Source organism: Procambarus clarkii, chromosome 43, assembly GCF_040958095.1.
Source record: "Procambarus clarkii isolate CNS0578487 chromosome 43, FALCON_Pclarkii_2.0, whole genome shotgun sequence".
NCBI classification, from domain to species: Eukaryota; Metazoa; Arthropoda; class Malacostraca; order Decapoda; family Cambaridae; genus Procambarus; species Procambarus clarkii.
Genome location: NC_091192.1, coordinates 22,967,794 through 23,254,056, shown reverse-complemented (window position 1 = coordinate 23,254,056; position 286,263 = coordinate 22,967,794). Strand labels below are relative to the sequence as shown.

At 41.2% G+C, this 286,263-nt stretch overlaps 8 protein-coding genes and 1 long non-coding RNA gene across 19 annotated transcripts; 4 read left to right on the top strand and 5 right to left on the bottom strand.

The window, feature by feature from the left end:
- Positions 1–460: 460 nt before the first annotated feature.
- Positions 461–9,760, top strand: LOC123766539 (protein Asterix-like). Its single transcript, XM_045755768.2, has 4 exons — positions 461–604; positions 4,437–4,545; positions 7,204–7,301; positions 9,559–9,760. Exons 1-4 carry the CDS (start codon positions 552–554, stop codon positions 9,632–9,634), a joined length of 336 nt encoding a protein of 111 aa, XP_045611724.1. The 5' UTR covers positions 461–551; the 3' UTR covers positions 9,635–9,760.
- LOC123766540 (uncharacterized) lies at positions 1,022–16,032 on the bottom strand. Of its 3 annotated transcripts, none has more exons than XR_011221981.1 (3): positions 15,851–16,032; positions 7,198–7,323; positions 1,022–6,896 (listed from the first exon to the last, which is right to left on the bottom strand). It is a non-coding gene; the product is annotated as an uncharacterized lncRNA (long non-coding RNA). The 3 variants fall into 3 exon arrangements; XR_006773828.2 differs by lacking the exon at positions 15,851–16,032 and adding an exon at positions 11,579–12,287; XR_011221982.1 differs by lacking the exon at positions 15,851–16,032 and adding an exon at positions 11,512–11,530.
- A 3,205-nt stretch (positions 16,033–19,237) lies between these two features.
- Positions 19,238–43,408, top strand: Mvd (mevalonate diphosphate decarboxylase). The gene is made up of 9 exons (XM_045738685.2): positions 19,238–19,466; positions 23,564–23,702; positions 24,129–24,175; positions 26,739–26,876; positions 27,806–28,005; positions 30,605–30,727; positions 31,921–32,106; positions 33,278–33,442; positions 36,375–43,408. The coding sequence occupies exons 1-9, from the start codon at positions 19,391–19,393 to the stop codon at positions 36,531–36,533; spliced, it is 1,233 nt and encodes a 410-aa protein (XP_045594641.2). The 5' UTR covers positions 19,238–19,390; the 3' UTR covers positions 36,534–43,408.
- Positions 43,409–52,243: 8,835 nt separating this feature from the next.
- On the top strand, positions 52,244–141,171 carry LOC123755829 (ras-related protein Rac1). Its single transcript, XM_045738686.2, has 5 exons — positions 52,244–52,404; positions 122,346–122,417; positions 130,838–131,018; positions 131,878–132,012; positions 135,976–141,171. Exons 1-5 carry the CDS (start codon positions 52,370–52,372, stop codon positions 136,129–136,131), a joined length of 579 nt encoding a protein of 192 aa, XP_045594642.1. The 5' UTR covers positions 52,244–52,369; the 3' UTR covers positions 136,132–141,171.
- Positions 141,172–144,972: 3,801 nt separating this feature from the next.
- On the bottom strand, positions 144,973–155,941 carry ATPsynF (ATP synthase, subunit F). Its single transcript, XM_045738688.2, has 4 exons — positions 155,779–155,941; positions 151,358–151,473; positions 147,668–147,761; positions 144,973–145,291 (listed from the first exon to the last, which is right to left on the bottom strand). The coding sequence occupies exons 1-4, from the start codon at positions 155,855–155,857 to the stop codon at positions 145,260–145,262; spliced, it is 321 nt and encodes a 106-aa protein (XP_045594644.1). The 5' UTR covers positions 155,858–155,941; the 3' UTR covers positions 144,973–145,259.
- A 499-nt stretch (positions 155,942–156,440) lies between these two features.
- LOC123755831 (zinc finger protein 883) lies at positions 156,441–176,933 on the top strand. Of its 9 annotated transcripts, none has more exons than XM_045738696.2 (4): positions 156,441–156,617; positions 162,523–162,608; positions 168,995–169,894; positions 172,774–176,933. In XM_045738696.2, the coding sequence occupies exons 2-4, from the start codon at positions 162,557–162,559 to the stop codon at positions 173,436–173,438; spliced, it is 1,617 nt and encodes a 538-aa protein (XP_045594652.1). In that variant the 5' UTR covers positions 156,441–156,617; positions 162,523–162,556; the 3' UTR covers positions 173,439–176,933. The 9 variants fall into 9 exon arrangements, with proteins under 9 accessions (XP_045594652.1, XP_045594651.1, XP_045594645.1 ...); XM_045738692.2 differs by having other exon boundaries at positions 156,484–156,617; positions 168,439–169,894; XM_045738693.2 differs by lacking the exon at positions 156,441–156,617 and adding an exon at positions 156,799–156,851 and having other exon boundaries at positions 168,439–169,894.
- An 11,274-nt stretch (positions 176,934–188,207) lies between these two features.
- LOC123755832 (cytochrome c oxidase subunit 7A2, mitochondrial) lies at positions 188,208–230,313 on the bottom strand. Its single transcript, XM_069300107.1, has 6 exons — positions 230,155–230,313; positions 225,733–225,870; positions 212,912–215,815; positions 202,298–202,582; positions 198,838–198,972; positions 188,208–188,639 (listed from the first exon to the last, which is right to left on the bottom strand). The coding sequence occupies exons 1-3, from the start codon at positions 230,218–230,220 to the stop codon at positions 215,666–215,668; spliced, it is 354 nt and encodes a 117-aa protein (XP_069156208.1). The 5' UTR covers positions 230,221–230,313; the 3' UTR covers positions 188,208–188,639; positions 198,838–198,972; positions 202,298–202,582; positions 212,912–215,665.
- Positions 188,499–202,363, bottom strand: LOC138349505 (cytochrome c oxidase subunit 7A2, mitochondrial-like). Its single transcript, XM_069340047.1, has 3 exons — positions 202,298–202,363; positions 198,838–198,972; positions 188,499–188,639 (listed from the first exon to the last, which is right to left on the bottom strand). Exons 1-3 carry the CDS (start codon positions 202,361–202,363, stop codon positions 188,499–188,501), a joined length of 342 nt encoding a protein of 113 aa, XP_069196148.1.
- A 44,187-nt stretch (positions 230,314–274,500) lies between the features above and the next one.
- Positions 274,501–280,646, bottom strand: LOC123755833 (cytochrome c oxidase subunit 7A1, mitochondrial). The gene is made up of 3 exons (XM_045738700.2): positions 280,483–280,646; positions 278,180–278,284; positions 274,501–276,187 (listed from the first exon to the last, which is right to left on the bottom strand). Exons 1-3 carry the CDS (start codon positions 280,534–280,536, stop codon positions 276,047–276,049), a joined length of 300 nt encoding a protein of 99 aa, XP_045594656.1. The 5' UTR covers positions 280,537–280,646; the 3' UTR covers positions 274,501–276,046.
- Positions 280,647–286,263: the final 5,617 nt, after the last annotated feature.

Below are 286,263 nucleotides of genomic sequence, written 5' to 3'. Positions count from 1 at the left end.
GGGTCTTGGTAGGGCTTGGGGGTGGGGTCTTGGTAGGGCTTGGGGGTGGGTTCTTGGTAGGGCTTGGGGGTGGGTTCTTGGTAGGGCTTGGGGGTGGGTTCTTGGTAGGGCTTGGGGGTGGGGTCTTGGTAGGGCTTGGGGATGGGGTCTTGGTAGGGCTTGGGGGTGGGGTCTTGGTAGGGCTTGGGGGTGGGGTCTTGGTAGGGCTTGGGTGGGGTCTTGGTAGGGCTTGGGGGTGGGGTCTTGGTAGGGCTTGGGGGTGGGGTCTTGGTAGGGCTTGGGGGTGGGGTCTTGGTAGGGCTTGGGAGTGGGGTCTTGGTAGGGCTTGGGGGTGGGGTCTTGGTAGGGCTTGGGGGTGGGGTCTTGGTAGGGCTTGGGGGTGGGGTCTTGGTAGGGCTTGGGGGTGGGGTCTTGGTAGGGCTTGGGGGTGGGGTCTTGGTAGGGCTTGGGGGTGGGGTCCCCGTGGCCCGGAACCCTCGGCCTCCACCAGCACTGTTGTGGACCAGCAGACGACATACAGGAGCAGCTCGCCTGCAACATTCCCACTCAAAATGCAGACGTCAAACAACAGCTCTGACCCACGGAGAGTGGATAAGATTGTTAGGTAAGTGAATGTAGGGGGGATATTGTAGTGCAAGATGTTATTATTGTGTAATGATGAGGATCTGTGTGTGTGGGGGGAGGAAGTTAGTAGGTCATCATATGGACAATTCGTTCTTATATAGGCATGGGTTTTCTTGTCTCTGTACAATGCTTTGGTGTGATGTTTAAAAAATTACTTGTCTGTACACCTATATGGGTGGGATTTAGGGTATTATAGTTCGGTATTTTTGCTGTAGGGGGTATAGGTCATTACGTATACAAGATGCTTAGTTAGCAGACTTAAAACGATAATGATTAATGATAAAACCTAATCCATATAACATAACCAAGTCTAACTTAGTAGTACATTTTTATCAGAAAACTAGCCTTGTTGAAATGATTTTTACTCCCATTTTGTTTGGAGTTTGAAAAGAAATGGTGAGGGTTAAACAAAGCTCATTTATTTATTTATATACAAGAAGGTATATAAGATTTTTACTTAACTTTTAGTTTTGACAGATAACACCATATTAAATCAGATACAAGTCATACCACATACACGATGACTCGCAAACAAATGTTAAAACCTATCTAACCTAGGGTTTCCGGGTTCGATCCCCGGTGAAGGCAGAGACAAATGGGCAAAATGTTTTTCATCCTGATGCCCCTGTTACCTAGCAGTAAATAGGTACCTGGGAGTTAGACAATTGCTACGGGCTGCTTCCTGGTGGAGGTGTAACAAAAAAGGAGGCCTGATCGAGGACCGGGCCGCGGGGACGCTAAGCCCCGAAATCATCTCAAGATAACCTAGCTCAACCCAACCTAAACTAACCAAACCAAGAATCAACCTAACCCAAACCAATGGAGTCCAGTACAGCTTAACCTAAGCTAATACATCCTACCATAACAGTATAGTGTATACGGTTTTAACAAACGGGAAAACGAGCATCGTCGAATTATTTCATGTCCAAAAAGTACCATCCATAAAGTTTGATACGTTAGGATGTATTAGCCAAGATTAGGCTGTGTTAGGCTTGGTTGGTTTGAGTTAGCCTGGGTAAGGTTAGGTAAATTTTCCAATCCATTGGTGAAGTCATGTGTACAGGGTGACACATTATTACAGACCGTTTTACTAGTGATAAAAAAGCAATGTAGGACTAACACAACTATTGGAAAACAACAGTTGTGTTATCAGTGTATAGTAGTAATTAATAATTTTGTACAAAGTTTGCATAAAAATGTTAGGTGTTTCAAGTAACTCACTAGGGTCTGGTAGACCTTTCATGACCCGTATAAAGGCCAGGCTGTGTGTGAAGAACTGTTAAAACCATCAACAGGTAATATACAGAAATGTTTATTGAACTAAATGCAGCTGGCCGAAGCAGCCATTGACATGAAACTGTTAGCGGCCAGTTTCATGTTAGTTACGTATTTATGGAAACTCTCCATCAGCGACCACATAACCAGATTTTAAAATGCACTATAATCTTAATTTGAATATATTTTGTTATTACAGTACTGTATCTGGTTTTCTTTACTAAGTACAGTATTTATATCATCCTACCCACAACAGTTGTTTAATTTCCGAGTACCTGTTTACTGCTAGGTGAACAGAAGAATTAGGTGAAAGGAAATGTGCCCAGCCATATCTGTCCTGACTGGGAATTGAACCCAGGATCCCCAATTGGGAGTCAAGGGGGAAGGCAACTGATTTTTACCTGACTTTACCTGAGGGCCACTAACGTATTAGTGGCCTCGACGAGAACAGAAAAGCTTGTCCAAAGTCCCCTCATTTGCCTTGATTATTTTTTTCCAGTTGGATTTTAAAATGTAAGAGTTTGGGCAATTATGTTTGGCAGGTAGGCAGTTCCATGGGTTTATAACCGTATGGGGGTAAAAGGCATCTCTTGTTTTCAGTCCTATGTTGTGGTTTGTTGAGCTTTTATAAGACATTATCTGGATCAACATCCTCCAAATTGTTCAGTATTTTAAAATTTCAATGAGGTCTGCTAAGTCATGTCTGGTTTGAAGTGTTGTTAGTGCTGTGGCCCTCAACTGTTCCTGGTATGAGAGTTGATTACACTGTGATACCCTCAACTATAATAAATTCTGTTTTCAGACAACATACAGCCTCTTTGCTCAAACCCCTGGACATACTAAACATTTAATCCGTACTCTTCATTCTCTTCACATTATAAACACTTGCAAAGCTCTGTTCCTTAATACTAACTCAGATTTTAAACTTCCGAATTGTATGAAATAAGAATGTTTGTGATGTTCTGCATGAACATCACTGCTGAAATATCTCTAAGATTCTCTATGCAGGTCTCTATATAGAGACCAAATGTGTGGAATTTCCTAACCCAATGTCTTCACCTTAGTATCCCACATTGTGCTAATTACTCATCTAGTGCTGTACTATCTACAAATGCACTCCATCAACATAATTTCTCATCACCCTTATTACTACCTTACCTCTCGCTTAACAATTAGCTTAGCTTAGATGTCACGCTATTGTGATTTCTGTGTATAATGAAGTAAGAGCGAAGAGGTAGAACGGCCTATTGACATAGCTCGAGTGCATGGGGGGAGTTGTGTAAAATCCTGGTTTGTCTCTCGGAGAGGCTGCAGGATCCAAGTAAATTCAGAAGAATTTCTGGTTGCAATTCTTATACCATGCCGTAGCTCAGTCGATTAAGGCAGCGTCTGGGATGCTCTTGGACGCAAGTTCGAATCCTCGTCACGGCCCCTTGTAGATTTGTTCTCTTAAGATTAACTGTTTTCCTTGTACAATAATTTAAAATTCACTGCAAATTTTGCATTAGCTTTAAGATTTGCCTAAAATGCTATGCATGTTAGTGGCTTTACAAGAATGTACAGATAATGGCGATTCATTTGTACAAATAACCCATTGTAGTGAATAATATTGTAGTGTCAGGGGGGACCTAACGGCTGAGTGGACAGCGCTCCGGATTTGTATTCCTAAGGTTCTGGGTTTGATCCCCAGTGGAGGTGGAAACAAATGGGCAGAGTTTCTTTCACCCTGATGCCCCTGTTACCTAGCAGTAAATAAGTACCTGAGAGTTAGACAGCTGCTACTGGCTGCTTCCTGGGGGGGTGTAACAAAAAGGAGGCCTGGTCGAGGATTGGGCCACGGGGACGCTAAGCCCCGAAATCGTCTCAAGATAACCTCAAAATACTGTAGTGTAGTGGTCAACACAGTCAGCTCGCAATTGAAACGTTCGGGATTGATTTCTGCCGCAGGACAGGGACGTTTGGCACGTTTGCTTTTGCCCGATGCCTGTGTTCACCTAGCGGTAAATAAGTACCTAGGAGTTGGGCAACTATTGTTGGTTGCATCTTGGGAAAGACTAGTAGTTGGCCTAGAGGGGACCTTGATAAACCTAACTGGCTTTGTCCCAATGGGAAATCATACTTAAGTACGATACAAGTAAAAAACTTTTCAAAATCTTTTCTGTGGAGAGCCTTGTAGGCTCCAGGGAGCCTCTGAGCTCACCCAGAAAATGGTGTTTCATTACATTCAGTGCTGTATTTTTTTTTTCAAATGTTACTTTTGTGAGGGTTTGTGTACAGTAATTATTGAACTTCATTGTTGTTTGTATTTGTAATATGTTCTCTCATCTTCCCTCCTGAATTTCCATAACTAATCACTTCTTGCAAAGAGAATTATAAAACCTGTGTTTATTGAATTCATTTTATTTGCCTTCTCACTCATGCTTTAATGTTACTTATTTGATCAATAACACCTTACTGATACAGTAATAATAATAATACATTAATATTACATTTTTATACATACCAACTGCAATATAATGTAATTTGACCATTGACAGGTACAAACCATCAGCACAAGGGACTCCAGGGGCCCCTGGTGAAGATCCAACTACTGACTACATGAATGTACTAGGCATGATCTTCAGCATGTGTGGTCTAATGATGAGAGTAAGTTTTGGGTTTCTGGCATTATAGGGTCTGTTCTGAAGCCCACGGTATCATCCCTATTGTCTACCACTATCATCCCAATTCATCCTGGCACTAGCTTGCTCAGTTTTTTTTGTTTTCAACTCATATTTTATGAACTACTGTATATTGTATGTAAGTGATGTTGGCATTCATGGGAACATTTTCTGTGGGAGCCATGCTTTTTGTATTGTTTATATTCATGCTTCACTTGTCAGTTTAAGGCACCCATCTTGTGTGCCCTTAGCTGTTCATTCATTCTGATTTAGTTTCTCAACTCTCTGCCTTGTAGCTAGTTTGTATTACCCATTCCCACCAGTAATATTTTTCAAGATTCTGGGTGTTGTCCTAGTCAGGGCTTCTCCTTTTGAGTTGCCATTACATCAGTACTGCTTGGGACTCGGTCCACGTGGCCAGGCCTGTTGCTGGGTATTTTAGTGTGTGTTATGTCTGATTCTGACTCGTGTGCCATGTTGGTGCCTTGCATCATCTTCTGTGTGTACAGTTGGAGTCACACTAATAATACTTCAATACCTGTCACATAGGTCTGATCTTTCTAGTTTTTTAATTGATAGGAGGTTGGAGAACTGTCAACTCAACCCTTGTGACTAACATGGATGTCCATTATTCGGTAATTATTGTGCCGAAGATTGTAATTAAGTCAAAATACATTTTCACTTTACTGAAAAATTTATGGCATGAGCATGAAGTGAGCCAAAAGTGTGACAAAGCAACAGCAGTCGGCTGAATGCTGGGCATGGGGGAAGAGGGAGGGAGGGTGTGAGACTATCCCTTCCTCATTTCCTCTCTCAAGCTTGGTGAAAAAGTTCTCTCCTTTTGAATGTTTGGTTTCAATAAAGTTGTGTGTGTGTACATCTATAATTTTAATACCAAATTATCCGTGATCAGTATCATATGCCATAATCAAGACGCATCATAAAAGAATTTTTTGCGAATAATTTATTAATAATAATAATTCATTGTGTTGGAGGACTGGCAGCCAGGTTATACATACAGTACATGTTAGGTTTGTATCCAGGTTCCCCCCCCCTATCCCTAGGGTCTAATTACTGACCCTCCCCAGTATGCAACCCCACAATAAGCTGACTGACTTTTGGGTACCTATTTCCTGCTAGGTGAACAGGTACATTAGGTGATAGGATACACACCCGCCATTTCTATCTTGCCTGGGATTTGAACCCAGAATTCTAGATTGCGAGTCAAGAACGAACTCGACTATACTACCGGTACCCTCAATTTACTGGGATTTATGTCAAGAATGGTTGAGTTTGTGTAAATCCTGGTCATTATGTTATGTTGGGACCACCAATAATTGTCATATACTGTAATTATGATTTTTAAATGGAATTGTTTGCCAATGATTGCTCTATCATATGCCATTGTCAAAATGATAAGTACATACTGTAATAGATCATGTTGGACCACAAATTTTAGATCCATTTGGCATAGGGTCTCCATTTTTGTGCAACTCTGGAGCTCTTCTCAGTGTTACCTTGAGGTGCTTCCGGGGCTTAGCGTCCCCGCGGCCCGGTCGTCGACCAGGCCTCCTGGTTGCCGGACTGATCAACCAGGCTGTTGGATGCGGCTGCTCGCAGCCTGACGTATGAGTCACAGCCTGGTTGATCAGGTGTAATTATGTTTAGAGCAGGGTTCTTCCCAGCTGCTTTCACCATTTGTGTTGTCTTCAAAGATTGCCTTGATAGCATTGCTCTAGTTGTTTGAGCTGCTGCTGTGGGATGTGGTTGCATATTTACACTATATGCGGCCTGTCGTGCTTTCCAGCGTGCAGTTCTAGATCATCAGGAATCTTCTTAGTTGTATTCCTTGCGGTTTGCCTCTCTTTTTACACCCTTGCTACTTTCTGGAGGGAAAGGGAAGGGAAGGGAATTATTAGGAGAAATCACTAAATCATTATAACTATATATAGCATTTGGAAGGGATCAATATAAGGATTTTTGATGGGACATGGGGACGAAATTGTGCCCAACCACTTGGACAGTCGGGGATTGAAAACCGGCTTGCAAAAAAATGGGCCTTCGCTCTACTGTCTAGCCCAAGTGGTTGGGCGGGAAGGGAAGGTAGATCAATCTTTGATAGCTGGCAGTGCAGTATTTTAGCCTCAGTCTGCTTCAGTTGAGTTCTTCGGATCCAGCTTTGGGCCATGTGTAGATCCATATCTCCTGGTTCCTGGCTGGGGTAGGGGTTCTAGTGCATCGTTCGCTCTGGACAGTGCTCCTGTTCACCCTTCGTTTTTGAAGTGTTGACCTTTTAGGCAAGTTGATTGAAACCTCAGGTAACCTCAGGGCTGTCATCTGGTGGAAGATGGGTAAATCAAGGGCCTACCAGAAAAAGATGTTTAATTATACAGTATTCAATGCTTAATTTTCACATATATAGTACAGTACATGTTTTAAGTAAATAATATCAGACTTTATCTTGGATCATTTTCTTATTTAGGGTTTTAATCTTATAATACTTATATTGAGGAATGTGATTTCTACTCACTTTATGAATTTTAATCCTCCAAATACTGTATTATTAAAACTATGGTTATAGAAATTTTAGACATTGTTGTTATAAATGATACTCTATAGTGAACTCATTATTTCTTACTTGCAGTTGAAGTGGTGTGCTTGGGTTGCGCTATACTGCTCCTGCATCAGCTTTGCCAACTCGAGAGTCAATGACGATACGAAACAAATGCTCAGCAGCTTCATGTAAGGTTTATCTTGTTTTCTTCTGAAATTTGTATATTACTAAACCCATAAAGGTACAACCTGTCCTCATAGCATGTCACATTTTAACATATACTTTACTTTACACAAGGCCAAAACCTGGTGTACTAAGGCAAATAAACATTGCGACGGGGTAAATACCCTAACTGTGCAACCTGTCCTCTTACAAATTACGTCTAAATTTGGTCGTTTGCCCATATGGCCGAAAATGGACGTAACTTAAAAATAAAAAAATTAAAATAAATTTTGGATTTTATTTCAAAACAGTAAGTTAAGGGTCCTCTCGTAGGTTAGGAGGGCAGGAAATTGTCCTCAAGTTTCAAAAGCTATGAAAAACGTTAAATGAAAGTTTCCTCTCCTAACCTTTTCAAGTAAGCCAGAGGACTTAGAGAAAACGCGACAGTATGTCACTTTCGTGAGCCAATTTCATTTCAAATTACGTTCATTTTTGGATATAGCATGCATTCCAACGAAAAGCGACGTTATTTTCAAGAGGACAGGTTGAACCATGATGTGTCTGACCATCATCATATGGTGGGTCAGGTCACCTAAAGTCCCAGCTAGCCTGCCATCCCCGCTCGTTGAGCCAAATGGAACCCCCAAATATTCTATAAGGAAGAGAACAGGACTGGGAGGTGAGCGATTGACTACATGCCTGAAAAGGGCATTTCATTACCTGGATCTGGATTTGTACCTGGATAAGGGGGTTCTGGGATTTCTTTTCTCCAAGCCTGGCCTGGGCCAGGCATGACGTGCAAGATCTTGGTCCAGTAGACTGTTGGTTGGAGTGGCCTGCAGGGCCATATTCTCACTTACAATCTAGTTAGTCCAGCACTTCTTGCAGGAAACTCTAATTTTTTCTTGAAGAAATACTTTTGTTCCAGCCATACTTATTTTATTTGCTGTGAGGATATTAAGGAGCCGTGGTCCTTTGATATTCATACAGTGTTCTATGATTGTTCCTGTGGCACCTTTATTCTTCACTTGCGCTATTCTGCATTTCCTACCATATTGTTCGCTCCACTACCTTACCTTACCTTGAGGTTACCTTGAGGTGCTTCCGGGGCTTAGCGTCCCCGCGGCCCGGTCGTCGACCAGGCCTCTTGGTTGCTGAACTAATCAACCAGGCTGTTGGACGCGGCTGCTCGCAGCCTGACGTATGAGTCACAGCCTGGTGATCAGGTATCCTTTGGAGGTGCTTATCCAGTTCTCTCTTAAACACTGTGAGGGGTCGGCCAGTTATGCCCCTTATGTGTAGCGGAAGCGTGTTGAACAGTCTCGGGCCTCTGATGTTGATAGAGTTCTCTCTCGGAGTACTTGTTGCACCTCCGCTTTTCAACGGGGGTATTCTGCACATCCTTCCATGTCTTCTGGTCTCATGTGATGTTATTTCTGTGTGCAGGTTTGGGACCAGCCCCTCTAATATTTTCCACGTGTAAATTATTATGTATCTTTCCCGCCTGCGCTCAAGGGAGTACAGATTTAGGCTCTTTAGTCGGTCCCAATAGTTTAGATGTTTTACTGAGTGGATTCTAGCAGTAAAGGATCTCTGCACACTCTCCAGGTCAGCAATTTCTCCAGCTTTGAAAAGGGCTGTCATTGTGCAGCAGTACTCCACTCTAGAGAGCACAAGCGTTTTGAAAAGTATCATCATCGGTATAGCATCTGTTATAATATTGTGCAAATTTTGGACCTGGATATTCATACAGTGTTCTATGACTGTTTCTGTGGCACATTTTTTCTTCACTTGCGCTATTCTGCATTTCCTACCATATTGTTCGCTCCACTATGTTATAATACTGTGCAAATTTTGGACCTGGAGTTCAGTCCATGTATACAGTACATGATACCTCTCTTGTCTCCTTTCCAGAGTACATTTTGGGAGCTCCAAATGGTCCCAATAATTTATGTACTTTATTGTGTTTGTGTGCCGAGTATGTCCTCTGTATTCCTTGTGTTTCAACAATCTCTCTTGCTCTGATTTGTTATTTTTGGGAGAGACCTGTCAGTAGTTTTCTGAGCATACTTGTCAGTCACTATAGCATTGACTTCATGATTTTCCTAAGGGTGACAACACTTGCATAATTGTCTTTTGTTATTGAATGTAATTTAAATTACATTAATCCAACCCATTGTTACTGGCTAATAGTTCTGATTTTCAAAGTAAATTATCATAATTAAACAAATATACTTTTATTTGCTTGTCACAAATAATTTACTAATTATATTAACATTTCAGGTTGTCCATTTCTGCAGTTGTGATGTCCTACCTTCAAAACCCACAGCCAATGACACCTCCATGGTCCAATATATAAACAGTTCTATATTATCGATTGTTTTTGGTTGAATGGAAATGTATAATTGCCTCACCATACTTGTATTAAAATTGTACTGCTGAATGACAGTGACAATTTTAGTTTTAATAAACTAGCTAATGGTGCCAGGTTTGTATTATGTGCAATATGGAACAGTGCCAACATTTGATGATGTGTATGAGTTACAAAATGGCTTGGTTTGTTAATCTTTTAATTTGTGTGGCCTGCACTATATAATTCTTGTGTTATACTTCCCATCCAAAAGTTTCTTGTAAGCAGCTTGTCTTTTTTTTTCTTTAACAAATGGACAAATTTGTATTGTCCCATAACATTATCATGTCATTCATGCCAGTGTAAAAGGCAATAGCATGAAGGTCAAAGCTTGAAATATCCTGGAATATGAAGTACCATACGAGTTGATCCTAGAGTGACAACCACATTAGTACAGTAGATAGCCTCCATATTAGACATAAAAGGAAGACTTGATCACCACGTTAGAAATAGAAGAGTGAAAGGGAATTGGGAATGGAATGGTAGGCAGTCAGTATGGGGGAAGGGAGACTTTTGGAGTACAGTACAGTACTGTCCATTCAGTAGAGCCAGGCTGTCACCTGATCGGATGACAGGCAAAGTTATCAGTCACTAGCACTGATTTTATAGTTTTCTTCGAGGTGACATCAACTGCATAATATCTTTTTGATCATGAAATTACATTAACTCCAACCAGTTACTGCTGGCTAATAATTCTTAGACATAAAGGAAAGAGGACAAATCAGAAGAGCATGTTAAGATAGGGCTACCTGAATAGGTTTCAGTTGTGGTTACTCCATCAGAGTAACCACAGTCCAGAGTTCATGGGGATAAAGACAGATTCTACAGTAAATTGTTAATTCCTCTTTTAGGACTGCCTCCTCTTCCATTTTGCTTAGTTATGCAAAGTTGTTGTTTTATGGTTACAAAGGAAACATATCATTCCTTAATTTCTTATTTTGACTGTATCAGAATTTAGAATTTCTAAAATATAGTTACAGGTTGTAAGTACAGTATGTATAACAGTTTATACAGTACTATACTTAGTGTATAAAATATATATTAATGCAGGCCATATGTATTATTGTTAAATATGTACTTTTGTATTTCATAGTAAACCTTTTACCATAATATATAATTATCTTCTCCTTTCAATAGTGCATTTGTCATGTTGAATTATATGGTACAGTATATCAGGATTTTATCGGTACTACCTTGTTGACTGCGTGTTCCTCCCGTTACTATACTGTATACAGTATCTCTCCTTCCCATTACAGTATTACGCTGAGATGTATCAGTAAGGTGGTTGGGCTCACTGGCTCGAGCAAAGAATATTCACTATACAATACTATATTGAATATAAATTCAGTGGATTTTGTACTACATGGGAACCTGGTCCAAGATAGGGATTTTAATCTAGCTAGTGACCTGTACAATGAATTTGGCATCTAGATAATGCAGAATTCCTCCAAGACTGATAATTTTAAATTAATATTACTAAAAAATTCAAACAGTGCTTTTTCCATGGGATTTCTGCATCAAATTATGCACAAATGTATGTCCTATCATGTGCACAAATAAAGGGTGAATGCTGTGGATCTTGTTGTCCATTAAAATCTGTACAATAAAGCTTTCAGTCACATGCCATCCCTAAGGTGTGGCGTTGTTTACAATTTCCCATTTAGAATCCTTTCATTAGAAAGTACTTACACCACAGTATTGTATGTCGAACATAAAAAATATTAAATGTATAAAGATATTGCACACAATGTGATAAATCAATGATATAATCTTTAGAGCAGGACAGCACGATCGAACCAATGTTGTGGATAACCACAGATGTGCACCTTAACCCATGGACTAGGATGTGCAAAAAGTTACACGACCTGGGGCCGGATTCAGGAAGGTACTTACGAAGGTTTTTCCTCTTAGCTAAGAGCGTTTTCCGTCTTAGCGCCTTCGTGGCAGCTACGTCCGTATTCAATTAACTACCCTAAGTGGAAAAACCTTCGTAAGTTCATTCCTGGATTTAAGTGTGGTTTCGACCACTCGTAGCTTTACGTAAACTGGATATAAGTAATTTTTTCTCTACTACATAACACTGGGATCGATTTATGATATTGGAACATGACCAAAATATTATAGCTGGTGAATCTAGTGAAGAGGAATCCTTCGTGTTAGTTATATATGCATTCTCTGCTTGAAACTTGAAGTAAATATGTGTTTGATGATAGTAAATTAGTTTTATAATAGCAAGATATTATACCAGTAGTTATTAAGTAAATAAACACTGGTGAACATGAAATATGAGAGAAGGTGATGAGCCCTGCCTGATGGGATCATTTACTATCACCAAATGCGCCTGTTCACCTAGTAGTAAGGGTGTACCTTAGCTATACATACCCATTTCTAATTTATTTAGTTTGGTTTTATTTTGAAATTAAATCTGGGTGAGACATAAAATAAAAATATGCTGCACAAATGATGTTAGGTAAGGAAAAGGGTAAAAATGTCAAACTTTATTCATTGAATACTTAAAGCTATAATTATGACTATATAGATTATTAAAAAAAGAGAGAGGGAAGTAGGGGTCCAAGACCTCTTCCTGTTATACAATTTGGGTGTGGAACAAGTAATTATCAAAAGAAGGCACCATGCCGGGAAGGCTATGTAGCAGTAAGGCAGTGAGGTGAGGCAGCTACTTATTTGAGAAATGCTTATTTTACTTACCTTATAAGCTGAGGCAACTTATTTTATTTGAGGAATACTCAGCTGATTCCTCTACATTTAGCATGGAACAAATTTGTGTCCAAGACCTCTTCCTGTTACTCAATTTGGCTGTGTGTAACCAAACTAGAAGTGCTCTACAAATCAAGGGACCCAGAATGTGGAATGACCTCCCGAATCATGTCAAAGGCTGTACCTCTCTCAACCAGTTTAAGAGTTAAACCAAGTACTGCCAAATTAACTCCATGTAACCTAACTTACCTCCTAAATGTCAACCTGTCTTTTGCTATTTTTTAAACAACGCTGTTCACCAACATGTGCAATTGCTGATTTATGCTATGTTAACCCCCTTTTTGTATTTTTTATTCCTTCTTTCAACACAATTTATACCTAATCCCGATTACTATTAAGTTTTAGTCTGTTTTTTTTTTTCCCCCCACACCTTGCCCGAAATGCTATGAGTATTAGTGGCTTTAGGTATTGTATGTACTAGCTCTGCCTATAAATCCATCATTATGTTTGTAAATCAACTGTATGTACTTTTCCTGAATAAAATGAATTTATTATTTATTTTTTAATCAGTAAGTATTAAAAGAAGGCACCAAGCTGGGAAGGCTATGTAGCACCATTGTGTGTAACAATAAACCAAATTTTTTTTAACAAATAATGCACCTGTATGGGAAAACAAATCCTGTCAGCTGTAAAAATATTGATGCAGTTATTTAAATGAAAAATATAATGAAAGAAATATTACTGGTTTATTTTTATCCTATCTTTTTGTACTGTACAGTATATCCAAGGAAGTGAAAAATTGAGACATAATGCACAATTTAATGAATGATTAGCAGTTCAAAAGAAATATGACTTGTATTACATATCAACATGAGATCTTAATGATCCATGGTCAACATGATTTAATAAGGATAATACAGTACTGTATTTGTAATACAAACTATAATTTAAAATCTTTATTACTGATTTTTTTTTATTAAGAAGATTAGGTATACACAGCAATGTGCTGCTACCCTAGTCTATATGGAATATTACACAGTGTAGATAAAAAACTAGCTATAAATTTATCTAATACTCCCATCTCACAGGATGGTTAGACATACTGTACATGGAATCAATTTAGAAAATACCAGCCTCAATACAAAAAACAAATCAACTCTGACTAAACAACTCTAAGCAATTTTCACAAGAGGTAAGCACTGAATCATGGAAACATTATGCAAGCGATGAGTCACAATAACGTGGCTGAAGTATGTTGACCAGACCACACACTAGAAATTGAAGGGACGACAGTCCCTTCAATTTCTAGTGTGTGGTCTGGTCAACATGGAAACATTATATTATAATTACTCTTACCAGTTTCTACAAAACTCCTCTCAAACAATGTATTTTTAAACATGTTTAGGTATACACAGCAATGTGCTGCTTCCCTATTCTGTATAAAGGACCACACAGTGTAGATAAAAAACCAGCTACAAGCTCACCCAACATCCTCACCTCACAGGATGGCCAGTCATACATGGAATTAGGAGAGAACAAAATACTTAATGCTGATCCATTAGCCTCCACTGGCAAAATCTGGGTGCAGCACAAGAATATCTTCCAATATTCCAGAGTGTATGAAGTAATTACAGAGCTCAAAATACCTCATACCATTTGGTATGAAGTCACTGATAACAGGACAATCACAGATATAGTGTTGGAGAGTATGTTCTCTCAAGTAGGACTGAAAACAGATGTTTTTTTTCCACCAAGAGGACTATAATCCCATGGAACCGCCTACCCGCTGAAGCCGTAAATGCCAAATTCCAGCTAAAAAATATCAAGACAATTGGCGGGCCCTTTAACAAGCCGCCGGCTTTCTGTCCTCTTCGAGGTCACTAGATAGTTAGTGGCCCTTGGGTAAATTCAGTAAATACTGTATATACAATAATTGTCAGCGCATCTTCCGAGCAACAAGGACAGCTACACAGTATCTCTAAGAATTACGTAGGTAAACAACAAATGTAACATATTTGTTTACTACAATGTCGGTGCTGGCTGTAGAAGTTGAAAAAACATTGTTTTACTTCGAAATATACTAATTTTATAAGAAAATTCGATGTAAATAGGAGGCAGTAGAGCTCCGATAAGCCAGCGCTAAATCTTTAATATGAAGAATGTTGCTGCTCTCTGATTGGCCAAACGAAACACAGTAGTGACCTCTATCGGCACGCAGGTGAACCAACAATTTTCTTCCTAAGTATACCTTATTGAATCGCACCTAAGCATCTTCTTAGGGCGCACTTAGGAACCTTCGAAGCAAACCCACTTACGAAGAAATACACAGAGCTTCCTGAATCTAGGTCCAGGCCTCCTGGTTGCTGGACTGATCAACCAGGCTGTTGGACGCGGCTGCTCGCAGCCTGACGTCCTACCGATACAACTATTATAATTTTGTTCAAAGAATCGTTATCATCTCGCGTTGTATGTTGCATACTTAAAGGTACTGGCAAGATAAGCTCTCACGTTATTTATTGGATTTATTTATTGGATATTTATTGGATTTATTTACACAAACTCTTCAAAACACCAATTACAGTATATATATTGAAAACGATAACCAATACATAGATCACATCTTATTGGTCCAATTTGCTGTGAAAATCACAAATATGCGGTTGTATTCTAATGTACTTTTTATATTAATTAGCAACTGTGGCAGTCATCTTGATATTATATAAACAGTGAAGGAGGCGATCAACTGAACCAATCAGCTTATTTTCTCCTATCAGCAAACTGTCCTTTTGTTGACACTTGGTTAATCATACTGCGTCGTGTGGTCATATCCGCTAATGTGCACATCAAGCCTAGGAAATATGATTTTGGTCCGTGCAAATTTTGGCAACGGGCGTCGGATACTAATACTAATAATATACTAATACTAATAATATACTAATACTAATAATATAATACTACTACTACTACTAATAATAATAATAATAATAATAATATTACGAATACTAATACTAATAATAATACCAGATAATACCTGGTTATTTTTTATTTGATTTTTTGATCTTCAAGGTCAGACGGACCGCACAGCCTAGGATGTAGGTGCTCTAAAAGACGATCCCACGAAAGTTTTTTTGTTAGGACCCATATCCCAGGCAAGACCTACCTTCCTGGGAGAGGGCGTCGTCCCAGACAGTTCTAAGAGGGGGGAAGGGACGTCCCAGGCTGACCGCCCTGCAAAGATCTCTTGTACACCCTGAGGGGGAGTATCTCCTGTACACCCTGAGGGGGAGTATCTCCTGTACACCCCGAGGGGGAGTATCTCCTCTACACCCTGAGGGGGGAGTATCTCCTGTACACTCTGAGGGGGGAGTATCTCCTGTACACCCTGAGAGTGAGGATCACCTGTACACCCTGGGAGGCAGAAGAGATAATCCCTAAGGTACTTCTCACCTGCTGTTAGTACGAGGCGGTGATACTGGCGTGGGAATCCTTCCCTAATAGGTTAAGAACATGCATGTATTAGCGTCAATAAAGTCCTCGTCCTTTTTCCTCCACGCCTCTGTGCACCTTTTCCTCCTCCCGACGACTGCCTGAGTTACTGTTGTCACAACAAACTCACTTGTGGGTTGAGTGGTGGTGTTTTACATCACGTATTCTATGAAACGCGAATCACATTTAGCAACTAAATGATATCCGAACTTATACAATGGGGGATTGAATCAGGAGTCATGGGCTAAACACGCTCTTACACTGGCACTGTTTACATCAGCATATCGTACTTTATAAGTGCTGTGATGGAATTAATTAAATATTTAATTTCAAAAGGTACAGATCAGATTACAGTGGTTACTTAATAGGTACAGTATTTGTATATTTTATAAAGCAAATAAATTATCCACAGTGTTTCGGGTATAAATTAAGATGAGTATTCAGTTTTACATAAACTGTGTAGTACTTAACACAGAAAGATGTTAAGCTAAATTCCCTAAAACGGTTGATAAAGGTCAAATTAACATTATATCACTAGCCATGGCTACTCTAAGACAGTTAACACAAGTACCAACTTGCCGTGTTCAGACCTGGGTCCACCCAACAGGTGGCGACATCTTCAACAGGTGGCAGAACTATCATACCTTCTCTCGACTGACTATTTTCTATGTCGGTTTATTATGCCTTTTGATTACTATGCTATAAATGGTAGCAGACAGGTTACAAAGGCTTATTTCCATGTGTTTATGGGCTCAAACGTTTAGCTAAGCAAATTAAATCATGTTCGTTATGATAATAATTATAATTATGATTGTGTAACGTACGTTTATGTTACGTTGTTGGGTAAATTAGATACAGTGTATAGTGAGTTTTTATATTTATTTAGTTGTCTTAGTTACGGCAGTCGGTTGTTGGCAGTGTCGTAGACGTTGAAACGAAACTTGGAGCAGAGCAGAGAGCTGAGTGAGTTGCGGAGCTCGATGCGGAACTGTGAGTGTCTGAACTCAATGAAGCCGAGAGCATGACAGTTGGATGCGGTAGTTTTTTTTTTTTTTTGAGATATATACAAGAGTTGTTACATTCTTGTACAGCCACTAGTACGCGTAGCGTTTCGGGCAAGTCCTTAATCCTATAGTCCCTGGAATACGATCCCCTGCCGCGAAGAATCGTTTTTTCATCCAAGTACACATTTTACTGTTGCGTTAAACAGAGGCTACAGTTAAGGAATTGCGCCCAGTAAATCCTCCCCGGCCAGGATACGAACCCATGACATAGCGCTCGCGGAACGCCAAGCGAGTGTCTTACCACTACACCACGGAGACTGCTCTAACTCAGTAGTAGTCTGCTGTCTTCTCTATGTCGAAGTTGGGGCGTCTTAGGGTCAATTAGACCTGCATACACCGAGTGCTACATTCTTGAGGTTGAAGAGGTGTAGTAACTCCAAAGGGTCTGTACTGAAGTTAACTGAATCACTGTGGAAATTATATTGATGGTTATTCGATTGATAAAGATTAAGCCACCCAAGAGATGGCACGGACATAAATAGCCCGTAACCCTAAAGTTATTCGCTTCTTGATTGCTTATATGATTAGAATACACCTCATCTCATTATCCTCCAATAAGTTGGAAGGAATGTTAACTGTAATTAGGGAAAAGATTTGAGTTCATCATTAGTGCTAATGAAAGTTGCCATTAAGCTAATGAGAAATTGGAGCGAGTATATTATTTACTCGCTACAATTATGATAAGATACCACATGAAAAACTGGTAAAGAAATTGCAGGCACATTGAATAAATAGAAGAATACTAGAAAAGGATAAAACAAAGAAAACAAAGAGTGGTGCTAAATGGGAATGAATCTGATTGGAGAAATATGGTAAGTGGGGTACCACAGGGGTCCATTTTGGGACCAACCCTTTTTGTCATATACATCAGTGACACATATGAGAATATTACAAACCACATTATTAAATTTGCAATGTCATAAAGATTTATGATAAAGCGGGAAATGATAATGATGTTGAAGCCTTACAAAGAGATCTGCAGGAACTCCATAAATGGTCAGATGGCTGGCAAATGCTTTTTAATATTGACAAATGCAAGACCTTGCATGTGGGGCATAACAACCCACGCTACAACTACCAAATTAATAATATTACATTGCAGGAGATTGATGAAGAAAATGACCTTGGAGTCAATATCCACCACTCAATGAAAGCTGCATAGCAGATAGGAACAACAGTTAAAAAGGCTAAACAAACACTTAGAATAATCAAGAGTACCTTTGACTTCAAGTAAAAGAAGGCAGTGATTCAATTGTATAAATCTCTGGTGCGCCCCCATTTGGACGGTCTCCAAGCATGGAGACCATATCTTCAGAAGCATACAGCTGCTCTGGAGAAAGTGCAACACCGGGACACAAAAATCCTTCCAGTGCTAAGTCAACTCACGTATCAGGAACGGTTGAGGGCCACGGGGCTAACAACACAATAAACCAGGTCGGATCTTTTTGAAACTTTTAAAATACTGAACGATTTGGAGGATGTTATATCTTGAGATGATTTCGGGGCTTTTTAGTGTCCCCGCGGCCCCGTCCTCGACCAAGCCTCCATCCCCAGGAAGCAGCCCGTGACAGCTGACTAACACCCAGGTACCTACTGCTAGGTAACAGGGGCATAGGGTGAAAGAAACTCTGCCCATTGTTTCTCGCCGGCGCCCAGGATCGAACCCGGGACCACAGGATCACAAGTCCAGCGTGCTGTCCGCTCGGCCGACCGGCCCCCCTGTTGATCAGAAAAATTTCTTCTAAAGGTCAGATGTAACACAAACAAGGAGCAACGGTTTCAAGCTGAACAAGCAGCAGTATAGGACTGAGAACAGGAGATACGTTTTCGCCCACAGGGTTATTAACCCATGGAACCGCCTACCCGCCGAAGCCGTAAATGCCTTTTACAAAGGTTTACAAAGGTTACAAAGGTTTTACAAAGGTTTCCTGCCCGAAACGCTGCGCGTACTAGTGGCTTTACAATTTAATTTCTTCAATTACAAGATTGTAAATATCATGCTATGTATTCGCACAAACCCAATTTACCTTCTTGCATATAAATAAATAAATAAATAAATAAATAAATAAATAAATGTCAAAACACTGCAATATGATTCGCACATGCATAGTGTAACTTTGTTCACTTTTTTAATTTATTATGGATCTCATATATATATTAGATATATATAATTGATTAATGTAAGTATAAGACATGGTTTACCCATGGGAAACGTAATTAAAGGTTTATGCAATAACTTTATATACCTGGTGCCTGTAACACCTGAGGATATAATTGTAAACAAAGAACAAAACAAAAAACGCAGGCGCGCGTACGCACACGCACGCACCGGGTTGCTCCACCCTTGCAACAGCTGTGCTGCTGAAGTAGGTGTGGCTCCTCTTACCTGCTGCTGCTAACGCAATAAGAAGAGCAACAACAAGTGGAGAGGAGGGTGATGGCACAGGAGGCGAGGGCCAAGATGAAGAGGGTGACGTGCACAGCGCCGGTGAACATCGCTGTCATTAAGTATTGTGAGCATGGCCCCCCCGTGTCTTGGCTACTCCCTCAGTCACCCTCTGGCAGTGCAAATTGCACCTCAGCACATTGTTCATTAATTAATACACGCTTCCATTTCTTCTAATCACGGGAGACATCTCCCGTCACGCAGGGTGCAGTCGCACCTCCACAGATCTCCAGTATCAGCTCTTGATACTGGTAATGGCTCAAAAGGGCCACCACTTACGGGCTATTCATGCCCGTGCCACCTTTTAGGTGGCTTAATCTTTATCAATCAATCAATCAATTTCTTCTAATCATATACAGCCTCGCTCCTGTGCCAGATAAGTCCACTACGGGCTCACCATAGCCCGTGCTACTTGGAACTTTTGTTCTGAGTAGCTGAATTTAAACAACAACAATTTCTTCTAAGTGGGTTTAATTGTGTTTGTGGCATTTTTGAGGTTTGCTGAATTCAGTAATATAGGTAAATTATTCAGTTATGATTTAGTTATATTTGTGGGATCAACAAAATGTATAAGGCATTTTAAGATGTGTAAAATGTCAACTGCATTAATGCCTAAGCTGTTCAGTCAGCAAAATTACAGCCACTGATCACTTTGTACAGGCGATGATTAACTTATAATAATATAAAAATTTATTTAGACAAAAGTACGTACTGTACATTCATACATAGGATACAAAAACTATAGGATTCCTAGGTAAGGCAAGTACAATACCTAAAGTCACTTATATGCAGAGCATTTTGGACATAATGTGGAAAAGAAATATGGTAAACAATATACTGTAGATGCTTAATGGGTTAACAGAACAATAGTTTGTAATTTTCAAAATAAATAGATGGTATGCAATTTTCATTTGATTACAGTATTATATGGTAGATATCAGTAACGGTACAGGAATTTTTGGACAACTGAAACAAACCTAAAAGGACTTAGGGCACGGATTTCCATCGTTGGGGACGAAGCTTGTTAGGCTTGTCAAGATCCCCTGCAGCCTAGGCCAGCTATGACCTTCTCTAGGTTGCAACCCACAACGGTTGCCTAGTGCTCGGGTACCTGTTTACTGCTGCCTGAACAGATGTCATATGGAAGGAAATGCACCCAGATGTCTATCCTGTTGTGGGATTTGAACCCAGTATCTTTTGGTTATGACCAGACTGTGGTGTTGGACCCATTACAAGTAAGGAAAGCATAGGCTACTCTTTGGTGTGGGTTAGGGCCACCGATCATGGCTTCAAGTTCTCTACTTCTAAGACTTGTGCCATGACTTTTACGCGGAAACGGGTCGTTCTTCGTCCCTCTTTGTCACTTTATGGTCATCCCCTTGAGTACAAAGATTCCGCGAAGCTTTTGGGGTTATTCCTTGACACTCGTTTGTCTTGGTCTCCCTATATCTCTTACCTCCGTGTTGAGTGCTCTAAGGCCCTTACCCTCCTTCGGGTCTTGTCCCATACTTCTTGGGGGGCAGATAGGCGCGCACTCCTTGATTTACATTCCTCTCTCGTCCTGTCTAAGCTCGATTATGGTTGCCCTGATTACTCGTCTGCTTCTCCTTCTACTCTTCGCCATCTTGATGCTTTGCACCATACTGGGTTGCGCCTCAGTTCTGGTGCCTTTCGTTCGACTCCCATCCTTAGCTTGTATGTTGACACTGGCTTCCTGTCTCTCCAGGACCGCCGTGATCGCTACTGTCTTCGCTATCTTGCGCGGTCCTTGCAACATCCTTCCTCTCGCCTCTGTCGTGCTTTAACTTTTACCCCTCCTGCGGTTCCTGTTCCTCTTCACCACCTCCCTCATTCTGTCCGGTTATCTCGCCTACAGGATTCTCTTTCCGTTCGTATTTCTGATGTTTCTCCTCGTGTTGTTCCTTCTTTGCCCCCGTGGAGAGTCCCTCTTCCGCGGTTTTGTACATCCTTGACCCGTATCACTAAAGCTTTTACCCCTCCTACGGTTCTAAAATGCCTTTTCCTCGAGCACTTTTCTTCTCACTCCCGCTCCCTTTCTGTCTTCACCGATGGGTCTAAGTCTGCGGATGGTGTTGGCTACTCTGTTGTTTTTCCTGATCGCACTTATATGTGTCGCTTACCTCCGGAGACTAGCATCTTTACAGCAGAGCTTTATGCTATTCTCTATGCTCTTCGTCTCCTGCTTTCTCGTTGTCAGTCTTCCTTTGTAGTTGTTGTTGACTCTCGTAGTGCCCTCATGGCTCTCGGGTCCTTTAATCCGGTTCATCCAGTAGTTGTCGAGATCCAGCATTGGCTGTTTCTTGTTCACAGTAAATTTAAGTCGGTTGAGTTTTGTTGGGTTCCCAGCCATATTGGTGTGTCTTTAAATGAGCGTGTGGATGCTGCCGCCAAGGAAGCTGTCCACTCTTGTCCCATCTCTCGTAAAGGTATTCCATATTCCGACTTTTACCCGGTTATCCATTCTTCCGTCCTTACCCGTTGGCAGGCTTCTTGGTCGTCTGTTACTGGTAACAAACTACGTACTCTTAAATGTTGTGTTTCCTCGTGGCCGTCCTCCTACCACCGTAACCGGCGTTGGGAAACGGCTCTGGCGAGGTTGCGTATTGGCCATACTCGCTTAACCCATGGTCACTTGATGGAGCGCCGCCCTGTTCCTTATTGTCCTAGTTGCATTGTCCCTCTTACGGTCGTGCATGTCCTTCTTGAATGTCCTGACTTCCAGGACGAGCGTGTCTTGCTTTCCGACCGTCCCTCGCGGTCACCTGTCCCTCAATAGTATTCTTGGTGACTCGGATACTTTTGATATCGTTCGCCTTATGCGTTTTTGTTCCCGTATTGGCATCCTTGGTGATATTTAGCGCCCTCTGATTATTCTGCACATTTGATGGTGCTACACAGCCTTCCCGGTTTGGTGCCTTCTTTTGATAATTACTTACTTACTTGGTGTGGGTTATTAAAATAGTTACCAAGTACTGTATACAAAATATACATAAGGTCGTCCGCAGGCTTATTTGGTCCAGCCAGCTTGCGGTCTATCCCCATGCCTACGACGTTCGCAAGTTCGCAGCCTTGGCTGCTGTTTTTGGTAACATGTCCTTGGCTGATATTCGTGTGCAGGATTTTTGGCAGTCGAACAGGGGTCCTGGCTGCATGGTACCTGGTTAATCACCGCACTGTGCACCTGGTTTCGACAAAAACTTCATAGTGCAATTGTTATGGACATATATTTGTTGTTTTTATAAGTGTTCAGGTAAAGTTAATGTCAAAATGTTTCCAAGCTCAACCACTTTTATTTGAAAGCAGAGTGATAAAAACATTAAAAAAATTAATATATAGCCTAATTAATAATGTGAAGCAAGATTGAGCTGGCCCTTCTCAAACCACTGTCATTCTAACCCTGCAATACCAACCTTAACATTTTCTTCACAACCCCATCACAACTATCACTTAATACAGTTGACAGTCATTCGGTGCTAGTTTACATAACGTGAATTAGGAGCTTCATGTTTTTGTTTTTAATTCAGTTACAATATTCTAAAAAGAGTGATAACCAGACCACACACTAGAAGGTGAAGGGACGACGACGTTTCGGTCTGTCCTGGACCATTCTCAAGTCAATTGTGATCTTCTAAAAAGAGGTTTGCTTGATGGGAGTTGGTGTGTAAGTTACACAACCAAAACATTGTTTTGGTGCATAGTGCCCAAATACCATACTCTGACTTAATGACTCCTCACAATTGTAGTGTTTTATACATTTCATAAGATTACAATTTTGCATTATGGCACCTTCTAATTATTCTGCACTTTCGTGTGCATACTGTACTGTACTTCTGTAATTCTTACCGTTTCCCCCACTTTCATTTGGCCTGAAGCAGGCATATTTGTTACCAAGATCAAAGCTCAAAGTGTGTAGGAGTTGTGCTTGTGTGCAAGTTGGTTCACATGATGCTCAATCAAGATGTTTAGGTTAGTGATAGTCAAATATTACTCTCTGACTACATATCTCCTTAATTATTTTGTTTGTTTATGTAGAGTATTTTCTAGATTACATTCTTGTACACATTTAAGAAATTGTCTTAATGTTTGCATGGTACAAGAGTTCAAAGTCTTGCATATCTTTATACCACTACCCATTTATTTCAGGGGGAAAGAGAGATGAGAAGCTAATTTTGCCTTTAAATGACTCCATCAGTTTCACCTTGAGTCAAGATGAAATGTGTGCAAAGACATCAATTGCAATTTCTCCGCATTTCACAGAGGATAAATTTTGGCTAAATGGCAAGTTAGTATGCTTAAATTTACCATCATTATTATCCCTTTTGTGCATGAATGTTTACTTATTTGTTAATTACAATGCAATCTAGGATTTATATGTTTTTTTACAAATAAATCATGTGCATGTATGTTTAATATTGAAAAATATATTGAATATTTATAATGTATATTGTTGACAGATTTGTGGCTTATCAACCCAAATTGAGTAAATTGAAGCAGTTGGAATGAGTATCTGTAAACTAGGCGTCAATTCATATTTACATGCAAGTTGTCCGAAACTGAGCTATTTATCCACCACCATTTAATGAAGGTTTGAAAATGCCAAGTACTTCACTTGACCTGTGATTGAAGAAAGAGTATCCACAAACCTGTACACCTATCCATAATCCTCTAATCCTCATAATGCTACTCTAATTGAAAGCCTTCATTTCAGGGAGGAGTCACTAGAAAATCCAAGAATACAAAATTGTCTGAAAGAGAGTAAGTTACAAGCTTTACCATCTTAGACCAATGTTAAGCTTTATTAATGTTTATATAAGAGACTATTATTGTTCAAATGTTTTTGGCATAATATTAATAATGTAAAGTGTGGTGCTTAATTATAATTTAATGCAGTAGTAAACTGCTGATGGCATTTTTGTTGGTAAAGCATGTGTGAAGGTTTTTTTCTTTATTATTTGCAAAATGTAAGTAATAAAGGATTTAAGAGATTAATGAAAATGGTTTGGATGTATTGTACTCACCTACTTTGCTTGCAGTGTCAAATATCTAATGCAGTGACCATTTAATTTTCCTTTCTACATTTACACTTTAAATTCTGTACTGAATTGGCTTCACCTTATCTAATCCATTCCACTTATTTAAAACACTTACACTGAAGAGGTTCTTTGCTAATGTCTTTCCAACTAATTTGATTTGATAGTTTTCAACTCTGCTGCCTCCTCCTCGCTTACTTTTGCTAGTGTATCTACTTTGTCAGTTTACTGACAAAGTAGATACACTAGCAGTATGTAGGGTCTCTTCATTCTCTCTTACGGTGTGGTGATGTTTAGTTCCCTTAGTCTTGTCCTATAGATTGGTCCCTTGAGTTAAGAAATGAACCGTATTTCACTAATTCATTGCCACAAATGGATTACATAATTAGTTTTATTTGTTGACTTTCAACAAAGCATTATAAAACACAACTATAATACTGCATAGTCAACCTGTCCTCAACTCAAGTCCATTACATCCAGTAGTCGACCCCATTTTGAGGTTATCTTGAGATATTTTCAGGGCTTAGCGTCCCCGCGACCCGGTCCTCGACCAGGCCTCCTTTTTGTTACACACCCTCCCCCAGAAGCAGCCCGTAGCAGCTGTCTAACTCCCAGGTACCTATTTACTGCTAGGAAACGGGGGCATCAGGGTGAAAGAAACATTTTACCCATTTGTCCTCGCTTCCACCATCAAACCCGGAACCTCAGGACTTCGAATCCGAAGCGCTGTCCACCCAGCTGTCATTTGCCCGCCCATAGACGCATTCATAAATTTTTACATGCTGTTCATTCAAAACGGGAATTTTCTCAACTATAAATTATTATTATAATAGCATATTGTGCATATATAGGCATAGGTTAGGTTAGGTTAGATGTTTGAGTTCTGTTGGCAATTATTTGTATTTGTATTACGTGGGTGAAGCATTTACAGCGTTGTGGTTCAAACAAAATTCGTCAGTGAAGCACTTGTTCCGGACGTGTTCGAATGAAATCAGTTGTGAGTCGTGTGTAAACCATTTTTCATTCATAAACCAGGGGGTTTGGCGGGTGCATGGAATCACTTTTGGGTGTTTGTTTGGAGGACGGGCTGGCATAGTACTGCTTTTCATTTTGTTAAGGCCTTGTGTTGCTGGAATAAAAGCACATTATGCCCAAGCACAATGACATCACAATAATGTGATGTGTCTGAGAAAATATTGGGACAGTATTATAGGGTCAAACTCTCATACCAAGACTTCCCAGACACACAACCCGCTGAATTGTGACGAGTTAAAAGTATTTCAACCACTATCTTTTTTTAAAGGAATATAGGCAGCATATGAATTTCTTCTCTTTGCTAGAAACTTTCCAACTATTATATAGTGGCAAAAATCTTATCTGTTTAACCACTCTCCCACTTGTGCTGGACGATAGAGTGACGGTCTCGCATCATGCAGGTTGGCGTTCAATCCCCGACTGTCCAAGTTGCTGGGCGCCGTTCCTTTTCCCCGTCCCATCCCAAATCCTTATCCTGATCAGCTCCCAGTGCTATATAGTCGTAATGGCTTGACACTTTTCCCTGATAATTCCCTTTCCTTAACCCCTCTCCTTCCAAAACCTATCCTGTTTTTCCTCTGTCCTGGCATTCTGTTATTTCTTACTCTTATAATTTTCACCCATGCATGCACTTCTTCTGTGATGACTAAGTGAACATATTATGCCTTATCATTTTTAAGCATTAACCTCTTAAAATATTAACTGCACCTCTTGGTAACATCATGCACACCTGACTGTCAACACAGTCACAAAAATTTACTTATTTGTGACATCACAAACTCCTCAACCCCGCAAACACAACTAGGTGAGTACAGTTTCCCCGCCATCCCTCACTATACTGTATTTACCATCCTGGTCTTTTCCTACCATTGACTTTGTTACACTGTAATTCATTTATTGCCTATATTTAATCAATTTTTTTTACAAAACTCATCTTTCCTTATAATTTGTTCAACCTTAGCTACTTTCCTTACAGTCTAGTTCTACAATAAAATAATTGTATTCCAGATTTCTGCTGTTTCACAGTACTTAATACTGTACATCTTTCTGCAGCAATATTTTTCCATGCATCCTTCTTTTTTCCCAACAGAGTCTTTGACACTTTCACTGAACCATTCAGTATCTCTTTATACAGGTATTATGTTCCATACCTGCATATATTTTATATATGTAAGTACTGTATATATATTTGTATATGAATTATTATATTGTTACTGTATATAAGACTTGTAATTTTGTATTTATTGTTTCAGTTCGTCGTAGAGCTTCAAAACGAAAATTGGAAGGGTCTACTGAAGACATATTAAACTGGCATATTCACATATGTTCAGCAAACAATTTCCCCACTGCTGCTGGTCTGGCCTCCTCTGCTGCTGGGTATGCATGTCTGGGTAAGTTTATCTGCCCAGTATCTCTCTCTAATGATTACTTTCCTGTGGAAACTTCCTTTTCTTGAAGTGATAACTTTATTTAGTATCTCCTCAGATTATTTCAAATACCAAAGATTTGAAGACCTAAAACATTAGTCAAAGAAAGATAACTTTTTGTTTAGCTACGGTGAAATTCATGTCTAGGCATTAGGTTCAGTATTCAAACCCTGCTTTGGGAAATAGATTTTATTCCAAGAAGAGTTTTGTGAAGTATAATATTAACTGAAAAAGTAGTAATACATCGGGCAAACCTCTACCAAGTGAGCTCACAGGTTACCCAAGCTGGCAAATTTTTAACTGGTTGTTTCCAATATTCAGTCTGCTCATGAGGGAGGAGGGGGGGGGGACCACATTGCTGTACTGATTTTCATTGATGTGGAAGTACAGTTTATAATAGTTATGCCCAAAAATTGTTAAGAGAAATGATGGATTCTCGTAATTAATTTCCTTAACAGTCACTGGGTGTGTTGACGCTGGTTGTCAATGGAATTGATTTACCTCTTGTATATGATGGCTGTATAAACTTCAGCTGTAGTATGTAATAGCATGGATAGTCACAAGGAAAACCTGGCCTCGGACAGGGGGGTTTGAGAGTAGGAAAACTCAAATCTGGTTTTGAGTAAATTGCACAAAAACCTCCACACAGTGCTTGACACATTTTTATTGATATTGGGTATCTCAAGGAATATGAGGTATTGTATCATTAGGATTCTTTCCACTGTTCTGTGGAACATATTTTAAGCTTAATATGGTTCTTGTAGATGCTTCAAATTTTCATGATGGCAGGCAAAGTTACGATATAGTTGCCATTAGGAACTAATTTCGATATACGGCTGTCTTCATCTTCACACAATATCTCTACAGTTGCCTCTTTGAACATTACTCTGCAGTGTATGCCCTTGGACAAGTTTATGGTGTTGAAGGCGACTTGTCATCAGTTGCTCGTCAAGGATCTGGCAGTGCTTGCCGAAGTATTTATGGAGGCCTTGTGAGGTGGTACAAAGGAGAACTGGATGATGGCAGTGACTCCATAGCGCAACCTATTGCTCCAAAAGATCATTTTCCCAATTTAAGAGTCATTATTTGTGTGGTAAGTTTAAAACTCAGTTTTTGTAAGGTTCATTTTAAGAAAAAAATTTAAATTAAACATGAGATGATAGCCAAATGGTACTGGGATAGTATTGGAGATACTGTAAGAGTTCAGTAATCCAAATTCCTGTAACCCAAATGAATGAATAATTTTGTAATAAACTGTGGAAGTAACCAAATAAATGGCATGTGTAACTGGGTAAATGATGCGAGTAACTGGGTGGTGGCTAAAAAGTTGCATACTGTAATTCAGTTTTGGACATTCCTGGTAAGAAATTCAGCCAAGTCAAATGCTTGGCTAACTTTCATGGGGGGTGGGCCCCATATGATTTAGATTACCAAGCCTAAACAGTATTACTGGACTGTTGTAAGCTATGTCGTACATTCTCTGAAAACAGTGGTGGATGAGGGAGAGAGAAACGGAGAGAACTATGCACACTTTCCCCCCCTTGTCCCCTAACTCTTTCGCTGCCTAATTATTTTTCAGAAGTATGCTGTGAACGCATAGTGAAAAAGCTCTTTTCAAGAATAGCTTGTTCATCATTAACTGTGATTTATGTGTAAATAACATTTAAGTAATAAACAGAGGGACTGACTGCTGTATGGAATTAAATTTGGGTATTTGCTTTGAGATTGGGTACAAGCAGGAACACTCAATCCTTTCTTGACACTCAACTCAAGACATGCTGCAGTTCTTCAGGAAGTAACTAACTGAATCAAAACAACAAAAAATCAATTCATTCAAGCAATAAACCAATTATGAATTTTGTGGATACATTTCACTGCCATAGTCTAAGGGTTAAATGAGAAATGGAAATGGTTAAGGACATTGAAGAAAAGATGCCTACATATATTTGTAGCAATTGTGTTGCAATAAATTTGTAAATAAAAATGATTGTAGGGACAAAATGCACAAGAAATTTTTTGAGTAACTGATTTATGGATGCAAAATATTGTTTGGAAAAAGTTTTGCATCCAGGGAATAACTGCTAGCAAGATTTGGATAAGTACAAAAATGTAAATAAATATTAGTTTTAATGCAATAAACACTCCAGCTGGCTAATATCAAAAGCAATTAACCATATGCATGATAATCCCCCTTCAGAATTGTTTAGCTTTTAAAAAAAATATGAAAATAGTGTGAGTGAGTTACAAGCAATAATTTCATTCCTGACCTGGGAAAGCATTTATGTTGCTTCTTTCATGTGCCTTTGTTACATGCATCTCCAAAAGTGGGCTCCCAATGCCAGTTAGTTGGTCATTTGCTCGTGTAGACCAGTTAGAACCAAATAGTCATGCGATTCTCAAACTTGCAGAATTGAAATTCTGGTTACAGAATCAATTCAATAATGTTGTTCTTTGTAAAAGGTATGACAGTTGATGAAATGGTGATGCTATCTTGAAATCAGAAGTTGCTATTGAGGGTAGAGAAACAAAACTTGTTGATCAAATGGTAAAAGGAGCAAAGTGCCAACCAGTCCAATGTTATTCTAGAGTAGGGAAATTCTTGAACCAAAATGTAAATTATTAGTACAAGCAGGAAAGTCCTGTTCGAGGTGTTTCATAGCCAGACGTTATCTACTTTGAAGAAAGGAATGAGGAAGGTGGTAGATTGTGATGTGAATGAGGCACATTTAACATGGCTAAAATTTGCTTATTTTCATAACCTTTCAGTGTTTAGGCTTATTCTACAAGCCAAGATGCTAAAGTGCTTTATAATTCATCAATCTATTTTGTTTCAAGTGATCTAAATTGCCCGAAATGATTTGCCCGAAACGCATTGCGTAATAGTGGCTTTAGGCATTGTATGTACTAGCTCTATCTATATATCAATCCATTAATGTAACATCACTTGTATGTATATACCTTACCTGAATAAACATCTGAATCTGAATCTGAATCTATAGTGGGTGGCTGCCATAACATTTTCGCATCTGGATCGGCATTTCAAAAGCACCTTTCACAGTACTAGTGGGAAAAAAGTAAGTGGGAGTAATAAAAGAGTCTGTGAATAAATTGAAACAACTTTTAATGTGACATTGGATAAAGCACAATAATTAATATTTTTATTCAAGTTGAAGTTAGACAAAATATGGGTCATAATGTTTTGTAATATGTTTAAGTAAGTGATAACAGAATATCATATAATTGCTTCCCATTGCTAGGGGACAAGAGTCCTGTTGTCTGAGAAAATTCACCAGGGCTGTGAGGTGGCGTGAACTTACAATCAAGGCATTGCCAACCGCATGCTCATCCACTAGACTCCTGTTATATCTTTTGAGGTTCCCTACACCTATGAGTGACTTTTCATAGAATGCAACCCACAACAGTTGCCTAACTCCTGGGTACCTTTTCACTACTAAGTGTAAGGAAACTTACCTAAACTTCTTTTCCTGCCTGAGAATCCAACTTTGGACCATTCAGTTGTGAGCCGACTGTGCTGATCAGTGAGCAGTAAGAAGTTGTGACAAACACAATACACAACTGCAAAATAAAATCTTCACAGTGTTCTTGGGAATGATGGTAGCATTATTAGATAAGTTATATAGCATTCATGTTTTAATATTGAATACTGTATAATGAAGAGTATTATTTTTCAGGTCAGTTCTGGTCGTAAGAAGATAGGTAGCACGGATGGAATGAGACAGACAGTTCTGACTTCAAAATTAATGCAGTATCGCTTCACACAATCTGTTGTGTCACGAATGGAGTCCATCCTAGAGGTATGGTAGTATCGATCTTACTTTTATAAATAAATCTTAATTGCTATTTCACTGGTTAATTTAGTTTTTGTAGTAGCCTTTAATGTTTAATAATAACTCTTGGATTAGTTTCTTCTGAAAATTCTTAGCTGTTTGGTTTAAATTTTAGTAAACAAAAACCTGCTGTACCCTGTTGGTTTGTTTATAAGATAGATTTGTTGAAATGCTTAAATGTTAAATTTGCTTATGAATTTCTACAAGCTGCTGAGTTGACTAAATTTGATTAGAGTACAGCTGCAGTGTATGGAAAATTAATGCTTTCAGAAAATTGGTATATACAATAGTTATTTTTTGAGATAAGTCTTTCTAGTTTTAACATTTCAACAAATCTGATTAAACTGTCCTTAATTTTACCTTGAAATTGTCTTCATGTAACTAGCTGTGGAATCCCTCTCCTAAATAAGTTGTTTTTGTATTTCAAACTGAAATTTGATGTTGTGGTGTTGGTGCAGGAGTATTGGTAGGAACATGTGAAACATGGAGTGGGAGGTGGAGGATGTGAGCAGAGTGGAAGGTGGAGGAAAATATGCGCTTGTCACAAGACAGGAGGATGGATTGTATACTGTACAACCATTTTCCATTGTAAACTCTTGCAAAGAAGTAAACATGGTGCCTTTTCTTCCTATAATGAATATTTTCTTTGGCTACATACTGATGTGGTAGAATTTTGCTGCTTTCATAATCTTTTCATTGTTTTTTCCCTTCAGTTGTGCCATTTAGTCGTCTTTTTTGCTTGTCCATGTGTATGTTTCGTGAGGCTCTTCTTATTCTTGCTTCTCAGTGCAAGCAAGAGGAAACTGCTTCACCACTGCGATATCCAAACACAGTATGAATTTCTATTGCTAAGGTTTCAAGACATCCATTAAAAGTCTCCTGCTGGAAGGCAGTTGAAATGTTTAAAGAAGATTTACTGTATCATTAATTCATCCCCTCAAGGAAGATGAGTCTCTAGAGCGAAAGCCATCAAAAACAGGGTTAGATTTAAATATTTAGTGTTATAATATTGTACTTTGGTATGATGCCGCAGGAAACTGGGAACATAGTCAGTGCAGAACTTGTAATGAGTGGCATATATATTGGTTAAATTGGATGTGTTAATTGATTTGTTTACTGTTATTGGTTTTTCTATGAACTTATTTATTTTTTGTTTACAGGCAATTGAAAAGAAGAATTGGTCTGATTTTTGTGATCTCACTATTGCTGATAGCAATGAAATGCATGCAGTTTGTCAGGACACTTTTCCTCCATGTGTGTACATGACAGACACTTCCCACACGCTGGCTAGCCTTGTTCATCAGTACAATGATGTGAAAATTTCTCAAGGCGACATCAACCATAAGGTAATAATGATGTACAAATACTGTTCAGTATATTCTCATAATTTCATTAAGCTTGCAGAAAAGAGGAAGACTGATGGATTTCTTGCATGATATTTATATATGAAAGGTCAAAATGGATATGTACATTTATTAAATAGAATGTCCTATAATGTAATGGTCAGCACACTAGATTCATGGATAAGGAGGCCTAGTCAGAACCTGGCCGCATGGACGTTGATCCACAGAATCATCATTGACTGGGTGCAAGTGTTAGGCATCATTTCTCCATTGTTTGCCCCTGTTCATCTAGCAGTAATTGCTAATTGCAGACCTGGCTGTAAAACAATTTGTGGATTGTGTTCTTGGGAAAACAAGAGGGTGTGGTTTAAATGCTGTGTGGTGGGCTAGCGTCCCTGAATATTAAAGAGCCAATAGCACATCGTTTACTTTTCACAAAATTCCAATCCATCATCGTGAATACGATAATTGTGAGGGCCTGGTGCATTAGCCACCTCTCGCTGGCAGGAAAATTAAAAAATGGAAAATACTGTAGTGTAAAGTATTTAAAGTATTTCTGTATTAGAAGGTTTACAGTAACTGAGAAGTAAATAGTGCTTTGAGGGGAGCTGTCACAGTGCTTACATGTGAGATGTTCAGTACTGTATAAACACTAGTCGGTAAAAATGCTTACATTTCATTTCATGAATGTACAATACGATCTATTTAATTTTCGTTTTGTGGTTTTTTATCCTTTGTATTCAAATTTTCTACTCTATAACAAGAGAACAATAGTTTTTTAAATTTAAAAAAAATAAGTTAGTGAGCACCTTGGTCACTTGTAACGATTGTAAAGTTTGAGTTAATGCATAATTAACAAGCTAAGGAAGAAGAAATTAAGAAATATAAAGTGCAAAGTTGAGTGAATATAGCAATGAAAGCAAGGTAATAAACCACTGGTTATATGTCCATAGAATACACAAAGTTTCATTTCATGTAAAAAAAAATTAGGACATGTATTGACTATACTACACACTCTCCAAAAATTGCCTCGTGTAATTTGTTGGAACAAAAGTTCATAGCACATCACCTGTATATGTAATAGCTAAAGGATATGATAAAAGTGTTTACTGGTACTATTACTTAAAAAAAATGCTTTTAAAGTGTGTTTAATTTATTGACTGTTGTGCCTCAGGTGTGCTACACATTTGATGCTGGTCCAAATGCTTGTTTGTTCGTCCCTGGAGCTGTTGTGGATGAGGTCCTGGCACTGTTGCTTCGTGCCTTCCCGCCGTGTTCGTCACAAAAGTCTGATGAATATGTCAAAGGCCTCTCGGCCCATCCAGCTACTCTATCTAAGGTATGCAGGCTGTTATATTACACTGAGGTATCAAATGTGATGTCGAGTTTATCAGTGTGTGTTATGACTGTGGAATGGCAGGATACATATAGCTTGTTTACATAGCACTCCCTCAGACTGTATAGGGACTAGTGCTGTATACAATTTTGTGTTACATTTACTTGTATATCATAGTAGAGTGTAGAACTCTTCCACTGATGTAACAAGGGGAGCCGGTCGGCCGAGCGGACAGCACGCTGGACTTGTGATCCTGTGGTCCTGGGTTCGATCCCAGGCGCTGGCGAGAAACAATGGGCAGAGTTTCTTTCACCCTATGCCCCTGTTACCTAGCAGTAAAATAGGTACCTGGGTGTTAGTCAGCTGTCACGGGCTGCTTCCTGGGGGTGGAGGCCTGGTCGAGGACCGGGCCGCGGGGACACTAAAAAAAAAAAGCCCCGAAATCATCTCAAGATAACCTCAAGATAAGGGGTCACAGCTGTGCCTTACGTACAATGCATATTCCTTAATTGTTCGTAATGTACAGTGTCAAGGCTTTATAAGATGGACTATTTATTCATTTCACATAGTCACACAACCCACTGTGGGAGTTGAACAACAATAAAGTCCAAATTATGTCGTCTGCTATTGGTTGTTAATAATGAGATGTGTCATTATTTCTAGCTTTGTGAATGACAAATTGTTATGGCCAGGTCAAGCCAGTAACCGGGTTTTTTTCACATAAGGTGCCTTAGAGCCTCTTCTTCCTGATCCTACCCCAAGTCAGTGGTAAGTTCTCAAGAACTGGCAGTAGCAATTAACAGTGCAAGGAATAAAGGGGGGGAACAAACAATACGCAATTACACCATCACCGATATATTATCCATAGAAGCATAACTACACATATGTACACTGTGTCACTTTCACCCCGGACACTCAATAGATCTGCAGTGTTTATCAAATCCCAGTGAGTCCACTATCTTCAAGTACCCGTCGTCCACACTCAATGGTGATCACTGGTGAGTTCACCTTCCTCAACATGGGCCAGTCCAAACACTGTGTTGTTACGATGTCCCAATACCCCACATCCGCTCTCCAGAAACACACTGGCAGAGGATTTCAGCAATACGCTGACAGGGTCATCAAATATTCACGTACAGGGGTAGCTAACACCCTGGAAGAAGTCTCTAGCAACACTTCTCCTGCTCTGAAGCGGGAAGTGAGTACTGAGCAGTACTCAAGATGGGACAGTACAAGTGATTTGTATAGTACAACTATTATGATGGTATCCCTGGATTTAAAAGTTCTCGTAATCCATCCGATCATTTTTCTGACCAATGCAGTACTTGCTTGGTTATGCTCTGTAAATGTTAGGTCATCAGATATCATTATTCACATCTGACATTGTAAGTGTAATGTGGAGTGTGTTGTTCAACCACCACAGGTGATCTTGGGGTTGAATAAGGGGTCAGTAATCAGTCTGGGACACCTTAATACCGAACATTATATACATCACTATTACAGTGCAGGTGATGGTCTTGATGCACATGATGGTTTAAAAGGCCTGTCGTAAAATAGTGAAATCTAGTACTGTACAGTGTAACCTAGGTATGGTGAACTGTATGGGACCAACTCTGATTCGCTGGAGTGAGGGATTCATTACAACCAGAGATGCCTTCTGGAAGCATATGTGATATGCTTTGAGTTTGTTTTTCTAAAGAAAAAGCAAGTTTTGCAAACTTGGTTGTTGGATTAAATGGGTTTGACTGCATTTATAAAATTTAACTCTTTTTATATAACAAATAATATATCTGGTAAATAAGAGTATTGGTAAATTTATTCATAAACAATTAAAAAAAAGTTAAATTCAAGAAATTGGTGTCAACCATTTGCATTTTTTCAGCTTCACAACAACCAGAAATAACTAACATTTTAGTCTATGGGTATAAACTCGTCCACTCTGATATACGAATGTGGTTACTTTTTTAATAAATCGATTTAAATGAGCATATGTATGGTGATGAAATTTGTCACTTGATACCATAACACTGCAATACTATTTTTGGTTGACTCATCCTTCTGTTTGTTGTGTATATATATTTTATGAACAAAGCTGGGTGACAGACCATCTCCAACACAAAATCCTCAAAGGAAGGAAGATATTACAGAAGTATATGCCCATTCATTCATAACAATATCCTAGAGAACATCACAAAATTTCTAGCTCAATTTTATGGCAATGCCATATGAGGGGGGCCTCGTAGCCTGGTGGATAGCGCTCAGGACTCGTAATTCTGTGGCGCGGGTTCGATTCCCGCACGAGGCAGAAACAAATGGGCAAAGTTTCTTTCACTCTGAATGCCCCTGTTACCTAGCAGTAAATAGGTACCTGGGAGTTAGTCAGCTGTCACGGGCTGCTTCCTGGGGGTGGAGGCCTGGTCGAGGACCGGGCCGCGGGGACACTAAAGCCCCGAAATCATCTCGAGATAACCTCTAGAAGAAGATGCCCCAAGAGAGTGAAGATGCATTTTCCAAATAAGCTAAATTGAATTATTTATGATGGTGTTTAATTGCAGAACCACTTTTCTTCCCATTTTTCAACACACTCTCAGACACCATACGGACTTCTTCCATGAAATTTAGTCGGTATGAAAGGTATAATTATACTGATATGCAGCAGAGCTTCCTCACAAAGGTTTGTTTTCCGACTGTTCCCCGCGGTCGCTTGTCAATCGATAGAATTCTTGGCGACTCTGATACTTTTGATATCGTTCGCCTTATGCGTTTTTGTTCTCGTATTGGCATCCTTGGTGATATTTAGCGCCTTCTGATTATCCCGCACATTTGATGGTGCTACATAGCCTTCCCGGTTTGGTGCCTTCTATTGATAATTATTTACTTCCTCACATAGGTAAAGAATATTAGCTTGTTCCCTACTATTTTACTTCATTTTCAGGAACTGATGTCCTTGGTAACAGATGAGACTGAGGCGGGAAAACTAAAATACTTGATTCACACCAAGGTAGGTGATGGACCAAGGGTAATTTCTGATACTGATTCAAGTCTTCTGGATGAGACAACAGGTATGCCCAAGCCAGCTGGTGGGGAGGCATAGGGCTTAATAAATGAAAGTCAAATATGGAGTCCATGCAGAAGGATGCTGTCTGATTATCTGCAGAAGTTCTTGGTTGTTTCAGCATGTCTAAAAGCATGTAGACCCAAGGATAAATACATTATTTAAAGAAAACATCAAACCCTCTTTAATAATATGTATAATATTTGTTTAATTTGGAATAAATAAAACCATAAGATGATGTATGATATACTGACTGTTTAATCAATGAAGTCACATAATGCCAGTTTTTATCACCTAAGTATTCAAGACAGTGAAATAGACATTCAAGGATAGCAGTTTTTTAAGAGATTAGTTAATGTGCAGTATTTCTGAATCTCAAAATGGCAGCTAATTATTTTATGTAAGTCTGGGAAATGGGTATATGTATATCAAAAAGGAAATATGTGCAAGATGTGGTATGAGTGAGAGAATGTAATGTGGAGGGGTATGATCAAATCTTACACGAGACAGTTCAACAAAGTTTATTTTCCAATAGTCAGGGGCTGCCATAAATAGTATTTGGTTAGGCTATGTTGGGCTTGGTTGGGTTTGGTTGGGTAAGTTTTAAAATTCATTAACGAACTGTCTTGTATACGATGTGACTCATATTCAGTTGGAGTCTGTGAAGCACAATACACTGAAGTGCTGTTTACGTGATAATAGGATACCAGAGAATTGTTTAACCCAAGTGAAATAAAGGAATAATCATATAGTAGAGGCAGACAACCAGTATCCTGCAATGGAAGTATTAAACATTATATGAAAGGAAGGGTGGGGAAGAAGTTGGGGAGCTTTGAAGAGTGAAATGTTTGTGTGGTGATATCCCCCTTGGATAAATTTCTGCTGTGGCCACCCCTTAGGGGGAGGATTCCTATGAAGAAGAGTAGCATTGGACTATAGGTAGAATATTTTGTTGCAATCAGCCATATGCATTAAATACTGTATCTATTATTTACAAAATTGAATTAATGCATTTATGATAGAACTTGGCAAGTGTTTTGACTAATATGGTGAGCTTGTATGATATTTATCTGCTATAACTACACAAAAATTGGTCTGCATAACACAAAATTAACGTGGGCCTACTGTACTTAATTGATAAATAATTTTAAATTAACCTAACCTTACCTACTTCTGGATAGGTTAAGGTATAATAATAATTGGTCTCATCAATTTAGGTAAGTTTGATTGTTAAGTTTGTATTATTATACATTTTTAGTGTACTAATACACTAGTGTTTGGTTGCTAAGTTTGTATTAGTATACAGTATTAGTGTGTATGACATGTACAGTATACTATGTCAGAAACAAAAAGTCTGGGACTAATCTAGTTCTCTCTAATTAGTGTTCATTTGGTCACCCAACTAGTTACTGGTCACACTTAACCTGACTCTCAAACATGTACGTCATCCATAAGCATAGAGTGTATAATATACAGTTCGGTAACAGGGTTGTTAATTTGATAAAAATACAAATAGGATTCCTTTATTAATTCAAGCAAAGGTTAGACATATACTGTACATGAATGAGTTTGGGTGGATAGGAGCTGCCTCGTATGGGCCAATGGGCCTTCATTCTTATGTTCTTATGTAAGTGATGTATACCGAGTGAAAGGTGTGCTTCAATCCACAGGACATGTTGCTTGAAATAAAATTAATTTGTAATACAAAAATGATCTTTAACAGGTGCCTGCTTTACTCGTTTCAGTTTTGTGATAAAATGTATGAATATTTTCACCATGTCTTATTTTAAGGTGTATGGTATGTATGTAGAGATTTTGTTGACAGATCACTGGTTCAAAATGTGCAAAGAACTGTACTACATTATAATAGTGCCTTCAGTATTTTTGTGGGTTCTTTCTTACCAAGAAGCTTTGTGAAAGTGTGTGTGTGTGTTGGTGTTACTTCACTTCCGAATATTATTGTTACAACCAATAATTGTAATAGTATATTACTTAGCTCTTTGCTCTCAAATTAATCCTATGCTGCATATTAGTATGATGTTGTGTGATGGTTATCTGTTGGTCATTGCCAAAAGGAATAAATATAGCTGCAAACCCTTTCCCGGGTAGCAGTTGTGACCAGTTAAACTGTGTGCTACACACTGCCAGATTAATAAGTAATGATGTACATTGATTTCCATCTTCAAACCAGATACAAAAAAATTAATGTTCATGATAGTTTTATGAATACTGAATTTAGATAAACAATTTATAGGAAAAACTGATTTCCAATGTTGAAAAAGTATTGATGACACTAAATGGCAACTAAGAGGAACTTTTAGAAAGTATTTATTGTTGGTATTTGTATACTAAAATAGCTAATTTATTAGTGCATTATGCACCAAATATATATTCTGCTTGGTTAAAGAAATACACATTGAATATGAAAATTAAGTGAAGTTCAAACCAGAATTTATTGGATTAAATGTACAAAAAGGCTCAAGATTAATGTATAGATTGATCAAAATAAAAATATGCACAATGCTGTACTGTATATTACAAAAACCAATTGTGTGTGCATATTGTGCAGGGATGTGCTAAAGTAAAGGAAAGAAATGGTAAAAAAAAAGGTTGCACTTGGATGCAATATACAACATACTGTGTATGATGTAAATTGTGCATGGATACATCCTGCAATATGCCATGTTGTCAGTTTCAGTTGGATACATCTTGCAACATACCATGCTATAAGTTGCACTTGAATACAGCCATCGATATGGAATGCTGTAAATAACACCGGAATGCAACATGCAGTGCTATAAGTTGCACTTACATGCATCCTGTAACATTATATCCTGTTAGTTGCACTTTGATATATTTGCAACATGATTAACATTACTGGAAACTTGTGTTCCTGTATGCATTGCACTGCAACACTGCTTGCCACTTCTATGTTTTTCTCGTGTTGCAGTGATATCTGGAGCTTTGGTTGTGGTGCAGTGCTGTCTTATCAATTAGTAATTCAGTAGATGGGGACTAATTAAGGATAAATTGGAGCATTCCTTACCAGTATTAAAAAATCATTGGGATGTTTTATCACCCAACTGGTTATAAAAGCATTTATTAGTTCAAACCACATGATATGTTATTTTTATTATAACCATTATATTGCAGTTTGCCTTGGAATTTTAAGTATAATAAGCTGAAACTGTGTTACATTCAAAGTAACCAAAGTTATTCTTTTGTAAACAAGTTTCTTCCAAGAGATAATGAAAATAGCTGACACATGTGTGTTACTTCTGCTTGGAGACTTACACCCGTTATTTCTTCAGGTGTCAATCTAGCACTACCTCTTTACTGTAATTTTATTGCAAAAATTTGCAATTCGAGTAAGTACTGAAGTAACGCAAACAGGTTTCCCTAGATTTTTATATTCTCCCTCGTGTAAGAAAATGGTAACTGCTGCATGTATGTGATAGCAAAACAGTATTATCAGTTTAATGTTTGAGGAACTCCATAAAAGGTCTTCCATCTCTAAATGTGACTGAAATGTCTAGGAATGACTTGCACTGCAGCTATTCCTACATGGATTGAGAGTTCCCTAAAGAAAACAATGCCTATAGTAGAAATATTAGATATAACTAATAAACCACAATAGTACTAAGACAACAGGTTTCCATAAAGTACTGCAATATAATGTGATTTTTATAGCAAATTTGGGATATATATTTTTGTGTAGGTTTTGAAACGGTTGATACTTTAACTACTGTTATAATAGTGTAACCATTCAGGCTAGAAAATATTGTGCCTATACTTGTTATTGATAATAATATTCTTGTTACTGATATTAATAGGCTTGATATTGATATTAGTAGGCATGTTATGAATATTGATATTAATAGGCATGTTTATCAATAGGCTTATTGATATTAACCCTTCCACTGTGCGACACGACTGGGGTTCATCTCGCGTATTATTAATAACCTGTGCAATATGGGTCGAGAAGTATTAAAGTACAGTGGAACCTCGGTTGCCGAATTCCCCGCTTTACGAAATTTTGGTATAAGAGCTCAATTTCTTCGTAAAATTTGACTCGGTATTTGAGGTTTGCCTCACTTTTCGAGTTGATACACATATGGGTCTACCCACAAGTAAGGTGTGTGTCAGTTTGCCAGTGTGTCCCGCCTAGTGACGACCGCACTTGAATTCTTTGTGAAGAATTTTATTGTTTTTGTGCTTTTTTGGTTTCTGAACATGAAAGTAATTACAGTATTATATATCATGCCATGGGTCCCAAGAAAGTCAGTGGTAAAGTTCAACCTAAGAAAACTATTGTGAGGATTACACATAGAAATCACAATAACGTGATGCATCAAATGAACAAATTCAAGATCCAGTAATGCAGGATCCAGTAAGTTCAGTAGAACTTCGGTTTCAACTCTTTTGACCATGTCGTAGCTCAGTTGATTAAGGCAACGTCTGGGATGCTCTTGGATGCAGATTCGAATCCTCATCACGGCCCTTGTGGATTTGTTCATTTGTCGTGAGGATGATGATAGAGCAAAAACAACAGATCAATGGTAGGGGAAAACATGTCTATAGACAGGTTTTTAGTGAGACAAACAAGCAGTGAGCCACAACCAGGTCCTAGTGGTATGCCTGCAAAATATAAGAGACAGCGTACCCAAGAAATGTCATCACTGCCTGATGTTATAATGGAAAGGGAATTCCAAACACTAACACCTCTTCTCCTTTCCCTCCTTCCTCCCCCCCCCCCCCCCCCCCCACTTTTCTCTTCTCACCGTCTTCCATACGCCAACAAGAGTCCTCAATAAAGATGAGATATACATACTGTCTACATACTGTAGTACAAAATATGAGTAGCATTATGTATAAAATGTATATTAAAGTTAATTAATATTTTTCGGTGTGTGGAACAGACTACAGGTAATTCAATTTACATTATTTCGTATGCAAAAATTTGTTTCAGTTTTTTAATTTTCGGTTACCGAACCATCTCTGGGAACGGATTAAATTCGTAAACGAAGGTACCACTGTACCACCTACAATTTAAAAATCCCGCGGGATACACAGGACTCGCATCTGCTTCCTCAGGCCTACAGTAAACAGATGCCATCTTGGAAAAAAAATGGTGGGCACCCCTCCTGGGTGTGAGGGACCCCTAGTACTGAGAGGGAAGGCTATGAATACCACATGCAGCAGCAGCAGCTCACACCACTGCCATGCAGCATGTGTTCACTGCATCACTTGATAATTATGAAATAAATAAGTAACTGTGACTAGCGATGATGGTCATTGAAGATCCCAACTATAACCACTGTATGTACAAGGTTCAGATATCAGTAAACCCAATATTGGTTAGAAAATTCATAGCATGAAGCAGCCATCTACAGCACACAGCCAGGATCTATTGCATCTATGAATTCTGAAATGGGACCTCTGGCTCCATTAAAAAATAAACTTGTGGAAAATTCTTCATATTCAAGATTTAGTGACTGGGATTCTGATGATAATAGCAGTGTTGTGGCTAGAGTTAGCAATATGCATAGTATATTGGAAGGCATTTTGCTGTATCAGGTGGCATCAGCAACTGTCTAGTGTGTGACGCTATGCTGTGCTTGAATTTTAAGATTACCACACCCCACTATAACTGCTTGGTGGCTCATTTTGGTGCATAAAAATGTAGTTATACTGTATATAATGTATTCATATAGTGTAATAACAGCAAAACAGCATGTTTTATTGTTAACAAAAAATACTATTGTTTGCATATTAGTGATACAAATATATGTGCTTACCTATATTCTGCACATTCTATGTGTGAACAGTGTAATAACAGCAAAGAACAGTATGGAAGTGTGTGTACAGTACTGTGTAATAAGAGAAAATGTGTTTTATTGTCCTAATATGGTGCACATATTAGTGTCGCGAATGTATTTGAGCATTCCGATGTTTCACACATTTTATTATATAAATTTCTCAAATGTCCTACTATTGAATAATAATACTGCATAAAACCTGAGAAAAAAATCAGAGACATTGTGATATATGTATGTCAAATTATTTTCGTGGCAACCCACATCTGGCCTGGGCGACCTCTGTGGAGCGATTGCTCCATGACCACTCATGAATCGTGACATCCTCACAAGATTTCTCGCTTCACCACAGTCAAAATAATTCACATATAATTGTTGTTGTTTTCCGTGATTGGGGAATCACTTTAATAATACTGAAAGAAGAAACTTTAAAAAAAATCTCGTGCACCAGCGTGCTGTCTCGCATAAACGGGTGCAGTCCAAGGGTTAATAGGCTTATTATTGATATTAATAGGTTTATTATTGATATTAATAGGATTTTTATTGATATTAATAGGTTTCTTATTGATGTCAATAGGCTTTAAGTATAAATATTAATATGCTTTGAGTATAATATTCCAAATTTTTCTGGGCTTCCAAATAGTAAGATACCTTGCAAGATGACTTTATTTCATATACAAATTTTAATAGTACATTGTCATAAATACTGTAGTTTGTGGCTGCAAGTATTTTAACTTCTGGCATTAGATTTGCCATATTTGTATAAGGAAATTTAAATGTGAACAGATTCATTTATGGGAGCATGTGACTGAAACATGGTACGATACATATTTTGGCGTTTTGGTCCTTCTTAAGATAAAGTATTGTTTGTGCAAGAGTGGTCTTCCAGGGGGTTAGTATAGCAGTCTTTCATTACACTGTATATATATATATAATTTGTAATACAGTACATACTATTTTAAATTATTTTCATTCATTACGCTTATAGTTGCATAATTTTAGTATACAGTGTAACTATTTTCCCATGCTTATGTTTAGTGTAAAGCCAATACAGTACAGTACTATATTATTTTCTGCCATAAAATATTATAAATAGTATGTGTTGTTTTCTTGACCTCGCTACTGAGATCACCACTCCCACACCCACAAAAACCCTCCCACCCAAACAGTACCAACTCCAACCCGCTTATCCAGCCACACACAGCACACAACCCAACCAAAAACAATCCACTCACCTACATAAATGGCATAACTACTACATATTTGTATCTAAAATTATACCAAAATTCACGAGTCAGATATAATTGACAGATTAGCTATCATATACTGGCCAAGCAATCCAAAGGGCCTAAGAATATATCTAGTTGAAGAGACAATGTTAATTCATATTCAGTTTCAGCTAGAGTTCAGAGTACTGTATAATCACTCTTGTACTGTCAAAACTCGATTATGGTTGCCCTGCTTACTCGTCTGCATCTCTCTCTACTCTTCGCTGTCTTGATGCTTTGCACCATACTGGGTTGCGCCTCAGCTCTGGTGCCTTTCGTTCAACTCCAGCCCTCAGCTTGTATGTTGACACTGGCTTCCTATCACTTGTCTTCGCTATCTTGCACGGTCCTAACAACATCCTTATTCTCGCCTCTGTCGTACTTTGACATTTACCCCTCCTGTCTTTCCTGTTCCTCTTCACCACCTCTCAGTTTCTGTTTGGTTATCTCGCTTCCAGGATTCTCTTTCGATTCGTATTGCCAATGTTTCTCCTCGTATTGTTCCGTCCTTTCCCTCCCGTGGAGGGTCCCCCTTCCTAAATTTTGTACATCCCTGACCATTTGTACAGCACTAAGGCTTTTTACTCCTCCTACTGTTCTGAAACACCTTTTCCTTGAACACTTTTCTTCACACTCCCACTCCATTTCCATCTTCACCGATTGGTCTACATCTGCAGACGGTGTTGGCTACTCTGTTGCTTTTCCTGACTACACTTATATGTGTCGCCTATCTCTAGAGACTAGTGTCTTCACAGCGGAACTTTATGCTATTCTCTATGCTCTTCGTCTCATGCTTTCTCGTTGTCAATCTTCCTTTGTGGTTGTCGTTGACTCTCGGGTTCTTTAATCCGGTCCATCCAGTGATCGTCGAGATTCAACATTGGCTGTTTCTTATTTCCAGTAAATTTAAGTCAGTTGAGTTTTGCTGGGTTCCCAACCATATTGGTGTCTTTAAATGAGCGTGCGGACGAAGCTGTCCGCTCTTGTCCCATCTCTCGTAAAGGTATTCCTTATTTTGACTTTTACCCAGTTATTCATTCCTCCATCCTTACCCGTTGGCAGGATTGTTGGTCTTCTGTTACTGGTAACAAACTGCATACTCTTAAGAGTAGCGTGTCCTCATGGCCTTCCTCCTACCACCGTAACCGGCGATGGGCAACGGCTCTGGCGAGGTTGCGTATTGGCCATGCACGCTTAACTCAGTCACTTAATGGAGCGCCGCCCTGCTCCTTATTGTCCAAATTGTATTGTCCCTCTTACGGTCGTGCATATCCTTGTTGAATGTCCTGACTTCCAGGACGAGCGTGTATCTTGCTTTCCGACCGTCCCTTGCAGTTGCTTGTCCCTCAATAGAATTCTTGGTGAATCGAATATTTTTTATATCGTTCGCCTTGTGCGTTTTTGTTCTCGTATTGGCTTCCTTGGTGATATTTAGCGCCCTCTGATTTTTCCGCACATTTGATGGTGCTACGTAGCCCTCCCGGTTTGGTGCCTTCTTTTGATAATTACTTCTTGGCTTATGAGCAAAATGATCAGTAACTGACTGTCCTATAAAATTCTGGTTCTGAAGATTGTAACCTTTCCACCGCTGCCCACTGGTTAATGGGTGATGAGCAGGATAAACATATCAGTTATGACACTAGCTCTTCACATATGTCAGATGCTTAGAGCAACAACACATGCATATGTCATATTTTAGAGACTACTTCTGGTCGGTCTCGAACCCATTGTTGATGTGACGATATGCATTGAATTTTTTAACTAGTGCATCAAAAATGTAACTTGGCTAATTGAATTTTAAGGTTCAGTTCCTGAGCCCATTATATGCCTTTGTAACCCTTTCCACTACCGCCCACAGGATGGGTATGGGGTGCATAATAAATTAACTAAACTAAAGAAAAAACTCTGATCATGTAATAATATTGTATATTTTCAAGTGATAAAAATATATGGAATACTTACAAAGATTTGTAAAATAATTAATTATTAAATCATTAATTATTTGACAAATCCTTATGTCCGTAAGTATTTCATATACATCAAATCAAATATATATTTAGGTAAAAGTACATACATACAAAATGAGTTACAAACATAATGTTGGATTTATAGCTAGAGCTAGTACATACATTGTCTAAAAGCCACTAATACGCACAGCGTTTCGATCAATACATTTTTTTTATAACTTGAACACTGAAGAAATTCTCAACAATAAAAATGAAGATGACAAAAGCCTCACACTGTGATGCCATCTCTTTCAAAACAAAAAATTACAGATTGGAAAAATGTTTATACATTTATTTTTATTTGTTTTATTTATTTATTTATATATACAGAGTTCTTACATTCTTGTACAACCACTATCACGCATAACGTTTCGGGCAGGTCCTTAATCCTAATGTTCCTCAGAATACGACCCGCCAAATCGGTTAACAACCCATTTTACTGTTGGGTAAACAGAGGATACAATTAAGGATTGGTGCCCAGTCAGTCTTCCCCGGCCCAGGCTAAAGTCCTTGCGAAGCGCCCGGTGAGTACTTTACCACTGCGCCACGGGAACTATTATTAATTTATTACATTATTCCAAAATGTTGGTCATCATTCAAGGATTATGATAATAAGTCTACTGTCTATGAAACTGTGTAACAGGATAAATGGTTAGATGCATATTTATGGCAACCCGCTCTCGCACAAGACAGCACATATATGACTTATTGTTTATAGTCACTATTTTTCTTATAAATAAGTAAATATGTGACATAAAAAATCCTTATCCTGGTCCCTTCCAAGTGCTATATGATACTATTATTATATACTCGTAATATCTTGCACTTTCTCTTTGATAATTTCCTACCTCCATCTTGTACACTGCACCCTTTCATAAGGAATAGTATCATGTTTTATGACAATCTAGGAAGATCCAGTTTACCAACCCTTCGACTTTCCCGTCGTATTTGATCACAGAACTAAAAATTTGTCAAATATGAATTTCCCCCCTTTATTTAATCCCCCTCCCAAAAAAAATGCTCTTAAAAAAGATAATTATTTAATGGTAAGTATAATTAATGTATAATGTTTAATTGCAAATACATAGCTATTGAAATGGAATAATCCCTATGACTAGTTGATATTATAATTATAAGGCGTGCAGAATAGAGGTAATTGTTAATGTAATAATCTCCGTTGAAGTCTGATAAAGACCTTCTGTGCCCTCGGTAATCCTTTTCACGCTCACAAGATGAGTATGGGGAAGGGGGGTAGAAATAGCCTAAGCTACTCTATCCCTTTGAGATGTATTTCTTTCTTATCTCAATAAACATACTTGAACTTGAGTATGGGGCGCACAATAACTATATATATATATATATATATATATATATATATATATATATATATATATATATATATATATGTCGTACCTAGTAGCCAGAACGCACTTCTCAGCCTACTATGCAAGGCCCGATTTGCCTAATAAGCCAAGTTTTCCTGAATTAATATATTTCCTCTAATTTTTTCCTTATGAAATGATAAATCTACCCATTTCATTTTGTATGAGGTCATTTTTTTTTATTGGAATTAAAATTAACGTAGATATATGACCGAACCTAACCAACCCTACCTAACCTAACCTAACCTATCTTTATAGGTTAGGTTCGGTTAGGTAGCAGAAAAAGTTAGGTTAGGTTAGGTTAGGTAGGTTAGGTAGTCGAAAAAAACATTAATTCATGAAAACTTGGCTTATTAGGCAAATCGGGCCTTGCATAGTAGGCTGAGAAGTGCGTTCTGGCTACTAGGTACGACATATATATATATATATATATATGTCGTACCTAATAGCCAGAACGCACTTCTCAGCCTACTATTCAAGGCCCGATTTGCCTAATAAGCCAAGTTTTCATGAATTAATGTTTTTTCGTCTACCTAACCTACCTAACCTAACCTAACCTAGCTTTTTTTGGCTACCTAACCTAACCTTACCTATAAATATAGGTTAGGTTAGGTTAGGTAGGGTTGGTTAGGTTCGGTCATATATCTACGTTAATTTTAACTCCAATAAAAAAAAATTGACCTCATACATAGAGAAAAGGGTTGCTTTATCATTTCATAAGAAAAAAATTAGAGAAAATATATTAATTCAGTAAAACTTGGCTTATTAGGCAAATCGGGCCTTGCATAGTAGGCTGAGAAGTGAGTTCTGGCTACTAGGTACGACATATATATATATATATATATATATATATATATATAATATATATGTCGTACCTAGTAGCCAGAACGCACTTCTCGGCCTACTATGCAAGGCCCGATTTGCCTAATAGGCCGAGTGATTTTCTTTATTTTTAATAAATTGTTTCCAAATAGTTTATTTGAATTATTATTATTATATTATATTAATAACATAAATTATTGACTTAATTATGCTAGTTTAGGTTAGGTTAAGATAGGTTAGGTTAGGTTAGGTTAGGTAGGGTTGGTTAGGTTCGGTCATATATCTACGTGTGGAAAGACTGCAGTGTGGAAACCTCCGCTCTTTTCCATGACTGTTACATCTAGAAAGGGCAGCTTCCCATCCTTCTCCATCTCGTAAGTGAAACGCGACACAGAATTCCACTCAAATGCCTCCTTCAGCTCCTGCAGATGTCTAACATCAGGTACCTGTGTAAAAATGTCGTCAACATACCTGCAGTATGTGGCCGGTTTCAAGTTCATGTCGACATGAACTTGAAATGCTCTACAAAAAAGCTCTTAAAAAATTTCTTAAAAAGCTCTACAAAAAAGCTCTTATAAATTTTCTGAATTTATAAATTTTTCAATTTGTTTACTTATGAAATGATAAAGCTGTTCATTTCATTATGTACAAGTTCAGTTTTTTTTCACTTGAGTTACAACTAACGTAGATTTCAGGTAAATTCAAATTATCAAATTAAATTTTTTATTCAGGTAAAAGTACATACATTGATGAAGAGTTACAAACATAATGTTGGATTTATAAATCTAGTACATACAATACCTAAAGTCACTAATACGCATAGTGTTTCGGGCAAGGTGAGATGGGGGAAAAAAAAGACACTTAGACTGAAAATTAATAGTAAATGAGATTAAAGTATAAATTGTGTTAAAAAAAAGGAATAAAAAAACAGGGGGGGGGACATGACAGAAATCAGCAATTGTACAAGTTGGTCAACAAACAGCATTGTTTAAAATAGCAAGACATGGGTTGACATTTAGGGGGTAAGGTAAGATACATGGAGTTAATTAGGAAGTGCTTCGTTTTACTCTTAAACTGGTTGAAAGAGGTACAGCCTTTGACATGCAGGCGATGAGTCACAATTATAACGTAGCTAAAGTATGTTGGCCAGACCACACACTAGAAGGTGAAGGGACAACGACGTTTCGGTCCGTCCTGGACCATTCTCAAGTCGACAGACCGAAACGTCGTCGTCCCTTCACCTTCTAGTGTGTGTGGTCTGGTCAACAGCCTTTGACATGATTGGGAAGGTCATTCCACATTCTGGGTCCCTTGATTTGTAGAGCATTTCTAGTGTGATTAAGTCGCACTCTTGGAATATCAAATAGGTATTTGTTTCTGGTGTGGTGCCCATGGGTTCTGTTACAACCGTCTAAGAAGCTTTTAAGGTCAGGATTGACATTACAGTTCAGATTTTTAAATATATAGAGTACACATGAGAGAATGTCCAGTGACTTAATATCTAACATATTCAAAGATTTGAGTAAGGGTACCGAGTGATGTCTGGGGCCAGAGTTAGATATTGTTCTAATAAAAGCTTTGTGTTGGGTAATTAGAGGACGTAAATGATCTTGGGTAGTAGAACCCCAAGCACAAATACCATAATTGGGATAAGGATAGATGAGAGAGTAATAGAGCGTCACCAGGGCAGGGCGAGGTACATAATATCTGATCTTAGAATGCTGGCAGTTGTAGAAACTTTTTTTGCTATATTTAGAATATGTCCCTGGAAATTCAGCTTGTTATCGATGAGAACACCAAGGAATTTGCCATCTACTTTGTTACTGATCTGAATATTGTTTATTCTTAGATTAATTTCACTTGAGGATTTATTACCAAATAAAATATAGAAAGTTTTGTCAATATTAAGGGTGAGTTTATTAGCAGTTAGCTAAAGATGGACTTCATTTTAAGTTCAGCGTTCACTGTGACATTTAGGGCAAGAGGGTCAGGACTGGACAAAATGAAAGTTGTGTCATCAGCAAATGAGATTGGTTTGAGGTGTTGAGAGGCATTTGGAAGGTCATTAATGTAGATGAGAAAGAGGAGAGGGCCAAGTATGCTGCCCTGTGGAACACCAATGTTGATGGGTAGGGTAGGAGAAATAGAATTATTCACAGAAACATACTGGAGCCTGTGAGTGAGGTAAGACTGAAGGTATTGGAGGGAGTGACCTCTGACTCCATAATGATGTAATTTAAGAAGTAGGTTTTGGTGGTTGACAGTGTCAAAAGCCTTACGTAGGTCAACAAATAAACCAACAGGGAACTCATTTTTATCAAGAGCTGCATGTATCAAGTTAATCATACTAATAAGTGCATCGTTAGTGCTTTTTTGGGGGTCTGAAGCCATATTGGCAAGAGCTAAGTATTTTGTGTTTGGCTAGATAAGAGTAAAGCTGCTTGTAGATTATGTTTTGATCAAATATCTTTGACAGGTTTGGCAGAATTGGTATAGGTCTGAAATTGTTGACATCAGTGAGATCACCACATTTATGGACTGGGGTTACTCTCGCTTTTTTAGAATACCCGGAAAGGTTTGGAGTTCAAGTGACTTGTTGTAGATCAATGCAATGGCAGGAGCTAAAAATCTAGATTTTTTTTTTTAAATTGGAGTTGGTATTTCAGCAAGGGCGCTAAACTTTGTTTTAATGGAAAGGATTATCTCAATCTCATATATATATATATATATATATATATATATATATATATATATATATATATATATATATATATATATTTCAAATAAAGTTAGATAAATATACACACTTAACAAAAGAATAGGGGTGGTAGGAGAAGACAATATCAAAGTGTTCAGTGAGGATCCACAAGGTCTTCTCTGAGTACTCTTTATTTTCTTCTCCGAGGCTATGGGTCCCTACACTTGCACCAGAGGTGGTACCCCTTCTAAGTATATATATATATATATATATATATATATATATATATATATATATATATATATATATATATATATATATATATATATATATATATATATATATATATATATGACAACACAAATCATCGATAGATACAGCGATAGCAGGCGGCTTGACGTTTGCGAGGCACTACACATCAAGAAGTCAACACCAGCAATCAACAGCCAATTATTGCACAACTATATTCTACCCACCTCAAGACTCCGCTCCAATATAGAAGCATCAAGAAATATGGACCAATAGGCTTTCTACAAACACTTCTATTCAATATCCATTGTTTCGTGTTCTGTCTTGTGTTGATGAAATTAATACCCTATTAATACCACCTCTTGTTCTGTCTTGTGTTGATGAAATTAATACCCTATTAATGCCACATCTTGTTCTGTCTTGTGTTAATGCCACATCACCCCTTCCACCTCACTCAAATGTAGATATAAAATCGGAGATGCGTAAGTTCTATTCAGTTGTGTATTTGTGAATTAAAGTCTTTGAAAATGTAATAAGTTTTACGAAACGCGCTCGTGTCGCGTCAGACTAGAAATAAAAATGAATTTTGGAGAATTGATTTTTGATTTACCTCCAACAGTAAAAAGAAATGTACGAAAGATTGAGAAAATTCGTGTTAGAATTATTAATCTTACTTTTTCGGTCATATATATATATATATATATATATATATATATATATATATATATATATATATATATATATATATATATATAAAGCTGCTTGTAGATTATGTTTTGATCAAATATCTTTGACAGGTTTGGCAGAATATATATAAGGTGTGAGGGGTGGTAGAGGAATATATTTACCTGAGGGCCTCTAATACTATAGTGGCCTCGACGAGGACAGGAAGCCGGCGGCTTGTTCAAGGTCCCCCCCTCCATATGATTGATGATTATAATGTAGTAGTATAGTGCCAGAAATGTTAGTATATAACCGAGTGGTGAAGGAATATATAGTGTAGTAAAATAACATAGATATACCAATAATATATTAGAGTGGTGTAAGTGTTCATATATATGTGTGTGTGGGAGTACAAATATAGTGTAGTAAGGTAGCACAGTGCTAGAGGTGTATTCATAACTAACAGTGTCATATATTAGCATATATATAGAGGTAGAGATTTTGTTATAAGAGTGTGTAGTGGTAATGAAGGAATAGGGTATTGGGAATCAGCGCTCTGTGGGTGGAGGTGTTGGCAATAGTGTTTAGAAGTGCAGTAGTGGAAGGTAGTGTGGTGAAGTTATTAGAATAATAATATACGTGCACCTACGCACGATGGCGTTGAGAGAAATAGTGTGTTTGAGGGGAAAAGGATTGTGGTAGAGGTGTTACATACAGGGAGAGAGAGAGAGAGAGAGGGGGGGATAGTAGTGATGATATGATGAAGGTGTTGGTAAGAGTGGGGGTGATTGTCGGGGGAGGGAGGGAGGGGGCGGGGGAGGCCGTCCATGTTGGCAGGCCTCACCCCGCCGCCAGTGTCCGTGTGTCAGTGGTCGCAGGAGGTTGTCACGCCCCTCCCCTCCATCCCCCCCTCCGTTACCTAGCTAACAAGTGGTTTAACGGGCCTTCGTCGCTTATATAAACACGGGATTATGCAAGCCATTAAGTGCGTTGTGGTGGGCGATGGGTAAGTTACTCCAGCACTGTGGTTTGTTGTGTGTGGTGGGAGTGAGCAGCCCTCCAGCCAGCCGCTGGGTGTGGGGGACCTACACTAGCTACACCCTCCCACCACTATCACACACACACTCTCCTCTCTACCTCTACACATCACAATATACTGTGGAATAAGAGCTTTAGAGGGCTAGTAACGCCCCCTGTCCGAGTGTGGGGTTATACTCTCGTGTTGTGGGCGGTGTGGGCGGCTCGTCACTTGGTGGGAGGGTTGATGGGGTTAATAGCTGAGGGTAATGAGTCAATATACACCACCCATATTGTGGCTTGTAAGAGGCTGCTGTGGATCTGTAGGTCAACATTGGCAGTAGTTTGGTCTGGACTCGTCTGGGAAGGTTGGTGTTGACGGCTGTTCTTGTATTGTTTGTAAAAGGGCAGATTAAACTTTGACATTATAGCATCCGTCTGCAGTAGGAAACTTGCAACAACTCTAGCATCAGACCCGTGTTCATAGTTCCCCCGGAGCTGATTAGTATTTACTGGTTTTAGGGAATAAGGTTCAAAACTTGAACCATGATATATAAACATAATGAATTATACATGCAACTCTTGCCAGAAATGTGCCAAAGGGAAGTAAGAAAGTACTTGTACTGTGTGGGTAGTTAATAAGTGGAATGTTCTGAAAGGAAGATTTGGAGGCCACTTGAATCCACAACTCTAAGGTCCAATTCACAAAGAATTTGAAAGTGAGAGTAGTTGAAACACAGCAGGTAGAAGGCTAGTAGGCGGGGCATAAAGAGGTAGACCTCGCTTCCCTGTAGACGGATAGGCAAGTGTATAATTTACAATATGCAAAGCTTGAACACCCTTTCCGACCTAAGGTTTGTTTATACACGCTTATTAGCAACAACCTGACGAAATGTATTTTGGTTAAGTCACGACAACATATTTGCTAGCTGTGGCATCGCTGATAAAAGCTGCTTGCTTTGAATTGCTGTGAAATGATTTTCCTAGTTGGGTTTTCCATTGTGACAAGAAGCGTGTGTAACTTGGGAAGTGCCCCTAGGACCTAGACATAAGAGACCATCCTCAGGATGCAACCCACAAGTTGCCCAACTCTTGGCTTCCTATGTACTGCTAGGTGAACAGTAGCATCGGGTGTAAGGAAACTTGCCGTGCTAGTAACTTAAACTAGTAAAATTAGTTAAGTGAGCTGGGCCAAACACTGCACCATAGTTTACTGTTATCTATCTATATCCCATGCCCATCCTGTTAGTAGTGCCCTGAAGTTCAGGAACTTAACCCCAGTATTTTTGCTTAAAGAGGCAAGTGGCAGTATTGATGAATTAAGTACTGTAATTATGGTGGGTTAATGTGTACAGTACATCAATGGTTTGTTTACCTATTTACAATTTGTTTAGGTTAAATATTAAGAACTATATCCATGTATGCTGTGGCTGACCATTCAGTCACATGAAAGGGTTGAGGAAAAATACTCGGTTTGTTAAGCTTAGCAATTAACACTGAAATACTGTGTAAATTTTGTCTATCATGCATCCTTTATCCAATTGCATAGCAGGCTCGGCTATTAAACCAAATTTTGTTGAACGAAATCATATATGAAGTGCTTCCAACACGCAATATAAAAGGAGTTCATTTTCCATGCCTAATTACAATACTGTACTGTTGATAATGCAGAAAATTGGAGAAATGTGGGTGAAAACAAATAACCCAAACCCCTACACATGAAATGTGACATTTTGATCCATCTTGGACCCTTATCAAATTGTCATTTTTTATTTCGTTGGAGGAGGGGGATTATTAAATGTTTTCTTGCTATGAAGCTCCCTGGCATTTTGATCTTGCACATCATTTGTTTCAATTATAAAACTTTTAATTTAGTTGCGAGCTTGAAAATAGTCACATGAAAGGGGCCATGACAGCTAGTATTAACTAGTATTTTGGTCAAATTCAGTGAAGCCACCTGCTCTAACTTGCTTCTAGCCAAACGTAAACTGATTCATTTATACTTAATCTAAAAAGACATGCCTAAACTTGTTTAACTTAAGTAAACCTAATCTACCTAGTCTTATCTCGTCCAGTATAGTATAATTGGCTGGAATGACTCGGCAGTGTAGCAACTCGTTTTGATAGTTGTCATGCTGTACCAATATGCTTTCCCTCTTCCCAGCATACTACACAAAGGTGTAAAATTGGTTAAGGTTGTCTGAACTGTGCTAAAAAAAAAAAAAAAAGTCAATGCTGTTTGGAAAGTGTGGTGGCTCTTTTAGCCACTTTAATTAGAACACATGTTCTTGGATGTATATACATACTGTACTGTATTAACAGCAAACGTTTTGGTTTGCTGCTGGTAAAATTTTTTGGGTAAAAAAAAAATAGTAAATTGTGATTTACTGTAGCCTAGGTTGTATAGTACAGTACTTTTATCTGGATAGCCTACCCTGATCATGGAATTTATGCATATGAATTTGAATATCAATAAAATACAGTAAAGCAATTGAAACACATTTGGAATCAACCGAGTTGATTAATTTGAGTGGGTTGAACTCAACCCACACGCATGAAAATGAAAGTGGGGATTTGATAAGGGGTCCAGGACAAGCCGAAACATTTCATTTTCACGTGGTTCAGTTATTTGTAATATAACAAGTTTGTATGTTGGTTTTTGTAATATATGAAGTTTGTGTTTACATAAATTACAGTACTGTAGCGTATGGGGCATTTTGTTATAAGCAGTGTCCATGTCAATCGGTTTAATTTCTTATGCAAGTGGAACAGGACAAAATAGAATGTCAATTTATATTGAAGGGATAATGGTTACTGTTTGGTGGAGACTAGTGCAGGTAGCTCACAACAGATTGGTCTTGTGTGTTGCTTTGGTTTATGGCCAAGTAGGCTTCCAGGCCCAGATACTAGGAAAGCATTGCAGATGCTTTTAGCATGAACTGCTTGGACATCTAATGTGAAAAAAATTAGATTTACCAATACAGGGTTAGCAAATTTCCCCTTTGAATAACCTTTGGTTATTTGTACTGTAACGGCAAATAGTGGTCAGTTCATACCACTTTATTTAAAATGCAGCACTATTTATATTTCCTGAACTTGTATGTAAAGCTTTTCTGCAAACATTGATGGATCCTATTAGATTGGCATTGATATTAATGTACAATTCCATAAATTAGAGGAGTTCACAGGAATTCACATCGGAACCACTTATGGGTATTAAAAGTACTGTACAGTGGTACCTTCGTTTTCGTAGTTAATCAGTTCCCAGAAACGGTACGAAAACCGTAACTCTGAAAACTGAAACGAATTTTCCCATAAGAAATACTGTACAGTAAATTGAATTAATCTGTTCCACACCCCCCAAAAATATTAACTAAAAAGTACATTTTATACAGAATAATACTCTTAGGTACCTTACCTTATGGAGGACTCTTGTTGGCGTATGGAAGACAGTGAGAAGGGTAAGGAGGAGAGGTGTTAGTGTTTAGAAGGGGGAGTCCCCTTCCATTATAACAGCAGTGATGACATTTGTGGGGTACTCTTTTACGTTTTGCAGGCATACCACTAGGACCTGGTTGTGGTTCACTTCTTGCTTGTCTTACTAAGAATCTGTCTATAGACACATTTTTTTCTCTACTTTTTAACACTTGTCTGTAGTGAGACATCACATTGTCTCGCTATGAATGATCTCTTGTTTTTCCGCTATCATCCTCACAACTATTGTCTTAGGTTGAACATTGCCACTGACTTTTTTGGAAGTGTGATTTATAATAATAACTTTTATGTTCAGAAATAAAAAAAAACATAAAAACAATGAAATTCTTCAAAGAATCCAAGCGCGATCATCAGTAGGCAGGAGACACTGGTAAACTGAAATGCCATGCTTGCGGTGGACCAATACGTGTATAAACAAACTACGACCACTGAGGCAAACTAAGACTACCGAATCGAATTTCTCTTAAAAATTTATCATGAGAACCGAAAACTGAGAACCTAGGTTCTACTGCTATTCTCAATATTCACATCTCTTATCTTGTAATGTAATTGTTAACCTGGTACTGTACTCTTTTTGACTAATTACCTCAACATTCAAATGTAAATAAAAATAGCGCTGAGCCTACTACATGAATTTTCCTATTTGCCTAAGTATGCTCCTCAACCGACAGCACTTTTGATCTTGTCAAGTGGTATGGTATAGATATTATGCATTGAAATAGCTTTTGTATTAAACTAATTTTGTAATTACTATAGGCTACTCCCATTCTTATAATAGTTTAGCACCTATTCAGTATTGTAAATTTCAGATTTGACATAAGCGTACTGTTATTTAACTTTTCTGTGGGTACTCATCACTTTGCATTGGAAAAAAGTTCTCAACTGAACCAGACAGCCTGGGTGAACGATAGACAGCGGGTTGCATAAACAAGTTGAAGTTAGTAATGTCACTAGTGGTGTACTCCAGGGCTCTGTTCTGGGGCTTTGATTATTCACAAGTCGTCAACCTAGATGTTTGTTTGAACAGTAATACTGTATCTAGAAAATTTCCAGTTGACATGAAAGTGGGGCAAATGGTGAACTTGAATGACTGTAAAACTCCAGAAAGACCTTGACATACTGTAGAATTGGTCAGAAAGTGACATACAGTTCAACCTAGATACAATACTTGCAAAGTTCTAAATTTGGGAAATGACAGTGGCACCATCTACTAGAGGAATGATGCAAAATTGGGCAAATTGAAAGAAACAAAGAAAGCTGTGCAGCACTATATCAATGTGAGTAACAAAGCAAATGGAATGCTTGGGTTAATGATCAAAAGCATCAGCCATTAATGTACAGACGTGCTCCTGCAATTATATATGCCCTTGGTGAAACCCCATGTGGACTGTACGGTACTTTGTCACCGTATTAGTGAACATGGATACTCTTGAAAAGAGAATGCAAGTTGACCCGACTGATAAGTGGTACTTTATTTGGAATTTCCCTTATTGCTTGATCTGCAATCTTTGGAGGACAGGGTACAGGGAGATATGATAAAGTGGATGAGGGGTACCAGCAGGGAAGATATGGGTTAGATTTTGAAAACTATCTTACCTAACCTAACCTAACCTGTAACAATGGTCAAGCATTGAAAAAATTCAGATTAAGAAAAGATACAAGGAAGTGCTGGTTTGGTAATGAGTGGGGGTGGGTTACCAGCCAATACTCCATGATAAGACACATGGTGAGGGTTGATTGCACCACCCCACCACCCATAATTGGCCACCAGACCCCGCCAAGGTGGCATTCTATTTGCATTTTTTAAGTAACGTTATAATTTCTTGGAGAGGGTTTTCACTCTCTCCTGGGGGTTATTAGTGAAAGTTAGATACTGCTTATTTCGATCAGTATTCAACTGATACTCGATATACTGAGGACTTTCCCATTGGTAGTGTTTACCAAGAATAGCAAGAGTTAATCACTGCCATTAATTATTGTTAAAATGTCACCAGTCTTGCTTTGCTGATGAAAACCTGTAGTTCTTAATAAATATAAAAGGAAATGGTTTTTATTGTACATACCTATTTATGCTAATGAGTGCCTTGATACCTGCTTGATGGGGGTTTTGGGAGTTCTACACCCCAAGCCCAGCCCGAGGCCAGGCTTGACTTGAGAGCTTGGTCCACTAGGCTGTTGCTTGGAGCGGCCCACATAGTTTTCCATTTTCAACATTAGTCTGGGCTAAAATTGGAACACGTTCTCATCTTCTGAGTAATGCAGTTTGCATACTGTACTTTTAGGTAATCACAGCAGTTCATATGCTTTCACTGAATTGGTCTGAACTAAGATCCTATTTTTTGCTTGGAAATTTTGGCAGCCATAATATGTGAACATGGAAGGGTATTTTAAATTAAAAGCTAAAAGTTCATTGGAAAGTGGACACAGTATGGTACAGTATATGTAAAATTATTTGCTTACTTCCTTCAATATTTGCTGGAGGAATTTAAATTCAACTTGTGGAATAACAGGTTAAGTAGGGTGATGGCTATTCAATTTCCTGTCAAACATAATGCAAAAAAGTCAAAGATAATAAAGTGCAAGCACAGTAAAAAGCTCTGTATTGCAGGGGGCACATCCTTGTGCCATTGATTTCTCTCATATTAGATATAGACAAATACAAATCACATCATGTCATCTTTTGCTGATGACAAAAATTGACATGAAAATTACTTGTATAAAAGACAATAAATATATATATACAGGCTGTTAATAAAGTTGTCGATTGGGCAGCTTAAAATAACATGTTTGTGTTAAATTCCAGTTACTTAGGCATGGACAAAATTAAGACTCGTTAAAAATTACAGGGTACAAGACAATTAGATCTACCCATAGTAGGAAAGCAACATGTAAGGGATGTGGGAATAATGATGCCCTAAGTTGACCAGACCACACACTAGAAGTTGAAGGGACGACGACGTTTCGGTCCGTCCTGGACCATTCTCAAGTCCAATGATGCCCTAACATTCAGGGAGCATAATCGAGCAAATCATGTCGGTTAGAAAAATGATACGATAGATTGAGAACTTTTAAATCCAGGCATACCATCACAGTGCTTGTACTATTTAAATCACTTGTGTTGTCACACCTTGAGTACTGTTTGATACTTCTCTTGTAGAGCAAATAAGCATTTAAGGTACACTACCAATACTGTATATCCACTCTTGATGCCATTAGTGGCAGTTTAGTCTTCAGAGCAGAAGAGATTGCTAAAATTGAGGGAATAGGGGAAAATATATACGGCATGCATAGACACGATAAAGCACCTAAATTATTAGGACCATCTCAAAGCTCTCAAAATGTACTCCCTGGAAAGGAGACAAGAGGTGTATCACATAATAAACATGTGGAAAATACTGGAAGGCAAAGTCCCAAATTTGCACAATAAAATAACATACTGGATTGAACAATATGGTAAGAAATGCAGAATAGAGCCAGTGAAAAGTATATTCCATAGGACAATCAGAGAACACTATCAACATAAGAGGTCCTCAGTAGTTCAGAAACATCCCAGCAAGTATAAGAAATAGTGCCAGAACAAAAGTGGAAGTCTTCAAGAAAAAAGTAGATGGTTTCTGAAAGAAGTGCTGGTCAAACCAGAATATGGTGGATATGTAAGCCTGCAAGCTGCTCAAAGCAACAGCCTGTTGGATCATGCACTCTTAAGTCAAACCTGGCCCCAGGCTGGGCTTGGATGTAGGACTTCCAGAACCCTCGCCAGGTAAGATCCAGCTTTAAAATTTTTGTCTGTGCTTTTGTCTGTGTAAAAACGCTTGTCTGTGCCTTTCATATTCCTACCGACATTTATTATAAAACTGGAAAGAATATAAAAGCCATACACTGCAAATAATGGCATTGAGTGGATTTATTGGCAGTGTACCATAAATACTTATTGGTTCTACAAGAGAATATCACACTGAGTGTTGGAAACTGTTTTAAAATGTACTGTACAGTGCACGTCATCTTTCTTGATATGGAAACGTGCATAAATTTTTGTAAGGTGGGTAAATTTTGTGAGTAAGGTGAGTACTTCACCAGGATATACTGGATGTTGAACTTTGTTACCAAGGACAGAACAAGAAGCCAGGCACAAAAATTGCTACATAGTAATCATAGGACAAGATGTCTATTTGTAAATAGTTTAATCTGAAATATAGTTAGTCTTCATTTAGGCATTTACATATAGAAACTTGATATCCTTTGTTATATGTACAGTACTGTACTGTATTCAAATTTACATTTTATAAAAAATATGAAAATTGAGCAGTGTACTGTTTTATTAGTTGTAATTGACTATTACATACATATTAAGATAAAGCACTGGTATGAATTGCTCGATCTATAATTTATTCAAAAGTAGAAAAGTACTAAATTTCCTAACCATAGTAGCCCACATTGTGCTACAAACTCGCTTAGTGTACTGTACTATTTAGAATTATATCTCCATCCATGGCATTTCTCATCACCACCTTTCCCTGTTATATATTCAGTAGTCATTACCTGACTAATTGTGAACTCGGATTACTGTACTGCAGTTTTGGAATGTTTACCAGTACTACAGATACTAGTTTTATTTCTTTTAACATTAACTATTCATCTTGTAACCTAAAATTTCCTACAAATTCTTTCTTGGCTTTAAAACTTTTCTATAATGCAATGTGAATTAGTAGTTTTATGTCTAGTGCCAATTACCAAAACCTGTAGTATCACAATTCATTGTATAATCATGTATATAAATAATATAACTTGGTGGTATTCAGACACGATTTGAAATTATTTTAATTTTAACCTCGGTTTATATTGAAGCATACTTTGTACATTGTAAACATTGGGTATAACAGCTTAATTAAGGACAGAGCTTAGTGATAAAAGATTCGCTTTCTAAAGTGATCTCTGGGTAAACCCAGTCATGAGCATATTGCTTTGAAGTATTGTTGAAGGTTTTCTGTTTTCAAGCCGCTTTAATAATACACTATTCTGTGAGGTTATCAGTCATTGTGGTCTGTTAGTGTGTTCATTGCACACCAGCTTGTGTGGAAATCTTTGTGGCCTTGATGTGAACACATACAGCTGCCTCATCTTGCATTTATACTGCACAAGCTGGAAGCATTGTCATTTCCTAAGCCACTAGGTATGCTAGCAATTGAGGAGGAATACAGATAGGGTAATTACTCTATAAAAGTATTAAAACTTTTAGCATCTTTAGCAGATTAGTCATAAGTGGTTGACCTTTCTGCTAATTAAATCTGAATAGGTACAATACTGTAATTATCTAGAGCAATGAATTTTTTTTATAAATTTACAAGTTGCTTATTAATTTTCAAGGCAAATTGACTTCTGGTGTTAAGTACTGTAGAATGTTTAAGCTCAATGTATTGTTTCAACAAGTTAAACTTCAGTAGGACCACAGCAAGTTGAAGAGTTGGTAGTGAGACTTAATGTTGACCAGACCACACACCAGAAGGTGAAGGGACGACGACGTTTCGGTCCGTCCTGGACCATTCTCAAGTAGATTGTGAATTTCGACGAAACGTCATCGTCCCTTCACCTTCTAGTGTGTGGTCTGGTCAACATATTTTAGCCACGTTATTGTGACTCATTGCCTGCATGAGACTTAATGGTTGTAGAAATGAAAGTAAGCAAGCAGGCTAGGTTAGTCTGTCATGAAACCTGTTTCTACAACTTTTTTCAGTTATTCTAATTTATTTAAATGATTACATGATTTAATGTTGATTTATAACTACTGGCAGTTCAGTACTGTGCAATACTTGTATATCCCTTCTCACTCAAACTGATCAGCACAGTGACAGCTTAATTTTGTATATGGTCTGCATTAATTCACGTTGGTCTAAATAGATGGGCACTTCGTTCACTCCATCTGCAAATTTCCAGTTTTGTTGTATTCCTTCAAAGTGTTGTGTAGTCAGTATGTTGGAGTCGGTGTAAAATTTGTTTGGGGAAAAATTAGTTTAACTGTTTGTCATTCTACTGAAGCTGTGCCTCTTAGCAAAAATGTTAGTATTTCATTTTGAGAGAAATTACCTTTAACATTGCAATAAACACACCTTTGTCATAAAAAATTTGCTATTTTAATTGTTAGTGTGACTACAGTATATCTAACAATGTTAATATTAAAATCTGTGCACAAGACCATGATAGAAAAATCCTTAAGTTAGAGAAAATGTAGGGTGAGATAATGTGACATTGTCCCCAGACACACCCAGAGCCTGTCTCATAATGGTGTTAAGTGTTAGTAGGTGGTGGCATGTCAATTGAGTATGCAACCTTGAGGCGTGTTAAGGTGGGTGGCTATGGTGATAAATGGGTTTGGTGATAAGATGGAGAGGTGTACAAAACATTGTGTGAAAAAGGTCTTGTGGGTGTAGCAAATCTTCCAGATACATGAAAGGTTAAAAATACCCAGATGAAGAGCTTCTTTTACAGGAATTTTTTTTTTAATAATTCTGCTCAGGTTTCAGAAGAAAATACTATACAGTATAGCTTTTGGGGAGTTGAGTAACCTTTATAATTTGTATAGAATTTTGTGACTGAATATTGTAGTAAATTATTAGTTGTGGCTACAGTATTTAGTTGTTCTCCCTCCCTCTCTCCTTTCCTTCCCACTATTTTTCCATACCCTTCCTCTTTTCTTCTGTTCCCTCCCTGCCCTATTCTGTGCCCTCCCTCGCATCGTAATAAAAATATTATCCACTAACCTGATGTTTTGTACTATAATACTCTCTCTCTCTTACCCCCCCCCCCCCCCCCCCCTCCCTGATATCCTGTATCCAACCTCTACATGTAACACCACCTTACAGTGAAAGGAATGAGTGGAGATTGTTCCCGGATTACCGTGAGGGCAGTGGAGTGTAAAGCCCCTCTTTTGGCCAGAGGATATGAGGCAGACTAAGTGTGTGTTTCATCCTTTAGGGATAAGCCCTGTTCTAAAGCTGGTGTATCAAGTGTTGGGGTCTTGTATTCTTATTAATGGAAAAGTAGCAAGTAATTGAGATTGTGATGCAAGGAAACATAGCACGAGGTGAGGGTTGGTGGTGCTTTGTGTGTATGAAAGCCAGCATATGTCTCATCAGTGGGCACAACCTGCTGTGAAATTTGTATATTGACAGTAATTCAATTCTCTTTGGGAACGACCATAGATCCAAAGTAGATGTAATTCAGTGAGTGCATTCCTAAACCAAGGTGCTCTTAATTTTTAATGACTATCACTACTAAAACTTGCCCAGCACACCTTGCAACCAATGCTGGTGTTGGTTAGTCCTGGTCAGGGAACGATTAATGCACCTGATCCTTAACTGCTGACTCCTCACCCAGCAGTATTTAGCACTCTGGTTGTGAACTGATTGGCAGATCGTGTTTAGTAAAAACTAATTGGGCAATGCCAAAGATGAGCTGTTGGAAAAGATCTCTTAAACCTACTAACTAGTGTAGTCAGAGAAGTTATTGGCTCCTCGTCCCTCCTGCATTAAAAAATAAAAATAACGGAATGGAGTCAAGAGATTCTCTAATTTATGTAGCCTAAAGAAGCCCAAATATTAGAAGTATTTCCATCGTTTGTTATGAATACAGTACTATTTTAGTAAGTTAACATACTGTACTAGTATCTAAGGTAACGGCTGAATCCTAGAATATATCTAGAAGAATAACAGCTGGATCCTGGAATAGTGATGGTGTGCTGACAGTCGGAGCCCGGAACGTATCAAGAATGATGCATGAATTATCCATAAAATTTAGCACTCGGAAGAACTAGAAAATGTCAAGAAGCCTAAAAATGAATGTAGACTGTAACTGCTTTTTAACGTTGTCAGCACTTGTGCCCTTAACCAGGTAACAAAATATCGGTTGTTAAATGAGATGAATGACTTGTAGGTAGCTACAGTTGTGCATATCCTTGTTGAATGTCCTGATTTCCAGGACGAGCGTGTCTTGCTTTCCGACCGTCCCTCGCGGTTACTTGTCCCTCGATAGAATTCTAGGTGAATCGGATACTTTTGATATCGTTCGCCTTATGCTTTCTTGTTCTCGTATTGGCATTCTTGGTGATATTTAGCGCCCTCTGATTATTTCGCACTTTGATGGTGCTACATAGCCTTCCCGGTTTGGTGCCTTATTTTGATAATTACCTTACCTTGTAGGTAGCTAGGTGTTAAATTGTCATCCGCACTTCCGTGGAAATAAAAGCTCCATTCACCTACAGCCCATCGACTGGGCCATGTCACCGACAAAGCCCAGTCGATAGAGCTTCGGCCTCCCATGCGTGGGGTCCACGGTTCGAGACCCATACAGCCCAGGTGAATGGAACTAGGCATTATCTTGGTACTGTTGAGCCACAAAGTCTTGTATCCTCTGGATTGATTACTTGTTAATAAATGAAGCAGAGATTTTACCCTAAAGGTAATGTTTGGTGCCAGCGACTTGGTATACAAAATTATTTCTCAACCAATTATTAAATCAGATAAACCCTTTCGCTTCTGATTCCCTCTCCGATGCACTCCCAACTCTACAGATCATCCGATAGAGCACACTCATGCCCGTCATCTTGCCTTTCTGCGTGGGGCTAACAAATTGCCTCTAGTTTCGCGGTAAGGGTCAAGACCTCGTAAGAGGTTCTGCCAGTATTGCTGTTTTTGTTATAGATTCAGCTACTCGGAACAAGTTCCAAGTAGCAGGAGCTATGGTGAGCCCGTAGTGGACTTACCTGGCACAGAAGCGGGGCAGTAACTTCAGTATTGCTGCGAGGGACTGCTGCTTTATATTAAAGATCACCTGGAGGGTGGGAGGCAGCGCGCGCTGTGTTTGTTTACCTGAGCAACTCTCGCTTGTTTGGATCTCCCTGATTGCCTCGGCCGCTCTACCTGCTTCCCTTAGGATTCCACCTCGCCCCACCCTTTACCATCAACCACCACCCATCCCCACCTACCCATCCCATTCCATGGCAACACACCACCCAGCTCCAGACGCCAGGTCGGAGGCGCATGTTTTTTTTTGTTTTAGTTCATTTATTATGCGCCCATAACCATCCGGTGAGTAGTAGTGCGAAAAGTATGAGGCACATAATGGGCTCAGGAATTTAACTCCAATATTCGTTTAACAGAATTGATGAAGTTGGGTAAACTTTTAACATAGGCATCTACAGTCAATTCAGTTTTGAATAGTTTAGCTTAGTTTTCCGGAAAGTTAAGTCACTTAATAGGTTCAGAAACAGAGCTGAATAGTCTAAGAGTTGGCTCTATATTCTAAGCAATATATAAATATGTGGTGTACTAGTTAGGGGTTTTATTGGCTTTAATTTGTGATGGTTACAAGAGTAGACATCTAGGTACAGTACTGTAGCTAACATTACGGTACATGTCCATGAGATTGGCAAGTAAGAAACTTTCCGGCAGTGCAAGCTTAGTGTGTGAAATGCTTGTGTGTTTTAAAGAAACGAACAATGTTGGGATGGTGAAGCTGGGGGCGCAGCATTCGTATACATGCGTGCACTCGAACATTGCATGAATTTATAGCGTTCGTGTACAGTGGAAGTGCAGTACTCCTGGTAGCATTAGTCTAGCAAGATAATGAGATTATGCTTATCTGATAGCACTGTTCATGGCCTACATCACTCTCTCAATTTCCACCTTTCTGCACCCCCACCTCGTCATTCAATAAGTACATTCTTCCTGCCCCTCTTGGATACGTTTTATGGTCCTGCTCTGTAGTGTTATTAAAAGATGTGCTCCTAATAATGTTGCTCCAGGTGTGTGTGTGCTTGTTAACCTTACTTTGTATTCCTCCATTACTAACGAAGTTTAAATTGATTACTAATAATTGGGTTAAGAACTACAATAAATGTGTTACTTAAATTGAAAGTAAGCTAACGAAGAAAATGGATGGGGAAATCTAAAATAGAAATTGTCGAAGGGTGGGTCTCTTCGGGAAGACATTGTTTACCGTCTTGTGGAAACTGGTTGTTGACGTCCTATGTATATGGGAAGGGAGGGGGGGGAGGGTAATGTGGTGTGTTGACGTCTGTGTACATGGGAGGGGGTGTGGGGTGTGTTGACGTCTGTGTACATGGGAGGGAGTGTGGGGTGTGTTGACGTCTGTGTACATGGGAGGGAGTGTGGGTGTGTTGACGTCTGTGTACATGGGAGGGAGTGTGGGGTGTGTTGACGTCTGTGTACATGGGAGGGAGTGTGGATGTGTTGCCGTCTGTGTACATGGGAGGGAGTGTGGGTGTGTTGACGTCTGTGTACATGGGAGGGAGTGTGGGGTGTGTTGACGTCTGTGTACATGGGAGGGAGTGTGGGTGTGTTGACGTCTGTGTACATGGGAGGGGGTGTGTTGACGTCTGTGTACATGGGAGGGAGTGTGGATGTGTTGCCGTCTGTGTACATGGGAGGGAGTGTGGGTGTGTTGACGTCTGTGTACATGGGAGGGAGTGTGGATGTGTTGACGTCTGTGTACATGGGAGGGAGTGTGGGTGTGTTGACGTCTGTGTACATGGGAGGGAGTGTGGGTGTGTTGACGTCTGTGTACATGGGAGGGAGTGTGGGGTGTGTTGACGTCTGTGTACATGGGAGGGAGTGTGGGTGTGTTGACGTCTGTGTACATGGGAGGGGGAGTGGATGTGTTGACGTCTGTGTACATGGGAGGGAGTGTGGGTGTGTTGACGTCTGTGTACATGGGAGGGAGTGTGGGTGTGTTGACGTCTGTGTACATGGGAGGGGGAGTGGATGTGTTGACGTCTGTGTACATGGGAGGGAGTGTGGGTGTGTTGACGTCTGTGTACATGGGAGGGAGTGTGGGGTGTGTTGACGTCTGTGTACATGGGAGGGAGTGTGGGTGTGTTGACGTCTGTGTACATGGGAGGGAGTGTGGGTGTGTTGACGTCTGTGTACATGGGAGGGAGTGTGGGGTGTGTTGACGTCTGTGTACATGGGAGGGAGTGTGGGTGTGTTGACGTCTGTGTACATGGGAGGGAGTGTGGGGTGTGTTGACGTCTGTGTACATGGGAGGGAGTGTGGGGTGTGTTGACGTCTGTGTACATGGGAGGGAGTGTGGGTGTGTTGACGTCTGTGTACATGGGAGGGAGTGTGGGTGTGTTGACGTCTGTGTACATCGGAGGGAGTGTGGGTGTGTTGACGTCTGTGTACATGGGAGGGAGTGTGGGTGTGTTGACGTCTGTGTACATGGGAGGGAGTGTGGGTGTGTTGACGTCTGTGTACATGGGAGGGAGTGTGGGTGTGTTGACGTCTGTGTACATGGGAGGGAGTGTGGGTGTGTTGACGTCTGTGTACATGGGAGGGAGTGTGGGTGTGTTGACGTCTGTGTACATCGGAGGGAGTGTGGGTGTGTTGACGTCTGTGTACATGGGAGGGAGTGTGGGTGTGTTGACGTCTGTGTACATGGGAGGGAGTGTGGGTGTGTTGACGTCTGTGTACATGGGAGGGAGTGTGGGTGTGTTGACGTCTGTGTACATGGGAGGGAGTGTGGGTGTGTTGACGTCTGTGTACATCGGAGGGAGTGTGGGTGTGTTGACGTCTGTGTACATGGGAGGGAGTGTGGGTGTGTTGACGTCTGTGTACATGGGAGGGAGTGTGGGTGTGTTGACGTCTGTGTACATGGGAGGGAGTGTGGGTGTGTTGACGTCTGTGTACATGGGTTATGTTATTTACTTAAATTTGCGGTGGCTTTAGGCACTTAACTGACAAAATATTCAAGCAGTTATTTTATAATTATATAATATAACGGATTATAATTTATTAAAACTATATCATTGAAGAAAGTAATGTATAAAAATATTACGTTCATAATGCAATCATTAAACTAATCGCTGTAATGCGACTATTATGATAACTACATTTCAACTATTGATATTATATTAGAATAGCAAATACAATACAATAAAAGAAAAATTGAAGATTTTATCAACGTCGCATTGAAAATGCGACCACTCCCGTCAGCACAGTCGCATTATAAACACAGTCGCAATAACTGCAGTGCAAGCATTTGCTTCTCACAATTACAGTACGGAGTTTATGCATATTTAAAGAACTAAAATACATGTAATACTGAAGCAGTGCTGATAAACCCTTTCGTTTCACACACCCTCCACAACGTGTGAATACACTCTGGATAAGCGACTTCCAGAGTGCGAACCTTGTGTTTACACTCTACCTTCGTTCACTAGCACAAGTTGGGTGAGGTTAACAGCTGTGTGATCACGGTAGATGTCGACACTCCCGAGACGACAGTTGGAAGTTTTTGCGCGTGTCTACGCCTGTCTGTCTCCTGTCCGTGTTAGACCCCCCTTCACATCTCTTCACAGCTATAACAACACAGGAGGAAAAGGACTCGGCAGGCGGTAACTAGGCCAGTCAGTAGCCTGATGTTTGTTTACATAGTTCCCTGCGAGGCATGCATATATATATATATTAATTATTTTATTATAATTCCTTCTGAAGATATACGAAAGTACCTAAGGAAATTCCTGTTTCAATTCTTCCTCCGTGGTCTGACACTCACTTTTTCCTCACGTGTTAATTTTCGTAATTTAAACATGTATATAATATATAGCGAGGCGTAAGGGCAGCCAGCGACGGTGGTGGTAGTAGTAGCAGCAGCAGTATTAACTGGGGAGGCGTGGTGAGCACCGTGGCTGGAACAGGACTCTGTGTGTGTGTTGCACAGTTGCGACACTCGTCGCCCTAATGAAGTTGTCGCTAATGACCACTTACTCTGCTGTTATTCTCGCCAGGGTGGCAGCTGGTGGTAGTGAGGGGGGGGGATCCCAAGTGGTGGAGGACAGAGAGGATCTGTGATGGTGAACCAGGTTGACTCTGGTGGTTGTCACTGTTAGTGGGGCAGTGGTGCGGATGATTGTGGGTGTAGTGTGGATGGCTATGGTAGCTTGGGGTTTATGGGTTAACATTGTGGGAGTGGCGTGGTGGTGAGTGCTCGTTCAAGGGGTTATAATTGCTGCCACCACAGGTTGTGCTTGGTGGTGGAGATAATTCAGCATACAGATGGGAGATACTGGCGATAGACCCAAGTAGTTTTGTTCGTGAACAAATTGAGTGAGGGGAGGGGGACTGAATCTGGGAAGAGGACGACGTAATGAATGGCGTAGCGTGAGGAAGATGGGAGGCTTCAAGGTGGAGAGGTAACCAGGAAACATTTTGGTGGAGACGAGTTAAGTAGAGGGAATGTTGGGAGGGTAGGGTGGAACAGGTGAGTATGAGGAGAGGGGTGGTCAGTGAGGCTGATAGGAGGGTGGGGTGGGGTCGTGAGTCGTGCTTCCCGTCTGGTGAATCATGTGGCCTGGACGCAGGTGGCGAAGGCTCCACACCCACCGCGGATCACCTCCCAAATTGGTGGGTTCCTCCCTCTCTTCACCTCGCCTGTGTCTCCGTATTTTCATTGTTTTATCTTGCCTCCAATAATTTAGTTGGGGTCCTGCAACGCAGTGGTCAGCTCACAGCCAGGTGGGGGGTTGCATTCTGGCAAAGGCCTAGGGGGAGACCGCAATGAGCTTAATTGGCATCCTGCCCTCCGGTAATGATGAAACAAAGTATTGCCCTCCCATTTCCCCTCCCGCCATTCCCTGCCCCTCCTCCCATTCCCTGCCCCCCATCCCTCATTCCCTGCCCTCCCCCCCCATTCCCTGCCCCTCCCCCCCTAGATGTGACTGTTGGTCACGGTGTGGTCAGCTCGCCCCGCCTCTATAAATCATTGGTGGTGATGGGTGGAAGCGCGAGCAAGTTTACTCCTCGCTCCATTCCCAGTCAGTTGACTAAACTGCATTTTGTGTGTTACAGTCGGGTGGGGGTGTTAAGAGGCAGCGACGAGGGAAAGGTAAAGATGAGATAACTGGCGTGGGAAGAAGCAGCGGGAGATGACACATCTTCATAATAGCCAGTTTCGTTGTAGTGTAATAGGCACATGTAGGCCTACTATCGCCTTGGGCATGTTTGTAATATGACAGTAAGATACCGGTTAACATGTCTTCACCGGCTCAATGCTTGAGGCGTGGGTTCAGTACCTGAACCTCAAACACCAAGCAGGATCGGAGGAATAAAGCAGTTGAGGTATGTATAGTATATCGCCCATGAGAGCCTCTTTGATCTCACATTACCTGTAATCAGTTTAGTAACATCAGTAAACATGAGGAAATAGGTAGTCACCAGTTGCTGCTAAAGCTGTTGGTAAACTAGTGACAACAATGGTATGTAGTGTTAGGTAACAGCACTGAGAGGATAGCCACCAGAAGCACCAGGTTGGTCAGCTGTAGAGGAAAGGCCGGATGGTTTATGTGAAGCCCTCATCTCGTAAATGAGTAGCAGCAGCTTGATCATTACACGAGTAATAAGCTCGCGGAACAACTGTCAAGAAACATTGCCAGTCGGAACAGTCACCCACCAGCAGCAGCAGCAGATGACGCGAGAAAGGGTGTCATGTAACACCAGTAGACAGGGCAATGACAAGAGGAAGAGCAGCGCACCGTGTAATGTTGTTCCCTGTGAGGCATCGATCCAGGCGGGCGTGTGCTTCTGGGCTTCCTGTGCTGGGGCAGGGGTGGGGCGGCACAGCTCCCTCTGGCCCTGTGCCGGGGCAGAGGATGGGGGGCACTGCTCCATCTGGCCCTGTGCCGAGGAAGGAGATGGCCCTGTGCTTTCCCCTGGTCTAGCTTGGGGCTGTTACCTGGCACTAACAATACCTGTACCCTGATAGCCTCTTTGGGTTTTAAGCTCTACCCAAAATTTGCTAGTGCAGGCTACTGCTCACGTTGTCATGTATGACTAACCACTATGTGATGATGTTTTAGCATCACGGAGCTAATTCTTGACACACTACGATCCTCCATATAGTCTAGGGTAGCTGTACAAATGAACATGTACTCAAATGTGTTAATGAAAATAGCTCATTATCAGCTGGTATCTCATAGGGAAGTTGCTTAGGCTACAGCAATGTCAAAGTTCTTGGAAGTTGTTATTAAGTCACCAGAGTTATCAACTGGGAAAAGCCTGCTATGTGCATATACGTTTTTGAATCTTATTTAAATATCCGCATAAAAAGTACTTGGCATGACGTTTAAGTTCGATAAGCGCGATGAATCTGTTAGATGTAGTGTAGTAAAAAATACAAATAATTTTACACGATAACGGTGCTCCGGTGTTAAAAGCAGAGAAGCATGAAAGAGAGTTGGTTTGTTTGGCAAGGCGGTTAAAAGGATCTCTCTCGCCCATTTTAAAGTCATATTTTTCCTCTAAACAAATAATAGTTGTTCTAGTTCAAGAGGTGTTGGTTGTGTGGGATCGCAGCACACATTGTTAATGTGTGTGTCTCATGACAGTTGTTGTTTGAGCTGTATACCTCCCCCACACATACTTTTGTCTAGTGTCATACTTAAGCCGCGAGAGAGAACGGTGGATAGTACATTTTATTTAACAATGTTTCTAAAATGCCTTGTAATGTTTACAGTGGCTGTGCGAGCACATTTTCCTCCCTCCGTGAGACTACGGAGATCTGGTTTTTAAGAGCTTTAGTAACACTATGCATTAACCGTGCGTAATGTTTAACTTATTCACCAATATTAAACTAACCAGTCTTAAATTCAGACAAGGTCCGTGCCTTTATCCCCGGTTATCACACAATGCAAATTGCTGGGATCTTAGAGGATATAAAGTATGCGTGTGGAGGCGTTGTTCAGTGACGCGGAGGGCACGGCCTGTACGGCGAGGGGGGCACGGCTCGTACGGCGAGGGGGGTGGGGGGCACGGCCCCGTACGGCGAGGATGGCCACGGCGAGTTTGAGACATTTTATCGCGCATCCTGTTTGGTGGTGTCCGGTCCCTGGCAGCATCACTTGGTGGGAAAGTCCTCCTCTCAAACATGACCGTCTGGTCTCAACCTTGTACTGTTCGTCTAGTACTCTAGTACACTGGTAATCTTGGGGATGCTGTGGGGGGGGGGGGGTTACTTTGCAACTAGGGGCCGTGAAAGGTCTCTAAAGAGTCCTACGTTGGTGCCTCGTATGTGATCACGAGGTTGCTGGTTGCAACCTCTGTATGTGGTTGCTGGTTGGATGCGGTAGCTTGGCCATTGACTAAAGAATGAATTGAGCGATCGGGTTGTGTGGGGGGGGGGTCTTAACTAAAAATGTTAATAAACAATATGAAAATGAAAGATTCGAACATCATCTTTATGAACGATCTCTAAACACCTGACGACATCACTGATAACAAGAACACTCCAGATTTTGAAAGGTAAATTGACAACGTACCCAAGCACTCAGCACCGACCCAGTCACTCATGGAATCCCATAACTGTAACTGCTAGATGAGTCTGGCTCCCTGGTTCTTTGAAAAATGTTAGGTAAAGTTACCGCTAGTGTCAAAGAAATGAATTGCATTCTAAATATGTGTGTTCTCTATTTTCTAAGAGTATAATCTCTTATATCTTACCAACACCTGAGCAAATCTATGCAGGAGGCGAAGTAGGCAAGTTGAATTTAGTTGTTAACAGGAAGAAAGTTAAGCAGATAGGAAAGTTAAAGCCAATCACAAGTCCCCAGGACTAGACGAAGATTTTGCTGGGATCCTAAAAGAATGTAAAGAGAGAAGCGTGTCTTCCATTAATATATTTACCAAGTCATTACTGGCCAGCAAAGTAGTGATTTGAGTATCTGGTCAGAAATACAGTAATGATTAAATCACTCATTTGCTGGACAGCAATGATTAAATCATTATTGTCCAGCAAAGTAATGTAAGAGTTGCAAATGTGCTAATTTAAGAAGTGACATAGATCTCTTGCGTCAAATTATCGGCTAAATTAGCTTAAACTTTTATTGTGGGGAAAATGGCTTGAATCGATAATTACAAAAGCCATTAGTTTAGATTTTAAGGAAACAGATAAAGGATTCATAACATGGTTTTACAAAGGACCGCACTTAACTAATTTTTTTTAGCATTTTCGAGGCAGTTGATAGTGAATAGGATTGTCGTTGTGTACAGCAAACAACAAAACTTTACTACAGCAAAACTTTTGATACTGTGACTCGTGGATATACCGATTACAAATGTAGAGGCTCGTGAAATTTTTTTCAGAGATGAAGACGAATGATTTTCGAATGATTTAATTCCTGGGAATAATCCCAGGAATTAAATCTTTCATACGAAGATATTAAAAAAAATAATTTACATTCTCTAATAAGGCGAATAGTTAGGGGGATGATATGACTTTGTTGTATTATTTTATCCAATGAATACTTAAAAGGATATATTAATTAATAAGGTGTTGAATATTTCGACACAAGGTGGAACACGAAGGACTTGATATGGATTGAATAAGTTTAGATTTAGGAAAGACCTGAAGAAAATATTAGTTCGTAAATAGTGGATGATTTATGGACCAAATTACCGTATAACGTAATGGATGTGGGCTCACCTGATTGTATTGAGCGACAGGTTAGACACATGTTCAGGTGGATATAATCAATAGGAACTGCCTCGTATGGGACAATAGGCCTCTTGCAGTTAACAATTCTTATGTTGTTGTACGTCCCCGTACACTCGAGCTTACAAGTGCCTCATTCCTTGACGTGGTATTTTGATACGAAAATTGCGTTTTCTTTCATGAGGATGCGGAAGTGAAGGGGAAAATGGTAGTCGGTCAGCCGCGCTCCGTCACACTTGGCGCTTTCCTCCCTAAACTCCCGTCACCCCTTGCCTACTCCCACCCCCCAAGTACCATCGCCCCTTGCCTACTCCCACCCCCCAAGTACCATCGCCCCTTGCCTACTCCCACCCCCCAAGTACCATCGCCCCTTGCCTACTCCCACCCCCCAAGTACCATCGCCCCTTGCCTACTCCCACCCCCCAAGTACCATCGCCCCTTGCCTACTCCCACCCCCCAAGTACCATCGCCCCTTGCCTACTCCCACCCCCCAAGTACCATCGCCCCTTGCCTACTCCCACCCCCCAAGTACCATCGCCCCTTGCCTACTCCCACCCCCCAAGTACCATCGCCCCTTGCCTACTCCCACCCCCTAAGTACCATCCATCGCCCCTTGCCTACTCCCACCCCCCAAGTACCATCGCCCCTTGCCTACTCCCACCCCCTAAGTACCATCGCCCCTTGCCTCCCCCCCCCCCCCTCGGCCTCCAGTCCCGTCACACCTCTACAAACAAAACAAAAAACATAATCACAAGCAAGAGAAAATGAAAAACTGCAAATTAATGGTGAAACACTCGAGTACCTAACGGTACCTTGGCGTCACTGTCGGCTCTAACAGGGAAAAGAAAGAGGATCTCAACCACCTCATAGTGACATGTAAAAGTCGACTCGGGGAACTGAAAGCTATGACCTGGAATGGGAATGGAGCCTCTGTTGCCGTGCTTAAAATGATATACACAGCCTATGTGCGCTCCGTCATAGACTATGCCGCACCAGTTTTATGCACCTACTACCAAAGTGATATGAAAAGGCTTGAGTGCATACAAAATGAGTGACTGGCAAACATTCTTGGAGTCCCAAGAACTGCCAGAACATCTAATCTACGAGAGGAGTTCTCTCTCTCTCCTCAGTGTTAAAAGCAGAATCAGGTAACTGAATGCTAAGCTTGCAAGTAAGATAGCCAGACTCCCAATTACAATATTGCCAAGAAAAAAACAGTTCTGTGCTACTTACAGGAGGAAACAGGAAAAGCAAAAAAATAGCAACACCGGTCAGTCTGCTACCTTGAAGAACTTCACCTGTTTGAGCAAGCCAGTGAGCTCCTGCCTGTAGAGAGGTTACCCCCATCCCCTGGGATGATGAAGCATGTAGGATTATCAACAACGAGATGACAATGTAAAAAAAATTCAACATACCACAAGAAATGAGGCACAAGTATCTTGAGGAAATTTATAAAGATGCCGGGAATGAATTAGATCAAATCTAGTCATCTAATCCTACCAATGGCAGGGCTGGTGCAGCATACACTGTAATTAGGACTAATTCCTTTCAAAACGTAAGTGAAGAAAAAACACGTTTTGAGAACTTTGCATCTTCAACGCAAGCAGAACTAAGTGCCATTGTTATGGCGTTAAAATTTATTGAATGAAACACTAACGGAGCAGTGATCTGCTCTGATTCAAAAGCAGCATTACAAAGCCTTTAATAAAAATCTGGCAGAAAACCTTGCGATAGTCGTTAAAATAAAGCTAACCTATTTCCTAGAGGTAACCTAGAGCTAATAGGTTACTAACCAATCTGGAAAGAGTCGTCAAATTTCTGTGAATCCCCTCCCATGTTGGAATATGTGGGAATGAACGAGCAGATGTGCTGGCTGCTGAAGGCGCCATATGGAATACTTCATACCCAAGACTCTTCTACAAATTAGAGGTATTATCAGGCAACATCGACGCGACAAGGCAAGTGAGGAAAGGAGGATAGAACAACAAATCAGTGAATCTGTACGCTGGTACAATGCGGTTGCAGCTGGCAATCCTAATCATTATAGACGAAGAGGTCTTGGCCGCGGGAGAGAATCAGTAATAACAAGAATTCGTCTTGGATACAAATATCCATGAAGATTCTGGATGGAAAAAAACCAGCTGAGCAGCGGAGTTGCAGAATCTGCAGTGAGCGTGACGGACTCCCCCTTGACCACTACCTGAGAGAATGTGAACATCTAAGAGACATTAGAAAAGTGTGTGTAGACCCCATTGTTTAAATAAATACCGTCAAATATAAATGCTGTTCTCAAAAGAATTCCCCCATTTTGCCCATGCAAGATAACGTAAACATTTAAGGGTTGACAAATGTTAATCTTGATTTGATAGTCTCTTCACTTGACAGTTAAGCAAGTCCCAGCTGTGTCTGGGTACAAGTGACAGGATGAACAACCCAGCGGGTTTTCTTCCTATTGGGGAGTGTTGTACATGCTGCTATGGCGGTGTGTCTATTCATAAGATGAGTGGTGCTACCCAATAAACTCGCCACTCGGGACAATACTTAACCTTGCCTTTCCACCCCCCTGACCTGCATGAAGGGGGAATTCATGCAGGTCGGCGTTCAATCCCCGACCGTCCAAGTGGTTGGGTACCGTTCCTTCCCACCCCCGTCCCATCCCAAATCATTACCCTAGATTGATTGATTGATGAAGATTAAGCCACCGAAAAGGTGGCACGGGCATGAATAGCCCGTAAGTGGTGGCCCTTTTGAGCCATTGCCAGTATCAAGAGCTGATACTGGAGATCTGTGGAGGTGCGACTTCACCCTGCGTGACGGGAGATGTCTCCCGTGTCATTATTCTTCCCAGTGCTATATAGTCGTAATGGCTTTGCGCTTTCCCTTGATAATTCTCTTTCCCCCTCCAATCCCGTCACACCTTGCCCCTCTCCCAGTCTAATTACCTCTAGGACCAGTCAGGTGGTCTACCTCAGAACACTTTTCCTTTTATGCAGACGATGACTCGCAATAACATGACTTTTGCTTTTAATGATTCGAGGCCTCCATGCACCTCTTAATATATATATATGTGGTGCACAATTTTTAGAATAACGTGATTTCCGGATTCCCTAAAGCGGTCCTCAGGTTAGCCAACCTTTGATACGACATCCCAAGCTTGTGTGTAAAGTGTAAATTCACCCCCCCCCCCTCCACAATAATTTAGATTTTTTTCAGGTTTATGGATTTTTGTGCGCGCGTGCACTCGCCTAGTTCTGCTTGCAGGGGTTGAGCTCTGGCTCTTTGGTCCCGCCTCTTAACTGTCAATCAACTGATATACAGGTTCCTGAGCTTGCTTGATGGCGTTCTGGGAGTTCTACTCCCCAAGCCCGGCCCGTGGCCAGGCTTGACTTGAGAGTTTGGTCCACAAGGCTGCTGCTTGGAGCGGCCCACAGGTCCTCATATCCATCATAGCCCGGTTGGTCCGGCACTCCTTGGAGAAAAATTATCTAGTTTTCTCTTGAAGATGTCCACGGTTATTCCGGCAATATTTTTTATCCTCGCTGGGAGGGTGTTGAACAACCGTGAATTGAAATAAGTTTATTGAGGTAAAATACACACAAAGGGATGAGGTAGCTCAAGCTATTCTCACCCCGTTCAGTACATAGTGTTAATACATACATACACACACATCACAAACAATAAACATATTACCAAACATTCTGAGAGATAAACATATACATTTCCTGAACAACCGTGGACCTCTGATGTTTATAGTGTGTTCTGATTGTGCCTATGGCACCCCTGCTCTTCACTGGCTCTCTTCTGCATTTTCTTCCATATCGTTCACTCCAGTACAGTATGTTGTTATTTTACTGTTTAGATTTGGGACCTGGCCCTCCAGTATTTTTCACGTGTATATTATTAGATATATCTTCCGTATCTTTTTTAGTGAGTACATTTGTAGAGCTTTGAGACGATCCCAATAATTTAGATGCTTTAGAGCCTATTAGGCTCTATCATGTCTACTCTTGAAACTGTGTATAGTCTGCCTCCACCACATCACTTCCTAAAACATTCCATTTGTCAACTACTGACACTAACCAAAAGAATTATAATGTCTGGCTCATTTGGGCACTCATTTTCCACCTGTGTCCCCTAGTGTGTGTGCCCCTTGTGTTAAATAGTCTGTCTTTATCTACCTTATCAATTCCTTTGGGAATCATGTATGTGGTGATCATGTCCCTCATAACTCTTGTCTTCCAGCGACGCGAGGTTTAATTCCCGTAGTCTCTCCTCGTAGCTCATACCCCTCAGTTCGGGCACTAGTCTGGTGGCAAACCTTTGAACCTTCTCCAGTTTAGTCTTATGTTTGACTAGATATGGACTCCATGCTGGAGCTGCATACTCCAGGATTGGTTGGTCTGTCATAAGAGGTATACAAATTTCTGAATGATTCCTTACACAAGTTTTTAAAGGCCGTTCTTGTGTACTTACCTAGTTGTGCATGCGGGGATTTAAACCTTACAAACCAAGTGCCTGTGACCTTGTGTTAACCACTTGTCTGATGCTTGAGATGGGTTACTTACCAATCCCTAAGCTGGGCCCTCGCCCACAGCACATTCAGGAGTGTGGACAACGACAGAAGCAAGATGGCTGGTGGAAATATTAAAATGCTGTCCCTACTCTCTCTCCTCTCTCTCTCTCTCTCTCTCTCTCTCTCTCATCCCCTCTTTAGTTTCGCAAGCCTTGCTTCTCCTCTGTTCATAATAGCCACCTGTCATCCTCACATTCCTCACTGTGATCTCGGCCGTCTCATTCCTCGCGAGAAACGTGATTAACCACGTAGAACCTTACGGGTGGATTGCGCGCGTTATCTACAGGCTTAACGGCCTTATCTCCAGGTGCTGGATGCGACAGCTACGTCCGTCCGCCGATGATGTCACAGCTTTGGTATTGTCAGTTGTGGTGATGTCCGGTACGAGGAAGGGGGGGGGGGGAGGATGCAGGTAGAAATGGGTGGGCGTCAGTTAATAGCAAAGGTGGGGGGAAGGGGGGGGGGTAACTGCCGGTACGGAAGGTGGGTGGGGGGGGAATCGTGTGAGTAATTGGCTGTGAGTGGGTTAAATAATGTTCCTAGAGATACGGGGGGGGGGTAGTGGGATACATGGAACGAGGGGGGGGGGCTTCATGGGAAGGGGGGGTAGGGGGGGGTTAAGTGGTCGTTAAAGTTGGTGTGATGGTATGGATATTACAGTAATTGTATGTAGTTTAGCTGGTGTTTGGGCGAAATGGAGGTTGGGAGGGGGGTGGCGTGCTCTTATTTGTCTTTGGGAAGAGTGTTCCAGCTCTTGGTTCCCAGAATTACATATGTGCAAAAATAATACTCTTAAGAACGTCATTCACGTTCTCATCTGTGCAAAGTTAGCCTTCTCTACACTAAAAGACTCCGTCATGGCCTTCTGGCTCCTGGTTTTTTCCAGCCTCCACTTGTCCTCTCGTGCTGTTATTGACCATCGTTGAATAAGGTTGACTTTCTTGTGTTTTCTGCTGCTACCTTACCTTGAGGTTACCTTGAGGTTACCTTGAGGTTACCTTGAGGTTACCTTGAGATGGTTTATGGGCTTAGCGTTCCCGCGGCTGAACTTGGTTCGTTTTCGTTTTTAATTTTGGAGCCGACTTGTGTGTTCTTAACAGTATTTGGGTTCAATGCAGGTGCTGCATCTTTTGGGGTTATTTTACTTGATATTGTAATGTTTTTATCAAACTTTTTTGAAGTTATGAATAGAGTTGGCATCGACTACTACGGCCCAAAATGCGTTTCCATTGTTTACCACGTGCCCTGGATAAGAGGATTTCCTTATTACCTCAGTCGTTTGAGTGAGTAATTGGGTGAGTGGGTGTGCAGTTTACACCTGATAACTCATTTTGCCTTCACACCTGGGAAAAAGACTTATCCACTTCATTCCTTCACGTTCTGGTGTGTGGTGTGGTTTAGGGAGCCGGTCGGCCGAGCGGACAGCACGTTGGACTTGTGATCCTGTGGTCCCGGGGTCGATCCCGGGCGCCGGCGAGAAACAATGGGCAGAGTTTCTTTCACCCTATGCCCCTGTTACCTAGCAGTAAAATAGGTACCTGGGTGTTAGTCAGCTGTCACGGGCTGCTTCCTGGGGGTGGAGGCCTGGTCGAGGACCGGGCCGCGGGGACACTAAAAGCCCCGAAATCATCTCAAGATAACCTCATGATAACATATTTCAGCCACGTTATTGTGACTCCTCGTCTTACTGTCTCGGTAGATCACCAGTTATGGACTCTGTGGTCTCCCACCCGCTCTCCCTTACATCCCTGGCACTTTAAATTTTTAAATTTTGCCCCGAGGGGGCGAGTTTATTGGGCAGCGCCACTCATCTTGTGAGTGGACACACCGTCATAGCAGCATGTACAACACTCCCCAATAGGAAGAAAACCTGCTGGGTTGTTCATCCTGTCACTTGTACCCAGACACAGCTGGGACTTGCTTAACTGTCTCAAGTGAACAGCTCCTCAAACAAGAAGATTAACATCTATCAACCCTTAAAAGCTTACGTTATCTTGCGGGTGCAAAATGGGGAAATCTTTTAAGAACAGTATCAATATTTGACAAAGTGTTTTCCTAACAAACAATGTGGGGTTTATTATTCTACAGTTATTCTGTATTCTACAGTTATTCTGTATTCTACAGTTATTCCTAATGTCTCTCAGGTGTTCACATTCACGTAGATAGTAGTCAAAGCGGTGTCCATCACTCACCACAGATTCTGCAACTTCGCTGATCAACTGTTGTTTCCATTCCATATCTCCAAAGATATTTGTATCCAAGACGGATTCTCGCTATTACTGATTCTCTCCCTCGTCCTCCTCTTCGGCCATAACGATTGGGATTGCCAGCTGCAACCATGTTCCTTTGCTCAGTCTATACCACCCATAGTTCATGTGGGTTCCATCTTGATATTGGCTACTAAACCCACATTAGAATAGCCAAAGCATAGTCTTGTATCTTTAGATGAAGAATGGGCAGTAACAAAGGATTGCAAATAAGCAACCCGAGAATAATAATACAGAAAGAGCTTCAAGACTAAGCGAAATATTCACCGTCATCTATCATACTGTATCCCAAGTTTGCCTACTGTGAACAGTGCATACACGTTGCTTTAACCTTCCTACTAGCACCCACTGGACGGGTGTCGTGTACGTGGTACACTAAATGTAAACAATGAAACTGGTTCACCACAAATGTAAATAGCTTCAAGACCATTACTCCAGTTCCTTAACGCATAGAGATACCAAATTTTCAGTCACCTCTTACAGGATGGCATTGGGGATCTTTAATCAACGAATTAAACTATGCTGCTTTATTCCTTAAAGTAAGCTCCTTCCTCTGTGGTAGTCCCTACTTTTCCCGCCCATGGTAGACCTCTCAGTCGCCTCTCCTAGTGCGGTCTCGCTGGGGATAGTCATTCATCCAGAAATACTCTATTACTCACCATATCCGGTCTTGAACACTGCTTACCTCCTATAAACTCGACTCGCTCCTGCGCCTACCCCGCCCACACTGTCCCCGCCCACACACTCCCACCACCTCCCAGTAGCCTTGGCCCACGCTCCTCTCCCACCTACACCCCCCCCCCCCTCGTAGCCTTGGCCCACGCTCCTCTCCCACCTACACCCCCCCCTCGTAGCCTTGGCCCACGCTCCTCTCCCACCTACACCCCCCCCCCTCGTAGCCTTGGCCCACGCTCCTCTCCCACCTCCACCCCCCCCTCGTAGCCTTGGCCCACGCTCCTCTGCCACCTCCACCACCACCCCCCTCGTAGCCTTGGCCCACGCTCCTCTGCCACCTCCACCACCCCCCCATCCACCCCCTCCCCCTCATAACCTTGGCCCACGCTCCTCTGCCACCTCCTCCACCCCCCCATCCACCCCTCCCCCTCATAAGCTTGGCCCACGCTCCTCTGCCACCTCCACCACCCCCCATCCACCCCCTCCCCCTCATAACCTTGGCCCACGCTCCTCTGCCACCTCCACCACCCCCCCATCCACCCCCTCCCCCTCATAACCTTGGCCCACGCTCCTCTGCCACCTCCACCCCCCCTCGTAGCCTTGGCCCACGCTCCTCTGCCATCTCCACTACCCCCTCACCCCCTTCCCCCTCACCCCCTTCCCCCTCACCCCCTTCCCCCTCACCCCCTTCCCCCTCACCCCCTTCCCCCCTCACCCCCTTTCCCCCTCACCCCCTTCCCCCCCTCTTACCTTGGCCCACGCTCCTCTGCCACCAACCCACCACCTACACTGACCCTTCCCACACACCCCCTGGTAACCTTCGCTGACGCTTCTCTTCCACCTGCACCTACACTATCCTCGCTCGCACTACTCGCCTGCTTATTCTACTCTTACTGTCCCCTCACTACTACGCCGCCACCTCTGCTGCCTCCACCACCACCACCGATGTACGAGAGTATACATAGCAGCGTCACCAAATCAAATGAACCTAAAGTCGTGGAAGTCACACCATCAGACGAAGAATTCGAACGTCCTGAAAGTTCAGTTCTAAGACAACAGGTACAAGAAGGGTAGAAGGTGAGGCATAAAAGCCAGAGCTCGCTTCCCCATTGTGGGTGAAGGTAAGCACCACTTTGAGCGCCCTCGCCGGCCTCGACTCTACACCTTGTGAAGCACAAAACCAAACTTGCAGGTGCAGAGATTACTGCCACAATGCCAGAACCATGATAGGGCAATGGAACAATCTCTCAACCTTAGAGGAGAGGAACTTAGGGGGATATGATCGTAACATACAAGATATCGAGAAGAATATCACAAGGTGGGGAGAGGGGCAACATATTTAAATTGAAAGAGAATAGGAAAAGAGCACATAGGTGGAAGTTAGAAGCTTAAATATGTCTGAGAAATGCAAGGAAATACTCGTACCCTGTACCAGTGGTAAAGAAGATTGCACTGAAAAATGGGGTGGGGGCACATCTGTCAACAACTTTAAGGCCAAGTTCGACAAATTTCTAACACCAGAATTGTTAAATTGTAACATGCACAACAAGGGAAGTAGGCGGGGCATAAAGCAGTCTGTTCTCGTGCGTGTTCCCAACGTAAAGAAACTGTTGTATTAAACCTAACCAACCAGAGGACAGCCGGACAGAAAACGGGATATTGTCAATTTTGCGAGCCGCTACCGTTTTCTTGTACGTTAGTTTTTGGCTTTGGGTAAAAAGCATACGTCAAAATGCGACGTGTTGCAAGAGAGAACAGGTTGCACGAAGAGGTACTGTCTTACCTGTAGACTACCTGGGGTCTGTAGTCAGTAACAGGGAAGTACCACCACCCTCTCCCTCGCATGTCATCGGCAACTACTACAAACCACTTTTTTCCCCCTCGGAATGAAGGTCAGTCGAACTTTCTCCCACTGGCGAACATAGGCTTGACCTTCCTAGATTAGGCAAGATTGAAACCGGGAGAGGGAGGTGGTGCAGGAGGGGCCAACGTCGGAATGACCTCAAAGGGCCACTGCAGAGGGCCCACTTGTACTCAAAGGAACAGCAGAACTCTCTGCTGTTCACGAGTGATGGCATAACTTTGCCGTCGAACAATGAATGTGGGTGTTGAGATAGGTTCATAATATACACAATAACATAATTTGTCGGAGTGGAAGATACGATCATGCATGAAGTAAATGCAATAAATCTTGCCAGAACAAAGGTTGGTCTTCATTAAGCTCTTGACAAGTTTTTACAAATGTTCCCGACCAGCGGGGAGATGATGGCAGTGTGTTGCTGATACCAGTAGTCGCTCCTTGGCTCACAAGTAATTAATATAATATCCTATGGTTGGATAGAATTAATACCTTTTGTTGGACAAGAAATGTGTACATGCATTCTTTAGGCTTGTATCGAGGCCCTAATCCTCAATGATCCAATTACACTACAGTGCCCAACTCCAGGGTATCCAATTTACTGCTGGAGAAGGGACATTAGGTTAAAGGAAACGTGCCCACCATTCTCCCGCGAATCGAACCAGAGATCCCAGATTGAGAGTAGAGAACGAAGCCAACTTTACTACGAAACCCAATGAATTTTGGTCAGCAGAAAATTGGTAGCTACGGAGAGGCATATAATACCTTGAGTTATCTTGAGGTGCTTCCGGGACTTAGCGTCCCCGCGGCCCGGTCGTCGACCAGGCCTCCTGGTTGCTGGACTGATCAACTAGGCTGTTGGACGCGGCTGCTCGCAGCCTGACGTATGACTCGGATTGTTGGATTCAGAGTCCAAAGTGCTAACCATTACACTATGGGACCTCCTAATAGACGAGTTTGAATTGGATTAGGCTAATGAGTATTTAAAATTAAGATTAATTGAAGGAATAACAGTAAACGCCAAATTATAGCAAAGTGCTTTTTGGAGACGGCAATGGTGTAGGAATTGAGTAAGAAAAAGGATATTGGAGAGAGGGCGGGAGGAAGAGTGGAGGGGGAAGGGGGGAGATAAAGTTCTCTAAAGACATCTTCCTTAGTGAAAGCTGAGGGAGTAGGTGAGGCCGGTGAGGGAGAGATAAGTAGGTAGGTAGAAAGAAATATCTTGCTGCGCGCTTGGGGGGCAGGGGGGGGGGGTTATGGGGCGCTGTTGCTGGGTGATGGTGGTCGTCATGGTGATGGTGGTAGTGTGCTCACCTGGTAGTGCACCAGGTATGGTGACTACAGGCGGGCTTGTAGATGTCGATTGCACTGTTAAGCATAATGTATACACAAGTTCTTGTGGTCCTTGACGTAATGATACCTTAGAGATGGTTCAGTGTTGTTGTTTCCTTGGTGGTGGGTAGAGCGCGGCTGTAGGTGGTGGTAGTGTCGTCATGACCTCGACAAGCAAGAGGCAACACACCCTCTTGCAAGAGAGCTTGCGCGCGCGCTTTCCTCCTCGTTCTTAACACCCCCCCCCCTCTCCATCTCTCTCTCTCTGCCTATTCGCCCACTGTATTTTTTTAGTCAGTAGGCTTCAATAGTTAAAGAAATATAAAAGTAATAAAAGACAGTATATATCGGGAATTCATAAAAGGTGTAGATAAATTATGAACCCACAAGAGTCTGACCTAGTCTCGTCTAATCTAATTAATTTAACTCATTGAAGTTTCCTGAGCAAGCTCGTTAATTTAACCCAACGCACACAGTTCACCTCCCAGTATTACCACCAGTCTTCATTTTCTCTGCCCCCGATCTTGGTGTGTAGGTGCGTGCGCGCGCGCGCCCGCCCGCACCTACCCACCTATAAACAAGTTGGGGGCATCGGGGGACTTCCATGCCCGGTGGGCGCCTTCACCGTGGTGTGCAGCCTTGGCGGTGCGGGTCGCCCCATATTGAAAGGTCAGGGGCCAGATTCACGAAGTAGTTACGCAAGTACTTACGAACGCGTACATCTTTCCTCAATCTTTGGCGGCTTTGTTTACAATTAATAAACAGTTAATGAGCTCCGAAGCACCAGGAGGCTGTTTATAACAAAAACAACACTTGATTGGGAAGTTTTCATGCTTGTAAACTGTTTAATAAATGTAATCAAAGCCGTCAAAGATTGAGGAAAGATGTACACGTTCGTAAGTACTTGCGTAACTGCTTCGTGAATCTGGCCCCTGGGGTTCTTGTTCAATGATATATAGTGACCAGTCTGGCTAGGAAGGTAACCTAGCCAATGTTCCACGTTGAAATACGTGTGCCTTTTATAAGGAAGAGAAGAATCGTAGTTGGTTTCCTATGGATAATTTTAAATGGTTGATCTTCCATCATGGTTCCATGCCTCCAGTGATAGGACTATATTTTAACACTGCTTGGTAGATTTGCGTTTCCACGAGTTCGTTCTCGGGCGCAATCATGCATCAGATGACTGATGTTATCTTTGGGTGTCACACAATCGTCTCGCCACGCCATTGCTCCTTTGCGCGTGATAAGCGATCGAGTGGCGCTGCCCAATAAACTCGCCCCTCGGGGTAAAATTTAAAATTTAAATAAGCGATCACCTGTGTGTGGGGGGGGGGTTCAAACGACGCGATGTCCGTAGTGTTGCAGCGTCAGTTTAGGGTAATGATCTGTATGGGGGAGGAGGAGGGGGGGGAGGGAATCTGACGTTGAGGAAAGGTGTTTACCCACCACAACAATGACCTGTGCCAATACAGTTCTGCCAATAACTGGTTATTCACACACTTGAGTATAAATCGAACGCAGTGTCGTTTGATCCCCAGGGTTCGGGACGGATCCCCTCCCCCCAACAGGGTTCGGGACGGATCCCCTCCCCCCAACAGGGTTCGGGACGGATCCCCCCCCCAACAGGGTTCGGGACGATCCCCCCCCCCCCCAAGGTTCGGGACGGATCCCCCCCCCAGGGTTCGGGACGGATCCCCCCCCCCCCCCATGGTTCGGGACGGATCCCCCCCCAGGGTTCGGGACGGATATCCCCCAGGGACACGTCGGTGACTTCTGAACCCTCCGTTCGTAACCATGTCGCCCTAATAATGTATTTTTGTGTTTCTCAAGATGTTTGTGTGCATGCTGTGGGGTGAATTTACATGTATATTATTCATTTTTAAGAGATGTAGTCTTAAGGTGACAATCCCCTGGGCGAGGACTTGAGAGATAATCGTAAAGAATACGACGTAGCACAAACGCTGAACAAGTCAATAAAGTTGTAGTTATGCTAAGGCAATGCAGTAAGGTTTAGATTTAAATTAAGCATAATAACCTTGCGATATGTAAATAACCCTCGTGTCTGTTGACAGTGTTTTAATAATTGTATTGGTGGTTCTTGTAGGTTTGTTTGTTTGTGGAGGTGGTAATATTCGCAGTGGGATTGATAATAGTACTTTTTTTTAGTTAATAATGTTAATACTAGCGTTAGTGGTAGTAGCACCTGTAAGACTTGTAGTAATGCTTACTATCACACAGATCACACTAACGTGATGCATCAAATGAACAAATCCACAAGGGCCGTGACGAGGATTCGAACCTGCGTCTGGGAGTATCCCCAGACACTGCCTTAAGTGTCTGGGATGAAGTGTCTGCCTTTTACCCTGTCGTAGCTCAGTCGATTAAGGCAGTGTCTGGGATGCTCCCAGACGCAGGTTCGAATCTGCGTCACGGCCCTTGTGGATTTGTTCATTTAATGCTTACTAGTCTTTCAGGTACTATTACAGCTATGACAGATGTTAATGTCTGTCAGTGGTGGTGGTATTGCGGCTAGCAGTACTAATAGTAGTGGTCAGAAGAGGAGTAGCCGTAATACAAGTGAAAGCTATTGTAGTGAGGGAAGGTGGTGATGAGCTCATCCTGCCATATGCCAACACCTCGCATGTACGTGGTCCAAAACCACTAAGTAATTCTAGGAGTGGGTGGGTGGTTTGGAACTTAATGTTATGTCTGGCGCACTAGCGTAGGTATGCGTACACGATGTTGGTGGCACGCAGCTGTGTGTGTGTGTGTGTGTGTGTGTGTGTGTGTGTGTGTGTGTGTGTGTGTGTATGTGTGTGTGTGTGTGTGTGTGTGTGTGGTGGAGCCTCACGCTCACGCGATCCCATTCACGCATGAACTTTACGCATGACAGTCTCGTGTCTCTCGCTAGCCACACACGCTGCTTGCTCTCCCTCACTTTCCCCTCATATGGACAATATCAGTTTTGGTCAATATATTAGATTGAGCGTAAAGCAGCGTCGATAAAGCGAGTACTTGTTTTTAACACTGTGTGTAAACCTGCTTTGCCTAGTGAGGGCCAGGCGGCCTGATGCCGTGTTGCTTCCGGTTTGTAATCTCTTCAGCTGGTTAATCCATTCATGCTTTACTAAGTTTCCAGCGTTTGCCGTCTTGACAAATTATAAGCCTGCGGTATGTATGGTACTATGGTGCCAAACCTTGAATCTAATGCCGTTAAGTGCAGTTATCAAGTTGTGTGGCTCGGGCTTAGTAGTGTGACGTGTTGGGCAGGTCGGGGTGGTGTATAGGGACTGTTGATTGGTGCCAAGAAGTAAACATAAAACAGGTGGAGGGTTCTGTGCGTCGCCCTAACGTAAACACGGAAAATAAACATTTCCCGCCAAGTCTCTCAATTTTTTCCCCCTGGTCTTCGGGCTCTCGCGTTTTCTCGTACTGTGGCTCTCGTACTGTGGCTCTCGTTCTGTGGCTCTCGTTCTGTCCGGATACATCACGTCAGGAGCCTAGGGTCAGAGATAGTAGCCTCCTCCAGTCATCGTCAGGTTTGAGTTAAGTGTAATGAGGTTTCCGGTTGCGGCCCCCATCCGGTGTGGCAGGGTAAGATGTCGGAAAATGTGGGGTTAGCTGAAGAGGTTTTGGGCTAGGAGGTTGAAGTTGGCTGGGGGGAGGCTGGAGAGTGTGTGTGTGTATTACTGTCGTACGGAGTGTTGGCGTACAGGCCAGTCCTATACTGGAACAGGTGTGCAAGTTACACATGTAACTTACACACTTGTACTTTTGCACACCTGTAACTTTTGTGTGGTGCTCTTGAACGTTTGACCCGCTCTAGGTTGCCTCAATAACGAGGTGGGCTGTTGTCTGAAATAAAGAAGTGGCTGCGTTGCTTTGATTGCGCTCGCGGGGATTGTGTTTCAGTCCTTGTCCCTCTTCTCAAATTTCAATTAAAAGGTATAAAAGTTCCTGAAACCTTCGTACTGTGAAGTCTTCATTGCCTTCACTAAACTTTCTGGCTCATACCAGTGAAATCACTTTTGACTAAGAAATGTCTTAAGACCTCGGTCGCTTGTTTGTGTATTACCAGTGCCAAATAACTACGTCCATCACTGTGTCATTTCTACTGAATATTTAGTATGCGGTGATAATGGTTTTTTTTTCGGCTTCCAGGGACGAGTTTTAAGTCTTCTAGTATTTTCTCGTAAATTAAACTTCTGGGACTAGTCTGATGGCATTCTTCGTTTCTTAGTGTGTGTGTTTGAGATGTGGGCTCCATGCTAGTGCCGCATACTCCAGACTTGGTCTGACATACGTGAAGTACAAGGACTTTAGTGACAACTGGTTCAAATATCTGAATGGGCCATATGAACAACTTCATTGGCAAAGTAGTTAAGATGAATGACGTAGGGGGTGTGAAGTAGTGGAAAAACATTATAGTAATTCAGACGTAAAATTTAGAACCTAGTGTTCGTGAGCATGTATAATTATTGAGTGAGGGTTCAGTAGCGAACCAAAGACCTGAAGTTCAACCCCCAGAAGCACAGCTAGGTAAATTCTCGCCTTCCCATGAACACGCGTGTGTGTGTGTGTGTGTGTGTGTAGGGGTGTGTAGGTGGTTATCATCTTGAGGTTATCTTGAGATGATTTCGGGGCTTAGTGTCCCCGCGGTCCGGTCCTCGACCATGCCTCCACCCCCAGGAAGCAGCCCGTAGCAGCTGTCTAACTCCCAGGGTACCTATTTACTGCTAGGTAACAGGGCATCAGGGTGAAAAAAAACATTTTTCCCATTTGTCTCCGCCTCCACCGGGGATCGAACCCGGAACCTCAGGACTACGAATCCGAAGCGCTGTCCACCCAGCTGTCAGGTGTAGCAGGCTTACTGTATACATTCGTCTGTACCGAATGTGTACAGGCGGTTCCCGCCGCCTGTACCACCACTATGGTCTTGACTCGCAGTTGATAATTCCGGGTTCGATTCCCAGGCGAGACAGAAATGGTTGGTCACGTTTGCTTTCAGCTGATGGACCTGTTCACCTAGCAGTAAATAGGCTTAAAGGAGGTTGGCAACTGTTATGGGGTTGCATCCTGGGGACAGTTGTTCTGTAACACCCCTCCCAATAAATATAAACTAATAATGTAACACTACTACTCATTTGTAACACCACTATATAGTACCACTAATGGTTACACCGGAACCAAAGGTACACTTCCAAGGAAATGCTACACAGGATTAACTACGCTGCCACCACCTGCCTTATCCATTAACTATATCAAGCAACGAGGGAAGAAACATTGCTTGACTTGGAGAGTCCTTTCTTTCTTTAACTGTCATTAATTATGGGACGATTGTTAGCAAACTATATCTAGAGGCTAAGAGGATTCAACAATTGACACAGACGGGAAGTTTAACATGAGTTTATTGCGAACAAAATTATGCTATTCACCACTATAAATCCTACTCTAACACTGGCCAATAGTTAAGAAATTTAGACATGGAACAAAACCTCAGAGATCACACATTACCTTAAGACCTCTGTCTCTCCATCCGGTGGATTCACTCTCTCTCCCTGGCTGTGTGATGTTCTTCACAGACCCACTCTGGACCCTGGTGTCCGGTACTCTCTCCCTATCATACAGGGGTATATATACACATACAAAAGGGGGTGGGGGAGATTTGCTGTTGCTACCTACACCGAAGATGCAAGAGGTCGGGCCATACGTGCACGAACAAAAGAATTTTTCCATTAAGCTTGTGTGACATTCACCATACACTCTTCAAGAGAGGAATTATTAATTACGTGTGTGACTGACCTCTGACCTGGCTAAATGGGGGAGATCCATGGATGTTTACACATAAGAATCTGGGGGTCTAATTCCATTACAATGTTTGACAAGAATATCATGAAATATTACATACTTGAAACTAGCTGACTAAGACTAACCCAGGAATTTTTAATCAACATACAAGATAATCCAGAGGTCATCTGGGATGACCTCTTGGAGAAGGCTTCCCTGGGTGTGAACTCCAGGGGGGGGGGTCATGGGTGTTACAGTTCTACTTAGAGGAAAACCTTGGTATAAACACACAGTTTGCGTGTATGCACTCCCAGGCTTTCTGTCCCCAATAAGAGGAATTATGCGCCCTTCTCCACTCTTCGCGAGCCAATGTGGAACCTCCCATGTGCCTTGAACCCCCTCGTTACTCCCCCCCCCCCTCACCGCCCACGCCACCCACCTCCCTCTTGGTAGTTCCTCATTAACCTCGGGGTAGCTGGGTCATGTTATAAACACGGGGGCTGTAACCCGTTAATTGTTCCCTTGCTATACTCCCACTAACGAATTCACACTACCACCTCCTCCCCTTCAAACTTCCACGGACAATCGACTTATCAACCAGGTCATTCGTTCCGCCACTGGAAGGGGTTAGAAAGATGAGTGGGGAGCCAAGAGGATGGTGGGGGGGGAGATTAGGAGAGTTGAATGAAGAGAAGGGGGGGGGGAGTGAAAGTGCAGAGGGGGGGGGATTGCTAGTAACTATTGCAGTGAAGGTAGATATATATAACGGGATAAGGCCAGTATTAGAAAGCTGGAAGGGGGACACTAGATGTTAATCTTCTTGTCTGAGGAGCTGTTCACTTGACAGTTAAGGAAGTCCCAGCTGTGTCTGGGTACAAGTGACAGGATGAACAACCCAGCGGGCTTTCTTCCTATTGGGGAGTGTTGTACATGCTGCTATGGCGGTGTGTCCACTCACAAGATGAGTGGCGCTGCCCAATGAACTCGCCCTTCGGGGCAAAATTAAAAAAAAATTAAAACTACCATCGTCCTGTACAGAAACTAGCTTGGTAGATTCTGTGTGTACGGGATGACACATTTCATGTATATTTGATGGTTAAGAGGCGTGTGCGCACGCTTCGACATAGGCCTAGTGTTGTCAATAGTCCTCTCGATTTCATTGAATTAAAAGCATGAAAAACTGCATGTTTACTGGGTCAGCTGTCATCACCCTTGTCTCATGTTTGATCAAGTCAAGTGCTTGGTCAAAACAAGAGTATATGAAGTACTCGTGTACTTAAAGTAACGTGCTTGTGACGGTAGGATCGTCGACGGTGTGGCGAGGCCAGTTACAGCCCCGCTCCTGTGCCAGGTAAGTCCACTACGGGCTCACCATAGCCCGTGCTACTTGCAACTTTTAGATTAGATTTAGATTTTTTTATTCAGGTAAAAGTACATACATTGAGTAGCATAATGTTGGATTTAAAGATAGAGATAGTGCAAACAATGCAACCCGTTCTCGCACTTGCTTATAGTCAATATTGGCTTATTTAATAAGTGCATATGTGACATACAAATTGATTGTGAATATTTTAGTTTACCTTGAAAAGCTTCATAGAAAACACCGACCTCACCTAACCTTCTTAGTATGTTAAGATAATCATCTTATTGCTTCTTATTTACAATTATTACTTAACCTATCAACGGTATAGGTTAAGTAATAATTGTAATTAAGAAGCAATAAGATGCTTATCTTAACATACTAAGAAGGTTAGGTGAGGTCGGTGTTTTCTATGAAGCTTTTCAAGGTAAACTAAAATATTCACAATCAATTAGTATGTCACATATGCACTTAGTCAATATTGGCTTGTTTAATAAGCAAGTGCGAGAACGGGTTGTACAATACCTAAAGCCACTAGTAGGCATAGCGCTTCGGGCAAGTAGTTCAGTAGCTAGTAGTGTTTGTTCAGAGTAGTTGAATCTAAACCATGTGGGGAGGAGTCCGGTCTAGTAATGAAGGACCGAGATCGTGTTGTTGAATTAATTAGTTGGGTGGAATTTGTAATGGTCTGGGCAGAGTTCATAATTAGTAGAGCGGTGGGCTATTGGCTCCTAGTGATTGAGTTTACTGGTATGGGTGCTGTTAGTATTGCTGTTGTTTCTCCCTCCTCACCTGAGAGTCTATCCTTTCATTGTCCTTGTCCACTTCCTCTGTTCATTTATTCACTAAACCACCACTGCGGTCACTACCCCCCCCCCCCGGGCACTCACTACCCCCCCCCCCGGCACTCAATACCCCCCCCCCCCCCGGCACTCACATCCTCCACCTCTCCCTCGATACAGACTGACTATGACATCTTTAAGGTGGTGAATGTTTCCCGCTCACCACGGGAGACATCTCCCGTCACGCAGGGTGCAGTCGCACCTCCACACATCTCCAGTATCAGCTCTTGATACTGGTAATGGCTCACAAGGGCCACCACTTACGGGCTATTCATGCCCGTGCCACCTTTTTGGGTGGCTTAATCTTCATCAATCATCAATCTTCCCGCTCACAACCCTGGCTGCGTGAATGGCGTCTGTACAAGAGCGCATCCATGGGTCTCAAAGTTGACCTTTTTCCCCTCCTCCCTCTCCCTCCCTGTTGGTCTTCTCAGTGTTCACGTTTCTTAGTGGAGGTGCGGATGGGTGCAAGTGTCCAGTTACGGCGTGATTGGGAAGTGGGGGATTGGAGTGGCTGCTCATAGGCAGTTGAATTTTTAGTTTCGTTCTTATTCACCTTTACCCATCCCGTGGGAGAGGCGGTGGAAAGGGTTGCAGAAGCGCACATAATCAGTTCAGGAATTGAACCCCATAGTTCGTTTAGCTAAGCAAGTGACTTTTGAAGCTAGTTACAGTTGTTAATGTTACATAGACATTGTATGTGTGTGTATATTATATATATAATATATACATACTCACACAAATACATATACATATCAATACTCTTTTTGTCACAAGTGTTTCAACAAGAGGCTCACAAGTCACTATACAAGGCACTTTACATCTATGGTGAGTCACACAGTTACTAGTCTTGCTCCACACCCACCCAACTGGGCGGCAGCTTTACAGTCATGTGCTCCACACCCACCCAACTGGGCGGCAGCTTTACAGTCATGTGCTCCACACCCACCCAACTGGGCGGCAGCTTTACAGTCATGTGCTCCACACCCACCCAACTGGGCGGCAGCTTTACAGTCATGTGCTCCACACCCACCCAACTGGGCGGCAGCTTTACAGTCATGTGCTCCACACCCACCCAACTGGGCGGCAGCTTTACAGTCATGTGCTCCACACCCACCCAACTGGGCGGCAGCTTTACAGTCATGTGCTCCACACCCACCCAACTGGGCGGCAGCTTTACAGTCATGTGCTCCACACCCACCCAACTGGGCGGCAGCTTTACAGTCATGTGCTCCACACCCACCCAACTGGGCGGCAGCTTTACAGTCATGTGCTCCACACCCACCCAACTGGGCGGCAGCTTTACAGTCATGTGCTCCACACCCACCCAACTGGGCGGCAGCTTTACAGTCATGTGCTCCACACCCACCCAACTGGGCGGCAGCTTTACAGTCATGTGCTCCACACCCACCCAACTGGGCGGCAGCTTTACAGTCATGTGCTCCACACCCACCCAACTGGGCGGCAGCTTTACAGTCATGTGCTCCACACCCACCCAACTGGGCGGCAGCTTTACAGTCATGTGCTCCACACCCACCCAACTGGGCGGCAGCTTTACAGTCATGTGCTCCACACCCACCCAACTGGGCGGCAGCTTTACAGTCATGTGCTCCACACCCACCCAACTGGGCGGCAGCTTTACAGTCATGTGCTCCACACCCACCCAACTGGGCGGCAGCTTTAGTCGCGTGCAGGCTGCACCTATAGTAAGCAAATTTTGAATACTTCGCTAAGATTCCCGGCAGTACATCATTATGAATGAAGTACTTATACATTTCTTGGACATAATTAATGGTGTTATCTCTGAATTCCGAGAGTGAATAATTCAGCCCATCCTATTTTGGTAGTACTTATAGGAAGGATGAGATACGTCGATATAAGTACCATAGTACCTATATCGTAGATATAATATAGATATATCGACGTACAATACAGTAACACAAATCGGTACTATTGAATTTGGACAAACTGGGAAACGATTTTCTACTAAATGTTGAAAAGACAGACTAAACTAACCTAACCGTCCTAGGCCTAATACACGCTATCTGAAGCCTAATATAGTACGTGTGCGCCCTATACTAGGTTACGGGCTCACCATAGCCCGTGCTACATGGACACTTCGTTCTGAGTAGCTAAATCTAAAACTACTACTATACTAGGCCCAGGAATATTTAAGTTTGTGTTTTTCACTTTTGTCGGACTTTTGTATAAAGTTAATAGGACAGTTCTATTTTTTATTTATATATTTATATGAGTTCTTACATTCTTGTACAGCCAACAGCACGCACAGCGTTTCTGGCAGGTCCTTAATCCTAATATTCTCCGCAATACGACCCGCCAAATAGTTTAACAACCAGGTACCTATTCACTGCTGGGTGAACAGAGGCTACAGTTAAGGATTGGCGCCCATTATATTCTCCCTGGCCAGGATACGAACCCCCTGGCCAAAGCGCTCGCGGAACGCCAGGCGGGAAGTATCTTACCACTTCGCCATTGGGACTGCTTCTGTCTAATTGCTCAAAACGTCAGTCTTTGTACTATGATGCACATAGTTACACAATCAGAACAAGAGAATGGGTTAGAATAATTGTAATTTGAAGTAAAATAGTGGTTAGGGAATAGTGGAGGGGGGGGGGGTGAGTGAGAAGGATGGGGGGATGAGACATGGGGGGGGGGTTGGTGAGAAGGATGGGAGGATGAGACATGGGGGGGTGGTGAGAAGGATGGGAGGATGAGACATGGGGGGGGGTTGGTGAGAAGGATGGGAGGATGAGACATGGGGGGGGGTTGGTGAGAAGGATGGGAGGATGAGACATGGGGGGGGGAGTGAGAAGGATGGGAGGATGAGACAGGGGGGGGAGTGAGAAGGATGGGAGGATGAGACATGGGGGGGGGTGAGAAGGGTGGGAGGATGAGACAGGGGGGGGGTGAGAAGGGTGGGAGGATGAGACATGGGGGGGGGGTGAGAAGGGTGGGAGGATGAGACATGGGGGGGGGGGTGAGAAGGGTGGGAGGATGAGACATGGGAGTGTGGGAGGTTGGTAGGGACTGTGGGTGTCGCGAGATGTACCCTACTTCGACCAAGGTGGTGGTGGAGGCAGCGGTGTTGAAGATCACAGGTGGTGGTGGTGGAGGCAGCGGTGTTGAAGATCACAGGTGGAGGAGGCAGGGCTGTGCCTCTGGGAGCATTAAGGGTGAAGCTCCTGTGCTCACATAGGGAGCACAACGAACTACACTCCGGAGTCTCCCTTGCAATTTGGCTGTCTCCATCTGTCCTTCCACTAGTCTATAAAGGGAACAGGATGCTCATAAGATTGAAACTTAAAACTATAATAATAATAATAATAATAATGATGATGAGTAATATAGACGAAAAGTAGAATAGTAATAATGCTGACTTGTGTAAATCTTAACACTTTAGTATTAAAGTTGGTAACGCAGAAGGTGACGTAATCATCATACACAGAAGAATTGAGTCATACAAGAAATCCAGAAAAATCCAAAATATTTCTTCACACGTAAAATCTAAACTAAAAAGCTTCCACCAGCATTGGACTTGTACTTACACCTTTACTTGTGTATACCTTGCGTCGATTTCGGGGATCAGCGTCTCTGCGGCCCTGTCAATGACCAGGCTTCCTGGTTAATGGTTTTGTTAACTAGGCTGTTGGACGCGGCTGCTCTCAGCCTGGGTTGATCTTTACTTTGGAGGAGATGAAGTGAAGGTTCATGTACAAAAAGGACAAGGAAATAAGTGTAATGTTGGATCAATATGAGGCTGTGTTTAGCACGACAGTAAACATGAAAGTGGAAGGCCCGGGCAGCTTCTTTATGAATGGTATAAGAACAAGGTAACTGCAAAAGGCCTATTGACCTATACGAGGCAGTTCCTATTTATAACCACCCAATCCCACTCATATACATGTCCAACCCGCGCTTGAAACAATCTAGGGACCCCACCTCCACCACGTTATGCGGTAATTGGTTCCCCAAATCAACAACCCTGTTACCGATCCAGTATTTACCCAAGTCTTTCCTAAATCGAAACTTATCCAATTTATGCCCATTGTTTCATGTTCTGTCTTGTGTTGATACTCTTAATACCCTATTAATATCCCCTTTTATGTCCATTCACCCACTTGTAAACCTCTATCATGTCACCCCTAACTCTTCGCCTTTCCAGTGAATGCAATTTAAGCTTTGTTAATCTTTCTTAATATGACAGGTTTCTTATTTGGGAATTAAGTCATCCTACGCTGGACACGTTCAAGTGAATTTATATCCATTCTATAGTACGGCGACCAAAACTGAACTGCATAATCTAAATGGGGCCTAACCAGAGCAAGATATAGCTGAAGAACCACACCAGGTGTCTTGTTACTAACGCTTCGATTAATAAATCCCAGCGTCCTATTTGCCTTGTTACGAAAAGTATCAATAACTGCTAACAGTATAACTGATGTCAACACGAACACTACAGGTTTGGAAAGGGAAATTGTCAATATGCCCTTACAGTTGGTCGAGTAAGCCTTTAGCTGTTACTCGACTACTATGACAAAATTACAGAAGCAGTAGAAAAAAATCAAAATGCAGATGTATACACTGCCAACGCATTTAATAAATGTGACCATCGAGTGGTAAACCATAAAATGAGATTAAAGGGAATAACATAAAGTAGTGATGTCTATTAAATTTCCTGTCAAACAGAATGCAGAGTAAGACAAAATAGTCCAAGTACAGTGAAAAGCTCTATACCTCCAGGGCCCAGACCTTGCACCACTCCTCTTGTTGTTATATCATATATATGGGGGGAGGAAAGTGCCGTTGATGCTCCCCATGATTGCGTCTCTTCTTCACTCTCATTGCTACCCAATTTTAACTTAGTCAATTTGATCTTATATTATTCATGGTATCTTCAATTTCACTCCTGCCACTCTCCTCTCATCCCTTACGCTAACACACTTTCGTAATAACTAACTTTATACACGAGATGTCAAGACATAAAGTACGTGAGGTATTTTAAAGTCCAGTGCAGTTTCTTGAAATTGAATTGAAATTGAAATAAGTTTATTGAGGTAAAATACACACAAAGGGATGAGGTAGCTCAAGCTATTCTCACCCCGTTCAGTACATCGTGTTAATACATACATACACACATCACAATCAATAAACATATTACCAGACATTCTGAGAGATAAACATATACATTCCTCCTTTACACAAGTAGTATGGTACCAGACGTACACAAATACTTTTATGACCTAGGTATACTGTATGCAGTTTCTCGAGTCACCTTGTTGTTGAGACGAGTGGAACTGGTAGTGACTTCATGGAGCAGCAGCACGGTGGTGTGCGATGCCACAAACGTCAGCTGTTGCACATGTTGTCCTGCGGATCGCAGCAAGCAACAGCCTTACTGATCAGGCTATCGCCAGAAAAGTGTGGCCTCTGGTTGGGGTACAGCAGGAGAACAACGTTAAATAGGTTACTGGTATTACCGGTAAACATGCCAATTAGCTGGAGATTGTCATTTGCATTGTCTTAACAGACGAGGCGATGAGACTCCTGGCGGTGGAACGGGTGATTGGTGTCCATACCATAAGGAATAACTGTATTTCATCATAGTATAACATAGTTGTGTGGGTTACTACCGGCTACCTTACCTTGAGGTTACCTTACCTTACCTTGAGGCTACCTTGAGGTGCTTCCGGGGCTTAGTGTCCCCGCGGCCCGGTCGTCGACCAGGTCTCCTGGTTGCTGGACTGATCAACCAGGCTGTTAGACGCGGGTGCTCGCAGCCTGACGTACGAGTCACAGCCTGGTTGATCAGGTATCCTTTGGAGGTGCTTATCCAGTTCTCTCTTGAACACTGTCCATACCATAAGGAGGTATGGACAGACCTTACCTAGGGGGGTCCTACCTAGGAGGGAGGGAGAGGCCACACGCACGCATGGTGAAACACGTCGCTGGCAATAAACATCTAACAAAAAAATGTCTTAAATAGTGGGGGTTACGAAACGTTCCCGCGGAAATGCCATCTGTGAACGTTCACTTTCAACCTTAAATATTTCCTCCTCTGCTCAGTTAGCATGCTGCTGCTGCTGTTCCTACCCCCCCCCCCCCCCATCCTGTTTGTTTTGTTATTGCTTCTGTAGTTCCTGCCTGGAGTGTTCTGGAGGTTATCTTGATCATTTCGGGGCTTTAGTGTCCCCGCGGCCCGGTCCTCGACCAGGCCTCCACCCCCAGGAAGCAGCCCGTGACAGCTGACTAACACCCAGGTACCTATTTTACTGCTAGGTAACAAGGGCATAGGGTGAAAGAAACTCTGCCCATTGTTTCTCGCCGGCGCCCGGGATCGACCACAGGATCATAAGTCCAGCGTGCTGTCCGCTCGGCCGACCGGCTCCCCAAAGAGGAGCCGTGAGAGAGCCGTGTTGAGGCTGGAGAGGACACTCCAGCCTCAACAGCCAGAGCACAACTCCGTAGTCTCCAGAGACTGGAGATGTCTACTAGACTACTACAGTACTACTAGTTCCTGCTAAATCTCCCTCCTACTGCTGCAAGTTCCATATGACTGCTTCTGCTTAGCCTTCCTTGTATTAACGAAGTTTTTCTTTACATTATTTCCTATTTTCGCCTTCCTATTTCTCCCTTTTCTGTTGTGTATCGTCGGTTTACTTCCTGTTCAGTCTATCCTTCTCACCCGTTTGTGCTATGCATCGTAATGTAACGGGGGAATTTCTTCTGGTTCTTGTGTGGTGTAAATAGCGCTGCGGTTGGCATTACGACAGGGGAGCGCGATTATATCTTGCTTCAGTGGGTCAAGTGTTTGCAATAGGTGTTAGCGGTTTGAGAGCGTCAAGCTGGCTGGCGGGATGGCTCTGACGCATGGGTGCACACGCGCCACGTGCGTTTATGAGGGGGTACGTATGAGTACACATGCGCTACAAGTTATAGTCAGTGCACATGTTGTTGGTCGGTATGCACGAGTGCACCCCTCCCCACGTACCTTTACGCAGTCTCGAGCAACGATTATGTTACTGCAAGTGGTTAAGGTAAAAGTGGAGAGAGTAGGAAGAGGATGTGTGCGTTTTGGCTTAGGTCTAGGAAGGCCAGGTGCGTCTTGTAGGATAAGATAGGCTAGAGTCTAGCCCAGGGCCGGGCTCGGGGAGTAAAACTCCCCCAAGAATCTCATCCAGATACTTTGCGGTTACCTTGCGATGATTTCGGGGCTCAACGTCCCTGCGGGCCGGTCCTCGACCAGGCATCATCCTCCAGGAATTGTTTATACGAAGTACGAGAAGTACACAAATTTTTAAGGTTCGTTCGCTTATGGCTAGGTCATAGCAATTATAGCACGCTGTCAAATAGAGAACGGATGGTGCAAGGAAAAAGACAAGGAGCATTGTCAAGACTTGTGAAGGGATGGAGGGGGTGGGGGGAGGGTTGGCAGTAGGATTACTCATGTGGCAACGCTGCTATTAGTCGTGGGTGGGGAGGGGGAGGGGGAGGGGGTGGGGGTGATAGGAATGAATGAGTGAACATGAATAAATTAGAAGCGCGTGAGAGCTGGGACCACGATCGCACTACATTTTGTTTATTCTCGATGCGGCAAACCATTTAAGCGCTAGACACATGTTCGCTAACTTATTGTTGGCCAAATTATTAATAATATCGCTCTGGCCTCCTTCCATCCCTCCCCAGCGAGGCTGTTGTGCTCTCACAACAACATTCCTCTTTTTAATTTGAGTTTATACAGTAGTGTGCGCGCTCCCTATTTTATTATACAAATAGAATGTCCCCCATATTTTAGATAGCTACCCACTACCCAGGATTGCTGAAATAGAGGGAATACAGAGAACATATACGGCACGCATAGACGCGATAAAGCATCTAAATTATTGGGATCGTCTCAAAGCCCTCCAAATGTACTCACTAGAAAGAAGACGAGAGAGATATCAAATAATATACACCTGGAAGATACTGGAGGGCCAAGTACCAAATCTACACAGTAAAATAACAACATACTGCAGTGAACGATATGGAAGAAAATGCAGACTAGAACCAGTGAAGAGCAGAGGTGCCATAGGCACAATCAGAGAACACTGTATAAACATCAGAGGTCCGCGGTTGTTCAACGTCCTCCCAGCGAGCATAAGAAATATTGCCGGAACAACCGTGGACATTTTCAAGAGGAAACTAGATTTATTCCTCCAAGGAGTGACGGACCAACCGGGCTGTGGTGGGTATGTGGGCCTGCGGGCCGCTCCAAGCAACAGCCTGGTGGACCAAACTCTCACAAGTCGAGCCTGGCCTCGGGCCGGGCTTGGAGTAGAACTCCCAGAACCCCATCAACCAGGTATCAACAAGGTAACCACTGGTTACCTGTAGTTCAAATACTGGAAGAGTAATACGACGAGAAGGGGAGAGCTTGCAGTGGGGGGGGGGGGTATATGCTTAAGGCTGCGGGTGAGGATGTTGTTGAGAATGGTATAATGGAGAAGGGGGTGTTGAGGGGATTTTTTTTTTCGAACATTGTACAAGATGTTGGCCATGCATCAGGGCGTCTCAAGGTGGACTGTGTAGGCTACTGTGGCTCGCGGCCAATCTGGGAAGGATAAAAAAGATTAATGTGAGGTAATTTGTCTCAAGTTGAATGTATCGAGTAGGATGGATTATGAAAACTTTCAAATCCAGGGATCTCATCACATTGATTGTACTATTAAAATCACTTGTCCCGTCTTGAGTACTGCTCAGTACTCACTTTCCCTTCCAGAGCAGGAAAGATTGCTGAAATAGGAGTAGTACAGAGACCATATACGGCACTCATAGACGCGATAAAGTACTTAAATTATTGGGATCGTCTCACAGCTCTCCAAATGTACTCGCTAGAAAGGAGACTAGAGAGAAATAATATACACGTGAAAAAGACTGGAGGGTCAGGTCCCAAATCTACTCTGTAAAATAACAGCATACTGGAGTGAACGATATGAAAGAAAATGCAGAATAGAACCAATGAAGAGCAGGGTGCTATAGGCACAATCAGAGAACACTGTATGAACATCAGAGAACACTGTATAAACATCAGAGGTTCACGGTTGTTCAACATCCTCCCGGCGAGGATAAGAAATATTGCCAGAACATCCGTGGACATCTTCGAGAGAGCTGGATAGTTTCCAAGAAGTGCTCGATCAACCGGGCTGTGGTTGATATGTGGGCCTGCGGGTTGCTCCAAGCAACAGCCTGTTGGACCAAGCTCTCACAAGTGAAGCTTGGCCTGGGGCCAAGCTTGGGGAGTAGAACTACTCCCAGAACCCCATCAAGCAGGAAAGTTATTTTCACTTCCCGTCTTGTGACTAGCTGAAGGATTGCCCTCCCCTCCAGTCTTCTTAAATTATTTAACAAAGATGGCAGTCGTGTAGAATGAACATTAACATTTAACCTGACAAGTAGAGCTTGCAATTCATCCATCCTGGCTTTGCGCTTACTTAAAAAAAAAAACATAGTGCCGCCACACTGAAGACTCGCTAGTTACAAAAGCTTTATTTGTAAATATTTCGATAGTTTCACTTCTGGCCGAGGTGTACAAATGTACAGCAACCTTAAGAATTGATAAACCTACCGTCGTATACAGCAGTTAATGTTGAGATTGTTTCCTGCCACCACCTCCTCCCTTCCACCCCACCCTCGTGGCTGAGGGAATTAACTCAGGGGTTATGCAAGATTAGAAGCTCTTATTCAGTTCGTCAGTGTGTCGATTGTTGTATGAAGATTGGTGTTGGCTTGGCCGGGTCTTGCAGTCTCCAATTGTTCTCATCCTCTCTTTGTTCCCACTTGTCTCACCTTTCCTCTTCTTGATGGCCGGGAGTCTGGGGGTTGGAAAGTGAAGTGTTACTGGGTGCAGACAAGTCATAAAGCTGGGGTGCAGACAAGTCATAAAGCTGGGGTGCAGACAAGTCATAAAGCTGGGGTGCAGACAAGTCATAAAGCTGGGGTGCAGACAAGTCATAAAGCTGGGGTGCAGACAAGTCATAAAGCTGGGGTGCAGACAAGTCATAAAGCTGGGGTGCAGACAAGTCATAAAGCTGGGGTGCAGACAAGTCATAAAGCTGGGGTGCAGACAAGTCATAAAGCTGGGGTGCAGACAAGTCATAAAGCTGGGGTGCAGACAAGTCATAAAGCTGGGGTGCAGACAAGTCATAAAGCTGGGGTGCAGACAAGTCATAAAGCTGGGGTGCAGACAAGTCATAAAGCTGGGGTGCAGACAAGTCATAAAGCTGGGGTGCAGACAAGTCATAAAGCTGGGGTGCAGACAAGTCATAAAGCTGGGGTGCAGACAAGTCATAAAGCTGGGGTGCAGACAAGTCATAAAGCTGGGGTGCAGACAAGTCATAAAGCTGGGGTGCAGACAAGTCATAAAGCTGGGGTGCAGACAAGTCATAAAGCTGGGGTGCAGACAAGTCATAAAGCTGGGGTGCAGACAAGTCATAAAGCTGGGGTGCAGACAAGTCATAAAGCTGGGGTGCAGACAAGTCATAAAGCTGGGGTGCAGACAAGTCATAAAGCTGGGGTGCAGACAAGTCATAAAGCTGGGGTGCAGACAAGTCATAAAGCTGGGGTGCAGACAAGTCATAAAGCTGGGGTGCAGACAAGTCATAAAGCTGGGGTGCAGACAAGTCATAAAGCTGGGGTGCAGACAAGTCATAAAGCTGGGGTGCAGACAAGTCATAAAGCTGGGGTGCAGACAAGTCATAAAGCTGGGGTGCAGACAAGTCATAAAGCTGGGGTGCAGACAAGTCATAAAGCTGGGGTGCAGACAAGTCATAAAGCTGGGGTGCAGACAAGTCATAAAGCTGGGGTGCAGACAAGTCATAAAGCTGGGGTGCAGACAAGTCATAAAGCTGGGGTGCAGACAAGTCATAAAGCTGGGGTGCAGACAAGTCATAAAGCTGGGGTGCAGACAAGTCATAAAGCTGGGGTGCAGACAAGTCATAAAGCTGGGGTGCAGACAAGTCATAAAGCTGGGGTGCAGACAAGTCATAAAGCTGGGGTGCAGACAAGTCATAAAGCTGGGGTGCAGACAAGTCATAAAGCTGGGGTGCAGACAAGTCATAAAGCTGGGGTGCAGACAAGTCATAAAGCTGGGGTGCAGACAAGTCATAAAGCTGGGGTGCAGACAAGTCATAAAGCTGGGGTGCAGACAAGTCATAAGGCTGGGGTGCAGACAAGTCATAAGGCTGGGGTGCAGACAAGTCATAAAGCTGGGGTGCAGACAAGTCATAAAGCTGGGGTGCAGACAAGTCATAAAGCTGGGGTGCAGACAAGTCATAAGGCTGGGGTGCAGACAAGTCATAAGGCTGGGGTGCAGACAAGTCATAAGGCTGGGGTGCAGACAAGTCATAAGGCTGGGGTGCAGACAAGTCATAAGGCTGGGGTGCAGACAAGTCATAAGGCTGGGGTGCAGACAAGTCATAAGGCTGGGGTGCAGACAAGTCATAAGGCTGGGGTGCAGACAAGTCATAAGGCTGGGGTGCAGACAAGTCATAAGGCTGGGGTGCAGACAAGTCATAAGGCTGGGGTGCAGACAAGCCATAAGGCTGGGGTGCAGACAAGCCATAAGGCTGGGGTGCAGACAAGCCATAAGGCTGGGGTGCAGACAAGCCATAAGGCTGGGGTGCAGACAAGCCATAAGGCTGGGGTGCAGACAAGCCATAAGGCTGGGGTGCAGACAAGCCATAAGGCTGGGGTGCAGACAAGCCATAAGGCTGGGGTGCAGACAAGCCATAAGGCTGGGGTGCAGACAAGCCATAAGGCTGGGGTGCAGACAAGCCATAAGGCTGGGGTGCAGACAAGCCATAAAGCTGGGGTGCAGACAAGCCATAAAGCTGGGGTGCAGACAAGCCATAAAGCTGGGGTGCAGACAAGCCATAAAGCTGGGGTGCAGACAAGCCATAAAGCTGGGGTGCAGACAAGCCATAAAGCTGGGGTGCAGACAAGCCATAAAGCTGGGGTGCAGACAAGCCATAAAGCTGGGGTGCAGACAAGCCATAAAGCTGGGGTGCAGACAAGCCATAAAGCTGGGGTGCAGACAAGCCATAAAGCTGGGGTGCAGACAAGCCATAAAGCTGGGGTGCAGACAAGCCATAAAGCTGGGGTGCAGACAAGCCATAAAGCTGGGGTGCAGACAAGCCATAAAGCTGGGGTGCAGACAAGCCATAAAGCTGGGGTGCAGACAAGCCATAAAGCTGGGGTGCAGACAAGCCATAAAGCTGGGGTGCAGACAAGCCATAAAGCTGGGGTGCAGACAAGCCATAAAGCTGGGGTGCAGACAAGTCATAAAGCTGGGGTGCAGACAAATAACCCTACCCATACATAAGAAACAAGATGAAAGTGACAAAACATCGGCCCGTTAAGGACCGGCGAGGCGACAAAACATCGTCACTTTAATTTCTTAAGTGTGGGTTGAGATGTAATTGATACTTGCTGTTCCTTCCTCCAACCCTTGTAAAATGTTATTTTCCGGCGCTTAATCATTGCGCTTGTTCGTATTTTTAGTGACGGGGTGTGTACATCCTGTGGGCCCCCGGCTCGAGTTAGTGTTAACAATGGCATTCTGCTTGTTTCAGCACGGAGGGGACATTTTGTGTGTGAGAGCTGGCGTAAGCAGTCACACACTGGTTGTTTATCAACGTGAAGGGTGAGGGAAGGTGTTGCTAGCATCCGGGAGTATCAGAACATTCTTGCACGCTTGTAGTGATTTTTGTTTTGCAATGGTGTGTGGAATGTGGAGGAGCCGGGCTGACGGTGCAGGTGGTATTGGTAAGGGAGCGTCCCAAGGCGCTGGCGGAGTGTTGGTGAGGGAGAAGAACCCCAGGATGCAAATCTGCCAACACAACCTGTGTTTTTTATGTCGGCGTCTGTACGTGTATTGTGTAATATTATAAACATATGGAATTCGAGGAGCACGGCGGCCCCCATTTTCGTCTGACTTAACGGGGGGTCACCATGGAAACTGAACCTAGAGAGAATCTACAGTTGGAGGTGCCATAGGCACAATCGGAGAACACAGTATAAACATCAGAGGTCCTTGGTTGTTCAACACCCTCCCAGTGAGCGTAAGAAATATTGCCGAAAGAACCGTGGACATCAAGAGAAAGCTATATAGTTATTTGGTTTGCGGAGATTTTGGAGATCGGTATCCCCGCGGCCCGGTCTCAGACCAGGCCTTCTGTTGGTGCCGTGGTCCACCAGGCTGTTGAACGTAGCTGCCTGCAGCTACTGGTCTTGAGGGTCTCGGTAGTGCAGTTGGGTTCGTTTTAGATGGGAAATACCGGGTTTGAGTTCCTGCCGGGACTAATGATTGGGCACGTTTCTTTTCACCTTGTTCACCTCTTCACCTAGCAGTAAATGGGTGCCCGGGTGTTACTTAGAGATTATATCCTGGGGAGGGTCACCAGTTCTACCTTGGGGTAGGGGGTGCATAGGTGCTCTTTACAAGTCGAAAGCTACATATAATTGCTGTCCCCGACAAAACGCTCAAATTGTACGCTCTGAGAAGACCTGCGCACCTGTGGGTGCGCTTGCATCCACGCACGTAGGCAGACACTAACTCCACTCTCCTGGAGTCACTGTCAGGTTAGTGCTATTAGGCAACACCTTCATTATTAGTTGTTAGGATTAGACACTTTTCTGATAACCTAATTATAATACATTTTTGTATTCCAAGTATTAGCAGTAATATATTTATTAGTACAGTATTTATCAATGTGTGGGTTGGGGGCGTGATAGCGCCTTAACACAATGAGGTGGAGCATAAACACTTGCCAGGACAACAATAGCAGCGCTGCAAGCATTAATGTTGCGCGCAACATTATAATGCACACGTTGCATTTGTTTCAAGTAACAACCTGAATCACAGCAAACTTGGGAAGGCGCAACAGTCAATATAGCTGCTTACGCGGAAGTCTGTCACTTCTTTTTTGTCCACATTGCTCGTACGAAATAGCCCCACGGGGCGTTACGTTATTATTTAAAGTAAAATCACGTGACGCAACTTACCAGGCCCAGGATTACGAAACATGTACATCTTTACTCAAATATTGCGGCGACGTTTACATTAATGTAAACAAAGCTGTCATGGTTGCGGAAAGATGTATAGGTTTCGTAAGAGGTTGGGTAAATGCTTTGTGAATCCTGGCCTTGTTCGTCCGTCCCATAACGGCGTAAGAGCTCTGTGATGTTGGGTGTGGCAGCGGGCTTCAGTATTGTACAGGAAACTGAGCAGTTTAACAGTGATGAAGGGACAGATCAAGTCGAACTTTATTCATAAGTGGTGCACTTCTTCCTTATTGCTCATAGGTTTAACAGTTTTATTCGTAAGTGATGTACACAAATCATAACACTTGTGGCTAAAATGAACAGGTTATCTTGATGATTTCGGGGTTTAGCGTCCGCGGCCCGGTCCTCGACCAGGGCCTCCTTTTTGTTACCCGCCAAACACACAAACACCGAAACTACGACGTTGGTACAACGTTCGACCAAGTTTTACCACCTAACCAGTTATAACAACCAATATAGCAAGGCAACAACGTTCGTTGTAACAACGTTCTAATACGTCATAAACACGTTAAGCCAAGATGTAACAACTTTATTACAAGTTGTAACAAGCGAAAAATAGACAGTTACGGTTTGTTTCCGAGGTACACACCCCCCAAGGAAGCCTTCCCAGGTACCTATTTACTGCTAGGTAACAGGGGCATCAGGGTGAAAGAAACATTTTGCCCATTTGTCTCGTCCTCCACCGGGGATCGAACCCGGAACCTCATTACTACGAATCCGAAGCGCTGTCCACCCAGCTATCAGGCGCCCCCCCCCCCATCCCGGTTGTCAGGTGTCTGGGGTTGTTGTTCATCCTCCTAGCGCGTATTAGAAATATTGCCGGAACAACCGTGGACATCTTAGAGAGAAAACTAGATAGTTTTCTTCTAGTAGTAGTGCCGGAGCAGCCGGGCTGTGGTGGATATCTGGGTTTGTGAGCCGCTCCAAGCAACAGCCTGGTGGACCAAACTCTCACAAGTCCAAGCCTGGCCTCGGGCCGGGCTTGGGGAGTAGAACAACACTCAACCCCATCAAGCAGGTGTACGGCTGTACCATATTTACAGCTTACACTGGAGACACTAACATTGGTAAACACAGTATTCAAATAGAATTATGAGTACAGTTATAACCAAAATATACTAATATCGTTATTTAATAATCGTTTTGTAGGGGGACAGGCAGCCTGTGTGTGTACACATTAGACTAGTATCGTACCCCCCCCCCCCCTGTACACATTAGACTAGTATGCCCCCCCCCCCCAAAAAAAAAAAAAAGGTCGAGCTACTGACCCTCTCCAGGATGCAACTCTCAACTCCCGGGTACCTATTTTACTGCTAGGTGATCAGAGGCAAAATCACCTAGAAAGAAAAATGGTGATGTATTAAATTACATCATTAATTAAAATTAAAGCGTATTAAATATTATATAGGCATTAGGTGAAAAGAAACTTGCCCAAACATTTCTGTCCCGCCCTGGATCAGCACCCAGGATTTCTGATTGCGAGTCGAGAACGAACCCAACTGTACTACAGACACGCTCCTTAACATTCGGCATTTTACTGTGAGAGGGGAGAGGTTGACGGGGGAGTGTTAAGGAGCAAGTGAAGGAGTGTGTGTGGGAAGGCTGGTGAATGGGTGCGAGACGCTCTACAGCCAGTGTCAACCAGCCCGCAGGTGTTGCCATTTCGCCTAACCCCCGTTCTTCCTGTTTTTCCTATCGCCATCAACTGCATTTACTCTGTTGCTTTATGAATGAAAATTAGTGGTTGTATAATTAGTCTAGGCTCGAAAACAGTAGTACACGTAAATTAAAGCGTATTAAATATTATATAGGTTTTGTTTGTAGGTGAGCGCTTGTTGGGCTGCCAGACGTAAGAGAGCGGGCTCCACGACTGGGATCAGGGGCAGACCATAGTGTCACTACTTTATACTATTGAGGTGGTTAGGTACGTGGGGAGTTATGAATGACCCTTGTCTAGCCCCTCACGCACGTGGTGTCGCACCTGAATCCCACTTCTGCCACTGGCTCTCGGGGTTTATACACCTCACTGGCTGATCCTTATTTCTCTCGCTACCGTCTTGGTAATTCTTAAATCCCCCCCCCCTTTCCCCTCCGTTACACCCCCCCCCCACCACCACCAACTACTTTGAATAAATTAATAAATAAACTAACTCCTCCATTTCTGTTGACTGTTTCCTATCACTTTGCTGACGTGTTTTGAGATGTGTTTCACCCCTCGGCTCAAGGAAGATGGCTGAGGATTATTAGTATTTATAGATGTACTTGATTAGTGAATGGACGCTTTCTTATACTCACCTAATGATGCTTGCGGAGGTTGAACTTTTCTTTAGTCCCGCCTTTCAAATATCAATAAATGGGTGTGAAGGCTCCTGAGCCCATATTGGTTGTATCAGATCTTCATTAGGAACTGTATATGGAGTCTGCCTCCACCTCCTCGCTTGATGCATTACATTTGCTCACTATTGACACTGACATTTCTTACATATGCCCTCCACCCTGGGGCTGAACACTCCAGGATTGGTCTGACATACGTGATATGTATATATACTAGGTTCAAAGTGATTCTTTACTCAAATTTCTAGACAGTTCTTTGTTGATCAGCCTAGCATATGTCACTAACGATGTACTTTTTAATGTGGTCTTCACGAGCAAGGTTCGCTGTGATATCACAACACATCATCCTAAAACGAAAATACTTACTGTAACAATATGGCAGAAAGTACAAATATGTCATGATAGACCACAGAAAGTCGATTAGTATTGAATTTAGACAAAGCGGAAAGTTTTTTCTAATACCTGACTTGACCATCCTAGACCGAATATACTCATTGTGGGGGGGGGGGGCTCCAGGCAGCTGGTGTTGTATATACATGTTAGGCATGTATTGAGGCGCCCCCCCCCCCCAGGATGCAACCAACACAAGAAGTTGACTAACTTACACACAGATATCACAATTGCGTGATGCATCAATTGAACAAATCCACAAGGGCCGTGGCGAGGATTCAAACCTGCGTCCGAGAGCATCCCAGACACTGACTACGACTGACTTGTAGCTCAGTCGATTAAGGCAGCGTCTGGGATGCTCTCGGACGCAGGTTCGAATCCTCGCCACGGCCCTGGTGGATTTGTTAAAGTTGACTAACTCTGGGTACCGACTTGCTGCTAGGTGAACAGGTGCATTAGCTGATGGGGAAACACGCCTAACAATGTCTCGCCCGAGATGTAAACCCGGAATTTGATTGCAAGTCAATCAAAGCCTACTTTACTACCGGTACACGTGTGCTGTAGTAGGCCTAGGAATATTTGTTTGGTTTTTAAATATATATTTCAGATTAATAGTTTTGACTTAAAAATACAAAACGTGGCTTACTGGGGCTCCATTACTTCACATTGAGTGGTACGATCGACCGCATCGTTACAAAACATACTATGAAACAGGAGGGTATGTTGGATGTCAACCTCTAGGTCTTCTCTTGATTCTTATAGCACTGTATCGCCTATTTCATACCTTGACAGGTCTCCCTACACCTAGTTTCATTACTTTTTCATTTACTCGGGTAAAATCCAAGTCGTTTGTGTGTGCTTACCTGTGTGCGCCTATGGGGGGCAAAATTTAGGTTTTAGGGGGAGGGGGGGGGCGGTCGGCCGAGCGGACAGCACGCTGGACTTGTGATCCTGTGGTCCCGGGTTCGATCCCGGGCGCAGGTGAGAAACAATGGGCGGAGTTTTTTACCCTATGCCCCTGTTACCTAGCAGTAAAATAGGTACCTGGGTGTTAATCAGCTGTCACGGGCTGCTTCCTGGGGGTGGAGGCCTGGTCGAGGACCGGGCCGCGGGGACACTAAAGCCCCGAAATCATCTCAAGATAACCTCAAGATAGGGTCCCACCCTACTAGAGATTGGAATCACGTGCGTACTTGTCCTTTCATAGATGTTTACAAAGATTAAGCTGCAGCTCCCGGCTCCCGCCTTTTAGATATACACGTATCATTTTAGTGCAGTGGCTCCCGAGTGTGGGTTACCATATCTAGCCTTAAAGCCGTGCGCGTGTGAGAGCGACCGGAGGCGCAGGAGGCCGCCTCAAGCACACAAATAACACATTGGTCCCTGGCCACGGCCGCCACCTTGTGAAATATATTTGCTTGCCTACCCCCACCACCCGCTGCTTCATTGACTTGCACGTGTGCGTATTCCTGCCTCTTATCTTTTTTTAATTTCCTATATTTTCCCTCTTAACGTCACTTTCGGTATCCACGCAGAAGGTTCAAGTATTGTTGTCAACTCAAAGTAGACGTGGCATTTTTAGGGAGGAATAATATATGGTGAGGTCCTGTGTATCCAGCTTCCCCAGGCTGTGTGTGTGTGTGTGTGTGTGTGTGTGTGTGTGTGTGTGTGTGTGTGTGTGTGTGTGCGTGCGCGCGTGCGCGTGTGCGCGTGCGTGCGTGCGTGCAGCGAGGCTCTGTACAGATGTCTGCACACTAATACGAGGTCTTTGTTCTCCTGTTTGTACCCTCTCCAGCTGCCGCCTTGTTCTGGATTATGTATATTTTATGAAAGGCTTTCTGTAGGCCATATTAATGTTGTTTGGTTCTAATTATGAGAAGCGTGCTGATGAACTCGCCCGAGGCTGCTTTTGTGTGTAGTGTAAACATGTTGTGTACATGTTTGTTGTTGTTGTTGCTGTGTACCGATTTGTTTTGTGGAAGTACCGTTGTTGGTGGGCGCGACCAGGCAATCTCCATCATCGACCAGTGGCGCTGCACCGATACTGACACACACACCACAAGTGTCTGGGAACGTGTAGGTATCAACGCAGATACCACCACCCCGGGTGTCTGGGAACGTGTAGGTATCAACGCAGATACCACCACCCGGGTGTCAGGGGGGGAAGGGGGTGTCAGTCAGCACCCCCCCCAAGTACTGGTGTGGTACTAGGCTTAAGGTCAAACATGATTGAGGTATGAAAGTGGATGAAAGACTATAATGCGGGAAATATATTGATAGGGTGGTACATATATTACAAAATATAACACGGAGCAATACATGGAAATTGGATAAGTTTAGAATGTTTGGAAATAGGGTTGCTGAACCACATTGTCGGTTAATAGGCATGGGGGGTGGGTGGTCATTATTGGAGCGTTTCAAGCTTCGGTTAGACACACAAGCAAGGTGTCTTAACATCCTGCTTGCCTGCTTGGTAGTCAGTGTCAATAGGAACTGCCTCGCATGGGTTAATATTTCTTCTGTAGTCTCTTTAATTATTTACTGACCAATCGGCTAATATACTTTAGTGGTGAACATGGTTTAGGAGTAAAGTACACAGTGTGTGTACACACGCACAAGCGGAGTACACTTGGGTGTAGGCCGACCTGTGCCGCAAGGGACACTAGCACCTCGGCTCTCTACTAATTACCCATTGTTTTAGTTGTTTTAGATTCAGCTACTCTGAACAAAACGTTCCAAGTGGCACTGTGCCAAGTAGTGGTGCCTGCGTTGAACTGTGGGCTGCCAGCGTACAGTTCAACGTCAACGTTAAGTCTTTCGTGAGAAAAATATTTACAATTTAATGGTGGATATTAGAAACCAAACTGGCGGAGTAGGCTTGTTTATACATTCATTCGAAATCAGTAGAGAAAGTTGCGACAAGATTGATTTGTACAAATGGTTGTAGGTTTTTAAAGTTTAATATTTATAGTGATTTGAAAATATCGTCTTTTAAGAGCGAAAACAATAAATTCCACTTGAAAGTTTAGGTTCAGGAAAGGTTTGTTTTGAAACGTGGCCACGGGTTTGTGGAACAGTCTCCTACCCTCTTGAAAGCAAATTCACTTACGAGTTTGAAACGTAGGCAGACAATTGGATCATTTTAGTGGTGGAGGATGATGATAGTGGGCCTGTGTTCGATTGCTTGCCTCGACCACCGTCTTGGGGTTTGTCCCTGTGCTGCTGCTACTGCTACTATGGTTCTATTGACATGGTTGAGTCTGCACTTGTTCTCCAGAGCCCTCGCCAGGAAGTTTTATTATTCGGGTTAGGAGCCGGTCGGCCGAGCGGACAGCACGCTGGACTTGTGATCCCGTTGTCCTGGGTTCGATCCCAGGCGCCGGCGAGAAACAATGGGCAGAGTTTCTTTCACCCTATGCCCCTGTTACCTAGCAGTAAAATAGGTACCTGGGTGTTAGTCAGCTGTCACGGGCTGCTTCCTGGGGGTGGAGGCCTGGTCGAGGACCGGGCCGCGGGGACATTAAAAAGCCCCGAAATCATCTCAAGATAACCTCAAGATAGGAGCCTGATCTTTAAACTGTTTTCCATTTATGGTTTATTTAGTGTCCATAATGGTGAGTATTGAGTGCCCTCACACGACCCCCAGTAATTTAGTGTGATCATGGGGACAGCATAATTAAGCTGCAGAGCGCCTATTGCCTCGTGCTAGGCCTATTTCCATGGACTCCTTTTCATTTTCTCGACTGATGCTAAACGTTAGTTGTCAGGTGTCACTTTCTAGATCTTTTAGCATATTTCCATTCTAGAAAAATGCCGATTACTTTCTCCCAAACCGAATTAATTGGAACGAGTATTCCCGCTACCCACAGGAAGGATGTTGATATACACAAGGAAACCACAGTAAGATGATATCATCTGAGGGAGTACTTGGAGGAGGACGGGGATCGAGCCACATTATCTTGGTCCGTGGGTTTAGGCACGCATCTTGGGAGGGGGGGGGGGGGGTTACCGAGGACACTCCTTCCTTCCCCCATTCAATTTCAAAGATTTTTCTCAATGTTGATATGTAGTTTTTTCAGCGTTGTCAACCGAATGAATTTTCAAGCTAATTATGGTGTCTACTAAGTTGATGTATACATCCTCCTCTTCCCCTCCCCTACCCCCTCTCTTCCCTTCCTCGAAACCCTGCTGCCCCTTCTACCCTTTCCTCCCCGCGGCACCACGGGGGAGCACATGGACTATATTTAGAGCGGCTCTGGGTATCATTAGCATGGCACTTACCTAAACATATCTGCGAGTGTAGGAGCGAGCGCTTACCACTGTGACGTAAGGACTTACTGGTCAGGCAGCAGGCCAGTAACTGCGCCTCGTGGCGACCTTGACCCTCTTTTGTCACAACTATATTGTCATCCTCCACCACTCAATGTTGCTCGATACATTTCACTACCCTAATGCTAAAAGTATCCATAGTGTCCCTTTGGCTTGTGAGTATATAGTTATGCGTATAGTGTATGATGTATTAGGGCATAGGTATAATTTATACCTAATTTAGGTATATTTAGGCATAGGTATAATTTATACCAAATTTAGGTATATTTAGGCATAGGTATAATTTATACCTATGCCCTAACCCCTCCCTCCTCACCTATCTCGGTGTATATTCCTCTTATGTTGAATAAGCGCATCTTCTCCGGGCTGGTGGTAAAACCCTTGATGTGACTAGGCAAGGGCTGAGCTAGCACTCAGTAATTGGACTGGTGTACAACGTCCTGAATGACTCCTTGTTAGTTCCAAAGGCAGACATTTCATTCATAGTCTTGCATATCCTGCTGGTGATATCCGGTTTATCTGCACCGCAGGAGACTGGTTCCGTGTTGATGTCTATACCTAGGTGCATGTTCATATAGTTCATTCCTCATATTTACGACTCTTGGACTGAAAGTTTTCCTAGTGTCCCCATGACTAATGTATTTCCAGTTGTGTTTTCCTAGTTCTAGTTTCCTAGAACTAGTTCCTAGTTCAGTTGTGTTTTCCTAGTTTTCCTAGTTTCCTAGATGAAGGGGTTTTCAGACCTCTGAAAACTCTCTTCGATGAAGGGGTTTTCAGACCTCTGAAAACTCTCAAGTTTTTTGTTATTGTCAAGGTTATATAGACAGGTGGGCTGTGGTTGCTCGCTTGCCTCCCTACCGGCGCCTGTTCTCTCTTGGCTACGATTAGTATTCACGAATAAATATAACGATGACTAGACGTAGAAAACGTGACCAGTTAGATGAATGATGTTGAAGGTTGTCATATCTGCAGCTGACTTAATTTTTTTTTTTTTTTGGGGGGGGGGGTCTCGTTTATTTTGTTTGTTAAAAAAAAATTCTTCTCAGCACGGAAATTATACTGTAAAGTTCAGTTAAATGTTGTCCTTCCTCGTCCCTCCCTTCTCTACCCCCCCTTTCTCTGGCCTTGTGTCGAGGTGAGCCACACCTGTGTGAAGCCAGAGGTATTTATTGATTTTATAATAAAATGTAAAGTTGCTTGTTGTCATGATGGCATTGGCTGGGGGATGGTTTAGGGGGGAAGGCAGCAGCAGCAGCAGGGGTGGTGGTGGTTTCCAGCACTTGACACGAAATACTTGTCAATGACACTTGTCTGTAATTTAGTGTGTCCTATCTGTCTGTCGCCCCCCCCCTCCCCCCGCTTTCCTCCTCTTTTAATAATGTGACTGTTTACATTTTCCCAAAATTCAGGGAGTTTCCCCAGTCTCGAGTATTTTATTCAAAACGTAAGGTAGCGGATGACAGTCCCTCTGGAGTTTTCCTTCCTTTCAGTCTGGTCCTATTGATTGTGTTATTTCCTCCGGGTGTGTGTTTTATACCACGTTTACAGTGACTACAGTGACTACCATGTCATCCAGTGTTAACTGTGGCCTTTGATCTCCCTACCTGGCCTCGATGCCGGTTTATTTGTAAAGACATCCTGGAATCATTTTAAGATGTGGAGGCCGGTGAACGGGCGGCAAGGGACTAGTTGGTTAATGGCAGGACAGAACCTTAAGGGAAAGAAGTGGAACAGGATGGAAAAGGGGGAACGGAGGCGAGTGGGGAGCAGCACAGGTAGATAGGTACAGGCATTGTTTTGTAATTGGCAATGACTGATATGGTAGTGTCGGGTAGTGTTGACCCAGACCAGCAACAACCAGGAGTCCTGGTCAGAGACCGGGCTGCGGGCACGTTGATCCTCGGAATTATCGATAGGTAGTATGACGGGTGGTGGTGCCTCGTGACGGGTGGTGGTGGTGCCTCGTGACGGTGACGGGTGGTGGTGGTGCCTCGTGACGGTGACGGGTGGTGGTGCCTCGTGACGGTGACGGGTGGTGGTGGTGCCTCGTGACGGGTGGTGGTGGTGCCTCGTGACGGTGACGGGTGGTGGTGCCTCGTGACGGTGACGGGTGGTGGTGCCTCGTGACGGTGACGGGTGGTGGTGCCTCGTGACGGGTGGTGGTGCCTCGTGACGGTGACGGGTGGTGGTGGTGCCTCGTGACGGGTGGTGGTGGTGCCTCGTGACGGGTGGTGGTGGTGCCTCGTGACGGGTGGTGGTGGTGCCTCGTGACGGGTGGTGGTGGTGCCTCGTGACGGGTGGTGGAGGTGCCTCGTGACGGGTGGTGGTGGTGCCTCGTGACGGGTGGTGGTGGTGCCTCGTGACGGGTGGTGGTGGTGCCTCGTGACGGGTGGTGGTGGTGCCTCGTGACGGGTGGTGGTGGTGCCTCGTGACGGGTGGTGGTGGTGCCTCGTGACGGTGACGGGTGGTGGTGGTGCCTCGTGACGGTGACGGGTGGTGGTGGTGCCTCGTGACGGGTGGTGGTGGTGCCTCGTGACGGGTGGTGGTGCCTCGTGACGGTGATGTGGTGGTGGTGCCTCGTGACGGGTGGTGGTGGTGCCTCGTGACGGTGACGGGTGGTGGTGCCTCGTGACGGTGACGGGTGGTGGTGCCTCGTGACGGTGACGGGTGGTGGTGCCTCGTGACGGTGACGGGTGGTGGTGCCTGGTGACGGGTGGTGGTGCCTCGTGACGGTGACGGGTGGTGGTGCCTCGTGACGGTGACGGGTGGTGGTGCCTCGTGACGGTGCCTCGTGACGGGTGGTGGTGGTGCCTCGTGACGGGTGGTGGTGGTGCCTCGTGACGGTGACGGGTGGTGGTGCCTCGTGACGGTGACGGGTGGTGGTGCCTCGTGACGGTGACGGGTGGTGGTGGTGCCTCGTGACGGGTGGTGGTGCCTCGTGACGGTGACGGGTGGTGGTGGTGCCTCGTGACGGGTGGTGGTGGTGCCTCGTGACGGGTGGTGGTGGTGCCTCGTGACGGTGACGGGTGGTGGTGGTGCCTCGTGACGGTGACGGGTGGTGGTGGTGCCTCGTGACGGTGACGGGTGGTGGTGGTGCCTCGTGACGGTGACGGGTGGTGGTGGTGCCTCGTGACGGTGACGGGTGGTGGTGCCTCGTGACGGTGACGGGTGGTGGTGGTGCCTCGTGACGGTGACGGGTGGTGGTGGTGCCTCGTGACGGTGACGGGTGGTGGTGGTGCCTCGTGACGGTGACGGGTGGTGGTGGTGCCTCGTGACGGGTGGTGGTGGTGCCTCGTGACGGGTGGTGGTGGTGCCTCGTGACGGGTGGTGGTGGTGCCTCGTGACGGGTGGTGGTGGTGCCTCGTGACGGGTGGTGGTGGTGCCTCGTGACGGGTGGTGGTGGTGCCTCGTGACGGGTGGTGGTGGTGCCTCGTGACGGGTGGTGGTGGTGCCTCGTGACGGTGACGGGTGGTGGTGCCTCGTGACGGGTGGTGGTGGTGGTGGTGACGGCAGCAGTTAGCATTAGTGCAATTTGTGCTCTCCCCAACAACAGGATGTCTGAAGAATTTACGTCAAATAAATAAGATATAGTTACAGGTATATATATATTTCCGAAAAAAACTGCAGATTTGTCATTCATATTTGCTACCATGGACACCTTTTATTCGCCAAGTAAATGTTAGCTGCGTGTTCTCCAGGGGCTGGATTCATAAAGCAGTTATGGAAGGACTTACAAACCTGTAAATATTTTCAAATCTTTGACGGCTTTGTTTACATTTATTAAATAGCTTGAGCTCCGAAGCACTAGGAGGCTGTTTATAACAAAACAGCCTCCTGATTGGGAAGTTTCGATGCCCGTAAAGTATTTAATATATAAACAAAGCTGCCAAAGATTGAAAAATGATGTACAGGTTCCTAAGTACTTGTGAAATGCTTGTTGAATCATCATAGGCCAAGTCAGCAACTTGTTCAGCCGTGAATGTTGCAACAGTATTACATCCTTTGGAGTACTAGTCTTGAAAAAGTATCATTATTGGTTTTGCGTCTTGTTTGAAAGGTTATCTAGCTTTTTTACTTGTGGCAGTTACATTTATGTTTTGAAACAACACAGCACCCAAGGGAAAAGGAACATGTCCCTCACGGTTTCAAAGCGCCCCCTAGTTCATGTATAAACAAGTGTGTTTTAGGAGAGGCTTCCTTATCACGTATCCGGTGATAAGCTTCCTCTCACTCCCAGGCTGGAGCTAGTGATCGTATGCTCCCACCGCCAGTGGGTAGAGCTCACTCTTGCATCCTATCTAAACCTCTGTTCCCTCGCTTGTAAGCTCGTGCATTACCTCGTGTGTATATATCTTTTACCCCAGAGCTTGTCTGGCTGCTGGTAGTCCCAGGAAGTTTTCTCTACCCCTGTAGCTCTGTCTGCGTCGTTGTCACTTGATCCTAAAAAAAAATCTCAAAAACCTGGATATATGAATAAAGTATTTTGTTTAATAACAATACATGCTCTATTTTGTCTGTAATTTAAGCAGTTTATTGATGAAATCCCACACAAAGAAATATGGTACCTTTAAGGTAGGTGTAAGAGTTGGTTCAGGGGATCAGTGTCCCGAGGCTTGTCTCTGGCACCATACTTGAAATAAAAGCCGCGTAGTTGATTGAAAGTTTATTTCGAGTTTCATAACTGCAGTTTCTTACGTTAGTGTGAAGTTTATTCAGCCATGGTAGCATATGTGCCATACTCGAGGCAGTGCTTTCCTACAAGAACTCTGGGTTGGTAGTGAAAATGACTTATTACGTCAACAAAATAACGAAGGTGATTAAAATAGTTCCCTCAATAAGGATACAGAACTTAGTTATGGCAAGGTTTGCTAGATAATCACATTTTTCATACCAATTTGGTTGAGCCAGCTACATGTCTACCTCCTGTTGTTGGTTCTGGAGATTAACACCCCCCCCCCCCCCCCCCCCACAGCCTAGTCGCTAACCAGGCTTCTCTGTCTGGTCATCCAAGATGTTAGATGCAGTTGCTCACAGCCTGATATATGAATCACAGCCTTGTTGAGTAGGTATCCTTTGGTAGTATTTATCGAGTTCCCTCTTGAACACCGTGGGAGGTCGACCATGCCCCTTGTGTGTAGAGGGAGTGCGTTGAAAAATTTAGGGCCTTTGATAGTCATAGATCTCTCGGTGCCCCTATTGCATCAAGCAGGTATTAAGCACCTTTGCTTTTCAAGGGAAAATGATAGGATGGATTATGAGAGCGTTCAAATTAAAGGGTCCCGTAGCAATGTTAATACTATTTAAATTACTGGTGCTGTCCCACCTTGAGTACTACTCTGTACTTCCCTTTTCAGAGCAGGAGAGATTTTAGACAAAAAGAGGGAAGACGAGAACATATGCGACACGCATACACACAATAAAGCGCGTAAATTATTGGGACCGTCTCAAAGCTCTCAACGTGTACTCTGGAAAAAGAGACGAGAGATGTATCAAATAATATTTGCATGGAAGGTACTGAAAGGCCTGGTCCCAAGCTTGCACAGTAGAATAATATACAGGCGCGAAAGATATGGAAGGAAATGCAGAATAGAACCAGTGAGGAATAGAAGTGCCATAGGCGCAAGAGCACTATCTGAACACGCGAGGTCCACAGCTGTTCAATACTCTCCCAACAAGCATTAGAGTAGCAAACATGTGGTTTCTGTTATATATTTACTTCCTTCCCCCACTCTTTTCTTCCTTGTCGCCTCTTCTTTCCTTTTCTCTGTTTACTGTTAATGTTCCAATGTATGTTTCGTCTTGTGGCGGCTGAAGCAAAATATCAATATCATCTCGACTGTAAGAATACGAATAATTTAGTTTTACTGGCTTAGACATCATCTGAGATAATTAACAGTTGGTTCCTGTTGAGACCCCCCCCCCCCACTTGTTTAGTGAAGGAGGGGTGGGGCCTGTAGACCTCCCCAATCCCCTTCATGCGTCTCCTCTCGTTAATATTTGTATCGTTAATAATAGTTGAACGCACAATAGATTCCAGAATAATCAATGTACAGTAGTTTCTTAAGATTTAACTATTTGAAGGCAGTGTATATTTCAGCTTAGAGGCGATGTGGAGCGAGTATAAAGCCTCGTGCCATTCATTACGATGTGCGATGATATGAGGTAGTAGTGTATACCTTCCAATTCAAGCTATAATGATGGGATTTTCGGCTTCGGTTTTGATCAGTGTTGCTGTATATTGAAATTTGCTAACGTCGTTAGTGTAGTTGAGTTTGAAAGTAGGGGACAAATTAGATAGAGGAATTTACATAGGGACGTATTTTAATGTTCTGAAGCGCTGACAGGCCTGCAGGCGAGAGGGGAAAAATACCTAATTGGTATGAATTTTTCATTGATGTCGGTAAAATGTGTGTGTTTGACTTCGAACAAAATAATTGTACACATAATGTTGCTAGCAAATAATAATGTAATTGGTATACCAATGGATATACGGAGTGTACTTTCTCTGTTCAACTCATAGGTAGCTGGTCTACCTGATGATAACTAAAGTTTTTAAAATTTAATATAGTAGATACAAAGAGAGGAGACCCTGGGCGACGGAGGAGCGGGGCGAGAGTGGCCTAGGGGGAGATAATAGCAGACAGGTCTTCCCTGAAGGCATTTCCAGGTAAACTCCAGGCGGGAGTGGAGGTTGTGTGCCCTCTGTATCTCGATAGGTCACACATGTCCAGCGGCACTTTGCCCGGGGGGTCGGGGGTGGAGGAGGCAGAATATCAAGTCTTTATGGAAGAGATGCGTGTGTAACATCTGTTTGGGGAGACGGGGTCGGGGTGAGTTGTCATAACTGGTAGTTTGGGGGAGTGATGAATGTAGCATTTTCAGAGGGGGAGTAGCAGGAATTAGATGGTTTTAAAAGTTGGGACAGTTTCTGTTTCCGATTCTTTTCCGAATGAGGAAGGGTTTATTGAATATACCCGCCTAGTTGGGCTTGTGGAGGTTGAACTTCGGCTCTGGTCCCGCCTCTCAACTGTCAATCAACTGGCATATGAGGCAGATTGTGATAGTGCTTATTGTTGGAAGAGCTAAGGTCAATTTTAAACATAAATCTTGTTCCGTTTTATGCTAGACTTTGCCCTGAAGTGTGTTTTCCAATAGGCAGTGATTGGTAACATTCATTTGTCGCTGGGTTTTCTCAACAATCAACCTAGATAAGGGACTCTGTTGACTGCAGATTTGGCATAAAAATTTATTAAGATACGGCAAAGATAGTTTACGGCTTGAATCCACTCTATAAATCATCTTAATTATATGGACCGACTAAAAGTTCTAAATCTGTATTCTCTAAGAGTGCAGGCGAGATATACATAATCTACACTTGGAAGATATTAGAGGGACTGGTTCCAAATCTGAACACAGATTTAGAACGTTTTATGCTTCACACAAGAAGCAGCCTGCTTGACCAGACAACCAACTGGGAGGCTTGGTCGGAGACTGGGCCATGGGGTCGTTGATCCACGGACGGCTACACAAGGTAGCCACAAGACTACCTTGCCCTTATTACTGAGGCTTATCTGGGATAAGCAGTATATCACCCTTGCAAAATGAACAGTATTAGTCAAGAGGATAAATAAAGTTTGTCTTGATGTTTTGTACATGTTTACATTTACACTACTTAAATGAAAAGCAAAGGGGGGGGGGGTGTGCTAGTATTATGTTAGTTGTACTGGGGCAAGAATTATTGGTGACAAAATCTACTGAAAAACGTAGAATGGACTTCTTGACTGAAAGTACATTAACAATGAGACTGAACTTAACATTAAAATAAAGGAAACAACAAAAGTCTTACTTTGGCCAGTATGAGGCAGCACCTATTTATATCCACCCCAAGCTTATTCATATTCATTTATACTGTACTGTATTCACTTAGTTGTGCTTATGGGGTTGAGCTCTGCTCTTTTGGCCTGCCTCTAAACTGTCAATCAACTGTTACTAACCACTAATTCCCCCCCGTCCCCATGCAGGAAGCGGCCTGTAACTGCTGTCTAACTCAAAGGTACCTATTTACTGCTAGGTAACAGGGGAATCTGGGTGAAAGAAACTGCCCATTTTTTTTCTCGCTAGCGCCGGGAATCGAACCCAGGCCACAGGATTACGTGTTCAGCGTGCTATTCACATTGGCCTCCACCAATTTCTCACCTAACTTGTCCCAACTGTCTGCCATTCTGTTTACAAAAGTGAATTTTCTTATATTTCTCTTGCAGCTTTGTTTTATTAGTTTAAATTTGTGACCTCTTGTTCTTGAAGTTCTGGGTCTCGGGAATTCTTCCCTATCAATTTTATCAATTCCTGTTATTATTTTGTATATAATGATCATATCGCCACATTACCTTCTATCTTCTAGTTTTTGCATATTTAATGGCTCTAACTTCTCCTCGTAGCTCTTGTCCTTCAGTTCTGGGAGCTACTTAGTGGCATGTCTTTGCACCTTTTCCAGTTTGTTGATGTACTTCTTAAGATATGGGCACCATACAACCGCTGCATATTCCAGCTTTGGTCTAACAAAAGTTGTGAACACTTTCTTTAGTATTTCTCCATCCAAAAACATATATTTATACAGTACTTGAATATTACCCACAATCTTTTTATACACATCTTAGCTTAACACACCACACACGACTTTTTAAATATTTTAAAATACTGTATATAAATATACAACTTTTTAAATATAATATAAAAGTTTATGTATGTGTGTGTATATATATGTACAGTATACTGTATATACATATTTATAACCTAAGTTTATTATTGGGCTTGTGTACCAATAATTGAATTAGTATATGCTAAATAAATTGCTTATCTCAACACAAGATTACACCATTTTCTTTTAACTTTGTTTCCTTCAAAATTCAAGTAGTTAACCATAAGTTCTTTGACCCTGAACCAAATATAATGTCAATCAAAGGCATACATGCTAATCTTGTAATGAATTTGGCAATTGTTCATTTTCATAATTTTTCAATCATTTTTATTTTTTGGAGACCTTTTTTAGTTTCTCATTAACCCTGTCTTTGCAGAGCCGTGGGTAAGACGTGTCTGCTCATCAGTTACACAACCAATGCCTTCCCTGGAGAATACATCCCGACAGTGTGAGTATCCACCGGGTGTGGTCCAGTTTTATATTAGTATTGGAGGTATAAAAAGGTGTGTTTATCTTGTATCACCCAGTGTTTAATTGCATAGGTTGAAGGTGTATAGGCCAAAAGAGTTGAGTAATAAATTCCAGTGCACTAGTACAAAAACATTGTGTGCTACTGGAAGAAAATGCAACATGCCTTCAGTGGCAGCATCAGAATCTTTAGAAAGTTAAAAAAAAAAAATTATAATGCAAATATTGATTAAATAATTATTTGTAATTCTTTAATATGTAGTTGCTTTTATAGTATTCACAGGTATTTCTGCTGGTATTGTCATTGAAGTTTGTAAGTGGCATGTGTCTTCAGTGTAGATTTCACTCTTGTTGTTACCTGCTTTTATTTAAAATGTTCAGTACAATTATGCTTAAAGTATAGTTATTTTTGTAGCTGTAGTAGTAGTAAAGAGCCACTTTAATATCAACTGCTTGATAAACTTGAGTGTGTGTGTCTACTTGGTGTATGGGTAATATACAGGAACACAATTAGTGGTTGTATAGTATTTATTGGAGGTTAAATATAGTGATGACATTGCTTGTTAAGGAATAGACTATTGAAGGTAATGTTTTGTGTGTAAGCTACATAGTATATCCATGTCTAGTTATAAAGTTTTTCTACTCCCTAAGCCCAGTCTGGGTCTAGGCTTGTCTGCTGATAAGTTAAACAGTTGAGCTGCTTGGAGCAGTTTGCAGGCCCACACATCAATCACAACTCTGCTGATCTAGACTAACTTCCTGCAGGGATTCATGCAATTGCTTCTTGAAAACATTTCATTTTGTCCCTGCATGATTTCTTAATTTGCGAATGTACAGTTGGTTGAAGAACTTGGAGCCTCTGATTATACAGTTTTCATAAATTGTTCTCATGGAACTTCTACTCCTCACTGCCTATTCTGCATTTCCTACTATATCCTTTGCTCCAGAAAGTAATTTTATAGTGCTTATTTGATATATGGCCTAGATTACCTTTCATGTACAGTACACATTGATACCTCTGTCTCCTTTCTAGAGTTAAAATTTTGAGTGCTTTGAGAAGGCCCCAGTAATCCTACACATTTTACCGTCTGTGCAGTACACGTTTGTTATTCTATTTCGGAAAGCAAACTATCCATTGGCTGCTTACATACATTCATATCATTATCCTACTTCGCCACTTCCATTGGATTTTGGAGGCATCAGCCCAATGAAAAAAAGGCAAATCATATAAATTTTGTATATTGTACAGTATTAAATAATCAATCACTTGTTGATTGCATTCTTTACATTTCAAAAGATAATATGAATGAACTACTGTCACACTTCAGAAGTCGTGCACAGAACTTTACATTACTCATTCAAACTTAAATTTCACAAACAAACTGCAATGCCATAAGATATTCATTGCCTCATAACACACTTTATTCATGAACAGGCATAAGCCTTCATAACTTCTACCATCATCATCTTCTAACATCAAAAACTTAGTTTTTACCAAAAAATTAGTTTAAAATATAATTAGTTTTTACCAAATTTATTGCATTCTATTCATTATTTCATTTCTTCTTTCTCTGGCTTAAAACTATCTGATCAGAATTTTCTTCGTCTGAAAGTTTTTGCCACTCCTGTTTGATTCCTCCCAAATTGATACAGCCATAGGAATCTGACTTTGCTTTCAGGGCCCTAGAAAGTTTCAGGGTGTGGATGAGGGGTTGCGAGGCCTGGCTTCACAACGGTGTTGCAACCCGTTCTCGCACTTGCTTATAGTCAATATTTGGTTTATTAATAAGTGCATATGTGACATACTAATTTATTGTGAATATTTGAGTTTACCTTGAAAAGCTGAATAGAAAACACCAACCTAACCTAACCTTCTTAGTATGTTAAGATAAGCATCTTATTGCTTCTTAATTACAATTAGTACTTAACCTATACTGTACCTATATTGATATTAGTTTTATAAAAATAATAAAACAAAACTAAAATATTTAAATAAATTGTAAAGTAAATGAGGATATTGTCAAATTTTGTATAAAATCTCTATTGTTTAATAAAGCTGAAAGAAATTCCTATTATTATAACTGGTGTATTGAAAATCGGTAGAAAGAGTTTATACCTTAAACACAATATAACTTGAAATATACGACACATGTACTTATTAATATGCCAAATATTGACTATAAGCAATAAGTCATGTGTGTGTACTATATTGTGCGAGAGCGGGTTGCGTGGTGAGGTTTCTTAGGCTTCATCAAATCAAATTTACTGAAACCCTTGCAGGCAATGTCATCTAAATTTTTATGCAGGTTCTCATTCAGTACCTGATGAATTTTTTTTTTTTAATTTGTTGGTTATTTTATTCACAAGGCACATGAAGCTTTTAACCACTTCCAAATTTTTGAGTTGTATCATGATTAAAAATGTCACTTTGGAATTTTTGAAACAATCTAAATTTTTAAGGTAATACTTCATTATTTCTATTACATATTACTGTAAATTGTTCTACACTATACTTCTAATAAATTTGTTATTACTCTTGATGTTCTGTAATGTCTTGTATTGATAATAAGGCAATAAGTGTTGGATAGAAAATTATGTACCTGTACACTATATACAGTACTGTGTATTTAATACAAATTTAAACTTCAGTATTTTATACGGTGTTGCCCTTTTAGTGTAGATATCATTGTTATGCACTTAACATAACTGCTAAAGGTTATGGTATGGAAAACAATTATTCAGCAAATTACAAAATTACTATTTTATTAAATTACTTTGTAAGAGCATTTATTGGTGAGGCAATTGGCCCAAGGTATTTAAATAAAGTAACCAACAGTATAATACTCAGCAGTGTTCTGTAAATTATCTTTATTCTGCAGTGCGTTCTCCATCATTCCTGTATAATGGAGGGTTGATTGTTTGAGCCATGTCACTTGCAAATACTGTACAAGTTAGACTTTCACCCTCGCCCCAGTACTGGTACTGTACTGTCTTAGACTTCACAAGTCATTTTATCTTTGTGCCAACTGATCTAGTTAAAGCACTTTGGACAAAATATTAATGTTTTTTCAGTGCTCCATGAGCTGCTAGAATTAAGGGGTTTCTTAAATGTATTGAAGATATAGTAGGTCATTGATCTGTACTGTATATGATTACACTATGGAAAGACACTACATATACCCTGTATATATTAAAAAAAAAATGGGTAAATCTGTTTTAAATTTTTAAAGGAAAAACTGGTCTGCCTATCAGAATCTATTCACTTTTCGCTAATTTTCTCCTTATTCCTCCACCCCCACACACAAAAAAAAATACTGTAGTGTACTTGAGTGGCAGATGGAATTAGGCACACACTTCTCATTAAATTAAAAAAACAAAATATGCATTGGCCTTTGCAGTGTAAAAATTGCACAAGAGTGAAGAAAACTCGGACAAAAAATTATGACAATTTACTTTAATATCAAAATGAACAAATAACGTGCGAAATTCACACCATCCCTGATTTGACAAACTTGCCTAACACAAACAATAATAACACAAATACATAAACACTTATGTTAACACAAAGTATTTACATAAACCCCTACAACCTGTACATGAAGCAGCTGGAGGAAAGTATCGCATTGAGGTCATAATGTTAATTCCCTGAGCACTTGAGACTGATGAATTGACAGAGGTCACAGGTATTTATACCCTTGACGGTGACATCACATCCTTTGTCACCGAGGCTTGGAACTAGGAACTGGCGGCGTAACTGGTAGTTTATAGATGTAACAAGGAACCGGAGGCATAACTGGTAGTTTATGGACGTAATGAGGAACCAGCAAGTCTGGAGGTCGAAAACTTGCCTGGGACCCCTGGGGTGGATTGGAAGGTGTACTGATGGTGGTGTCCGTCTGTGACTAGGTTGAACTCCATACCAGTCGTAGTACGAGGTATGTAGGTTGGTGAATAACGAAGGTAAGATGGAAGAGACGGTTTCCTCTGCTATGCTGGGGAACTGTGTGACAATGTTAAGTTCCCTTTTGAAGAGGTTGACTAGTCGGACATTATTTCTTTGTTGCTGATGATGGTGGCCGCACTGAACCAAGACCATCTGAGGATAGCAATACTGTAGATGAAGAATGCTTTGACATTTTAGTGGTTATGATAGGTGTGCAATGTCCATGTACATATCAATGTAAATATACAATAGGAAATTTCTGCTGTGCATTGTTGGTCATGTGATGCATTTTTTTATGGTTCGACCCTCAAGTGTGGGGAGGATCATGTAGTGTTTAGATAAATTGTATACTGTGTGTGTATCTGGGTGTCACAGTGCATTCAGACGTCTGTTTATAAATGTACGTGTTTACGCAAGCTTTAATTTCTGCGGAAGTCCCGTCGGCTCCCCGGAGTTAGCCGGGCTGATATGAATATATTAGACCCTAGCATTAGTCAATGCACATGAAATTCTAGGCGTAAAGGGGGACCATGAGCCAGAACCTGTCTCCCTCAGAGAGGCACGAGGAACAATGGCCTATAGAAACCCCGTGTGGTTGGAAACATCCTGTCTGCCATTGACTGGGTCAAGCACCCAGAAACGTAAGTGCCCCAAAACAAACCCCTATTTTGGTTAAAATATTGCTACTGAGGGCCGAACTAGTGGACAGAACTCTCCAAATGAAAACGAGCAAACAAGTATGACGTCACCATGTCGCCGCAACACTGTCTGCACCCCCCCTCCCCTTCTCTCTGGGAGGTGGATGGGGGAGCCCCAGACCCCTGTGGCAGTTATCCACCCTGCAGTTCTGTGGCTGATGTGAAACTAGCAAAGTAGTGTGCCTCTAGCTCCTGAGTTTTCCAGTTCTGTGCCTTGTGGTAGGGTTCTGTCTGATAGGTTGTTCAACGTCCTCCCAGCGACTATAAGAAATATTGCCGGAACAACCGTGGACATCTTCAAGAGAAAACGGGACGGTTTTCTAAGAGAAGTTCCGGATCAGCCAGGCTGTGGTGGGTATGTGGCCCTGCGGGCCGCTCCAAGCAACAGCCTGGTGGACCAGACTCTCACAAGTCGAGCCTGGCCTCGGGCCGGGCTGGGAGTAGAACTCCCAGAACCCCATCAACCAGGTATCAACCAGGTATAGGTGGTGCACAAGCCAGAAGTAATTTCACAAGTATTCGGGCTGCATGCACCTAAAGTTTTCTTCCCTAGGTTCCCTGTAAGTACTGCCCTTGGGGCTTAGGGCCACCTTCCACAAGTCGTCTTGGGATCTACCTCTGCTGGGTCTTTTGTTGCTCGGTGATTGCCTACTCTTTGGAGCCAGCTGGGGTGTTTCATACACCTCTGTTTGCCTCTGGGTAGGGGTTAGTTTTCATCACTGGTTGGGGCACAGGGTACTGTCCAGCTAGTTTTCACTTCAGTGGCTGGCCCTGTTCCGCCTAGGCACGTTGTCCTTTTGCGGGGTTTTATTTTACATTTTGTTTTCCCTGCCTGGTGGGGGGGAGGGTCTGCCCCCTTGATTTGGTCACACCCTTTTTGTATCTTGATAGTCCTCCGCTATACTCCCGTGAGTGTACATGTCCGGGGGGTTCAGCTTTAGCAGTTTGCTTGATAGTTTTTGGGTGCTGGTTAGCAGTATCCTGCCTGGGCTACCCTTAGCAAGATAATGCGACTGAGGGCCCTGGGAAACCCTGCAGGGCTCTTTGGTCCAATAGGTGTGACCCTTGGGTCCCCTCTCACTTCATGCGAGTTTGAAGGTTGCTCTGTATCCTTGTCTCAGGGTGGGCTCTTTGGGGCTGGTCGCTTGGGTGACTCGTCTGCCGAGTTCTCAGGGTTTGGCTCTTCTGGCCGTTCACGTTCGGGGAGTGTCCAACGTCCTGGCAAACAGCCTGTCGGTTCATTCCCCCGTCCATGGAATGGATGGTCAACGCAGACTCGTTTAGTTGGCTCTGCCGGATGTACGAGCTCCCGGAGGTGGACCTCTTCGCGTCGGCGTGGTCGAGGTGTATTCCGGTATATGTGGCGCCCTTCCCCGACTCCGAGGGCCGTCGGGGTCGATGCCTTCAGGCAGGACTGGTTGAGGTGGGGTTACTTGTAACCTCCCCCCCCCCCCCCCCCGTTTCTGCTGTGGCTCAAGGGTCTAGTGCGCTTGGAGACTTACCTTAGGAGTAGTTTTTTTGGGTCCTTGGTGGCCGGCCCAGTTTTGGTTTCAGGCACTGTTTGCTCAGTGTCCGAATCCGAGGGTCTTCCTGCAGCTCCGCCTCTTTCAGCAGGTTGGGACAGTCCGTTACATGGCTGGTTCGATCTTCCCCTAAAGTCTTTGTGTCTGGTTTTTCTGATGTGGGTGTATCACCACTTGTATGGTGATCAGGTGACTTTGTTGTTGGTGTCCCACCTGCGTGCTTCGTCTCGGCGGCAGTATGAAGTTTCCCGGTGGTCCTTCAGTTATTTCTTATCCCTTCATAGGTTTACTTCAGTGTCTGATAGGGTTGCCTTCTCCTTCCTTTTGTGGTTGTTCCAGGATAGTCATCTTATGCTGAATATTGTTACCTCATATCGTGCGACGCTGGCGGAGCCGCTTCAGCTTGCATTCGGGGTGGATGTTACTTCTGTCCCGTTCCGAAAGCTGTCTTGTGCAATGTTTCACCTCTGGCCGCCTCATGTGCTGCCTGGGCCATCTTGGTCGTTGGACCTGCTGTTCTCCTATCTCTCTCCTCGGTTTGTAGTGGCCCCTTTGGTTCAGGATTGTTTGGCGAAGGCTCTTTTCTTGTTGACATTGGCCTCTGGGGGATCGGGTTGGGAAACTTCATGCTCTCCTCCAGCACAGGGGTTTCTGCTCTTTTGGTCCTGGTGGTAGGTTTGTTCATTTGCAGCCGTCTCCTTCTTTTCTGGTGAAGAATAAGACTTGCTCTCTGGAGGGATCCTTGGGTTGTTTAAATCTTAGTTGGTCAGGCCAGGGGGTGCATTATGTGTTGTCCGGTTGCGACTCCATTATATGATCACCACGACCTTGGTGACCGGGGACGTGCTTTGGGTTGACCCAGTATTCATTCTTCCTTATTCCAGGGTTCAGGTCTCCCAGGTTGTCTGCAGGGTTATTCGGTCCAGCCGTCTTGCGGTCTATCCTCATGCCCATGATGATCCCAAGTTTGCTGCGCTGGCTGCCGTCTTCGGTTACATGTCTTAGGCTGACATTCGGGTATGGTTTTTGAAGGTTGAATATGGTCATGGCCGCTCGCTACCTTAATGTTCCTGGGCCTAGTCGGGCCTGTGTCACATTGTGTCGGCGGTTGCAGCCAGTTGTCTTGACTTCACATTGAGGAGTGAGGGCTGCCTGCCTCCTGGGTTAAGTCCCTCTTGTTTTGTCTTTGGGTAAGTAGCTCCGGGGAGTCGAAGGGGCTCCCCCAGAAAACCAGCACTGAATGTAATGAAACCCCATTTTCTGGGTGAGATCCGGAGGCTCCCCGGTATCCCTCCCTCCCTCCCTCCCTCCCTCCCCTCCCGTCAAAATTTTTTGTTTGCGGTTTTGACATTCAGCCTCAGAACTGCAGTGGATAGCTGGTGTGGGGGTTTGGGGGGCTCCCCCTTCCCCCTCCCGGGGAGGGGGAAGGGGATTGCGCAGACATCAGCATGGCGACATGGTGACGTCATGCTCGCTTGCTCGTTTTCATTTGCAGAGTTCTGTCCACTACTTCGGCTTTCAGTAGCACAATTTTAACCAGAATAGGGGTTAGTTTTGGAGCGCTTACCTTTCTGGGTACCTGACCCGTTCGATGGCAAACATATAATGCTTCCAACCATACGATTTCTATAGGCCATTGCTCCTCGTGCCTCCAAGGGGGCAAGGTTCTGTCATGTGGTCCCCTGTAGGTCTAGAACTCCATGTACGTTTACTGATGCCAGGGTCTAATACATTCATATCAGCCGGGCTAGCTCCGGGAGAGCCTCTGGGTCTCGCCCAGAAAATGATGTTTCATTACAGTACATTCAACACTGGTTTAACGCAGAGGAAGGTAAAAGGGGGTAACGTGTTTAATGGATACAAGTATTCTATTTTGAAATTCATCATGGATATAGTGCATTGTATGTGTGGCTAAATGAATTGACTTGGTATTGAAGTAAATAGGCCCTTATGAAAAACAAATCTTGTGAAAGTCAATTTCATTTACACTATATTGTCTTGTTGGAATTTTTCACATTACACAATTGAGAATTAAATAGTTGATAGAGGTTTGGTCAAGAATTATATAAACTTGGATGAAATAAGGGATTTTACTTGGCAATAATTTTTGTGAATCTTGAAGCATGTGTCTTTGTAATGGAATTGTGTGAAATCTCAATTTTTTTTAATACGGCTCTTTAGTTATATCCAATAATCCACACAGTTGAATCTTCACTTCTATGATTCTTCCTGCCAGGTTTGACAACTATTCTGCCAATGTTATGGTAGATGGCAAGCCAATCAATCTGGGGCTCTGGGATACAGCAGGCCAAGAGGACTATGATCGCTTGCGTCCTCTGTCATATCCACAAACTGATGTCTTTCTTATCTGCTTCTCCCTGGTTAACCCTGCCAGTTTTGAGAATGTCAGAGCAAAGGTATGGCTTTATTGTCTTGACACGCTCCGTACAGTTATTTTGAATAACGGATACAAAACTGTATTCCACGAGTTTTTAATAAGTGCACTGTCAACTGTTTCAAACATTCTCCTCTGTACAAGGATGAGTGTGTTGTAGATGATGATTTGCTTCAATGAAACTTAAAGTAATGTGTAATGAAGGCCTGTTCTTGACTGGTGTTGCCTTCAATTTGTTGGCAGAACCTGCCATTTGGTTATCCTTAAATGTAATTTATTTTATTTACACCCTGTACTTTGTATCTCTCGGTAAGGAAACAGTACCTACACACAATCTCTTAATATATAGTATAATTTGTCAAATGTAGGGTGATGTAGATACCAGTGAAAGAATATTTGTAAATTAGAATGCTCCACTAAGGTAGAAAGCTAATGTCTTTAAATGCATTGTATTGTACCAACAGCAACACCAAATGTCAGTACTGTACCGTTGTGTACAGTGGATTCCTATTCCATTGGAAAATAATTCAATCAAAATATTTTGATCTAGATCATGTCCAATGTGTCCAAAAACACACATGATAAAATTGTTTACAGAACTCAAGTTCGGATATCACTAGGCAGGATACAAGTGTAAACTGATCATACTGATTCGAACAAGTATGAACGAGCGGTTCATACTCGGCTAACGTTGTACACCAGGGCATATTTTCTGACAAAATTTTCATCGTACATGGGGGGGGGGAAATTGATATTCAGGTGCAATTGTACATTGAGGTTCCACTGTACACAAAATAGGTTATGCTATGAAATTGAAAAAAGTATACATAGTGCATGATCATTTGTGTACGAAATTCTTATGTGCATATTTAACTTTTCAGTGGTATCCAGAAGTGCGTCACCACTGTCCTAACACACCCATCATCTTGGTAGGCACGAAGCTTGATCTCCGAGATGACCGTGAAACCTTAGACAAACTTAAGGACAAGAAGTTAACTCCTATTTCGTACCCTCAGGTTAGTAATTTTTTACCCCAGAAGAAAGCATGTTCAGTGAATATAGGCTGAAGGGGCTGTTGATAATTGCTCTGGAACTCTGTCGTGGGTTTGAGTCGCCTCACTCTCCTAGTCACTGACACTAACCACTGGACCACTTGACTTGTAAAAGTTGTATACAGTGGGGGCCTCGACTTACGATTTTAATCCGTTCCCAGAGACAGGTCGTTGAAAAGCTGAAACATCCTAAGTTGAAACAAATTTTCTCATAAGAAATAATGGGAATTGAATTAATCCGTTCCATACCCCCAAAAATATTAACTTTAAATACAATTTTTTTCTCCAACTACAATACAGTACATATGTTTATTGTATCTTTATCAAGAACTCTTGTTGGCATATGGAAGATGGTGAGGAGGCGGGGGGAGGAGGAGAGGTGTTACTGTTTGGAAGGAGAAGTTCCCCTTTCCATTATAACATCAGGCAGTGAGGACTTCTCTGGGGTACTCTCTCTCGTACATTTTGTAGAAGTACCACCAGAAATGTACCACTAGGTTGTGGCTCACTGCTTGCTTGTCTTATTAAGAATCTGTCTAATGACACTTGTTTTTCCTTACATTTTAACACTTGTCTTTAGTGAGATATCACATCTTCATTTAAAAGGTCAATGTAATGACCTGCTACAGCTTTATCTGGGTAAGTTTTTACAAAAAAAACTTTGCAGTTCTTCCCATACTTAACACATTTTCTTAATGAGGAAGGGACATCCTCTACTGCCTCTACTCAACTATTTTCTTAGGTTGAACCTTACCACTGACTTTTTGGGGACCCATGGCGAGATATATAATAATTACTTTTATGTTCAAAAAACAAAAAAATTGCAAATAATGGAATTTCTTACAAGCGTGATCGTCATTGAGCGGGCGGCTCTGGTAAACTGAGGCAGGTCAACCCGTGCTACCAGGAACCATGCGCTCGGTTGATCTGAACACGTATCAATGAATATCATTAAGTGACGACACGATTGTAAGTCTAGTTGCATTTTCCGACCAAATTTATATCGTAACTCAAAAATATGGTAAGTAGGGGCAATCTTAAGTTGAGGTGTCACTGTAACAGGATTTCCACTGAAATCTGATAGTCTGGAAACTGTCCTCTACTGAAGCCAATCAAATTATGATGCTCCAACTTCAAATACAGACCGTATCTTTATCTGAAGTATTATATTCAGATACAGCCCGTATCTGAAGTTGGAGAGTATGGTGGATGATGAACTATGTTGCCTACACCCTAGTGCTTCAGGGTTATATATAAAACATGAACTGGCTTCAGTAGATGCCTTCAGATTTTGATTTCAGTGAAAATCCAGTTATCACTTTTTCAAGTCGGGGTGGTCCAGTGATTAGTCAGCTAGGGGGAAAAGTCTCGGTCGCGGGTTGGAGTCTCATCAGAGCTCCAGTTGATTTTCACAATGAAGACTGATAATTCAATCATTCTTAATGAATGTGATACCAATATTGAATCATACATCAGAATTCACCCTAACCCCACTGGACTTTGAAGTAGCCATAAACAGCATGCCCATGCACTCTGCACCAGACCTAGATTCCTGGAATTCTACGTTCATAAAAAAGTGCTAAAAACCAACTTCACAGACTGTTAATATCATTTGGAGAGAGCCTGTGGGACATTGATCCTTATCACATTAAGGTGGTAAGTCTTGGGTGGCTTTATTATTTTTGGTTTCGTTGGTCATCCAGGAGTTTGTTGGACCTAATCGGCTGGCAGCGCCATTTTTCCTCCTCACATCAGATGTTGTTGACGACTCTGGGGGGTGAATGCAGTGACCAGTCTCTTTGCATCCCATCACATCTCTCTCAAATGAGGAAAATGATCTTTGACTTATAGGAGGTTTAGCAGTAAAAGTTCTCTGTATATTCTCCAGGTCAACAACTTCTCCAGTGTTCAATGGGGCCGTTAATGTTTTAAGTAGTATTATCATTGTTAAATTATTCCTTGTTTTAAAGGTTTTTGTTATCCAGCTTGTCATTTTTCTAGTAGTGACAGATGCCTGATTATATTTTTTACAGTTAAGGTATTTTGACATTCTCTAAAAACTATAGACTGTTCACACTGTCACAAAGTATTTGAAAGATTTAATAGGTCAAATCTCCAGTTTATCTAGAACAGTGAGTTTCACAAAGCCAGGTTAACATAGGCTGGATCTAAACATCTAGATCTTTCACAATTACTCAACCACTGTGACAGAATCACAAAAGCATTAGAAGGAAAAACAAAATGCAGATGTTGTGTACGGCAACTTTGTGAAAGTATGCAAGTCACCATGATAGCCCATGAAATGAGATCAATAGGAAAGCTAGATAATGTAGGGTGAGTGATTTTCAATTTGTCACAAAAAGCAGAGTTAAAGAAAATGGTCTAAGCACAGTGGAAGACCCCTATTGGTATTTAAAAAGTCAGAAACTGTAGGAAAAACCTATAAGATTTTCCTTACAAGGACTGTAGAAAAAATCCTTGTAGCTGCTTTTGTCATTAATATCAGATGCTGTATAAATAAAAAAATAGTCAACTTTGTCCCTGTTTTTGCATACAATACAAAAATAAGCATAAAACTTAAATGTTGTCCAGGGTTATATAGATATGACTATATGCATTTTTTGACCTTGCTACTTGGCACTCTTACAAAAGATTTTTGTTGTATGATCTATTGGTCCATAATTTGTGGTATATGCTTTACCACCCATTTTGTGGAGTGGCGCGATTTCCACCGTTTGTGATGAGGATGACCCCAGTATCCAGGCTTCATCTCCATATGATGTTTAGGGCATGTGATCATTTATTTTTTATGAATGTAGAATTTCAGGAATCTGGGCCGAGGGCAGAGTGCATGAGCATGCTTTATCTGGCTTGTTCAAAAGTCTAGTCGAGTTAGGTTGATATAAAAGACGAGAGTCAAGGTTGGAGTAATGTCATACTGTATCCTTAGTATTTCACTTATACTAAAGGGTTTTTGCATTAGACTTTGCATAATAGGAGAAACATTTTGGGTTCTCGATTTCACTGGTCTCTCTTGTGGATTAAATGATTTTGCAGGTGTAGTTTGATTGCGTCTATTTCGCTGTAGCTTTCTACAGAGAAATATTGTCTATTTTTCTATTGTCTTCACTTATAGAGAGCACTCCTCTCTCTTTTCAATTTGCATAATTTTTTCTTGGTGGAATTTGTTAGTGGAATGTGAATTGAGTATACAGGTATGTCTATTGCTACTATGTTTAATATCTTAAGGCATTAACATGGATTTGCATTATCCAGCTGGTCTTCTCAACTTATTTCTGTGAGGATGTTGTTTATTAGTGTCCAGTTAATAAGTTATTAAAATTGAATTGGCTGAATACTCATCATTTTGGATTTGAGGCTGGTTGCACTGGTCTATTGTCCTTGCTTGTGAAGTTTGATTAGGTTGCGATCCATAATAACAAGTATTTACAATCTGTTTTGGATGATTAATCAAACTGGCCTGTTCACCATTTTTCTGACTCTATTTTCCACTCCCAAGTACTATTCATAAATTACACACAGAAATCACATTAGTGTGATGCATCAAATGAACAAATCCACAAGGGCCGTGATGAGGGTTCGAACCTACGTCTGAGAGGATCCCAGACGCTGCCTTAATTGACCAAGCTACGACGTGGTTAAAAGAATTGCAACCGGGAAATCATCCTGACCTACTCGGGTGAATTGTGTAAAACCCTGGTTTGTCTCTCGGAGAGACTGCAGGATCCATCGTAGGTCAGGATGATTTCCCGATTGCAATTCTTTAAGTCAATAAAATATCCACTACAACTGTGCTCATAATTTTGTATTTAACATAACCTAATCAAACCCAATCTAATCAGGGTGCATTAGCTCCAAACATAATCATTGAGAATTGGTGGTAAGTTTAATATTTGTATATTGCAGGGTCTGTCTATGGCCAAGGAGGTTGGTGCCACGAAGTATTTGGAGTGCTCTGCTCTAACCCAGAAGGGACTCAAGACTGTGTTTGATGAAGCTATTCGTGCTGTGCTGTGTCCTATTAAACCCCCAAATAGGAAACGCAAATGTACCCTCCTTTAAAGCCCAGTAGATGATTATCTAGGCCCCAAATGAGTGGATTTTTTTAATTGTGTCATGGCTTTGGAATCATGTTGACCATCTGTGATATATCAGTATCTCAAACGTGTCCCCAAATAAAGGTATTTTTTTCCTTTTGGCCACTTGGTTCTGATATGTCATAGGAAGCCGTACAGTATGGTTTTAAAGTGAATTGTGTATTATGTGTTGACAGTTACTATACTGCTATATAAAGTGATTTTTCCTGTTGAACGTGAGGAAAAATGTCTGTCAAGACAAAAACCAATGAATGGAATTTCATAATTGGAGTCAAAGGTATTTGGTTTATGAAAAGCAATTTTTTTTATACAACCCCTGTTTGGGAGACACATTAGCAACACTTAAAAACCCTGCACATCAGTAATGTACCCATTTTTATTATTATTACTAATTTAGAGCTATGAAGAATTTTTAATTTTTCTACTAATCAGATAAATTTGAATGTCTGTAGTTCACTTCCAAGAGACTTTCATCGTACAAGCACAAAAACCTACGTGAATCTTATAGGAATTAAACATATTTAGTGTAATCATAAATTTGAGGTTGAGTATACTTAACTGGTCTTTGCAATATTGTTTACAGCATTGAATCACACATTGTTTACCTCCATTACATTTGTATAATTTTGGTAATATAAATTTTATTTTTCATTCCATATTAGCAGTTTAACAGATTATAGTGCAGCAGATGTATTAACAGAACATGCTGAACCTCTTCCAGCAGTCAACACATTATATGCACTTATGATCCTTGAGAGAACATAATTTGTGCCTTGTTGTATTGCTTTTGGGAATTGTAATGGTTATATTCCGGTTCAAGATGAGAACTAAGAAAATGTTGGAGTATCAATGCTATAATTTCTGCTTTAGTTACCAAGAACTGATGCAGGCACCAGTGTGCATGCGTGTGTTGATTTGTCTGATGGCAACAAATCATTTGACATTTTCTTGCCAGTCTCCATAAAGAATCATGATTTAATTTATTTTTTTAAGAACTGTCATGTGTAGAAATAATTGTGGAAAGTTAGTGTTTTAATGAGGCTTGCAGTTGACATATCTGAAATATGACCCAGAGTTAGTGTTTCAATGTACTGTACTTTATGGATACTCATCGTGGTGATGCGTTAACACCCTTGGAGGTTTTTAAAAGTTTCTAGTATATTAGAGAAATGATATAGGTGAATGATAGCAAGAAATGCAGCTTTTAGAAACTATAAAATGTGTGGCTGCGCTGCTTCAGTGCTTTCCTTGGGGCCACCTTGCATAACACAGGAAGTGTCCGAGAGAAATAGGCGTAAAAGCCATTAATATCTGTGATTTTTATCAGTATCGTAATAATCATCCTTCAGCTCTCATCCAAACTGTCTTTATAAATTTATGCACAAACTATATAAATATAAGATGCTAAATGGGATGAGGTTTGCTGTGAAGATCTTTTATTTGGCATGTAAAAACTTGTCACATCTTGTGCTTAGTAGACTAGTTCAGCAACCTTGTAACCACCCAGAGTTTAAAAAGTTAATATTTTTTTCAAGTTTTGTATCTAGTAGCCTTTCAAAGTGAAACGATTGAAAGCGGCAGTAGTAATATCTATTCTGGTGTTCTTAATTTGGCAAGCTAGTGGTCTTTCCTGTGAATGAATAAATCGTGGAAGTAGATTTAATTTTAATGAATTACAGGTACTGGTATGTTCAAGAAAAAGCCTTAAGACTCAAAACTCCTCACATTTCCATATAATTGCATATTTTGGTGCAACTGCATAGTAAACATTGGAATTAGCAATGTTAAAGTATTAAGAACTCATATCTTCACATTTCCATAATGGTTGCAGGATAAGTATACATAAGATATGATGCTAACATGCCATCAGCTAGGTTTGGCAGTGCTTTTGGCTAGCCAGGATATTTTAGCATCTCAGTTGTAAGTGCTTGAATACAGCATTGCAGATTTGAAGGTTTATACCTTACTGCCTGATGAAAAAGGTTACTAAGCATCATAGTCTTGTTAATCTTGGCACTTCTGCCCAGTGGTAGTCTGTAAAACCAGTGAAGACTAGCCTTTTTGTGTTAGGGTACAGATAAAAGTGAAGCATTTAGATCTTAATGATACATTGACAGTAGTTACACTGAATGATGTGTAGCAACAAGTCTTTGATAGAGAGGTATTCAATGAAGATATTATGCCATTATATATCAATGCAGTGCCCTCCTTATCCACTGTATGTGGAGTAAGTAGTTATCAAAAAGTGTTCAGCCAGGGTGGCTATATAGCACTGTGGTGTACACACACACACACACACACACACACACACACACACACACACACACACACACACACACACACACACACATACACATACACATACACACACACACACACACACAAAGTGTGCAGAGGGCCTTGGTATTCTCTTGTCATTTTGCACTTTTAACCGGGGATTTTTAATGGTACATTAGTGTTTGTAAACTGTCATGGGTATTTATAACATATCTTGTTCTATGATTACATGCTTCCATATTATTATTTTCATTAATATTATTACTATTATTACTACAGTGCTAATTAGCTATATTGTAAGGTAAACTTTTTTCTCGGATGGATTTGTCTGGTTTCATCTGCCACTTCAATACATCCAAAAAACTAAGTATTCATGGAAAAATCATTGCATGTTCAATTGTTGTTGTTTTTGAGTTGCTTTACGGTAAATGTTAATAGTGAAAATATTCCTTGTACATAATGTTTTATATATGCTGCCAAGGTTAATGATACCTATTGGATGATGTAAGATAGTGACAAGTAAAATGGCTTTAACTATGGATTAATGTTTTGGAGCATCTTATGTGATTGTATGTATATATTCATGTGTATAATGGATATACACACATACTGCTCACTAATGTAGCAAGAAAACTAGTAATTATTGACATTGATTTTGAGGGGAGGAGACATTTCAGATATTTTGTAATGCAGCATAGATTTTATGTTCTTGTTTGTAACCAAATATGGTGATCTGTCTTCAACAATCTGTAAATTATTATTCATTATTAGCAGATTCAGATTAAATAAAACTTCATTATCTTTCACCTTTCCAATAATAGAATGTGTTGCCTTTGAAAATAATGTTGTACTCTAAAGGTACTTGGCTTAGTTATTTTAGTATACTATAAATAAATAAATATATAAAGTAAAACATTTAGGCTAAAACTTTGTCAAAGTCAAGTGCACAATTTTATTAAGGTGCAACCGAGGTGTTAAGAGCTCTTTCCTAGAGTTCTTGCGAGTTCTTCGCCTCCCTAGTGATGTGTAGTACCTTTAAAGAAATTCTCAAAGTGCGAGTTTTGTACGTGATTGGTAATGGTATGTGACCAAATGTCCTCAGAACCCAGCTTCCCACATGTACAGTAATATGAAATATTGGTAGTAACTAGTTCTTGTGACCCATTTGATTACATACTCCTATTGTCCCAAGTTACATTGTGTTTTCAAAATATTTGGAAGTGACAAAACTGAAATTTGATTTAAGGACAATACTTGTTATAAATACTTGTCTACGTATATTGTTTCAATTAAATGAGTTTGTGCTAACACATATTTTGTTTACTGTAAGATGTGCATAATCTTCAGTTTTGCTGTATTAAAGATTTCACAAAGTTGGCTTATAGCATGAAAATGTTCGTAATATTATGTACAACACTTTCTGTGGTGGTTTTGCACAGATTTCATGAAAGGAAAAGAAATATTACTGGTTTGACATTTGAAAATAATACTGATAGTCTACACAAGGTAGTGGATTAGTTGGCCTTAATCACCAAGGAAAGAACTTGTGGTAAAGTGAAGGGAATGTCATTTCTTCCACTAATGCTTTTTATTTTTTAGCCTTGTTCACTCCAGAGTACATTTTTGTAATCTACACCTTTTCAAATTTAACCCTTTGATCTATGAATAATATTTTCTCTTGCAGTCTGACATACCTCACATGTTTGACAGTTGATAGGGCAGTCCTCTCACATTCAGTACAAGCACATGATTGCTTCACTAGAGTAATAGCCACACCACGTAGAATTCTTCAAACATTTTGTGTGCTTATGGGGGCAGGGGGTTGCCAGCATTTAAGTGCAAAAAATCACTGTTAGCCTAACCAAAATATTTTGGAATAAATTTTCACACTTTCCCATTCATATAGGAAAGTGAAAATAATTCGGTGTGATGTAGTGTTTCTTTAAAATAAGGAAGATGGTTATTTCCATGCTTCTGATGTTGTGTACTGGAATTTAATTGGTAATTAGAAATTTGATAGGTGCTACTTTGTGTGTAATGCCTGTTTTCCCAGATAATGGGGTTTAAACCTTGTAACAAAAAAAAAAAAAGGCTAATAAAATTCTTATCCCTTTGTGAAGCTGTAGAGGAGTTACACACCTTATAGGCTATGGACATTGAGCATTGGTGTAAGTACTGTAGTTTGAAATGGGGGGGGGAGAAAAGGTAAAGTTCCATCCAATTTATAATTTTTTGGCATTGAAACTAATAGAAAATGAACTAAGAATTCTTGCCAAATGTCACTGTTGGTTAGTGTTGACAACAGTTGTGCACAGTCTGAAAATAAAACAATTTGCCTTTTGTTGTATGATTGAAGGGCATCAAAATGTAACTTGATTGCACAAAGTAACTACTTGAGTATCTTAAATCCTAGAAGTAGGTATAGCTCCAAAGTTTTCACCTTGTATACAGTAATGGAGACATGATCTACTGTAACCAGTTGTGCTGGCCTTTTCAACACCAGTGGCATAATCTGTGCCAGTTCTCTCTGCATTTTGGCAAGAGTTCCATGTCCATGCTGTAAAGAATGTATGTACAAGACCTAAATAATGCAATAGGCACCACTGGTCATTTTGCGTAGCCTAATTGTGCACAAAGTTCAGTGATTAACATGTTGAAGTTTGTAAAGTGTTTTTACATTTGTAAATAGGGATGTCAAGATATGAAATAAATCTGTATAATTATTTTACCTAATCCTTCTTCTTTCCTAATTTGTACACTGTGTGATGTTCTTGGAAAACCTTTTACAATTATTTAAGAACAAAATGGCATGAAATTTATTGCATAGAATTTAATACCATTTATATATTTGTTTGCTTGTGAAAGTTGATAGTTAATTTCAGCAAATATAATGTCTGTAAGGTACTTAATTTTCTCAATTTGCATAGATTGAGTATATATGCTACACAGAATGAGTGTCGGTGGTTTGTAAAAAGGGTGTGTATGCACGTGCCGGTGTAATGTACTGTATATAGTAATTCACAAATGAGCACTACTGTATACTGTACACCTGTTGTGCCACAACCTGTACTGAATATTCTCCCAGGCTTGACATCTTTGAGTTAAGTGCTGTATACACTTAGTTGTATGAAATGGTTGCAGTTATACTTATTTCTGTGATGCTTTATAGTGTGAAGACAATAAATACAACTGCTACGTTTTAATGTACAGTATAACATTATAATATAATGCTACATTTTCAATGTGAACCCCCCTCACAATTCAATGAAAGTGAAAATGGGGCAATAATTAATATAATTACAAAATTAATTTGGCTCCGAGACTGTCGAATTTTCTTTTACAAGATCTAGATAGGTTTTTTCTTGATGTGGTGAGGGGACCCATGTCATTGAGGTCCCCTGTAAGGAGACAGCCACAACCCTAGCTGCCTCATCTCGCGTTGATGAGGTCCTAATTCTTATCTCTAAAGAATCTTTTGAATGCAGCATCAGCATTAATCCTCCTTCCACCCACCTTTGGCACGGCTGTGGGTTGGTCATACTCGCTTAAGCCACGGTCACTTAATGGAGCGCCGCCCTGCTCCTTATTGTCCAAATTGCGTTGTCCCTCTTACAGTTGTGCATATCCTTGTTGAATGTCCTGACTTCCAGGACGAGCGTGTTTCTTGCTTTCCGACCGTCCCTCGCGGTCACTTGTCCCTCGATAGAATTCTAGGTGAATCGGATACTTTTTATATTGTTCGCCTTATGCGTTTTTGTTCTCGTATTGGCATTCTTGGTGATATTTAGCGCCCTCTGATTATTTTGCGCATTTGATGGTGCTACATAGCCTTCTGGGTTTGGTGCCTTCTTTTGATAATTACTTACTTACCTCCTTCCACCCCATGTTAAGACAGGGTGGAAGGTCAACTTGAGGCCTGCCGTGAGGATATGACTACATCCACAAGGCCTAGGTTTACCCTATCCTCCAGGCTGACACATTCTCTTGGCTTTATTGCAGTTGTTGCCATCCCATTAAGGTGGTAAAGATAAATTTTTAATATTTCGACCCTCCTGTCGTCAGTAATTCTTGCTGCAGCCAGATGCTCTCTTCAGGATTGTCACTTCTGCATAACTCCTCCTCAGGCTAGGCTCGTTAGATCAGTGGCCGTCCTCAGATGCATTTTCATTTTTAACATGGTGTAATAATAGGTTTCACACATATAAATTATAACATTGAGGGACAAGTGGAAACGGAGTATCCAAATGCAGCCCGTCCTCCAAACAAAGATCCAAAAGTGATTCCATGCATCTGCCAAACCCCCTGTTTATGAATGAAAAGCGGTTTACACACGACTCTCAACTGCTAACGTTCGAACATATCCGGAACAAGTGCTTCACTGACGAATTTTGTTCGAATCACAACGCTATAAATGCTTCACCCACGTACTACAAATACAAATAATCGCCAACAGAACCTAAACACCTAACCTATGCCTATATATACACAATATGCTAATATTATAATATTAATTTATACTTGCGAAAATTCCCGTTTTGAATGAACAGCATGTTAAAATTGATGAATGCGTCTGTGGGGTTGACCGCTGAATGTAATGGACTTGAGTCGAGGACAGGTTGCCAAATGAGCCAAGAGATTCATTAGAAAATTTTGGTGTCGGGGTAGTTAACAAATGGAATGCATTGGGCAGTACAGTAAAGTGGTGGAGGCAGCACCATATAGTTTCAAATGTAGATACAGTATAATGGAACTAAATAGGCCTCGGAAATCTGTATACCAGTAGATTGACAGCTGAGAGGCAGGACCAAAAGAGCTGAAGCTCGACCCCTGCAAGTACAACCAGGTGAGTACAGTCCTCTTGGCCCAATCATTTCTTCTGGCTTCACCTAACCCTAATTTCTCTGATCCTAATCTTGCCTAGTTTTGCACCATATCTTTAATTTCTTTTGCCTTGTCATATCAGGTCTTTACTGTGTCTGTTCTTCATTTGAAAATTTGGTTTTTATGCTAATTTTGACTTGCAACTTTTGATCAGTGTTCACCACACAGAAACCGGTGCTTGGCGCTCATCCTGATCCATGCTATGGTTCTTTTTCTCTCAACCCTTTTTCTTGTAAGTACCTCGGAGGTGAAGGACCGGCGAGACATCGGGAATGAACTTACCCGATATCTTGCAGATACACTTCCAGACCTGCGGCAGAGGAGTTTCGGAGGAAATGGTGGAAACCTAAGACTTCCAACACTCACACTTAGCTATACGGATGGTCCTATGGGCCACCGCACTCTCCTTCCAAAACAAAAGAATAGAATTAGCCGTCTGCCGGCGGCGATCTCTCTTCCAGGCTGCACTCACTGCACTGCACTAGACAGCTCGAACACTCCAGCAGCCGCCCATCAAGCGCCCCCTCACAGCAACAACGGGCCAGAAAAGGAGGGGGCATTGTCCTTATAAAGGGAATTCTAAACTCTGGGTTAATCTTTTAACAGCTATTTCTTTTAAGGCCTTGCCTTCTTTAAATCTTGTCCCATGCTTCCTATTGATGATCTGGTGATGCAATTGAAGCTAAACTGTGACCATATCCAGAACCACCTTCACAAATCTGGAGAGTACTGCAGTCTGCCGGCTGAGACTACAATTCAATGATACATTTGCCTGACTGGAATGGAAGGCAAGATGGCCTATAATAATGGCCTTAGTAAGTCAACACATGATAGATAAAAATATTGGTCCTAGTAGGTGGGCCGATTGTATCAAATGTAGCAGCACGGCTGTTGGCGAGAGCTTAAGAGGGCATGTATATTGTATATGTAAAGTTACAAGTTATAATTTGAAAGGATTAGAGTAGGGAAAAAAAAATATACATCAGAAAATTTTAAATGCAGTGTTAGAGGGAATTAAGTCATGCAAACTACTTATAGACAAAACACATCTCAAAGTGATGGAGTAGCTCAAGCTATTTATATTTCTACCCAGCAAATAGTTGTATGGAGGCCACTAAGTGTTGACAAAGCATATATAAATTAAATTCTGTCAATGGGGAATGTGGCAGGAAAATATTTTATGATTAGTGTTGACTGCTTTAATTTATTATTTCTCGTTTTTTATGTGCGATAAACTGGAAATGGGGAACAGCATTCACAAGGCAACCCGACTTGCCATAATAATAAAAAAAAAAAATTGTTAGGAGTGATGGCTAAAGCAGATTGTCTGGCCAGGAAACCCTTGATCCAACAATTAAAGATAGGCTTTACTTAGGACCTAACAGTAGGTATGTGAATTCTTCTCCAGCAGGTGCCTAAACATTCCAAAAAGAGACCCTGCAGGGGCTCTCCCCACAATGACATTGGCAACTCAAAGCCAAATAGTATACGAAACTAATAGGGATGCCAAAGACAACCCACTTCTGATCTATTAAATCTTACCGGACTGATTAAACTTAAGGTTATCAGTTCTACAAAATGAATGATGGCAGTTTGGTTACAATCCTTACTGCATTGTCAGCAAAAAAAGGTAGAGTAAAAATGTACATAGAATTTCAATATTTTATACACAAATGGCCATACGACACATTTTTATACAATTCTTCATTTCCTTCTATATTTTGAACAAATAAAAGTAACAATTTCATGTTTGCCTTATGACAACATTGCTGGAAATACTTCAAAACTATCTTTAGTGACTTCAGTGTTGACATGATTTTTAGTAAAGGAATTACCGCCTAAATAATAATCCTTGTATTGACGGCAGTAAAATGCTACTGATGACATCCTTGTCCATACCAAAGACAGCCAATCACTTGCCCGCAGAAGCAATGCTCACCAATGGTATTTGTGGTTTCTGTGTTGAACTGAAAAATAATTTATAAATTAACAATGTATGAATATTAACTTGTACATCCTCTTAGCCTACACAAGTTCATTTGCCCCCCCTCACATGGATGGCAAATTTTTTTTTTTTTTTTAAAGACCTTCAAGACCAAAATTTGTTTTGGTGCACCCATATCTCAAGAAGTATATAACTTTTCCAATCAGTAAATTGGAAAAGGCAAATGGACATGCAACTAAATGGCTTCCAGAATAAATAAATAAAAATATATATATAAAGCTACAAGATTAGAAGTGTTAAATTGCTTCTTGCAAAGGTATGTGATCATTATGCCCAAAATAGCAACAGGAAGTGACTTATTTAAAAAAAAATAACTAGATTCACTAAGGAAGCAAAGCTGACAAAAAAAATTAGGAAGTTCACTTTTGCAGAATGAGGAGCAACTTAGGCTGTGGAGACCAAAACCAGCAGTAGTTTCAAAGTGTATATGACAACTGAAGATATGACACCATGAGCATCATGCAACTACTTTTTTTTCTGTACTTTGCACTGTAGTCACCCTTTATGGAAACAGTGTTTAGCACAATCGGCTCAATTGGTCCCGGGTTCAATTATTGGGGCGAGACATTCCGAGTTTCCTTACAGCCGCTGCCTTTGTTAAAGTAGTAATATATCTAAGTTGGTCAAGTGTTGTGGATTGCATCTTGTAAAATGGCCAGTCAGTGGCCAACACATCCTCTTGTTTAAATGTTTATTTTTGTAACCACCACAGAACAAAATCTGATGTATAAAGCATAAAATTTTGTACTATTCACTTTACAGACTTGTTTATTACAAAAATTTAAAAATAAATAATCCTAGGCCTAGTATAGCACAAGTTCTATATTTTAGGCCTAGGAAGATTAGGTTCGTCTTTTCAACAAATAGAAACTTTTTACTAGTTTGTCCAAATTCAATAGAACCAATTTCTACTTTCTAATTGCATTGTACATCAGTATGTGCACTATGGTCCTCATCGTTACTGTAAGTACTACCAAAACAGAAGGATGGGCTGTATTAACTAGACTCGCCCCCCCTTTAAACCTAACAAGCTTCCCATCCCTGACAAAAGGAAACCCTTTGTTAGTGTATGTACATCACTGGATTCAGAACAAGAGGTAGCTTGAATGTCAGAATGGGCATAGGAGCACAGTACTGCAATACATATATATTACAAAAGCACCAGTTGTGTACTTTTATGTACTGTACTAGGAAAAAAAGATAGCATAGCATAACAAGGGAAGATAAATTTAATAAAACCTTCCAAACTCAGCGAGGTTGTCATATGTTATCCTGCATGTGTAGATAATTTCAAAATCTACTAAGTGTACAAATTAATGAAAAATCATTGTCACTGGATATGCACAAGAAACCTCAGTGATAATACCAACTATTCTAAATCCTATATCTCATATCCATAAATTGAACCATGTACTGTACATGTATATATATAAACCTGTTCCCTTCATTCATACAATAAACGTACGTACAAACTGGCACACATGCCTAAATACAAGATTACAAATATGGGAAAAAATTATAAAAATAAAAAAATAAAAAAGGTCGAGTGGAACAGTAGAAATACAAGAGGGTATATCTTGAGGGTTATCTCGAGATGATTTCGGGGCTTTTTAGTGTCCCCGCGGCCCAGTCCTCGACCAGGTCTCCACCCCCAGGAAGCAGCCCGTGACAGCTGACTAACACCCAGGTACCTATTTTACTGCTAGGTAACAGAGGCATAGGGTGAAAGAAACTCTGCCCAATGTTTCTCGCCGGCGCCTGGGATCGAACCCAGGACCACAAGTCCAGCGTGCTGTCCGCTCGGCCGACCAGCTCCCAAATGAGTAATGGGTAATGAGAACGTTGAAAACAGCACAGCCAATTAGAAGCATCGAGATAAGAGGCTTGCAATATGGTTCACACAGTATCTGAATTAGGAAGACTAAGCTACAAAAGTTAATGGAACTCAATCTTACGAGGTTGAGCCGAAGTGATACAATTACTGCACTAGGTACAGAATACCAAAGGCAAATTAGTTATGTAAAATACAAAGGGCATTTCACTGACAATCTGCTTGCTACATACATGCAAGGTTGTGTACACTCCTGCCCAAGAATGCATGACATGTCTAGGTGTAATAAACAAACCATCTCAATACTACTGTAAATATGTAATGTAGAATCTTCAGAAGCAATATTTATCTTCCTTACCAAAATGACAATCTTTCTACCCAATATTAGTTAAATGTTTCCCCTTTTACCGAGGTTTGCCAAACATTATAACACTAATATATGTAGATTACTTCACTTCACTTAACTTAATAAAAGCAAAGATACAATACAACTTATTCTCAACATACTCATCTTTCCATAGTTGATAGCATAGAAGAATATCATGCAGCCCACCATCAATTGGCCAAAGGGAGCAAATCCAGTTTTCTTAGGCAGCATATACTGAAAAAATATTTGAAAATAGTAGACAGACCTTACTTAAATTATAAATATATGCTTTAACAAATAATTTAATAAATTAAATGCATAAAGCAATAAATATTTGGAAAAAAAATCAAACTTATTATGTGGTGGCATATTGCATGACTACTTGCTTCCACCCCCACAATAAATAATGAATTGGTTCAGCTAAAGAACATATAACCATTATTCTTTGTTCAGTTAAGTGTAATGTAACTAAGCTGCTGTGTTTCCCCAAAAGAACTTTCACCTCTTCTAGACTTGACTGAAGTTAATGAAACCACATAAGCAGCACTTGTCATCTATGCCCCAACAGATACGAACCGAGAACATTACAGTGCAACGAACAAAACGGTAGAAATACCCTAAGAACATATGAACAAAGGTAACTGCAGAAGGCCTATTGGCCCATACGAGGGGGCGGCTCCTGTTTATAACCACCACTAAGCTACTCTATACTTTTAGAGATATATCTTATCGTCTCAAACTTACTTGAACAATGCAGCAAGACATGTTACATGAGGATACATCATATTATACAGTGCTGATAGAGGAATAATGTACCATCATCTAGGGATATAGATATACTGTAACCACGCGATTATCCGGGATTCGAACATCCGGAAAACGCCCTTGTATGGCCAAAACCGTGACTGGATAAAGTTCTCAATATCCGGCTAAAATGGCCATGGGAGCAGAATAAAAGCTGGTTTAGCCGGATAAAAAATCGGAGCCGGTTAATTTGCTGCCGATGTTACACTATCCGGACAGTCAGCCGGATAATCATTGAATTGTCTGGATATGAAAGCCATGGGGCAGGCCGTACCGTATTAATCCCTTTTGCCTGTGGCGCGAGACGCATGGTGGAGGAGGGGGTGGGGTGGGTGGTGTCGGGAGGGTGGGAGGGGACCACCTAGGTACAGGAATTACCATTAATTTTAGAACAAATCATCATAGCCAAAAACAAATGAAATAAGTACTAGTAAATATATAACATACAAGTTTCCTAAAAACAATGTGCACAGGCTGAAGTTTCCTTAAAAAATATTGAGTTTTTTCCCTCCTGGCAGCCTACGTAACGTGCTATAGCTGCCCCTAATGGACCCGTCCAACACTGGTCAACCCATGTGCTCCCTTCCCTCGTGTTATACCACAGTGCTGTGCCATTAGTGAAATATTTTTTTAAATAACTTATTTTCATAGTAACTGAACATTTTTTTGACATTTTCTGCTGTCTGGTAGCAGTATCAATCGTTCTGGAGGTGTTAAGAGGAAGAAGGTTGTCCTAGCAATTAAAGACAAGTTACGTGTTATACACCTCAACCAGTGAGGCGTCACAGGCAAGCAAGCGCCATCAACAAGAGAGGCCTCACAGGCAACCCAAATGCCTTCAACCAGTGAGGCTTCAGCAGCTGGCAGTCAAAACTAACTTGTCCTTAATGAACTGTACAGTAATTTTAAGTTTTAATTTTAGTGTTGTGTTAATATAGGTTACGTAAATTGTTAAGAATTCTTAACTTCAAGATGTGTGGCATCAATCAAGAAGACGAACACCAACAAGGTAAGTTGAGGTTTCTAGATGAATATTTAATAATTATATGTGGCAAGGCAATTCAAATCATGTTGTTCGTAGTATAAAAATAGTTGGAAATAGTCACTTTTGGACTCGTAGGTGAAAAAGTATCATTATCCAGAACACGTGATAATCCGGCTGGGGGTCCTTTCCATATAGTCCGGATGATCGAGTGGAGACAGTATTAGGGCAGTTTAGATTATGTAACACCAAGCCTTTCCTAGATCAATCCACCAATCAATTTATACTAAGGTTTCCATTACTGTTCGATGCAGAGGGGAAAACCCAGTAAAGCTTCCAAATTGAACATCTCTAAGATTTGAACTCGCACAAGTGAAGGATCTTAACAAAACACTACAGGTATTTGCAATATTTAAGTGTTGCAAGTTTTAAGTTATTACAATTAGGCTTTCTCAATATTAAAAAGCTACAATTGGATTACTGATAAATTCCAACAAGATCATACAGTGTAAGTACAGTGGAACCTCTATTAACGAGTTTTTCCAGTAACGAGCAAGCCACTCGCAGCAAATTTGTCTATTGACGAGCTCGCCTCTATTAACGAGTGAAACCACATGGCGCTTCCTAGCGTCTCGCGGGTTCTCGCAAATTCTCGGACGCCTCCGACGCCAGTGTTGTTGTTGTTGTATCTCACACGACAAGCATCCCTCTGGATTTATTTGAGCTTTTCTTTGGGTTTTTAGTGGTTTTGCGACTACAATTTGTAACACACGATGTCTCCAAAGAAGCTGCTTGCTAAAGATAGTGTTTTCAAGAGGAAGAAAGACAATTATTATGGATTTCAAGAAGGAAATTATAGCAAAGCATGAGTGTGGTGTCTGTGTGATTGATCTCACAAGGAAGTATGGCAGGTCCTCATCAACAATTTACACCAATAGTAAGGGAATGAGGAGGTAAGGGAGGATGCTGCCTCTTCCACTGAGATCAGGGAAGTGTTTGGAATGTTTGAAAAGGTGAACGCATTCTTGGAAAAGCTGCCCTGATAAAGCAGTGACAACCCAGTGTGTGAAAATGTTTAATTTATCACTTTGTGATAACACTTTATGAAAGTGTTATCACTTTCGCAGGTATATGTCGCTTGAACGTAACACACTTTTTTTCTCTTGAATGCACCCAAACACCGCGCTCAAGCATCATTTGAGCAAATATTTCTATAAAATCCAATACTTATCCGATCGACTTGGGGATTGTATACATGTTTGCCATGAAATTTCCATTTTCTTTAATAACCACGTTGCCTATTTGAGAAAACGGCATTGTATTGTATCTTCGTGGTAAGACTATTATATTGTTGACACAACGAGTGTAATCAACGTAGTTTTTTTATTTGGTGCTGGTCTAACGCATCCTTGTGTGACATTTGAAATGAAATTTGGGTGAAATTCCCAAGAAGAGAGAGTCCGCCTGACTCTGAGGTGAATTCTCCTTCCACACCATAACCCCTCTCCTCCTTCCCACCTCTCCATCGTCTCCCTCAAGCCAGCAACTACTCTTCATAAGGTAAAGTAAATATTAAAACACTACAACAAAACATTTATATTTACATGTGCAGTATTATATTTACATAAAAAAAAGTCATACAAGTATGGATGTTTTTGGGAGTGGAACGGATTAAATTTATTTCCTTTATTTTAAATGGGGAAATTTGTTTCCGAAGACGAGTTTTCCAGGTAACGAGCTCGGTGCCAGAACAGATTAAACTCGATAATAGAGGTTCTACTGTAGTTTCAAGCCAATACAATAACATTTTCCGAAGACACTAAAAATATTCAAATAAAATAATAAAAGGTATCCCTACTTGGAATTCCAAATCAAATGGAATGGTCAAAAACCAAGTCTGGACACATTAGGTTTATGCCTCTCACTTCTAACATACTGAATACAAATATTGAAACACTATTTTGTAAAATTTGCTCATAAAATAACTAGACATTACTGCCCCAAAATCAATTCCATTATAAAAAATACCCCTCCACCACCTCACCTTGTGCTGCCATCTCCAAAAGGCACGCGAGACTGCACTGGGTATTCCACCAATGCGGCGACGAGCCAACCAACCACCAACCTCACCAAGCTTCACCTGGCCAAAGGGTGTATCCGCTGAAAGATTAGAATCATTCAGAATGCTATGAAATGTGAAATTATTTACTGAAACATTTAACTGTTGAATTATGGAACATTATTGGATAACACAGTAAGATGTTGGATCACACTTGTTTCAGGCATAGGTTAATAATGTACAGGGTTCCGGTAATACAGTCGGCTCCGTTCTTGACTTGCAATCTGGAATTCCAGGTTCGAATCCCACGTGGAACAGAAATGGTTGTATGCATTTCCTATCTAATGTCACCGTTCACCTAGCAGTAAATAGGTGTCCAGGAGTTGTCAGTTTTCTTATGGGGTTGCATCCTGGGAAGGGTGGGGACCTCAATATAAATGTAACATGTATGTACACACTGACTGGTATAAATCTACATTTTTTTATGATTGCTGCACCTTGAAGGTAACCCTTAAACTGCTCCCATTACCCCCTCAGGCAATGCCATCCTTGAAACAATTCCTGAGCTTTATTTTCCTTCCTGGGGCTTAGCAAAATGATGGGCACCATATCAAGTTCATCATTAATTTAATTTACTGATGACCATGTTAGAAGCCAATGTCATGGAAAACTGCTAGGACTGGTGGACCTAGAAGATATTAATGAGAAATCTATTACATATAGTTTACTTGAAAGTAAGTAAGTAATTATCAAAAGAAGGCACCAAACCGGGAAGGCTATGTAGCACCATCAAATACGCAAAATAATCAGAGGGCGCTAAATATCACCAAGGATGCCAATACGAGAACAAAAACGCATAAGGCGAACGATATCAAAAGTATCCGAGTCACCAAGAATTCTATCGAGGGACAGGTGACCGCGAGGGGCGGTCGGAAAGCAAGACACACGCTCGTCCTGGAAGTCAGGACATTCAAGAAGGACATGCACGACCGTAAGAGGGACAATGCAACTAGGACAATAAGGAGCAGGGCGGCGCTCCATCAAGTGACCATGGGTTAAGCGAGTATGGCCAATACGCAACCTCGCTAGAGCTGTTTCCCACCGCCGGTTACGGTGGAAGGAGGACGGCCACGAGGAAACACAACATTTAAGAGTACGTAGCTTGTTACCAGTAACAGACAACCAAGAAGCCTGCCAACGGGTAAGGACTGAGGAATGGATAACCGGGTAAAAGTCGGAATACGGAATGCCTTTACGAGAGATGGGACAAGAGCGGACAGCTTCCTTAGCGGCAGCATCCGCACGCTCATTTAAAGACACGCCAATATGGCTGGGAACCCAACAAAACTCAACCGACTTAAATTTACTGTGAACGAGAAACAGCCAATGCTGGATCTCGACAACTACCGGATGAACTGGATTAAAGCACCCGAGAGCCATGAGGGCACTACGAGAGTCAACAACAACCACAAAGGAAGACTGACAACGAGAAAGCAGGAGACGAAGAGCATAGAGAATAGCATAAAGTTCCGCTGTAAAGATGCTAGTCTCCGGAGGCAAGCGACACATATAAGTGCGATCAGGAAAAACAACAGAGTAGCCAACACCGTCCGCTGACTTAGACCCATCGGTGAAGACAGAAACGGAGCGGGAGTGAGAAGAAAAGTGCTCGAGGAAAAGGCGTTTGAGAACTGTAGGAGGGGTAAAAGCTTTAGTGATGCGAGTCAAGGATGTACAAAACCGCGGAAGAGGGACCCTCCACGGGGGCAAAGAAGGAACAACACGAGGAGAAACATCAGAAATACGAACGGAAAGAGAATCCTGCAGGCGAGATAACCGGACAGAAAGAGGGAGGTGGTGAAGAGGAACAGGAACCGCAGGAGGGGTAAAAGTTAAAGCACGACAGAGACGAGAGGAAGGATGTTGCAAGGACCGCGCAAGATACCGAAGACAGTAGCGATCACGGCGGTCCTGGAGAGACAGGAAGCCAGTGTCAACATACAAGCTAAGGACGGGAGTCGAACGAAAGGCACCAGAACTGAGGCGCAACCCAGTATGGTGCAAAGCATCAAGACGGCGAAGAGTAGAAGGAGAAGCAGACGAGTAAGCAGGGCAACCATAATCGAGCTTAGACAGGACGAGAGAGGAATGTAAAGCAAGGAGAGTGCGCCTATCTGCCCCCCAAGAAGTATGGGACAAGACCCGAAGGAGGGTAAGGGACTTAGAGCACTCAACACGGAGGTAAGAGATATGGGGAGACCAAGACAAACGAGTGTCAAGGAATAACCCCAAAAGCTTCGCGGAATCTTTGTATTCAAGGGGATGACCATAAAGTGACAAAGAGGGACGAAGAACAACCCGTTTCCGCGTAAAAGTCATGGCACAAGTCTTAGAAGTAGAGAACTTGAAGCCATGACCTGTGGCCCAAGACGACATGGCATCAATCGCAAGTTGAAGCCGGCGTTGAAGGAGAGGCGAATCATCACCCTGACAACAAAGGGTAAGATCATCGACATAGAGAGCGGAGAAGACACCAGAAGGAAGAGAGGAAAGAAGACCATTGAGGGCAACCAGAAAAAGAGTAGTGCTCAGAACACTACCCTGGGGCACACCTTCGTATTGCTGAAAAGGGGGAGAGAGAGCGGTACCAAGGCGCACCCGAAAGGAACGACGAGAGAGGAAGCTGCGGAGAAAGAGAGGGAGATGACCACGAAGGCCAAAAGAATGAAGTTGAGATAGGATATGATAACGCCAGTTTACTTGAAAATTATCCCTCGGAATATCTATTTCTCCACCACACTACTGCCACACTAAAACGAGTCCAATTTGTTTGTATTTTCTCCAACATTGGAGAGCAATGTTCCAAGACACTTTTACGCACATCTGAAAAGTGACCTAATTTAAGGTGCAAAACTTGGGGGTTGATAAACAAAATGTCTCAATTAAAAGAAACCTAAAAATTCATAAAAATTCAAATACTGTACTATGCATCTTCCACATCCCAAATCAATGTCTTATGCACACAACCATTCTATGGATAAATCAAAATTTTATTACCAATATTTGCAAAATTTGATTGTGACATTCTATGACAAAAATATGTGGAACAGGTTTAAATTTTGCAGAAGCCTTTAAACTAAATTTTTAAAATATGTTCCAAATGTATATTACCAGTAATAATACAAATGTACTAACCTTGGAGTACTGTATATTATTATTACTTACATTGTCTTATAAAAGGTATTACATTAAGGGGTCTCTGAAGTACAGTTGGGTTCATTCTCGACTCACAATTGAGAATTCTGGATGGGACAAATAGTTGGGGACGTTTCCTGTCACCTAATGCCCCTATCCACCTAGCAGTAACCCCTAGGTACCTAGGAGTTAGCCAGCTTCTTGTGGGGTTGACTCCTAGAGCAGGTCAGTAATTCAATCCTGTGGGTTGAATTTGTAACAACCACAATATAAGCCTAACAGTGTGCATAACCTGGTTTCCTGTCAAGACAATGAATTATTTAAAAACTCTCAAAAAAATCCTACTTATTTTAAGATGTGATTTGGCTAATAATTGTTTATAGACTCCACAGACTACATGAAAAACCCATTGAAAATCATTCTATTGTTGCAGCTTGCAATGTGGTCAGGCTTCCCTTGTGCCAATTATCAAAAGGCACCAAGCTGGGGAGACAATGTAGCATTGTCAATAGAGCCTATTAGCAAGCCAAGTGCTGCATCTTCATAAACCCACACAGCTCATTAGACAACTTCTATAACTATTCCAGACATTGATTAGGGTTAGACTTGGTTGCATTTACTAAAGCACAGGCAGCCCACTTGTCAACATTTTTCCTTTATCTCATATTCCAAACCCGACACACGAGTCAACACAACATATAAGCCTGGGATTACCGCCTCACCTCCAGTATAATCAACTTTCCAATGCGACCTAACAACATTGTATTCCTTGCACGGCCGACAGACAGTTTTCCAATTACAGGAAAATGTATAAAATAAACCGGTTCCACTAGAACCGAAAAAATGTCGAGGAAATAAACGCGAGTGAAGCAGCAATCAGCTCAAAAAAGGTTAGAAAAAAAAAGAGTTGGTAGGTCAGCAGCCGGGAGCCGGTCCCATACTGGACGGCACTCCATCACCGCCCACACACTACTACACAAATACAACCTCTTCAAACTACATTTTTTGTCCAAGTACGGCAAACCAAGTGCGTAACCGTATTGTAATTTAGCTTCAAAGAACAAAAAGGTGGACTTGGTATAAAGCGAGAGTGATGGCAGTTGACCTCATCATCAGCTGATCGAGCCTGGCAGACGACGCCCCACCACCACCTCGCCTCGCATCACTACCTCCCTCACACCTCATCACAGCCATCAGCCGGCCCTTCTTACGTTTGCCATAAAACCTGGCCGGGTCGTAGGGCCCGTGGACCTTGGGGTTGTATTCAACAGGATAGTCTGCGAGTCCCATGTCTGCGACCGGCCTCAACACTGACCAGGAGAGACCGCCGGAATGGCCCACTTGCTCTCCCCGGGTATCACTCCGCCGCTCCCGACCCACAAACACCTTCCTTCAAACATCCCTTAACGTTCACTTCTTTCTCATCACACGGCTTCCATTGTGACAGTCCCAAATATAATTGTATTTTATATAATATTAATTATATACTGTAAATTAACATTTGGATTTAATACAAAAACTTTTGAACTACTTTGTACATCCAGGTGAGATTATGAAAAGCTCGGAAAACAAAATCCTTTAATTATATTTACATGTTTACCTGGTGTTTATGCTAACAATGTGATAATATTTTTTCACACGTTAATGAATTTATTCTAACTGTCGCAAATTTAAGTCAAATTAAATTAGCACAAAGAGTATGTACAATTCCGCCTTGTTGAAGATATATATAGTGCTGTTATATTATGTCCATTCATTTAGATTTTACTAATATTTAAAACCAGTTATCATCGTACGCAATATAGATGGACACATTAAACAGAAAAAAGTGATTTAGGGGGAGAAAACTCTTAAGAGTTTTCATGGAATTAAAAAACTTTAAACGCCCCGCCGGTGGTCCGTTCCGCGTCCCGAGTCCAACAAAATCGCATCGAACGCGCAGCAGGGGGAGCATTGTTGGCTGCTTTGTTTTTGACGGAATATATTAAAATGCCCTTTGTTACGTTTGATTTACGCTAATATTATCGAAAGAGGCAGTGGCGTTGTTAAGGTAAGTCCCAGACCCGGTCTGATCCTTCGGTGCATGCTTTGAACCCGACTTAAAAGAGAAAATGGAAGTTGTTATGAGGGGCTGGGGGTTTGCGGGGATCTGGGCGCCCATTTGGGAGGGTCGAGAGTGGGGGTTTTTGTTTTGTCGCGGGAGAACGAGAAACTGGAGGCTCCTACCCGCCCCTCACCACCCCTACCCCAGCCCCTCACCATGATCACCTCCCTAGATTATACCGTAGGCAGCAGATAGAGGCCAGCTGAGGGGATATTAGCCGGGGTGCGCGGATGTAGCTGCAGTTACGCAGCAACTAGAGAGAGACATGGCGACTTGTCGGCGAGCGTGGCGCCAACCCGCTAAATCCCCCCACATGTTGCCTTTATCTGACTCCCAACACCTCTCCTGAAGCACTCTCTCCTCGCACGCCCCACTTGGCTCTACACAGCCTCGCTGCTGACACACCAGCACCCTGGCTCTGCTCGCGGGAATAACGCTATCAGTACAAGCTCATAACAATATTATTACAATCATCCCTCCAGATTTCACAATTGGCAATGAGGTCCTTGCTTGTATGTTTTTGCAATATTTAGATATGGAAGTTTATGGACATTGAATTTTAAGCAATACATAGTTCCTAGATTATCTCCAAGTACAAATCAAATTTTGTTATGTTAAGTGCTGGGTGATGGAAAACTGGCGTCTGTGAATGTGACATTATTTTGTGCAAGTGTGGCTGTGAAATAGTGGTGCTTTACAAAGAGGTTGTTGGGAGACATGATAAAAGACTTAGTACCTGAGACAAGTGAAGTATATAGTGGTCGCCTTAGTGTGGGAAACTCGCAGCAACGTTGAATAAGGTAGCTTTGGTGTTCTTGTGTCTGTAGCTTGTCTAGTGGTCAGCTATTTATTGACAGGTTAGTATTCTTGAAGAATGCAATTCACTTATTTTAATGATAGAATATCAGTGATATTAAATTTTGTCATTTAACAATTTTTGCCTTATGATTCATTTTGTTATTTAGTCCAAAGAATACGTACAAATAAGTTTCTAGTGGATTTAATGAGTTTTTTACAAAATTTAATGTTGATTTCAATATTTTACTGAAATGTACTTAAACTAACATTGGATATAGCCAGTGATAGGTAGTGGATATAGGCAATGATATATCTATATCATTAAAAGAGGGACATTTGGCCAATGTTGGAGGCCAGATGCTTAGGGGCTTGCATTGTTAAACTTTGCAGATACATTGGTGATTGTATGGGTAGTGTCATAGGGGGGTCAGGATTGGCCCCATTCCCCCCTTGAAGAGATGTCTACTCCTATATCCTTTTCACGGTTACTGGATATGATATGCACTGCCCTGAGTCTGTACAGTTTAGCATTCGTTTAAATACAGTATCAGTGTATTAAAATATTGATATGCAAAACATATATTCAGATGACAGATTTGCTTTCTAGGTGGAACCTTTTTATTATGGTGATGGAAATAGTGTGAGGTGAAAATGGTTAGTGATTGTGGAGATGGGGGGGGGGAGGTCATGTATGGGGTAGGAGATCGAGGGTGTGTGTGTGGGGGGGGGGAGAGACAGGAGGGTGGGGGTGGGTGTGTCTGGGGGTTGGGGGAGGAATGGTGTGTAGGGCAGTGCTCCCCAACTTTTTATATCTCGATCCCCCTTTTCCAACCATGTTCTTAACTGTGGACTCCTACAACAAAAGTGGATCGAGCTACCAAAATTAATAGTATCCATTGCTGTGACATATGTTGACAAATTTCAGTGTCCACGGGACAAATGATATGCAGTGTATGTACTCTTAACAAAATATAAAATCACTTATGAGTGTATTAAATGTTTTATTATAATTTAAATGTAGTTAAGTCAAAATTGCACATAAATACAAATATGGGACATGAATAATTTTATAATGTCATTATTCATGTCACAAGACATTATTATTCTCAGCTAAAATGACATGCAAGTGGAAATAGGAAACATTCACTTCAATATCCTGATAAGTGTTCATTTTGTGTTGATGACCAGTACATATCATATGCTGTATATCCCATGGACCCCTTGAAATTCTTTAATGGACTCCCAGTTGGGAAGCACTGGTGGAGGGAAAGATGTGTTGGGTGTGATGATTACAGTGATGAAGGTGTATATTGAAGATACAGTGGTGGGGGGGAGGTGTGGAGACCTTAGAGCCATAGGCTACCCCCCTTTAGTAAATTGTATTATACTGTCTTACACTCTGTTGTCATTTTTTGTTGTTGGTTTTACAGTAGTAGTGACTTAAAAAATACTCTTGCCTTACAAATTGAATGTTCACATACTGTGTTTATTAACTGTTTACCAAATATATTATATTATATGTATTTTATAGTAATCTTTTGGTTCATTAAAACGTATACACTGAAATTTTGATTTGGCTCCATGTACTGTACTATTATAGCCCATGTTTAATCCAAATTGAATAATTAGTCAGATCAGGGTGTAAATCAGCTAACAGTAGCTAAATATGCATTAAGTAACTACAGATAAAACTAAATCCAGTAAGTGAATGTGTAATGCTTCATTGACACTGACTCAACAAATTAGCCAAATTAAATATACATCATTGTAAATTGTTAGCGTATCAGCTGTTGATAATGCAAGTAGAATCTGCAGAAATAAATATACTTTCCAATGAGATGCTGACATGTCATATTTACAAGATGTTTGTGTATGTTGTAGTTATGTGTATTCATACTTTACTGCACTGCATACTAAATTAAAGTGAGATGTTTACAGATTATTAAATAGATGCTTAAATGAAAATACATGATGGTGTATTTCAGGAGGTAAATAATGCACATTATGGAAGCCAACAAGCTGTGGTATCAGTTATGTATCTTGTCAATAGAAACTAATTTACCATTTACCTGAGAATTTAATTTTCTTACCCTTTTTATACAGAGTTCTTCAAAACTTAAAAAATATACAGTATAGAATTCTCATAGACAAAAAGAGAGTATTAAATGAAGGTAAAAAATTGGCCCGTTCCCTCGAGTTGTCACAACATAACGAAAAGAGGTAATAAATTACCTGAACCTAACCTATCCAATGGACCCCACGCATAGAAAATGTGATTGTGAGCTGCTATGAATTATAGTACAGTACAGTACTGTACTTCATATTTTGTCCTTTAGGGATTTTGACGTCAAAATGTGATGTATTTTTGAAGAGAACCGGTTGAAAAGGTAATTGTTCTTGATGTACATAATATTGGTGGAAGTGACAACTTTCCTGTAGTATTGACATGCAGACATGACAGTACTGTAGTCATACATTATTCAAGTTTCTGGTTGCTTAATTATTTATCTTATAAAAAGGAAATAATTTTTGGAGTACAGTACTGTATTAGCATGTATTGTACAACACTTTAAATTACTGTACTGTGCATTAGCAACCTCTGATGGGCATGTAGATACCTTGTGATATAACTTAATTCCTTACTGTTGGGTGATAAAGAAAACATTTTTGTTTTCCAGTTGAAAGGTTTAGTGACCATGCCTGGGTTGGTCACAATTAGTTACTATATTTTTCTTTTATCATTGCACAGCATGAAATTGCATTGGAATATTTTTTTTCTGATAGCTATGTGACACAGGCTAGTAGTACAGTGTATTAAATGGATCCAAATAAAAAATTAATATGTACATTTACAGTGTATATATTTTTTCAAACAACTTTTTAAAATTACATTTTTTAGAACACCATTTTATTTAGACAACAACAACAAAATGTATGACAAATTTTATGGAATGAAGTATAATTCACCACAATTGTCAGGACAATCGTCAAAGGCATACGTGATGGTCCAGACACAGACCCCTGGCCATTATATTTGATGATTACCATTTTGCCATTACAGGGTATAGAAGAAGTGCCATTCAGCAGTAGACACTATAATTTGGGAAGATTCAAAAATTGTTACTTTACTTATAGTCATGCAAAATTTACAGTTGCTGAAACAGTTCTGGAATTGATGGTTTACCAAGTCTGGCTATAACTTATGTTTGTTTGAAGGCAGTGTTGTAAAAATGAATTTATTAAGGTTTATAAATCTATAAAGATGGTTAGTCTACTTTGCACTGTTCATCCCCAGAGAAACTTGAAAAGATGCATTTTTAATTGATTGATTAATTGTCTAAAAAGTATGCATTTACATACTGTATATAAAGTTGTCATTTAATTACTGTATGCAGCATATGGTGACAAAAATTAGACAAAGTTGAGTGTAGATACGATCAATTTATGGAAAAGAAAAGATGTGCAAATTGTTGTGGGTCATTTTTTCAGCAGATGAGATTTGCTGCTCCCTGATATATACATTACTGTGTGTATATACCCAAACATTGGCTTTTAAGCATTATCTTGAAATTTTCTTAATTTTATAGTAGAAAATGTAGGAGAGGGATTACTCAAGATAAAAATTAGTTGTGTATATATTCTCTTTACAACACTGCATTCATGCTCTTGTGAGTTGAAAATAAACTAACTCATTACTATACAGTACCAGTCTGGTGGCAAGTTCTTGGGCTCATAATCTTTATTGCAACAGTGGAATGTCCCTTGTTTCTAGTGGTTGTCATCTTGGAATTAGAGAGATGTTTTTATGTATTGTTGTAAACGGTTCTCCTTGAACTTTTGTTTTGGGGGTGTATAATACGATTGAGCAATATTTAATGCTGGTGTAAGTTTGGGATTTACTTGACGTGGGTGATAAGATACAAGTGTTATATTTGTTTGAAGATGCCATCTGCATCTTGTTGTGAAAGACTGTAGTAGAAGTGCTTGGCCTATACAATAATTTTTAAACCTAGGATGGTGGCATATCTGTGGCTGAATCTTTTTTTTTTTTTTTTTATACATATATAAATATGTAGGTATCATTGAGAGTTATAATGGGTATGCCTGACCTGCACCAAAAGTTTACAGCAATTTCCATTTTGTACTTTTGAGTGATACTCATTTTTTTCATTAGATTGTGTCACATTCAGCAGCACCTGAGTATCTTCACCTTTGGTTGATATTATCTGCTTGTGGGTTGTTTAAGAGCTGTGACTTACTTGTAAACTAAATGTTTATTGGGTATTGTGCTAATTCTTTAAATTTTGTGCAGGTGGGATAGCCTACACTGATGAATGAGCACTAGTTTGGGTTTTAACAAGGTTGAAGATGGTTGAGGTGCTGTTGGTGCATGTTTAATGGAGCATATATTTTTGTTTTCAGCCAGCATGCATGCCCAGCATAAACAATCACATGATTCTTTTCCACCTATACTCCCAGGAATTTGTTTTAATCCTAGTGTTTTGTTATCAGCTATTTCTCACAGTAAAGTTCAATTATTGATTGGGGGTTTCATGACTGACATGGGGGTTAAGTAACCTAAGTGTTTATCTATTAATTATGCTTTTGGACACAGGATAACAAGTAAAGACCACAGTCTGTCATAAATTTATGGACAAGATTTGTCCTTGTATTACTGCAGAATCCAAAATCATCAGAATTGAGAGATTTTTATCATTTATTTCCTACATATTTTATATTGTGTGGTTTGATTTGACCTCATAGTTTTAATTCTCTGGTATCACACCAGTTACATCATTTGCTCCGCTGTTGGAGGTTGCCGTGTTCTTCCTGCCGAGGGAAGGGTTACTTTGACAACTAAACCTTCAGTTGTATATATACTCTATGCAGTATATACCAATTTACACATTGGGCATGTTGATTTCTACTTGTATCTTAGCCCTAATTTTTTAAAATTGTTTGTATTAAAATCTATTCATAACTTAGATTGTTTTGGGTCACAAATTAGTACAGTACTGTAGTTCTAAATTGCAGTGACATTTCTATTCAACAGAGTTACATCTAATTGGCCTAAAAGGTTCCACTTTATGGATTCAGCAGTGAAACCTTCCCTCGACCCCTATCAAAAGCCTTTTCAAGGTGTGTGTATGTGTGTGCGAAGAATGTTACCAATAACCCCTACTGTAGTTAGGAGGAGAGAAGGCTGCTTTCCGACAACTTTGAAAATAACAATTACATAACCCTTACTTAATAACTGGATGGAAAGAATTAAGTACTTAGGCAGTTGTTACTTTGCAATTACAGTATTTAGAAATTTTCTGGTAGCTTAAAAATCAAACACATTTTTACTAATTAGTTTAGTAATTGAGCATTTTGCTAGGTATATTACTGTCTTGTAGGTTATTATAACCATAGTGTATGATTAACTTTGTATCCTATCTTTCCTTAGGCTAAATGTGAAGACGGATATTTTGTATTGATTCTTTTTAATGGTTAATGTTTTTATAGTCCTCTCAGTGCCGATACTCTGCAACTAACGTTTACAAAAATGACACTTTTTCCAGAAGTGTTTGTATGTGACAGTAGTTTTAAAATGGTGCACAAGTATGAAGGTTATTGTTTAATCTTGTACAAAATCCCCGAGTGTGAACCTGTTGATAGCTTTTTGTCCTGATCATAATGTCCCAGGCTAGCCTGATGATGCTTTATAATGCAAAACAACTTTCCTTCTTTGCATTTCACTTATCTCTTGTCTTCAAGTGATGTTTGTGGTGGTATGGTTTCATTTTCACTCATCTTTATTCTGGTCTTCAAATTCTTGGTAACATGTCTAGTTTCAGACCTCTCACTTTCAGGTACTGTGTGCCTTTCCTGTGCATAGTTCAGCCAAGCATTATAGCATGGTTTATACTCTTGGGGAGGGCTGCATGGTGGATCCTTTTAAATGCCACATTTATAACTGATACTTGCCTATTTGAAAATAATGAGGTACTGAAGTCATTGTGGTGGTTGGTCTTGTAGAAACTGCTCACTGCTGTTAATTTTTGTTTATACCTTTAATATATTAATTTGTAATGGTTTGGATTCATTTGCAGTTCAGTACCTGCAGCCTGTGAATTTGTTTTGTATGAAATTAAGTTTTCTAAATTTTATTATCAGAATTTTAAATCCATTACAACATATAACCTGAATTGATTTGTGTGATAGGGATAAATTTTGGAAAATAAGTAAAATTTATATGAATGAGTTTTACTCTTAATTCACTGTGTCCTTGGTGTAGAAAGGAGTAATCTTTGTGAAGACTGTTTGCAGTGAGCTGTGTACTGCGCATATTACCTCTTGTCTGGGAATGAATGCAATAGTAGTATTGATCACCTTGGATATTGTTGCACTTCAATCTGAATACCTGAATTAATTTGTGCTTGAGGGAGGGGGCAAAAATGACAGCTTAAATGATTTGTCCTCCGCGAGCGTAGAAAGTATTGATAAAGTATCTTATTTTTTCCCAAATTATACAGCCAATGACCGAGTGCAATTATTCTCTCCCCTCTCTACCCCCTTTTGAACATTCCCCTTCTCATTTCTCTCCCCTCCCCCTCCTCCTCATCATTCACCCTCACCCTTGCCAACCTTGCATTTCTGGACCCTCCTCAGCCCACGCTCCCCCTCCCCTCCCCGCCTTCTTTCACAACACCGCTCCCCTTCCCCTCCTTTCTTATAATTGTTTCCAACCTTTTCTTCGTTCTCTAACCCACCCCATCCTTCTCCCCTCCCAGTGCACTCAAATACACCCTCACTCTTCCTCTTGGTTATTCCTTGTGAACTGTCTCTTCTGTCTTTATGCATTCTATCCTCTTCCTGGTTATTCCTTGTGAACTGTCTCTTCTGTCTTTATGCATTCTATCCTCTTCCTGATTCACCCTTTTCATCCTCTTCCCAGTTCACCCTTTTTCATCCCCTTTCCAGTTTGCCCTTTCCATCTGCATCCCAGTTTGCCCCTTCCGTCCCCCCTTTCCCAGCTCACCCCTCTCCATCCTCTATGCAGTTGTATATTGTTACCCCTTTTCTTAGTTGAACCTATTCAGCCTTCCCAGATCATCCCTTCCTACCTTCTCAAGTTCTCTTACTCCTTAACTGCCACTTTACTCACTATAGTCCTTCCAAATTCTGAAGCCTTTCATATTTATTCCTCCCCCCCCCCCTCCTTTCTTTCCCAATTCACTTCATTCACTCCTGTGCACTAGTTTGTCACAGCCACTCCTGTGTACTAGTTTGTCACAGCCACTCCTGTGCACTAGTTTGTCACAGCCACTCCTGTGCACTAGTTTGTCACAGCCACTCCTGTGTACTAGTTTGTCACAGCCACTCCTGTGTACTAGTTTGTCACAGCCACTCCTGTGTACTAGTTTGTCACAGCCACTCCTGTGTACTAGTTTGTCACAGCCACTCCTGTGCACTAGTTTGTCACAGCCACTCCTGTGCACTAGTTTGTCACAGCCACTCCTGTGTACTAGTTTGTCACAGCCACTCCTGTGTACTAGTTTGTCACAGCCACTCCTGTGTACTAGTTTGTCACAGCCACTCCTGTGTACTAGTTTGTCACAGCCACTCCTGTGTACTAGTTGCCATAACTGCTCCTGTGCACTAGTTTGCACACAGCCACTCCTGTGCACTAGTTTGCACACAGCCACTCCTGTGCACTAGTTGACATAACTGCTCCTGTGCACTAGTTTGCACACAGCCACTCCTGTGCACTAGTTGACATAACTGCTCCTGTGCACTAGTTTGCACACAGCCACTCCTGTGCACGAGTTTGCCACAATCACCTTGCTTTCCTGGTTCATCTTGTATCCCATATAGTTTGCTTCTTTCCTCATTCTGTCTAGTTCACCCCTACTTCACCCCTTCCCCCCTCTGCATGATGGGGATAATCTGTGTTCCATGTTCACCTCATCCCATTCCTCAGTTCTTATTGTCCACCCAACACCCTCTTCAGCATTCCCTTTATCCCAATCAAACAAACTTTGTTTTAAGTTGTCACTCCAACCTCAGTATGGTGCTGCCGCCACCCACACCCCTCCCTGTTTACCACTACACATGGCTCCCCCAGTCCAGCTCTACTCCATACCCATCTTATTCCTATCTGATCTGTGTCACTCGTTCACATCCACTCATTCTCACCATATCCAGTGTTCTCCTTAGCTTCCTCACACTTCTGCTAGGTCATTCTACCCTTATATACACTACTTTTCACAACCTACCTGATAGTCACTCCCAATTCACTCGACCTACACCCCTCTGCACCCCCTCCCACACATATATTACCACATTTAGGTAATTACACAAAAGCTGAGAAACAAACGCTATGAGAAGAGTTGAGAGGTGTTAAACATTCCAAAGAAGAGAGCTAAAAGCTAAAAAAAATTGTGATTAACTACATAAAAAATAGTAAAAAATCAACAAAATTGATAAAAGAATTCTTGTAAACTGCAACTTCAAGAACAAGAGGACACAGATTCAAGCTAAGGAAACAAAAGTGCTGAAAAAATATTAGAAAGTTCGCTGTTGCAAACCATGGTAGATGATTGGAATAAGTTAAGTGAGAAAGTTGTGAAGGCCAAAACTGTCAGTAGTTTCAAAGTGACATATGACAAAGAGTACTGGGAAGATGGGACACCACTAGCATAACACTCATCCTGTAACTATACTTAAGTGTAGTTACACACACGAGCGTGCGTATGTACGTCTAACTCCCTATTAACACCAACCTAATATCCCTTCCCAAGTTTCCCCAACCCAATCCATCCCCGTTTCAGAATTCCCCACCTTCCCATTTCAGTACTTCCCCAACTCATTCTGCTCCCCCCCTCTATGTAGTTGATTGCACCTCACCCCCTTTCAGCTTAGTCCACACCTCCCTCCCCCCTCCTCACTTGATCCCCAATTTTCCCTCCTCCCTCCCCTTGCACCCAGTTATAGCTTTACCCATCCACCCTCCCCCTTCTGATCATGCCCTGCCTTCACCCTCTCCCCTCCCTCTTGCTGCCAGTTTGTCTTCTCTCCCTCTCCTCCCTTCTCACTCATGTTCTACTCCCCCCCTTGACTCATTTATATCCCTTCCAGTGCATGTGAATCACCCCCTCCCCCCCATCTTACTCTATCATCTTAGCTTCGCTTGGTCTTACTGTAGCTTAATCTTCTTCGTTTGTTACCTCATCCCACTACTCCTTTATTACTGTGGCTGCCTCTCTTCCCTTTATTACTGTGGCCTCCTCTCTTCCCTTTCTTGTCTTGCCTCTCCTATGGAAGTCATGCATACCTTTCAGTCACCCTCCTATTCTCATTCTCTTTCACTCTCTCATGCTCACCTTCATCTCCCTTGTTCTCCCTTAACATCACTCACTCCCCTCTCCCTTCTTACCGTCCCCTTCCCTATCTCCCTAATGATCTCTTCCTTCCCGGTCTTTCCTCTCTCTCTCTCTCCCCTTCCTCAATATTCTTCCCCTCTCCCTCCACAAGTTTCCCCCTATCCTCCCCAACTTTTGCTTGCTCTCCCCTCGTCCCCTCCTACTCAACCTTCCCCTTCACCTCCCCAACTTTTCTCTGCACTCCCCTCTTTCCTTCCCCTCCTTTCCCCTCACCCTCACCCTCCGCCTGCTTTTATATTTCAAGTCTGGTTGTGAGAGATTATGACGGTGGCAGAACCTCCAAGTGGTGTTGTTTTAACGCAGGGTCTCCTCCTCCTAACCAGATACGACAGCTCACTTTTTCTCTCTCCATCATCGGATGTCAGCTTTTATGCTGCCTTTTATGGCAAATGCTATCTATTTTATCTGTTTATGCAGTCCATTAGGATAATTTTCCAGATGTGGTAGCTCTAACATTCTATAAGTGAATCCTTTTTACTTCACTTTATTTGAGTACAGTTTTTATATTTATATATATAGTAATATTTTTATATAGTAATATTTTAGTACAGTTCTGTAAGAGAGACTATTTTGTGGAAGTTTACCTCATAATAGGGTAGAACATAGGGAGAGTTTCCCTGCCCATGTGATGACTGTTATGGGGCAAAACAATGGGTTGTAGTACCGTACAGTCATTTGCTTGGTAGAATTGTATTATGAGACAGGTAATGGGAAGATGATGGGGGGTGGGGAGAGTGCCAGTGGTAGTTGTTGCCTGCAATACTCTTGAATTTATTGATTTTCTTCATCTTTGTTGAAGGGATGAATTGAAGTTTGTTAGTACAGTATATTACTTTAAAAGTGATTAGCAATGAATCTGTAATGATAATTTTGATGAGTAAATGAATACATAATATTGATGAGTTAATAAATATCTGCTTACCATTCTTTCTCCTCTGATATATGTTCATGCATAATTATAACAAAATTTTTGTTTGGCCACTTTTTTTTAAATACAGTAGCCTTTTTGAGTGTTGTGAGTTCTTATAGCAAACACAGTTTACTTCTGTTTGGTTTCATTTAATTAGCATGAATTATTTTAAAAGCATGTCCTAATTGATTTATGCAAATTTGCATGGCTGCCTTTTTGCTTATTATCGACAGTGCATAAATTCTTTGTTTATTTTTATTCCAGAAGTGATGTCAGAAATATTATATTTCTGGAGTATTATGCTATGCTACTAGCATGGCTTCCATTTTGCTGTGACACTGACCGCTGGGAAAGGCAATGTGATATCGCGTCGATGCTGTTGAAGCTAACGAGGGGCGGGAGGGAAACAGAGAGGGTGGGCCGCTAGATATGAACTAGGGAGGGGAGGAAAGGCAGGGAAGGGTGAGGGGAGCATCAAACAGAGGGGCTACCTCGGTGCTACACTAACCTAGAGAGACCTGTAGGGATCAGTGGTGAAAGTGTTGGTGTTGTGTGCAGGGGTGAGTGTGTGGCCCTGATGGTTGTCCAGTAGAGTTGTGTGGGTGGGCCTGACAGCCTCCCTCTATTGCAGGTGTGTAGGCATAAAGGCGCCATGGACTTCACAATGAACATGATCGACAATGGTCGGGGGATACCTGCGACTCAGGCTGCTGCAGTGGCTGCCATGGGAGGTCAGGTGGCCTACCAGGCACATGCTGTTAGTGTCACTCCCACAGTCAGCCAGCAGCAGCAGCAGCAACAGCAGCAGCAACCGCCTCCACCACCTCCACAACAGCAGCAACGTGGCAATCTGCATGAGAGCGATGGTGGGGCAGGGTTGGTGGGGGAGGGTAAGGTTCAGGAGTTAACGAAGGATGATTCTCAAGGAGCCTTCACTCCTCCCCCCCGAGTGTCTTCTGTTGCATCTCACGAAAGTCACGTGGAAAAGGGTACTGACACCACAGACTTTGAACCACTTATTAAGGTTGAGATTAGAGGGGGTATTCCGGGGCTCAATACAGGTGGTGAGAAGGACAAGAACAGTATTGTTCAGTTACACTTCAACAGTGTCAATGAGGTGTTACATTATTTTTCCCAGCGGTCAGTGCCACAGCACATTGATGCCTTCAATCTTCTTACCAACCCAGACCTGGTGCGCAATATCAACCCCGACTTGGTGCGCAACCACTTCCTGTACGTGCCCAACCCTCAGGAGGGAATGCGGATAGCATCTAACGGTTACAGTTCAGGAGGATCCAACTCGGCTCAAACACCTCCAGCTCAGGGTGGAGCAGCAACGTCGCCTGTGGTGGTTAAACAGGGTTCTGCCAGCAGTGGTGGTTACAGTAAGCAAGGTGATAGGCGACGAGAATCCAGTCAAGGTTCCCTGACACCTGGCACAATCATCCCCAGACCTGGGGTGGATCAGTCAGGGGCTTCATTTGTGTGTTGGATCTGTGGTTTAGATTTGCAGAAATCTCTTCAGTTTGAAGAACACATGGTGGACCAACACAGTGTGGATAAACCCTACAGGTGTGATGACTGTGGGGTTACATTCAAGCGTAAAGCACACCTGGATCGTCATCGCCGTATCCATCTGCCCACTCGTCCCTATCAATGTGCTGTGTGTGGTAAAGGCTTCACACGGAATGAGCATGTTCGCCGTCACTCGTTCACTCATTCTGGAGAGAAGCCCTACCATTGTCCAACCTGCACCAAGACATTCTCACGGCGGGAGCACCTCACCAAACATCTGCCGAGCCACACCAAACTACCAGGCCCTCACAGTCCACCTCCAAGCGGCCATCCTCACACCCCAGGTGAGTATGAGTACTTATGCTCACCTGCGGACTCACCCAACCCCCCTCAGCCACAGCTGGGGCCAACAAGTGTCTCGACAGCAACCCTCACCTCTCTTACTGGGGCAGGCCAGATTCCGTCCAGTCTTCTGCATGCAGCTGTACCGCAGTTGCTGCCACCTTCCACCACCCACAGTAGCATCAAGCACCAGCAGCCTCACCACCGACTGGCTGCACACCATAGTCAAGGTACCACATATCACCACACTCTACAGTCACATAAGTCATTGCCTTAATCACCACCCATTGTTTTCACATTAATGATTCTCTGATCTATCCCATGAGGATGCTAATCTTAAGATTTTTTAGTACAGTATAACATCAGATTTGTAGAAGTAAAGATAATCCAGCATACATATGGGTGTAGCTTAGACCAAGGTTTCTGTAGCAACTTTAAATATTATCTTCCACTTAAAATATTTTCATGAATATTGGTTCTCCAACTAACCCAACTAACATACAGTACCGTACTCAAATATCATGGTCTTAAGCACATGGACTTGCCTCCAAGGAATAATAAAAGGTATGTCTAAACCTAAGATTCTTAGTCATCATTGTCAAGTACTGTATGTTGAATATTGAACTTGTCGTACAAAGTATTACCATAATGCTGCTTGCAGTCCTTGTGTAAGACCATGCTCTCCTGGCAATATTGACTAAGTCTTTATGGCTGACCTATTCACTGTACTGGTGTTAGAGGGTATGATAATAGTATGTTCATCATTTGAAGAGTTTTAACCAAATGTCACTTTGTCACTCAGATACTGTGTTTAATATGTCTCACGTTTTACAAATGTGCCGCACAATTTTATCGTGGCAATATAGTTTTAGTTTTATTAAATTATTAATGTAATTCAAATTTGAGATTTTTAAACTGATATAAATTCGTGCCATTTTTCTTAAATATAGAATTCAACTTATTGTAATGATAGTATAAATACTTAGCCCAAGTGAGAACTTTTTGCCATTATGAAGATGATGAGCAGTTGTCTTGATATACAGCTTGGGGTTTGTTGTGGCACTTGAACACTAATCTTGCTGTTATCATATTCCCTCAAACACTTTGTGAAGGATTTATAATACTATATTGTTAAAAGGAAAAGTTTATCAATTTTGTTGAGCTGAGGCCTAACAGGATAACGGGTAAGCAAGGTAAATATATTTCACTTTCCAATACTGTAGTCCACCGTTAAATTGATAGCTATTTAAGGATGTTGCTTTATAAATCATTTAATTGTCTGTAAATGGGGTGTGTTGCTAATTTTTTATGATTAATGTGCTTAATTTATTAATTAGTATTTTTTATAAATAGTGTTCAAAGTTATATAATTTATTTTATGCTGATGTATATATTAGTTTACCTGGTTTCTGTAGACTAAGACCTGTAGTCAAGTGCCTACCAGCAAAAAAAAAAAAATCTTTATCATCTAATTCATGTGGTGCCTAAGATGCATTTGACATTAACATCATCAGTTGGCCATAGAAGTTCCCATAGAATTGTACAAACAGTGCCACCATTCAAAACTGAAAATGGTGCACAGCCTCGGTTTGTCGGACTATTGGAAATAATAAAATTGCTCAATATTTGCAAAGACCCAGGTTAAGTAAGGTAAAGCAGCACATGCTCATTTTTGTGTCCATATCTTCATGTAAACTTGTAAAGTAAATTATGCCAGTTGCTGTGGATAGATTTGTGGAATTAGTGAAAAGCACATCCAAAATAGTCCTGACATACATTTCCCGTTTTCCATTAGTTATATTTGTGGTGTAAGAATGTGGGCATGATTTTAAAGTAGGGTATATTGGCACTAATTTAGTGCAGTGTTTTATTACATTTTCTATCACTGCATTAATTGTTAGTGTATTTTCTGTCATTATTCCATGATTTGTTTGTAATTTTTTCTTTGTAGCTTGCATGTTTGTACTTTACTAGAATTTCTATCCATTTGGTCTGATGAATTGCAATCAATTATTAGTTCTGCATAACATGTAACTTGGTTTTATTATGTTGATAACTAACATAATATAATAACTTATAAACCCTGATAGGAAATTTTATACAATATACAGTATATACAGTACTATAGATTTTAGAGACTGCAATAAAACAACCCCCTTTTATATAATGGGTTGATATATTTTTGTCATGAATGCATGTTGTACCCATGAGGTACCTGAAATAAACTATTAGCCTAAAGGTTGTGGATAGGTATTAATTTCTGAATTATTAGTGAAGAAATTAATAGCGTGCTATATTTTTTTTTAGTTTTAGAGATGTCATGTTTCATATTTCATTGAAGAATATTAATATTACAACCCATCCTCCTGTTTAGATTGTACCCATTGTGACGGTCGCCAATAGTCACGAATTTGTGTGTACTTAGCTTTTAGATAGTAGTGTACTGACTAGTAAGGATTTCTTTTAAAATAAATGAAGCTAAAAAATAAACTTAAATATTCCTAGGTCTAGTATAGCACAAACATTTACTATATTAGGCCTCGGATATCATGTACAGTATTAGGCCTAGGAAGGTAAGGTTAGTTTAATTTGTAAAAAAAAAAAAAGTTTGTCCAACTCAATAGTTCAGATTTTTACTTTGTAATTTCATTGTATGTCAGTATATACTGTATTGTATGGTCCTCATCGTTACTATAAATACCTGTACTACCAAAACTGGAGGATGGCCTGTAATATTAAGATGACTAAATAGTATTCTCTTCAGATGTGAGTAATCAAATGTATACATGTGCCTTTCTTTTATTAGCTTAATTTAGTTTATTTTGGTTATAATCATTTACAAGGTATCTTGAGATCTTAACTTCATTGTTGATACATTATGATGCATATAATTACCTCATCAGGTTTCAGTAACTTAACTTTAATTAAAAATTTGTAAACAAACATTATGTAAATTGTATAATATATTAAATGCCCATAAATCATTCTTTTATAAGTAACTAGTGGTGAATAAGCCAGAAAGTCTGTACATAATTGTATGAGAATTCAATATAACCAAGCTACCTGTAGTTAGTTACAGCAGAATATAATGTAAGCATGATATTTACAGGTTTGGCCACGACGTTATTGCTGCAAACTACAGATCAGAATGGACGACTAGTTACAATTAACCAAAGTACTGGAACTGCAGTGCCCACCTCGGTGGTGACAACAACATCTAGTACTCATCATGGTCAAGGTAGCAGTAGCCACACGGGCACCAGTACGGGTTCCACCCGAGGTCTAAATCATAACGGTGAACCTGTTCCACGCCCATACCAGTGTGGAGTGTGTGGTAAGTCTTTCATCCGTAATGAGCATCTTCGGCGTCACGTGCTGACTCACTCCGGTGAGAAACCTCATGCCTGTGGAACATGTGGCAAGGCATTTTCACGCCGTGAACATCTTACTAAACATATGCGGTCCCACATAAAGGTAAATGTACCAGACTTGGCCCAGTCTGCCTCACAGCCCACCCATAGTTCTATCCAAATTGGTGGCCTAACAGGTGCTGTGGCGGCACCCCAAGCCACCCAGACTGTGGCACAAACTGCCACTGTATCATTACCAACTCCCAGTGTAGTGGCAACTAGCAATGCACATCAACAACCCCCGCCCCATGGGATAACACATACTGTTGCAAGCACCCATGGTACTCCTGTTGCCCATGCTGCTCACCTACCCCCTGGAACTCATTACTTACCAATGTTTGGGTTGTTGGCAGAGGTAGTGTAGGTGCCTCACTGGCACTGTCTTATAAATGGCAGCCTCTACTAATTTACAGATGTTGGCAGCACAGACCCCCCCCCCTCACTCCACATGATGATTACCATGCAATCCAGATGATCCTTATCAATGTCCGACTACCTATACCTGATACGGTGCTTGGCCTAGTGACCTATCTGAGCCAGATCCTGGTGGGGCTGGGGCAAGTGTGGTGCTGAATGATGCAAGCTGTAGATAATGTGCCATGATCTCCCCGTAGCTGTGAGCACTAGATTTTTCTCTGTTGTTGCTAGTAAGTTGGTGAGTAAGGGCTATGCCCTTCACACCAACTAGGTACATGTCAGTCACCCTTGTGTGAACCCTTGTCTGACCCTTGATCACATTCCAATCCCTTTCTAGTTGTCTCTTTGGCTACACTAATAAATTAAGGGGAAATTATTGTTGTGAACTTCAGAAAAGATAATTTTTTAATATATAAATTTTGCATTACAAATTTTATGCTGTGTATGTACTTAGAGGATTTGTAAAATAATTGGAACATTTGTTTGGCGACTTAATTTGAAGCAATTAATGCACCCTGCCAAAGTTTTTAATAGTTGGACTTTACTAGGGACATCCGTTACCCCTGAAACGTGTCAAGGCAGCTCTCAACATGGCGACCACAGACAAGGCACCAAGTGTTTTGTTCTTCTCTGTTTCCATGGATGATTTTTTTTTTTAACATGGATTTCATATTTTGAAACAAACTTTGTCTGTGTGCATAGACCATGTTGATGTATTGTAGTGTAACTTGTAAAGAAGTACCTTTTAATTGTAAAGTGATATCCCTGTAATTATTTTTAGGAGCTTTCTTCATAAGCTTATTGTAGATGTCTTGAAGGTAGTGTTTTATACTAGATGCTTTGTGTCAGTTTTTTGAGCCACACAAAGCAGATTTAAGAGATTATTTTGATGTCCAAAGTTATCAGTCCTAACCCTATATTAGTCCAGAGGAAACCCAATAGTGTCAGTTTCATGACATGAATTGGGTTCCAACATTTTTTGAGTTTTCATAGAATTAGATCCGTGGCAGATTTGACAGAGACAGTGCGTGTGTCATCCTGCCAGAAGTCTTGAAATGTTACTGTGTCTAAAGGTGCTCAAATAGATGATAACTTTGGATTTGCTTATTTTAAATTATAGTTAACATAAAATGAGATCTGAATTTTAATCCCTCAGCGAGAGGTCAAGTTTATGGCAATCACAAAGACGTTTTAACGGTCTGGCATTACAAGGTGTTTTATCTGTAGATGTTTTGATTATTTATTTTTTTTTTTTCATATATATCATACTGGCATTATGCCATTAAATGTAGATTTTTATTTTTTGTATACATATTATATATATATATATATTATATAATATATGTATAATATATATAATATATATATAATATATATATATAATATGTTTGGACTTGCCAGCAGTGATCCATGAATTACCCAGTCTGTAGATTTGCTATTGCCAGCATTCCGTGTTCAGTTCCATGAAAACTGCATTTCAATGTACTTGGTGGAAGGGGCATTCATGAATGATTGCAAAACTTTAGGGTTTAGCTAAAAAAAATAATCTTTTTGACAGCACAGGCAGATCAAGTAGAAATTATGATAAGAGCCCAAAACACATGGTATCTTACGATCAGTAGGTATACCTGGTAAGATTTGTTCAAGACTTGGTACCTGGACCATTGGCAGAGCACAGTATTTGGTATATATAGTTACCAAGTGCATATTATGCTGGTATCAATGATAAATTTTGCTATTTTTTTTCTTGACACTTCCAGTGCCAAGTGGATACCCCCACATAAAAGGCCAGGCACTTCATATTAATATGTTGTCCAGTTCACAAAACTCATGGCGGAAATATACAAATTCTTCCAACATATGCATACAAATCCAAGAACTGCCTCCTTTTTTTCCTTTTATGGTAAGCAATGTACAAGTTAAAAGGTGATACTTGTATGATTTATGAAATGTTTACTTTATAATGCTTTCATATACTTGGGTAATATTGCTCTAAGCTAAATATTATCATGCCTCATGGCATAACAATATTGAGTGTGGTCCACTTGCACAAGTCTTATAGAAACGGGGAAGGAAATTTGGTTAAACCTTGACATTTAAGACAAGAGAATCTGAAAAATCAAATATTGTGTTAGGTGCTGTGGTGGCTGTGTGCTGCCTATAATTGCTGATGTCCACAGTATTTAATGTAGTTGGTGTGTTCAGCATCTGTTACCTTTACATTGATCTAAAGAGCTGTGTGTTTGTAGTTGTTCAAGAAACACCTGAGGGGAGTCTGCAGCTTAAACCCCCAAAATGGCAAACTTTAGTCAATAGTCTTTATGTCCTGAACCGCTTTAACCATATTTACTATTATAAAACGTGTTATTGCCTACTTCATCAGTATATTTAAATTTGCTTTCAAAAAAATCATGTGCAGATTTTGAGCATAATTATATTGAGTGAAGTTTACCATGTTTGCCATTGAACCCGTGTTTGTTCTTGTTTGTGATCAGTCGCCACAAATTCCAGTGCATGTTAGTTGCCAGATATATATTTTTTTTCTTTTTGCTACCCAGTGTCACCCATCCTCCTCCTCTGCAGGGTTTCTTGAATGCATAATTTTTACTTAAAATTTGTAAAAGTACAAATTTTTGACCAAGTCATTAGATATGTCATTTGCCTGGTCTGGACTGTTCTCTGATGTTTACTGGAAATACTCAGTCTGTTAGAAATGAATAACATTGGATATGTGGGTCCATCTTGTTTTCTTTGTTTTCCATGAATGTTTATTATTCTTCATGGGATTAATTGCTTATTCAGTATCAAGTCTTATTTGTGTGTTTTAAAGAGTTGACAACTTGCATTTTAAATATTTAATTTTTTTTATTATTTATTTATCAAAGATCAAAATTTAAAAAGGGTATATTGTAAGAGCTCTTTTTGAGTTATTGTGATAAGATCTTGCTGAAAGTTAACAGTCCATAAGTAAATCCCTCCAGAAGTGTGACAAGGTCAGGGATTTGGGGCCCCCCTTGGCATTGCTGTAGTTTTAGTTTGACTTTGCCATTTTATCATGATTTTGGAATGTAGGTGGGGGGATGTAATTTCTATAGATGTGTTAAATGTATTCATACATTTGTTAGCAATGTGAAAGGTATCTACTTTTCCATTAATGCAAAATGTGCGAGTGTTTTGGATATATATAAATATATATATATAATATATACTGTACTGTATATGTATTTTCAAAAATAAAAATGTACAGTGCTACAGATTATGTACTTGTTGGATAATTACAAATGTGTTTGAGGCTCTTGATCCCTGATTCTGTTACACGTTGACTTAGGCCTTGAGGTATTGACCAACGGTGTTAAGTTTGGGTAGGAAATAAAGCAAAGACAACATAAAAGCAAATATAATTGTATTGCATTAAAAACTTCAAATAAAACAGAGGAAGTCGCTTGCCTGTCTTGTTCAACCTGATACATATTTTTTTACTATATAATGTGACTTTATCCCCCCCCCCCCCCTCTCTGGGATCATATCTTTTACCCCACTCCATGAATGTTGGTAATAGTTTATTAACTATCAAGACAGGTTAGCCTTTGGACACTACAATGACAGTAATAAGTAAGGGAATACTTTCTCCCAATAATGGCCTATTGGCTACCCTCAAGAGTTCCGTCATAATGAATACTGTTTTCCCACTTATCATTTCTCTGTATGCTTGGTAAAGTAATCTCTCAGTGCAAGCGATTCCTTCACTTACATGATACAAAATGCAGAAAGGCATTTTTGCCAAATGTTGAACTTATCCCATGAGGGTGTAGTACCACCATCAACTTTCATTGGGTGGGGGACTTGAATGGTGAAAAGATAGGTCCCCAATTCAATCTCCTGTATCACAGGGGCCTATGGGCTGTTTACATATCTGGGTGGTGGTTACCCACATCTCTATGCACAAGATAAAGACTTAATACAATTGCTGCATAATTTACATTGAGAAGTTGATCAGTAACTAAACTATCCTTTATACAATATTATATACAGTATGTTAGTTAATCACTAATTTCCTTTTTTCAAATACACACTAATGTAGAAAGTAATTTTATACTAAATCACGGTTAAAGTTAAATTGTTGGATATTTTGCTTGATTAGTCGATATTTTATTTATAAAAAGTTGCACCATTATACTAAACTGTTATAGCCTACAACAGGATTTTACTAAGATATGGCATTACTGATTATTAAATTGAACATAAATGACCAATTATTCTCAAATCATAACAGGGCGTGTGGAAATGCACTTTTCTTTATGTATTGATCACACAGAGTTAACACCCAGGCACCTGATAAGACTAGTAACCTGCCCTTCGTTGTCTAAGTCGTCTTGTTCTACTTGCACACCACATCGAATTATGTACTTTGTTCCTGAATTGGCATCTTGCGTAATATTCAATTATCCAAATGTTCATATTAATGGATTACCAATTTTTAATTAATATTAATGTCCAAATTAGACAGTAACAGAGGGAGTCAGAAGTTATATAGTTGGCACAATAAAAACTTTGGCCAGGAAGCACAAAGTAAGAAAATGTTGCTATACATTTGAATGAACGGTAATGCTTACCTTTATGTATGTGTGTGTCAGATGCTGAGGTGGCATGAAAAAAGATACACAGCCATATAAATGGATAATTGCATGGATTTCTGGAATTAGGAAGGTACAGTATGAAATGAATGTCATAGAAAGAGTGAAACTGCAAAAGTCAGTGTAATGCATGACAGGAAAATTTATCAAGTAGTTTGGTTGAGAATACAATACGTATACTTGACAATACAGCAAAATCAAGATGACAAATCACAGGGAGTACTGTACACTAACTCACGTGAAGCAGTGGAGTACTTCTATGGAGGTTTTGTTGGAGGGTCGTGGTGTTAAAAGATATAGAGAATGATTAATTTTTTCTTTAAAGTTTCTCTTATAACTTGCTCTACCATTTTCCTCTGGGTTGATGCTGTCCTTCCCCAGGAAAATAAGTTACGTATTTGACCTTATGGGAACCTCTGTACCCAATTCAGATGCCCTTTGGTCAAGTTCAGCCAAAAAATCAAGGATTATTTATGTGGCTACATTTCTTCATTGTACCATTTTTTTTAAGCTTGCCAATAAATTTAGATGCATTTGGTGAAGACAGGTTGAAACCACAGAATGTGCATTTCAAGTAATTATAAAAATGCACCAACCCTTGAAGATTATATAGCAATGTCTATGCCACAGAATATTTAAAAGCTAGATATTCAGGATGCCTATACTAGAGCAGAAACGCATCCTGAATAAACAGTTCATTGCCATAGTACTTTAAACAGTGCTGGATTGCCAGCACTATAAGTTGGCATTCCCAATTTAAGTGTAAAGCAGTTTCCAAACCTCCCAACATTGTACATTATACAAAGCAGTTTTGTTTGGCAGTGTCAACAACTAAATATACAAATACTGATGACCAATTATTAAAATATAATGAACGTAACATATTGCTATCAAGGCCACTTACAAATGAACTAAGTAACTTAAATTTAAATATGTAAAGGAAACGATTAATAAATTAAAGATAGAACATTTTTGGGAGATTGTGGCACACCTGTTCTTCCACAATCTATATTGTCTAAGAACTTGGTCTAGGTACAGTACTATCAAGATGTTCAAAAGGAATAACTTTTTGGTAACTATGGGTAATATAAAAAATCAGAAGACCACAAAACCTGAGAGAGAGAGAGAGAGCCAGCTTTTTTCAAGGCATGTATGTTTATAAAATAAGTTGTATTGATATAAAACAATAGCCATAAAAGCTTCTCCCGGAAGCGAACACAGACCTCGCAGCAATACAGTAAAATAAAAGTTCAAATCATTGATTTACATAATCATTACATAGTTCTCATGGGGTGGGAGGTCATAAAAATATAACATGTCCATTCATCATGTCATTCACACAACTGTATACAGCATCACAAACACCACCACACTTCAACAGTAGTCCACAGCATCAGCTATTGCCTAATAAGATCACAGGTATACTGTATATTGTTTTCCTCATGAACTGTCATACTGTAAAGCACAAAAAAAAAATGCACACACAACTTACTAAGTGCTTCCTAACCAGCATTGTCCATTACCGTATTGTGTGGTTAATGCAGTCCGTTCACAACTGACTGTTCCTGGGTTCGATTCCCAGGCAAGATGATGCATTTCGGCAGATTATTTTAAAACACCTAATGTCTGCCCATTAAAAAGTAAATACAGTAGGTACCTTAGTTCGGAAACATGTGGACTGCATCCTGTCATCCTTTGACAGTTTAATACTGAAAAAGGTAAGGTTCTAAGCCTAGGTATTGTGAATAGTTACCAGACATCAGCTGGACAATGTTGAAATGTCAAAAAAGATCCCAGAGTCATGAGTAGAAGGAATCTTCGGTTAAAATATAAATGCGTAGATACGGAATAAAGCAGATAGGATACTAGGATATGTTTCTAAAAGTGTTAGCAATAATACATATAGTACACAGAGTAATCACAATAACGTGATGTGTCAATGTGAAAATCCGTAGGAGCCATGATGAGGGTTCGAACCGATGCAGTGGGTGTGCCCCACTAGGGGGTGTGTGTGGAACACCCACTGCATAGGTTTGAACCCTCATCACAGCTCCAATGGATTTTATCAATACAATTTAATTCTTCATATTTATCTTGCTCTTGTGTTAGGCCCCATTCAGGTTATGCAATTCAAATTTGGTCACTGAACTATAGAATAGACAAATTGACTCTAATGTGTACAGAGATAATGCCAGCAATTATAAATCAAATTAAGATTATAAATATATGGACACAATAGGATCTTACCAATAGATCATAATGTACATAGGATCGCTGGATTATTTTAGACGTAGGTTAAACATATATCCATGAATGAGTTTGGGTGGATATAAATAGGAGCTGCTTCATATGGGCCAATTCTAATGTTCAATCTCCCCCTCTACCTCTCACATTTTTATATGGAGTACAGAACTTCGTACCTTTACTCTATAGTATTTATGGTCTATCAGTGACCGAGACAGAGATCTAGCTTTTTATGCCTCACCTTCTAGCTGTGTATACCTCATGCACTAATTACCTCTCTCAACATTAAATGTTTTCACCATATTTTTTCTTGGATGGAATTGGCTTCAACACCCTCTTCCTTCATTGCATTCCACTTGCCAACCACTCATGCAGAGAATGAAAATTTTCTTACATCCCTGTGGCTCAATTGAGTGTCCAACTTACACCAATGTCCTCCTTGTCCTACTCTTTTTAATTTAAATACACTTCCTTTGGCCACTTTGTCTATTCCTCCGGGGATCTTGTAATTAGTGATCATGTCCCCAGTTTCTCTCTTCTCTAAGGTTGGATTCATGCAATCTGTCCTCATAGCTCAACCCTCTCAATTTGTGTATTACTGTAATCTTAAAACCTGTATAGGTAATAATGTGGTTATTTGCTTAATTTTTAAGACACTAGTATAAAAGTATCAGGCCAAAAAGCTGTTAATTCTAATAATTCAGGAAATTATTATATTTTATATTTATAATTCTAATAATTAAATATTAATTATATTTATTATTATAAATATTATATTTATAATAATTTAGGAAAAGTTAGGTTTGGTTTTTACCTTCATTCTCGAGCCTTCTACAAACTTAATTGTACAGAATGTGGACCATTTTTTAATGCAACCATTTATATTCTGAACTTCGATCCGTAGTAAGTAAAGTTATTATAGGTCTTGGATAAGAGGTTGTGATAATAGCATGACAGCACTCCGTGAACGTTAAACAAAATCTCATAATACTGGTTCTACAGTTCGTGTTAAGAGTGTCGTGGATAATACTGGAAAGCACCTATAGAGCATTTAAAATGCTGCATTTGCCTTTTCAGACACAAAATTTGCTTGAATATGCATTCACTTTCTACATCCCATACATGTACGACGCTGTATTCTTCATTCAGCAATAGACGTAGGGCAAGCCAGTGAATGGTGGGTAGATTGCATGTTTTTTTTACTATTTGAAAGCTTTTTACATGGTACTGTATGCAATACAAGATTTGTGCACAAGTTGACGAGACAAGGAAGATGCTCTAGTAGATAAAAGTACAGTACATAACTTACAGAAGATAAAGAGTAAGAAGAGAGTTTCAAAGTGGCAACATGTTAAAGTGGAGCCCCACAGGGGAAATAAATATGGTTCAAGACTGCATTAAACTGCAGGATAGCATGGACAAAAATATAAAAATGATCCAACAGGTGACTACTAATGTTTAAATCAAGCATGTGCAGTGTAATATAACTGGGTGTAAGAAACAGGACAAACTCAATACAGTGCCAATCCTCCTAGAAATGTGAACTGGCACAGGGAACCACTCAAGACCTTATATATCACATGCCACACCAAGTTTGGATTATGCAGCACCAGCACATAATTCTTATCATCAAACACACAATGAACCTGAAGAAAATTAAGAAAAATTTAGGAGATGAGAAGTATAAGTTATAAGGAAAGACAAAATGGATTAACCCTCAAATCAATGGAGTAATGTCGGGATACATTATAGCTATGGAAGATATTTTTGAGTGAACAGATGGAGGAGGGGGTTACACAAACAAGTTGACAGAAGAAAACAAAGTTCCCAAGTAAGCCACAAACATTGAAGAAAAAGATCAGTGTTAGAGTAGTGAACAAATGTAATGCACTAACAGTAAAATGGTGGAGACAGACAACATAAAAGTTTCATACAGTATTTAGATGTGACAGCTGGTTGCCAAGTCTATCACCTAACCTTATGCTGTACAGGGCAACTGGAAAGTTTTCCAGCATGTAAATACACATCTGTGATACCGAGGCAAATGTGAGAACCAGTCTGTCTTGTCTGTTTTAAGGCCCAAAAATGTACCAGACAAAGCTCTCATGGAACTGACAGTACTTTCAGGGGGCTGTACTGATCACGCACTGTATTTGGGAAACAAAATTAATACATCACAAATTTCTATGCCTTGCATGTGTATTTAGTTAAACCTGAATATTTATTTCTTTGTCAATGTGCAGGTGGACATGTTTTCTTCAGTTTCAGAAGCAGTGAATAGAGACAAGAGCCTCAGGCAAAAGATGTATACGAGGTAATTTTTGTGTGGTTTGTGTCGGAGGAAGAATACATAATAGGGATATATATATATTTATATTTAGAATGTATGTATGTATGTATACACACAATATTATATATTATATATATATATATATATAATATATATATATATATATATATATATATATATATATATATATATATATATATATATATATATATATATATATACACACACACACATATCTTTAAAGCATAAATAAGAGAATGAAAATTAAGAAAATTACAGAGAAAGAGAAAGGAGAGAAGCACCAATAGACGAAGGCAGCTCAGAGGGAAAGGGGAGAGGGTGGGAAGGAGGGAGAGCAAGGCGAGGGAGAGGGGAAGACAGAGGGTTAGGAGAGGGGAGAGAGATAAGTTTGTGAGGAGGAAGGGGAGGGGATGTAAAGATGAGAGGGTAGCCGAGGGAAGCTAGGAGGAGAAGGGTATTAGTGTGAAGGAAGAGACCCAGCCAGGGTGAGGGTTGAGAATGAGGGGAATGGTGAGGGCTGGTAATGATGCAAGGGTTGAGAATTGAGGGGAAGGGTGAGATTTGAGAATTGAAGGGAAGGGTGAGGTTTGAGAACAGAGAGTTGTGAATAAGGGGAAGGGTGAGGGTAGTGAATAAGGTGGTGAGGGAAAGGGTTAAAGTTGAGGAGGGAAAGGATGAGGTTTAAGAGTTGGGGGTAAAAGTGAAGAATGGGGGTTAGGGTGAAGTATGAGGGAAAGGGTGAGAATGAGGGACGGGTGAAGAATACAAATGAGGTTTGAAAATTGAGGGAATGGATGAGACACGAGACTCAGGGACAAGATGAATGTTGAGATGTGAGCATGAGAGGGAAGAGTGAGGGTTTAGAATGAGAGGAAAGAGTGAGGGTTGAGAATGAGAGGGAAGAGTGAGGGTTGAGAATGAGAGGGAAGAGTGAGGGTTGAGAATGAGAGGGAAGAGTGACGGGGTTGAGAATTAAGGTGAAGAGTGGAGAATGATTAGGGTTATTAGTTGATAGTGTGCAGTAGGATGTGGGCTAGTTAATGGAATTGTAAGACTAGTAGTGAAGGGAATGGTAACAGTTGGTGAGGGGGAAAGGGCGCAAGCTGGTGCGGAGAAAGGGTATGGGCTGGTATGGAGGGAAAAGGCTGGTATTAGGATAAAGGTTGAGGTCTATTAATAAGAGAAAGGGGTAGGTCAGCTCTGGTTAAATTAAGTGTTGTAGGGTTACTGGCAGTCATCAATACAGTGGTTGGCGAGAACTAGCAACACCAAGACACAGTTCCATCTACTGGCATATTTATCCTCCTTGCTAGAGTCCCAGCATAATTGGGTTTAGGCTGTCAAAACTATAGTACTGTGAAGACTAAACTATGCACCAGAAAATGAGGAGACGACGACATTTCGGCCTGTCCTGGACCATTATCAAGTCGACTGTGTATCTTACTACCAGCCTTATAATACTGTGTTTTGACAGACAGAAAATTGACATTAACATGTCTGTCAAAATGACACTTTCTATGCCAGAAGTTTCTGAAAACACAGAGGCTTCTGACATAGCTTGTATAGGGAATTAAGCTACACACTGATGAAAAAATTATATATAGATTTACTCCTCCTCCTAATCAGTGACAGTTATTTAAACATTTGGGTCACCCTACAATCGAGGAAGATCTTACTCCAAGGGATGTAATTTTTTATCCACTAAGTTAAAACTCACAAATTCACTCATTGACACTCGTAAACAAAACACACATGTCGTAAATGGTTGGAAAAAGTGAGGTGGTGGTGGTGGTGTAGGCCTAAACTGTCTGTAGTTTGAGAGAGTTATACGACAAAAAGTACTGTACTGAGAAGATGGGATACCACGAGCACAGCTCTCATCCTGTAACTACACTTAGGTAATTACACACATACACACATGTATGCACGCACGCACGCACGCACTCTCACTCTCCCCTCTCTGTCTCTCTCTCTCCCCTCTCTGTCTCTCTCTCTCTCTCTCTCTCTCTCTCTCTCTCTCTCTCTCTCTCTCTCTCTCTCTCTCTCTCTCTCTCTCTCTCTCTCTCTCTCTCCCCCTCTCCCCCTCTCTCTCTCTCCCCCTCTCTCTCTCTCCCCCTCTCTCTCTCTCCCCCTCTCTCTCTCTCCCCCTCTCTCTCTCTCCCCCTCTCTCTCTCTCCCCCTCTCTCTCTCTCCCCCTCTCTCTCTCTCCCCCCTCTCTCTCTCTCCCCCTCTCTCTCTCTCCCCCTCTCTCTCTCTCCCCCTCTCTCTCTCTCCCCCTCTCTCTCTCTCCCCCTCTCTCTCTCTCCCCCTCTCTCTCTCTCCCCCTCTCTCCCTCTCTCCCTCTCTCCCTCTCTCCCTCTCTCCCTCTCTCTCTCTCTCTCTCTCTCTCTCTCTCTCTCTCCTCACTTCCCCTCTCCTCCCTCCCCTCTCCTCACTTCCCCCCTCTTCACTTCCCCCCCTGTTCCCTCACCCCCTCACTTCCCCCCTGTTCCCTCACCCCCTCACTTCCCCCCTGTTCCCTCACCCCCTCACTTCCCCCCTCTTCACTCACCCCCCTCACTTCCACCCTCCTCATTTCCCCCCTCTTCACTCACCCCCCTCTTCCCTCACCCCCTCACTTTCCCCCTTCTTCACTCACCCCCTCACTTCCCCCCTCATCACTCATCCCCCCTCACTTCCCTCCTCTTCACTCACCCCCCTCACTCCTCACTCCCCCCTCTCTTCTCTCTCCTCATTCCCCTTCCCTCTCCTCACTTTCCCTTTTCCCTCTCCTCGCTCCCCCCCCTCTTCTTCCCTCTCCTCGCTCCCCCCCCCCCTCTTCTTCCCTCTCCTCGCTCCCCCCCCCTCTTCTTCCCTCTCCTCCCCTCTCTTTCCCCATTTTCTCCCTTCCCCCCCCCTCCTTTCCCATTTGTCCATTTCTTCCAGCCTCTCTCCCATGTTGTGCAAGTACCCAACAGCAATTACAGTACTGGGAAAACTGGACGAAGCTACTAGCCCCAAGCACCTTGCCTCCAACCTCGGACAGGCAGGCAGACACGCATTTCCATTTATATATACGCTAGAAAGGAGTACTCAGCAGAGTTCTCTCTCCCCCCCACTACCATCTTCCCCCCTATCTTTCTCTCCTCCAACTTCCCTGTCTGGCCTCCGACCTCACACACACACATTTCCTTTTGATACTGAATTCATATTTACCACTTACGGGTGAAGAATTCTAAGGACTCTGCAACCCACCATTCACTAATGGGCTTTAAACACCCCCCCCCCCCTCTTCTATTTAACACTTGCGTTCTGATGATGCGTTTGTCATCTGTACTCCGGCACTTGGGTTTCGGTGAGGCCAAGACTGATGCCATCTGATTGCTATTCATAAACGTTCATCTATTCGTCGTGGTTGTGCATAATTTATTATAAATACCATTTTCTTTTGTATCTACAGTATTCTCTAGAGCAACGTTTTTCAACTGTTGTGCTGAAAAAGGTCCAAGGGGCCTTGGGAGTTTGAGGGAAGAAGCAAATTTTCTGGCCATTCATCTGAATGAGTCAACTGACATCTCTAGAAAATATTTCACTTGTACTGACAAAAACTTATAGAATGCCTTGGGTATTTAAGTGCCTTGTAATGTGTGCAGCGAGTTTAAAAAGGTTGAAAATCTCTGCTCTAGATAATTTCTTTGCAAATATTCTGACACCAACTTTATAGTTATGATGCAACAAACAACTTATAAAATGTAAAATTATGGTAAATACCTTTTCACATATCTCAGAAGCCCACTACTTTTACTGTTGGGAACACACAAAGAAGCCGAAATGTTATTAGGATCAACAGGACCGTCCCCGACCAGCCTACATTCATCACATACCCCAGACTATTCACCTTGGGAAATTTAGTGACGCTAGCCCCAAGTGTCTGGTCTCCAACTTTGGACAGAAAAGAGATTCTCTCATAAATATAGATAAAAGGGGTACCCTTGGTTTCTTCCCCCTTCTTCACCTCTTCTCGCAAAATGTATTATTTCGAAGCACTAAACCAACTATGGTAAACAACCAATATTTCAGACTATACTCTATGAAAATCACACTAGGGGGAGGTTGTCGATGCCAATACTTCTTATAGGTTGGGCCAACCCCAACAGGCCAATGACACTCCCTTACCCCACACATTTCATGTGTGAAAGTTGGGTGAGGCTAACCCCAGAGCATTTGGCCTCTAACCTTGGACAGACAAATAAATATTCTCTCTCAGAGACTGTCTGTCAACTACCTGTCGATGACTCCAAGGATCAATGTCCCTATGGCCTGGTTTCCAATTAAGGCGACAGGTACCAATGAGGACCAGATTGGTGGTTGACCAGGCAAGGCATCGAAATTGCCGCATCGAACTAGGCTGTTTGATGCGGCAATTTGGAGATTTTTATGTGAAACAAATTGTACTGTAATGACTCGATAAGAATTATGTAAGTTGAATTTCATCTTTAGACAACAAAAAATATTAAATCACAAACTGCTCATCCCAAATTATAATAATTAATTTATTGTGTTAGGGAACAGGCAGGCAGGCTGTGTATTCATACATGTTAGGCTTATATCGAGGTTCCCTCCCCCCTCCACATGGTTGAATTACTGACCCCGCCCAGGATGCAACCCCACAACAAGCTTACTAACTCCCGAGTACCTACTTACTGCTAGGTGAACAGGGCCATAAGGTGACAGGAAATGCGACCAACAATTTCTGTCCGGGATTTACAATAATTCTTACCTGATCAGAGTCCTAGAATCTAATCTAACAATTGGACACATGTGTATAGAAACATGTTTAGCACCGATTACTACTACTGTACAGTACATTACTGTACATCTAAATTAAATCTCAAACAATGGTTTCTAATCAAACTTTCTGAAACATGGAGCCTGTAAGGCTTATCAAGTTCTCCCTAACCAATGACTGACCATTATCTAGGATGCAGCCTAACTCCTTGGAACCTATTTCACTCTGCTAGGTGAACAGCGATATCAGATGTAAGGAAATGTTTCCAAGTGTCCTGCGCTACCCAGGAAATAAACCCTTAATAGTTGGTCGAGTCAACTGCGTGCAAACCACTGCACTACTAGATGTGTAATCTAATTTATGAACTTGCCTTGAAAATTGTGAGAGCTAGTATTCACACTGTTCCATTTATTATCCCCCCCTCCCCCCATTTCCTGCCTTCTTGTTAGTCTATGAACAAATTTCATATAAATATTTAGCTAATTTGAGACAACTCATTTAAAAACTAATAAATATGTAGCAAATTTACTAAGTCAGCTATTATACACTTATATAGATTTTGTTTCTTATTAAGCTACCCAACTCAAAGTTAGAGAAGTTGTAGTTTATTTGGGTCAAAACTCCAGAGAGATGTATAACACCTGATAGATGTTCTGATTTAGTGATATGCATTTTCACTAGCAATGCAGTACAGTATTATGAAGAGTGATAAGTATATCTTTTATAACAAACTGATGAATTTAAGAGAAACCTCCCAAAATTATTTAATTTTTATTTATATTAATAACGTGGACCATCACATATATACACTGATTTAACATGTTTTCACAATTATTTCTTATGAATGGCAATATTACGTATTGACAATATAAATTAGTTACAATATACTGTATACTGTACTGTACATCGGTTCACAACTGGGGTTTCATTTCCAAATACAATATGTATATGAATCAAGTAAAAAAAAAAAACAATGACTTAATAGGTTTGCTTATTATATGTGCATTACAAGACTAACTTTTCCTATGTTTACAAATTTTTTTCTTTATATCAATTCTTCTTTGGGAAGGCCATGCTATAGAAAAATTGGAAGCAGCCAGCAAGTCCAACAGCACACAGCACTAGAGTTGATCCAAATAAAACCTTGTCTATTGGCCCACCTTTCAGATGAACAGGAATGTTGTTATGTTGCTGCCAAGGAGAAAACAAATTATATTAGAATATATGATATAATTGTCTGCATATTATATACTGTACAGTACAGTATGTACGCATGCACACACGCACGCACAAAAGGCACGCTACAAAATGGCTTCCGGAACTGAAAACAGAGATATGAAGAGAGGCTAAAGGCGTTCAATATGCCAAAGATAGAAGAAAAAGAGGCGATATGATCATCACTTACAAATTAATAACAGGATTCGACCAAATTGACAAAGAGGAATTCCTGAAACTAGCAACTTCAAGAACAGGAGGACACAGATTCAAGCTAAGGAAACAAAGGTGCCAAAAAAAAATATTAGTACGCTTTCTCTTGCATACAGAGTGAAAGACAGTTGGAACAAGTGAGAAAGTGGTGGAGGCCAAAGCCATCGGTAGTTTTAACACTTTGCCTGGCTTGGCGGGCCACCCGCAGTGCACTGCATGGCAGGCCGGGCATTGCCCGTGAGCACACAACCCAATGTTAAACTTTCACTCACAATGTTTATACTTTCTAATACTAATAAGCAAATATTAATTGTTGGCGATGTTAAAGTCATGTCCCGAACTACTGTACGAGTATAGTTTTAACGACTGCACAAACGTCATTACGACACCAAAGTGTTAGTGATATATGACAGAGTACTGGGTAGATATGACAGCACGAGCGTAGCTCTCATCCTGTAACCACATTTAGGTATTTACACTAGAAAGGGTACTTGGTAGTACCTGGGTCTGTGTCTCCATTTCCCCCTCCACCATCCCCCATTATGAGTTGCCTAGTCAAAGGTTATAACTTAAGACTGGTCAATGTTAATTTAAAATTGCCTGCGTAATTTGCAAGTGGGATTTTGAATAAGTTGAGATGTTCCTAATACACACAGAAATCACAATAGCGTGATATATCAAATGAAAATCCACATTGCCCTTGTGGATGTGTTCCTAATATCATATGCTGTATACAAACTACGTACAGTATCTTGAGTATGAAAAAAGGAAAGTTGAGTAAATACTGATAGCAACACACATGGCTAGGCTAGTCAGGCTAGGATATATTTATGATATCGATATAATGTTTATTCAGGTAAAAGTACATACCTGTACATTCAAAATGAGTTGGATTTGAATGTTGTATCCAGAATGTTGGATTTCTAGATAGAGCTAGTACTACATACTATACCTAAAACCACTAATATGCAGTGTTTTTTGGGGCATTTATGGTTTAGGTTAATTACATTAAGGGGCATGAATTGTACTTCTTATTTGAATATTGCACATCATACTGAATGATTAATATGAAAAACTGTAGACCAACAAATGTTTGTACATCACATATTTGTGTAAATTTAGAAAACAAAGTTTGTATTGTAATCTACAATGTTGACTGACTGATATGAGATTGTTCAAAAAGTCAATTTTAATAAGGTGCAAATATCATCTAGGTAACTTAGGAAAAGTTAGGAATGATCTGGGGTACAGGATGAACATAGGCTGGTTGGGGTCGCCAGAATTCAAAAGGGAACAGCATGCCAGGGTCACATTCAGATCCCCACAACGATTTTTGGCACTGCCCATCAGCTACCTGGATTGTACCTGGATGGGGTTCTGGGAGGAGTTCTACTCCCCAAACCCAGCATTGGGCCAGGCTTGACTTGCGAGAGCTTGGTCCAACAGGCTGTTGCTTGGAGCGGCCTGCAGGCCCACATATCCACCACAGCCTGGCTGGTCTAGCACTTCTTGAAGAAAACTACCTAGTTTTCTCTTGAAGATGTCCACGGTGGCTCCAGCAATATTTCTTATACTCGCTGGGGGTTATGGTGAACAACCGTGAACCTCAGATGTTTATACATACAGTATTCTCTGACTGCACCTATGGCACACCTGCTGCTCCACTTTTCTTCACACTTGCACTCCATTGCCCTATTCACAGATAGGTCTAAGTCTGCCAACTGATTGATTGTATTGATCTTGTCACTAGCATTATTGGCTATACTGGTATAGTTACTGTACTAGCACTACAATCTGAACCGATATCTTAACGTACATCCTTGCTTTCCTATTGGCTACACTGGCAATTGCTCTTCACTGGTTCTATTATGCATTTTCTTCCATATCATTCACTCCAGTATGTTGTTATTTTACTGTGTAGATTTAGGACCTGGCCCCTCCAGTATTTTCCATGTGTATATTATTTGATATCTCTCATCTTTCTATGGAGTACATTTCGAGAGCTTTGAGACAATCCCAATAATTTAGGTCCTTTATTGTGTAAGTAAGTTCTCTGTATTCCCTCTATTTCAGCAATCTCTCCTGCTCTGAAGGGAAAGTAAGTACTGTATCGAGAAGTACTTGGGGATGGAACAGCACAAGTGATTTGAATAGTACAAACATTGTGATGGGATCCATGGATCTGAATGTTTTCATAATCCATCCCATCATTTTTCTGCCTGGCGCAATATTTGCTTGGTTATGCTCCCTAAATGTTAGGTCGTCAGACATCATCATTCCTAGATTCATTACATGCTGCTATATTACTATGGGCAGACTTGATTGTGTTTTATACCCTGTATTTTGTAAAAGTTCCTCATTTTTACCATACCTGAGTACCTGGAATTGATTACTGTTAATCATGTTATTTTATTATGCCCGGTCAAAAACTTTATTAATCTCTGCTTGTAGTTTTTCAATGTCTTCACCAGATGTAATTTTCATGCTGATTTTTGTGCCATCTGCAAAGGATGATACAAAGCTGTGACTTGTATTTTTGTCTATATCTGATATGAGAATAAAGAAAATCAGTGGTGCAAGGACTGAACCCTGAGGTACAGAACTTTTACCTGTGCTTGAACTCTTATTTTATTTGGTTTAACTTTATTTTTATTTGGTTTAATTTTATTTTGGTTTGTTAGCTATACAGCTAAATATTTTCAAAAACTTTTCAAACTAAACTTTTTCTTACTGTACTAATATGCACCATTATTCACTGATCTCGGGAAAATCAACAGAAATTTCCTGCTCTCAATAATTTCCCCGTACTTGCATAAAACACATGATTCTTCCGCAGCATCAAAGATTTCTCAAGACACAGGCATTTATTAGAGTAAGGGATGAATCACCTTAAATATGGCTCACTATCTACTTGGTGAATTCCACTTGGAATATTTGGTCATTATCAGGCCTCCCCTATTCTCTCTCTCTCCTTCAATGTGGTAAACTCCAGGTCCTTCAGTGTTCATTCATAGTTCACCCTCATTTGCTCAGGAACGAGCCATACAGTGTATCTTTAGAGCTTTTCTGGCTTTGTTTTGTGCTTCCCTAAGCAGGAGTTCCAAGCTAGGGAAACATTACAGATGAATGGGTCTTTCATAGGATATATAACCCTTCTCATGGAATATATATATCTCCTTCCCCTTGTACAGCATATATATCTCCCTCCCCCCTGTACAGTATATATCTCTCCCTCCCCCCCCAACCTGTACAGTATCTGTCCCCCCTCCTGTACAGTATCTCTCTCCCCCCCTCATGTACAGTATATCTCTCTCCCCCCTCCTGTACAGTATATCTCTCTCCCCCCTCCTGTACAGTATATCTCTCTCCCCTCCTGTACAGTATATCTCTCTCCCCTCCTGTACAGTATCTCTCTCCCCCCCTCCTGTACAGTATCTCTCTCTCCCCCCCTCCTGTACAGTATCTCTCTCTCCCCCCCTGTACAGTATATATATGTCTCCCCCCCTATACAGTGTATATCTCTCCCCCCTGTACAGTGTATATGTCTCCCCCTCCTATACAGTATCTCTCTCTCCCCCCCTGTACAGTATATCTCTCTCCCCCCCTGTACAGTATATCTCTCTCCCCCCCTGTACAGTATATCTCTCTCCCCCCCCCTGTACAGTCTCTCTTTCCCCCCCCCCCTGTACAGTATATCTCTCTCCCCTCCTGTACAGTATATCTCTCTCCCCCCCTCCTATACAGTATATATCTCCCCCCCCCCTGTACAGTATGTATCTCTCCCCCCCCTGTACAGTATGTGTGTCTCCCCCCTCCTATACAGTGTATATCTCCCCCCCCCTGTACAGTATATATCTCTCCCACCCCCCATCCTTATACTATACAAAGTACTGTATAGATATCTCTCCCCCTTCATTTTATTTTATTATTTAAAGTTAATTGTATCACTCAAAATATCACTTGGCACATCATAGACATTACTTACTCCAACATAAGACATTACAACTTACCGATAATGAAACCGCAACCGTCTTGACCATCACTGTCCTACCTGCTAACATTTGGTCTCCCCTACATTGTCCTCCCTACACGTCATTATTATGGATTATCTTACTTAATCTCCTTCCGTCCTTTCTCTCGACGTGAACAAACCATTGGAGTGTCCCCTCCGTCACCTATCAGCCTCACCCCTTTCAGCCCCACACCTAATCTCATCATCCCTCACTCCACCTGTCCTCTGCCCTTCAATCAAAGTCCATTTCTACAGCTTACACTTTCTCTGCTTGAATTTCCCACTCCTGTATTACTCCTAGACATAACAGTAGGACACCTCACTTTTCCGCACAGCTTGGCACACCTTGGACCTACTACTATGCATTTCAATACTGTACCAATTTACAGGGCCCTGCATTACTGCAGTCTATTCATTCTCCTGTACTCATCAATAATAATTTAAAACACAGATCTTTATCCTTTATGACATGGTCATAACTTTTCACCAGAGGTATTGATGGTAAGTGTCTTACTAAGAATTACAAATATTAACTATGTAATACACCAGGCTGTGACTCATACGTCAGGCTGCGAGCAGCCGCGTCCAACAGCCTGGTTGATCAGTCCAGCAACCAGGAGGCCTGGTCGACGACCGGGCCGCGGGGACGCTAAGCCCCGGAAGCACCTCAAGGTAACCTCAAGGTAAGGTACAAGATGTGGTTTGACAAAATATGCAGTAGGTACAGAAGTAACATTTGGTTAGTGTCCCTAACCAGGATAAAACCACACTGTAGTTTTGAGTACAAATGTATGGTGCAGGTCACACCATAGTAAACTAACACACAAATGCTCTACTTCAATATCGAACGGATTATTCATCCATTCTACATCATCGCATCTACATCATGGGTCTACATCATCGCCTGACAACCAAGGGCTTCAGGTTCATTTCCCACTGTTGAAAAAACAGTGAAGGTAAGGCAAGTAGTTGGCCTAGAGCAGGGGCGGGGAGCCAATGGTACGCATAATGAAAGTAATACACGTAACTATTTTGTTGTTATGCATACATACTGGTTGCCTAAACAAAGTTCCTTAAGAATGCTTTTAAGCACTTTCTCCATTGGCACTCAGAGCTTTTTAGAAGCTCTTTTTGAGGGCCAATTTAGAAGCTAGGAAGACAGGACACCACGAGTGTAGCTCTCAGCCCGTAACTATCTTGAGGTTATCTTGAGATAATTTCAGGGCTTAACGTCCCTGCAGCCCGGTCCTCAACCAAGCCTCTTTTTTGTTACACACTCCCAGGTAGCAGCCCGCAGCAGCTGTCTATCTCCCAGGTACCTATTTACTGCTAGGTAACAGGGGAATCAGGGTAAAAGAAACTGCCCATTTGTTTCTGCCTCCACCGGGGATCAAACTCGGAACCTCAGGACTATGTATCCGAAGCGCTGTCCACTCAGCTGTCAGGCCCCTTAAACTACACTTAGGTAATTACACACACACACACCTAACTTTTTAGATACTGCATATGGAAAAAAAAGTCAACAAAAATGATAGCAGAAAAGACCCTCTAAATTAGAGAACCATATCATTAACCAGCATGATAATCAATACACTAAAAAATATAGTCAAAACCAAATGGACAGAATACCTGGAGAGAAATTATATAACAGACAGAGAGTATGGTTCTCAAATGGAAAGATCCTGTGTAACAAATCTTAGTTTTTATGATAGAGCTACCGAGACTACAAGAAAGAGATGGTTGGGTTGACTGCATTTATCTGAACCTAAAAAACTCTTTCAACAGTCAACCACAAGACATTGTTTTGGAAAATGCTGGAGGGAGAAGGGGCGGGAACTATCAGAGGAAAGCACCAAACCATTACGACTATATAGCACTTGGAAGGGACGATTGGGGTGACAGGGAGACTACCGACATGGATGAAAAATATTCTGCCAGAAAAATGAGGATGGTAATCAGAGGCATTGTATCCAAATGTAGGAGTGTTACTAGTGGAGTACCACTGGGTTCAGTTCTTGCACCAGTAATGTTCATCATCTACATAAACGATCTACTAGAAGGAATACAGAATTATATAAACATGTTTCCTGATGATAAGTTACTAGGGAAGATAAGGGACTTGGAAATTGTCATTTGTTTCAAAATGGTGTATACAAAATAAGTGATTGGAGTACCATGTAGCAAATAGAATTCAATGTGAATAAATGCTATGTTATGGAATGTGGAATAGGCAAAAATAGGCCCCCTACAACCTACAAATTATGAGCAAAGGTATTAAAGACCTCTAAACAAAGAAATAGATCTAGGGGTGGTCTTGAAACAGTAGCCTGTCATCAGAGAATCACATAAGGGACATTGTGCAAGGAGTATATGCTATGCTTTCCAACTTTAGACTTGCTTTTAAATACATGAACAGTGAAATATTAAAGAACCTGTTCTCAGCTTTTGTGACACAAAAATTTGAATATGCAGCAGTTGTCTGGTGCCCAATATCTCAAGACACATCAATAAACTGGAAAAGGTGCAAAAGCATGGTACAAAATGGCTTCCAGAACTGAAAAGCAAAATTTATGAAGGCTAAAGGTGTTAAATATGCCAAAGCTAGATTGATAGAAAAAAAGAAGCACAATGATCACAACACACAAAATAGTAACAGGAATCAATCAAATTGACAAAGGAATTCTTGAAACCAGCAACCTCAAGAACAAGAGGTCACAGATTCAAGCTAAGGAAACAAAGGTCCCAAAATAATATTAGAAAGTTTTCCTTTACAAACAAAGTTGTAGACAGTTGGAAACTAGTTAAGTGAGGTCATGGATGCCAAAACTATCTGTAGTTTCAAACCATGGGGCCTCGTAGCCTGGTGGATAGCGCGCAGGACTCGTAATTCTGTGGCACGGGTTCGATTCCCGCACGAGGCAGAAACAAATGGGCAAAGTTTCTTTCACCCTGAATGCCCCTGTTACCTAGCAGTAAATAGGTACCTGGGAGTTAGTCAGCTGTCACGGGCTGCTTCCTGGGGGTGGAGGCCTGGTCGAGGACCGGGCCGCGGGGACACTAAAGCCCCGAAATCATCTCAAGATAACCTCAAGATCATATGACAATGTAACAGTGTAAGTGTATTTCATTGTTCATGTGTGTAGTTGTGACTGTTCATGCGTGTATGTGCGTTTGTGTGTGTATAGACAGTGTGAGGTGCAGAGTGAGATGTGTCGCCAGACTCAGGAGTACTCAACGAGATCCTTGTACTGGCTTGCCATCAGAGGCGAGAGTACGCCCTGACAGGTTGGGCGTGGCATGAGGAGTCAGTCAGGACTAGCCCAACAGAGAGGCACATACCAGCCAGTTCCTACCCGACAGTCAACACCCCTGGTGGGGGCCAGTCATCTCCCTGTGGATGAAGATTTCCACCTAGATTGTGAGGTAAGAGTCAGCAATGTATTGTCTTATAGTGCATTTGAAGTATTTTGGTAAAGTGCTTTGTTAAAATTTACCTTAATGAGTTTGTTAATCTCGTTTATTGATGTCCCATGACTAGAATATTATGTTATATCTGAAGAAAAAGAGGTGGCACGATCCCCACTTACAAAATACTAACAGGAATCAACCAAATTGACAAAGAGGAATTCATAAAACCAGCAACGTCACGAACAAGAGGATACAGATTCAAGGTAAGGAAACAAAGATGCGGGAAAAATATTTGAAAGTTTTCTTTTGCAAACAAGGTGGTAGACGGTTGGAACAAGCCAAGTGAGGTGGTGGTGGAGGCCAAACCCGCCAGTAGTTTCAAGGTGTTATACAACAAAGAGTACTGGGAAGACAGGACACCACTATCATAGCTCTCATCCTGTAACTACACTTAGGTAACTACATAAACCTAACAAGCTTGCTTCCTTTTCCAGACATGGGTGTATCAATGCAAAAAAAATATATAAAACATTATATGGGTCAGATTCTTCAGTGCAATTTGTAAAGACTTGTGCAAAATAGCTTTTATCTTAACATGAAACAGGCTTGAGACACACACATACCAGGGTACAGTATTAAATCAACCTTAATCTACAACAGTAATAAAACAGGTTAAAAGAGCCATGTCACAATGTAACCTAAATGTACAGTATTTATAATTCAATACTGTACTAACACTGTATAAGCAAGGAAGTGTGTGTGTACAATTGTTAACTCCTCGAATAACAACACATTTTGATTTTTATGCCTCGTGTACTTCAACCTGATCTTGGGTTTTTGACAAATATCCAACATGGGTATTCAAGCTTAACTGTTTCAATGTTTCACTGCTCCTTCCATGCTGTCTCACCATTTCTCCCCCTCCATTTTCTAATCCTTACCATCAAAATTAAAAATGTCAACAGAATTCTTTTAATGAACGTCAAAGCACTTCAGAAACACTTGACATCCAGGCATTGAACACCGAGCTCCAACAAATTACACACTGGCAGACCTCTCATAGACGCTTAGTAAAAGTTAGGAAGAAGAGATCAGGGAGACAGCATGGGAACAAATACAAAATTAATACCCAGTATAACAAAGGCAGACTATCCCAAATGACAAAACAGAGTACTGTACAGTATTAATATTCAGCTTAATCACAACAGCTTTTACAACACTCATTAGGAACCAATACTTGCAAATACATACCAGTCATTAAATTAACAACCAATGTCCAATGGATATCATAGTACAGTACACACAGCGCACTATATCCCAATGGTCCAGTTAACATCACACATTATACTAAAATTGTCACGTATACACAGCACATTATACCCCACATGGTCCTGTACACGGTATATTATACCTCCATGGTCCTGTACAGACAATATACTATACCCTCCATAACCCAGTACTGTACACTATACCTCCATGGGCTTGTACAAATACCACACCCCACCCCCTATATAAATAACACCACACCCCTTCCCTATATGAACAACAACAACACACCCCTTACCTTTACGGGCTCACCATAGCCCGTGCTACATGGATATTTCGTTTTGAGTAGCTAAATCTAAAACAACAACAACCCCTTACCTTACCTTGCGGATACTTTGCAATGATTTTGGGGATTAACGTCCCCGCACCCTAGTCCTCGACTAGGCCTCCTCGTTACTGGACTGGTCAACTAGGCAGTTGGACGCAGTTGCTCGCAGCCTGACATATGAATCACAGCCTGGTTGATCAGGTATCGTTTGGAGGTGTTTATCAAGTTCTCTCTTGAACACTACGAGGGGTCAGCCAGTTATGCCCCTTATGTGTAGTGGAAGTGTGTTGAACAGTCTTGGGCCTCTAATGTTAATAAGAGTTCTCTCTCAAAGTACTATTGCACCTTTGCTTTTCAATGGGGTATTCTGCACATCCTGCCATTCCTTCTTGTATCATGTGTTATTTGTGTGTCCAGGTTTGGGACCACCCCTATATAAATACAGTAACACCATACCCCACCCCTATATTTATATAGGGGTGGGGTGTGGCATTATAAATAACACCACCCTATATAAATAACACCACACCCCACCCTTATATAAATAATACCACACTACCCTTATATAACTAACACCACACCCCACCCTTATATAAATAATACCACACCCCACACTCCTCCCTCACTGTCTTCCATATGCCAACAAGAGTCCTCGATAAAGGTAAGATATACTTGTACATACTGTAGTACAAAATATTAGTAGTAGTATGTATAAAGAGTAATTTTAAGTTAATATTTTTGGGAGGTGTGGAATGGATGGATTAATTCAGTTTACATTATTTCTTATGGGAAAATTTGTTTGTCTTCGAACTGTCTCTGGGAACGGATTAAATTCTAAAATAGAGATACAGTACCACTGTATCTTGCTTTTCTGCAATGTAGAAAATTACCATACTGTAAAAAATGGCTTTAGGGCCATCATTTTCCTCTACTTCTTTACAGCTTACCTGGAAATGGCGCATCTTTCCTAGCAAGGCTTCGGGAACAGTGCTGTAGTTGCCCCTGCGAGCAGGCTGGTCCTTGGGGAAGACAGTGCCATGGGTGTAGATGATTCCTGGGCCCTCAGCTGCAGCCCTAAAATTCTGAGTGAAGAAGGAACACACATTAAAAGGCTATACATATCTCTCAAGATATCTCCAATATCTTTTAACTAACACAAACATTTCACATTTGGCTTTCAGTCACACATTTACCATTTAAAATAGTCAAGATAGACAATTCTGAATTACTGTATTTTTTCTACTTTGGACTTCTATAAACCAACCCCCTCCTGCCTTCTGGTCTAATACAAGGCTTAACATCTTAGTGTTCTTTTCTTTCCCAATACTGCACATCTTTTTGAGTATAGTTTAACATGATTTGTAAACTCTCATAATGTATACAGTATATACAAAATAAGTTAAAAAGTATCATGCAGACGACGAGTCAATAACATGGCTGTTGATATGATGTCCAAACCACACATCAGAAGATGAAGAAGTGACGATGTTTCAGTCCATCCTGGACCATAAGTCGTGAAAAAAGTATCCAATGTATTATTTTAAGTACTAAGGCTAATCATTTCAAAATATTTGGTCATTACATGAGGAAAAATTAATCTCTCAAGTACACATGAAAACAAATATGTTGTTTCCCAAGGTACGGTCCTGTGGCAGTTCTCATGGACTAGGCTACGTACAGTCAGATCTACCCATAGTAGGAAAGCAACATGCAAAGGATCTGGAAATACTGTTTGATGACCCAACATTTAGGGAGCATAATCAAACAAATATAGTGTCAGCTATAAAAATTATAGGATGGATTATTATGAGACAATTCAAATCCAGGGATCCCACCACAATTCTCATACTATTCAAATCACTTGTGCTGTCCTGCCTTTGGTACTGTTCAATACTCACTTCCCCCCTTCAGAGCAGGAGAGATTGTTGAAACAGAAGGAATACAGAGAACACACACACGGCACACACATGATAAAGCACCTAAATTATTGGGACCATCTCTAAGCTCTCAAAATGTACTCCCTGGAAAAGAGACGAGAGAGGTATAACATAATATATACTGTACAATAAAAATACTGGAAGGCCAAGTCCCAAATTTGCACAGTAAAATAACATACAGGAGCAAACAATATGACAGGAAATGCAGAAGAGAGCCAGTGAAAAGTAGAGGTACCATAGGCACAATCAGAGAACACTGTATGAACCTTAGAGGAGGTCTACAGTTGTTCAATATCCTCCCACAAAGTATAAGAAATATTGCTGAAACAAAAGTGGAAGTCTTCAAGAAAAAGCTGGACAGTTTTCTGTAAGTAGTACTGGACGTACCAGGCTGTAGTGGATATATGGGCCTGCAAGCCACTCCAAGCAACAGCCTGTTGGACTCTCACCGGTCCAGCCTGGGCCCATGTTGGGCTTGGGGAGTAAAAGAACTTTCAGAACCCTCTTCAGGTAAGATCCTTGTAAAATCAACATAGTATGCACATGTAGTAAGATCGGGAAGGCAGACAAGTTGGGAGGGGGAGGGGGGGGACCTAGAAAGCATGATGTGGAACCAGGGCTCTTTGGCCATAGAGAGGCAAGTAGCACCTTGCAGACCACAAAGCTCTCCAGCTACCAAATGATATACCACAGTATGTGGACTCTTTAAAAGTGAGAGCTGCCTGTTGGCTTACACCATAAACAACACAGCCACATTCTCTCAAGAAATAAGCTCAGTACAGCACCTACCCAGCCCAACTCTCTCTCTCTCTCTGGCTGTATCCCTCTCCCAAAAAAAGATGATTAGAGGCTTCATGGGCACATACAGTGTAATGGCTGAAAAAAATTAAATTTTAAAGAGTAGAACACCTGGCAGATACTGGGGAGAAAGTAAGCCACCTCTTGAAACTAAGTGTGCACACAGAGGACCCTATTAAGGAAGTCAAGGTTCACCTGTACTAAACATACTGGATCGATCCATAGCCACCTGAACCCAAAGCCACCTAAAGTCTTTAACAAATATGTATATAAAGAAGAAATAAAAATTCTTACTATTATGTTGGTGCTGAATGCAGAACATGAACAATAATTTTACTTGGAAATAGGCTTTACTTGGAAATAGGAAATAAGAAATAGGGAAATAGAAATAAAGTAAAAATCCACATTCAAAATATTGGTGGAATGTTGATGAATCCAAATGAAGTTGACAAGGCACTCAGTGCCAATTGTCTTTGGCATCACACACCCCTTTTGGACTGGTTTTATTATATAATTTGTTTTTTTTTCCGAGTAGGAACTGCAACATATCCCCATTGAAAAGCAGAGCTGCAATAGGTATACCGAGATACAATTCTAACAGCATTAAGGGCCCAAGACTTTGCAACACACTCTCCCAATACACACAAGAGGCATAACTAGCCAACCTCTCACAGTATTCAAGAGAGAACTTTATAAACATCTCCAAAGGATACCTGATCAACTGGGCTGTCAATCATACACCAGGCTGCCAGCAGTCCTACAACCTGGTTGGCCAGACCATTAACCAGGAGGCCTGGTCAGAGACTGGACTGTGTGGACATTGATTTCTGGAACCAATAACAGGAAGGCAGGCATTTCTTCTTTATCTACATATCTCTAAAAGGCTTTGAGGGCTATGAGTAATTCTACAGACCCTATGGTAAACTAATACCAAAGATCAAAAGGAAACTGATATGTAGCTATAAACCTCATGAATATTTAAGTTATATAGTGTATAGATATCATTTAAAAATGGTGTAAATTTCTTGTCCACTTGCGACTTTACTCACCATGTTTGGGTTAATCACACCTCACCTATAAATGTTGTGTACTTAATTTATAAAAAATTTCTTAATGGAATGACAATGCAGTATTTTATCTCTCACCACTTTTTTTATTAAAATACACACAATATATCACCATTAAAGGCTCATCTCAGCATAAAATTTAAGGTTATCCTATAGCAATACTCAATAAATTTGTACTGTATTTACTGAATAAAGAGCATAATACATGTGACATAACATGGTTCATAAGTGTATTTAGAATTTGTAGTCTTTAAAAAGCCCCCTTTAATCATGCCCAACAATTGTGTTATCCCTAATGAAAACCACCTATGTTACAGTGCATATCAAGAAGAAGGATATTTAATTAACGTGGAAATAGAAACACAGCAGTAAGTCTAGTAAACATGAGATATCTGATTGACAAGCCAAGGTAGTTATCACTCTAGCTTCATAACAACTGCTCGATTTTTTATATTTCTAAATAGTAAAGCTATTTTAGATGTAGATGTATTACAAAAATCCCTATAGACACCATGGATCACCTGACTAATACACACATAGCTGATTATTAATTGGGTCATGTATTATATGTTATTACACATGTAGTGTACATAGTCAAGACTTACAGAGGGAATCTTGAGGGCGGGCGTGGGCGTGAGACGGCCGGTGACGGAGTTCCTCTGGTAGAACATGATTAAGCAGCCACACACTGTTCCTCACGTGTAGTGTGATATCTCTTCACGTGTAGTGTAACCTCTCTTAATATGTAGTGTGATCTCCTTTTTTTAATATAAACTTCTCTTCTTTAGGTGCAGTATGTGATTACTTGTTGACCTCTGGCCGTTCTCCTGCGCCTCTGTTGTGGTCGATCAGCTGGTCTCTCACGGCTCACTTGCCGGAGGTTCTTTCTTCTGTTAAATATATAACAAAAAATTTAATCTAGAAATAATACTTGACTATTTAATCATGACTTTATACCTTGATATGTATAATAAAAAAGTATAATGGATATACACTTTACTACAAAAGTCTGAAAAGAAAGGATCCAATTACTTCTTAAAAATGTAGTTTTATGTCAAAAAAATATTAACGATAACTGAATACTTATTTAATTGGGGCACACATGATTCCTCGCCTTTCCTCGTTCTAGGAAACACAGTTCATATTTCCAACTGTTCAGCAGTGTATTGGTAAATAACAATATGCAATGTCTGTCTCCTCCACCCCTAACCCACAATTCCCCCCTCTTCTGCCCCCACTCTTCCTACATCATCCTTACCCCTTTCCCACTCCTGCCCCCATTTCCCCATTTTCCTGCCCCTCCCCCTCTCCCCTTCCTCTACCCTCTCGTATTTTCTCTCCCCCCCTTCCCCATCTGCCATCCCTCCCCACTCTTCCCTCTTTTCCCTTCTCTCTCAGCCCCCTTTTCCCCGTTTGGCCTCCAAATTCGAATAGACATTTACATTTTAATACTTAATTTACTTTCACTTTCAAGAGAAGAAATCTAAGGACTCAGACTGCCACCTTTTACCAACTTTGTGGGGTGAGTGGGGGGGGGTTACTACTCAGCCTTACTTCCTCTTTATAGAACGACCCCTACAGCTTGTGTCCGGCCCGTACCGCAGACCATCATCCCTGCAAAGTTGCGTAAGGCTAGCCCGAAGCATCTGGCCTTCAATCTTAGACAAACATACATATATTCTTCTCTCTTATAGATATACAGTACTGTAAATTGCAATTGTCTTTAGTTTTAAGGAAAACAAATATAAAAATTCGACAAAACCTAGCTAAACCAATCCCAACCTAACCTAACCTAACCTAACCTAACCTAACTGAGTCAGTAATTCATGTTCCTAACATAATATATTGTTATTTATATTGAAGCCTTACAAAGAGATCTACATGAACTCCACAAATGGTCAGAAGACTGACAAGTGCCTTTTAATATTGACAACTACAAGACCTTGCATGTAGGGCATAACAACCCACGCTACAACTACCATATTAATAACATTACAGCAGATTACCGAAGAATAGGACCTTGGAGTCAAAATCACTGAAAGTTGCACAACAGGGAGGAGCAGCAGCCAAAAAAGCGAACCAAACCCTTGGAAGGAAGGAAGGAAGGAATTATCAAGGGAAAGCGCCAAGCCATTACGACTATATAGCACTGGGAAGGGGTCAGGATAAGGATTTGGGATGGGACGGGAGGAAGGAATGGTGCCCAACCACTTGAACGGTCGCGGATTGAACGCCCATCTGCATGAAGCGAGACCGTCGCTCTACCGTCTAGCCCAAGTGGTTGGGTACCCAAACCCTTGGAATGATCAAGCGTACCTTTGACTTTAATTCAAAGAAGGTAGTGGTTCAATTGTATAAATCTCTCGTACCATTTGGATTACTGAAGAAGACCACACCTTCAGAAGGACGTAGCTGCTCTGGAGAAAGTTCAACACCAGGTAACAAAAAATAATTCCAGAGCTAAGTCAACTTGCAAATCAGGCTCGGTTGAGGGTCGCGGGGCTAACAACACTGCAAATCAGGCATGACGGGACGGATCTCATTGAAACTTTTATAATGCTAAACAATTTGGAGAATGTTGATCCGGACAATTTCGTCTAAAGGTCAGATATAATACAAACAAGGAGCAACGGTGTTCAGCTCAACACGCCACAGTGTAGGACTGATAACAGGAGATGGTTTTTCACCCACAGGGTTATAAACCCATGGAACCGCCTACCCGACGAAGCCGTAAATGCCAAAACTCTGTTAAATTCTAAAGTCCAATTAGAAAAGGTCATCAAGGCAAATAGGGGGACCTTCGACAAGCCACCGGCTTCCTGTCCTCGTCGGACCATTAGTGTTAGTGGCCCTCAGGAAAATTCAGGTAAACAAGAATGCACGAATTTGAAAAGAATTATTTGAATTACCAAAAATAGCTGTACTTGTTAAGCAAACCTGGTCTTGATTACTAAGCCAAGTAGGGTGGTTCTGTGTACATAGTCCTTATATTAGTGGTAATTAACAGGATTAGTTGTTACTTTCACTCCTATATCAAGGGAACGATCTGTGTAAGATGTACTGTATGTCTTTCTGGTACCCACTCCTTCTCCCCTCACTCTCTCACCCTCTCCCTCACCCTCTCCCTCTCTCACCCTCTCCCTCTTCCGCTACTTCTACCCCTCAAACCTCTTTCGCTCCCTCCCTCCCTCTTTTCATCTTCCCTCTCCCTCACCCTCCACTTTTCCCATTTGCCCTCCCTCCTCTCTTTGTATTCCTCCGACCCTCCCTCTGATTTTATCCCCCATCTCTCCTCTCATTTTCTTTAGACACCCTTCTCCTCTTTCTCCGGCTTTCCTCTCATCTCTAACTTCCTTCTTCTCCTCTCTCTCTCTCTTTCTCCCCCTCCCACTGTATTCCGTTCTAACCCCTTCTCTTTCTCTCCCTCCCCCTCTCTTTCTCTCCCTCTCCCTTTCTTTCTCCCCCATCCCCATTCTTCTCCCCCTCCCCCATTCTTCTTCTCCCTCCCCCCTCTCTTTCGCTCCCCCTCGCCCACCGGTCTGCACCTTATCACAGCAACGTGGACGAGAAAGCACTCTCAGCCATGGAGAAATGTGATCTCGGAGCAACAAAACACAATATTACTAGTCGTTCCGCCGATGGAATATATAAAGACTCTCGACCATGAAGGTATAGAGTATACAGAGCATTATATAGAGCTCCGGTGGTCACTAATGGGCGGTTATGGCCATCTTGCCCTCGATTGCTTTTAATCCGGTGCATTACAGTTCAAATCACTACGGGCTCATCATTACGGGTTAGGTTAAGTTAGGTTAGGTTAGGTTAGGTTAGGTTAGGTTAGGTTAGGTTAGGTTAGGTTAGGTTAGGTTAGGTTAGGTTAGGTTAGGTTAGGTTAAGTTAGGTTAGGTTAGGTTAGGTTAGGTTAGGTTAGGTTAAGTTAGGTTAGGTTAGGTTAGGTTAGGTTAGGTTAGGTTAGGTTAGGTTAGGTTAAGTTAGGTTAGGTTAGGTTAGGTTAGGTTAGGTTAGGTTAGGTTAGGTTAGGTTAGGTTAAGTTAGGTTAGGTTAGGTTAGGTTAGGTTAGGTTAGGTTAGGTTAGATTAAGTTAGGTTAGGTTAGCTTGTTAGGTTTGATCAGGTAAAACAGTGCTTTTTTACAGGGGAATATATTGTCTTTCAACTAAGAGCATATGACATTCCTAAGTTACTTTTGCTCTATTTATTGGCTCACTTTTAGCTATTTTTTTTGTCGTGCCTAATGTGCAGATTATGTTATGTGAGCCGATCGGGAGCCGGTCGGCCGAGCGGACAGCACGCTGGACTTGTGATCCTGTGGTCCCGGGTTCAATCCCGGGCGCCGGCGAGAAACAATGGGCAGAGTTTCTTTCACCCTATGCCCCTGTTACCTAGCAGTAAATAGGTACCTGGGTGTTAGTTAGCTGTCACGGGCTGCTTCTTGGGGGCTAAGGCCTGGTCGAGGACCGGGCCGCGGGGACACTAAAGCCCCGAAATCATCTCAAGATAACCTCAAGAAGATGTTGTAAACTTCAAAGTAAAATCCGGGCACAGGTCATAGGATTTTAGACGAGCAAATCCAACGAAATTCGGTTTTGAGAAGACCTCCGAGGCCCAGCAATAGTTGTGAAGATCACGTGTAGTAAAGAATGTGTATTGAAGATTGTATATATATATATTAAAGATAATGAAGATTATGAATAGTAAAAATATTTTTTTAGCAAGAGAGCCTCACTATACATTATACACGCTTGAGTAAGGCTTGCGTGTGAAGAGAATCGTTTGCAGTAAAGTTCGTGTAAAGTGAGGAGTGTGTTGTGAAGATTCTCTCTCTCTCTCTCTCTCTCTCTCTCTCTCTCTCTCTCTCTCTCTCTCTCTCTCTCTCTCTCTCTCTCTCTCTCTCTCTCTCTCTCTCTCTCTCTCTCTCTCTCTCTCTCTCTCTCCCTCTCTCTCTCCCTCTCTCTCTCCCTCTCTCTCTCCCTCCCTCTCTCCCTCCCTCTCTCCCTCCCTCTCTCCCTCCCTCTCTCCCTCCCTCTCTCCCTCCCTCTCTCCCTCCCTCTCTCTCTCTCTCTCTCTCTCTCTCTCTCTCTCTCTCTCTCTCTCTCTCTCTCTCTCTCTCTCTCTCTCTCTCTCTCTCTCTCTCTCTCTCCCTCTCTCCCTCTCTCTCTCTCTCTCTCTCTCTCTCTCTCTCTCTCTCTCTCTCTCTCTCTCTCTCTCTCTCTCTCTCTCTCTCTCTCTCTCTCTCTCTCCCTCCCTCTCTCCCTCTCTCTCTCTCTCTCTCTCTCTCTCTCTCTCTCTCTCTCTCTCTCTCTCTCTCTCCCCCTCCCTCTCTCCCTCTCTCTCTCTCTCTCTCTGTTACTGTTAACATTATTAATGCTAATAAAATTATTATAATTATTAAAATGATTATTAATGATGATAATAATTAGCCCTTATTAGACGCTAGGGCAAAGGATGTACGTATATACTGTACATATATATATTTATATATTGACAAAAGTTACACCAGGCTTTACCTCTGACATTCATCGTTCTATTCCATCACAGGAGAGAAAAAGGGGAATATGGGAGGAGGGGAGACAAAAAAGGGGAGAGGGAGAGGGTCCGAGAAGAAGGGGAGAGGGTGAGGGAAGAGGAAAGTGAATTGGGGAAGAGGGGAAATCGAGAATACCACGGTCACCTTGAGTCGCCGGGCTCCACGTTGAAATGTAAGCAAAAGGATGCGACAGTGGCCTTAAGAAAACGAACTTTCTTGAGTTACCCATCGATGCCCCTTCTGTCAGCATAGAAAATGAGAATCAAAACCAATAACCGGAATTAAATTACCTGAATATTTAAGGGGGTATTTGGATGAAAGATAACAATGAGAGAGAGAGAGAGAGAGAGAGAGAGAGAGAGAGAGAGAGAGAGAGAGAGAGAGAGAGAGAGAGAGAGAGAGAGAGAGAGAGAGAGAGAGAGAGAGAGAGAGAGAGAGAATGAAAGCGAAAGAGAATGAAAGAGAGAGAGAGGGAGAGGGAGGTGAGAAAATAGAGGGCGGACATTATATGAACAATAAAGATGCAGAGGGAAGGGAAAGGGGACGGAGAAAGCAACGATTACTTTCCCCCCTCGCCCCAGTCACAAGGTAGACGAGGGGAGGTAAGGGATGGCCTCAAGGGGGACTGAGTGAGGGGAGAGAGAGAGACAAAGACAGCGAGGAGAGGGGAGAATAAGGGGAGAGAGAGACAAAGACAGCTTGTGAAGGGGGGCTGTGGGAGGGGAAGGGAGACAAAGATAACGATAAAAGAGGGAGATGGGAGAGGGGGTAGGGGAGGAAGGAGGGGGATGACGATAAAGACAGTATGAAGATATAGGGGGGGGGAGGGAAAATGGGGGGGGGGGTTAAGCCAACGAGGAATGAGAGAGCAGGAAGGAGCACAATATAAGGGGAGGGGGCAGGATAAGGGGAGGGGGCAGTATATAAGGGGAGGGGGCAGGATATAAGGGGAGGGGGCAGGATAAGGGGAGGGGGCAGTATATAAGGGGAGGGGGCAGTATATAAGGGGAGGGGGCAGGATATAAGGGGAGGGGGCAGGATATAAGAGGAAGAAGCAGGATATTAAGGGAGGGGGCATAACAGACGGTGACGGGGCAGGATAAAAGAAGATGGGGGCAGAATATAAGGTGAGGAACCAGGATATAGGGTGAGGGAGCAAGTATATAAAGGGGAGGAGGGGCAGGAAATAAGTGGAGGGGGCAGGATATAAGGGGAGATTGGCAAGATTATAATTATTATTATTATATTATATAAGGGAAGGAATGGGGGAAGGATATGAGGGTAGAGGATATAAGGAGGATCTTCTTATCCTCATAATCCCTCCCAAGTGTTGTATAGCAATACTGGTTTAACACCCCCCCCCCTCATAACTATTCACCCCCCCCCCATTCTCTCCAGCCTTCACAACGTCTCTAAACTGATGTGCTAAATTGCTCGAGCCTAGCCTTCCCAAGGCACCAACCAACAGAAAACGGGACATCACGTTAATTTGGAGCGCCACTTTGGGTTTTAGTAGCTCAGGTTATATCTTTAGAGATTTAATACTTAAGTGTAAATAAGTACAATTCCTGACTGTCATACATAGTACATAACTGCACTTACGGGGCTGTTACATTTACCTCCCCATTCTTGGAGGACGGGCTGATCTTTAGTGGGGGTTATGCCTCAAAATGTAGAATTTGAATTTTGATTTTTGAATTTGAATTTTTTTGAATTTGATGTACTGTTCGAGAGGCCGCCGGGTGAGGCTTATTGTTCCACGTACTTCATGGGGGACTCACATATTGAAGGATAATTTACAATCTTAAATTATATTAGATATGGCTGGATGCTTATTTAAATATATATATAAATATATATATCTACGTTTCCTTGTTTCTTTAAAATAGTGAGTTTTTTTCATTGATTAATGCGCTATTGCACTTAATGTCTTCCTCCAGAGCATCAGATAACCTGGTTAAGGAAATTCTACCTGACAACTTGTGTGAATTGACAGGGATACAGGACCCCCACTATACGGAATGCTACACGAAATGGGGTGCCATGGCAGACCCAGCACTCAGACCAGCCATGCCGAAAGCCAATAAACAATCCAGTTGGGACAGCCCCATTGTAGACAAAGAAGCCACAGCTTTGCTGGAGACAGTAACAACCCCCAGTGATCGTGCACGCCTCACAGCTGTGCAGGCTCCCCATGCATGGGGACTTCCTTTTGGCAGTCCCTATGTCTGCGACAGGCACACGTCTTGATCCGCAGGAGCTCCGTATTGCAGTCGCTCTCCGTCTTGCTGCCCCTATCCACACTGTTCACAGGTGTATTTGCGGCGAGGCAGATGCTGACGAATATGGATTGCATGGCCTGCACTCTGGGAAATCTGGCGGTTGGCACACTAGACACGACGAAGTCAATGACATCATTAAAAGAAGCCTTGCCTCTGCCCAGTGTCCAGCGGAGAGAGAGCCCCACAACCTACTGAACCGTGACTCTGTTAGCTTTGCCGGCTGACCAGACGGAATCACACTGCGTCCTTGGAAGGGTGGTAGACAGTTGGCGTGGGACTATACTTACGTATCCACCCTGGCAACCACATACATCAACCTCTCTGCCAGCCAAGCAGGAGCCGCGGCGACACACAGAGAAAGAGACAAGTCAGCCAAGTACAGGCAATTAGATCATCGGTACAACTTCGTTCCAATAGGATCTGAGACCTTAGACCCCTCAGACGCATTCATAAATTTTTACCTGCTGTTCATTCACAACGGGAATTGTCTTAAATATAAATTAATATTATAATATATTAGCATATTGCTCATATATAGGCCTAGGTTAGGTTAGGTTAGGTGTTTACGCTCTGTTGGCGATTTTTTGTATTTGTAGTACGTGGGTGAAGCATTTATAGCGTTGTGGTTCGAACAAAAGTCGTCAGTGAAGCACTTGTTCCGGAAGTGTTCGAACGTCAACAGTTGTGAGTCGTGTGTAAACCGTTTTCATTCATAAACAGGGGGTTTGGCGGGTGCATGGAATCACTTTTGGGTCTTTGTTTGGAGGACGGGCTGGACTCACAATTGAGGACGTCCGAACACTTCCGGAACAAGTGCTTCGCTGATGATTTTTGTTTGAATCACAACGCTGTAAATGCTTCACCCACGTACTACAACTACCAGCCCGTCCTCCAGACAAAGACCCAAAAGTGATTCCATGCACCCGCTAAACCCCCTGTTTATGATTGAAAAACGGTTTACACACGACTCACAACTGCTGACGTTCGAACACTTCCGGAACAAGTGCTTCACTGACGAATTTTGTTCGAACCACAACGCTGTAAATGCTTCACCCACGTACTACAAATACAAAAAATCGCCAACAGAACCTAACCTATGCCTATATATGAACAATATGCTAATATATTATAATTTTATTTGTATTTAAGAAAATTCCCGTTTTGAATGAGCAGCATGTAAAAATTTATGAATGCGTCTGAGGGGTCGACCGCTGGATGTAATGGACATAGTCGAGGACGGGTTCTTAATACACAGGATGTTAAAATTGACGAATGTGTCTTTGGAGGACGGCCGCTGCTTTAACGAGTCTGGCCGAGGGACGGGTCCAGATCTAGTCGAAACGGATTAGAAATCAGAACAGTGAAATCGCTTCAAGTTAAATGGTGGTCCATTTCTTCACAGTGATGCCTAATAAAAGACGTTGGAACTTGCCAAAGAGTCAACAAACCAGTATGGTAAGAGACACCCATGTGTTCACAAGTATGGTGTTTATAGTTTCGTGAGGTATTGCCCACGTCCCGAACATTATATTTCGAACATTTGAAAAGATAAACAACGCCAGAGCTAAGGTTAAAGGGTAATGGATATCTACGTTTAAAATAGTTCCCAATACTGGGGTTGTTGGTAAACACGGACTGAAAATTTATTTGTTAACAAGAATTTGTTAGAAAATTACGAAATTCCTTTCTAATATACTAGCCAACAGTACCCAAATATGGAAATTTAACATTGTGAATATTTTTAGGTCGATCTCGAACCCATTGTTGATGTGACGACTTATATTGAATTTTGTAACTAGCTCATCAAGATTGTAACTTGCTTAGCTAAATGAATTGTGGGGTTCAGTCCCTGAGCCCATTATGTGCCTCTGTAACCCTTTCCACTACCGCCCACAACATGGGTATGGGGTGCATAATAAATGAACTAAACTAACTAAAACTTTAAGACGTGCGGGAACTTTGACAAGAGTAGTGTAGCGAGCATATTAAACGTTACAGTAGAAATTTTGTATTTAAGAATTTCCTTCGAATTTTATAAAATACTTCGTTTGGGAAAAGGATTTGATTAAACTATTCATGTAAGAACTGAACTTGATTATCAAATAGTTTATAATTCGATCAGAGATTGAAAGCTCTATTTAGTAAAGTTTCAATTGTGTAAAGTTTGTCTACTTTAGAAATCAAATTTAAGTAATGTAAAACTAATCTAGTGAGCGTTGGTTTACGGTGAACTGAAGTAGAGAACTGACTACTAGTATTAGTAATTATTGCTTCAAGGAATACTATCGTTGAATTTTACTCAATTTCGTAAGTAAAAGTCACAAGACTGTAATTCCCAAGAGTAAAATGTGTAATTACCTAAGTGATTTAGAGGTATACTGGATGAGAGCTACGCTCGTGGTCTCGAGTCCTGTTATTTAGAATCATTTTGGTCGATTCCTGTTATTATTTGTAAGATGTAATCATATTACCTCTTTTTTTTTCTATTTTCTAGCTTTGGCATATTTAATGCCTCTAGCCTCGCCTCGCAACTCTTTGTTTTTCCGTTCCGGAAGCTATTTTGAAGATGTCTTTGCATCTTTTCCAATTTATTGATGTGCTTCTTGAGATATGGTCACTATACAACTTCTGCATATTCCAGTTTTGGTTTCACAAAAGTTATGAACAGTTTCTTTAATATTTCACAATCCATGTAGTTAAAAGCGTGTGTATGTGTTTGTGTATGTGTGTGTGTGTTTGTGTATGTGTGTGTGTGTTTGTGTATGTGTGTGTGTATGCGTGTGTGTGTTTGTGTATGTGAGTATGTGTATTCATCTAGTTGTATTCACCTAGTTGTGCTTGCAGGGGTTGAGCTCTGCTCTTTTGGCCCGCCTCTCAACTGTCAATCAATCAACTGTTACTAAGTACTAACTAATTATTTTTCACGCACATACACACCTAGGAAGCAGCCCGTAACAGCTGTCTAACTCCCAGGTACCTATTTACTGCTAGGTAACAGGGGCATCAGGGTGAAAGAAACTCTGCCCATTGTTCCTCGCCGGCGCCGGGAATCGAACCCGGGGACAGGATTACGAGTCCCGCGCGCTGTCCACTCAGCTACCAGCGCCCCTGGTAAGGGGTGTGTGTGTGTGTGAAATAAAGTACACATGAAAATATAATAAAATTATATCTAGATTGAAAAATAGGTAATACAGTATACAAAAAGATGCACAATACGTAAGTAGCCTAATATCAATCAATAACCTTTACTTCATATGTGAAGTGACGGTAAAAGTATGTAGTGGGAGAATATAAAAGTATATTAATTGTCAAAGTACAATATTACTTAGCGTTATTATTATTATTAGCGTTTCGTACACACTAGAATAATAACAAAAATTGTTGTCTTACCTTTAGGTCAGAGTATTGATCAACGCATCCACCAGAACGGAGAGAGGTTCATCCCAGACGTTCTTGTAGGGTCACTGACGTCACGCTTATCCACCTCTCTCATTGGCTAATAGGATCACTGTCGTCATGATTATCAACCTCCCTCATTGGCTATTAGGGTCACTGACGTCGTGCCTAGGTCACAGTTTCCTAGTTAGCCTAGTTTCACTGGCTAACAGCGTTACTAATAGCAGGGTTATCCACCTCTCATTGGCAACAGGGTCACTGACGTCATACGTTATCCTCCTCGCTCGTTGGCTAATAACATCTGCCTTTCCAGTCGTCCCATTGGTTGAAGACGCTTTAGTTACACTGCCGTCATGCTACTGAAGATTGAAGACTATTCAAAGACGCCCTGAAATAACCCATTAGAATCCATCTCAGATGTTTTCCTGAATTGATCTTCTTCTGTTTTTCTCGTTGTCTGGGTCAGTGACGTCAAGGCTCAACAGATCTGTCGGCCTTTAACAGATATTATTGCATGAAAATTGAGTCAACAGAAAATTATATACCTATTGGTTGAAAATGAAGTAGAAATGAAATATAATGAGGAGCCGTAAACCTGTAAAATAATGTTTCACTATCCCATTTTACTTAAAAAAAATAATAAATACTTTAAGGCAATTAATTATTTGCCGTTCTTGGAAGTTGCTATATTATTCAAGTGATAGCGAGTTAAGGGGATTTTGTACGTTAAATATTAAGACTCTCTACACTGCTACCTCTAGATATATTTCAGCAACTTCAGTAGGATAAGACTCCTTTCACATAGATAACTTATTCGTATTATGTAATATATATCTACATTGTCAGTCATATTTCTGAGGTGTGTGTTAAGTCGTCCAGTAAAGAACCTACTTGAGATGCCCATAATTAGGAGCATTACCGTTTTCTGTAATAAAATGAATAATGATCAGTATGAATAAATAAATCTTAAATGTTATTATTACTAATATTTTTTTATAATCAATAATGTATTTTAATTTTGCCAGGTAAATAAATGTTAAATGTACGACCATTTTTCTCAGTAAAGATATTGAATTGTATAGGACCAAAGGCGAAGTGACGTCATATCCGGTCACTCTCCCGGCCGCCATGTTGTCTCCGTTGTTATTCAATCCACGTGGTGAGCTTCTTGTATTTAATCGAGTTTAATCGACGTTTCTCGACATACAAATGGTGCAGGAATATATCATAATTCTCTCCTAGTGAAGCAAGAAGGAGATGATGGCCTTAGGACTGTTTACTGCTAACTGTGGCAGGAGCTTAAGGTATATATTTACCTGGATTAATCTGAGGGCCGTTATCTTTCTAGTAGCCTCAAGGACAGGAAGTTACCCATAACGAGTGATGTGAACATCGATTGTTAGGTTTTTACCAGGATTATAAGATTACCTTGAGGTGGTCTCCAGGATCAACGTCGAGGTGGCCCGGTCTCTGACTAGTACCGTACCTGTTGACGGTCTGGTCTATCAGGCTATTAGATGTCTACTGGCAGCCTCAATTTCTGTTCCAACTCGTATTATGGTGCTTGAGTTCTCTTAAAACAATACTTTATTGAATTGCTGTTGTAAGTATAACAATCCCCCACCCCCACCCACCCATTTGTATGAAATTATTCATTTTATTACTAGAACTAACGAGGGTCGAATAATCTAAGCTAACAAAGCCAATGTAAGCTACCTTAACCTAATATGGCGTCCATCAGCCCGCCAGTCAACACCACAGGTGGCAGTAAGGTCCCCTCCAAACGTCGTTGTTGTTATAGATTCAGCTACTCGGAACAAGTTCCAAGTAGCACGGACTATGGTGAGCCCGTAACTTACCCGGGACAAGTAGCAGGGGCTATGGTGAGCCCGTAGTGGACTTACCTGGCACAGGAGCGGTGCTGTATGCCCCTCCAAACATGCTACAGCTTATTTTATACCTTGACTAAGTTAATATCGAGAATAATACCGCACTCTGCTGTTTTAGGATGGATATTTAGTCCTGGAGTGCTTGGATGTTTGGTACTAGTGTGTGTGTGAATGCGATGCAATTACTATAGCAAACTAGGATATCGTATCTCAAGTGATTCGTCTGTTTTCAAAACCAAATTACTCTATCACAGGAAAGACAGACTTTATCATTATGTTGCATGATAAATTTAAACATTGAAATGTGGTGTTTAAACTAGGCTTTCCACAATTCCCTTACACTCTATTTACCCTAGAGGACAAAATAAAATTCTTGTTATATGTATATATATATATATATATATACAGCTTCATTAAAATAATTTCATAGATAATCTCAGCACAATCTTAAAATTTCTTTACATAGCGAATTAATTAATAATTTTTAGGATTGGTTACCGGTATACAATATATTAATTATTTTGTGATAGAAAATAAATGTGTGTTGGACGACTTTCCAATCGACATCCCTAAAAATACTATCAAATTAATATTGTCTTCACTAAAAGATATAATATATGCTTGTCTATGTATATTTTATATGTACACGTAACAACTTCTCGATTATAAGTAACGATTACTTCCCTCTCACCGTGTTTGCATATTTCAGCAATTATGCCAATAATATACCCGGCTTGCCCCATATTTACAATTTACAAGGTAACAAATTAAATAAGTAATTTTCAACAAATCTTTGAGCGAGTAGAGTGAAGACTTTCCCCAATTCTTTCATCCACTTGCTCTGGATAGGAGTGATCTTCTATTCTTGCTTGGCCTTAGGAGGATAGGAGAGAACATAATAGACTCGACAGCTCTCCACGAAGCCCACGAAGCAGACTGCTGCAGTGAAGGCGTACAGGATCTTGTCGACGGGTCCTCCCTTGATGTGTACTGGTAACCCGTTTGGGAACTGTAAAACAGTGTAAAGGTTTTGCGTGCTGACATAAATCCACATCAAGGAGGAATGATGTGGATTTACGCAGTTTAATATATATCTGAAGGATTATTGCACTCATCGACTTCGTCTTATTATTTAAAAAATTAAATCTAAATATTAAATAAATAAATAAATAAATATGTTTATTCAGGTAAGGTACATACATACAAGTGATGTTACATTAATGGATTGATATATAGATAGAGCTAGTACATACAATGCCTAAAGCCACTATTACGCAATGCGTTTCGGGCAAGATTGCAATTCGGGCAATATTGTGTGACAAGGTCGGCATTCCTTAGTTGTAGCCTATGGAGAGGGAGATTATGGGCTCAAATTGACAGTACTGTTGAATGGAAGGCTTGATCTGCGCCATTTTTTTTAAAGATATAAAACTTATTCTTTCTAAAAGATTTATATTGCTGGTTTTTGTCAATTATATAAGAGAGGTGAAGGCCCTGGTACTTCTTTTCATTTTCAAGCTTTAGGTTTTTTGCAGTGCAAAAAGTTGTCATATAATTGTTTTGGGTTTTGTACGTTAACGTATTGTAAAACTGTATTTTATATATATTTTTTAAATTATACGGATATTGTGAAGGATAAGCTTGTTTAGGTCTTTTTGAAGGTAATGACTGGTAACGTAATTGTATATATTTGGTTAGGATAAGTGTTTAGTTTTTATCATTTAAACGGTAGTTTTTTAGTTTTTAATATTAAGATTATTCTTAAGCGATTTACATTTTTTTTAATGTGACTTTGTTATTATTTCGTATTTATAATATTACGGTTAACGAGATTTAGCAAATTACTAAAATTATACATTTAGACTGCTTATTTTAAGCGCATCTGCAGTGTATTAGTACTCACCTAGTTGTGCTTGAGGGGGTTGAGCTCTGGCTCTTTGATCCCGCCTCTCAACCGTCAATCAACTGGTGTACAGGTTCCTGAGCCTACTGGGCTCTATCATATCTACATTTGAAACTGTGTATGGAGTAAGCCTCCACCACATCACTGCCTAATGCATTCCATCTGCTAACTACTCTGACACTGAAAAGTTCTTTCTAACGTTCCTGTGGCTCATTTGGGTACTCAGTTTCCACCTGTGTCCCCTTGTTCGCGTACCACCCGTGTTAAACAGTTTATCTTTATTTACCCTGTCAATTCCTCTGAGAAATTTGTAGGTAGTGATCATGTCTCCCCGAGCTCTCCTGTCTTCCAGTGATGTGATGTGCATTTCTCGCAGCATTTCCTCATACCTCATGCCTCTTAGTTCTGAGACTAGTCTAGTGGCATACCTCTGAACTTTTTCCAGTTTCGTCTTGTGCTTGACAAGGTACGGGGCTCCATGTTGGGGCCGTATACTCTAGGATTGCTCTTACATGTGTGGAATACAAGGTTCTGAAGGATTCCTAACACAGGTTCTTGAAGGCAGTCCTGATGTTAGCCAGCTTTGCATACGCCGCTGATCTTATTCTTTTGATGTGGGTTTCAGGAGACAGGTTTGGTGTGATATCAACTCCTAGATCTTTCTCTCTGTCCGATTCATGAAGGACTTCATCTCCCATTCGGTATCCTGTGTTTGGCCTCCTGTTTCCACTGCCTAGTTTCATTACCTTACATTTACTTGGGTTGAACTTTAGTAGCCATTTGTTGGACCATCCTTTCAGTTTGTCTAGGTCATCTTGTAGCCTCATACTATCTTCCTGTCTTAATCCTCCTCATAATGTTTGCATCATCAGCAAACAATGAGAGGAACGAGTCTATTCCCTCTGGGAGATCATTTACATATATTAGAAACAGTATAAGTCCAAGGACTAATCCCTGCGGGACTCCACTGGTGACGCCTCGCCAATCTGAGACCTCACCCCTCACAGTGACTCGCTGTCTTCTGCTGCTTAGGTACTCCCTTAGCCAAAGGAATACCTTCCTTTTCACTCCTACCTACACCTTCAGCTTGTGCACTAGTCTCTTGTGTTGTACTGTGTCAAAGGCTTTCTGGCAATCTAAAAATATGCAGTCTGCCCACCCCTCTCTTTTTTGCCTGATGCTTGTTGCCTGGTCGTAGAATTCAGTTAATCCTGTGAGGCATGACTTGCCATCCCTGAACCCGTGCTGATGTTGTGTTACAAAGTTCTTCCCCTCCAGATGTTCTACTAGTTTTTTTTTCGTAAAATCTTCTTCATTAACTTGCATTGTATGCTAGTTAGGGACACTGGCCCGTAGTTCAGTGTCTCCTTCTTGTATATCAGGACTACATTAGCCGTTTTCCAAATTTTGAGCAGTTCACCTGTTACCAGTGATTTATTATAGACCATGGAGAGTGGCAGGCACAGTCTGCTCCTTCCTTTAGTGTCCATGATGAGTCCATCCGGGCCTATAGCCTTTGTCACATCTAACTCTAGTAAAAGCTTCCTTACCTTCCCACTGGTAATCCCGAGCACCTCTAGTGGTGCTCCTCTAGTGGTGGAGAGGTGCTGTTCCCTCTCTTATCTCTGGAACATCTCCTTGCCTACTATGAAGACCTCCTGGAATGTCTTATTGAGTTCCCTCACACACTTCCTTGTCGTTTGTAGTGAATCTGTCTGCCCCTATCCTCAGTTTCATTACCTGTTCCTTCACTGTTGTTTTTCTCCTGATGTGGTTGTGCAGCAACTTATCTTGAGAGGTTATCTTGAGATGATTTCGGGGCTTTTTAGTGTCCCCGCGGCCCGGTCCTCGACCAGGCCACCACCCCCAGGAAGCATCCCGTGACAGCTGACTAACACCCAGGTACCTATTTTACTGCTAGGTAACAGGGGCATAGGGTGAAAGAAACTCTGCCCAATGTTTCTCGCCGGCGCCTGGGATCGAACCCAGGACCACAGGATCACAAGTCCAGTGTGCTGTTCGCTCGGCCGACCGGCTCCCAACCTCAACCTCAACTTAGGTTGAGTCTTTGCCTTGCTTGCTATGTTGTTTTCTTATCGCCCTTCTGCTTCTCTTCTCACCCTGACGTATTCATTGCTTTTATTGTGTAAATGATAAATACCCACAAATAATCTCTTGCTACTTGTTAACAGAATGTTAACTTTCATATATTTTACCTGAATTTACCTGAGGGGCCACTATCTCTCTGATGGCGTCGACGAGGACAGGAAGCCAGCGGCTTGCCAAAGGTCGCCCCTATTTGTCTTGTTCATTTTAACGAGCTGGATTTTAATTTGCAGCAATATTTTTCCCCGTACGGCTTTGGCGGGTAGGCGTTTCCACGAGTTCATTCCCCCTATGGGTGAAGAATTATTTTTCTTGTTGAACATTTTTTGCCTTTTGAGCTTGAAACTGTTCTTGCTTGCGTTACATCTGACAATTTGAAGTAATGGTCTGGTGCAATATCTTCCAACTGATTCAGTATTGTAGAAGTTTCAGTGAGATCAGCCCTGTCATGTCTGGTTTGCTGTGTTGTTAGCCCTGTGGCCTTCAGTTATCTTGAGTGGGTTATCTTGAGATGATTTCGGGGCTTTTTAGTGTCCCCGCGGCCCGGTCCTCGACCAGACCTTCACCCCCAGGAAGCAGCCCGTGACAGCTGACTAACTCCCAGGTACCTATTTACTGCTAGGTAACAGGGGCATTCAGGGTGAAAGAAACTTTGCCCATTTGTTTCTGCCTCGTGCGGGAATCGAACCCGCGCCACAGAATTACGAGTCCTGCGCGCTATCCACCAGGCTACGAGGCCCCCAGTTGTTCTTGTTGTGAGTTGTTCTTGGTGTGAGTCGACTTAGTTCTGGAATGGTTCTTAGCACATCTGGCTACGATTTCCTTTCTCGGATAATTCGTGTTAGTTATGTCAAATAGTGGAAAACACCGCATTAGAGATAATTATACATACATACATACATACATACATACATACATACATACATACATACGTCTGGGAGGTGAAATCCTGAAAAGAGTCAAATAGAGAGAAAGATCTGGGGGTTGATATCACACCGAACCTATCCCCAGAGGCCCACATCAAAAGGATATCATCAGCGGCATATGCTAGACTGGCAAGCATAAGAACTGCCTTTAGAAACTTGTGTAAGGAATCGTTCAGGACCCTGTACTGTATACCACTTATGTAAGACCAATCCTGGAGTATGCAGCTCCAGCCTGGAGTCCATACCTAGTTAAACACAAGACAAAGTTAGAGAAGATCCAGCGGTATGCCACCAGACTCGTCCCGGAACTGAGAGGAATGAGCTACGAGGAAAGGCTAAAGGAGCTGAACCTCACATCCCTGGAAAACAGAAGAGTAAGGGGAGACATGATAACCACCTACAAAATTCTCAGGGGAATGGACAGGGTGGACAGAGACAAACTCTTCAGCACGGGTGGGACACGGACAAGGGGACACAGGTGGAAACTTAGTACCCAGATGAGCCACAGAGACATTAGAAAGAATTTTTTTCAGTGTCAGAGTAGTTAATAAATGGAATGCACTAGGAAGTGATGTGGTGGAGGCTGACTCCATACACAGTTTCAAATGCAGGTATGATAGAGCCCAATAGGCTCAGGAACCTGTACACCAGTTGATTGACGGTTGAGAGGCGGGACCAAAGAGCCAAAGCTCAACCCCCGCAAACACAACCAGGTGAGTACATACATACATACACACATACATATACACAGATATACATACATACATGCATATATACATATATACATTTAAGTGGTTAATAGGAACTGAAGAGAAGATATGCGCAGTTAGGGAGACTAATGCAGAATGAGGAGTAGGAGGAGAATGGTTGCTCTGGCTGGGAGATCGATGAGACATTTAAGGATATGACAGACACCTCCTACATACGCCTGTTTCTCATTGGCTCTCACTCCCCTTTGCGTCTGTGACGTCATCACCCCCTGGGGGGGAGGGGGGTATAATTGCATCTTAAAGTGTCATATATTGTATACTATATGATGTATACTATACTATATATGTTGTATACAATATTTAGGTATGATAAATATTGGGAAAATTATAACATAGGTGTGAGAAAGATGGAGTGACTGTAACACAGGTGTTAAGAAAGATGGAGTGACTGTAACACAGGTGTAAAGAAAGATGGAGTGACTGTAACACAGGTGTAAGAAAGATGGAGTGACTGTAACACAGGTGTTAAGAAAGATGGAGTGACTGTAACACAGGTGTAAGAAAGATGGAGTGACTGTAACACAGGTGTAAGAAAGATGGAGTGACTGTAACACAGGTGTTAAGAAAGATGGAGTGACTGTAACACAGGTGTAAGAAAGATGGAGTGACTGTAACACAGGTGTAAGGCAAATGAGGAACTCATAAGTTAATGTGGTTACAAATATCGAGATGGGGATAATTTGGACTTGAAATTAAACATTTGATTAAATATTCGAATACATATAAACGTATTGGTAAAAAAAAAAACAGGTGCGCCAGGACAGTAGATGATTTCATTGTGTGTCCTCCTAAGGTCTCCCAAAGTCAAGAAAACGGTCATTGTAAAGTGCCCTCTCCTAACCTACCAGAGGACCCAAAACAGAAAACGGGACAGTACGTCACTTTCGCCAGCTGCTTTTATTTTCTAGCACGACAGTTTTTGGCCTGATGTTCCTGCTCTGAAACTCTCCCTGGACAGATGTAATAGGAGCCATTATCACCACACCAGAAATAAATATCTCTTTCATATCCCCAGAGTCAAACTTAATCTGTGTAAACACTCTATGCAAATAAAGGGACGTAGTCTATGGAACTCGCTCCCTAATGAATTGAAAAGCTGTCTAATTTTTACGTCATTCAAAAACAAAACTAAAAAGTACCTAATTTCAGCTTCATAGTTTTGTACATTGTTGCTTTAAAATTTACTCTGTATCTAGTGCTACCCAATCTCCCAATCTTTTAAGCAACTTGTAAATAAATGACTAATACATAAAATTTTAAGTAAATTTATTCAGAGCTGACTTGTAACTGATAATAACTAAAGCTAATGAAATGTAAAAAAAAAAAATATACGCTAAAATGTTAAAGATAGTAAGTTCAAAAGGTATTTGGCAATGTGTATCTATAAAATAAATTATTTGTTCGAGGATGGATACAAGACGCGTGCGGATAGCCTCATCAAGCTTTGCAGCGTGACGCTCTTTGTTCAGGGATGGTCATAGGTAGGTCAGGGTGAAGCCTCATGCCCTCCCTCACCTCTCAATTCATGAAATGGCAAATCATATCAATTTTCATTCTTACTAAAGATCAGAATTCTTCCTCAACTATTTTCTACATGATGATTGAAAGTTTGTCTTGTGTAATTTATATATTGATGAAGACAGTGTGTAGTGAGATGATTACATTGATGAAGGGAAAGTGATGAAGAGTAGAGAGGATGGTAAGTAGCGAAGGGGTAAGGAAATTGGTGAAGGGTTGAGATGTTAGTAGACGATAGGGAAGGTGATAAAGGGTAAGAATGGAAGGTGGTTTGGGGTAGGTGGTGATGGTGAAGGGTAGGGGGAGGCACTGATAGGTAGGGACGGTGGTGAGAGGTTGGAAAGATGGTGACGGTGGTGAAAGGTAGGCAGGGTGGTGAAGGATAGGTAACGTAATGAAAGGTCGGGAAGGTAATGAAGTTTAAGGTGATGAATAGTAATGAAGAGGGTGAAGGATAGGTACGTTGGTGGAGACTAGAGAAGATAGTGAAGGAGAGGGAAGATAATTGAGAGTAGATAAGGTAGTGAAGGCTAGGCAGGGGTAAGGAGTAGGGGAAGATGGTGAATAGCAGGGAATGTCGTGAAGAGTTCGGAAGGTGATGAAGAAGGAGAAGGAATGCGGTGATAGAGAGGGAAGATGGTGATGATGATGATGGTTGTAAATAGGATCCCTGACGGTGCCCGAGTAGTGAAGATGGTTACAGTGACTAGGAATGTCATAAGCAACGTAAATGGTTAGAGTGTTGAAGCTCTGGTATAAATGAAGAGAGTTACAGTGATGAAGATTGTGAGTAGTTTAGATGGTTACAGGAATAACGATTGCGTGCAGTTAATGTGGTTACAGTGAAGAAGATAGTGTACAGTAATGATGGTGTCATGAATTATCATCATCTAAGGCACTTTCCGGCACCCCCGACCCCCCAATACAGTCTACACTGAATAAATGAATATCTGAAACCCTGAAATCTAGGGATATGTTGAAGTACTATCGGTAAAATATAACAATTCATTAATAAAGAAAATTATACAGAACTCAAGTTCTGTATAATATACAGAATCACATAATTTGATTTATATAAATAAATCACATAATTTGATTTATCACATAATTTGATTTATATAAATAATTCACATAATTTGATTTACGTGAATAAATCAAATTATTCACAATGTAGGCAGCCCAAAATTCCAGTTCCAGCCTGCAGGAATTAATTAATAGTTAAAGTAAACACAGGGAAAATCTTATTAACACCCCCTGGGCACCAAGAAATAATAACCCTAGAAAGCTTAATATAAAAGGGTGGCACTACTCAAAGTGTTTTACACTATTTAAATAAATACACATACTTTAAGGACTTATTGTAAATCAATATAGTACTAACTAAATGTTCAACAACAGCGTATGAAACCTAATGAAGATACTAAAGTGAAAATTAGGTAAATGGTCAACATTTCCATAATACACAGTAGTTATTTGAATATAATGCATCCGTCTTGTCCCTTTAAATGCCATTGTGAAAAATCGACAATACTAGGTTCGAGTAGCGAGGCTGATAACATCCAGAATCCAGATAATCATCCAGATAACATGAACAAATCCACAAGGGCCGTGACGAGGATTCGAACCTCCGTCGGAGAGGATCCCAGACGCTGCCTTAATCGACTGAGCTACGACATGGTTAAAAGAACAGCTTACTGATAGAGCTCGGATGCAGGGGGGGAATCGTGTAAAATCCTAGTTTGTGTCTCGGAAAGGCTGCAGGATCTGAGTAAGGTCAGTAGAATTTCCGGTTGCAATTCTTTTAACCATGTCGTAGCTCAGTCGATTAAGGCAGCGTCTGGGATCCTCTCGGACGTAGGTTCGAACCCTCATCACGGCCTTTGCGGATTTGTTCATTTGATGCATCACGCTATTGTCATTTCTGTGTGTAATCCAGATAACATATCTCTCACCCCAATAAGTATTTCCTAGCTTTCTCTAAGTTACTTAGATGATATTTGCAACTCAAATACAATTCACTTCTTGACAAATTTCATATCACTCGGCCAACGTTATAGGTTACAGTACAAACTCTATGTGCCTGGATTTTCTCTAATTCAATTTACATAAACATATGATATACAAATATTTGCTGGTCTAAGACCTATTAATCATTCAATATGATGTGCAGTATTTCACTAAGCATTGGAATCAATGTACACAATGACATTTAAATAAAAGAAAGCCTAGTCTAACCTGTTAATTATGCATATATGTTTGCTACCAATATTTACACAACTTTCCACTATTTTAATATTCATAATACTTAATTTCCATGCAGCATATTATCTTTGTACGTCTCTAATTAATTATTCACAATCCCATATGCAAATTAGTCAGGCAATTTCAAATTACGTTTAATTTAGTCATAACCTTTGTCTATCTTGAGGTTATCTTGAGATGATTTCGGGGCTTTTTAGTGTCCCCGCGGCCCGGTCCTCGACCAGGCCTCCACCCCCAGGAAGCAGCCCGTGACATCTGACTAACTCCCAGGTACCTATTTTACTGCTAGGTAACAGGGGCATAGGGTGAAAGAAACTCTGCCCATTGCTTCTCGCCAGCGCCTGGGATCGAACCCGGGACCACAGGATCACAAGTCCAGCGTGCTGTCCGCTCGGCCGACCGGCTCCTCGGTCTAGGCTAGGCTAGTTATAACAGCTGGTTACAGTGATTATGGTGGCATGAAGTACAGATGGTTACAGTGATTATGGTGGCATGAAGTACAGATGGTTACAGTGATTATGGTGGCATGAAGTACAGCTGGTTACAGTGATTATGGTGGCATGAAGTACAGCTGGTTACAGTGATTATGGTGGCATGAAGTACAGCTGGTTACAGTGATTATGGTGGCATGAAGTACAGATGATTACAGTGATTATGGTGGCATGAAGTACAGATGATTACAGTGATTATAGTGGCATGCAGTACAGCTGGTTACAGTGATTATGGTGGTATGAAGTACAGATGGTTACAGTGATTATGGTGGCATGAAGTACAGATGATTACAGTGATTATGGTGGCATGAAGTACAGATGGTTACAGTGATTATAGTGGCATGCAGTACAGTTGGTTACAGTGATTATGGTGGCATGAAGTACAGATGATTACAGTGATTATGGTGGCATGAAGTACAGCTGGTTACAGTGATTATGGTGGCATGAAGTACAGCTGGTTACAGTGATTATGGTGGCATGAAGTACAGTTGGTTACAGTGATTATGCTCGCATGCAGTACAGCTGGTTACAGTGATTATGGTTGCATGAAGTACAGCTGGTTACAGTGATTATGGTGGCATGAAGTACAGATGATTACAGTGATTATGGTGGCATGAAGTACAGATGATTACAGTGATTATAGTGGTATGAAGTACAGATGGTTACAGTGATGAAGATAGTGTGTGTGAAGAATACGTTGCCTCCGTCACCCGTCACTTGGTGACGCTAATTAAACTATAAGTCAAAACTAAATTTACAGATACACCATAACTAATTTATTTATATATATATACAAATAATACTAATTTGCATGCGTTAGAGAGTAATAAGAAAATGTTAAATTTGAACAAAATTTTGGCCATTTGAGTATAAGTTTGGGAATATTTGTACCAGACATATCTAGTAAAAAATAATTACCAAAGAAATAAATTATTATTATTATTATTTACCTGAAATAGCCTCATCTTAGCTTGCAGCGCCTCGGGGACAGGAGCGTACTTTTTGCCACGGACTGAGCGGTCAGTCACGGGTATTGTGGTCCCTTCCATGTACTGTAATGCCGGACTCTCAGGCCCCATGCCGAATTTCTGCAATTGCAAAGTGTTGCAGGCGTTACGAACACGAAATAGTTGCAAGATGATGGGGGGGGGGGGGGAGTACGGTAGGGGGGAGTGGGGGGTTTCGGGAATGAGTGAGTCTCGTAGGGAAAGGTAATTATCGGAAGAGAGAGCGCTAAGCTAGTGCGGAAGGGGACTTGGAAGGGATAGAGAACACACACACACACACACTAAGAGTTGGGATATGAAGACAGACTAAGAGCCAAGATATGAGGCCAGATGAATAGTTTGGGTTATACGGACAGACTAAGAGCTGGGTTATAAGGACAGACTAAGAGCTGGGTTATAAGGACAGACTAAGAGCTGGGTTATAAGGACAGACTAAGAGCTGGGTTATAAGGACAGACTAAGAGCTGGGTTATAAGGACAGACTAAGAACTGGGTTATAAGGACAGACTAAGAGCTGGGTTATAAGGACAGACTAAGAGCTGGGTTATAAGGACAGACTAAGAGCTGGGTTATAAGGACAGACTAAGAGCTGGGTTATAAGGACAGACTAAGAGCTGGGTTATAAAGGACAGACTAAGAGCTGAGTTATAAGGACAGACTAAGAGCTGGGTTATAAAGGACAGACTAAGAGCTGAGTTATAAGGACAGACTAAGAGCTGGATTATGAGGACAGACTAAGAGCTGGATTATAAAAACAGACTAAGAGCTGCATTATGAGGACGGATTAAGAGCCGAGATACGATGATGGAATGTGGGAAGGGAAGGGAACTATCAGTGGAAAAGCGCCAAGCCATTACGACTATGTAGCACATAGAAGGGGTCAGGATAAGGATTTGGGATGGGACGGGTGGAAAGGAATGGTGCTCATCCACTTGGATGGTCGGGAATTGAACGCTGACCTGCATGAAGCGAGACCGTCGCTCTACCGTCCAGCCCAAGTGGATGGGCAATGTGGGAACGGTAGGAATCAAACGCCGACCCTGCAAGAAGCTCGGCCATTGCGTTGTTAATCAATCTATTTGGATGATAAATGAGTTAGTAGACTTGGTAGGAATTATATTTGAAGAACTATTATATCTATATCATGATTTAATTTAGCTTGTAAATTTATTATGCATAAATAATTGATTAGCTGTTTATTATGCATAAATAATTAATTAGCTGTTTATTAAAGGGATAAACAATGCTAATTTTTTTTTAATTCTGAAGTAGTGTATTTGAAGTAGAATTTGTTAGTAACGACAGGTTAATAATCTTGGGAATTTTTTTTACTGTAAGGACGTAGATACAAGAATTTATTAAGAATTAATAAGAAGGCTAAATATTGCTAGGAACTTGAATCAATAATTGAACAGTTTGAAGAGCATCTAGATTAAAAAAATATACAGCAGATAGAAAGTTGATTGTATTTAAATTTTGTTGAGATATCTACAAATATATTGCACATATACATATGGAAGGTTGTGTGATAGTGTTATACATAATGAAATGTTGTCAAAATATTTATTAAGGAACTGGAGAATAAATACAATTCAATTCTGGCGCGGATAATTTGAATAAACACATAGAAATACAAAATCTGTATCTATAAAATAGAATGTCTGTCTGTCTGTCTGTCCAAAGTAGGATACAATAGGCGCTAAACTGGAGAATAAATACAATTCAATTCTGGCGCGGATAATTTGAATAAACACATAGAAATACAAAATCTGTATCTATAAAATAGAATGTCTGTCTGTCTGTCTGTCCAAAGTAGGATACAATAGGCGCTAATCTCACCCAACTTTTCAAGATGAACCGTGGGGTGTATGGGATTGGCATAGGTCAGTTAGGTGCCGTCCCAAGCGCCATGCTTTAACAAAAAAAAAACCGGCATGTTAGGCGCCCCGCTGCGATTTTCATGAAGTCTGAAACAAAATCATGGGTTGTGCTTTCTGTAAAGTTGAGAAACATAAGAACATAAGAATAGAGGTAACTGCAGAAGACCTATTGGCCCATACGAGGCAGCTCCTATCTACATACAAAGATTAATCAGGTGTAATTGGCCTGTTATGTTGACAGGCCAAGTGTAATTGGCCTGTCACCTGATTATAATCAGGTGCAATTGGCCTGTTATGTTGACAGGCCAAGTGTAATTGGCCTGTCACCTGATTATAATCAGGTGCAATTGGCCTGTTATGTTGACAGGCCAACATAACAGGCCAATTACACCTGATTAATCTTTGTATTTAGATAGGAGCTGCCTCGTATGGGCCAATAGGTCTTCTGCACTTACCTCTATTCTTATGTTCTAATGTTTCACCCCCATTTATCCCTTATGTATCCCCCATGTTTTCACCTTTTATTGTCTTATCACCTGACCCAGTGCGGGTATAAAATCAACCAGTTCCGTAAATTCTTTTCACTTGAGAATGAACCATGGAGGTTCGAAACGTTGTGCAAATTGCATAAATAAGTGTAATACAGTCTATAGTAATTCACTTCTTTTCTTCACCTTGAAATTACGAAAATGAGTTTTGGAGAACTCCTCTTTCAGCTAAGCCCTGATGCTAAGAAAATAGAGGGATAGAAGCCCTAAATCAGAAGATAGTAAATGCAGAATATGCGGTCATATTCAATGAGACATATATATATATATATATATATATATATATATATATATATATATATATATATATATATATATATATATATATATATATATATATATATATATTACATGTACGTGATGTGCAAACACACGTATGTACACGTACTCAATTATACACAGCATGCTTTTGTGTGTACAGTACATGCACGCACACGTGAGCATGTATATGCATATGTATGCACATACACTGTATGCCTTTACGTGCTCATGTATACACACAGCATACATGCATGTGTGCATGTATACACACACGTGCATGTATTTAAGTAGGGAAGGGTTTGGAGGCAGACTATACACAGCTTCAGATGTAGATATGACAGAGCCAAACAAACTCTGCAGTAACCTGTACAACAGTTAATTGAAAGTTTAGAGCTGATACCAAAAGAGCCGAAAATCAACCTTTCACTGCCTCTGAGGATGCTAAGAACAATTTAGCAAAACGCGTGTCTGGTCATGCAACAGCATCAAATTAACTTTGGAGAGTTATTTTTTTTTCCAGCTAGGACCTAAGAGATGAAGAGAAGCCTCATGCAGTAAGTTTATGTTAAGTGTTGCGCTGTACTCCTGATAACAATAATACTCATGATAACAATGATAATTCTCATGATAATAATGATAATTCTCATGATAATAATGTACTGTACAGTCGTTGGCAACAGTGACTGGCCAGGCAGAGAAGAAAAACTTTACTTGGTTAGTGATGAGGAAGAGTGGGGAGGAGGGGGGTTGGGGGGGTGGGAGAGGAAGGACTGGGGAAGGGGGTTGGTCGTTGGGGGACACTAATGCCTGAGAAACACTCCCCCCCCCTTCCTTACGTCAGTAACGTTATTCTTGACCGGATGCCCCCCCCCCCCCGAGAGACAATCAGGCAAAATAACAGACATTCACTCACATCTAAAACAAAAGATATTGTTGGTACACACACACAAATGTCAACAATTGATTTGTACTTGGTGTAAACTGACTCAACAGTTGTGAACGCATCTCTCATAAGTTCCGTATATATATATATATATATATATATATATATATATATATATATATATATATATATATATATATATATATATATATATATATATATATATATATACTATGAACTTGAAGCCTTCTGTATAACCAATAACCAGCAAGTATTTAATGGTGTTTTCATGCGGTGTGGCGAGTAGGCTTCAGTAACCACAATATTGTGTGTCATACACAAAGCCGGGCGGAGCCAGCCGCCATGCCGGCGCTGGAGCCAAGTCACGTATCGCTGATAATAATATTTAGAAACCCCACTCATTTTAATAGTTGCCTTTGTTGCAAAGTTAAAGCTGTGGTAATTTTAGAAATGAATATGCAACAGTAAATAGAGTTTCAACTTCGGTTGGGTATGTAATTTTTAGGACGTGTTTTAATGCTTAATTGAAGTTGTTTATGGTCATCATGGCTGAGGGCATTACAGGTAGTGGAAATAGACGTTAAAACTGCGTCTTTTCCTCCTCGGGAGCGTTGCAGACTTCGTGGGCACCTGTGCACTTGGCTGAGACGAGCTGTGAGCCATGTCTCCGTTACAGTGCACCATACAGCAAGTTACAGTGCACCCAACTGTAATACACCACAACAGTTCAGCATGTACCCCCCCCCCCCCGCACCATTACTCCCAAACTTACAGTTGGAGTGTCAAGAGGCGATGGCGCACTTAACCTTCCCGTGAAATTGCTAAACTTGTAATTCATTCTTGATGTGGGTTGTAAGGGGGGTGTGCTGTTGTGTGGTTGGTGAGGTTCTGGTGGTGTGAGGTGGGCGGGGGGGTTGTGGTGTTGAGGGAGGGGGTTATCGGGGGGGGGTTTGGCTGGCAGTGTCGCACAAGCAAGCAATCAAGCATGGGGGTTATCTTTAGGCGCTACTTCTAGCAGTTTCCGCTAACTTCTAAGATTATTTCATTGTGATTCACTGCATATTCTGTTTTTTTGGAGCCGGGGGACGGGAGAAGGGGAGAATAATCTAAAACTTTAACGAATCCTTTACATTTTTCTTTATTATTGACAAGTAAATAAAGATGTTTAATACCTGAAAGTGTAAACAACTTGAGAGGTGGATGTAGATCGAGTCGTCCAGGTGGGATATTTATATAGTAAATGATGCAAATGTGTTCAGGGAAGGGGTCAGCCGCCGGGACACTAACCAAACGCAGTTTCGTCTTATTTTCGGGCTTGGATCAGGATATGGATTTGGGATGGGACGGGGGGAAAAGGAATGGTGCCCACCCAATTGGGCCTTGGACGGTAGAGCGATGGTTTCGCTTCATGCAGGTCGGCGTTCAATCCCCAACCGTCCACAAGTAATTGGGCACCACTCCTTCCCCCCCCCCCCTCGTCCCATCCCAAATCCTGATCCCTTCCAAGTGCTATATAGTCGTAAAGGCTTGGCGCTTTCTCCTGATAGTTCACCTTCCCTTTCGGGCTAAGACTCTATATTAGGTGAGATGTGCTCAAATTATATCAGGTCGAGTTACATTAGGCTAGGGGGGGGGGGCCTCACAAGCTACAGCCCCCACCGCTCCGGTGCCAGGTAAGTCCACTACGGGCTCACCATAGCCCGTGCTACTTGGAACTTTTTGTTCCCAGTAGCTGAATCTTTAACAACAACAACATTAGGCTAGGTCAGGTTCAAGTTCAAGTATGTTTATTGAGACAAGAAAAAAAAACCATCTCAAAGGGATAGAGTAGCTTAGGCTATTTCTACCCCCCCCCCCCCCCCCGCTAGGTTAGGTTAAGTTTGGTTAAGTTTGGTTTGGTTTAGGTTGGGTTTGGTGTAGGTTTTGTTTGGTTAAGTTGGGTTTGGTTAAGTTGGCTTTGGTTTAGGTTGGGTTTGGTTAAGTTGGCTTTGGTTTAGGTTGGGTTTGGTTAAGTTGGCTTTGGTTTAGGTTGGGTTTGGTGTAGGTTTTGTTTGGTTAAGTTGGCTTTGGTTTAGGTTGGGTTTGGTTTAGGTTGGGTTTGGTCGGGTTTATTGGGTGGATGACTTTCCTCGTTGTGTAAATTCTCTTAATTTATTCCGTATTTAAATCGCACGCTCAGTAGACCAATGGCGGGGGATTACGTCCACCGCGGTAGCTGTATAATATACCCTCATATGTTGGCACATATTCCATACTGGCCTGACAGCTGAGTGGACAGCGCTTCGGATTTGTAGTCCTGAGGTTCCGGATTCGATCCCCGGTGGAGGCGGAAACAAATGGGCAGAGTTTCTTTCACCGTGATTTCCCCCCCCCTCCCCTGTTACCTAGCAGTAAATAGGTACCTGGGAGTTAGACAGCCGCTACGGGCTGTTTCCTGGGGGATGTGTAACAAAAAGAAGGTCTGGTCGAGGACCGGGCCACGGGAACGCTAAGCCCCGAAATCATCTCAAGATAACCTCAAGATATTAATGTAACAAGAGAAGATAACCTCAAGATACTAATGTAACAAGAGAAGATAACCTCAAGATACTAATGTAACAAGACAAGATAACCTCAAGATACTAATGTAACAAGAGAAGATAACCTCAAGATACTAATGTAACAAGAGAAGATAACCTCAAGATACTAATGTAACAAGAGAAGATAACCTCAAGATACTAATGTAACAAGAGAAGATAACCTCAAGATACTAATGTAACAAGACAAGATAACCTCAAGATACTAATGTAACAAGACAAGATAACCTCAAGATACTAATGTAACAAGACAAGATAACCTCAAGATACTAATGTAACAAGACAAGATAACCTCAAGATACTAATATAACAAGACAAGATAACCTCAAGATACTAATGTAACAAGACAAGATAACCTCAAGATACTAATGTAACAAGACAAGATAACCTCAAGATACTAATGTAACAAGACAAGATAACCTCAAGATACTAATATAACAAGACAAGATAACCTCAAGATACTAATGTAACAAGACAAGATAACCTCAAGATACTAATGTAACAAGACAAGATAACCTCAAGATACTAATGTAACAAGACAAGATAACCTCAAGATACTAATGTAACAAGACAAGATAACCTCAAGATACTAATGTAACAAGACAAGATAACCTCAAGATACTAATGTAACAAGACAAGATAACCTCAAGATACTAATGTAACAAGACAAGATAACCTCAAGATACTAATGTAACAAGACAAGATAACCTCAAGATACTAATGTAACAAGACAAGATAACCTCAAGATACTAATGTAACAAGACAAGATAACCTCAAGATACTAATGTAACAAGACAAGATAACCTCAAGATACTAATATAACAAGACAAGATAACCTCAAGATACTAATGTAACAAGACAAGATAACCTCAAGATACTAATGTAACAAGACAAGATAACCTCAAGATACTAATGTAACAAGACAAGATAACCTCAAGATACTAATGTAACAAGACAAGATAACCTCAAGATACTAATGTAACAAGACAAGATAACCTCAAGATACTAATGTAACAAGACAAGATAACCTCAAGATACTAATGTAACAAGACAAGATAACCTCAAGATACTAATGTAACAAGACAAGATAACCTCAAGATACTAATGTAACAAGACAAGATAACCTCAAGATACTAATGTAACAAGACAAGATAACCTCAAGATACTAATGTAACAAGACAAGATAACCTCAAGATACTAATGTAACAAGACAGCTACTACACATTTACAAGTAAATAGTTCCTTCACATATTAATAATGTATAAACAAATGTTTAAAATACAAATATATTCGTACATTGAAAACATGTACACCAGAGACACCAAAGAACAGCACGTGACAGTCGTGAACACAGCTATACTCTCACAATGGGGGGAGTGAACCGCAGGGTTCGAGTCTCGGAGCAGGACCGAGACAGTTGGGCACATTTCCCTACCATGAGCTGGTCGGCCGAGCGGATAGCACGCTGAACTTGTGATCCTGTGGTCCCGGGTTTGATCCTGGGCGCCGGCGAGAAACAACGGGCACAGTTTCTTTCACCCTATGCCCCTGTTACCGAGCAGTAAAATAGATACCTGGGTGTTAGTCAGCTGTCACGGGCTGCTTCCTGGGGGTGGAGGCCTGGTCGAGGACCGGGCCGCGGGGACTCTAAAGCCCCGAAATCATCTCAAGATAACCGAAACGGGAGACATCTCCCGTCACGCAGGGTGCAGTCGCACCTCCACAGATCTCCAGTATCAGCTCTTGATACTGGTAATGGCTCAAAAGGGCCACCACTTACGGGCTATTCATGCCCGTGCCACCTTTTGGGTGGCATAATCTTCATCAATCAATCAAGATAACCATTGTTGCCTGTATTTACCTAGCAGTAAGTAGGTGCTCTAGTGGTCTGCATCCCGGGTAAGGTCATCAGTTGGTCCAGGAGGACCCCGAGAAGCTTAACAGTACACACAGAAATCACAATAGCCTGATATTTCAAATGAACAAATCCACAAGGGCCGTGACGAGGGTTCGAACCCAAATAGATTATGCAACCTCAGTGTGGAAGCTTCATCTTGAAAAACCGCCGAGCGAAATTTGACAAAGTACAGACGCTTGTTACAAGTTAAGACCTATGAGCTACCCCAACCTCACCACGGTGGACAACAGAAGGAGCACCAGAAGTGACATGATCACAACGTGTAAGATTCTTAGAGTCGTCACTAACAAAGGTGGACACAATTATATATTTAAGCATCAACAGCGTCATGTCTGGGAACTTCAACAGCAAGTGAGACTCAGAGCTGTACGAACACACTTGTGTAAAGAGTAGTTATCGAGCAGAATAACCTTGTAGGGGGGTAGTATAGTTGAGGCTATTTGCTATAGAAATTTTATAATAGGTATGGTTGCATTGCGACTGAAAGGCGGAGCCCAGGAGTTAATGCTTACCCTGTATACATACATACATGCATACATACATACATACATACATACATACATACATACATACATACATACATACATACATACATACATACACACATACATACATACATACATACATACATACATACATACATACATACATACACACATACATACATACATACATACATACATACATACATACATACATACATGCATACATACATACATGCATACATACATACATACATACATACATACATACATACATACATACATACATACATACATACATACATACATACATACACACATACATACATACACACATACATACATACATACATACATACATACATACATACATACATACATACATACATACATACATACAGACAGACATACAGATATACATACATACAGAGACATACATATGCATACATACACGCACCCTTCCCTCATCTTCCTCCCCTGCTTCCTCTCCCCTCCTTTACCTTCTCTCTTCATTAGTTCCCCTTTTACTCCCTCCTCTCTTGTGTTTCCCCTTTTCTCTTCCCTCTTCCCTTCTCCCCTCTCCCTCTTTTATTATGTTTTATCTTTATCTATCCCTTCGCTTTCTCCAGTATTCTCTCTCTCTCTCTCTCTCTCTCTCTCTCTCTCTCTCTCTCTCTCTCTCTCTCTGTCTCTGTCTCTGTCTCTGTCTCTGTCTCTCTCTCTCTCTCTCTCTCTCTCTCTCTCTCTCTCTCTCTCTCTCTCTCTCTCTCTCTCTCTCTCTCTCTCTCTCTAGAAGCATCATGGTGCCTAAGCTATACGTCACCCTGAGAGTAGTGAGGTATTACATCTACATCTACCCAGAGTAGATGTAGTACTGAAGGGCCACCCGGGCGGTCAAGTTTCCCGCTCTCAAGGGACCACTGAGGTATGGTGATTATAAAGAGAAAGCAGAGGTCTAGTATCACTGTATAGCACCTGGAAAGGATACGAGGAGTCGAACCTGCGTCCGGGAGTATCCCAGACACTGCCTTACCACCTTACCACTGATGAAGGCAGTGTCTGGGATGCTCCATATATATAAATATATATATATATATATATATATATATATATATATATATATATATATATATATATATATATATATATATATATATATATATCGCTCCCACCCACCGAGTGTGCTGCTAGGGGCACCTCTGGGCTCGAGCGCCATTGAGGTTGAGGTAGTCCTCGAAGAAAAGTTGAACGACCTGAGGAGGATGGCGGGAAGAATAGGGGCTTTGGACGCCCACGATGCTTTGTACCTTCTCACAAGGTGCCTGGCTTTGCCCAGACTGACCTATTTCCTCAGGTGTGCTCCCTCCTTCGACAGCCCAAAATTAACGGAATACGACTCACTCCTAAAATTAATAACTATGAAAGTGTTAAACCTCTCCCTGCAAGATGATCAGTGGGACCAAGCAACGCTCCCAGTTAGACTCGGGGGTATAGGTATTCGCAAGGCGACACAGTTAGCATTGCCGGCATTCTTATCCTCGACAAGTGCTACAGGTGAATTAGTGAATGAAATACTACCAGAATACCTACGGAACTCCATTGGGATTCATGATCCCAAATTTGTGGAAGGAGCTGGTCAGTGGGACACTCTTGTCATTTCACACACTCGACGAACTTTTCCAAACGACGGTAAACAGGTCAAATGGGATAGCCCCATAGTGGAGAACATCGCCAAAGCATTGCTGGAGGCAGCTTCTCAGAAGGACAGAGCGCGTCTCCTAGCTGTGCAAGCCCCCCATGCTGGGGACTTCCTGCTGGCAGTCCCTAATTCCGCCTTGGGCACCCGCCTGGACCATCGTACCCTAAGTATTGGTGTTGCTCTGCGCCTTGCCGCCCCTATCTCCACCGAGCACCGGTGTATTTGCGGCCATGCACGGGCAGACCAATACGGCAGCCATGGTCTCATCTTTCGTAAGACATAGGGAAAGATTGCCAGACAATGACATCATCAAGAGAAGTTTGGCTACAGCTGGGTGTCCAGCACAAAGGGAACCTCAGTTGTGCAGGCCTGACAACAGCCAAAAACGCCCAGATGGAGTCACCCTGCAGCCGTGGAGGGAAGGTAAACAGGTCGTGTAGGACTACACGTGTGCATCCACATTGGCTGATACCTATCTACCTTACAGCGCAGCTGAGGGAGGCGGGGCGGCCACCTTCAGGGAGACCCAGAAAACCAACAAGTACAGGGACCTAGAACGTTGTTACAGGTTCGTGCCGATAGGCTCTGAGACTCTGGGCGCCTGGGTTGTCGCAGTTCAGAGGGAAAATGCGTGCTGTATCCTGGGAACGCACCCGACCTGCGAGGAGCTGGACGAGGTCTTCGAACGCTGATTGTTATTTTGTTATATATATATATATATATATATATATATATATATATATATATATATATATATATATATATATATATATATATATATATATATATATATATATATATATATATATATTAGTATATTTTGGTAGCAGTCTTTCCTGTAGACATATATTATTAAATATGACCGAAAAAGTAAGATTAATAATTCTAACACGAATTTTCTCAATCTTTCGTACATTACGCTTCACTGTTGGAGGTAAATCAAAAATCAATTCTCCAAAATTCATTTTTATTTCTAGTCTGACGCGACACGGGCGCGTTTCGTAAAACTTATTACATTTTCAAAGACTTTAGTTCACAAATACACAACTGAATAGAACTTACGTATCTCCGATTTTATATCTACATTTGAGTGAGGTGGAAGGGGTGATGTGGCATTAACACAAGACATAACAAAATGTGGTATTAATAGGGTATTAATTTCATCAACACAAGACAGAACAAGAGTATTAATAGGGTATTAATTTCATCAACACAAGACAGAACACGAAACAATGGATATGGAATAGAAGTGTTTGTAGAAAGCCTATTGGTCCATATTTCTTGATGCTTCTATATTGGAGCGGAGTCTTGAGGTGGGTAGAATATAGTTGTGCAATAATTGGCTGTTGATTGCTGGTGTTGACTTCTTGATGTGTAGTGCCTCGCAAACGTCAAGCCGCCTGCTATCGCTGTATCTATCGATGATTTCTGTGTTGTTTACTAGGATTTCTCTGACGATGGTTTGGTTGTGGGAAGAGATTATATGTTCCTTAATGGAGCCCTGTTGCTTATGCATCGTTAAACGCCTAGAAAGAGATGTTGTTGTCTTGCCTATATACTGGGTTTTTTGGAGCTTACAGTCCCCAAGTGGGCATTTGAAGGCATAGACGACGTTAGTCTCTTTTAAAGCGTTCTGTTTTGTGTCTGGAGAGTTTCTCATGAGTAGGCTGGCCGTTTTTCTGGTTTTATAGTAAATCGTCAGTTGTATCCTCTGATTTTTGTCTGTAGGGATAACGTTTCTATTAACAATATCTTTCAGGACCCTTTCCACCGTTTTATGAGCTGTGGAAAAGAAGTTCCTGTAAAATAGTCTAATAGGGGGTATAGGTGTTGTGTTAGTTGTCTCTTCAGAGGTTGCATGGCTTTTCACTTTCCTTCTTATGATGTCTTCGACGAAACCATTGGAGAAGCCGTTATTGACTAGGACCTGCCTTACCCTACAGAGTTCTTCGTCGACTTGCTTCCATTCTGAGCTGTGGCTGAGAGCACGGTCGACATATGCGTTAACAACACTCCTCTTGTACCTGTCTGGGCAGTCGCTGTTGGCATTTAGGCACATTCCTATGTTTGTTTCCTTAGTGTAGACTGCAGTGTGGAAACCTCCGCCCTTTTCCATGACTGTTACATCTAGAAAGGGCAGCTTCCCATCCTTTTCCATCTCGTAAGTGAAACGCAGCACGGAACTCTGCTCAAATGCCTCCTTCAGCTCCTGCAGATGTCTGACATCAGGTACCTGTGTAAAAATGTCGTCAACATACCTGCAGTATATGGCCGGTTTCAAGTTCATGTCGACTAAGACTTTTTGCTCGATGGTACCCATGTAGAAGTTTGCAAACATATATATATTGTGACGGTAACGCGTTGGTGTTCGGCTGTTTAAGGCTAGGGGTATGGCCTCGTCACATAGTTATAAAAAAAAATAGAAAAAACTGGAACTTCGTCTGTGGTAAGGTAAGGAGAAGACACACAAAACACAAGTAAACTTTAACAATGAAATTTTAATTACGTTAAATAAATCAAAACATGAATAAAATGCACAAACAAATTCTTATAATAAAATCAATCAAAATAATAAGAATAATTAAATGACAATGAAAAGTTACGTTAAGGCAAAATAATAAGAAGTGCAACACAAAAGTTAAGTGGGAGGTGCTGGAATATTGGCTTAAAGCCACCACCTCTCTCAGTACACGCTAACGTCTAGCTGGGAGGAGTGCTGGCTACGAAAGCACGGAACATTCTGAGGACTGATGTTGGGGCGACCCCAGACATCAGGTAGTATTGGGGGCGAGTGCAGGTGCAGCCAGACCGGCGACCAATCAGCGGAGCCGTAGCGATCAACGGGTAGTTTGGTGGTTGGAGTTCGAACAGGTGGCTGGTTGCATACGTTTCTGCTCACCCTGGCAAGCCTTGCTGGTGCTGGTGTTGTTGTCGTTGTTGGACATTTCTTCCATAGTCTTTTTATATAATTGTGAAGACGTAATTTTGGAGGGAAGAGCAGGCTCAATCTCTTGAAGGAGATTATCGTCACAACTCTCCCCCGAAGCCTGCGGTTCTGGAAGAAGTACGTCGTTATGTGGTGGAGTATTAGATGGAGTTGCTTCTACTTCATAAACTCTGGAGAGATCATGGGCTAAGATGTTGTCAGACTCTTGGTATAGCGTGTCTCCAGGTTGAATTTCTGCAGTTAGCAAGCCCATAGTAGAAGACGTTGAGATGAGAAGTGGGCGTGCTGCAGGAGGTGTAGGGTGGTGTGGTCCGTATTGATGGTGGACCGAGCACTTTTCAGGTGTGGAGTGAAGTGCTGAAGCTTCAGGATGAGGAAGAGTAGCTCCTTGCCAATTGTTCCGTCGTTCCTTGTAGCAGTAGTCGCTGACAGGTGTATTCTTCTCGCCTCGTTGCTGCATCACGACACCACCATCGTCGGTACCATTGGCGTCGACATGGAGGATGTAGGGCTTATCTGACGAGGTGAGAGTGGAATTAGAAGAGGGCATAGGAGCACGAGTATTATCCTGAAAGCATTTGGGAAGATCATTAAGGATTTTGGAATTAGAAAGCGCCGACTCCTTGTCAGTGCTTTCGGGAGAAGAAGCCGGGATGGTCTCACTGTGGATGTAGGGTTCTGTGAAGGTAGAACAATTAATCAAGACAGTGGGAGGAGTACCATTATATTGCTTCAGGAGGTTGACGTGGCACAGCTGGGTCTTCCGCCGCCTATCTGGAGTCTCTATGACGTATGCGTTGTTGTTTCTGCACTCTTTGACGCAGTAGGGTCCTGAAAATTTGTTTTGTAAAGGTGAACCTGGGATAGGGAAATAGGCAAGGACGAAGTCTCCCGGCTTGAATTTTCTTACTTTGCTGGTCTGGTCGTAATGAGTCTTCATTCTCACCTGGGCTTTCAATAGATTATCATGGGCAAAGCGGTGGACTCTCTCTAGAATGTGTTGAAGGTTTTGAAGAAACTGGGGCACATTCTGATGCTCACTGAAGGTGGCATCTCTGAGAGAGTCTTTGAAAGCCTTAAGGGGAGTACGGCACTTACGGCCGTAGAGCATCTCATAAGGAGATACTCCTAGGGACTCATTGGGGAGACTTCTGAAAATACACATTATTAGGTCAATCTGCTTATCCCAATCCTTTGAGGTTTCACTACAAAACTTTTTCAAGAGTGCTTTGATGGTCTGATGACTACGTTCAAGAGAACCCTGTGAAGCAGGATGATAGGGGCTGGACAATACCTGTTTGATGTTGAACTCCTCCAGTGTCCTTTTGAAGAGATCACTGGTGAAGTTGGTGCCACAGTCACTTTGAATCTCCCTGGGAAATCCGTATTGAGTGAAGATCTTCAATAGATGTTTTATAACCGTAGCAGCCGTGATGTTCTTCACTGGAACTGCTATGGGAAATCTGGTGGTAGGACACAGGATGGTTAGGATGTAGGCGTTACCTGAACTGGTCCGAGGTAAAGGACCAACACAGTCTATTATGAGTCTGTGGAAAGGTTCCGCAGGCACCTGTATGGGAATCAGTGGTGCTCTGGGAATGGAGACGTTCGGTTTGCCTGCCATCTGACATGTATGACACTGTTTTACGTACTGTTTGACGTTGTTTACCATACCTGGCCAGTAGTAGTCTTGACGAATCCCATGGTAAGTCTTGTTGAAGCCGTAGTGGGAGAATGCTCCATGGGCCAGGTGTAGAATAGTGGGCCGCAGGCTGGTGGGAATCACAAGTTGTTCGATGTTGGCCCAATCGTCCTCCTCCTTCAGTTTACTGGGTCTATATCTGCGGTAGAGCAAGTCGTTCTCTAGGAAGAACCCAGGAATACTGTCGGGTTGAGTCTCAGCCTGGAAAAACAATGGTGTTAAAGTAAGATCTTCCCTCTGCAACTTACGGAACTCCAACTTGGTCAGATGCGGGGGTAGTTTCTGAGGGTCTTGAGGGACAGCGGTAGCAGTAGAGTCAGCTGGCTGTGGACGTGCGGCTTGTGCACGGGTGGTCACGAGAACCGGAGGAGAAACTTCATCACTCTCTTGAACCTCTGCTGGAACATACTCGAGAATAGGATTTATTGGCACAGAGTTACACACCTGGGGTTTGTCCATGACGATCAGGTTGGTCGGTTGCAGGTCTTCTGCCAAGTCGTTGCCTAGGAGAAGTTGCACTCCAGGCATGGGAAAAGGCTTTTCCCTGACGGCGACTTGGACTTCCCCGTTCACGTAGGGACAATCCAGGTGGACTCTGGCGAGAGGGTATGGAGTGGTAGCAGTGAGGTCAGTGATGAAGACTGTTTCCCCGGTGTAGACTATGTTGGGCACAGCCGACTTCAAGATGATCGATTGCAGAGCCGCTGTGTCCCTCAAGATCTTCAATTTGAAACGTCCCTCCGGATTTGAACCGTTGGCAGAGACAGTTCCAGTATACAGGTGGTTACTGAAAAGAGAAAGATCATTAACATCAACACCAACATTCATCACAGGCTTACCGGACTTAGGAGGAGTTGGTTTGGGTCTTTGTTGGTCAGTGGTTCCCTTGTATTGAGACTTACCACATTTGTCTATGGTATGTCCATAGAGTCTACAATATTTGCAGTACAGTTGTGAACCAGCTTGATCGGGGCTCACCTTCTCGTAACTGTACCACGACTTCTTACTGGAGGATGGTTCAGGTGTCAGCCGGTGGATGAGGCTGTAAGTGTCAGCCGACTTAGCACACTTCAGGTAGTCGGTTTCTTCTTTATCTGCTAAGTAGAGGCGGACAGGAGGCGGCACACGTCTCAAGAATTCTTCAACAAGCATCAGGTTGACGAGTTCTGTAAAAGTAGAGACATGTGCTGCTTCCAGCCATTTCATGAAATACCTCCGTTTCGTGTTAGCAAACTCGAGGAAGGTAGTGGTACTTGCCTTCAGGTGGTCACGGAATTTCCTTCTATAACTTTCAGTAGAGAGGAGGTAGGCGTCCAACACTGCTTGTTTCAGAGTGTAGTAGTCATTCTCAGACGCCAAAGTACTGAGTGTGACTGCAGCTCTACCTGTAAGATGGACTCTGAGAAGTGTGGCCCATTGGTCGACAGGCCAACTGAGTTGATTAGCAAGGGTTTCAAAGGTGGTAAAGAACACATCAACTTCTGCTTCTACAAAGGATGGCATTAACTTACTTGCATGTGATATATTAAAACTGACGGGAAGATTGGCAGTAGCTTGCTGGCGTTGAGCGAGGTGTGAAGTTTCCAACGTGTATTCCCGTTGACGACACTCAAGAGCCAGAGTCGCTTGTTGCTTGTCATGTTCGCGTTGTATTTCCAACTCGCGTTGTTTGGTTTCAAGCTGTAAGCGTTCCCGCTCCTGGAGTGTTTCAAGCTGTACTCGTTCACGTTCACGGAGCATTGCCAACTCACGTTCCTTGAGGGCGATCTCTTCCCTTCGTATGTCAGCTGCTTCCCTTTGCTGTTCACGGGCTTCCCTTTGCTGCTCACGTTCAATCTTGGCCAGCTCTAGTTTGAGTTTCAGCGTTGCCAAATCAGTTTTATCTGCAATATAGTAAGTTTCATGAGTTTCAGAGTCTATCTTACCTTGCTCTAAATAGTAATCCAGCAACAGGTTGTGTAGGTCATTTTTGTTGGCTTGGTAGGGAACTTCTAGTTGATACTCATGTGCAAGAGTTTGTAGTTCAGTCCTCTTGGCACGACTTAAAGTCCCTATTTCACCTGCTGGATTTGCACGGAAAGTTTGGAGACGAAACATGGTGAAATTAGCAAATAAAGGTACACGAATGTTCAATAATGAAATGTCAGAAACAGGACAACGTGGCAACTGGTACCTATCCTGTGTGATCTTTAACAATTTAACGTTAAGTGAAAGATATTAAATTAAATCAAGGGCGCAGGAAATCTTGTACCCGGTACTCATGTAAGAGAATAAGGGCAAGAAAATCCTACTAACAAATGAAACAAAGTTTCGAAAACAAATGAAACAGTTAAATGCTTCAAAAGTAAAATTGGTAGTCCAAGGATGTAGGCATACCTTGCCAAGTCTCTATAGGACATAAAGCAAGTTTTTCCTACTGAATTTAATATGATACTTACAGAATTAGCGAACTTTTGTGCTCTGAAAAAATAAGCTAATTCCCTACCGTTGTATGTATCATCATCTCTGACTGACGTGTAGGGGTGCGAGGTGTCAACTTGTGACGAGAACTGCTGCTGAGGTCCCAATTCAGCAACTAAAGTTCGAGCTAGAGGAACTATGGCCCTCTTTGTCCTCCTACAGTCAGATTGCAGAAGATTGGGTACTCTTGACCCGGGGCAGACCACAGTACCAGGGTACCAATATGATGATCTGTCAGAATGAGAAATATTCAAGGGACATAGATGGTAAATACGAGTAATAACATGGAGGGAGAGATGACCAATTAAGAGTATGACTGAGGCCTACAGTCACCACGTAATCCAAAGTTGTCTCACCTTCACTATATGTTACTCTCGTAATGCACAATACACCGCACCTTATAAAAAAATGAAATTGAATGAAAAATAGTAAAGCTACGTTAACAAAGTTAAATACGCTTACCATAAATTACCACTTGGCACCAGTACCTGAGTGAGGCTCCTAGGACAGGGCCCCCATATAACTTGTGACGGTAACGCGTTGGTGTTCGGCTGTTTAAGGCTAGGGGTATGGCCTCGTCACATAGTTATAAAAAAAAATAGAAAAAACTGGAACTTCGTCTGTGGTAAGGTAAGGAGAAGACACACAAAACACAAGTAAACTTTAACAATGAAATTTTAATTACGTTAAATAAATCAAAACATGAATAAAATGCACAAACAAATTCTTATAATAAAATCAATCAAAATAATAAGAATAATTAAATGACAATGAAAAGTTACGTTAAGGCAAAATAATAAGAAGTGCAACACAAAAGTTAAGTGGGAGGTGCTGGAATATTGGCTTAAAGCCACCACCTCTCTCAGTACACGCTAACGTCTAGCTGGGAGGAGTGCTGGCTACGAAAGCACGGAACATTCTGAGGACTGATGTTGGGGCGACCCCAGACATCAGGTAGTATTGGGGGCGAGTGCAGGTGCAGCCAGACCGGCGACCAATCAGCGGAGCCGTAGCGATCAACGGGTAGTTTGGTGGTTGGAGTTCGAACAGGTGGCTGGTTGCATACGTTTCTGCTCACCCTGGCAAGCCTTGCTGGTGCTGGTGTTGTTGTCGTTGTTGGACATTTCTTCCATAGTCTTTTTATATAATTGTGAAGACGTAATTTTGGAGGGAAGAGCAGGCTCAATCTCTTGAAGGAGATTATCGTCACAATATATATAGATATAAAATCGGAGATACGTAAGTTCTATTCAGTTGTGTATTTGTGAACTAAAGTCTTTGAAAATGTAATAAGTTTTACGAAACGCGCCCGTGTCGCGTCAGACTAGAAATAAAATGAATTTTGGAGAATTGATTTTTGATTTACCTCCAACAGTGAAGCGTAATGTACGAAAGATTGAGAAAATTCGTGTTAGAATTATTAATCTTACTTTTTCGGTCATATTTAATAATATATATATATATATATATATATATATATATATATATATATATATATATATATATATATATATATATATATATATATATATATATATATATATATATATATTTATATATATATATATTTATATATATATATATATATATATATATATATATATATATATATATATACATATATATATATATATATATATATATATATATATATATATATATATATATATATATATATATATATATATATATATATATATATATGTCGTACCTAGTAGCCAGAACGCACTTCTCAGCCTACTATGCAAGGCCCAATTTGCCCAATAAGCCAAGTTTTTCTGAATTATTATATTTTCTCTAATTTTTTTCTTATGAAATGATAAAGCTACCCATTTCATTATGTATGAGGTCAATTTTTTTTTATTAGAGTTAAAATTAACGTAGATATATGACCGAACCTAACCAACCCTACCTAACCTAACCTAACCTATCTTTATAGGTTAAGTTCGGTTAGGTAGCCGAAAAAGTTAGGTTAGGTTAGGTTAGGTAGGTTAGGTAGACGAAAAAACATTAATTCATGAAAACTTGGCTTATTAGGCAAATCGGGCCTTGCATAGTAGGGTGAGAAGTGCGTTCTGGCTACTAGGTACGACATATATATATATATATAATATAAAATATCGGCTTGCGTGTCTGTGCAAGTTAATGTTCAAAAATTGTGGCTCGTGTTCTCTCATTAAGTGAATTGTGTCAATGAAAACGATCTTCTGGTCTGAGGTCTGCTTGGCGCTGTTGGGTCAGTGACGTAGCTCCGGCACTCAATGACTTTTAACGGTCTAGCGGCCATTTGTTCGGAGTACTGGACTTGTCAAGGAGTTTCAGTACTCCTGTCAGTCTAGGTTTGAACCTTTCACGGAAGGAGTCCTTTCTGATTATATATATATACACACATATATATATACAGGTACTATATATATACCGTATTATATACTGGTTATTTATATTAGGTACATATTTAGTTTCTCCTCCCTATTCCATTTCTCCTTCCCTTTCTTATCTCCCATTTTCTATCGTTGCTCCTATTTCTTTCCCTCTTTATCCTTCCTTTTGAACCCCTTCCTTGTCTTCCCCTTTCATCTTTCCCCTTTCCGCTGACTCCCCTCGCTTTCATTCGCTTCTTTCTTAATCCCCCTTTCATTCCTTCTTCCTTCCTCTTATCTCTAGCGTTCGTCCCCTTCTCAGCCTCGGCGTCCCAACACTCTCTCTCTCTCTCTCTCTCTCTCTCTCTCTCTCTCTCTCTCTCTCTCTCTCTCTCTCTCTCTCTCTCTCTCTCTCAGTCTCTCTCTCTCTCTCTCTCTCTCTCTCTCTCTCTCTCTCTCTCTCTCTCTCTCTCTCTCTCTCTCTCTCTCTCTCTCTCTCTCTCTCAGTCTCTCTCTCTCTCTCTCTCTCTCTCTCTCTCTCTCTCTCAGTCTCTCTCTCTCTCTCTCTCTCTCTCTCTCTCTCTCTCTCTCTCTCTCTCTCTCTCTCTCTCTCTCTCTCTCTCTCTCTCTCTCTCTCTCTCTCTCTCTCAGTCTCTCTCTCTCTCTCTCTCTCTCTCTCTCTCTCTCTCTCTCTCTCTCTCTCTCTCTCTCTCTCTCTCTCTCTCTCTCTCTCTCTCTCTCTCTCTCTCTCTCAGTCTCTCTCTCTCTCTCTCTCTCTCTCTCTCTCTCTCTCTCTCTCTCTCTCTCTCTCTCTCTCTCTCTCTCTCTCTCTCTCTCTCTCTCTCAGTCTCTCTCTCTCTCTCTCTCTCTCTCTCTCTCTCTCTCTCTCTCTCTCTCTCTCTCTCTCTCTCTCTCTCTCTCTCTCTCTCTCTCAGTCTCTCTCTCTCTCTCTCTCTCTCTCTCTCTCTCTCTCTCTCTCTCTCTCTCTCTCTCTCTCTCTCTCTCTCTCTCTCTCTCTCTCTCTGTCTCTCTCTCTCTCTCTCTCTCTCTCTCTCTCTCTCTCTCAGTCTCTCTCTCTCTCTCTCTCTCTCTCTCTCTCAGTCTCTCTCTCTCTCTCTCTCAGTCTCTCTCTCTCTCTCTCTCTCTCTCTCTCTCTCTCTCTCTCTCTCTCTCTCTCTCTCTCTCTCTCTCTCTCTCTCTCTCTCTCAGTCTCTCTCTCTCTCTCTCTCTCTCTCTCTCTCTCTCTCTCTCTCTCTCTCTCTCTCTCTCTCTCTCTCTCTGCTTCACCCTCTCTGCCGGCTCCCCTTTCTTGCTTTCCCCTTCTTTTTTATCTCCCTCCTCTGTTCCTTCCCCTCGTCTCCTCCATCCACTTCATTGTTTCCCCTCGCCATCTCCCGTCTTTCTTCCCCTCTGTGTTTCTCCCCTTCTTTGCGACAGAGGGGACCGTCCCCTCTTTGAGTTATCTCCTCCTGCCCATACATACATACATACATTCATACATAAATACATACATATGAATACTTACCTCTTGTATATTTATGCATACACCTCTACATTCATGTATAGCTGTATGGATGTATATGCGTGTTATATATATGTACATTATATATTGCGCACTCACTAAAGCAGCTTGTAAAAGTAATATTAATATGGTTATTATTATTATTATTATTATTATTATTATTATTATTATTATTATTATATATAATTATTTTTGTGGCCGTCAGTAACCAGCACATTAGGAGCCCTAAGGGAGAGAATGGGCAAGGGATACGGGGCCCCGGAGAGCGTAATCCGCCGGTTATATCCTCTAAAGTCAGGAGCGCGTTCGGAACCCCTTCTTCGACTTCGGCTGATGACCCCAATTTACGATCCAGGTAAACAAGATAAATTCTCTCAATGAACTTTGCATTCAACCCACCTGTCAAATGTCATCTGAGTCGTCTACCTGTTTGACTGATTTGCACCAGTTGAAAATTTATTATCAGGAGTCTATTGAAGATAAAATCATAGTATATGATTTTGAAGTGTAATATATATGCAGGTAGATTAATATTGATACATTCGTCTAAGTTCTTGGGTTGTGTTTCGTATTAGTTTGACTTGATGGAGAGAGAACAACATCCCGCCGAGTGAGCATCTCTCCCATGCTGGGAACATCTCCCGAAGGGGCTCCTCCTAGCGAAGATGGTGTTTATAGCCTGTGAGTGGCGCGCCCGGGTTGGCCTGTCGGGGGAACACCAAGCTGGAGGCGCCGGGTCCACCCGCGGCGCTCTCTGCTGCTACCTTCCCGTATAATCTTCCCGCAGTCACCCTCTAGGATTTGTGCCAGTGTAAACTTGGATTCATCTAGAACTGAAGTGATTAGACTGACGTTTTTTTTCGGTCGTCCGAAAGATAGATAATTGTACGTATTAGCAATTAGGTGTAATTCAGAAATTTAGAAATCTGATTTGATTAGTGTTGGGCTTCCAGAAGTCATGGTTCTAATCCGTTTTTGTGAAATATGTTTGCTACTGGATAATATTGACTGTTATTCGCATTTCATGATTTCGCTGCTGAATCCGTGAACTAATATTGACCTTATATCACAAGACAACCAACAGGTCTAGAAGGATCAACAATACTTCGATCTCTGGACAAAGTAAATGCATTTTGTTGGCTATATAATATTATATGTTGAAGATTCACCATCAGATATATATAATATAGGTTTTGCCCGTACTCATCTTTAATGAATGCCTTGATAGTACTTGTGATTAGCGCTTAACAACAGACATATCAATACATGTCTAGAGAATAATTCACAATAACTGGGCTGAAACAAGATGCCCCAATCCACACACACACACACACACATACAAGTAGTTATCGTAACCATATCCTATGTATATTTTTGTGTAAATAAAACATTACTGTTATTATTATTTTATTCTTATGTTTTGTTAGCAGTATTATTATTATTATTGGATATTGTTGAATAATATCCAAGGGCCCTCGTTCATATTAAGCACCAGTGGCTATGGCTAGTTATTGGATGGGTGACGGTGCGGAGAGCTCAGCCTTTGGATAGGGCAAACCCCTAGAGAATCCTTACAGGACTCCTGTCCTTCACAATGGCGTACTCTTCTTGTATAATACTTCAATTAAATTTTTATTTTGACTTAAACCATGTGTACTATAGAGGCTAGGCTACACTATGCGTCCTAGAGGCTAGGCTACACTATGCGTCCTAGAGGCTAGGCTACACTATGCGTCCTAGAGGCTAGGCTACATTAACTATGCGTACTAGAGGCTAGGCTACACTATGCGTCCTAGAGGCTAGGCTACATTAACTATGCGTCCTAGAGGCTAGGCTACATTAACTATGCGTACTAGAGGCTAGGCTACACTATGCGTCCTAGAGGCTAGGCTACATTAACTATACGTACTAGAGACTAGGCTACACTATCATTTATACACCAAAAAATAAAAATAATGTTGTTTTTGTTAAATATTTAAATAACTTGTACACAGAATTAAGCTATAGGAATCAAGCTTGCTTATTACGCTCCAAAAATATTTTTTCTTTGCGACAGGGACATGTGTACTCTGAGGTATACGTGTATATATTGTATATATTCTGAGAGGTATACCCAACATCTCCGTGGATATACTCTGAGTGTTTCTTCCTCTCCTGGGTTATGTTCAGAATTAAAATGAACTTACTGGTTGACTAGTAAGCTATTGTGGTGAGCTGAATGACCCTTAGGAGGTTGATAGGCCTGGAAGTCCACCGCCAAACGAAACTAACTTTTTTACCTTGAAGCATTGCAACATTTTCATTTATAACAAAAAATTTGTGTCATGGATAGTAAGTAGAAACTGGTTATTATTTCCCATCAAACTCCCGTCCCATCCCAAATCCTTATCCTGGCCCCTTCCCAGTGCTATATAGTCGCAATGGCTTGGCGCTTTGGGGGGTAGAAATAGCCTAAGCTGCTCTATCCCTTTGAGATGTATTTTTTTCTTGTCTCGATAAACATACTTGAACTTGGCTTGGCGCTTTCCCCCTGATAATTCCCCCCTTCCCCCTCGAACTTTGCTCTCGTCACCAGGAGAGTCATATTTGGAAATTGACCTGTTTACAATTAGAAAAATGAGAAAGATTTTGCATCAGGTCATTAGAGCTAACTCTTGCATCAACTAACAATGACAATGTCTTTTAGCATCAACTAACAATGACAATGTCTTTTAGCATCAACTAACAATGACAATGTCTTTTAGCATCAACTAACAATGACAATGTCTTTTAGCATCAACTAACAATGACAATGTCTTTTAGCATCAACTAACAATGACAATGTCTTTTAGCATCAACTAACAATGACAATGTCTTTTAGCATCAACTAACAATGACAATGTCTTTTAGCATCAACTAACAATGTGAATGTCTTTTAGGTCATTGGAGACTTCGAAATGACGTCAGTTATGATGGGTCTGCAAGGTGGTATAACCAACATATCCCTGCTGTCCTTGGCCAAGATTCACGAAAGCACTTACGCAAATACTTACGAACGTGTACATCTTTCCTCGATCTTTGACGGCTTTGGTTACATTTATTAAACAGTTTACAAGCATGAAAACTTCTGTTGTTATTGTTATAAACAGCCTCCTGGTTCTTCAGAGCTCATTAACTGTTTAATAATTGGAAACAAAGCCGCCAAAGATTGTGAAAAGATGTACAGGTTCGTAAGTGCTTGCGTAAGTGCTTTCGTGAATCTGGCCCCTTGCCTCTCGGGACGCCATAGTTTAGTTTAGCTTATGTGTTATGCACCCCATACCCATCCTGTGGGCGGTAGTGGGAAAGGTTACAGAAATTGAAATTGAAATAAGTTTATTGAGGTAAAATACACACAAAGGGATGAGGTAGCTCAAGCTATTCTCACCCCGTTCAGTACATCGTGTTAATACATACATAGACACACACATCACAAGCAATAAACGTATTACCGAACATTGTGAGGAGGTTACAGAGGTGCGCGTTGTGTGCCTCTGTATGTACACTGGCTGAACCGTCTTGGAGACCCTCCACAAATGCCACCATTCTGAAGTCTCCGATGACCAGCCAGTCGTAGTCTTCATGCTTGAAGGCGTGCACCAAGGTACACCAGGCCCGATTCACGAAGCAGTTACGCAAACACTTACGAACCTGTACATCTTTTCACAATCTTTGACGGCTTTGTTTACAATTATTAAACAGTTAATGAACTCCGAGGCTGTTTATAACAATAACAACAGCTGATTGGGAATTTCATGCTTGTAAACTGTTTAATAAATGTAAACAAAGCCGTCAAAGATTGAGGAAAGATGTACACGTTCGTAAGTGCTTGCGTAACTGCTTCGTGAATCCGGGACCTGTTGCAGTCCTCGTTGAGGAGCCCCGGGTGAGCCAGGGATACGGGCTCACCATAGCCCGTGCTACTTGGAACTTGTTTCGAGTAGCTGAATCTATAACAACAGTGAGCCAGGGGGAAGGGACGGTACTTGTTCCCGTTATGGACTATATGTTTCCCTGTGACTTATGGAGGAATGTTTTATGATGTAACTTTAATATGAAGGAATAATTATGTGACTTAAGTATGCGTGATTGCGTGATGTGGCTGATGTGTAAATGATTCGTGGTGTGGCTGATGTGTAAATGATTCGTGGTGTGGCTGATGTGTAAATGATTCGTGGTGTGGCTGATGTGTAAATGATTCGTGGTGTGGCTGATGTGTAAATGATTCGTGGTGTGGCTGATGTGTAAATGATTCGTGGTGTGGCTGATGTGTAAATGATTCGTGGTGTGGCTGATGTGTAAATGATTCGTGGTGTGGCTGATGTGTAAATGATTCGTGGTGTGACTGATGTGTAAATGATTCGTGGTGTAATTTAAATATGAATAATTCAGGTGTAACTAAAATATGGATGATTCATGTTGGAACTTAAGAACGAACGGTCATGTTCTTGTGTTACTTAAGAACGAACTAGTCATGTTCTTGTGTTACTTAAGAACGAACTAGTCATGTTCTTGTGTTACTTAAGAACGAACTAGTCATGTTCTGGTGTTACTTAAGAACGAACTAGTCATGTTCTTGTGTTACTTAAGAACGAACTAGTCATGTTCTGGTGTTACTTAAGAACGAACTAGTCATGTTCTTGTGTTACTTAAGAACGAACTAGTCATGTTCTTGTGTTACTTAAGAACGAACTAGTCATGTTCTGGTGTTACTTAAGAACGAACTAGTCATGTTCTGGTGTTACTTAAGAACGAACTAGTCATGTTCTTGTGTTACTTAAGAACGAACTAGTCATGTTCTTGTGTTACTTAAGAACGAACTAGTCATGTTCTTGTGTTACTTAAGAACGAACTAGTCATGTTCTTGTGTTACTTAAGAACGAACTAGTCATGTTCTTGTGTTACTTAAGAACGAACTAGTCATGTTCTTGTGTTACTTAAGAACGAACTAGTCATGTTCTTGTGTTACTTAAGAACGAACTAGTCATGTTCTTGTGTTACTTAAGAACGAACTAGTCATGTTCTGGTGTTACTTAAGAACGAACTAGTCATGTTCTTGTGTTACTTAAGAACGAACTAGTCATGTTCTGGTGTTACTTAAGAACGAACGAGTCATGTTCTAGTGTTACTTAATTACGATTGAACATTTTTTCGTTGTAGTTTTGGTAGTAATTAGATATATTTCGTTGCAGCAAGAGTAGGAATGAGCATTTTTGGTAAACACAATATAATTTGTGTTCGTTAGGCAGTCTAGGCACACAACACTGTGTTGTTGCCCAATCCATGTGAGGAGGAGGGGGGGGGGTTACAACAGCCCGCCCACCCAACGTCAACCTCTCCTAACCTACCAGAGGACCCAAAACAGAAAACGGGACAGTGTAACAAGAGAGCAGTACATAGTGGAACAGCAGAACAGCTACAGGCGCCAGACAGTCGGGGACAAAGATAATAGGAAAGTCACACCTCTGAGAAGCTAATCATGGGACAGGTCAATTCAAGCTGAAGACCTCCCGTTCATTACGGGCTATTCATGCCCGTGCCACCTCTAGTCAGCTGGATAGGAGAGGTCACATCCAGAGGACAGAACAGGTTGAGAAGTGGTGGATGTTGTTGTTGTTTTAGATTCAGCTGCTCGAAACGTAAGTTCCGAGTAGCACGGGCTATGGTGAGCCCGGTTGTGGACCTACCTGGCACAGGAGCGGGGCTGGAACTTTTTCTTGAAGTGGTGGAGGTTAGAAGAGTTTTTGTGGCTCCGGGAAGGACATCTTCTCAAGGTCAGGTGGGACAAGCGGTAGTAAGTGCGGCTCTCTTGTACCCAGCACCTTACCATTCAATTATCTTTGCCTCTGTTAGGGGACTTAGTTAGGAGGTGTCTTTATATGCGTGTTAAATAAAGTCATATTTTCAAATGTTATTCCCGTGTGTATTAATGGTTCCTGTCTTAGTGATATTGGGCTTACCATGCCCTTTGACCCCTAGTGACCTAGTACCCTTAATTAAACAGTACTCATGTCAGTCCCTTGTTGAGGTGTGACAGTACTAGAGTGTCCAGCCTGGCTCCTGTTGGTACTACAGTACACCCCAAGTGTTTTCAGGATTATTCGAGTGACAGGCCAGGATCCTGTTACCATTCATTGGTTCCTTACACCTGTCACGGTAGGATATCATACAATCTACAAGTCCTACGGTTCTCTCTCTCTCTCTCTCTCTCTCTCTCTGGCCCCCTGTCCGGTAACTCAGGGTGGTGCAGCGTTATTTCTTATTTGGTAAGTCAAACGAAGACCTTCTATCTCTCTTTCTCTGTCTCGTTCTCGTTCTCTCTCACTCTCTACTCCCTTAAGTTGCCTACGCAGAGCTCAGTCTATCTTGGGTAATTGTTTAGGTCCTCGTATGACGGACCGAGTGTTAATACATTACACTATCGGTTGTTACAATGGTGATAGCGGCTGCCGTCATTACACCAATTTGTCAATTTCTCGAGTCGCTACGATTTTCTAGCCCGACGTTTGACCTTTGGTAGAGTATACGTCAAACAGGAGAACATGAGATGCTTTTTCACCCACAGGGCTATAAACCCATGAAAACCGCCTACCTACCAAAGCCTTAAATGCCAAAACTCTGTTAAATATTAAAGTCAACTGGAAAAGATCATCAGGCCAAATGGGAGTGGGGGGGACCTTCGACATGCCGCCGGCTTCCTGTCCTCGTCGAGGCCACTAATGTTAGTGGCCCCTCAGGTAAATGCGACGTTCTGTTAGGGCGGGTTACACAATGTAGGTCAGGAGCCAGCTGGGTGTGACTAATATACAAATCTTGCAGAATTGCTGGAGATATAAGTCATCTTGTACACAAAACCATGTGATGTAACCTAACACTATCCAGCCTAACACAGTCTACCCTAAGCTAATAACGTAACGATATGCACGGTTTTAACGAACAGAAAACGAGCCTTGTCGAATCGTTGAGTGTACGATTTGATCATATCCCGTGTTAAGCTTATTACTATAAACAATTCAATTTCTTTCTTTATTATGCACCCCATACACATCCCGTGGGTGGTGAACCCTCTAGTTCGTTTAGCTAAGCAAATAACAATCTTTCGACGCTAGTTACACAATTATTAATGTTATATATACATGTACACATACTCATACATACATGTATATATATATATATATATATATATATATATATATATATATATATATATATATATATATTGTCCTGGGGACCATTCAGGCTTGTTCGCATATATATATATATATATATATATATATATATATATATATATATATATATATATATATATATATATATATATATATATATATATATATATATATACATACACGTACATATTTAATCACCCACACAAATACACACATCAATAATCTTTTGTGTCACAAGTAATCAACAAGAGGCTCACAACAGTCACTATACAAGGCACTTTACATCTATGGTGAGTTGCACAGTTACTAGTCTTGCTCCACACCCACCCAACTGGGCGGCAGCTTTACAGTCATGTGCTCCACACCCACCCAACTGGGCGGCAGCTTTACAGTCATGTGCTCCACACCCACCCAACTGGGCGGCAGCTTTACAGTCATGTGCTCCACACCCACCCAACTGGGCGGCAGCTTTACAGTCATGTGCTCCACACCCACCCAACTGGGCGGCAGCTTTACAGTCATGTGCTCCACACCCACCCAACTGGGCGGCAGCTTTACAGTCATGTGCTCCACACCCACCCAACTGGGCGGCAGCTTTACAGTCATGTGCTCCACACCCACCCAACTGGGCGGCAGCTTTACAGTACATGCATTACCAACAGTCAGCAAATTTTGGACACTTCGCTAAGATTCCCGGCAGCACATCATTATGAATGAAGTATTTACACATTTCTTGGATTCCAGTGATGGTGTTATCTCTGAATTCCGCGATTTTTTCACATTCCCTGAGAACGGCCTGGTTAGCCATACCCGATGTTTGGCCATACTTGAAATGTAAGTAGTCACGTAGCCTTCATTAGTAAACTCGGAATACACATGAATATTCGTGATAGAATGAGAGTTGCAAAGCTCAAGGTCTCATGCCACTTGATCTAAAACAATTGGTAATTGCACAATACATATATATAATGTTGAAGAATGTGTATTAGAATTTTCACAGAGGTTGAAAACTTGTTGAAAGATTCGTACCGTGCCATTACCTACCTTAGGTAACGATATCTTAGCCTTATAAACATGAATGGAATATCTTACCCTTCATCTGTCAATAACATGTTCTAAATAGATCGTAGCTCTTAATTCTACGGCTTAGTGCCAACTTATGTGATTTATTCTGTCAGACTAAATATTTTGTTTTGTGAAACAGTGGGGTTTTCACAATAGGGAATGGGCGTCCTAGGGCTGGTTCCATTTCATGTCTTTTACATGCAGATTTAGTTGTCTGTTCTGTTACCTCGGGTACATAGGGTCTCGTAGTACAGTTGGCTTCGCTCTCGAATCATACTCAGGGACCTCGGGTTCGAATCCTGGGCGGGGACAGACATGGGGCCCTTTTTTATTCACCAAATGCCTCTGTTCACCTAGCAATTGTTGTTACATCGTGACGAGGGTCAGTAGTTCGGTGCTAGAGGGACCTCGATACAAGCCTGAAGTGTATAAAAACACAGGCTTCTTGTTACCGATTAAATGAATTATTAAATTATATATGAGACGGCATCCATACAAGTGAAATTATATAACCCTGCATTAATTATATTATAATATATATAATTGTTGTTGTGAGCTTCACATTATGTAATTTGCAAGTTGGATTCCCAGGTGCTAATGAGTTGAATTTTAGTTAGAGAAAATGTATCCTGTATTCTTCCTGTATTACTAGCAAGTTGTAGATCAGCTGTGTTTCGTATCTCGCTAACTGTTTAGTAATTTTGTGTTATTTATTTATATATACAAGAGTCCTTACTTTCTTGTACAGCCACTAGCACACATAGCGTTTCGGGCAGCAGGTCCTTAATCCTAATTTCCCCGGCCAAATCGTTTAACTAGGTACCGAATGGGTAACTAGTTGCTGGGTGAACAGTTGCTGAGTGAACAGGTATACAGTTAAGGATTGGTGCCTAGTCAATCTTCCCCGTCCAAGATACGAACCCATATAGATAATCGCCAATAGAACCTAAACACCTAACCTAGCCTAACGAATGCCTAAATATGCACAATATGCTAATATATAATAATATTACTTTATAATTGAGAAAGTTCCTATTTTGAATGAACAGCATGTTAATCAAATTGCAACCCGTCCTCACACTAGGCTGGTTAAAACAGCGGCCGTCCTCCCCAGACGCATTCATCAATTTTAACATACTGAGTATTAAACATTGGTTTGTTGTCATATATTAATTAATATTATTACACATAAAAATTATTCTTATACATAATTAATATTATTATACACTGAGCGGCCATTCAGACGAGCCTAGCCTGAGGACAATTTGCTTCAGTTAAACCTGAGAAAGCACTGTGCTTTGTGTCCGCTCTCCTGCGATGAGCAGAATTCTCTATAAACTAATATTTCGATATGTTTCACGTGGACAATCCCCTTCACATATATCAAATAATTGAATAAACCTTAAATTATTATTTATATGCATTAATGACAACGTTCTATATTTACTCTAATTCTGTGTATAGATTTGACTATAATCGAAGCTAGTATCTATAGTCACTGACGTCATTGTTCTTAAATTGTTTCAAAATGGGAGTGAATCATGTTCAAATCTAGTCCTTCCGGCAATCGTTACGACCACTGAGGGCTTCCTTACTTTCTCAGCTCCAGTAAACACAATTAGAATAGGCTGACTAGATTAGGATAGGTCTGACTACGTTAGGATATGTCTAAATTATGGATTTTCGGACTAGGTTAGGACGTGTGTTGGCCGTATCTACGAATAGTTTTGCGGTGTTTCAAGGCCGAATGCGCTGGGTAATCAATGTTGTGTTTCTGCGTTACGTCAGCGCGTGTGCGGCCAGCTCAGCGCCTCATGAACGTGTATGCAAGCAACAAAGCAATCAGTGGGCTTGCACTCGTAAAGTCTCAACATAGTCATTTATGGAAAAACATATAAATGCTTCGAGCGACTTTTGTATAAATTTGCTACTTTTGTATAAATTTGCGACCTTTGTATTTGGTATTATGTATAAATTGCATCCAAGCAGCTCAAGCTTGGATGCAAATATTATTGGGAATATGGAACAGAAGCAATAATGATGATAAAACTTAAGTAAATTAGTTATCAGTCCTACACACCCACTATGTTCTTGAGTGTCCGTTGATTAATATATTTAAAAGTAATAAGGACGATTCCTCAGCAAATAACCTGGATATGTCACAATAGAAAGATTGATGATGTTCCGAAGAGATATAAGAATTTTGCACCAAAATTGTAAATTTTGTTGATTTGTCTGATGTCTGTTTGTAGCCTCTTCATTACGTCTATGTATTGTAAAATACATAGTTATAAAAGTATTTGTGTGCACGTTTGATGTACTATTATCTGTGTACAGCAAGAAATAAATGTATATGTTTATCAACCGGAATGTGCAGTAACATATAGACTGTGATGTGTGTAAATGAATGAACACGTTGTTCTGAACGGGGTGAGCATATAGGAGCTACAAGAATTTTGCCCCAAGAGTGTAACAATTATATGCTGGGCTTACTATATTAACCTGCAATGTTAAATGGGATTCTTGTAATGTTATTTGTCTATTTGTACTCACTGAATTTGTGCGCCCCTTGAGGGACTTGAAGTAGAGGGGGGGGTAGAAATAGCCTAAGCTACTCTATCCCTTTGAGATGTAATTCTTTCTTATCTCAATAAACATACTTGAACTTGAACTTGAACTTGGGTGACCCACCTCATCCCTCTATTGTGCATATCTCAATACAATTATTTCAACTTCAGCTTCTAAATCATAATCATATATGCAAAACTGTAGCTTATTAACATACATAAAAATCGGGCTGGATTTTCTAGAGAGCGGGAAAATATGATAATTCCCATTGTTTAAGCAGGAGGGCTGGATATTTAGGCTTATCGACGTCTTCTTCCTAGGTTGTAGACATGCCTTCTCCGGGATACAACCAATAACAGTTGCCTAAATCCCGGATAAATATTGTATTATTGGTAAACAGTCAAATAGGTCTTGTCTGAGACTCGAACCCAGGATTCTTGATCGCGAGGCGAGAACGAAGCCACATGTACAACGAAACCCTTCGTAATTCTTTGGTGCTCTTGAACTGTTTAATAAATGTAAACAACTTGTGTCACATTGCATCTCTGGGACGCTCTATGTAGTATCTCCTCCCACGTATTAACTAGGAGCGGCGAGAGGGTAGTACTGCAAGTAATGCTGGGTGTGCTTGCTGCCTTAATTAATACGCACATCTGTACTTCCTGTTCACACACTTACGACACACTCAGATCACAAAGAAATCACAATGGCGTTGTATATCAAAATGATTTTCATTAATGATTTCTTTGTGATCAGAGTGAGACGTAAGAATGTGGACACTATACCGGAGGCCAGAGTATACTTACCTAGTTGTACTTACTTAGTTGTGCTTGCGGGGGTTGAGCTCTGGCTCTTTGGTCCTGCCTCTCAGCTGTCAGTCAACTGGTGTACAGGTTCCTGAGCCTACTGGGCTCTATCATATCTACATTTAAAACTGTGTAAGGAATCAGCCTCCACCACATCACTGCCTAATGCATTCCACCTGTTAATTACTCTGACACTGAAAACGTTCTTTCTAGCGTGTGGTCGGGTCTACTATAAAACCCTCGGCTCCAACTTGGGCCTCCAGAATCTCCCAGTGAACTCAGTAGAGTTCCAGGTTGGTCAGATTTTGTGCCATCACAGTTAGGACAGGTGTCTGAGATTCACCAAAACGCAGGTTCGAGTCACTCCATTGCCTCGAAATGATTTTCATAGATATATCCGCCATTGTATTCTTTGTGATATATATATATATATATATATATATATATATATATATATATATATATATATATATATATTTAATATAGGGAGGGAGTACCACCTCTGGCTGGAATAAGGGGACCCTTAACCTCGGAGGAAATCATACATAACGCATTAGAGGGGAATGTTTAGGTTCCCTCTAATACAGTTTCTGTGGGCTTTTCTCCTACCACCCCCTTTCTTTTCTGTTTTGCTGTGCTTTATTAGATATTTAAAGGTTACTAAATGTACATTAATAATACAATTAGTGCTTAAAGGTTATAGATCTCTTGGAGCTCCTCCGCTTCCGTACAGGAACCAAGGACTCAGCTGGCGTTTTCCCTCTGGATCGCCACACTGAGGCGCTGAAACAAGAAACTGGCAGCCCTTGGGTCACTGAGCCTAGAACCCAATTCCTTGAGAAATCCCAAGGCACTCCTGCCCCAGAGGCCATGCGTCTCATACGCTATGGGAACAAAGGTGTCGCCTGTACTTGATTGATACAGGCGACCTTCCAGTCGCCTATACTTGACTGATTTTGCCGTTTCCCTGTGGTTGGCCGTCCAACCTGCTTGATCAGCACCAAAGTGTATGTAGGTGTCACCCAGGGTAGATACACACGTGTAGTCCTACACCAGCTGTCTGCCCCTCTTCCAGGGGGATATTGTGATGCCATACCAGAAAACATTCTAAGGAAACTACTCCAAGTTTGTACTAAAGAGGCACCCTTCTTGAGCCCGGATGGGCACATGTATAAGCAAGTAGATGGGGTCGCCATGGGTTCTCCCCTAGGTGTCCTGTTTGCGAACTTCTACATGGGTACCATCGAACAAATGGTCTTAGTCGACATGAACTTGAAACCGGCCATATACTGCAGGTATGTTGACGCCATTTTTACACAGGTACCTGATGTTAGACATCTGCAGGAGCTGAAGGAGGCATTTGAGTGGAATTCTGTGTTGCGTTTCACTTACGAGATGGAGAAGAATGGGAAGCTGCCCTTTCTAGATATAACAGTCATGGAAAGGAGCGGAGGTTTCCACACTGCAGTCTACACTAAGGAAACAAAGATAGAAATGTGCTTCAATGCCAACAGTGACCGCCCAGACAGGTACAAGAGGAGTGTTGTTAACGCTTATGTCGACCGTGCTCTCAGCCACAGCTCAGGATGGAAGCAAGTCGATGAAGAACTCTGTAGGGTAAGGCAGGTCCTAGTCAACAACAGCTTCTCCAATGGTTTCGTTGAAGACATCATAAGAAGGAAGGTGAAACGCCATGCAACCTCTGAAGAGACAACTAACACAACACCTGTATCCCCTATTAGGCTATTTTACAGGAACTTCTTTTCCACAGCTCATTAAACGGAGGAAAAGGGTCCTGAAAGATATGGTTAATAGGAACGTTATCCCTACAGACAAAAATCAAAAGATACAATAGACGATTTACTATAAAACTAAAAAAACGGCCAACCTACTCATGAGAAACTCTCCAGACACAAAGCAGAACGCTTTAAAAGAGACCAATGTCTCAGTATATAGGCAAGACAACAACATCTCTTTCCAGGCAATTAACGATGCATAAGCAACAGGGCTCCATTAAGGAACATATAATCTTTTCCCACAACCAGACCATCACCAGAGAAGTCTTAACAAAAAACACAGAAATCATCGATAGATACAGCGATAGCAGGCGGCTTGATATCTGCGAGGCACTACACATCAAGAAATCAACACCAGCAATCAACAGCCAATTAATGCACAACTATATTCTACCCACTTCAAGACTCCGCACCAATATAGAAGCATCAAGAAATATTTGCCAATAGGCCCTTTGCAGTTACTTCCATTCTTCCCTTTAACTTACCCAATATTATACCTATTGTTTCATGTTCTATCTTGTGTTGAAAGTTTGTTTTCACCTCATCCAAAACTGTTGTAACATATCACCTCACCCAAATCCAGGTATATAAAATGAAAGCCGTTTAAATTATAGCATAGTAGAACTCTGTTTAGTGTTTGCAGGTTATAGTTGTGTGTGTGTAAACTAAAGTCTTTGAAAATGTAATTTTTTTTTTTTTTATTATTATTTTCTACCACAGACGTGGCCACACATTTACAATGCTAACCAGCATATATACATTTTCTTCTGTCCTCCATGGACAGGGTTAGAGAAGTGTTAAACATACAGTTCAAGGGTTTATTGAACACTCAACCACAGAAGGTGATTCGGTGCTTTTAAAATGCTAAGCTAACCTACATACGTAATAAGTTATTACGAAACGCGTTCAAGTGTCGCGTCAGACTAGAAATAAAAATGAATTTTGGAGAATTGATTTTTCAATTACCATCGACAGTGAAAAGAAACATAAGAAATACTGAGAAAATTCGTTTTAGAATTATTAATCTTACTTTTTCGGTAATATATATATATATATATATATATATATATATATATATATATATATATATATATATATATATATATATATATATATATGTCGTACCTAGTAGCCAGAACGCACTTCTCAGCCTACTATGCATGGCCCGATTTGCCTAATAAGCCAAGTTTTCCTGAATTAATATATTTTCTCTAATTTTTTTCTTATGAAATGATAAAGCTACCCATTTCATTATGTATGAGGTCATTTTTTTTTATTGGAGTTAAAATTAACGTAGATATATGACCGAACCTAACCAACCCTACCTAACCTATCTTTATAGGTTAGGTTAAGTTAGGTTGCTAAAAAAGTTAGGTTAGGTTAGGTTAGGTAGTCGAAAAACAATTAATTCATGAAAACTTGGCTTATTAGGCAAATCGGGCTTTGCATAGTAGGCTGAGAAGTGCGTTCTGGCTACTAGGTACGACATATATATATATATATATATATATATATATATATATATATATATATATATATATATATATATATATATATATATATATATATATATAATATAATATGCTTTGGCCGTACTTGTTAGCCATCTCCTTGCTGGAAATATTACCTGTGTCCGGTGAAGATTGGGGCAGAAAGACGGAGGTTTCGAAGACGCTGATGCATGATAAGATATCTTGCAGTATTCAAAAGATGTATTGCTAATAGCTCTCTAGTCTTACTATATAAATACAAAGCACGAAATAATTATAACAATATTAGAGATGAACAAGAAAGAGGTCTTAATTTGTAAATTAGAAATAGGACTTCTAGACTTTTACCATCCAGTAAAAAATTAAAATATAGGAAGGAATCTGAAAGAATCAGATTTAATAAGAAATTTATCCTTAACACAAATATATAAACTTGCTTAGACTAATCATGCATGGTGGACGTACAGTACTTGCATTTGAATGATGGCGATATTTTTCTCATGTATCAAATTACTAGTATTTAAATATTCATTGTAGCGTTACCTAAATTATTTCTGCCTTAAGTAGCAAGCTAATTTTTGCTAACCATAGCGGTTTGAGGTGCAGTGCGTCAAGTCAGCACTTGTGTGCTGCCACCTAGCGGCCCCCACCACAATTATTGGAACCTTTCCAGCCACCGCTAGATGGCAGCACCTACCGGCGAAAACGAAATACTAAATAAATGCGATTGATTTCCCCCCTGGTTCTCCCTATTCTTCTGGATTATCTCCCCTTTATAATCTATTCTTCTTTGGATTTTGGGTTACATATTTATATTTCATTAATGGATGGTTTCTCCTCGTTGATATCCATTTTGTCACTATAATCCTTCCCATATGGTTATCCCTCTGTTTATTATCCCCGTCCCCTTCCCCGCTTCACCATCTTTATCACCATTATCACATCTTTCCTCTTTCATCCCCTTTACTAAAATTGGTCTTACCATCTGTCATTGTTTATTGCAGCTGTCAACTACATGTTGAAGTTAGAACTACCTGTATATAACCTGTCTGATACACGTATACACTTGGTTTATTCACTATTATTGCCAACGATCTCTAGCACATACATTATCACTATACAATGTCACAATCACCATCTTCACTATCACTACAACATCACTATCACCATCTACACTCACTACCACATCTGCATTATCACTATGCACTCTCACCATATATATATATATATATAGTATATCACCCTACATCTACACTATCTCCATCACCATCTACATTTTCACGATTTATACCATTACCTTCTACACTATCACCATCTACGTTACCTCCATCACCATCTTCACTTTCACCATTTATGTTATAACCACCTACACTATCACAACCACTATCGTCGTTATTATCAACGTAATCCACACTACCACCATCACCATCTACACTATCACCATTTGCACTATCAATGTCATTATCATTACAATATTATTATCACTATTATTTATTATCACTACACTATTTCCATCATAGCCACCTGCATTGTCATACCTTTCAGACACCATCACTATCACTATCTACCCTCACTATCACCACAATTTTATCACAATTATTATAATCACTATCACCATCACTATCACTATCTACCCTCACTATCACCACAATTTTATCACAATTATTATAATCACTATCACCATCACTATCACTATCTACCCTCACTATCACCACAATTTTATCACAATTATTATAATCACTATCACCACCTCTACAACACCATCTCATCTCTTCCCTCTCCCTCACCTCTCGTTCACCCTCTACCATTACCATCTCTTCCCCCTCTCCCTCCCCCTCTCTATCACCATTCTTCTCCTCCCGTTATTACCATCTATCTCTCCGCACTCTCAATTTCTCCCCTCTTCCTGCTCTCTCTCTCTCTCTCTCTCTCTCTCTCTCTCTCTCTCTCTCTCTCTCTCTCTCTCTCTCTCTCTCTCTCTCTCTCTCTCTCTCTCTCTCTCTCTCTCTCTCTCTGTCTGTCTGTCTCTCTCTCTCTCTCTCTTTTTTTTTTTTTTTTTTTTTTTTTTTTTTTTTTTTTTTTTTTTAAACTAAGACTAGGATTCATAAGGGATGCCTAATAACATACCTAGTGAAACTGCAAGCAAGAGCTGTTATCCTACCTCAGCTCATCTGAAGCCTACACCTAGAAACTCATTTATTACATAAGAGTATACTTTGAAACTAACACAATGGGAACTATCATATATTTACTTATGTAAGCTAAGTTGAAACCTACTCCTAGATGCCCATTTATTTCATGAGCCTGGTATTTTTTGCTTTAGAAGGAATAGCCTTTATTCATTAAAAAACATTAAGTAACAATCATATAAGGAACAGGATGATCTTGTAGCCAGCTGTGTGCCAGAGTCTTCATGTGAACAGTTGACCTGATCTCCCGAGTATCAATCTGTTGAGCGAACAAGTTCCAGATGCGAGTAAGTCTCGGAAGGAATGAACGCTGATGGAGTGATGTTCTTGAGAATGGCACTTCCAGCATGAGACTGTTGAAGGTTGAGAGCCTAGTGTTACGAGTGGGAACTACTGGTACTCCACGGAGTTGGGCCAAGTGCGGAACTTTGAGGATGTTGGCCTTGTACATAACAGTAAGACCAACAACGTCCCGACGGTGTTGCAGGCTCTGATGTTCAGACCGTTCCCACCAGACTTGGTCAAGACTAGATATAAGCCTTCTAGCCCGTCTCTCCACTTTGTCCAACAGTCTGACGAAAGATGGGGGGCAGGCAATCCAGGAAAGGGGTGCATACTCAAGATGGGAGCGAACTTGAGCTTCATATAAGGTTTTGCATCCCTTGCTGTCAAGAAGATATGAGATGCGCCGTAGTGCTGTAAGTTTCCTGGCTGCCTTTTTAGCTAGGTTTATCACATGGCTCTTCATTGTCATTGAAGAGTCGAACTTCATTCCCAAGATGTCAAATTCTTCTGTGAACTCCAGGGATTTGCCACCCATTTGCAGTTCTGTCCGATTCGCCATGTGCAGTCTAGTTATCATCATCGCTTGAGTCTTCTCAGCCGCAAATGTGACCTGCCATCTCCTACCCCAGGTAGAAATTGCTGAAAGTTTGTGATTAATGATTCTTGCAGCAGTTAGCATTTCCTCCTTTCTGTATGTAAAGGTTAGAGTACAGTCATCAGCATAGGCTTGAGCTTCAGGAATGAGATGAAGAAGATCGTTGAAATAAACATTCCACAGCAGAGGACCAAGCACACTACCCTGTGGAACGCTTGCACCAATTGAGTGGCTATCGGATTCTGCTCCATTGAGGACCACCCTTAGAGTCCGTTCTTGAAGGTAGTCTTTTAATAACACTAAGATGGAGCCTGCAATGCCTAAAGCTTGAAGCTTCACCGCTAGTCCAGAGTGCCAGACCCGATCAAAGGCTCCTGCTATATCTAGAGCAACAGCACAGCTGATCTTGGACTCATCCAGTGACTGATGCCACTTAGAGGAGAGATTTAGCAAAAGATCAGCAGCAGATCGGCCTTTTCTAAAACCATACTGTCGATCACAAATTAGCCGATGACGGTCAAAAAATGATGTCATTTGCTGAGCAATTAATGATTCTAGGATCTTGCCAGTAATGGAAAGCAGTGACACAGGTCTGTAGTTACCAACTACTGAGCGGCTCTTCTTTTTGTGCACTGGAACAACGTCTGCCTTCTTCCATAAGGAGGGCCAAATTCCTTGAACTAGGCACAGTTGGAAGAGGCGCGTGAGAGGTGGAGCCAACAGGTCAGCGCAGCAGCGTAGTAGTCTTGGACTGACCTTATCTGGCCCCACAGCTTTGCTTGTGTCTAGCGTGTTAAGGAGATGGAGAACTTCAGCCTGATTTATAACCACTTCAGTCAACTTAGACACAGTGCATGGGGCAAGATGTGGAGGCAGACGTTCAGGATCAGGGACCTGCATCTTGGAAGCAAAGTGGTTTGCCAGTAAATCAGAAAATTAGAACTCTCTCTCTCTCTCTCTCTCTCTCTCTCTCTCTCTCTCTCTCTCTCTCTCTCTCTCTCTCTCTCTCTCTCTCTCTCTCTCTCTCTCTCTCTCTCTCTCTCTCTCTCTCTCTCTCTCTCTCTGTCTGTCTCTCTTTCTCTCTCTCAGTCTCTCTCTCAGTCTCTTTCTCTCTCTCTCTCAGTCTCTCTCTCTCAGTCTCTCTCTCTCAGTCTCTCTCTCTCTCAGTCTCTCTCTCTCTCTCTCTCTCTCTCTCTCTCTCTCTCTCTCTCTCTCTCTCTCTCTCTCTCTCTCTCTCTCTCTCTCTCTCTCTCTCTCTCTCTCTCTCTCTCTCTCTCTCTCTCTCTCTCTCTTTCTCTCTCGCTCTCTCTCTCTCTCTACCCACCCCCACAATTGTTTACATTAGTGAGACCGTCAACAAAACACCATTCAAATCCCCGCTAATTACTTTCAATATGAGTGATAAATGGCTACTGTCTTTTGACATACTATCTAAATTTATATTTCCGCAGTGTGTTAATTTCATAATTGTTTTGCAGCGTTAGTTTTTCGACGAAATTACCAATAATGAGGGGGATTTTATCTAAATATTTTGCCTTGATTAATAATTAAGCTGACATAACTTAACGCAGTAGTAATTAAGCTAATGTAACTTAATAAAGTTGTACTTAAGTACTACTATATTACGTTATGTTAGCTTAAGTATCAACTTAACACAGTAGTAATTAAGCTAACATAGCTTAAAATACATGAATACTTAGGCTAACATAATTTAAATACAGTAAGGATTTATCTAACAATTTAATGCAGAAGTAGTTAAGCTAAAATAACAATACAATAGTAATTATTAAGTTAATATAACTTATTACAGTAGTACTTAAGCTAACACAACTTAAGTAGTACCTAAGCTGACATAGCAGTATTTTAGTAGTTAAGCAAACCTAACTTAATGCAGTAGTACTTAAGTTAACATAGCTTAAGTGCTACTATATTAAGTTATGTTAACTTAAGTGTCACTGTAATAAATTAAGTACTACTGCATTAAGTTAACATTAAATAATACAGTAGTACTTAAGTTAATATATCTTAAATATTGTAATAATTAGGCTGACATACTTCAATATAATAGTACTTAAGCTGGCATGCCTAAGTACATTAGTACTTAGCTTAAGTAACATTAGTATTTATGTTAGCTTAAGTAACAATTTCAGCCTAATGTCAGCCTAAGTACATTAATACTTAGGCTGACATAACAATAAAGCATTACTTAAGCTGACATAACTTAATGCAACAGTACATAAGGTAAATATAGTAATACCTAAGCAGACATAATACAGTAGTACTTAAGCTAATATAACAAAATGCAATAATCCTTTAGCTAACATAACATAAATACAGTAACACGTAAGCTAACATTAATACAGTAAATAGTACACAAGATAACATAAATTCAGCTAAAAATAATAATATATAAGGTTATACTAGCATAACATAAATACAGTTAGTGTTACTTAAGCTAACATAAATACAATAAGTGTTACTTAAGCTAACATAAATACAGTAAGTAGTACTTAAGCTAACAACTTAAATACAGTAGTATATACTAATGTGTTCAATGTACAATACAACATATTTCAAATTTTCGATCCTGCAAGCACATTTAGGCGAGTACACGCATTCAATTATCATAAAAAATAATAAAATAATTAAATAATTTTAAATTATGTATTGGAATCCCAGCACACAGCCTAGCCCAATTTGGTTCCTTTGCCAGCGGTGATAAGAGCACAGTTTGGAGGCTAGTTTAATTGATTTTTATCTGTTTACTTGTTGGCTCGATGCAGTTATCAGCGGAGATAAGCTTTGTATACAGTGTAAATGAAGAATATTATATATTCTTTGGAAAGTACAGGTCATATGTTAAACTCTAGCAAAGGCTCCACATTTAAACATTTTTCTTGGTATTCAAACTCGACTGGATTGATATGGTTATCTAAATTTATTCCACACCTGAAATATCTGAATACTAGTTAAAGTATATATATAGTACAGTGTATATAGTACATATTTAGAACTATATATAGTACATATTTAGTACAATATATAGTATATATTTAATTTAGCTTGGTGTTTGCTAGACCTATTGAAGTGAAGGCAGACTCCCAGTGTTTCTGACCCTCAGGTGCTGTCTAATCTCCGTGTAAATACACCGAGATGGACACCAGTGGGGATATTTACATTATTTATTATTTATTTATTTATTTATTTATTTATTTATTTATATATACAAGAAGGTACATTGGGTTTGTGAGAATACATTGGATAGTACAGTATTTACACTCTTGTAAAGCCACTAGTACGCGCAGCGTTTCGGGCAGGTCCTTAATCTAACAGATAATTTTAAGTAGGTAATTTCTATCAGAATTGATAAATGATAAAGATACATTACAAGAGAAAAATGAGATGAGAGAGATAAGTAGGTATATTAAAGCACATTGTTATATTAAAGCTCTGATTGATTACATTGACAGCTTGATTAGTAATTTAAACAAGGTTAATAGACACCATACAGTAGATTGACAGCACATACATTGTGATAATAAGGGGGAAGTGATTTACAGGTACTGGTCTACGTCGTCGACTTATAACCGAGAGACCTGGGGTTCGATTCCCACGATTGGACAGAAAACGTTGGACACGTTATCATAGAGCCCAATACGCTCAGGAACCTGTACACCTGTTGATTGACGGTTGGGAGGCGGGACCAAAGAGCCAGAGCTCAACCCCCGCAAGCACAACTAGGTGAGTACGTTTCGTTTCACCAGATGCCTCTGTTTACCTCCCAGTAAGTAGATTGGGTGTTAGGCAACTGTGGCGGGTCGTATCCTGGGATAAGTCAGTAGTCGGCCTTAGGATGGTTGGTGGGGGAGGATCTCGATAAGCCTAAGTACAGTGTAGGCTTCCTGTCCCTGACAACAGAAACTATATCTGGCTTACTAAGTCCAAGATGTTTATGTCAGGGTTACAGCGGCTTGCCACCACTTTCACTCTTACATTTAATTATGTGTCTAGGGCCTATTGACTTTAGAAGATCGCCATAGCAAAGTTTCTTGTTCCTCACCTTGAAGTATTATTTTTATTCCAATAACATTTTGGAATGATGTATACCCAGTGATGTTTGTAATGGTTTTAAGACCCGTCAACCTCTAGAGGTCTTATTCCAACCTTGACACTATCTTACTGACGGACATACAGGTATTCTCTGGTTTCATGTTGACTTAGACAACACCCTTTCTACTCCCCTTCTATCCAGAACAAGGGGGGGTTTCCTATCCAGAAGGGGGGGGAGGGGGAATCTAACCTAATCTATTAGATCCCAACTAGGTGGCGCTAAGTGTGATAATTATCATTCCCCCAGAGACACCCGGGTTGCTGCGTTGCAAAGCACGTATAATGCAACATTACCCCTGTGAAACGCTTAAATAATAACTGAGCTATTTGTGAGTGAATTGCATGCTGGGATAACATCAGCTCCCGTCCACCCATGACTCGAGAAGTGACGATCTTATCCGAGCATGAGGAGTGTATTTATTTTGTTATTCTAGCACAATTAGTGCATTGTTATATTATTATGGCAGTGTAGTGGATTATTCTGCTGCTACTATAACTTTTTTTTTTTTTAAATATGTGGGGTATATGAACAGACGACTGCTGACTCCTGTTAGCAGGCTGAGAGCTTTCCCTTCCCATAGCTCATGGTAAGCCTTACTCACTAGTTTCCCCTGGAATGCACTTTATTATGCTTTTTATATAAATATAAAAAAGTCTCCCTAAAATACTACCCGCTAATCTTAGCGGGTAGTATTCTAGGGAGTATTCTAAAGACCTTCAATCCACGCACCTAGTTGTATTTGCTGGGGGTCTTTGGTCCCGCCTCCCTGCTGTCAATGTATTGCTGTACAGGTTCCTAGGCCTATTGGGCTCTATCATACCTACACTTGAAACCGTGTATGGAGTCTACCTCCACCGCATCACTTCCTAAAGCATTACATTTGTTAACTACTCTGACACTGAAAAAGTTCTTTCAAATGTCCCTGTGGCTCATTTGCGTATCAAGTTTCCACACTAGTGGCTGTACAAGAATGTAAGAACTCTTGTATATATAAATAAATAAATAAAAGTAAAACCTGTATCCCCATGTTCGTGTACGATCCATATTAAACAGTTTATCTACCCCTGTCAATTCCTCTGATAATTTTATAGATGGTGATCATGTCTCCCCTAACTCTTCTGTCTTCCACTGTCATAAGGTTTAGTTCCAGTAATCTTTCCTCATAGCTCATTCCTCTCAGCTCGGGGACTTACCTGGTGGCATCCCTCTGAACCTTTTCTAACTTTGTTTTGTGTTTTTTGTTTTGTTTTACTAGATATGGACTTCTGGCGCCGTATATACCAGTATTGGTCTGACATACGAGGTATACAAGATTCTGAATGATTCCTTTCACAAGTTTCTGAAGGCAGTTCTTATGTTTGTCAGCCTTGCATACGCCGTGTGTATATGTGTACTCACCTAGTTGTGATTGCGGTGGTTGAGCTTCGGCTCTTTGATCCCGAAGTACTTTAGTTTGGTGTGTGTGTGTGTGTGTGTGTGTGTGTGTGTGTGTACTCACCTAGTTGTGTCTGCAGGATCGAGCATTGACTCTTGGATCCCGCCTTTCGAGCATCGGTTGTTTACAGAAATGACTCCTGTCCCATTTCCCTATCATACTTGGTTTTAAAATTATGAATAGTATTTGCTTCCACAACCTGTTCCTGAAGTGCATTCCATTTTCCCACTACTCTCACGCTAAAAGAAAACTTCCTAACATCTCTGTGACTCATCTGAGTTTCAAGCTTCCATCCATGTCCCCTCGTTCTGTTACTATTCCGTGTGTGTGTGTGTGTGTATGTTTTAAATAGGAGGTTGTCTTTCACCTATTGTGTCGCGTCCTTAGAATTGAATCCTTCCCCCCCCCCCCCTTACCCGCCATTTCTTAACGTTCATGCACCTCACCCCCACCTCCAACTGTTTCCCTTTTACTGTTATCCTCCTTCTCAGGGCTCCCTTTTCTTCACTTCCCGGCGTCCCTCACCCCTCGCTTTGCATCCCCCTTCCTTTCTCTCATCTTCCAAACTTTCCCTCTCTTTGCATTCCTTTTCTCTCCCCCTTCCTGCCTTTTCCACGATCATCAATCCCCTCCCCTCCCATCCCCTCCCCCTGCTCATCCCCACCCCACCATCAGACCGTCCCCACTCCCCCTCCTCTCCTCTCGGCCATTGGGTACAATGAAGCAGTTGCCAACAAAATAATTTTTTGGTGTACCTGCTGTACTTATTGGTGTTTACGGATGTGTGTGTGGGGGGGGGGGGCCTGGCTATTTCTCTATGCCTCGCTACTACCCTTGCTGTACCCTTTTCCATTATAAGATAACTATCCTAACTATCCTATGTTTAAATTCCTTATTGAATCTGACTTTTAAGTTTGTGGATGGAGGTGGCTTCCACAACTTCTTCTGTAGTGTAGTAGTGTATACCACTTACTGACGAGGCTTTATTTAGTACATATGTGTAATATATTAGGCCGAGGAATATTTAAGTTTGTTTTTTAGCTTTATTTTTTCCGGACTATAACTAGAATAGTACCAAATTCTACTATATTATCGTCCATTACGTAAGTTACTGTACGATGATGCAGTTATAAAAATTACTATCTAACAGGAAGTTGGGTTGCTTTCTGTAAATCTATTTCCCATGCACATGGCTCTCCAAGTCTTGAGTCTGGCGTCATACATTCATTTGTACTTCTCTTCTTGTATGGTGTCCTTTCAACACACTTAAGTGGTTGAGTTGGTTGTTCTCAGCGACGTTATTGTGACGCACTTGAGCACAAGTGGTTGATGGAGTCCATGTACCACCATCCTCCCAGATCGTCACGCTGCACCGCCCCACTACGATCCAAAACCTGTACTGGAATTAAATGTTGTTTGTTGTTTTAGATTCAACTATTCGGAACAAAAAGTTGCAAGTAGCACGGGCTATGGTTGAGCCCGTAGTGGACTTACCTGGCACCGGAGCGGGGCTGAAACTTGGAATTAAAATGATGACGTCGTAGTGAGGTCATACGGTTTGTGCATCCCATATATAAACAAATGATGATACTTGTGTTCGGTTAGAGTAGGTTAGGTTAAAATAAGTTAGGTAACGTTAGGATATGACAGATTAGGTTAGGTTAGGATATGACAGTTTAGGTTAGGTTAGGATATGACAGTTTAGGTTAGGTTAGGATATGACAGATTAGGTTAGGATATGACAGATTAGGTTAGATTAGGATATGACAGATTAGGTTAGGTTAGGATAAGACAGATTAGGTTAGGTTAGGATATGACAGATTAGGTTAGGTTAGGATATGACAGATTAGGTTAGGTTAGGATATAACAGATTAGGTTAGGTTAGGATATGACAGATTAGGTTAGGTTAGGATATGACAGATTAGGTTAGGTTAGGATATGACAGATTAGGTTAGGTTAGGATATGATAGATTAGGTTAGGATATGATAGAATAGTTTGAGTTGGGTTAGTCTACTTAAGGAATAGCAATGACGTAGATAGGCGAAACTTTTCTCTGGTCTTATACCCTACTTGTTGCTGCGCTTCATCTGCAATGTCATACATTCCACCATGACCTGGCATGATAAGGCATGATAACAACGTTATAAGGCTCCAAGGGAAACTGATAAAGTATGGAGAGTGGTGATGAGACGGATGGGTACTCTGGAACAAGTGTACATGTAGAGATCACGAGTAATAACGAGACACAGAAGAGTCACAGAGACGACAGTAGAATGTGTCAGACAATGTGCTTGAAACTAAGTACGCAACTTGAAATCTATATATGATAACAAAAGCGTGAGGACTAGGTCATTACATTAAATTATGAAATGTTCACACATTCTAAGATGTAATGTAGTGTCGGGAGTCAATGTCTTAACCGACTGACAGTTAGAAAGGGGAGCCCAGGAGCTGAAGTTCGGTCCAGCAAGTTGGGCTAGTTAAGAACACACACATACACACACACACACACACACCATCCTTCGTATCCTGGAGCATAGTCTTGTGTTATCAGGCAGTGTTGGTGTTATCTTGAGGCTACTCCAGGAATCACGGTCGTAATAACGCCACTACGGTCACCACGGCACCTGCTTCTCCTCAAGTACAATACCATCATAACAATGTAAACATCACAAGAATAAAGGCAACTTTACTAGCCCCTATTATTTACAGTTATTGGTCCATAGGGGGTAGCTTCTATTGGTCCATACGAGGCAGCTCCTATTGGTCCATTCGAGGCAGCTCCTATTGCTCCATATGAGGCAGCCCCTATTGGTTCCATACGTGGCAGTTCCTATTGACAGATACAAGGGAGTTCCTATTGGTCAATACGAGGCAGTTCCTATTGATACATACGAGGCAGTTCCTATTGATACATACGAGGCAGTTCCTATTTACACATACGAGGCAGTTCCTATTGACACATACGAGGCAGTTCCTATTGATAGATACGAGGCAGTTCCTATTTACACATACGAGGCAGTTCCTATTGAAACATACGAGGCAGTTCCTATTGACACATACGAGGCAGTTCCTATTGACACATACGAGGCAGTTCCTATTGACACATACGAGGCAGTTCCTATTTACACATACGAGGCAGTTCCTATTGACACATACGAGGCAGTTCCTATTGGTTCATTCGAGGCAGCTCCTATTGGTCCATACGAAACAGCTCCTATTGGTCCATTAGAGACAGCTCCTATTGGTCCATTAGAGACAGCTCCTATATATATCCACCCAAACTCATTCATATAATATGCCTACCCAACACTTGAATAAATCCAGCGACCCCACAACTATCATGTTACCCAGTAACTTACTATTCAAACACTAAAACTGTACTTAGTTCACCACAAATATAAATCGCTTTACTTAAAGAATATTGGGGTCCAGTTCCTAAACCCATTTTGTGACTAACCTTTCCGCCACCTCCCGTAGGGAGATTTATCTACTCTACCAGCGCCTACCCAGGCCTAAAAATTCCCACTAAAATTAATTGGGAAGTTAGATTAACAATCCAGTATAGATAAACCCAAAGCACATTTAAGTTAGGCTAGCTCAACTGAAGACCTATATGTCAGCTGTGAATCAGGATTATTATGGCCAAGACAGTTCCTTAATGACCAACCAGCAAGTATACTTTAGCCTTGAATATAATTCAGGACAAAAGTAAACTCAATGTATATATATACATTAAGAAGCGAGACACACCTCTTTATGTATATATCTGTGATTTTAGGATTTCTGGCAACACAATAACAAGTCCTGAAACAGAAATGCAGTATACACAATGAATAAAAATATCTTTGACACCATTAAATAATGACATTCGTTTAGTAAGTAAAACTAAAAAATAAAATTCGGAAAAAGGAAAACAAGTCCCACCGTCGTCCTTTTATTTACAAATATATCAATTAAGTATACAATACATCATCTATATTCCCGTTTTCTCTTCAGTCGTATTTAGGGATACCTATGTTAAATCATTGTAGCCTCTGCAAAAGATTTAAGGTCACCGGTTATCGTCAAGTAGTTAAAGCGAAGATTATTGACGATGTATAGAACTTAAGAACAAAGATATATTATGACAACCAACTTATTTACAAATGAGCAATTACATCAAATGACTAGTGTGCAGATATATTAATTAGAGCGTGACTGGCTCATTACTCTTATTTTACATATTGAGTGAAGGTCTCAGACTAAAAAATAATGCAAATGGAAATCATATTGCTCATCAAATAAACTGTTAATGAATGCAGTTGTAAACAATATTTTTATTTTGGAAACAGTGGAAGCGACAGGTCTGACAACCTCTGCCTAGGCATTTGTAGATGTAATCCTACCAACTGTAGATATTTATTATCTACTCTCCTAAGCCATGGCTTTAAACGTAGATATTTAAGTACAAATGTGCAACATCAGTAGCTCAACATCTTTCTATTATTAAAATAAAACTAAACAAATTCTGTATTTGAGTCAATAGAACTTGGATGAATGAGGTCCAGTTTTGCTGTTCGTGAACTTATTTCCATTTAGAAAAATATTTATAAAGTAAAAATAAAACATATCTCTCCTGAGAGACTTGGTGAAACGTCTACTTACATTAACATCAGTAGCTCTTGTTTACGTTACAATCTGTTACTGGAAAATCTTGCTTCAGTTCATTTCTGTGGGAGGGCTTTCTGTAGCCCTCAGTCTTGCTTTCAGCCAATGGAGGGCTTGCTGTAGCCTTCAGAAATGCTGAAGAAATATTACGGTTGAGAGATTTAGTGTTGGGCTTATAGGCCTATCGATCTCTGGTGGGTTATAAGGCCACCACAATATCTTACTGAACAACCAGCAAGTCCTCAACATAGACTAGGGTAAAAGTAAATTGGTTAGATACACCAAGAAACGGTATATATATATAAATGTTGCATGCATGCAGAGGGCGAAAATTCTTATATTGTCCTAGGATATAGCTCCGGATTTTACAGTTAGCTTCATATAAATATCAGAGTTCTGCTCATCTTGTTGGTACGAGGGGTATAATTAGTGTAAATTAACCAATGTCTTACTATTGACTATGAAATATGCAATGTTTTGTTCCAGCTGTTTGACAAAGCAAACATTGTACTGCTTGCTCACTATAAGGGTACTCCAGCCCAATGTTTTTATTTAATCTTGATGTTGCCAATTGCATATGTATTTGTAGGTGTTATTCATGCTGAAAGAGCTTAAAAGTAGCATGCTTTTGCTATAATGACTTACGAAGAGAGGAAAACATTTTTGTGTCATACTGCTGTCGTGAGACATACCATGGCTCTCTTATTTCACTCTTGATGGCTTCAGTGGATAAAGAAAAGTATAGTGCGCCTTATTTTGACTATGGAATTTCACAGCGCTCTGCTCCTGTTGCTGGTGTCGGGTGAAGGTGGCTGGCCACTTACTTCTTCGGGGGATAGGAGAGGACGTAGTACACACGGAGGGACTCCAAGACGCCTAAGGTGCAGACAATTGCGGTTAAGGCGAGCAAGATCTTGTCAGTTGTGCCACCCTTGATGTGTACTGGCAGGCCGTTGGGGTTCTGCAAGACAGGTAATGTACATTACTGAGGTTCATCCCTGACGTGCGCCGTTAGCTTTACCTGTAGTAGGTTTTGAGTGTTACTGCTCAAGTACAGCCTGGGGTCCGGGCTTGTTTGTTGCTGTATTGAAATGTAATGCATTTTAGCTTTCCAAAGAAATGGCTACTACATACATGGCAGCATTCCCCCTGGTCTCGTTCCAGTCCTAAATGTCTGTGTTGCTTCTGGCTCCTAGTTTATCCTCTATCTGATTTTGTTAAGCTATGCTTCTTACTCGACTTTTCGGTATCGACTTTCGGATCGACTTTTCGATCCTGCCTCGCAAGAACTTCAATATTTTGTCTACTGAGTAACCCTCTTGCCTGCCTATCCACACACACAAAATTTAATCAGAAAGTAGCATAATTATTGTATTCTTAATTTTCTTGCATTTTATGTCAATATAAAACATTTAAAACCTTATTAAATCCATTCTAATACTTGGTCTACATAAAACTTTAAGAGTGTCTGTAATCCAGTTTACAACACAACTTTCTGTTTACAGAAATAAAATATATGTATATTATTATTACTAGCTTTCAGATACCAATTTACTGCTAGGTGAACACTTCCTCAGGATGCAAAACCGAGTCGTCTAGCTTTCTGATGTCTGTTTACTGCTGTTTAGGTTTATGTCTGTTTAGGTGACAAGAGGCATTAGGTATAAAGAAACATACCCAGACGCTTTGCCCTGTCCGGGAATCTAACCCAGGACCATTGGGCTGTGTGCCAAGTGAATTAACCAAAGCGTGACATAACACAATCACAGCCAGTACGATGAGCAAATAGAATATGTGGAGACCAACAGCAGGATTCAAATAGACTGATTTAGACTTCCATCTTGGATATTTACTATTTAATTACAATATACTATTCCATTCACCTGGGTTCAAGGAGACTCGAACCGTGGATCCCACGTGTGTGAGGCCGAAGCTCTATCGACCAAGCTATTGAGTAGCCTTATAGACTATAGAGTAGTCTTTTTATTTTACCTTATATTAGTTCTTCAGTTAGGCTTCTCGTCATCCTAATTTTATGAATATATGTTCTACCAATGTCTGCCTCGTCGCTCTATTACTTACCGCCCTATTCAGAGTAGTTAACAAATGGAATGCTTTAGGCAGTGATGTGGTGGAGGCTGCCCATGGCCAGCTTGGACGAGCCTAGCCTAAGAACAGGTTATATAACCGAATTTGATATAAAGCTTTGCCATTCACATTATGTGACTAGCAAAGAGGCGAGGCTGTGATGTGGAAGGTAGAGGAAAGTTAAGTGGCGTGTTTATATAAGTTGTGTCTGGTTCACTGTTGCACCTACTACCTCATCCCTGTCACACATTACTAGGTCTATTAGTGAACTGGAATCGTCAATATCCCTATTCGTAATGAACTCTGGCATTACCACAGTAAAACTGCGAAAAATCAGTTTACAAAAGTACACTTACCCTACACTGAGGTTACCTACATCGACCTACATCATTATCATCAATGACACATTATGCATATGTCTAGCCGTTTCCAGACCTATAAAACTCTTCAAATTTTCAGCATTTTCATGAAAAAAGATACGTTCTGACATGTCATAAAGTATTAATATGATTAACATATCCCACGATGATTATACATTTAATATGATAATGTTGAATAACTTTTCTTGCGTTAACTGGATATGTATGTTATTATTTTTATTATTTATTAATAGTTGGGATAATTTTGAATCCTGACAAATTTAAATAACGGCATAAAGTTGAAATTATAGGCCACTGATTTTCTCTCTCTCTCTCTCTCTCCCCCTCTCTCCCTCTCCCCCCCCCTCTCTCTCTCTCTCTCTCTCTCTCTCTCTCTCTCTCTCTCTCTCTCTCTCTCTCTCTCTCTCTCTCTCTCTCTCTCTCTCTCTCTCTCTCTCTCTCTCTCTCTCGCTCTCTCTGTAATTATCTTTCTGCTTTCATGTTACCTGGAAGATCTTCATTTTCTGCTTCAGGGCTTCGGGCACCTCAGCATAAGCCTTGCTAGGAGCCTGAGCGCTGAGCCTAGCTGCTGGAGCGCCCACCTTCAGAGTCTGCCGAGAGAAAGCAATGTCATTATAGTGTTAAGAACAATTTAAATCGCAGAGCCATGCTCTATTATAATGTTCACGGTGTTATTGTCAACACATGTGTTAGTCAACCCTCCGAGCTGAAGTCTTAATATAGACCTTTAACAAGATCCACAAACTGGGCAAAATAGTGCTATAGTCGCGTCCAATATTCCTGGTAAAGTATTATGAATACTTTATCATAGTCTTGAATAATTCCATAAACAAATTAGGTAACCACTGAGACTGCGGACTGGCTGCTGGCTATAATTGCAGGTTGGGTTGTCGATCAATAATGTCGTATGCTGGGGTTTAGTTAAACAGAATAAAATATGTACTGCATGTATGATAATGCTGATGAAGATATTTATATTAAATAGATCTTATCTACAATATAAACAATAATTGTACTAAACAATGGCTATTTATAAGTAATAATATTGTATGGTTCAATAACATAAACAGTTCAAATGGTTTCAGATCAACTCATAATTTGGTTTAATTTAATTCATTATCTATAAGCTTCACTGCGGGCTCACCATAGCCCGTGCTACTTGTAGCTTTTTGTTCCAAATAGCGGAATCTAAAACAACATCATATAAGCTTCATTATAAAGCATACATAATTAAACGTGAAGGGCTGAAATTCACAGAATTAAATTACGATTGTGTCTGGTGAGATACATAGCTTATTAAGATTATCTTACTTAGCTAAATGACCTTGGGGGGTTCAGTTCCTGAGTCCATTATGTGCATATGTAACAACTTATTCCCATACCAGCCAAAGGATAGGTAATGGGTGCATAATAAATTTACTAAACTGCTGTATATGAACTAAAAAAAATTATGTCAACAGAACCAGGAGGTAATTATACTTTGAAAAATATTACCGTGTAGGTGAATTTTCTCTTCAATCTATATAAAGACGATGAGTCACAATAACGAGGCTGAAGATACGATATGCAAACCACACATCGGAAAATAAAGAAGCACGACCTTTCTTGAAAATGGTCCAGGACGGACCGAAGCTGATGTGTTGTTTGGATATCATATTCAATCTATATAGTTTTATGCAGGGAGTAAGTCACAATAACGGGGCTGAAGCAGATAACCAAGCCCCCCCCCCCCCACACACATATGTAACCAAATGTGTGACGTTTCAGACCCTCCTTTACCCCCCACATATCATGACATGTGTGGGCTCGGTTATTATTAATATGTATACTGTTATATAGTTAAATTATACACACAAAAAAAGCTTCTTCATATTTGGTGCCCCGCGTGTCTCGTTCAATTTGAACCAATAAAAAAAATCGAGAAATTATTTTAACAATTGCGTAATCGATAATTAGGTCAATCCAGACTGCATTTCTGCAGGATTTGTTAGAATAGATGCTCTTGGTGTTCACGATGTTATAATTATCGCCTGACAGGCTGTGTGGCAATTCAATTTCTTTCTTTATTATGCACCCCATACCCATCCCGTGGGCGGTGGTGTAAAGGGTTACAGAGGCACATAATCGGTTCAGGAACTGAACCCTCTAGTTCGTTTAGCTAAGCAAATAACAATGTTTGACGCTAGTTACAAAATTATTAATGTTGTATACACATGTACACACTCTCATACATCCATGCAAATATATATATATACGTATACATATATACATACACATACATATCTAATCACCCACACAATGTGTGGCAGAAAGCAATGTTATGACATTCTTGCTGTTGTGTCATCACACTGCAAGACTTGCTCGGCGCTGCGAGGAAACCAAGGCTGCTATTTCTAAATATTTGACATTCCAACACCTTCCCCTTCTTCCATAAACACCTATTGTAATCAATATATTGTCCATAGCCTTAAGCCCTATGACAACACAGCGGGCTTATAAATCTAGATATGTAATATAGAATTCTTATAGATAAGTACGTGGGCACGTCATGATATACGCAGGAATATACGTATAGTATATACACCGAGTGTACCCGGCCGCTACTCGGTGTATATATACTTAAAGTATACTTCAGTTCTAGACAATGTCCAGGAGTAAAGTATACTTGCTGATTGACGAATAAGCACTCGTACGGCCTTAATAAGCCTCCAAAGGCTGATTGATAGGCTTCAAGTCCAAGAGCACCACCATTGATATACAGATTCAACCCAAGACATTTGTCACTCACGTTGAGAGATGCGGCACCCAGGCGGCCAACAGCAGCACCGAGCCTGTAGGACATGGTTATGGTAATGGGTATATAGCCAGGAACCTAATGATGGGTGAGCGAGCGAGGAAGAACACAGCTGATAACCTGCAACTCCCTCTGCAGTGTTGCAGACCTGCAAGCAATGCATCCCTCCCAGCCCCATAAAGCTGCTGCCAAGTGCACAGCTTGAGCACAGTTTGCTATTCTCTGTCCAGCCGTAGGAAGGAGGAATCATTTCTTCTGTGATTCCTTTACTCATTAAAAAATAGTCCAATATTATGCCCTGAAATTCAGGTTTACAGGTTAACTAATCCTGTGTGTATAACATGACTGAGGACAATTTTTTTCGTCTTACACATATATATATATATATATAAGCAATTGAGAGAAGAATTATTCAGGTCTTCAAAATCATATATATATACACACTCGTAATAAGGTAATTTGCATTATGACCAGACGCATATCACGCAACAACATGCAAATTTGAAATTACTTTTGTACAACTTTCTTTTTTAATAAAATTATAATGACCTAATAGTAAATATTTTCACAATATGAATCAATGTTTATCCAACTTTATTGGCGTATATAATGTTGATCTCTGGGTTTCACATTTCAAATATGGAGGAGCGCGCTAAGGTTAGCGAGTGCAGCGGTGTATTGGTAGCGCTGAACTGTGGTTGCTGCCACCTGTCGGCTGCTTCATCAAGGCCGCCCAACGATCACCATCCCATTACTGTACTTCAAACCTCATCACAACCTTCATTTACCTTCCCAATCAATAATAACGATTGAAGAGAATTGTTTTCGATCGGCCTTACCCAATGAGGTGTTTGGCAACGGGATTCAAGGGGGGAAAAGTAGCATATTTTCTTCCTTTCATATTGTGGGCGTGATGCTATATTTGTGAGGCGCTGGAGGTCACGTACACCGCCCAGTGTTACCAGGTCGGACACCTAAATACGTCACATGGATTTTTTGTTTATTTTCCAGCATATATATCCTATAGACGTGTCCTTAATGACCTCCATTATGGGTCATTATAGGTATAGGGCGCAACTCTATAGTCTCCCGAGACTGAAGAATGCCTACTAATGACCTCCAGTAAAGGTGAATATAGAATGTGTTAAAGATTGTATTTAGTTGTACCTACAGATATAATACATCTATACTGTAAGAGAGAATGTCTCTGTCCAACGTTGGAGGCCAAAAGCTTGGCAGAAGGAACAGTCTCGGGTATGGGATGAACATAGACTGGAGTGTTGCCGGCCGGCTACACAGTTAAATTTTTTTAAAACAAACATTTAAACAAATCGTAAAGTAATATACATTATTCACTGACCTCAGGTAAATTAACAGAATTTTCCTGGTAATCCATAATTTGCCCGTACTCACATAAAATAGATAATCCTTCAACAGTTTCAAAGATTCTCAAGCCTCGCCCCTTTATCAGAGCAAAGGGGTAATTATTATTATTTTTAGTATTTCACACCACCAAGCTCCTCTCACTGGCGACCATCCAAATATTAAACAATAATATATTTTATAAAAGAGATAGAGTCAGAAATAGAGACAGACAGACTGATGGATAGATGAATAGATGGGGGTTAGATTGATGGATAGATACATAGATGGGCACCATGGCGTGTTCCATAGTTCACACACACTATACAACCCGACATACAGCAACAATCTGGCTTGCAACAAAATTCCCCTGAGCATTCTGATGCAAACCAAGAACTGACCAGGAAAAGTTCCATTTTAGTACGAGACAAATGACATGGTCTCACTTAAGACTGAGTGGAGGTTAGTTCGTCACGGAATAAAAAGTTTTTCCCATTTAGAACATTTTCTCTCCAATATAGGGACTGTCCTAAACGATCCCTTACCGGAAAGTCTTGTGGCTGGTAAAATATTATTATCGTTTCTTATTGTCTGGGACGGGAAGCCTATTAGGATTTTTGAGGTTTCTCTGTAGCTAATGACTTACCTTCCCCCAGGGCGCAGCCCACAACAGTCGGCTAACTCCTGTTTACAGCTAGGAAACGTGTCTGATAGTCTTGCCCTGCCCTGACGTCACACCCAGGACCATTGAGGTGTAAATCGACCAGCTCAAGGTGACCGGATGTGTCACACTCAAGGTGAGGAAATACACGTTGTGACGCTTAGATAGTGGTTACTGTTACCACTTTGGGGACGCCGGGGGGGGGGGACCTCAATAAAAGCCAAAACGTGTATGAATACACTCTGGCTTCCTGGCGTGAAGTGCTCAGTCCCCCAGGGTACTGTGCTTGCTCCAGTACTTTTTCTCATCCTCATATCGGACATAGACAAGGACACAATATATATATAGTACTGTATCATTCTTTGCAGATGACACTAGGATTTTTATCAGAGTAGACAACATAGTGGACACGGCAAACCTCCAATCAGATGTAAATCAGGTCTTTCGATGGGCTACACAAAATAATATGGCATTTAATGAAGACAAGTTCCAGCTCATGCGCTACGGAAAAAATGGAAATATATAAACGGAAACCACATACAAAACACAGACAAATCATAACATAGAACGAAAGAGCAATGTAAAGGATTTGGGTGTACTGATGTCACCCACGTTACCCACTACACATAAGGGGTATAACTGACCGACCCCTCACAGTGGTCAAGAGAGAACTTGATAAATGCCTCCAAAGGATACCAGATCAACCAGGCTGTGACTCATACGTCAGGCTGCGAGCAACAGCCTGGTTGACCAGTTAAATACTCCCCGTTGAAGAGCAGAGGTGCAACAGGTACTCTGAGAGAGAACTCTATCAACATCAGAGGCCTGAGACTGTTCAACACGCTTCCACTACATATTAGGGGCATAACTGGCCGACCCCTCACAGTGTTCAAGAGAGAACTGAATAAGCACTTCAAAAGGATAACTGATCAACCACGCTGTGTTTCATACGTCAGGCTGCGAGCAGCCGCGTCCAACAGGCAGTCCAGCAACGAGGAGGCCTGGTCGGAGACCGGGCCGTAGGGACGCTAAGCCCCGAAATCATCGAAAGGTAATCGCAAGGTAAGGTCCTGTCCCCCGACACAATAAATGATTAAACCCAGGCTTTATAAGTAATAAGTCTTTGTTATAGACGCTTTCTTTGATAAGCCAACGTTTTCTTTAATGTCAAATTCTTGGTGCCACTCAAGAAGGCCAGAATTTCACATCTTTCCCATGTTTTAGGAAGCAATGCACATAACCTTAACTAGCCTAACCTAACCTAACCTAACCTCAGCTTAATCTAACCTTAGCCAAATATTAACCTAACCAAGGATATGAAGTTCATTAAAGCACTAATGATGTAGTGCATTTTGGTACTATTAATATAATGCAAAAATAGACTCGGTGTGATGATATTTATTTCTACCACAGACGTGGCCAGATATTTACAATGCTAACCAGCATATATATATTTTCTTCTATCCTCGATGGACAGGGTTAGAGATCTGTTAAACATATAGTTCAGGGATTTATTGAACAATCAACCACAGAAGGTGGGTTGACTCCACCTTAAGGACGGGATAGAAAGAATAGGAGAGGATAGAAAGAGGAATATGGGGAGAGGCGAGAAAGATGGAGATATGAGCAAGAAAGATGGGAAGAATGAACAAAGATTGAAAGATGATTCCCCAACGTACAAATTACCAGCCCGTCCTCCAAACAAAGATCCAAAAGTGATTCCATGCACCCGCCAAACCCCCTGTTTATGAATGAAAAGCGGTTTACACACGACTCACAACTGCTGACGTTCGAACATATCCGGAACAAGTGCTTCACTGACGAATTTTGTTCGAATCGCAACGCTATAAATGCTTCACCCACGTACTACAAATACAAATAATCGCCAACAGAACCTAAACACCTAACCTAACCTATCCTATGCCTATATATGCACAATATGCCAATATACTATAATATTAATTTATACTTGAGAAAATTCCCGTTTTGAATGAACAGCATGTTAAAATTTATGAATGTGTCTGTGGGGTCGACCGCTGGATGTAATGGACTTGAGTGGAGGACGGGTTGAAATTACAGAGTACTCCGGAGAGTAGCGGCTCACAGATAACACGTTTTCTATGTATCGGCAGGTTTGCTGAGATGGGTTGTTGGGGTTCGTACACTTTTTGGTTGTGTTAATAGCTGTATTCTGTGCATTCTGACAAATCATGAGGACGGACTGCTGCTCAGGTGACCTGTGACCTCATAACTGATCGTTCGCCCCATAGTGAGTTCCCTCTCCTTGATAGGTCACCTTGTGTCTCATGACGTCACAAGTGATTGGTCAGCCACAGCGCGTCTCGCCTTGTGATTGGTCACCTGCTTGCCTATCAGTGTCTACCTTGAGTGAGGTCAAACTATCTTTATGCCCCGCTTCCTAACCTTTTTGTACCTGTTGCTCTATAATTAGGTCATCCTGCCAGCCCAATATGGCCGCCATCCTCTTGGTTCTTGTTTTAAATTATTACGAATAATTTGAAGTTCACAGCACTGACATATTTCTCTAAAATTGGGCTGTTATATTCACGCTTTTGTGATTCTCGGGTTGTATAGTGTGTATGTCGGGTTGTATAGTGTGTATGTCGGGTTGTATAGTGTGTATGTCGGGTTGTATAGTGTGTATGTCGGGTTGTATAGTATGTCGGGTTGTATAGTGTGTATGTCGGGTTGTATAGTGTGTTTGTCGGGTTGTATAGTGTGTATGTCGGGTTGTATAGTGTGTTTGTCGGGTTGTATAGTGTGTATGTCGGGTTGTATAGTGTGTATGTCGGGTTGTATAGTGTGTTTGTCGGGTTGTATAGTGTGTATGTCGGGTTGTATAGTGTGTTTGTCGGGTTGTATAGTGTGTATGTCGGGTTGTATAGTGTGTATGTCGGGTTGTATAGTGTGTATGTCGGGTTGTATAGTGTGTTTGTCGGGTTGTATAGTGTGTATGTCGGGTTGTACAGTGCGTATGTCGGGTTGTATAGTGCGTATGTCGGGTTGTATAGTGTGTATGTCGGGTTGTATAGTATGTCGGGTTGTATAGTGTGTATGTCGGGTTGTATAGTGTGTATGTCGGGTTGTATAGTGTGTATGTCGGGTTGTATAGTGTGTTTGTCGGGTTGTACAGTGCGTATGTCGGGTTGTATAGTGCGTATGTCGGGTTGTATAGTGTGTATGTCGGGTTGTATAGTATGTCGGGTTGTATAGTGTGTATGTCGGGTTGTATAGTGTGTATGTCGGGTTGTATAGTGTGTATGTCGGGTTGTATAGTGTGTATGTCGGGTTGTATAGTGTGTATGTCGGGTTGTATAGTGTAAGGTGGGTTATATTGAGTAAGATGGGATTAGTGTGAATGTCGGAGTTTTGTATAGTATGAAGCAGACATGATAGTGATATACAAGATTTTAAGGGGAATATTGCCCAAGAGACAGGGGGAGCATTGTTTCAAGTGAGCAACAGTAGAGCGAGGGGACATTAAGTAGAAACTGGAGACACAAATGAGTTACTCAGAGTTTAAAGTTTATCTCAGACAAAACTGTAGCCAGTTTAAATCATAAATGAAAAAAAAATCGGACGAGATGAGCCAGTTGTCGAGGCCAGTTCGATGTATTTTAATATAAATATTAGAAAAGGAGATAACAAAAGGTGTCACTGCATTTAACCACTAAAGACTCGACCCTGCAGGTGCATGAAGGTGAGAAGCTATAGGTGAGTACACACACACA

What these genes read in the sequence shown, in the direction of transcription:
- LOC123766539 (XM_045755768.2), top strand. Translation starts at nt 552, where the DNA reads ATGCAGACGTCAAACAACAGCTCTGACCCACGGAGAGTGGATAAGATT. An exon ending in AGAGTGGATAAGATTGTTAG is followed by an intron (nt 605 to 4,436) that starts GTAAGTGAATGT and finishes GACCATTGACAG; the next exon opens with GTACAAACCATCAGCACAAG. An exon ending in TGTGTGGTCTAATGATGAGA is followed by an intron (nt 4,546 to 7,203) that starts GTAAGTTTTGGG and finishes TCTTACTTGCAG; the next exon opens with TTGAAGTGGTGTGCTTGGGT.
- Mvd (XM_045738685.2), top strand. Translation starts at nt 19,391, where the DNA reads ATGGCACAGGAGGCGAGGGCCAAGATGAAGAGGGTGACGTGCACAGCG. An exon ending in AAATTTTGGCTAAATGGCAA is followed by an intron (nt 23,703 to 24,128) that starts GTTAGTATGCTT and finishes CCTTCATTTCAG; the next exon opens with GGAGGAGTCACTAGAAAATC. An exon ending in AAGGCGACATCAACCATAAG is followed by an intron (nt 32,107 to 33,277) that starts GTAATAATGATG and finishes GTTGTGCCTCAG; the next exon opens with GTGTGCTACACATTTGATGC.
- LOC123755829 (XM_045738686.2), top strand. Translation starts at nt 52,370, where the DNA reads ATGCAAGCCATTAAGTGCGTTGTGGTGGGCGATGG. An exon ending in TGCGTTGTGGTGGGCGATGG is followed by an intron (nt 52,405 to 122,345) that starts GTAAGTTACTCC and finishes CTGTCTTTGCAG; the next exon opens with AGCCGTGGGTAAGACGTGTC. An exon ending in GGAGAATACATCCCGACAGT is followed by an intron (nt 122,418 to 130,837) that starts GTGAGTATCCAC and finishes TCTTCCTGCCAG; the next exon opens with GTTTGACAACTATTCTGCCA.
- ATPsynF (XM_045738688.2), bottom strand. Translation starts at nt 155,857, where the DNA reads ATGGGACTCGCAGACTATCCTGTTGAATACAACCCCAAGGTCCACGGG. An exon ending in TTTGGAGATGGCAGCACAAG is followed by an intron (nt 147,762 to 151,357) that starts GTGAGGTGGTGG and finishes ATATTTTTTCAG; the next exon opens with TATATGCTGCCTAAGAAAAC. An exon ending in TATCAACTATGGAAAGATGA is followed by an intron (nt 145,292 to 147,667) that starts GTATGTTGAGAA and finishes ATTATTTTTCAG; the next exon opens with TTCAACACAGAAACCACAAA.
- LOC123755831 (XM_045738689.2), top strand. Translation starts at nt 168,460, where the DNA reads ATGGACTTCACAATGAACATGATCGACAATGGTCGGGGGATACCTGCG. An exon ending in GGCTGCACACCATAGTCAAG is followed by an intron (nt 169,895 to 172,773) that starts GTACCACATATC and finishes TGATATTTACAG; the next exon opens with GTTTGGCCACGACGTTATTG.
- LOC138349505 (XM_069340047.1), bottom strand. Translation starts at nt 202,363, where the DNA reads ATGTTCTACCAGAGGAACTCCGTCACCGGCCGTCTCACGCCCACGCCC. An exon ending in CCGCCCTCAAGATTCCCTCT is followed by an intron (nt 198,973 to 202,297) that starts GTAAGTCTTGAC and finishes TTCTTCACTCAG; the next exon opens with AATTTTAGGGCTGCAGCTGA. An exon ending in GAAAGATGCGCCATTTCCAG is followed by an intron (nt 188,640 to 198,837) that starts GTAAGCTGTAAA and finishes TCTCCTTGGCAG; the next exon opens with CAACATAACAACATTCCTGT.
- LOC123755832 (XM_069300107.1), bottom strand. Translation starts at nt 230,220, where the DNA reads ATGAATTACAAGTTTAGCAATTTCACGGGAAGGTTAAGTGCGCCATCG. An exon ending in CGCCTCTTGACACTCCAACT is followed by an intron (nt 225,871 to 230,154) that starts GTAAGTTTGGGA and finishes TTGCAATTGCAG; the next exon opens with AAATTCGGCATGGGGCCTGA. An exon ending in CTAAGATGAGGCTATTTCAG is followed by an intron (nt 215,816 to 225,732) that starts GTAAATAATAAT and finishes ACTGTTTTACAG; the next exon opens with TTCCCAAACGGGTTACCAGT.
- LOC123755833 (XM_045738700.2), bottom strand. Translation starts at nt 280,536, where the DNA reads ATGTCCTACAGGCTCGGTGCTGCTGTTGGCCGCCTGGGTGCCGCATCT. An exon ending in TGGGTGCCGCATCTCTCAAC is followed by an intron (nt 278,285 to 280,482) that starts GTGAGTGACAAA and finishes TTCTCTCGGCAG; the next exon opens with ACTCTGAAGGTGGGCGCTCC. An exon ending in AGAAAATGAAGATCTTCCAG is followed by an intron (nt 276,188 to 278,179) that starts GTAACATGAAAG and finishes CCTGTCTTGCAG; the next exon opens with AACCCCAACGGCCTGCCAGT.